The sequence below is a fragment of the Vulpes lagopus genome, chromosome 22 (assembly GCF_018345385.1).
Source record: "Vulpes lagopus strain Blue_001 chromosome 22, ASM1834538v1, whole genome shotgun sequence".
Classification (NCBI taxonomy): domain Eukaryota; kingdom Metazoa; phylum Chordata; class Mammalia; order Carnivora; family Canidae; genus Vulpes; species Vulpes lagopus.
This window is the reverse complement of record NC_054845.1, coordinates 647,454-897,500: the sequence shown is the minus strand read 5'-3', so window position 1 is coordinate 897,500 and position 250,047 is coordinate 647,454. Positions and strand designations below refer to the sequence as shown.

General features: G+C 42.2%; 3 protein-coding genes and 1 long non-coding RNA gene across 9 annotated transcripts; 1 reads left to right on the top strand and 3 right to left on the bottom strand.

Moving 5' to 3' along the window:
• Positions 1–8,637: 8,637 nt before the first annotated feature.
• On the bottom strand, positions 8,638–32,300 carry INPP1 (inositol polyphosphate-1-phosphatase). 4 transcript variants are annotated; one of them, XM_041737173.1, is made up of 6 exons: positions 32,132–32,300; positions 19,035–19,298; positions 16,643–16,703; positions 14,230–14,430; positions 12,064–12,238; positions 8,638–10,563 (listed from the first exon to the last, which is right to left on the bottom strand). In XM_041737173.1, exons 2-6 carry the CDS (start codon positions 19,236–19,238, stop codon positions 10,002–10,004), a joined length of 1,203 nt encoding a protein of 400 aa, XP_041593107.1. In that variant the 5' UTR covers positions 19,239–19,298; positions 32,132–32,300; the 3' UTR covers positions 8,638–10,001. The 4 variants fall into 4 exon arrangements, with proteins under 4 accessions (XP_041593107.1, XP_041593108.1, XP_041593109.1 ...); XM_041737174.1 differs by lacking the exon at positions 32,132–32,300 and adding an exon at positions 24,342–24,404; XM_041737175.1 differs by lacking the exon at positions 32,132–32,300 and having other exon boundaries at positions 19,035–21,812.
• A 6,523-nt stretch (positions 32,301–38,823) lies between these two features.
• Positions 38,824–52,862, bottom strand: LOC121480579. The gene is made up of 2 exons (XR_005985011.1): positions 51,549–52,862; positions 38,824–39,287 (listed from the first exon to the last, which is right to left on the bottom strand). It is a non-coding gene; the product is annotated as an uncharacterized LOC121480579 (long non-coding RNA).
• On the top strand, positions 50,637–147,345 carry HIBCH (3-hydroxyisobutyryl-CoA hydrolase). The gene is made up of 14 exons (XM_041737220.1): positions 50,637–50,768; positions 55,650–55,692; positions 73,591–73,731; positions 75,634–75,718; positions 78,140–78,220; positions 84,743–84,795; positions 107,264–107,342; positions 117,585–117,730; positions 119,877–119,963; positions 124,285–124,343; positions 125,048–125,129; positions 139,647–139,766; positions 143,845–143,878; positions 146,732–147,345. The coding sequence occupies exons 1-14, from the start codon at positions 50,746–50,748 to the stop codon at positions 146,845–146,847; spliced, it is 1,149 nt and encodes a 382-aa protein (XP_041593154.1). The 5' UTR covers positions 50,637–50,745; the 3' UTR covers positions 146,848–147,345.
• A 917-nt stretch (positions 147,346–148,262) lies between these two features.
• C22H2orf88 (chromosome 22 C2orf88 homolog) lies at positions 148,263–172,541 on the bottom strand. Of its 3 annotated transcripts, none has more exons than XM_041736995.1 (2): positions 172,416–172,541; positions 148,263–152,472 (listed from the first exon to the last, which is right to left on the bottom strand). In XM_041736995.1, the coding sequence occupies exon 2, from the start codon at positions 152,316–152,318 to the stop codon at positions 152,031–152,033; it is 288 nt and encodes a 95-aa protein (XP_041592929.1). In that variant the 5' UTR covers positions 152,319–152,472; positions 172,416–172,541; the 3' UTR covers positions 148,263–152,030. The 3 variants fall into 3 exon arrangements, with proteins under 3 accessions (XP_041592929.1, XP_041592930.1, XP_041592931.1); XM_041736996.1 differs by having other exon boundaries at positions 172,409–172,487; XM_041736997.1 differs by lacking the exon at positions 172,416–172,541 and adding an exon at positions 169,605–169,722.
• Positions 172,542–250,047: the final 77,506 nt, after the last annotated feature.

The window sequence follows — 250,047 nt, the reverse complement described above, 5'->3', positions numbered from 1 at the left end:
GGTGTCTGTTCAGCTATGTGTTGAATAGTTTTCTAAAGTAGTAGTACAAATATCTGCTCCCACGGGCGACGTGAGAGACTTGTAGTTGTTCCACATTCTCACTAATACATGTTATTCCGGTGGCTGTGGTGGCACGTCCATGTGGTTTTAATGCATTTTCCTGGTGACTAGTGAGGTTGGGCACCTTTTCATACACTTACTGGCCACTTAAACACTCTTTTATAAAGGGTCTTGTGGGCATTCATTAAACTTTTATTTTAATGGGTCTCAAAATTCTGCGACAGATTTTTGGTCAAGTTGTTTCCATTAAAAAGTAGTGGTTTAAAAAATTAATAACTTAATACTGCCAAACACACACAAAACAAATGGTCCACCAAAAAACACATTTTCCTTTCCCTCTGAAGGTTTTACGAGGCATTGTTATTACCAATAACCAGTCTTTTACTGTGAAACTTAAGTGACCGATTGGCACAAACGGTTCCGAGACCTGCTTCCACCGCTGGTCAAGACTGGGCGGCAGGTGTCAGGTCACGTCCATGTAGCCTCTGAGCGCTCGGGGCACCTTGGTGACCTTATGGCTGCCCTGAGGTCATCACCGCTGTGATGCCACCACGGCCTGGTCTGTCCCGTCCCGAGCGGCAAACGCCGGCAGGGGATCATCAGGCTCTCAACACGCGTGGGCTTGGCAGCCTGTGTCCATGGGGGCGGCATCCGCAGATTCAGGAACTCAGCAGCCCATTGTCTCCTTGGGCTCAGCAAACCTGCAAGCCGGGGAGTGAGCGCCCCCCAAGGTGAGCCCGCGTCGCCCAGCACAGTCGCCAGCCTGTGGCAGCTGCTCCCACAGGGGACATCTGTGCCCTCTGTGGCCCCGTCGCCACCGCATCCTGAGCATCCTCCACACACCTGCTCTGGCCGCCGCTGCAGCATCCACAGGAGGGGCCGCCCTGCAACAGGCTTCACTTCAGGGTCACGGTGGCCGGGGATGGGGGCGGCCGCTCCAGGGACCCGCATAGCCAACAGCCTGGGGACCGGAGCCCAGGGCACTTCCACGCGGAGGCACCTGCCTGCCTGTGTCCTGGGGCGCCGGGGGCACCTGCACCTGCACCTGCCACAGCCCCATCTCGTCCGTCCTCAGGCTGTGTGACGGTGACCTCAGCCCACCAGCGCTCCTGCCCTGGGGGCTGACAGCGTGCAGTCGGGTTCCCCAAATGTTCCAGTTCCTAGGAAGCCTGTGGAAGGGGACCCCTGGCCAGGAAAGGCCACGCAGAGGGAGGAGCACCCTGCGGCCGGGGCTCCGTGTGGGGGAGCAGCCTGGAGGTGACAGGTCAGCCCCGCAGGGACCTGGCTGTGCATGGCCTTGGCCTACCTGTGGGCCACCTGCTGGAAGCACCTGCTGGCAGCACCTGCTGGCAGCACCTGCCCGAGAGGGCACAGCGCAGGGCGCTCCCCAGCAGGGGACACATGAGGACAAAACGCACTGTTTCCCTTGTCATCCCAGTGTTTGGATGACTAACAGCACCCTTCAAGGGGCCCCTGGGTGGCCCAGCACCCTTCAAGGGGCCCCTGGGTGGCCCAGCGGTTGGGCATGTGCCTCCAGCCCAGAGCATGACCCCAGAGTCCTGGGATCAAGTCCGCATTGGGCTCCCCGCAGGGAGCTGCTTCTCCCTCTGCCTGGGTCTCTGCTTCTCTTCATGTCTCTCGTGAATAAATACATGAAATCTTTAAAAATATCTAAGGAATAAGCAACGAGGAGGCCCTCCAGCTGTCTGTTAGGGTGGCCCTCGTGCAGCGGGGGGCCGCGCTGGGTCTGACCAGCACCCAGTGCAAGGTTACAGGTGCAGGGCCCGCCCATAACTTAGGGCACTTGCTGCCGCCCACGATGTGGGGGCCTCTGCTCAAACAGCGGTGGGAAGTGCTGCAGTATTTAGGTGCTCAATGGCCCTGAAGTAAGACATTATTCCTTTCCTCCGCTGTCTCTCTCTCAATCTGTCCTGATGCTACTTGCTGTTTACTGTCATTCCAAATAAAGGAGATTTTAAAATTTAACTCATTAGCATGAATTTTATTCATCTTTATATTGGGTGATGCCGGTTCTAAATGCAGATATAAGAGCATTTAACTCACGTCTGGAGTTGCCTAAGTGACACGACCCACCGCTCCGTGCAGGAATATGCATGTTTTCTTACCAGAATAGGGGAAAGAGTCCACAGAACTGACTCTGCTGTTTTTATTTCTTGCCCTGAGACTCACACGTCCTGCCGGGGAGGCCTAGGACGGGAAGGAGCTGTAGGTGACCGAGCTTCCCATTGCTTCTCTGCCTTGATCTTCAGCTGATGTGACTTGCTAATTCAGAAAAATAAAGCGGGTAAGAGAGGGTGGGATAGGGCCACTGAGTTGTCCACCCCTGTTTCTCGGAACGCCAGCGCCCTCCTTCTGCACTGGAAGCAAGGTCTGGCTCTCGGGGGCTGTCAGTGTCCCCCTCAGTCATGAATGTACTTACTGGTTGGCACTGGGAGCCTCACCAACGGCCAGCATCATGGGCCCCGGGAGCCCCGTGCCCCGGCTCCGTGAGCATCAGGTGAATGGAACGGCTCTGCTCCACTGGCCTGTGACCTCATGTACAAGTTCCAAGATAATTTTTTTTTTGTTAGAAGATTTGATTTGATTTGATTTCCTCCAAATTTTTATTTAAATCCCCGTTAGTTAACATGCAGTGGAACACTGGTTTCTCTCCCTTCCTCCCTCCCTCCCTCCCTCCCTCCTTCTTCGTAAAGAAAGCAGGCCCCGAATCCTGCACCAGCGTGGCTCCTGCAGAATCAGGAGCATTGGAAGTACAGCCTGGAAAAGAAAATCGTGGTAAGAGTGTAGGCATTTTGTTACAGAGCCAGAATTTTGGGTGGTCTGATTACCAGATAGAAATAGTGAATAAAACCTTTTAAGAGCTGTGGGTGCTCGAAGTAGCTACCTCCCTGGGATCAGTTTCCAACTTTGACCTTCCCCCGACCAGGGCTGCTTGGGCTCCTTGCCATTCCAAGGGCACGTTCGCAGTTGCTAGGTTTGCTTTACCAGCCTCTGCCCCGCAGATGTGATCATGAGAGGTGTTACCGAGGGAGAGCAAAGGCGATGAATGACTATTTCTACTCTCTTTGCTCTTAGAGAATGCAAACAAAACTGGGGACAAGAGCGTGGCTGGAACCTTTTGCTTTTTTTTCTCCTTTGGGGAAAAGGGCAAATGTGTATCTCTGACCTTCTCTGCTGTGGAAAGGGCAGTGTGGTTTGCGTGTAGCCGTGTAAGGCTGCTTGCAGCGACACACTGGGGCCGGGGAGGCAGGACAGGAGCCCGTGGTGCGTCTGGGCACCGGCTGCACAGGGGACACCTTGTCGCAAGCCCGGCTGCGTGCTGCGCACTCAACAGGCGGGAGCAGGGTGTAGTGCACTAGAGGGCGCAGGGGGCTCGGCTCAGTCCCGAATCCCAGGTGTTTATCACAGATCTGGGGACACAAATAAGTGCTAATGTTTATTCTGTACTTTCATCCTGTGCTTGTACAGGCAGGAAGTCTCCTTTCTTCATCACTTTGAAAAATGTCTATATTTATGGCACTTTTAATTCTTTAGACGATGAAGTAAACAAGTACAGCACAAGGAGACAATGAGTGGGGTTAAGGGTGGGGCAATCGGGCCACAGGGGTCATGAGGGGGCGGGGGTGGCGGTGAGGGAATGTGATCAGAGATCAGACCAAGGCCGAAGGCTGGCCAGCTTCGTCGGGCCGAGTGGCAGAGGTTGCTGGTTGTTCTCCAAGGCCTGTTTCCTACCTTCGAGGATGACCAGCGCCTGGTTTTTGGCTGGCTAGTGGCTGCTGGCTGTGTGGCTGCCTACATTTCCAGCTTCCTATAAATAAGCATAGTCACATGACTCGGTTCTGGTCAATGAGCTGTAAAATCACCCACTCTTTCCTTCCTGTCTTTCCCTCTATCTTGCTGCCTAAAATGCAGATCCTGTTGCCTTAGCCTGGAGAGCAAGGGCCAGAGTCTGGGGATGGGAGGAGCCCGAGTCCCTGAGGATGTTAGGATAGATAGAGCCACCGTTCAGCTTATGGAACCACCTTTATCTTATTTATTTATTTTTTTAAAATATTTTATTTATTTACTCGGGGGGGTGGGCAGAGGGAGAAGCAGGCTCCATGAAGGGAGCCCGACGTGGGACTTGATCCCGGGACCCCGGGGTCACGGCCTGGGAGGAAGGTGGCGCTAAACCGCTGAGCCACCCGGGCTGCCCCTTTTATCTTATTTAAGCCATTGTTATTTCGACATTTTGCTACTCACAGTTAAAGCTAATACTAAGTGACCTGAAGTACTGCGTGCAGGGGCTCGACGTCTTCAGACAGAAGGGCTGTCTTACAGATTTTACATGTGGGTGCACAGGTCTGTGTATTTATACTCTCATCATTATAGTGGGAAGCCCTGTACAGAGCACACATCTGCTGGCACTTCAAAATTTCATGCAGGGAACCTAAAACTAAGGGGTCAGAAGCCAGGGCAGAAAAATGGCCACATATAAAGTGCATTAAAAGCCAGTGACCTGGGGCACGTGGGCGGCTCAATCGGTTGAGCGTCTGCCTTCCGCTCGGGTCCTGACTCCAGGGTCCTGGGATCGAGCCCCGTGTTGGACTCCCCGCTCAGTGGGGAGCCTGCGTCTCCCTCTGCCCCTATGCTGCTCATGCTCTGTCTCTGTCTCCCTCAAATAAATAAATTTTAAAAATGGCAGTGATCTTTAGGACTCTACTCGGTGTGGGAGCCAATCCTTAAGAGCAGTTGGGCTGAGTTGGGGTGATGACAGGAGCCAGCAATTGGCTTGTAGAGAGTAACAGGTGAAAGGAATCTGTAGAAAGTGTTTTTAAAAGAATATATTGAAAAATAATTAATGAATTTAACTTTTTAATGTAAGCAAAATATCTACTTAGGAAAAGACAGTGTCACACCATGCCATCTAGGGATACACAAATTTGCTCGTTATTTTGTTTTAAGATTTTATTTATTTATTCATGATAATGACAGAGAGAGAGAGAGAGGCAGAGACACAGGCGGAGGGAGAAGCAGGCTCCATGCAGGGAGCCCGATGCGGGACTCGATCCTGGGACTCCAGGATTGCGCCCTGGGCCAAAGGCAGGAGCTAAACTGCTGAGCCACCCGGGGATCCCCTTGCTCGTTATTCTGAATAAAAGATACAAGTAAGTGTGTAACACAGGCCCTTGGAGTGTAGCGATCAGCATGTGTTACCTGCTAACACGACATTGTGTCATTATACTAAGGCAAAGGAGCAAGCTCCCCAGAGACTGCCCTTAGTGCTGGGCGGGGGGCTGTCTCCGTACCACCCTCCATCCAAGTGACCTGGCACATTAGTCTGTTTCCAGTAACAAACTGAATTGCTGACAAAAAAAAACCCCAAAAAACAAAAGTGAGGTCTCTCTTTCAACTTATTTTGTAACTTTTATGTTTTTCTTTCCTGATAATTGTTAGGTTGACTGCATCGTATGTGAATAATAAAAGTACTCGTAGCTATGTGTTATTGAGCATCTATCTACATGTTAGAGATGTACATAATTATTGCATTTGCTTCTTAGAATATTCCTGAGAGACGGCATAAATCATTTTACCAGATGAAGAAACTGGGAAAGAGGTTACGTGGCTTAGTATCCAATCTAAGATCACATTGTAAGTAGCAATGAACCAGGTCCACTTACTCTAAAACCCACGTTCTTCCCCTTGTACCAATGGTCACTCTTTCTTTGGTAGCAAGGTATGTCATGTTTTATTTGTGGTTCACTTTTGCCTGTTGAAACCCAGTGGTGGACAAGAATTTTCCCCTAGAGATGTTTTGTTTATTTATTTATTTACTTACTTACTTATTATTATTATTTTTTTATTTATTCATGAGAGACACAGAGACAGAAAGAGGCAGAGACACAGGCAGAGGGAGAAGCAGGCTCGTTGCAGGGAGCCCAACGTGGGACTCGATCCCAGATGTCCAGGATCAGGCCCTGGGCTGAAGGCGGTGCTAAACTGCTGAGCCACCAGGGCTGCCCTAGACATGTTATTTTTAATGGAATTCAAATCAGTTATTGAACATACAGTAACATATGATTGCATGAAAGAGGGGATAAATCAGTAGTTACAATATAGATGTGAGAAATAAAACAATAAAATGTAAAGGAGTAACTTACAGATAGGACCTTGAAAACAAAACCATCATTATTAAATATTTACTAATTGCTTTTAATAGCGACGTAAATGCCTTACTGAACTATCGCTTTGTTATAATATTCCTTAAGTTGCAAGTTAAGGTGTTTTGTTCTCAAATTTAAAAGTATTGTCCCATTGGAAAAATTGTGTTATAGGGACGCCTGGGTGGCTCAGCGGTTGAAAGTCTGCCCTCAGCTCAGGTTGTGACCCCAGGGTCCGGGATCGAGTCCCACATCGGGCTCCCCCCACAAGGAGCCTGCTTCTCCCTCTGCCTGTGACTCTTGTGAATAAATAAAATCTTTTTTAAAAAATTGTATTATAGAGAGGTCTATTACAAATTGTGAATATTTTACCTTTTTTTCATAAAACCCGATATGTATTTCCATGGATAACACATCTCAATTCAGAATAGACACATTTCACCGGCTCAATAGCCACCCGAGGCTAGCAGATATCATTTGGGAATTGTAAGCCTAGATTACCTATAGATTATGATTCTCCAAATAATCTGGATAATGAAATTATAATCTATAAGAATTTATTTTTGAAAAACAACTTCTCACATGTAGGACCTTGCTTGTGATAGATTAGTATGATAAATTGATAGAAATATTTATCCTGGGGGAGAAATAACATCAAAGCTACCAAATTCTCACTGTAATGGAACTCTTCTTGTAACCCAAGGTTAAGAATACATTACCTCTCTCTGGCTTGTCATTATTTTGCCTCCTTCTCTGCTCTAGGACTTGGTATATCAGTCTAACTGCATGATGAGCTTGCCCCTGCAGCAAGCTGTCCTAACACACCGAAGGCTCCATGGGCATAGCTGGGCTCATTGGAAGGGCTGAGGTTGGTAGGCCAGCCTGGCATGGAACTCTGTGCTCGCTGAGATACTTGGCTCAAGGCAGACGCATCTACACAGCACTGAATCTCCAGTACTGATCCCCACCCAGTTGAAAGGGCTTAGCTTTCACCGTAGAGAGAGGTGGCCAGGTTCCCTCAGATTCCAGCTGCTGGGAGCTCTCTCAGTCTGGCCCCACTATCGAAACAATGCTATAGTGGAGGAAAAGCAACTTAGCTTCCCAGAGATTGCTCTCACCGCTGTGCAGCAGAAGCTTTTTACCAACCTCCATCCAGGGCTGGCAGATTGAGCTCTCCCCCGTCTCCTGTAAAACATGCTGGCTCATGCATCAGACACTGACCCTCATGGCCAACGGGCTACTCTGGCACATCCCCTCTATCACTACCCCCACCCCCTCTGTCCCATCCCTGTCAGGGGAGTTGTATGTTTGCCAAGTCTTGTGGACTCCTTTCCAAAACTGTATATTCTGGGGATCCCTGGGTGGCACAGCGGTTTGGCACCTGCCTTTGGCCCAGGGCGTGATCCTGGAGACCCGGGATCGAGTCCCACGTCAGGCTCCCGGTGCATGGAGCCTGCTTCTCTCTCTGCCTGTGTCTCTGCCTCTCTCTCTCTCTGTCTGTGACTATAATAAAAAAAAAAAAATCAAAACTGTATATTCTGATCATACTTGAAATAGATTAGTTACACATAAAATGATGGAATGTGATTTTGAAAATAAAGAATTAAAGGCTTTGGAAAGGGTTCCTAAAGAGGAGTCTTTTCTTTTTTTGAAGACTTTATTTTTTCAAGTCATCTCTAGACCTGGCGTGGGGCTCAAACTTACAACCTCAAGATCAAGAGTCATATCCCCCACCGACCAAGCCAGCCAGGTGTCCTCATAAAGGTGAGTCTTAAAAAAATAGTGTATGAGACAATCGTTAAAAAATAAAGGGAAAGGTTTAAAATTCAGAATATGTCCTCAGATTGCTTTGCAAGTATTTTTAAGTTTTTTTCTTCTAAAGAAATCAGTAAGGTCATTCTCCCATGGGTGTAGTTTGTGCAAGACAAAGTGCAGGCCTGTCCTCAGACACATGCTTAAGGAAGTGCCTCAGCTTTCCTGCAGGCTGGCGAGGAGTGTGTATGGCAGATGTTACCAGAATGGACATGACTTCCTATCTTAGCTTTTCTTATCTCATGCATTGATAAACTGCTTGTTTGGACCACATTGAAGAGGACTGTTTTCACTGCATTTTATTGATAATTTACATGCTCTGAAAATGTTCATGTGGACAATAAATGCTTTTTCTTAAACCATATTCTTTTTATTTTTAAAGATTTTATTTATTTATTCATGAGACACAGAAACAGAGAGAGGCAGAGACCCAGGCAGAGGGAGAAGCAGGCTCCCTGCGGGGACCCCGATGGGGACTCGACCCAGGGCCCCGGGATCACGCCCTGAGCCCAAGGCAGACGCTCCACCACTGAGCCCCCTGGCCTCCCTCTTAAACCGTATGCTAGTTCTCTCCGTTCTGGCACATATCAGAGAGCAGGACCCGTTTCTGGGCTTTTGTTTTTAATGTGATGTGTGAAGAATGAATTCGGTTTTCTTTAAATCCACCTTTAAGACGACGTAAGTGGTAAGAATATGGAGCTCGGGCGCCAGCAGCCAATCACCAAGCACAGTGGTGGTTTTAAGCGTAGTCGGTTCGACAGTCCTTACAGACCCCTGGGAGACGCTGCCGAAGTGCCTCTCGCCCCCAGAGGGCCGGGCGGAGAGACCCCAGGGCTGAGGTTTGGACCCCTCCCGGCAAAGCCCGGGCCTCACCAGGGCTGCTGAAGACAACAGGACAGAGGACACTGGCCGCGGCACCCCGGCAGGGGTACGGGCCACCTGAGGCCGCGGGGCAGGGCTGGGCCCTTGGAGGGGCACCGCGGAGCAGGGACAGGTCCTTGGAAGGCCGCCACCGAGCAGGGCTGCGTCCTTGGAGGGGCATCGTGGAGCAGGGCCGCGTCCTTGGAGGGGCATCACTGAGCAGGGCTGTGTTGGCTCGATGGCTCACGGAGGTCTCTGAGTAGCTGGCCCAATGTCCCCGTGGAGGCCTCGGGGTGAGCAGCCAGGGCTGCGGGCCACGGGCCGAGTGCCGAGCCGGCTGGGGTGTAGCAGCCCGTGGGTGTCGCCGTGGGGTGGGGGGCATGGCCCACTAGGTGCGGGGAGGGGAGCAGCCTGTTAGGTGTGGAGGTTGTGGCCTGTTAGGTGCGGGGGTCGCGGCCCATTAGGTCCCGGGGGTGGGTCGTGGCCCGTTAGGTCCCAGGGGGGTCGTGGCCCATTAAGTCCCGGGTGTGGGTCATGGCCCGTTAGGTCTCAGGGGGGTCATGGCCTGTTAGGTGCAGGGGTTGCAGCCCATTAAGTCCCGGGGGACGCGTCGCGGCCCGTTAGGTCCCAGGGGGGGTCGCAACCCGTTAAGTCCCGGGGGTGGGGGTTGCAGCCCGTTAGGTGTGGGGGTCACGGCCTATTAAGTCCCGGGGGGTGTGGGTTGCGGCTCGTTAGGTGCGGGGGTCGCAGCCCATTAGATCCCAGGAGGGTCGTGGCCCATTAGGTGCGGGGGTCACGCCGGTTAGGTCCCAAGGGGGTTGTGGCCTGTTAGGTCCCAGGGTAATCGCGGCCCATTAGGTGCAGGGGTTGCGGCCCGTTAGGTGCGGGGGTCGTGCCCGTTAGGTCCCAGGGGGGTCGCGGTCCGTTAGGTCCCAGAGGGGTCGCCAGCCCGTTAGGTCCCTGCGGGGTCGCGGCCATTAGGTCCCAGGGTGTCGTGCCCCATTAGGTCCCAGGTGGGGTCATGGCCCATTAGGTCCCAGGGGGAGTCGCAGCCCGTTAGGTCCCGGGGGGGTTGCGGCCCGTTAGGTCCTAGGGGGTCGCAGCCTGTTAGGTGGGGGTGCCCATGGCCGCGAGGCTGGGGATGAGCAGGCCGAGGAAGGCATCCAGCCGCTCCCTGGAGCGGTAGGCCAGCAGCCCGCCCTTGTTGGCCCAGCGCTCGGCGCCCGCAGCGCCCCGGTTAGCCGTGTGGTAGCGCAGCTGCGGCGGCTCCAGGCCCGCACCCGGCCCGGCCCGCAGGCAGCCCTGCAGGTCCGCCACGCCGCCGCCCATGGCCCGCAGGATGGCGTGCGCCGCGCAGCAGTCCCATTTGAAGGTGGTGTCCTCCGAGAAGATGTAGACGTCGGCCAGGCCCTGCACCACGCACAGGCCCTTGTAGCCCGCGCCGGCCGCGGGGAACACGCGCTCCCCGCACACGCGGCCCACGGCGGCCTTCACGGTGGCTGCCTCGCTGGTGCTGATGACAGCGGAGAGCCCGCGTGGCTGCCCTGCCTCGGGGCCCGAGCCTCCCGCCGCCTGGGGCTCCCCGCTGCTCCCCGCGGGCCCGGCGCACTGCAGGGAGTGAACGTTGGTCCCCAGGTAGGAAAGGCCCCAGTAGCAGCGTCCTCGCCACCTGCGGGACAGAGCAGGACAGAGTGCACGCGCGTCCCCACGGCTCCCGACGGGCCCAGGGCCTGCATCTGCACCTGCACCTGCGCCTGCGCCTGCACCTGCACCTGTACCTTCACCTGCACCTGCACCCGGGCCCGGCCGCTAGGACACGCACCACCTCGCCGGTCACAAGACAGGAACACAAACCACTCCCCTCCACCTGCAGGTCCCTTAGCAGCCTCACCGGGATCTTCCTCAGCACCTTCCTCTTCCGAGCTCCGCTTTGGCTTAAACACCCAGAAACGGGGACGCGGGATTTGTGGTGCGCTTACTGCTTTTTTTTCTTTCTTTCTTTTTTTTTTTTTTTTTGATTTATCAATGAGAGACGGAGAGAAGGGCAGAGGGAGAAGCAGGCTCTCCCTGCAGGGAGCCTGATCCCAGGACCCCGGGGTCATGCCCTGGGCCGAAGGTAGACGCTCAACCACTGGGCCACCCAGGGGCCCCTTGTTTCTCAATGTTTAACTATTCTGTTAGGTCGGGTTGCAGATTCCTCTACTTACAGAGGCAGGGGTCGGGCCCTAGAGACCACAACCGTGAGCGTGTCACTCAGTGGTGGAATCCGCACGTCAGCTCCAGAAGCCCCGCTCCCCAGTGACTACCCTGCCAATCATTTCTAGGCCATAATTATGTCTGCAGTGAGTCCCAATTCTTAATTTCTTAAGAATTCTTTAAAGATAACAGGGGATACACTTTCAGTTTGCAAGAAGGCAGGGTAGAGAAAAAAGGGCAAAATTGCACAGGTGCAGTTTATGTTCCCTAAAGAACAAATCTTAGTTGCCTGAAGCAACTCAAAGTTCAAGAAGGTGTAGTCATTCACATGGAAAAATAGGGCCTATTTCGAAACTGAAACCAACAGAAAATAGCTGCTGGCTTCCACTTGGACCCTACCTTGCCCCGGAGTCAACCAAAGTGTGGGCCACGGAGCAGAGGGGATGAGCAGCTTTGCCACCTCCACGCCCAGTGTGCGGTCCACGCCCGGGCAGGAGGGGGAGCACCCCACAGTCACCGTCTAATCTTCGCCAAACCTACTCATCTTTTCATTGGAAAATTTTCATATTTGTTTTGAATTTCTTCTAAAATTACATAAATGCGTGACTTGGCCACATAGTGATAGCATCTACCTCATTCCAAAGGTAGTAAAAGACAGCGTTACCACCGTTCTATCAATCTGGTTTTGAATGACAGGGGACAGGGAACGGGATCGCTGTATTTCAAATGCAAGACGACTACGTCTCCAAGATAGACTTCCCGTTACGAGTTACTGGCAGCATGCACCTAGCCCTCACTAAAATTATCTTTAATCTAAGACTGAAAATAGAATTTTAATTCACACCTGCAGACTTTAGTAGGAACTCCTCAGTGTATCAAGTCGTGGTGATGTCAAGTGATAATCTCAACAATAAGCAAAACAGGTTGTAAGTTCCCCCAAACCACAATATGCCAGAAATGTTCATCTTTTTACCTGAGGGTGTTTAGGTCTTGTGATACGAAAGGTTGATTGATGACTCCCATTAGGGGTACCCCTGTGTGTAGGTCATAGACACCAATTAAAATCGTGACACACTGAAGCCCGCTGGGGAAGATTCCTTCGTTGGATTTAATATCAGTAGAACCTTTTATATACTGATAAGTGGAATCTGAAAAAAATGAAGCATATTTGGTTGGACTCAGGCAATGATTATTTGAAAGGTAAAGACAAAATAAAATAATGAAAAAAATAAAAAATAAAAAAAATAAAATAATGACGGGTACGGCTATACACTCTGTCCTGTATAATTTGTCTTTTACTAATGTGGCAGCTGCTGTGGTTCTCATGTGTCCTCCCCAAATTCTAACCCCCAAAAGGGGGATGGTATTAGTAAGTCATAAGGGTGCAACCCTCATTAATGCAATTGGTGCCTTATAAAAGGGGATCCCGAGACAGCCCTAGTCCCTTGTGCCATGTAAGGACGCGGTGCCAGCTCTGAAGCCGGGAGCGAGCCTCCATCTTACCATGCCAGCACCTTGATCTTGGACTTTGCAGCCTTCAGAACCTTGAAAATAAGTTTCTGTTGTTTCTGAGCTACCTTGTCCGTGGTATTTCGTTTAGCGTCCTGAACAGACTGCAGGAGCAATCAAGTTTTACCTCTGGGTGTCACTTGCATTGAATTGTTTTTGGATCTCTTGTACTTCCATTTTTAAGATGCCTGTGTTCCATTTTCCCCAACCCTACGGGAATTCTTGAAGGGAGAGGATGCATTTATAGTTCCTGTGGTCCCTAGCATGGCACCTGGCATGTGATAAGCACTCAAATATCCATCACAGGTCAAAAGCATTGAAAAGCTAATGACTCAGGATAACTGGTGGGATTCTTTAGAGCTCCTCTTACTCAGAAGACAAGTATAATATGGATGGATAGATGGGAAAATCTTCCAGAAGTCTCTCAGGGGTGGAATCACCTTTCTTTTTTTGGTCTCCCGAGCCGAGGAAGGAAAGAGACACAAAATGTGGCACAAAAAAGAAGAAATTGATGGTGCTCCGGTGAAAAAGAAGCCGAGGTGCTAGGTTTTCCCCTGAGAGACACACGGGCAGCAGCTGCCGGCCAGCATCTAGTAAGTCGGCACCCCGTTATGCGGGCGGGCGCACAGGACCCACAGAGCTGGCTCGCAGAATCCGTTTAGGATAGAGCCAAGAAATGGGAGAGCCCTCTCCCTCAGAATCCTCAACTAATGCTAATCTGCCATCGAGTTACAAAAGATTTGGGGAAAGATGCTTAGTCTGCAGATGTAATCCACTGAGTGAATGTCCTATAATTCCCTGGTTATTAGAGGCATTTTTATGACGTCATACCAGCTCACATGCAAAACGGAAGCTGGCGGGGCCAAGGGGCATCTGCTGGGGCGGCCCCACCTGGGCTGGCACAGCCTGCGCGGCAAGTGGGCATGAAGCAAAGGAGAGACGCAAGCCGGCAGGCAGGGCCTTGCACTGACAGCCTCGCCGAATAGACCAGAAACGTGGGGCCAGAGGCTGCGGCGCTACAGCCCCGCGGACAAGAGAGTAGGAAGCTGTAAGAGGCCGCAAGCTGCCAGGGAGTCGCGATTGGTCCTGATCCCCTTGTAGGCCTGGACGAAGGTTTGGCTCTTAATTGAATTAGTGGTCACTGCTTCAAAATCGGGGGGGTATCACTTAAAAACCTGGATTTTATTTTCTCTTTAAAAACTGGAAGATCTGGACTGTGTTTCCATGTGGCAACAATCCGCTGGAGCAGAGTGTTCCTTAAATGGCATGTGTGCTCCCTTCATCACACTAATCGCCCTCCTATCACTTCATGACTCCGTCCTGTTTACCAGTTTGGCCCTTGCAATCTTTCAAAGAAGACTTGATTCAGTTTGATATAGATGTACGTGTGTACACACCCACCGACAGATACACAGCAACACACGTTATAGAGCTGTTGACACACAAATCCACAACAACACACCGTCACACATACACCTCCACTCTTCACCACTCATCTTAGGGCCTTGAGATGTTAAAGACGTCTAGGAGAATTCAACTTCACTCTCGACTGTTATTTTCCCAAGCCTCCCCACCCCACAGAGGGATTTCTAAAAAGAACAAATCAAAGCAAACACTCCCCTGTACTTACCAATGGGATCCACCCAGATTCCCAAAATGTCCTGAGGAATGTTGATCTCTACCGAATCAAGAGTTGGGTCCGTAAGGGTGACATCCTGATGAACGACCTTGGCTAGTGCTTCAGACGCCAGCTTGTTCCCATTAAGAACCTTGCTAAGAAGCTCTACTGTCTCTTCCTCCGTCGGACACAGCCTCAAGATAATCTTTTCCCCTAGAATAAAGACAAACTAAAAGCCATTATTACATCTCAAGAGTTTCAGGGGAGGAAACAGCAGCAGAAGGGTGAGGAGGAGCAAGAGCCGCCCCTTAGATTAGGGGAGGGCAGCATGTCCATACTGTGGTTGCTAAGCACCGGGTGGCTTCACGAGGCCACAGCGGCCCAGGAGTCACTCATCTACCTCCTGTGACGTGAGGGATGGATTCCAAGTATCAAAGAAACATCTTCCCGAAAACCGTCCACGTGGGCACACGTGCACAATTTTGTGCACAGCTTACGGGGGCTTGGGGGCCCCTGGACCCTGAGTCCTTGATAGTATTTATTTTTGTCTTTTGCCTTTTAATATAACTCGGTCAGCCTGTTACCGTTTGGATGGAGGATCACAGAGCTGTGAGCAGCACACGGAAGGTGAGGACGCTTGTGCCCAGGAGGTAGGCCAGCAGCAGCCAGAACACTCCCACGGGGCAAACTGTGGTGACAGGACACTCGGGCGAAGGCTCCCCTCCGGGAGGCGGCCAGGAGCAGATGCGAGCAGAGCCCCTGCTCCAGACGTGGCCACGGTGCCCCGGCACACGCTCCCCTGCAGCCCTGGACACGTGGCCCACGGGAGGACAGAGGCCGACGGACAGCGACCCAAGGGCCAGCAGGACAAGACACGGCATTCCAGGCCGCAGGTGATGTGACAGGTGCCCCCAGGACCCACGCCACTGCAGGACCGCAGCACCCATGGGTCGGACACTTGGGACGCAGGCTCCCGCCCACAGCCGAGTTTCGGAGGCCTGTGTGCTGCGTGTGTCCCTTACGGCCTGAGAAGCACAGTAGGATCCCGAACGGGGATGACTCTGGGTCAGCAAGACCCACTCCGCTGTACTTAGTGAAGCGATACTCAAACTAGACCATGGAGTTGGGGCCCAACAACACCCCACACGGCTCTCACCTAGGCCATGGAGTTGGGGCCCAGCTCCTGCACTGCTCAGGAGGTGTCCTGGGATCATCAAGGAGCAAACCCGGCTCGTTACTCCTGTGCTTACGATTCTCCAGTGAATTCCCACCAAACTACTTCTGCTCCTGCCTGCGCTCACCTCCCCATCCCAGGCTCCACATTTCTCTGGCCCAGGCCCGCTAAGCTCCTCCTCCTCCTCAGGTCTCAGGAAAGGGAAGTGGCAGCTCTTGTGGCCCCTAAAGCTCCAGGTAAATGAAATGTTAAAGTAACTGTTTTTGACGTAGTAGCCAAACACAGGATTTCAGGCACAGGATTGCTTATTAGTTAATCACTTGTTAGGTGGTTTTTAACCTTATGAAGTTTACAGGAGATTTCTCTGAGCGTCCCAGAACCGACCCCATCTTAGTACGTAGCCCATGCAGGTGACACTCTTCCAGCGTTAATCCAGAACTTAGTTTTTCCTTTGTAACTGTGCCTCTGGATGTTTGACTATTCGCCACATGATCAATGATAAGGTTCACAATTTTAATCTTCTACCACTAAACAAACAAAACACCCAAACTAAAAATAATTTGTGTCTCTGTAAAGGATCAGAGATTTTGATTTTTTTTCCTCTCTACCATCAGGGAACATGGAGGTACATCAATGGAGCATCTGGCCTGCAGGAAACTAATTAAAGAAGACTTAAAATTTGGTACTAAAAGGAAACTTTTATTTAATCCAACTCCTTTTACAGAGATTCTGAGACCAGAGAACTGATGAGGTGAACAAGTTTTCTTTGCTCAAGAGCATACAGTATTTCATAGATAGATAGGGCCGCTCTAGATTCTCAGGCAAGGCCTCTGGGCTTCCCAGGAGGCTCATGAATGGGTTTAAAACTTGGACCTAAAATTGTTCATACCGCTGTGTAATGTGCATCTTTCTGAGAACATCTGTAACTTCTGCTAGATTCTCAAAGGGCCATGCAACTTCCCCAAAGGTCATCAAATATTATTTTAAATGCTATAGACTTATATCTAAAATCATACGCATAGACTTGCTAAATAATTCCAAGATACTAATAATTCCAAGATACTAAAAATTCCAAGTTAATTCTCCAACTTAAATGGCATGATATTCTCAGGTACTGAATGAAGTTTAAGATTCAAATATGTTATTTACATGAAAGGCTCCCAAACCCTCATTTATTCCATGATGTTGTTGAAAATTAGAATACCATATGATGATTAAGTCATAAAAATACAGTAAAATTCATATACTTACCCAATTCGTTAGTAAACTCATTTGATTCTTCTCCCAAAATTTTTTTTCCCAAACCTGGAAACTGAATGATTCAGAGTATGACAAAGAAATCAAAAAACAAAACAAAGACAAAACAAAAACAGAACCCCCCCCAATCCCATGTACATGTTTAATTCTTAACATATTTTCATTTTGCACTTCAAATTACATAGCACAACTAGATCTGAAATTCATCATTCCAGAAATCAATCCAAGTATAAAAAGTGAAGTCAGCTTGATTTAGTACTTTACTTTCTAATATTTTCCTGCTCCTCTGCCTCCCCAGGAAGTCCAAATCATGGTAGGAGTCTGCAGTACTTTAGAAACTTCGTCCTTCCATTTAAGAGCCATAGAACTAGAATATTTGCAAAGGAGATATTTTACCCGTTGCTCATCAACAGCACCATGCTAGCTTATGGAGTTAACAGTGCTGCCCAAGTACCCAAGACCATTACTAATTAAGACTAGAGGATAACACGAGAGTTTGCTTTCATCTTCAGGCGTTTGCTGCACCTGTTGGAGGTATCCTTGGACTTCAGGCAAGGAGAGCAAAAAAAAAAAAAAAAAAAAAAAAAAGGAACTATTTTCTTGACAGATAATTAATACATCACCATAGAATAATAATAATAAAAAAAAAAACCCATGGAGCTAAGTAAGAATCTTTTCTCTCTCTGTAGGACCAGGAAGCATTCACATACATTTTGCTTCTGATCCTCTCTGTAGTAAAGAGAATTTTTCTCAAACTATGTGCTGAATTATTATGATCTGCGTGATGTTCTCAGGCTGCAAAAGCAAGGAAATGTTTTAAATATTTGAATTCAGTCATTTGCAGATGGCCAATAATTTTAATAGTGCCCACCACATCTTGTTTTGTTTTTCCTCTTTTAAAGAACAGCGCAAGTCGACAGGGGCTGCCAATGAGCCCACTCATGCACCGCTGCAGCTTGGTCTCCCAACTGCTTAAACACCCGTTTCTGAGGTTACAGGATGTAAGGGTCATAAAACAAAGGCATCTAGCAAAAAGTGAATGTTATTCCTTTGTTCATAAGTCCTGTCATATATTTTATGAATGAACAAATGCCTGTTACAATGCTCTGGGGCAAATATTAGCTAATGAAAGTTAATGTTGATATGTTTCTAATCCATATAATTGCTCAACCATCCCTTGTACCCAACTACTTGATCAGAAAAAAAAAAAGAAAATAATTTACTGGAGCCAGATATTACAGGGCATGAAAAAGTAGAGTTTGTAGAGATTGCAAGGGGTCATTTACTCTCTCTTCCTGCCTATGGTCAAGAATATACTTTAAATGATTCCAAATATTTTGAGAATTTCAATAGAAACTATTCTAATATTTTGTAGTGCTGTCATAAAGTTCTATCCTCCCAAATCTTAAAAAAAATGTTTGATTATTAGATTATCATGCAAAAGCAAACATAGTATTGCAAAGAATGCAAACTCTGGAGCCAGTCAGCCAGTGCTCAAAAGCCAGCCCTGCCACTCACTTGCTGTGTAACCTTGGGCAAATTACTTAACCTGTCTGTGCTTCTTTTTTCTGATCCGTTGGAATAATAGTTCTTATCTCATAAAATTATTATGATAGTTAAATAAATTAATATATTTAGAGCCGTTAGAAGTGCCTGACACACAGTAAGGACTTATAAGTGTCTGCTAGTGTTATTATTTATTATTACTACTTATGAATAGTTTCTTTTCCCAGCCAGCTTCAGAGAGCTAGAATCATGATCATTGTTAGTTATAAGCAATGATTTTCTATGAGAATAAAAGGGGATTTTCAGGCTTTAGGCTTGTGCAAGCCCATAACTGATTAGATAACCATTTGATAAAAGATTATATCAAAAGGCAGGACAGGATATGTCAAATCAAAAAAAAAAAAAGAAGTCAATAAAATAGTATGTTCTCATTGCTACTGAGATAAATTCTATGTGCCAGGCACACAAATACACATTGAAGGAAAATGTTCTGACAATATTTAGTAAACCATAGCTGTGGTTCTCTCATGGTAGGATTAAGGATTCTTATTTTTGCTTATTTTTCCAGAGAATGTGTATTATTTATTAAAAAGAAACTCATTAATAAATAAAAAGCTCCATATCCAAATGTTTCTCTTTAGCTGTCAGAACTGTGATTTCTTTTTTGCCTTATATGCTTTTCTATTTTTTAATTTTTTTCTGCAATGAACATTTTAGTCATTTTATAGTCAAAACAGGAGGGGAAATCCCAAGTTGTTTATATTAGAGTCCTGGGTGCTAGTGTTCTGAGGTAGGGAAGGAAAAGAAAAAGGCAGGCTATGTATTGGGAAAAACCACAGGGTGAGGATTTTGTGATTACCTTGGCTGTGACCTTCCCTACCTTGTTCTCCATGTTCTGTTTTATGACTTCCTGTACAAGGACATCAGCCAGCGTCTTGAAATCAACGGCAAACTTCTTGTTCTTTTCTCCGTTTTTCTTTTCTTCTATCAGGAGCTGGAAGAGGGCCTCCTGCTGCCTGCAGGCCCGGGCGATGTTGGCAGCCTTCTCCGAGACGCGGAGCAGCTCCCGCAGGACGGCTGACATTTCGGAACCTGGCTCTGCAGCTCAGCCGCTGGCGGAATGGGGCCCGGCCTGGGCCGGCAGCTGGGAAGCCCAGGAACGTGGGAGAGAAAGCAGTTCAGGGCCGACGTCGGGGCGTGCGGCCTACTACATCACCCGCCGGGGTCGGCGGGGTCAGCCAGGCTAGTGTGGCCCACGCACATCCCAGTGTGGAAGACCACATGGCATCTAAAATCTGAAACTTATTTTTTAAATGCTTCCAAAAAATACTTTGAGTCTCAAAAATCCATTATGCAAAAAACTGAATGCTCAGTGAAAGAAAGGCTTTGAACATCTACATTATTAATCCCTAGAGCGACAGGCAGGCAGATACAAAACCGCAGGGTTGGAAGGAAAGCCTAAGTCTTGTCGTGACCTTGGAGTGGTGGCTCAGGCTCAGTGGCCCTGGAAGTAGCACTTTCTTTCACCATATTGGGGAACAGGAGAGCAGTGGAGGAGGATTTATCCTGTCAGTTTGGGGGCAGCTTTCACAAGTACTGTAGCTACCTTTCCCCGGAAGCCTCACCAAGCCTGGTACACGGTGTCATCATGAGAATTACCGGGAGGGCTGTCAGCCTCGTCTTATGGTCAAGGGACCTGAAGCCTGGAGGGAGGAGGTAACTTCTTCAGGCTTACACAAGACTAAGCGGCAGGGCCCTGAGTCAGTCCTACACACACGCTCGGGCTCTCTATGACCATAATCAACACTCGCCTTCTTAAAAAAAGAAAACAAAAGTTCCTTAATAGACTCTACAAGACTGAGGACCAATGCAACAAAGCTATCAGTGTCACGGGGTTAACTGGGAATGGTCATAGTTGCTTTGTCTTAGGTTTGCTCCCCCAAAAAGCTATTTTCTTAAGATTATGGGTCAAACACCATGTGAAACCATATCCACCTTCAACACCAGTAAAAGGAAAGTGAATAAAAATGAGACATCTTCCTTTACTATTAGGTAGACCAAGCTGTTGTAAGTTAGCATTCATTCTTGCAAGTATGGTGAAACAGGTATGGATACTCTGCTCTTAGGCATGCAGACAAGTGGGATTCCAGAAGGCGTTTGAGAAAAATGTATCGAGATCCCTAGAGATGTCACTACCTTTAACCAGTAATTCCATTTTGCCTTAATTTGTCTTAAAAAAAAACCAAAAAACAAAAAAAAACAAACAGAAAGAGTTGGGTTGGGTTAAAATATTTCTGCAAAAGAAGGATTAATATTTACAATACCAAAAAGAAATAATGACACGTATATGGTATAAATTATAGATAATATACATAAGATGTACACATAAACATGTTGGGGTACACATGCCCCAGGAGTATAAATTCAGTAACTTAGACAAATTTGATTTCTTAGTAAATGTTCTAAGTGATTCTATTATAAGGGAAGAGAAAATAATCAGTGAACCACTAGTATCCTGAAAAGCAGCATGAAGATTTTAAACGGTCTAGTTTGAGAGCTTTCTGGATAAAGAATATCAGTATTCTCTATTTTCCTCAACTTTGTTAAAAGCAGTTTTGGTTTTGTTTTAAAGAAATATCACACCACTGCCCTGTTGCAGGACCAGGAAATTTTGCCTGCGATGCCCTCAGAACACTGAGGCGAGCTACTCACGCAGACTGCAAACCCCAGGAAATAGCACCAGCCCTTCCCTCACACAGGACGCTCGCCAGCTTAGTGCCGAGGGGTTTCTGTGTCGCTGCCCCAGAGGTCTCGATCTCTCCCCTTTGAGCTTGACCTGTATTTCCTCAATAAGGACCATATTCTCCCACAACCTGGGCACAGCTACTTGACCAGTAGGAAAGAAGTATCAGCTACAAACTTCAGTCCTGAGGGTAACAGGTGTACAGATTTTAGGAATTCATCATAACCCAATAATCAGGCTTTTCAGTTCCAAAGTTATCCTGGAGTCCGACCTTAATCACTATTCTGACCCCGGGAAACACTAGCATATTTCATTAGGCTCCAGGCTGAATGCCCAGGTTCAGCTTGGGACGAAGCTCTCTCCAGCCATCCTCGAGAGCCCAGCACTATTTGCCTTTCTTCAGGGTCCTAGCTCCCTAAAAAAACAAACAAACAAACAAACAAACAAAAAAAACAAAACAAAACAAAAAAACAAATCTCTCACAGCTCTCATGATCTACATGCAAAACGTTCTGATTGACCTGTGCAAGTAGGCTGCTACTTTCTGGCTGAAGGGACCATTTCCTCCGTACAAGTGGAACCCCCATTCTACCGGCTTCTCCAGAAGCTGCTTTCACATGCCTCCCTCCTTTTGTGCTCCCCTCAGTTCATGAAGACCACAACCCTGAGGGGTGCGCAGGTCAAGTCATCCTCACCCAGAATGACTCAACTCAAAGTACTCAACTTGCCTGTGGAGAACCTGAGATCTATGTTCAATGGCAAGTTTCTTCAGATTTGTCAATGACTCTAACTAACACTTGTAAAAATTATCTTTCAGATGATTTTTTAAAAAAGATTTATTTTAGAGAGAGAGAGGGAGAGAGAGAGAGAGACTCAAGCAGACTCTACGCGGACCACGGAGCCCAACATGGGGCTCAATCTCATGGTGCTGAGATCATGACCTGAGCCAAAAATCAAGACTCGGATGCTTAACTGACTGAGCCACCTGGGTGCCCCACACTTACATGATTTTTTAAAAAGCAAATTTACATATTCTTTTTTTTTTTTTAAATATTTTGGCTGCTCCTCATGGGATACAGGTGTATGTGAGATGGATTTTTTTTTTTTTTTATTTATGATAGTCACAGAGAGAGAGAGAGAGAGAGGCAGAGACACAGGCAGAGGGAGAAGCAGGCTCCATGCACTGGGAGCCCGACGTGGGACTCGATCCCGGGTCTCCAGGATCGCGCCCCGGGCCAAAGACAGGCGCCAAACCGCTGCGCCACCCAGGGATCCCTACATATTCATTTTTTGACCTAAGTTAGTTTTACTGAAACATTTCAAATACTTTATTTTTTTTTTTTTTAAGATTTTACTTATTTATTCATGAGAGACAGAGACAGAGAGAGGCGGAGACACAGGCAGAGGGAGAAGCAGGCCCCATGCAGGGAGCCCGATGTGGGACTCAATCCTGGGTCTTCAGGATCAGGCCCTGGGCTGCAGGCAGCGCTAAACCACTGAGCCACTGGGGCTGCCCCATTTCAAATACTTTAAGTGAAATATATTATATAGACTTGTGATTAGGAAGTTAGGACATTTACCATAAATTTAATATCTTTGAATATAGAAGAAATTCTCTTTGATTAGTATTTCTTCATAGTTGACCCAGGAGCCACCTGGATCACATAGACTCCTGGGCTGCATCCCACCTTGGCTGAGTCAGACTCTGCGGGGCGGGGCCCGGGATCTGTCCTTCTGTCAGCCTCCCAGATGGCACTAAGCACTGCGGTGGAACAGCTACCCTTCTCCAGGCCCCGATTCTTCTTTGGCACCGTGCGTGGCCGGTCCACAGGAGCTGGCCCGTGGTGGCGGATACCTTGGGGCACCGTGTAGGTGCCGTAGTTCTGACAGTCGTCCATGTGCAGAGACAGGCCCAAGTTAAGACAATAGCTGGCCTGTACTCAGTGCTTGCCGTATGCCAGGGATCCTTCTAAGCACTTTATGTGTATTATTCGTTTAACTTTAGCACAACTTTATGAGGAAGGTACTACGATCTCTACCTTCCAGATGAAGAAACGGAGGCATGGGAGGTTAAGCAGCCCCAAATCACACAGCTAGGAAGCGGCCGGGACAAGATTCAAGTCCCCAGAAACCAGAAGAAGCCCTCACTGTAAGCCAGCACTCTAGCCAATAAAATTCTTTCATAAAATCTTAGCTGCTAACTCAGGGGAGGAGTAATTATTGGGTAAATCATCATAAACATATTATTAAAAGGTGCGTTATAGGGCAGCCCTGGTAGTGCAGCAGTTTAGCGCCATCTGCAGCCTGGGGTGTGATCCTGAGGACCCGGGATCGAGTCCCATGTCAGGCTCCCCATGTGGAGCCTGTTTCTCCCTCTGCCTGTGTTTCTGCCTCTCTCTCTCTCTTTCTGTGTCTCTATGAATAAATAAATAAAATCTTTTTTTTTTTAAATAGGTGCGTTATAGGGCAAAAAAAGTAGAGAAACACACCTAGCTGATAGTAGTCACTAGTTTGACTATTAAAATCACCACCTGAAAATAAAATAAAATAAAATAAAATAAAATAAAATAAAATAAAATAAAATAAAATAAAATAAAATAAAAAATAAAATAAAATAAAATAAAATCACCACCTGGCATTTGACTTCCTTTCTACTCCTAGAAAGTCCTTTTTCCCAGCTGGTCCTCCATATAAATCATCTTTGCTGGAGAGTAAAATCCCACCCATCACATCCTTCTTAGTCCTTAACTGGCGGCTTTGGCATCGGGGAAGGGCCTAGCTCAGGCCTCGCATCTAACTCCTCTTGGATTACTTTGCTGCGGCTGCTGAGACAAAATACCACCGCCTGGGGGGTTTAACAGCAGCAGTTTATTTTTCTCACAGTTCTGAAGTTCTAAGAGTGAGGTGTCCGCAGGCGTGGTTTCTCCTGAAGCCTCTCCCCTAGACACGCAGATACCACCTCCTTCCGAGTCCTCACCCAGCTTTTCCTCTGTGCAGAGCATCCCTGGTGTCTCTCCCTCTTTTTATGAAGACACCAGTCAGATTGGATTAGGGCTCACCTATATGGCCTCGTTAACCCTAATCACCTCCTTGAAGGCCCAGTCTCCAAATAAAATCACAGTACGGGGCACTGGGGGTTAGGACCTTAATACACAGATGTGGGGGGACTGGAGCTTACCCCCGACACCGCTCCTGAAAGAAAGACCTTGGTAATCTTAGCAGATATCAACAAAGTCTATTCCTTTGTCTTTTGTTTTCTGGCCAAACAGTAAAAATGGAGTAGCGGTCTCTTCCCCATTCATATGGCCAATAAATTTAGTTCTGTGGGTCAATCTCCCTATTAGGGGCCATTCAGTTTATTTATTTATTTTTTGTTTTTGTTTTTGGCCATTCACTTTAATAGCCAAGTCATTGGGGATCCCTGGGTGGCTCAGCAGTTTAGTACCTGCCTTCGGCCCAGGGCGCAATCCTGGAGTCTTGGGATCGAGTCCCGCGTCGGGCTCCTGGCATGGAGCCTGCTTCTCCCTCTGCCTGTGTCTCTGCCTCTCTCTCTCTCTGTGTGTCTATCATAAATAAATAAATAAATCTTTTTAAAAAAAATAGCCAAGTCATTAATGATGCAGTGAACCTGGGATTAGCACTCATCAGCCTTACTCGGGGACAGCACATTTCAAGGCATATTTCATCAGAATGGGTTTAAAGAGGTTACATTCGTCATCATCTCAACCCAAAGGTGCATTAACAGACGTGCATCGCAACGTCAGAAACAGTCTCTTTAGATTTTCGTGGTGTTTTTCATCTCCAGTTGGAGAAATGGTGAATACATTGAAGTGGGGGAAAAAATGCTCTTAAGACTGTTCCTGGAAGCCCAAACGTCTCTACACAGACCAAACTCCATTTAATTTCTAAACATTCTGATAATTTCAGCAAACCACCAGTGTTTGAAAAATCACATTTGAATAATATGCACATATTTCGGACGTGACGTGTAGTATAATAGGAAAGACCCAGGCCTTGGGGACACACGTGGCCTCCTCGTCATGGACAGCTGTGTGGCGCCAGGTGATTTACTTACCCCTTCTGAGCCTCCCTCCTCTGTAACAGGAATATAATCCGCAAGTTGCCAGAAACTAGTGACGATCAAATGAGAGATTTCGGGAAAAGAACCAGCACAGGGCTCTGCACGCCGGGAGCCCAGGACAGCGGTGGCTTTTACGCGGCTTCATGGAAACCACAGGCACGCGTCCTTGGTTGAGAAGTTAGGAGGCTGGCGACCCGGGGGGCCGCCGAAACCTCGTCTGCAAGGCCGCTAGGCCATGAACCCCGAAGGCTGGGAGCTACTCGCAGTCCCGGGGTGACCCACAACAAGCTTCCTTTGCAGGCCGGTCTGACTGCCTGGGTCTGGCTGGAGACCTGGCTCCCGGGGGACGGCCTGGCCGGGTTGGGGGGCCTCGGGGTCCGTGAGGATCCCAGGCTGGGCGCGGCCGCTCTGTGCCGAGCCTGGCGGTGCCACGAGCCGGCCTGCTTCACGGGTCGCGGTCACAGCGGCCACACAATGAGGGCCCTCAACGGACAGGACTGCCCGCCTGAATGAGCAAGAAGGTCAAAGCATTTCCGTCGACATCGTTTCCTCCTGCGGGTAATCCACGGCGTCTGCAGCTTTTCGCCGTTCGAGGACTCCCTCCACCCCCACCCACGTCCTGAACCCAGGTTTTCATCCTCTGATGATGGACAATTTGGAGCTGCCATGTGGCAGCCGAGCCTGACGGTCCCGGCCACGGGGAAGGAGGCCAGGCTTCACGGGTCGCCTGGGTGTCCCACGGGGAGGCAGCAGGTGGCCTCTCAAGGGGGCGCCAATGCCCGAGGGTCTCTAGTGGGCCAGCCAGGGGCCGGCCGCGGCTTCACGTGGCACACACTGCCGTCACAGAGCAGTCGTGACTTTGCTCCCCCTCCATGGTACTGCCCTGAGGACAGGTGGCCACCCAGCAGGAGTGCAGGAACAGGCCTGGGCCCACACGGACTCTGCTGGGGGCTCAACCGGCCCAGCTGGAGCACCAGCCAGGGCTAACGTGCAACCTGCTAACAGTAGCCTCACGGGTGCCACCTGGCTCTTTCACCTGCCCACCTGGTCACCTAGGCGGGGGACTATGTCAGAAGCACTGGTGGCTGTTTAAATACTGCCTTTTAACTCACTGGGAACTAAATTATCTTTCCAGTGGATGAGCCTTGTTCACCTTTCAGGTATTTGATTATCAAACATTTCTCAGAATCCATTAAGAGGTGCAGAATGGGGAACCCCGGGGGCTCAGCGGCTGAGCGTCTCCTTCTGCCCAGGGCGTGACCCGGGGTCCCGGGATCGAGGCCCGCGTTGGGCTCCCTCATGGAGCCTGCTTCTCCCTAGGCCTGGGTCCCTGCCTCTCTCTCTCTCTCTCTCTCTCTCTCTGTGTCTCTCATGAATAAATAGATAAATCTTAAAAAAAAAAAAAAAAGAAAAAAAGACCCTACTATGCAGCAGTGAGAATGGATGAATCGCTGTAGGCGACAACGTGGCCACATGTCACAGAAACAGGCTGTTGAGGGAAAGATGTCAGCCACAGACCATGTAGCGGGCGATTTACTTGAAGTCTGAGAACAGGCGATGCTGACTTAGGATGTGGGAAGTCACAGTGGAGGCCCGGCCTGCAGGAGAGGAGGGGCTGTCGGCGGGGACCCGACGGGCCGGTAGCCCTGGGTCTGGGTGCAGCCGCCGCAGGGCCTCTGTAGACCCCTCGAGCGGTGTGCCTGGGACCTGCGTGCTGCTCTGTTTCTAGTTCAACGAGGAGCAATTTTAAAAGTGTGTGTGTGGAGAGACACAGAGAGACAGAGACAGACAGACAGAGAGACACACACACAGAAACAGAGAGACAGAGAGAGACACACAGAGACAGACAGAAAGACAGAGAGACAGGCAGGGGCGTGCCCTCCGTGGGGGCAACGTGTAGTTGAAACATATGAAAACTACCTACATGGACAGCCTGGCCCGGGTTCTGATTCGCGCGAGCTATGCCTCGGCTGCTGGGCCCCGATGCACGTTGCTTCAGTTTGGGACGTGCAGAGCACAGCTGGGCTCGCTCAGAGAAGGCCCCAGCGGGTGCCCCCGGGCCTCCTGCCCGCCCAGGCCGGGAGCCGGGGTGCTGGGGCCGGGCGGCCTCCCCCGGGCCTGGGCCCGAGTGCGAGGGGAGAGGGTGGGGATGGCTGCTGAGGATAGTTTTCATATGTTTCAACTTTTATGCGCTCAAGGATGTGTTTAGAACAACCGTGGTGTCACAAATTCCATAGAAGATGACAAACAGAAGCAGATTCAGTATAACCGTCTTAGCTATAGGAAAGAATACAATTTTTTTAAAAGAATACCAATGTAATGTATAATTCAAGGCAGAAAGAAAAGACACAAGGTATCTGGCTTGTAGAAAGACTCTTCCCGTAGCAGATTATAGTTTTGATAATTGTTCATCAGAATCTAGTCTTACTAATCTTCAAGTCCCTTTTGATGTTTTCCTTCACAGGTAACATTTTGCAATCATCTTCTCTGTCTTTCTGAACACCTGCAACACTTACTTTCGCACCAGCTCACTTAACATTTGCCTTTTTTTGTCTGCGCGGGCTTTGTGGGTGGGTAGTAGGGCTTCAGGTTAGGCCGCAGGAGAGCTAGTTCCTAGGCTAGGCTTTGCCTTGAACCAACCAGGTGTGAGACCTTGGCCTCATGACTTAAGCTGTCCGGGTCTTGTTTCCCTTGGAGGGACACAGAGCTTGAAGGAGATGATGTCTATGGTCTGTTCCAGTTCAAAACTTCCCTGTTTTTTTCTTTTTTTTTTTTGTATCTGTTTTCCAAATAAAAGAAGTTAACGAATACTATCCAGCCTTAAAAAGGAATGAAATTCTGGTACTTTCTATGACATGGATGAACTTTGGAAACATTATGCTAAGTGAACTAAGCCGACTCAAAAGAACAAGTATTGTATGATTCCACTTATGTGAGGTACCCAAAAAGGTCAAATTTGTAGAGACAGAAAGTAGAATGGTGCTTACTGAGGCTGGAGGGAGAGAATAGGGAGTTATTGTTTAATGGGTCCAGACTACCAATTTGGGATAGGGAGAGGGTTCTGGAAATGATAGTGGTGATGGTTCCATAGCAGTGGGAATATACTTAACGCCAGTGAATTATACACTTGAAAATGGTTATAATAGTAAATTTTGTTTCTATATATATATTTACTACAATTTTTAGAGAGTAAAAATTGAAATTATAGATTTGAAAAATGCACATTTAAAACCTGTTGATATTTATCATCTACCTAACGAGGACATAATAAATACTTGTTGATTGACTGGAAAAAATGAGACTGGGGGAGGGGCATGAAAATTAGGTTGAAAGGGCACTAGGCTATTTGTCTTAAAGTCGATTTTTGGGGGGATCCCTGGGTGGCTCAGCGGATTGGCGCCTGCCTTTGGCCCAGGGCACGATCCTGGAGTCCTGGGATCAAGTCCTGTGTCGGGCTCCCGGCATGGAGCCTGCTTCTCCCTCCTCCTGTGTCTCTGCCTCTCTCTCCTCTCTCTATGACTATCATGAATAAGTAATTTAAAAAAAAGTTGATTTTTTTCCAGGAATCACATTGGTTTTTAATACTTAGATTATATGTTCATATATAGTGGTCAGGGTGTGGATGGAGGGGTTAATGAACATTATGAGGAGGACCTAAGCCCTCATCCAAGCCAGCCCATGGAGCACCATTATTCTCTAATGGGCTATAAATTCCTTGAGAACAGGATACAGTTTTTTTTTTTTTTTTCTATCTCCTAATGACGCACAGGGGTAGTTCTGTTAGTTAATTGTTTGATTTTCATTCCATTGGAGATAAACATGTTTAAATCTTTTTTTTTAATTTTTCTTTTTTACAAAGAATTTATTTATTTATGAGAAACACACACACACACACACACACACACACAGAGGCAGAGACACAGGCAGAGGGAGAAGCAGGCTCCATGCAGGGAGCCCGACGTGGGACTCGATCCCAGGTCTCCAGGATCACGCCCCGGGCTAAAGGCGGCGCTAAACCACTAAGTCACCGGAGCTGCTGATAAACATGTTTAAAAAGATTTTCTTCCACCAAAATTAATTTGTAAGAGATTATTCATTATGCAAATCTTCAGGTTATAACTGTTAGACAATTCAAAAGAGTTCTTTACAGACCTTTTTAGAAGATGGCTTTTATTACTGTAATAATAAATAACATGACCAAAATATATTCTCTGAATGTTATAGTAGGAAAACAAACATCATAGATCATGTTATGTATCACTTTTTTGCTGACTGGATTTAGTAGCATATCTGTCATTCTACTTTCACTTTGTAGAGGCAAGTGAATATTTTAACAGATAACTTTCACTTTGTAGAGTCAAGTAAATATTTTAACAGATATTTACTAATGTTGAATAAATCAATACCCAATATTGAATGTAACATTTGCCTTTAAAGGAACACAAATAAAATACAGTTCTTTTGGGTGCCTGGCTTCGGCTCAGGTCGTGATCCTGGGGTCCTGGGATCGATTCCTTAATAGGGCTTCCCGCAGGAAGCCTGCTTCTCTCTCTCTGCCTGTGTCTCTGCCTCTCTCTGTGTGTCTCTCATGAATAAATAAATAAACAATATATATATATAAGAAAATATAGTCCTTTTACTTGAAAAGCTCAAATTAATAAAGACATAAATGGTTCATTAGAACAATATGTAAATATACTAAATTCTCTTGCATTCTTGCTAATCCTGCTTCTGTCTAAGCTGGTTATCTTCTTGACCTGATTCTTTATTTCTACCTCCCCCATCCTTTGCTATTAATGATGCTTACCATCAGCCATATTTTTAAAACAGACCTGTCTTATTCCCAGATCAAACTGGGATTATATGTGATTGTATGTAATTCTTGCAAATTCCCAGGGGAAGAAAAAAAAAAAAAACCCTGAGAAGTTTTCTAGAATTTGGAAGATCAGATCCTATTTAAAAAGCAACTGATAACGAAAAATTATGACATCCCTGTAACTAAATTAAGTCCTCCTTAAGCAATATTAAAAGACCAGTTTCTTTTGGTCATTTAAATTTAACTCCTTTGCTATTAACCAGAACTCTCATTAGCATTGCAGGAAACCCACCATCATCATTCTGTAAAGAAAAGGACAAGTTTAAGGATCTATTGGTAAGGTTAGCAAATATTCACATTAATTTAAACTTGGATAATTAAGTTAGGAGGTTTTAAATATTTAGATGATTAAAAATAAAAACAAGCCAGCAAACAACCCTCTCCACCCCTCAAAAAAACAAAACAAGAGAAATAGAGAAAAGGAATGGAGAGAGAAGAAAAGGAAACTCTCATACTTCCCATCATAGTAATTCATCTTAAATTCTTTTATAGATGTTCAATGCTCATAGTAATTCATCTTAAATTCTTTTATAGATGTTCAATGCTCTATTTTGTTAGTTCGTTTTATATATAACTGACCAAATTTTATGCCCAACTCTTTTTTTTTCTTTTTTGGATGGGGTTAGGTCATTTTAATAAAAGCTATAAATAATTAAAATTTACACGCTTATTTTCTCTAGTTAGGAACACAAAAGGGGTAGAAAATAAATCTGTTACATGAAAGGTATAGCCCAGTATTTTGCTATGGTTTACGAGTCACAGGAATCGGCATTAAAAGCCCATTAATGAAATGTTCCTATAACACTAGATGACTTGAATTAACACTGCATTCCACATAAAAAGAGACTGAACATGCAAAATTGTTTGTTAGGTCAATCACCAGGAGGCTTGACTACAAAAGGATATAAAAGTTTCAGATTTCTTAAATGGGTGACATCATCATAATAGTAAAACCATAGCTTAAATGGAAGCTATGTACAGGGATGAGAGAGATTATGTCAGCTATTCATTCCAGCAAGTTGTTTCCCACCAGGTGTTTCCCAACCTTGCCTTTTTTTTTTTTTTTTTTAATTTTATCATTTTGACCTATTTGACGTATCATCTCCTAACTTTAGAGATTCTGATTCAGGAAGTCCCAAGTTGCAACCCAGAATCTTTTTTTTTTTTTTTTCAACCCAGAATATTTTAAAACCACTTTTGTCGCTCGCTCCCCAGTGTACTCACTGCCTGAGGTAATTTTTTAAATTAGGCAAATTTGGGAAACACTACACTAATCATAAGAGATGGGAAAGAAAATGCTGTCAACTCTGCTTTGATTTCTAAACTCTAAAACAAACAAAAACGTCAATCTACAGAGTTTTCTTAGCTTCATGACAAGATTTAAAATATTTTAACCAGGACATTTGTGAAGGACACACATCCAGAAAAGCTCATATATACCATCCTTACCTTTAATAAATGAAGAAGATAACTTGTTTTTATTAATCATTTTATGTAACATAATTATCTTTTACACAATTTATCTACAAGATGAAACAGAACAAGGCATTTCCTAATTGTTATCAGAGACAGCAATAAAAGGAGAAATACATGTATAATGAATAGCGTTATAACTTTTGCTTCACGGTTCTTCTCTGTCCAAGAAGACATTATTTTTTACAGGACTACCACAAGCATAGTTACCATTTAAGTCTATAATGAGATGTTGCACATCCAACAGCAAGCCCAGGCTGCAATTCCCAACCACACGGTGGTGTGGTCCAAAAGCATGAAAAGAAATGGTAGCTTATTCTGTGCAAAAAAGTGTTAACTTACATAAAATCCTCTTTGTGACCAAGATCTAACTTCAAGGGTAGCATAAAAATCCACAAAAGCTTAAAAGTAAAGTAGCCCCTACATTAGAATCCAGACAAATGCACTGAAAAACGAACTCTGTCATTGCCTTTATTTTTTTCTTTATGTTCTCTATTTTTAAGGTCAAGAATGAGGTCACCGTAGTAGTTGAGTGGCTTATTTTCATCAGGAGGCGTGGCGGGCGGATCCTGACCGACCTGTCGGGCCTCAACGTCAGGGCTCGCAGGAAGCCCCCCACCCCCCGCCCGGCCCGCAGGGGTGCCCGCCGCCCCGCAGGCCACCCCGCCCGCCCGCAGGTCCCGCGGCGTCTTCCGGGGCCGAGCCGCGCGCTGGGCCGCCTCCCGCCGACCCTCCCCCTCCGCTCCCGTCGGGTCCGTCCCGCCGCGCGGGGGCCCCGGGCCTCGAGCTCCCCGCCCTCACTCACCTGCTCCGCGGGCCGCGGCGCACCTGCCGCCTGCGCAGCCCGGGGGGGCCCCCGAGCCGAGGGGAGGGGAGGCCTCGGGGAGGGGAGTTAGGGAGGCCGAGGCTTCGGGAGGGGAGGGGGGAGGCCGCGGGGCGGGGAGGCAGGGAGGAGAGGGGAGGGGGCTGGGAGGGGAACCTCGAGGAGGGGAGTCAGGGAGGCCGCGGGGAGGGGGAGGCCTCGGGAGGGGAGGCCGCGGAGCGGGGCGGGGGGACGGGCAGAGGGGCTCCGGGGGGAGGGGGCAGGCCGCAGGGAGGGCGGGGGGCAGGCCACGGGGCAGGGGGTTGCGGCGGGGAGGGGTGGAGGCCGCGGAAGGAGGGAGCCCTCCTGCGCGCCCGGCCGGGATGCGGCGCCGGGGAGGCCGCGGCCTTTCCCTCCAGAAGCGGAAGGGGCGGGGGAGGAGGAGGAGGTGGAGGATGCGGCGGGAGGGGTGGCGGGGGCTCCACGGAGGCGGCCCAAGGGCAAGGCGACCCCGGCGGCGGTCGCGCTCCCGGCCGCTCGGCCCTGGCCGTACCCCCCTCGGCTGCTCCCGGGCGGCCAGGCCAGGGCACCCACGCGGGGCCGGCGTCCGCGACGTCACAGGTGCTGCCTGGGGGCGGGGCGCCGGGCAGCCAAGGTCCTGGGCCTCCGGGGCCTCCGGGACCTCCTGGGCCTCCTCCCCCCAACCCCCTCCTCCCCCACTCCTAACCCTAACCCTAACCCCTCCTAACCCCCCTACCCCCCTCCACCCCCTCCTACCCCCTCCTAACCCCCCTCTACTCTCTCCTACCTCTCCTAACCCCCCTACCCTTCCACCCCCTACCCCTCCTAACTCCCCCTACCTCCTCCTAACACCCCCTCCCCCAACCCCCTCCTCCCCCACTCCTAACCCTAACCCTAACCCCTCTTAACCCCCCTACCCCCTTACACCCCCTCCTACCCCCTCCTAACCCCCCTCTACTCCCTCCTACCCTCTCCTAAACCCCCTACCCTTCCACCCCCTACCCCTCCTAACTCCCCCTACCTCCTCCTAACACCCCCTCCCCTCCTACCTCCTCCTACCCCACCCCCTCTTACCCTCCCCTCTCCCCCCACCCCTCCTCTCTCCCACCCCTTCCTCCTCTCCCTACTCCCCCCACCCCCACCCCCTCCTCCTACCCCCTCCTCCGCGGCCGTGTGGCCGCCCGACGTAGTCTCGAGGGTCCCCCGTCGTCACCCTCTGGGGACTAAGGGCCTGCGGGCGACCTCGCGGCCGTGAAGACTTCCAGCCGGTGGCCCGGGTCTTGTCCCGCGGGCAGAAGCGTCGGGTGCGCTGGTCGCGGTTCCAGCCCGCGGCGGGGTCACGTGGGGGGCCGCGGGTCTCTAACACCCTCTGGGCTGTGGCGCCCAGTGTCCCCCACAGGCGGCGTCTGGGTCGGGAGAGGAGTGGAGGTCTGCGAGCGCCCTGCGCCCCCCTGGTCCGGGCCCTCCGCCTGCAGCGCGGGGACCCCGCGGCCGTGCACCTGTCACCCCCTCCGTGGCGGGACGTGGGGGAGCTGTGCGGCTTCTTCGCTGTACCTTCCCGGCCTGTCCGCGCGGCCGCCCCGCGGGTCCCGAGCAGGAGCAAGCACCGCAGCAGGAGGCCGGGCACGACCCCGTGCAGGGGGAAGGGGGGAGGGGCTGAACTCGCGCAGCCCCTGGGACGCCCCGGGTCAGGGTCGGGGTCCGGGGATGGAGCCGCCTCGGCTCCCTGCCCAGCGGGCCTTTGCTTCCGCCTCTCACTCTCCCTGTTTTCTCTCTTTCTCAACTAAATAAAATCTTTATTAAAAAAAAAAAAAAAAAAAGAACCTTACATGTCCCAGACTGCCTCTCTCTGCTCCCATTTCCTCCTGCGGTCTCTAGGTTAGAGAGCTCGGGTCCCTTGGTCGAGGACTCCAGCCCGGTAGTCACAGCCAAGGGCCCTCTGCCGATGCCCCAGGTTTACAGCTGCTCCTTCTCGCGGGCACCCTGCGGGCCTTACTGTCATCTCCCTAATATAGAACAAGAAGACTTTAAGAAGTTAGGCCGTTCGTTTAAACGTGTGGCACGTGGTAAGGCCAAATTTGAACCCAGCCGTATGACTTCAGGACTCCCATCCTATTACCTACTCATGCTTTAAAAGCCTTTCTCAGATGTTAAATTTGAGAAAGATTAAAAGATTTGAATTTTTTAGAAGTCTTAAAAGTTAGGGGCTCCTGAGCGGCATAGTCGGGTCAGTGGTTGAGGGTCTGTGCTGGGCTCCGGTCAGGGTCTCTGGTTGGGGATGGAACCCCACATGGGCTCTTCCCCAGGGCCCTCCACTGCCTGTGTAGGCCCAAGCGCTCCGGCACTCTCCTGCTCTATCTCAAATAAATAAAGTCTTAAAGAAAAGTCTTAAGAGTTCAAGGAGAAAATATAACCACATTGCTTTTAATCTGAAAGTAACCTCGGAACAAAGGGCAAAATTACAAAGGAAAAGTGACAGACAGACTTGGCTATAGAATTTTTCATTTCTTTCATTAAAAACACTCATAACATTAAAAACAAGTAAAATCTATCAAAAAATTGCAATATACATAGGAGCACAACAGTTTTTAAAACAGGGGTCTTGGGCAGCCCCAGGGGGCTCAGCAGTTTAGCTCTGCCTCCAGCCCAGAACGTGACCCCGGGGTCCCGGGATCGAGTCCCGAGTCGGGTTCCCTGCAGGGAGCCTGCTTCTCCCTCTGCCTGTGTCTCTGCCTCTCTCTCTAGGTCTCTCATGAATAAATAAATAAAATCTTTTTTTAAAAAAGAGGTCTTACAAGGAAACTATAAATATCCTGTTAATAAATGGCCAAAAATGTAAATTGGTTAAGCCATGACAGAAAAATGTAAACGGCCAAACATATTTTTAAGGGAAGTGAAAACTGACAGCAACGGTGCAGCAGCAGGTGGACGGAGACTACAGCCGCGGGTTGGGCCTGGAGGCCGGAGGCAGGATGCATCGCAGACCACCAAGGTCAGTCCTGGGCAGGACATAAATTGCTTCAGTGTTTCTGGAGGGTAGTTTGGCCCAAATGCAGTAAAAGCCTCAAAAATGTTCACACCCTTTGACTCAAAAACTGCATTTCTGGGAATATTCATAATACGGGAGTTGACAGGCGTTCTCTGTAAGAAGCCTGGCTAGTAAATACCGGGGGCTTTGCAAGCCACACACCTCTCTGCCGCTTTTCTTCTTGCGTGTGTACTTTTGTTTTTAAAACCCGTTACACACCCGAGAGGTATTAGCTTGAGGGCTGCAGGGAGGCGGCTGCAGCCTGAAGTTGGCAGGAGGGCAGTGATGTGTGCGGAGAGGCGACCAGAAGGTTCACCCCGGTGCATTGGCCGAGGCCCGAAGAGAGCGCTAAGTGTCCAAGGATAGAAGTCGGTAACATTGGATATGAGGAAATGAGCATTTTAAAAGTCTCAAATGTTTTAAAAAGTTGCAGAATGATATTTCCTGCATGACACAGTACACGTGGTTTATCACATGGAAAAATACGGTTAAGAAAACCGTATCTAGGGGCGCCTGGGTGGGTCAGTCAGCTGAGTGTCCTGGGCTCCCCGCTTAGGGGGGGCCGAGTCTCCCTCGCCCCCCCACCCCCCCCCCCCCCGCGCTCTTTCCCGCTCACTCTTGCTCTCTGTCCCAAATACAACACAATCCTGTGTACCTGGCCGAGGAAAAGGTCTGGAAAGGTGTAAATACACTGAGATGCTGATGGTGGTCGTGGGGGGCGGGTGAGGGCTAGAGACCTGGCCTCCTGTTCTGCGTGTGCTTCCTATAGCCGGTGTGCATTCTTTTGTAATAAGCTCAGCCTCTGAGCCCCCGGGGGCTGGGGATTGGTTATTCTCCACTAGCTCCCCGCCAGGTCCATTTTCCATCCTTCTCAGCTGGATTCTTGTCTCTCCGAAGGCAGAACTAATTTCTCTGGGCTCTTTGCCAGCGAGCTGCAGGTGGGATTGACCAGCCGGTGATACCAACCGTAGGTTGGAGGGGGAAGAGGAGAAAAGCTGGGGTACTTATTCCCCCTTCTTTTCCCAGTTGCAAGCTCTGCAGGTCGGATCTCCTCCTCTTGGCCCCTCAGTCCTGGTGGTGGTAAGGGCACCCCATATTGCAAGGGCCGGGGGGCCTTCCCATCTCTTGGCATGTCCACGTCATGATTCGTTTCTGGCTCCCCCCCCCCAAACGCAGCCCAGACCTTCTCTCTGCAGAGGGGCCCTCCAGGAAGGCCTCTTCTGTTGAGACATCGGAGTGGAAGTGGGTTCTCGTTAGGACACAGTGATCACATTAAAGAAGCTTGTGAACATATAAGACATGACTCTGTTATTTCTTAAGGGACAGACCTGGATATTCTCAGATTCTATACCTGAGATTTTGCCTATTTCGAGGTAATTCTAGAATGATTTATAGGTTCCTAGAGCAGGAATTTAAACTACCATCGGCTAGGCCGGGGGTTGGGGGGGATGCAACACCTGTCTTGCTTGTCTGCTTCTCCAGGAGCTCCTGAGAAGTCACGTGCCGCTGCATTTCATTGAAGACATGAATCAGTATCGCCTAGTGTGGCTCCAATTTTTATGTTTTGAATGGGATCTTTTTTCTTTTTAATTTTTATTTATTTATGATAGTCACACAGAGAGAGAGAGAGAGAGAGAGAGAGAGAGAGAGAGAGAGAGGCAGAGACATAGGCAGAGGGAGAAGCAGGCTCCATGCACCGGGAGCCCGACGTGGGATTCGATCCTGGGTCTCCAGGATCGGGCCCTGGGCCAAAGGCAGGTGCCAAACCGCTGCGCCACCCAGAGATCCCTCGAATGGGATCTTTAAGGAAATATTCTTCTATCAGCTCTAACATATAAATAAAAGTCAGACGCAGAGCTAAAGGAAGCTTCTTCCTCACCTCTGGGGCGTCCTCTGGGGCCTCCCTGCTGAACCCCAGAATGCTTTGGAACACAGTTTGAGAGCACAGAGGTAAAGAGTCCAGGAGTTCTAGGGACGCCTGGGGGGCTCACGGGGTCCAGGCGCTTCGGGCCCCACGGGGAGCCTGCCTACGTCCCTGCCTCTCAATCTCTGTCCCTCATGAATAAACAGATAAAATATTTTTAAAAAACAAAATACAAAGTCCAAGAGTCCTAGATGAGAGAGCCCTCACAGATCTCCAGTGCCTAGTGGACTTCTCTGGTTAGACGCCTAGAATCCCACAGCCCACAGGACGGCTTCAGCCCTCCCAGCTCCTCCTGTGAGCAGCGTTGCCTGTCTCAGTACCGCGTCTATCACCAAATACACACAAAGAGCCCTTCCTCATTTCTAATCATAGTCTTAATTGCATTTTCTGTATTGCTGAGAGAATTGTTTCACGTCCATTTATCATTTGTGTTTCCTTTTCTCCTCTGCCTTCCCCCTTTCTTTAGCTACCTTTGCATGTTTGGCCATTTCTTTATTCATTCAATACAGATTAACTCCTTATAATGGATCTGGGCACAATGCTAGTGGGTTAGGGATTTATCTTTATTCTATCACACTGCACACACACACACACCCAGAGTGTGTGTGTGTATATATATACATATATCTTCATAAAATGGGAATTATATGTTTTTCCACTTACTTTTCTGCAGACATGTTGCTTACTGAGTTCCTACATGTAAAATATAGTAAATGCCCAAGTCTTGAGGTATGTGGATCCTTAGGGTCTGAGCTCCCTTCTGTCTCAATTAACGCTGGATTAAATTAAATTAAATTAAATTAAATTAAATTAAACGCTGGAATCTGAGAGCAAAAAGTTCAGGGAAGGGACACTGGGCTGCTTCTGAACATTTCTTAGTAAACTGCCCAGCCCAGGCCTGCTGATTAGGTGTAGAGGGTTCTGCTGTTCAGCACAAAGGTTGCTCTCCGGAGCATGCATATTATCAATGAGTCATTTCCTCCCATTCTTAGCCTTTCCTGGATATGTTCCTGTTTCCTTTAGTTATCCAGAAAAGACCCTAAAATCAACTTATTGTTGGATCCTCCCTGATACTCTTCACTTTGTAAAATCATGTTGTGGTGTACGTTGTTATCTTAGAATATTTACATCCTGATTGCTTATTCCTTTTGTGTATTTTACTTTGGAATAAGTTTGCTTAGCTTCATTTTTAGAACTGCTAACAATTTCATAATCTGTCTTTTGGATACTACATGACAAGTATGACTATGGCATTCATTTCAAAGGGAATAATAAGACATTAAAAATCTTTTAATTTCTTTGGCATTCCATAATAGAACTTTAAGGGGCTTCTTTAAAACGTCTAACACAGAGAATCAAGTTCTTCTTCCTAAACCACACCCATATTATCGGCTCCATTCATCATATAACCAAATCATTCTGGTAAAAACTTAAGCCAGTGAGAAACTGGAAAGACCAAAGGAGACAAGAAGTGGATCCTGTCATATGCTGATTATACTGGGTTTTTAATTTGTTAAGTAACTTCTTTCTCTTATATTAAAGAGCCTCATTATTTAGGTAATATTTGGAGACATCTATCTGGCCCTTGGGACTGTGGTATTACTCCTAATACCTTGCAACTTAAAAAAATAATCTTAGCTTTTAAAATGCCTTCACAAGTATTAAATCTGACCCCAAATGACTTTCACGAGTGTTTTTACAGAATGTGCTGACACCGAAATGTTTGATTATTGTGATGAATCTTGGGTTTCACAAAAGAGATGTTACAAATGGAAAGAAAACCTGGGAAAATCAGGAATTTGTCAGAAATTGTCTCTCTCTCTTTTTTTTTTCTGTATTTATTTCACAGTTTCTTTCTTTATACAGTTTTTTTCCCCTCTTTTCCCACAAGTTATGTATATTACCTGACAAACACAGTTAGATTTTATCTTGGAAATAATAGTAAGTCCAGTTCAACAAATGCTTCCTTGAGGACCAATGAGTTAAATGGAAGATGCAGACAATTGCTTGACACCAAGATAAGGAAAAGGAAGTGAACTCCCAGTCGCTGGGCACTTCTCCAGCCATTTCTGGCCTCTGCTCTCCAACCTTTTATTCATCTTCCCTTCAGAGCGAGCGTGGAGGTTCCGTCCTCACCACCCTCGAGTCCAGGAGGAGCTCAGCGCACAGCAGCAGCCGTTGTTGTCCTTGAAGTCACAAGTTAAAAGTCGAAAAAAAAAAAAAAAAAAGGAATCTTTCATATTGCCATTTTCCACCAATCTTTGATCAGCTGTAAATTATTTCCTATTCATCCACTCAGAATCTTAAAAACACACACGGGACATTGCTGTCTTGCCTTCCACTATCTTTTTGCTCTAAGCAGCTCTTCTGCTCCTAAAGATAGGCAGAAATTTCACACAGTTTGATTGATTTTACCCCTGATATCATGGGATGAGTTATTTTTGGTTTTTTGATTTGGGATTTGGAGGAAAGAGGCTCAAAGGAGGGTTTTTGAGCATTGTAGCTGCACGGGGTACCGATAATTACAATTTTCTTTCCTTAGCTCTTTTAGGGAAAGTGAATGTAGCATTAAGAACATAGAAAGTCTCAACAATTGAGCACCGGAACAACACAAAAGTGACTCTGAAAAGGACTCAAAGCTTTTCTGTATGAGTGGCATATTACTTTGACATTCATTCGATTTTATTTTTCCTCCTTAAAGAGCTACCATATATTAAGTAATCTAATGTTCATCAGAGAAAAGTCTATGCATACTTTAAAATAAATTTTAATCTATTTACATTTTTGTAATTGTTATTGCTATATATACATACACACAAACAGTTTTAGGGAGACCCAGAAGAGTTTAAAGGCCATAATTATTACAAAAGATCTTCCTGATTACACAGTTCCCTGTGGGACTTGCTAACATCACAGAATTTGTAACCCAACTTACCAAACTTGGTAGGACAGATCGGTTTACTCATTTACACATTTGATGATGTAATTTTAAATATATATTGCTAAACTCAGGTACTCAAGATCGGACCTATATAATATACATGTTTTTAAATAATGAAGATAATTTGACATTGCATATTAAGAATTGCCAGTTGTTAGAAATCTACGAGCAGACACTGTACTATCCCTGTGTATCAAGGCCTAGGTTTTTTGCAGCCTTTACAATGTTAGTATTGCAGCTTATGTTATATCTGTCTTATGTATTTTTTTTAATCGAATCTGCCAATCCCAACTTTTAATCAGAGTGGCCAGGCCCTTTATTTATTTATTTAGTTAGTTAGTTAGTTTACATTTCTAAAAATTTAAATTCAATTTGCCAACATACAGTATAACACCCCGTGCTCATCCCATCAAATGCCCCCCTCAGTGCCCGTCCCCCAGTCACCCCATCCCCCCACCCGCCTCCCCTTCCACTACCCTTTGTTTGTTTCCCAGAGTTAGTGTCTCATGTATTTTTAATTAGAGATATAATTTGACATGCACTATATCAGCATCAAGAAATATTGTAAAGCTTTTTCTTCTTTTTAAATTTTTTTCTCTTTTTTTTTAGTCAAATGCAGTAATGAGAAGGGGGGAAGGAGTAAAACAAAGAGTTTGATTTGTAACTTGGCTATAAACGGTCAGGATAATGCACTATCTTTGGACCCAGTGTATTAAAGCTTTGCTAAGAATTGTATTTGGAGAGATTACTTTATGGAGAAAACATAAGTCTTTCAGTATTTTTTTTTAAGCCTTTGAATCTTCTTTGATGTGGTACATTCACCACCTGGTGGCAACTCACTAAAAATCCAGTGCATGTAGTAAAAAGAAAACTTGTCCAGAAAATATTTTGAGGATTACTTATAAAGAAAAATGTAGTAGGTTTTATGCAATATTTGTTATTTCCTTAAAAGCACTTTTTAAAAACAAAACAACCATTCTCATGAGAAACCATAGAAAATGGAAATAACTATAGAGAAGTACTGAGTCATCCGTATTTTCACCACCACCTAAGGATAATAGCCGTTAGCATTTGGGGTAGATATTCTTCTGAAAAGTTTCCGTGTACATTTTTTTTCTTACAGAACCATTTTTGTTTTGGGGTTTTTCTATTTTATAAATGCTCCTATCTTTATGGGCTGCTATTTGAATCACTACTCTGGGCATGGATATGGGTTGATGATCTGAGAAATAAGCCATCCATCCCTGCCAAATCCACATAATCTTGGAAGACATGAAAATCCCCAGTGTTCATTCAAATAGACGATTCAACTCCATGGCCCCTTGATCCAAGGTGGCACATTCATAGTTCAGGAAAGTTAAGGTAGACTACGTAGCTTGCTCTGCTGAGTTCAGAAAATGAAAACCAGATTGACTAGTTAGCAAAAATGACAAAAGCAAAAGGAATATCTAAATAAATAACTATTAAAAGCCATATTGTGAGATGATGTCATGAAATACAGTTGGGATCAGACAAGCCAGGGCAAATCAAAACTTTGTGCAAGGGATCCCTGGGTGGCGCAGCAGTTTGGCGCCTGCCTTTGGCCCAGGGCGCGATCCTGGAGACCTGGAATCGAATCCCACGTCGGGCTCCCCGTGCATGGAGCCTGCTTCTCCCTCTGCCTGTGTCTCTGCCTCTCTCTCTCTCTCTCTCTCTGTGACTATCATAAATAAATAAATTTAAAAAAATGAAAAACTTTGTGCAAGTAAGTATGAATGTGCAGGAAATCTATACGGAGGGGTGTGGGGAGCCAGACATATTTTCTCTGATCCACTGGCTGTACTTCAAAGTGATATTAATAGAATTAAAATCTGATTATGTCATATTTCCACCTAAATACTCTTGAAGGGGGGCTTCATGGGCCCTTGGTGATCTGATCCCACCCTACCTCTCTGGTGCCACTCTCAGAATACTGGAGTCCTACGCTCCGTTCTATCTAGGCGAGTTTTCCTATGTCCAAAACAGTCACTTTTAATTTCTAGATTATGACAGGTGGCCTTGCTCTGTGCTTCTGTAGCACCAGGTAAGCTCCAAGGGTGCGGAGCCCAACACCTAACATAGTACCCAGATTATATAATAGGGCCTCCACCACCAGACAGAACACCAAGAGAAGAGCGAAGCGGGCTTTTTGCGAGTCTGCCTGAGATTGCACGTGGCTGAGAAAAGAGGGAGCTAGAGAAGAAGGGGCACCCAGATGTGCTTCCACTTCTGAGATTCTTCTGATCCAGCTTTGGTGTATGTGGTTCTTTCAGGAACAGTACCGTAATGCATGTAGTCCAGCCCTGTTCGTTGGGTGGCGCCCAGTGAGTAGCACAAACATACAAAGGGGCGAGGGTAATATTCAAAATTTTGGGGCAGCCCCGGTGGCTCAGCGGTTTAGCACTGCCTTTGGCCTGGGGTGTGACCCTGGAGACCCAGGATCGAGTCCCACGTCGGGCTCCTGCACGGAGCCTGCTTCTCTCTCTGCCTGTGTCTCTGCATCTCTCTCTCTCTGTCTCTCATGACTAAATAAATAAAGTCTTTAAAAAAATATTGAACAGCTATGGTGCAAGGCAGTGCTGTGAGGTCATCCCTGGGGTTGGCCTGCAGCATGTGGTCTCAACCAAGGGAGGGGCAGCCTGATAGGCATCAGGCACACGCCTTCTGGTTAAGGACTGTTGCCAGAAGGGTTATCTTCCCTAAAAGGACTTGGTCCTCTATGAACATATCGCAGTGTGGCCTAGTGTAGACAGCTGTGGCCTGCCCGCTGGCAGGAGACAACTTGGTTTTGTCTGTGGTGCCCACCTAGGATTCTTGGGGCCAGATTGACCAGATAGGCTGACACAGACAGTGGGTATTTCTTGATTGCTTTAGAAGTATTTCAACATCTTAACAATCATGTGGCCATATTGATGCTTATTTACTGATTAGCCCTGCAGAAGGGTTTCTTTAACTTGCGCTGGGCACTGAGCAAGAGGAAAGGGAAGGGATCCAGATTTCATTATTCAACCTTGGGCATCTGCATAACTCTGGGGCTAGAAGGCCACTCGCTCTGCCTATAGTACAAGGCAGAAAATGGTAAATACCTTAAGAGATGTGCTTTTGGGCCACAGGCTCTACTGTATCTCATGCTGCTCACCTAGCCAGATATAAGACAGTGTTAAAACCCTTTTGGGGACGGATAAGACCAACATTATCATTGGATCAAAGTCTGTTTTCTGCTCTGCTTGTTAGTAATAGTTGAGTAATGCTTTGCTTTTTGGCCTCCAGTTGGATGACTCAATTCCTTTTGTTTGGGAACATTACCTGAGACGGGGCTGGTGGTCTATGCTCTATGCATCCCGTGGTCGGTGCTGGCCAAAGGGGTATACTGAGATCACTACTTACACAGCCTTGGGTTAGGATCAATGAGATCATTCTAGGTAAGGCTTTTCCCCTGGGGCTTGGCAAAAAATAAAAACAAAACGAAAAACAAATTGGCTCAAAACACTCTTCCCACCAAAGGCCGCTTTGCAGAATTTTGGGAAATTCAGGTATAAAAACAGGGTGAAATTCGTGGGTTCCAGTACTGTTCCAAGAGGTCTGATAGAAGGGAGAGGAGGTTTCAGCCTTAGGACTTCCTCCCCCGCTCCCTGGCGATGGTGCTGGGCGCCCAGCCTCAGGCTGGTGACAGCGAACACAAGGCCGAGCCCCAGAGGCTTTTCCCCAAGTGGCTCCTGGGACAGTCCTAGAAGCGGCTCATCCCTGGCACTAGTGGGGAGCCCGGGGAGAGGCCCGGGGCTGGGCACGGGAGGGCCCCCACCCCAATAGTGGGGACCTCCTGGCCGGCTTTTCAGGGCCTCTGGTACATTGCAGGGCCCTGATTTCTAACAGGGAGAAGCAGGAGGAGTCCCTTCCCCGCCATTGGGCCTGCAGTTGGCTTCTGGATAGTCTTTCACATGTTGTGGGTACTTAATTCAAAGAGCATCTGTGTTTTGACAAATACATTTTACAACCTTATTTTTCCATACCAATGCCAGGTTTACACTGATTAAAATACACACAGAGTTATTTGTATGCAAAATCTCTCTCCTAATTAGTTAATTAGTATATCAAATTTGTATGGCTGTTTATCATGTTTCCAACACTAGGTTTTTGAAAAATTCAGACAACATATAAGATTCAGTTTTTATCCTCGAGGAATGTATAATTCGAGAGAGAAAATTAGCATTCAACAGATAATTAAGCAAGAAACGAGCGATGAACTATGATGCTGATTAGAAGAATAACTCAGATTCAGGGGGGAAAAAAAGCCCAGTATGGGTTAGAATAAGAGACTATTGCAGGAAGAGAAGACTCAAGATAAGTCTTCAGGACAGAAAAATGTTAGAAGGGGATAGCGCAAGAACAGCTTTCCTGGCGTGAGGAGTCACATGAGCCAAGGCCCAGAGGCAGGAAGTCAATCCCATGTGCTCGGGGACATCCAGGAGAGGTTGTGACAGGAATGAGGAGGGTAGGTACATGGGAAATAAATATGGGTAGTTAAGGTGGAGCCCTGATTCTCTCCTCAAAGGTCAGACTGAACTCAATATTCTGTATAGACCACTGCTGTTCAATCATAATGCCACGTGTGTGATCTAAAACTTCCTATGCCGCACTAAAAAAATAAAAAGAAACGGGCGAAGTTAATTTTAATATTTTCCCTAACCCAATATATCTAAAATATTACCATTTTGACATGTAATCAATATTAAAAAAAATCTTACACTGCTTCAGTTGTTAAATTTAAAATAAAGTAAAATTTAGTTCTCCAGTTGCATGGACCACATTTCAAATGCTCAACAGCCACATGTGTCCAGCATTGGACAATATGACCATAGACAACTGTGAGATTATTTAGCAGCCGAGTAATAAGTCGAAGATAAGTGTTATCATAGGACAATTTGTTTTCAGTGAAATGCAAAGTGAATTGAAGGGTGTGATTGTGGGAGAAGAGAGAAGTTAGATCTGCAAAGAGTCTCATGCAAGGAGTAGAATGGTAGCAGTGGGGTGTTAAGAGGATAGGGCAAATCTGAGGGATGCTCCAAAGAAGTAATTGATGTGCCTTGTCGAGTGATTGGAAATGAGACAAGAAAGAATATTCAAGAGTGGTAGCCAGCTTCCCAGCAGCTCTCAATGATCCTGGCTACCAGTGTTTGCATCCTGGTGCGGTCCCCTCCCACACTGTACCAGGTGTGGCGCGTTTGACTGATAGAATAAGGGGGTAGTCACCTCACCCCAGTGAGAATGGGCAAAATTAACAACATGGGAAACCACAAATGTCAGAAAGGATGTGGAGAAAGGGGAGCCCTCTGCACTGTTGGGGGAATGTGACCTGGTGCAGCCACTCTGGAAAACTGTGGAGGTTCCTCAAAGAGTTGAAAATAGACCTGCGCTACGACCCAGCAATTGCAGTGCTGGGGATTTACCCCAAAGATACAGATGCAGTGAAACGCCGGGACACCTGCACCCCGATGTTTATAGCAGCAATGTCCATAAGAGCCACACTGGGGAGGAGCCTCGGTGTCCATCGACAGATGATGGATAGAGAAGCTGTGGTCTATGGATACAATGGAATAATCCTCAGCCATTAGAAACGACAAATACCCACCATTTGCTTCGACGTGGATGGAACTGGAGGGTATGATGCTGAGTGAAGTAAATCAGTTGGAGAAGGACAAACATACGGTCTCATTCATCGGGGAATATAAGAAATAGTGAAAGGGAATAAAGGGAAAGAAGAGAAAATGAGTGGGAAATATCAGAGATGGAGACAAACCAGGAGAGACTCCTAACTCTGGGAAACGAACAGGGGTGGTGGAAGGGAGGTGGGTGGGGGGTTGGGGTGACTGGGTGACGGGCACTGAGGGGGGCACTTGATGGGATGAGCACTGGGTGTTATGCTATATGTTGGCAAATGGAACTCCAATAAAAAAAATACAAAAAAAAAAAAAAAAGAGTATGGGTGTAGTGATGGTTCGTCACTTCCAAGATTAGGTTATAAAAAGATGTCTTGGTGGCTCTCTCTCTTGGATCATTGACCCTGGAGACATGGAGCCCCTACACCGTGAGCAGCCTTGTGGAGAGGACCATGTGGCGGAAACCAAACAAAGCCTGCCAACAAGCCCATGAGTGAGTCTGGAAGGAAGGGGTCCTCCTGCCCTGCTTGAGCAGTCGGATGACTAGGCCCCAGCAAACACCATGACTGTGACCTCGGGGGAGGCTCAGCCAGGACCCCTACTTGGCCTCTCCCTGATTCCTGAGTCTCAGAAAATGTTTGTTTTAAGCTACTGAATTTGTAATGGCATTAGGTGATGACTGCATCGAACAATAATAAAAAGATAACCGAATTTAAAATGGGCAAGATAATTGAATAGCCACTTTGCCAAGGCAGGTACTAAGCATACAAACAAGTGCTCAACATCATTAGACACCTGGGAAATACAAATTAAACCCACAGGAGCTAACTACACACCCGTCAGCAGGCTGGAATTAAAGACGGGCTGCACAAAAGGTTGATGAGGTTGTGGAGCAACCAGAATTTTTTATTTTAAAATTGAGATGTAGCCCGTGTACCATGCAGTTCATCCACTGAAAGTACACAATTCAACGGCTTTAGTATAGTGCAACCACTGCTACAATACATTTAAAAATATTTGTATTACTCCGAAAATAAACCCAGTACGTCTTAGCTGGCTCCCTCCAATTACTCCACTGCTTCTCTGAACCCCATCCACTTTCTATGTCTATATATTTGCTTATTCTGGACACTCATATTAGTGAAATTATATAACCTGGGGTCTTTTGTGCTTGGTTTCTCTCATTTAGCACAGTGTTTTTGAGGTTTTTCCATGTTGTAGCATGTATCAGCATGTCATTTTTTTTTTATTGCCCAATACTGTTCATTGCATGGATATATGGCTTTTCTTAAATCCATCAGTTGATCCACATTTGAGTTGTTTCCACTTTTTGGTTATTGTAAGTAGCTATAAACATTTGTGTGGACTATACTTTTGGGTAAATACATAGGAGTGGAATTACTAGGCCTCGCGATGACTCTATATTTAACCGGTTGAAGGATTGCCAGATTTTTTCCAAAATGGCCATAAAATTTCACATTCCCACCAGCCGTGTATAACAATCCCTATTTCTCTACATCTTCACCAACACTTGTTATGTTCTGTCTTTTTGATTATAACCATCTTCACGGGTAGGAAGTCATATCTCATTATGGTTTTGATTTGCACTTCCTTGATGGCTAATCATGTTGAGTATCTTTTCATGTGATTATTGATCATTTGTAGATCTTCTTTGGAGAACTCTTAAGATCCATTGCTCACTTTTAAATGGAATGATGTTTATTATTTTTTTATTTTATTTTTTAAAAAGATTTTATTTATTTATTCATGAGAGACACGGGGGGAGGGGGTGCAGAGACACAGGCAGAGGGAGAAGCAGGCTCCATGCAGGGAGCCCGACGTGGGCCGTGATCCCTTGCCTCAGCTAAACTGCTGAGCCACCCGGGCTGCCCTGGAATGATTTTTAAAAAATCATTATTAAGTTGTAGTAGTCCTTTACATATTCTAGGTACAAAATCCTTATTAAATATACCATTTGTAGGTATCCCTGGGTGGTGCAGCGGTTTAGCGCCTGCCTTTGGCCCAGAGCGTGATCCTGGAGACCCAGAATCAAATCCCACGTAGGGCTCCCTGCATGGGGCCTGCTTCTCTCTCTGCCTGTGTCTCTGCCTCTCTCTCTCTCTGTGTGTGACTATCGTAATTAAAAAATATATATATACCATTTGTAAAAAAATTTTTCCCTATCCTGTGGGTTGTCTGCAACTAGAATTCTTAGTCCTAAATGATAATGAACACTTTTGGAAAACATCTTGGGTTCCATAACTCGCCCAAGGCTCCAAGCTAGTAGGATGCTATGGACAGGACTGACTACATAATGAGGAGACTTGCCTACAGCAAAAGGAAAATGTGGGGCATCTTGTTTAAAAATTGTTAAAAGTAGAGCATGAAACCAAGAGCAGGGCCCCTGTAGGCATGAGGCCTTGTGTGAGACATGGGCTGCACGCTCAGGAGGCTGTGGCAATAGGGCCGAGTGGGATCTCGGACTGTAGAACAGGAAAAGCTCATGCTTTCCAATAAACTGTAAAACCTTATGGGGCTGAATGATGGGCCCATTCTTTGTGCCCCAGGGCAGGAGGCAGGGCGGCGAGGTCAGAGGTAGTATCAGATGTTGCTGTGCTAGAGCTGCTTAAAAACAGGCCAGGAGTTAGTCGTGACCTCGTTTGATGCCTCTTTGTCTTCTATTCGGGGGAGCACTTGGTACTTATATTGGACCAAAGTTAGAAAAGTGAGTCCCGACCAAAGGCTTGATAATAGCATCTTCTTAGACGCTAACTTGCTAAGACTGAGTCCTTGAACTTCCCTCGCTCTGAAATCCCTCCCTTTTAAATTTTTTTTTAAATTCCTTCTTTGCGACCCATGTGTCAGTCCTTCAACGAGGACATCCGCATGCATCTGGGCACAGGGCAGCACCCCCGAGTCACCTTGGGGGCGGATCCCATGGGTGCGGGTAGGTAGGGCATCTTCCGCATGGGGTCCCGCCCTCCTGGGAGCAGTGACCTTCAGCTTCATCCGCAAAGACGCAGCCACTGCCTGTCAGCGAGGCGAAGGTCCGCCCTTGAGGAAGACGGGGCCAATCCACAGCCTTTCCCCGAACCCCGAAATACTCCAGTCCCGGGGGGAAGGAGCTTCTGCTGCAGCGAGCTTAGGACTGAACTACGTTAGCGGCCTGCTATAAAGTGCATCTGCTATCAAGTCTCAAAGAAGAGAACACTAAGTTCATATTTGTTGGGGCCAGGCGGGAAGAGAAACTCCTCAAGATGGCGGATACCCCAAATGGCTGAGGTTCCTGTCACCACCTCCACCTGGGACGCCAATGGACCAATGACCTGCTGACAGCTTGACGCAGACCCTTAGACCTCTCCTTTGGACTTACCCAACCGGACCCAATGCCCTTCAAACCCCAGAGGAGGAAGTCACCTTTGACTGACCGAATTGCAATCCTTCCTTTGCATAGTGAGGGTCGCTTTGACTGGTTGGATTGCGATCCTTCCTTTGCATATGAGCCAACCAATAGGAAACCGTTCTGCCTTACAACGTTATGTAAACCCCCTGTCACCTTGTCTTGGGGCGACTTCCCCGACTCACTCTTTCCCTCCGTGAGTCGTGGAACCTCGCCCGAGGGTGCCTGCAATAAAATCTGTTCTTGGACCCTCGCTTGCCTTGGCGGTCTCATTTCCATTTAGTTACCAAAAAACCTAACAATATTTTTAATCAAAAGTCTTAAAATCTCGGACGCCCCGGGGGGCTCGGCGGTGGAGCAGCTGCCTCCGGCCCAGGGCGTGACCCCGGGGTCCTGAGTTCGAGTCCCGCGTCGGGCTCCCTGCACGGAGCTGCCTCTCCCTCCGCCTGGGGCTCTCAGGAATAAGTAAATAAAATCTGTAAAAAACCCTTAAAATTCATGCAGCCTTTCATGTCTATCCACGTTAAGGGTTTACTCATTTATTTGAGGGCAGAGGAGACGGAGAACCAGGAGGGAGGACCCCGAGCCGGAGCCCAGCGGGGGCGACCGCACCGCCCCACCGGGACTCGGACGCTGCGCCCACGAGCCGCCAGCGCCCCTCGGACGCAACCGCTCCCCGCCCGCCGCCGGCTCCGCCCTGCCACGCGCCGGCCCCGCCCCGCGTCCGCCCCGCCCCGCGTCCGCCCCGCTCCGCCCGCTCCCAGCTCCACGTGCCCCGCCCTCGGCCTTCTCCGTCAGCGCCGCTCCCGCTTCCGCCCCGCTTTGCCCCGCTTCCTCCTCGCTCCGCCCCCAACTCCACACGCCCCGCCCCCGGCCTCCTCCGTCAGCCCCGCCCCGTCACCCTCGGCCTCCTCCGTCAGCCCCGCCCCCGCCCCCAATTCCACGCACCCCGCCCTCGGCCTCCGTCAGCCCCGCCCCCTCGCGCTCCGCCTCCCCCGTCAGCCCCGCCCCCTCCCGTTCGGCCTCTCCCGTCAGCCCCGCCCCCTCGCGCTCGGCCTCTCCCGTCAGCCCCGCCCCCCCGCGCTCGGCCTCCCCGTCAGCCCCGCCCCCTCGCGCTCGGCCTCCCCGTCAGCCCCGCCCCCTCGCGCTCGGCCTCTCCCGTCAGCCCCGCCCCCTCGCGCTCGGCCTCTCCCGTCAGCCCCGCCCCCTCGCGCTCGGCCTCCCCGTCAGCCCCGCCCCCTCGCGCTCGGCCTCCCCGTCAGCCCCGCCCCCTCGCGCTCGGCCTCTCCCGTCAGCCCCGCCCCCTCGCGCTCGGCCTCCCGTCAGCCCCGCCCCCTCGCGCTCGGCCTCCCCGTCAGCCCCGCCCCCTCCCGCTCGGCCTCTCCCGTCAGCCCCGCCCCCTCGCGCTCGGCCTCTCCCGTCAGCCCCGCCCCCTCGCGCTCGGCCTCCCCGCCAGCTCCGCCCTCGCTCAGGCCCCGCCCACCCCGCCCCCGCCCTAGCCCGTTTCCTCCCGCGGGGTTCTCGCCCCGCCCCTCAGCTTCCGCCGCGAGGAAGCCTCGGTCGCGGGCCGCTCCGGCCGCGGGGAGGACTGTCTCGGGTGCCCGGCGGCTCGTGCCCCGGTCGCCGCGATGGGGCTGCGGCAGGTGTGGAGGTTCGTGGCGGGGTGAGCGGGCGGGCTGCCCGGCGGCCGGGGTCGCGCGGGGCCTGCGGCCTTGAGGCTTGCAGCGACCCGAGGCGCCGCGGAGCCGACCGGGCCGTGGGTCTGCGTGCGGCCGCCGGCGCGGGGCCAGCCCGGAGGGACCTCGGGGCTCGTGTGCGCGGCCGGGCGCTGGGGCTGGCGCTCGCTGCACCTGCGGGGCGCCTGGGGGCCGCGGGGTCCCTGCCGGTGTGCGGAGCGCAGCTCGGGCCGTGCCAAGGGACTGTGGCCGCCGCGGCCTCGGGAAGCGGGCTGCCGGCCGCACGTGCCTGGGGCGGCTGCGACCGATCCCTTGGGCGGCCACCGGCCTGCTTGCCCCCTGGCTGAGACGCCGCTCCGGAAGGCCCGTTTGCCAACGGAATGGCCGCCCAGAGCCCAGGAGGGCGCCCTTGCGCCCTTCGGTCAAGGCGCAGGCTGGCCAGGGCGGCCCCGGCTCGCTGGGGCTCTGGCCCGAGGTCCTCTCCAGGGCCCGCAGCCCCCTCGCCCCAGCGGGGCAGGGGCCCGGGGCCGCGTCGCCCGGTCCGCAGTAGCCTAACCTGCAGGTGCGTTCAGGAGCAAGGTGCCGCGGGGGCCTCTGGGTGGTGGGCGGGGGCGTCTGGGTGGTGGCTGGCCCGGCCGGTCGGGCCCTCTTGAGCTCGGCCTCCTTGGCTTCCCTGGCGGCCCTTGGGCACCTTAGAGGGGACCTTCCAAGTAAAGCACCTCCCCCGAGATGACCCTCCGACGCGCGTGCCTCACCTTGATTCGTCCTAAACGCTAGTGTGGTCCCAACCGCCTGGACGTCGTCTTTGCACATCACCTGTCAGTGTGCACCTAAGTGTAACCCGTACTCATCCGCACTTCCAACTCCTTGGAACTCTCATTCTTCTAGATTTTTAAAGCTCTCCAGGGTCTCCCGCACTCCCAGTCCGTATCTCTTCCTGCTGCTTCAGAGGTTGGATATTCCTCCCCAAATATTTCAGTTGCTCATTTTGCAGAAATATGATTGGCTGCCTTCTTCCTCATGGGCATGGCTTGTGCAGGCGGCTGCAGGGTTAGTCTTGCTAAAGTTCACTCCCGGACCTGCCATTCTTCTGCCCAGAAGTTCTTAAAGGTGTCTTCCTACTTAGGGAATTGAATAAAAATTTCCCCGCCCAGTTTCAAAGATTTGGCCCTAATTTGCTGGGTGCGTTCTACAATACTCAGTGTCACATTCTAGCTTATGGGAGCTCTAGGCACTCTTGTTACCCTGTAGCTGACCTGGACATCTTGATACGTTTTCTTATTAAGGCCCTTGAAGTCCCAAAGGAAAGCAGATAAGAAACAAATATTCAAACAAGTAATACTTAGTTGCAAACTCTGATACGTGTCTTAAAGGGAAACCTCAAGTAGGAGAGAGATTTAGAAGGAAAGAGAGAGGGGTCAGGGAGGCTCTTCAAATAGGCTGATCTTCCAAGTTGTTAGTAGTACTCTGTGCCTTCTGTATCTCTACACTCGGCTGACCTAGCATTTCAGTTTTTGCTACATAGTTGTTTCAAAAGACTCACTATTTCTCTGTTAAATTTTTCTGTGTTAGGAAACACAGACCCAAGGCCAAGAAGGCAGAGGCCAAGAAGGAAGCATGGAGTAGCGCAGGCCAGATGGCAGCAGTGGGGCCTATGCTCGGTCCACAGGAGCTGGCTCTGCAGCCCAGGCAGGCATTGCTGCCGTTGTAGAATGGAGGCCCCGAGTTTCCATGATTACACGTCTTTCTGGGAAAGTGAATTTTTGGGTGAAATTTCTTGATTTTATTTTTTTTAAGATTTTATTTATTTATTCATGAGAATACACAGGAGAGAGAGAGATCCTGGGTCTCCAGGATCACACCCTGGGCTGAAGGCAGCCCGAAACCGCTGAGCCCCCCAGGCTGCCCTTAAATGTCTAGTTTTAAACCAGTGCCAGCCGGACAGCACACATGGGTAGATCCAGCAGCACTCAGGTCGCTGGTTTTCTAGTGCAGCTTCTTCATTCCTCGAGGACGGCTAGGAGGGTCTCAGGCCTCCGTGATTGTCTCGCATGTGGCTTTGTACCATATCTTCAGTTTTAACTTTTCTTTCAGACCCCAACCTCTCTCCTTGCTGCTGAATGTCTCCACTAATGCCGATACAGGCTCAAGAAACTGAAAATGGACTTCCCATCGCGTCGTACAAACCAACTAGTTTCCTTGCCGGGAGCCTTTCAGTGCCTGTATTCTCGTAGCTATCCTAGCCTGAACTCTTGGAATTGTTGACAAAGTTCTTTTCTTTTCCATTGAGTTTAACTTCATAATATCTCCTGATAAGTCATTCCTTTGATTCTATACCTGCTGATCACCAGTTCATGCCTGAACTACTTGACCTTGGGCTTGATTTTCTGCTCTATTCACCTTCTTCGTTGCCTACTTCTGCTGTAATCTTCATTAAGCACCATTTTCATTATCTCAGACAGTTCCATGAAAAGCCATTTAGTTTTGTCAACTCGTGTGTGATGGATTGGATAACTCCTAAATGCTAATGTTCTCTTCTAAGACCGTTGTTTTTAACTTGAGCATGTATCCGGATCGCCTGGAGGATTTGCTAAGCACAGGTTTCTGGGCTCACTCCACAGTTCCTAGTTCAGTAGGTCTGGGGCGGGGCCAGGAACTTGCATTTCTAACATGTGCCCCTGGGATGTGGATGGTGCTGGTCCAGGACCCACACTTTGAGAACAGGTGTCCCAAGCAGATAAGTTGACCATAATCTGAAGGAAGGAAGTCTGATAAAGTGATTTAGTAAATGAGCAGTAGCTGGAATGTGCGTGTCCTCTTCCCCTCCACCAGGTGGCAGTTCTGGAGCCAACAGGAAGGAGAGAGACCTTCAATTCAGAATTATTTGGGGACTCTGAATATTACAATACATTTTTGAGATGTAAAAGTTAACAGCAGATTTTAAATAATGGTTGAGTAGAAATTGGAACAAAGAAAATTAACATGATTATATAAAGTCTGGTAAGAAACTTCGTTGTACTTAGGTTTTTCTCAAGCTCCTGGGGGCAAATTGCAGTCTTCCCGGGTTCAGTTGCCCTGTTTTTTGAGGTTCCTTCTCCTTTATACCATGGTTGTCGATTTATTTGGGAGGGAACTACCTTGAGCAAAATATGGTGGGGAAAGAATCTCCAACCCTTTTTGTTCCAAATTCATTTTTATCCTTTCCTGTTATAACTTTATGGAATCAACACGGCCATGTTCTGTGGGGGGAGGAAAGAAAAACCGTGAGCTCCCTAGCACTGCTGGAAGCTAGAGGGTGCTGGGCCCCAGTGTAGTCCATAGAATTTTAGCTTTTTTCCTCTGTTTTCTGTATATTGGGCTTAGAAAATACACTGTCTCTGTATGGACAGTTAGCATCTCCCAACACATATCTATTTTCTCGTTTAAAGGAAAAAAAACTTAGGATTATAGAAGGTCAGCAAAGGGTGGGTTTGAGACATTTGGGTGAGTTAAGTGGGCATTTTGACAGTGTGGCTTCTCCTTTGGGATGCTTGTGATGTTTAATGGACATCTTTGCAGTTGAAGATAATGCTTTTAAAATAAAATTCTCTCCCGTGATGACCTGAGGTCTGCCACTTGATGGGAAAATTAGAAGAACCTGTAGGACCTTATTTGGAATCGACGTGCTCTATTGTCATTTTTGTTTATTTTTATTTTTACTGGAAAGGAAAGACGATTGTCAGTTTTAAAGTTTTAAAAGTGTACAAAGTAGTTTTCTTATAGGAAAACTAAATATGTGCACGTGCACAAATTAGATTGTTATTTACTTCATTTCCAGTTTTTCCCTTATGTAAATAGTCATGAACATTTTTATGAATAAACTTTGATCAAATCTCTGTGACATCCTTATACAAATGCTTTTGAAATTACTGGGTGAAAGGGTATGATCATTTTAAAGGTTGTGGAACTGTATACTTACAGATTGCCTGCTGGAAAGGCAGTCCTAATTATATATTTCACAGCACTATCTGAGGATGCTTGTTCATCTTTACCCACATTTTTTAAATTTAATAGACTTTATTTTTTAGAGCAGTTTTAGGTTTACCAAAGTATTGAGCAGAAAATTGGCAAATGTGTGACGTGTCTCTACCGTTACAGTCACACAGACTAGTTTCACTACTTTAAACGTCCCACGTGTCCTGCCGGTGCTTCTCTCCCACTTCCAAGCCCCTGGTACCACTCATCATTTTACTGTCTCCACAGTTTTGCCATTTTCAGAATGTCCTGTAGTTGGAATTATGTAATTTTCAGATTGGCATCTTTTGGCATGGAATTTATGTAATTTTCAGATTGGCATCTTTTGGCATGGAATTTATGTAATTTTCAGATTGGCATCTTTTGCTCAGCATTTAAGATTTCTGTATGTCTTTTTGTGGAATGATAGATGCTTTCTTTTCGTTGCTGGGCGGTATCCCAGTATGTGGGCACACCACCAGTTTGTTCATTCACCTGTTGGAGGACCTCTTGATTACTTCCACATTTGGCCTATTATAAATAAAGTTCCATAAAAATTCATGTGCACGGCTTTTTGTGTACATAAATTTTCAATTCACTTGGGTAAATACCAGGGAGTGCAGTTGCTGGATTATATGGTAAAATATGTTTAGTTTCATAAGAAACTGTCAAATTGTCTTTCAAAGTGGCTGTACTATTTCGTGTTCTTACCACAATGAATGAGAGTTAAACCTTTAAGAAAACCTCTTCTTTTCTAATACCTTTAAGAAGAGGCTAAAATAAAAGGAAAGAAATTTGATATTTATACATTGAGACCTAACTGCCCACATTCCTGTGTTCATTGTATTCTACGTCTGTTTCAGGTTTAATTCATTCAGAAGGACTAATGTCATACTGCAACATTTGGTAAGTTTGGATTTTGTTTTGTTGGCATTATTAGGTTGTGACGTGTAATGTAAAGCATCATTATTAAGGAAATAGAGGAATACTGGCAGATTTTGTGGGACCTTCATGCAACACGGTTCCCCATTTTAGAGTGACACAACTTGTAAGAGATGGTTTAAGGTTATGAATTAGAGCATGGACCTTTAAGTCAGAATGCTTGGGTTTCAGTAGTGAATCTACTACTTAATCTTGGGTAGATTACATCATCTCTCTCAGCTTCCTTTTAGACATTGCAAAATGGGGGATAATAGCATCTATCTCAGAGTGCTTATTAATAATAAATAATTCAAAAATGTAGCACCAGTGCTTAGCATATAATCATTTTATACTTGCTAGCTACTGTTTGTACCTCTAATAGTACTCTTCCAAAGCTTAGATGCCCTTAGTACCCTTTCAGAGCTTAGATGTTTTTAGTTTACCATTTTGCAAGGAAGAAATAATTTTTATTCATTTTTGTATCTCTGTGCTATGGACTGAATCTCTATATCATCCCAAAATTCATATATTGAAGTCTAATCCCCAGTGTGATGCTGTTTGGAGGTGGGGCCTTTAAGGGATGATTAGGTCAGGAAGGTGCTATTCTTATGAATGGACATAAGAATGTCCATTCATGAGATCAGTGTCCCTATGAGAGAGACTGCAGAGAGCTTTCTTATCTCTTTTGCCTTGTGAGGGAATGGAATCAGTGTCCCTATGAGAGAGACTGCAGAGAGCTTTCTTATCTCTTTTGTCTTGTGAGGGAGGACGCAGCAAGAAGACAGCCTTCTGTGAACCAGGAAAAGGGACTTAACGAGACACTGAATTTGTCTGTGCCTTGATCTTGGACTCTAGAGTTGTGAGAAGTGTTGTATAAGCCACCTTGTCTGTGATATTTTTGTTAGAGCAGCCCAAATGGATTAAAATACTCTTGTATAGCCTGACAAGTACCTTGCACATAAAAATAAGTCACTCTGATATAGCACTTCCTGTATGCCAGGTGCTCTTGCAACTACTTGATACGTATTAGCTCAGTTGATTCTTATGGTCCTACAGAGTAATACTACAGATCTTTTATCTGTAATTCTGAAACCTCAAAACCATAAGTTTGTGATTAGTTTGTGATAAGTGCATTTTGTGACAAAACTCTGACCTGAGGGACACTTGGGTGGCTCAGTGGTTGAGTGTCTGCCTTTAGCTCAGGTGATGATCCTAGAGTCCTGGGATCTAGTCCCATATTGGGCTCCCTGCATGGAGCCTGCTTCTCCCTCTGCCTGTGTCTCTCCCTCTTTCTCTGTGTCTCTCATGAATAAATGAATAAAATCTTTAAAAAAAAATCTGACCTGAATGTACTTGAAGCTCATTTTTCTTTAACCTAACAAGTACAAATATTCATAGTTTGGTGCAGAAGTGTTAAAGCATTTTATTGCAATGTACTGATCAGATTCCACTTGGGATGTTTTTTATAGTACTCCTATGTATTGTGTTACCTTTCTAAAATCTAGAAAATTTTCTGCATTTCAAAACACATCTGGACCCAAGGGATTTTGGTTAAGGGATTATGGCCTTATCCCTATTTAATGGACCAGAAATTGAGGGACAGAGAGACTATGTAATATGCTGGTAAATAGAAGGTGGCATTTGAATGCAGTCTGGCTCCACAGACTTTGCTATTGCACTGTACAGCCCAAGGCAGAGTGGGCATTAAGTAACTATTGCAGAATGTGTCTCAGTTAAGCCTAAGTAGAGATGGGCAAATGAAGACTGGAGTATCCCCTCCTACCCTTAATTATTTTAGTCAGCCATATACACGGGAGTTGAGGAGTTAAAACTTAAAACAGTGTTGCTGATTCATATTTACACATATGTCCACAGGAAGAACAGAAAGACACGACTTAAGGCATAAACCACATTGAGGGAAGGAAGGTAAACTGAATTTTCATCACCGTCTGAGGGCTGAATGGTTTTAGCTCCCAGTGTTGGCTTTTAGATGTGCTTCAGAGATAGGCTGTATCCCAAGCAGGCCTTCTGTGACCCTCTAAGAAAGCCAGTAGAACAAGAGCCCTTATTATTTCATTATGAAGGGATGGAAACATGCCATTATAGCAGAACTGTTGGCAGAGTTATAAGAGGTGTACAGGATTGATTTGTGATAATAGTATGACATTCCTAGTAACTCTTCAAAGATTCTAGTTGGAGACCTGAACCTGGAAAGGAGGGCAAAGTTCTGCATTTCTGCAGATAGGGTTTATCAACCTAATGCAAACTAGGGGAACCTATTAATGAGGTCTCATTTGTATCCATTGGCTGATGTGGATGTATTTTTGCAAAACTATTCAAAGATTTCTTCTTTCTTCCTCCATAATCTATTTTATTTTATTTTTTCATAATGTTCTATTTTAAACTCTTACACAGCAGTTTATGTGCAGAAGCTCATTTCTTCCATATAATTTTGACCTGGATATGGAGAAAACTGTGGTTTTCTTTCTGAAAGTAGTTCTTTTCTCTATGAAGGTATACCGGTTGGACTGCATGAAATGATGCAACACATTTCATTTTCATGACAGCAATCAGGTTCTATTCTATTTAGATGATCTAGAATCCATGTCAACCAATTTATAGTCTGTGCTTCTTGAACAGATGTACATTATTGCTTGTCTTTGTATGAAAGAACTCAGTACTTTGAGATACTGTTATGAAAAAGACCATTCCTGACCTCAAGAAATTAATAGTCTAATAAAAAGAGACAGAAATATTTACTAACAAAGTGGGATAAAAACGCCAAATAAATTAGAGGTGTGAACAAAGGTAGAATAGGTTGATGTTGACTTTATAACCAATGAAAGCTTACTGGAGGAAAGTCATTTAATCTGGGCTTTGAAGAACAATTATGGTTTCAACACATAGAGATGGGAGTAAGTGAAAGTTCATATAGTAACGCTGCGGTGATTCTGTTGTCTCCGTTTTACAATGCAGACTCTGAAGCTCTGAGAATAACTTGCCTTGAATAACTGGATGTACAGTATTGAGTGGCTAAACTAATGTTTGGGTCTGTAAAGTCTCAACTATTTAGTCTCAAACTAATGTTTGGGACTCTAAAATCTGTTTTCTGTTGCACAATATGCTTGTTCTAAGTGGCAAGAATGGTGAAATAGGAGAATGGAGGTTACATTCAGGGCTTTCTGAGTATCCATTATAAGGAGTGCTGAGCAGTGGTGGGCACCATTTACCTGGGATCGGGGGTGGGGAGACATGCCAAGTAACTTGGATGTCTTTAAAATTAATAGGGAATCATTGGCCATTTTTAAAAAAGATTTTATTTATTCATTCATGAGAGACACAGAGAGAGGTAGAGACACAGGCAGAGGGTGAAGCAGGCTCCATGCAGGGAGCCTGATATGGGACTCAATTCTGGGACCCCAGGGTCATGCCCTGAGCCGAAGGCAGATGCTCAACCTCTGAGCCACCCGTGCATCCCTCCCACAATGTTCTTGAAGGCTGTAACGTGTTTTCCAAAATGTAGCCTGCAAAATACAAGTCCCAAGAGGCAAATATTCCATGAAAAAGTTTTTTAATCAAGCGAGAAAACTGCTTATTGTATTTTAAAAGTTTACGTTTAATATTTGCATGGTATATACTAAAATGTATTATGGGAATGAAACTTATTTACATTGGCTTAAGTTTTTTCCCAAACTACTTTGAGTCCACATAGTAGCAGTAATCATCCTTTTGCACACCTTGGGAAATGTTGCTACTATGGATTTCGCCAGAATAGTTCCATGTTCCAGTAGAGTAGATATTCTAAAGTTGTAAATGTCTTAGGGGTTTTATTTTGGGAGACTTCATGTATTCAGTTCAGCACAGAGCTGTGTGTTGATGGTGTTCATACATTTAAGCCAGTTTCCTTCACATTTCTCTTTTGAACAGGTGTAAATAATGGGTCACGTAGGCATTACAGGAGTGGAAAAAGTTCTGTGGAGTGGTTTTAAGTGGGCAAGATGATATGTCATCTGAAGAAGATGATTGGCCGAGTCAGTTCAGGGGGTATAATGGTTAGAGCTTTCGTTCTAGAATGAGATAAACCTGGATTTGAATCTTGGTCCTGCCCCAGAGCTGTGTGACTCTAGGCAAATGTTCTAACTTCTCTGGGCCTCAGCTTCCTTATCTGTGGAAAGGAGTTCTTAGTATATAACTCATTAGGGGAGTTTTGAGGATTAAGTGAAGAGTTTAGTCAAGTATTTAGTGTAGTCTTTTAAATAGCAAAAGATAACCATAAGGAACAGCTTTTGCTGATTGCCTAAGAAAATATTTGAAAATAAAAGTAAATGTGAACCTGTTGTCTTTTCTAGATATACCATAAAGGTTTAAGAACATTTAAAAGGTTTAAATCACTTTTCCTTCTTTATAATGGCTCTGGCTGGAAACATTTTTCTTTCTCCTCTCTGTTCCTCTTTATCTCTTTTGTCTCCCCCTTTCCCCTCCGAACTTTGGGTTATATGAGAATTTCATTTCTGATTCTAGCCTCTATAATGTTTTCTATAATGATAAATTTTTCTTCATAGAAACCTTTTCTAGGACTTAGGTAAACATTTTTGACATTTTTGGAAAAGGGATTTAATTTTTTATGTACCTAAATTATGCTAATAGTGGAAACTTCATCTTTTTTTCTTTTACCCTTTTGCTTGAATAATTTTGATTAATGACTAATAGTTGTTTTCAGGTTTTGAGAAGGCTATGAATTTTTCAGGTAGGAAAAAAAAAAACTATTTATCCATTCATTTACATCATTCCAGTGGCATTAACAAGAGATTCTATAATATTCTTTGCTCAAAATCTGATCCTCTGTAAATGTCCTACAAAAACTCTTGCCTTAAAAATGTTCCCGCATCATTGTAAGAACAAAAATCGAAAATTACTCCATGTTTATCAATAGGGGACTGATGAAGTTGATATGTAAGAATGCACAGCTGTTAAAAGCAAGTAGGTACCATGGATGCACAATCAGCAAAATCCTGGGAAATTTTATAGGTTAAGTGGCCTGTTGTTTTCAGAAATTGTAATGAAAAGAAAGGGATAAGGGGAGAACTTTGTGGATTAAAAGACTTGGAAAACAGGGGTACCTGGACACCTCAGTTGGTTAAATGTCTGACTCTTGATTTTGTTTCAGGCCATGATCTCAGGGTTGTGAGATCAAGCCCTGCATTTGGCTCAGTGTTGGGCATGGAGCCTGCTTAAGATTCTTTCTCCCCAGCTCCTTCTGTGCCCACCCCCCATCTCCTCTTAAAAAAAAAAGACTTGAAAAATCTATTCATTAAAAAAAAAAAAAAAAAAAACAGTGTGTTTCTGAATGTACTCTTTCTGTTTACTATAAAAACCAGGATAGTTATATTTTTACAGAGATGGAGAGGCTGTGATGGAGGGCCAAGGGCTTTTGGGGCTGGCTGGACAACGCTGGGTTTGGGATTTGATTTTTACCCCAATTACAAGCTAATAGCCTTTTACTATTTCATGGATGCTGGTGGAAGATATGAGACTCTTGAATTAGAGATGAAGGATTCTGTTATTAGTGGCATACTGAGCAGCCTTGAGCATCACGTTTGTATTGGTTTCCCTGGCTCCCCACGTTCCACAGGGGTGACATGGGAGGCCCAGATGAATGCTTGCATATGTGGTGGGTTGCATTACATGACAGCAGTGTTGACTACGGGTCGTCTGCTGGCTTGTAGCAACCCTGAAAATGACCCAGGCAAAGAGAGGGGTGAGGCTCAGGGCGTAGACAGCATGAAGGTGCAATGAGTCTGCAGGGCCCATGCAGATAGCTTCTTCTAACAGCCAAGTTGGAATAGGGTCACTGCAGACATAAATCATTAAAACGAGGTCATACTCGACTAGGGATTACTGAACCAACCCAATATGACTGTTGTCCTTGTATAAAGGGAAAATTTGGAGACAGGTATACCGGGAGAATGCCACGTGAAGAGTGGAACTGGGCCGCTAGAAGCCAAGGAACATCCCGAAGCTACACTAGCCTGGAACAGATCCTTCCCCTATAGCTACCTTTAAAGGAAGTGTGGTCCTGCTGATACCCCGATCTCAGGCTTCTGGCCTCCAGACCTGTGAGACAATAGGCTTCTGTTGTTGAAGCTACTTAGTTTGTGGTACTTTGTTACAAAGTCCTAGCAAATGAATACAATTTCGATGGTACTTTCGTCAAAATTAAGAACATTGATATATTACTATTCATTTTATTTTATTTTATTTTATTTTATTTTATTTTATTTTATTTTATTTTATTTTATTTTATTTTATTTTAAACTTTATTTTTTTTTATTTATTTATCATAGGCACACAGTGAGAGAGAGAGAGGCAGAGACAGGCAGAGGGAGAAGCAGGCTCCATGCACCGGGAGCCTGACATGGGATTCGATCCCAGGTCTCCAGGATCGCGCCCTGGGCCAAAGGCAGGCGCTAAACCGCTGCGCCACCCAGGGATCCCTACTATTCATTTTAAACCTTATCTGGATTTTTCCATTAACTTTCTGTTCCAGGATCCAATCCAGGATATTATATTGCATCTCCTTGTCATGTCTCCTTAGTCTCTTCTGGTCTATGATAGTTTGAGTCTTATTTTTTATGACCTTGAAAATTTGGGGAGTATTGGCCAGGTAGCCTATAGTGTATCCTCTAATCTGGGGGGTGTCGGGTGTTTTTGTTTTGTTTTTAATAATTAAACTGCAGTTAAAATTATTTTTGGAGAGAATAATGCAAAGGAAAAGCCCCCTTCTCATCACGCTGTAACAGAGAATATCTGTGGGTTTTGACAAATGCACCAGCGATGCATGGCAGTCACACAACATAGCTGGTGATGCTGACCTTTATCACTTGGTTAAAGTTGTGTTTATTGAGTTTCTCCTCTCTAAAGTTATCATTTTCTCCTTTTCACATTCTATTCTTTGGAAGCAAGTTCTGTCCCTGTTCTGTAGGATAGATCATTCTGCATTTATTCAGTTATTTATATCACAGTGGACTCACTTATTTTATACTTTGGGTTATGCTCTGATGTTACGTTATGTTGTTACTCAGATTCTACTAGCTTTGTCCATTAGGAATTCCTTTATTTTGGCTCTTCTGTCCACAGGTTTCTGTATAAAAGTAAATTTTTAATTCACTTAGGTAAATACATAGGGATGCAACAGCTGGGTTGGATGGTAAGTCTATGTTTAACTTTATAAAAATTTGCCACATTGTCTCCCAAAGTGGTCATATCATTTTACATTCTCACCAACAAATAATGAGAATCTGTTCTGTTTTTTTGGCAGCATGTTATTATCTATTTTGGATTTTAGCCATTTTAATGTGTGTAGTGATATCTCATTGTGGGTTTTGTTTTTTTTTTAAGATTTTATTTATTTATTCATGAGAGAGAGAGAGAGAGAGAGGCAGAGACACAGGTAGAGGGAGAAGCAGGCCCCATTCAGGGAGCCCGACGTGGGACACGATCCCGGGACTCCAGGATCAGGCCCTGGGCTGAAGGCAGATGCTTCACTGCTGAGCCACCCAGGCGTCCCTCTCATTGTGGTTTTAGTTTGCATTTTGGTGTAATGATCTTCTGATGATTTTGACCATTTCCTGTGTTTATCATCCCTCTATCTTTGGTGAAGATACTCAAATTTTTTTTGCCCAGTTTAATATTGGATTATTTTTCTTACTGAGGATTTTGTTGTTATTGTTTGTTTTGAGAGAGAGAGAGTGTGGGTGGGTTGTGGGGAGGGGCAGAGGGAGAGGAAGAGAGAGAATCTTAAGCAGTCTTCATGCTCAGCATGGAGCCCAGCAAGGGCCTCAATCTCTTGATCCTGAGATCATGGGATGCATAGGGATGCAACAGCTTGGTTGGGTGGTAAGTCTATGTTAGGTATGTCAGGTAAGTCTACCTGAGCCACCTGGGTGCCCTTTTCTTACTGAGTTTTAAGAGTTGTTTTATATTCTTGATGTGAGTCCTTTATCAGATAATATGCAAGTATTTTCTTCCAATTTCTGGCCTTTCATTTTCTTAATAGTCTGTTTTGCAGAATAGAAATTTTTAATGTTTATCAATGTTTTTCTTTTAAGGATCATGCTTTTGGTATTGTATCACATTAACCTTAATGTTTGGGAAGCACTGTGAACCAGAGTTTAAGGGATGTGACTCTCAGAAGTGTTCTTGTCCCTCCCCCAGGGATAGGCTGCTTTTTTCCTCCTTTTCCTTTCCCCTCGGTGTCTTTTCCCCCGTTGTGGTTGGTTAACACTGAAATCCTTGGCTTTGAGATTAAGGCTTTAATTATGTAGGCCTCTATTTCCTTCCCCCACTGTAGTGAGGCTCCACCAGAACCCTGGGCTGCAGGCTTTGAAGTCCTTCCTCACTCCTCTGTAGATTTAGCCTTTTGTTTTGTATGGAAGATGAGAGGAAAGGATTTAGTGTACTTGCTGTTTCCCTACTCCAGCCAGCACCACACCGGGGAGCTTTCTCCAGTCTTCCTTGGGAGAGCCTGGTTGGGTTCCAGGAGGAAAAGCTAGCCAGAATGGAAATCCCTGCATGACTGTAACCCCCCATGAGCTTCATACTATTTGATTTGCCCACACTTGGCCTCTAGCAAGTCATCAAAAATCCTAATTAATCTTCCTGAAAGCTTTTGCCTGAAATAAGCAAATATTCTGGTCCTGTGTCTCATTGAACGCACCAGTTATTCTCCAGATTTTATTGCAGTCATGTGACCTCTGTTATCTGAGCTTATCAGAAGCCATTACTTTGCAATCTGCTCATCCTTCTTTCTTGTTACAAGGTCAGGATGAGCATCTTTTCAGCTCTCAACATCTCTGAGCTGAAGCCAAATACTAAAGTTTTGAAGGATTGCCTCTGGTATTGGGTGCTAATTTTCATTTTCAGTGAAAATCATCATGAAATTGTTTTGTAGGTGCTGGTAAACCTGACTTGGTTCAGACAGAAATTTAGTATGGGGAGAAATTTTAATAATACTTAACATGTTTGTATGATATTAAAACTTATGTTTGTATTTTAAAATTTAGAATGATGTGGGGATCTAAAAGTGTGGCTTTTTTTAGTCTATCATCTGTCTTTTCATTTGAGTAAGGGTTAATCCAGGAAGTAGAACCACTGTGGGTATTGAAGAGGAGCAGTTGTCTGGTCCTTTGAACACAGCTAGATAAATATCAAATCGTTCTGAGCGCCCAGAAGTCGATCTGAAGACTGAAGAACAAACTGCAAAACTAGAGGGAGAAAAGAGGCCATGTAGGAGATGTGGATACCTCATTTGGAGGAATAAAGAATCACGAGTGCTTCAGAGAGGAGGGAGCCCTGATCAGAGAGAAAGGAAAGAGAGACAAAGGGCAAACGCAACTGTGCAGGGCAATGCACAAGAAGAGCACTTCCCCAAACAAGAGGGGCTGATAATCGCAAGTTTTTACAAGCAGCAGAGCTCAAAGTCTGAAATGTTAGAAGTCCCTACCTGTACTGGGGTGGAGCCTGGCAGGTATAGAGGTGCTTTGTAGAGAAGAAGGGCACGAGCCTGGAAGTCGACAGCGTGGTCTGAGGATCCCCAGGGTTACACTGGGAGAGGCAGTTCCCCTTCTTGGAGTGTATTTGGGAGACATGGCACTGCCTCTTCAGGAACAAAAGAGCCAGTGGGTGCCATTCAGTTACCCTATTCATTAGCATAGGAGTAGAGGCAGCTGCTGAGGGCAGCTAACCTAGATGCTAGCCTTTTGCTGTGCTTTACCATAAACTCCAAGCTCCTGTGCATTTGTGCAACTGCCCTACTGGGACAAACTGGCACCAGCCACAGTCTGGTGAGACCTTCCCCCAGAGGATCAGTGCAGTTTGGTGCCATGTGTCCCTAAAATGTGGAGTTTTGAAATCCAGTCAGTGTGCTTGAAATAAAACACAGAAGCACTAAGCCACCGGGTGGGCAGACAACTCAGACAGAGACAGGATGAAGTCAGGGATCTGAGAGAAGCCTGGGACAAATGAGAGATTGTTTTTTCTTTTGTGAGGGCTTGCTGAGCAGTGGCAGGCAGAAACTCTGCTCTCTGGGGACAAGAGAGCTGGCTGATATTATTTTTACCCCCACCCATCAGCACAGACGGTCTTTTGTGAGCAGCACAATGCCCACAGTCGGGCTTGAGCCACATACACCAAGCCTCGCCTCCCTGTACAGTGTTACTGTTTTTTGCTAGGGCAAATGTGCCTGAAAGAGCAGCAGCAAGCCCCTTCCCTAGAAGACCAGCACAACCTCCCCCTCTCCTCCACTGACCATAGGGTGCTGCAAAGCTTCAGCTCTAGGGGAAATAGGATCCCACCTCTTTTTAAGAAGCTGACCAAAACACATTGAGTTAAAACTTGCCACACAGTGGACAAGTCCAGATATTTCCCACTGCAGGTAGGGAGAAACTCTGCAGAGGACTGACCTGAGGGAAAGAGCAGTGAAAACACAACAGCAGATTGCAGACAGGGTACACCAGAAATCCTTCCTGAAATGTCAGGCCCTGGGCATTCTATGCCCTCTTCTTAATAAAGCCATTACTCTCAGGAGCAGGAAACAGAGCAGGCTTTCCTGACACAGATACCTAGGCAAAATGTCAAGATGGAGGAATTCATCCCAAAAGAAAGAACAAGAAGAGGTCATGGCCAGGGATCTAATCAAAACATATATAAGTAATATGCCTGAACCAGAATTTAAAACAACAATCATAAGGATATTAGCTGGGTTTGAGAAAAGTATAGAAGACACCAGGGAGTCCCTTGCCACAGAGATAAGAGGCCTAAAAACTAGTTAGGCCAGTATAAAAAAATGCCATAACCAAGATGCAAAACTGATGTAGATGTAATAACCAAAAGGATAGAAGAGGCAGAGGAATAAATAAGAGATTTGCAAGATAAAATTATGGGAAATAATGAAGCTGAGAGGTGCCTTGTGGCTCAGTTGTTTAAGTGGCTGCCTTCTGCTCAGGTCATGATCTCCCGGCCCTGGGATCAGGCCTGTGTCAGACTTCTCCCTCTGCCTCTGCCCTTCCCCCAGTTGTGTGCATGCTCTCTCTTCTCCCTCTCTCTCTCAAATAAAATCTTAGAAGAATGAAGCTGAAAAGAACTCAGGGAAAGAAAAATATTGGATCATAAGTGTAGATTTAGGGAACTCAGCAAATCCCAAAAGAGTAATGACATTTGTATCATAGGAGTCCCAGAAGAAGAAGAAGAGGGGAAAAGAGATAAAAAAAAAGTTTATTTGGAGAATGTTCATGTGCACTCAAAAAGAATGTGTATTCTGTTTTAGGGTGAAGTGTTCTGAATATATCTATTAGGTCCATCTGGTCCAGTGTGTCATTCAAAGCCCTTGTTTCCTTGTTGATTTTCTGCTTAGATAATCTATCCGTTTCTGTAACTGGTGTGTTAAAGTTTCCTATTATTGTATTATTATCAATGAGTTTATTTGAGCAAATATAGCTGAGAGTTTCCCTAATTTGGGGAAGGAAACAGACATCCAAATCCAGGAGATATAGAGAACTCCCATCAAAATCAAAAGTAGGCCAACATCAAAACAAGTCATAGTAAAATTTGCAAAATACAGAGATAAGGAAAGAATCCTGAAAGCAGCAAGAGAAAAGAAATCCCAAACCTACATTGGAAGACAAGGTGGGCAGCAGATCTTTCCACAGAAATTTGGCAGGCCAGAAGAGAGTGGCAGGATATATTCAATATGCTGAATGGGAAAAATATGCAGCCAGGAATACTTCATCCAGCCAAGCTGTCATTCAGAATAGAAGGAGAGATAAAGAGTTTCCCAGACAAACATGACCACTAGACCAGCCCTGTAAGAAATATTAAACGGGACTCTTTGAGTGGGAAAGAAAGACCAAAAGCAACTAAGACTGGAAAGGAACAGAGAAAATCTCCAGAAACACCAACTTTACAGGTAATAAAATGGCACTAAATTCATATCCATCAATAATCACTCTGAATATAAAAGGACTAAATGCTCCAATCAGACATAGGATATCAGAATGGATTAAAAAAAAAAAAACCCAAGACCCACCTACATACTGCCTACAAGAGACTCATTTTAGACCTAAAGACATTTGCAGATTGGAAGTGAGGGGATAGAAAACCATCTGTCCCACTAATGGACATTAGAAAGCCACTTATATCAGACAGACTAGATTTTAAACCAAACACTGTAACAAGAGATGAAGAAGAACATTATATTATAATAAATGGGTCTATCCAACAAGATGATCTAACAACAAATATTTATGCCCCAACTTGGGAGCAGCCAAATATGTAAATCAATTAATAACAAATATAAACTCATTGATAATAATACAATACTAGACTTTAACATACCCTTACAGCAATGGACAGATCATCTAAGCAGAAAATCAACAGGGAAAATCATTCAAGGACTTTGAATGACACACTGGGCCAGATGGACCTAACAGATATATTCAAAACATTTTATCCCAAAGCAGCAGAATACACATTCTTTTTGAGCACACATGGAACATTGTCCAGAATCGATCACATACTGGGTCACGAATCAGGCCTCAACAAGTACAAAAAAGTCTGAGACCATCCTATGCATATTTTCCAACCATAACGCTGTGAAACTTGATGTCAGCCACAAGAAAAAAATTTGGAAAGGCCACAAATACATGAAGGTTAAAGAACAGCCTACTAAATAATGAATGGGTTAACCAGGAAATTAAAGAAGAAATAAAGAAAAATACATGGAAACAAATGAAAATGAAAACATGACAGTCCAAAACCTTTGGGATACAGCAAAAGAGGTCATAAGAGAAGTATATAGGCCTACCTCAGGAAGCAAGAAAAGTGTCAAAGGGGAGCAGAATATACCACCTTTAAAAACATCACTTTGACATGTGAATTATTTTGAGCTGAAGGCAGTCAAGATCCAGGAGACTCAGGAAGAGCTTTTTACTTCCCTCTCAACTGCCTGAAAGAAACTAGAAAGGAGGATTGTTACTAGGAACAGAGCAGGGATACGCGGAGTATAACTTCTTATATTTGAGACTTATCTGCATGGCAGGGCAAACACTTGCTTACCAGACATTTGCTCTTTTTACTTCTGGGTGAATTGCTGTCCTTCCCATTTGAAGTACCAGACCCAGTTTCTTTCCTAATGTCAGGATGGTTTATGAGCCCCAGTTACCTGGCTGCCTTTGGGTCTCACACATCTTTGTGGAGCCCCCGTAAGAAATGAAAATTTTCTACTGTTAATCTGTCTATATTAGTCTTAGCTAAGAATCTGGAAGGGTAGAGGGAAAATTATTTTTCCTCCCCTGCAGTTTTGTGAAATAAAAAGATTATGGGAATAAGAACTTCCACAGTACTGACAGAAGCTATGAAAGGGCCTAGAGGAGGAGTTGGAGGGTCAGAAAAGTTACTCACCATCGACCTTCTCACCTACTAACACAAGTGGATCAGTAGGTACTTGGAAGAAAATCTGAGAAGCCCGGCACTTCCAGCTGCTAGAGTCAGACTGCGAAGGAGAGACAGTAGCTGAAGTCTGGGGAGGGCTGTGTCTGCTTGTGGACTTGGCATCCCTTTTGGTCTGCTTTCTTTTGTGATTTTTATGTATAGTTTTCTTCTACCATATTTTTTTTTTTTTTAGTACCAACAAGGTATGAAAACAAGTCATATGACTTAATACTTTTTTTGAGATTAAAAAAATGTATTGCTATTTCTAAAAGGTAGAACTTAGAGGATGAGTAAACACCACAACAGATGTGTAAGAATGTAAAGAGAAACACTATTTTACAATATCATGTACCAAAACATTTACATACTGGAAACTACAAAAAATAGCTCTCTTTAAATGAGTTAACATTTGCTCTTCCTTATATCCAGTTGAATTTCCAGTGGCAGAACAAAAATGCTCATGGCTCTCTGGCCCTTCTTTCATGAAAACTCTTCCTTAAAACCTTCTGGAGTGCTCCATGAAGTCAGTGTATGGTTTTAGCAGGAAATAGGGGCTGCTCTCCGTGCACACATATATGCATGTTGTCCTGTCTTCCCAGTTCTTCCATGTGTGGGATCATTACTGGGGTCCAGGGGACTGATGGACAGTCAAACAAGAAAGTCCTCTGGAATAAAGTGTATTAATGAAGTTCCCTTCTGGAGATGGCTTAGCACCTTTTAAACCTAATCTATTATTCTTATTTTTTTAAAAAAATTACTTAAAATATTGGTTTGAATAGGTAGTAAATATGTATGGTACAAAATTGAAAGAGTTCAGAGGGGCCACACAGCAAAAATTCTTTCCACCCCTCTCTCAAATGTCTGATTTTCATTCCTGGAGGCAACCATTTTAGCAGTATCTTGTGTATCAATCTAGAGATACATTCTATGTATAAATATATATGTGTCCATGTACAGAGTGGGTGGGTGGTATTGTAAACACACTGATTGGGGGATCCCTGGGTGGCTCAGTGGTTTAGCACCTGCCTTTGGCCCAGGGCGTGATCCTGGAGTCTCAGGATTGAGTCCCGCGTCGGGCTCCCGGCACGGAGCCTGCTTATTCCTCTGCCTGTGTCACTGCTTCTCTCTCTCTCTCTCTCTGTCTATCATAAATAAATAAATCTTTAAAAAATATTTTTAAAAAAATACACACACTGATTGTTCATGGCCCAAGTAATTCTAGGGCTAGGTTCTATTTAAATCACTTGACTCCACTTAAAAATTAAAAGACTTAATTACTGTGTATATACTGCGTATGTGCTTTTGGTATGTACATTTTGCTTATCTACTGAATCTCAGTAATTTTTTAAAAAGATTTTATTTATTCATGAGAGACACAGAACAGAGACACAGGCAGAGACATAGGGAGAGGCAGAAGCAGGTTCCCCACTGAGCAGGGAGCCCGACGCAGGACTTGATCCCAGGACCCCCGGATCACGACCTGAGCCAAAGGCAGACGCTCAACCACCGAGCCACCCAGCACCCCCGAACCTCAGTAATTTTAGAAACCTTTGTCACATGTACCTAGTAATCCATTTGATAGTTACCATTGTGTGAAAGATTTGCATTGATGTACAGGCATACCTCATATTATTGCATTTTGCAGATACGGTGTTTTTTTTGTTTTTGTTTTTGTTTTTTACAAATTGAAGTTTTGTGGGGACCCTGCATCAGTAGAGCAAATCTATTGGTGCTATTTTTCCAACAGCATTTGCTCACTGTCTCTGTGTCACATTTTGGTAATTCTCACAATGATTAAAAAAATTTCACTATTGTTTTGGTGAACAATGATCAGTGATCTTTGATGTTACTGTTTAGTTGTTTTGGGAGCACCATGAACTGTGCCCATATAAGATGGTGAACTTAGTTGGTAAGTGTTATGTCTGTTCTGACTGCGCCATCGACCCGCTGTTCTCTCGTCCCCCTCTCTGTAGGCCTCCCTTAGGTCCAACAGCACTAAAATTAGGCCAGTTACTAATCTACCATGGCCTCAAGTGAACAGAAGAATCCTATGCCTCTCGCTTTAAATCAAAAGCTAGAGGGCAGCCCGGGTGGCTCAGCGGTTTAGCGCCGCCTTCAGCCCAGGGCCTGATCCTGGAGACCCGGGATCAAGTCCCACGTCGGGCTCCCTGCGTGGAGCCTGCTTCTCCGTCTGCCTGTGTCTCTGCCTCTCTCTCTCTGTCTCTCATGGATAAATAAATAAAATCTTAAAAAAAAAGAATTATGCTTTATAAATAGAATAACAAAGCCCGATGACAGTTTATCTGCTTACAATATGGTTTACTGAACATTTTAAGCCTACTGTTGAAACCTACTGCTCAGAAAAAAAGATGTGTTTCAAAGTATTGCCAACTGACAATGTACTTGGTCAGCCAAGAGCTCTCATGGAGCTTGCTCACACAGCGTCTATTCTATAACCCTGGATCAAGGAGCAATTTTGATTTTCAAGTCTTATTATTTAAGACACACATTTCATACAGCTATATAGCTGTTATAGAGAGTGATTTCTTTTTCTATTTTTTTTTTGAAAGATTTTATTTATTTATTCATGAGAGACCCAGAGAGAGGCAGAGACACAGGCAGAGGGAGAAGCAGGCTCCCTGTGGAGAGCCCAACACAGGACTCGATCCCAGGACCCCGGGATCACGACCTGAGCCAAAGGCAGATGCTCAACCATTGAGCCACCCAGGTGCCCCCAGAGAGTGATTTCTTTGATGGATCTAGGCAAAGGAAATTGAAACGCTTCTGGAAAAGATTCACCACTATAGAGCCCATTAAGAACATTTGTGATTCATGGGAAGAAGTCAAAATATCAATGTTCACAGGAATTTGGAAGAAGTTGAGGGTTAGTCGTCTAACCCTCATGGATGACTGGAAGGGTTCAAGACTTCAGTTCAGTGGAGAGTAAGTAACTGCTTGATGGTGGAAATTGCAAGAGAGCTAGAATTAGAAGTAGAACCTGAGGATGTGACTGAATTGCTGGTAATTTTGTGATAAAACTTTAGCAAGTGAGAAGTTGCTTCTTATGGATGAGCGAAGAAAGGGATTTCTTGAGATGGGGAGTCTACCCGTGAGGATTGCTGGAATGACCAAGGATCTAGACTGCTACGTGAACTTAGATAAAGCAGCAGCATTTTGAGTGATTTGACTCTAATTTTGGAAGTTCTGCTGTGGGTACAATGCTGTCAGTGTCGCATGCTGTAGAGAAACTGTGAAAGGAAGAGCCAATTGATACTTGACTCTTGTCTTATTTTAAGAAGCTGCCACAGCCACCCCAACCTTCAGCATCTTCCACTCTAACCAGTCAGCAGCCATCAACATGGAGTCAAGCTCTCCACCAGCAGAAAGAACCCAACTCCACTCAAAGTGCAGATGGTGTTTAGCGCTTATTAGCAATAAATTACTGGTTTTTTTTTTCTTTGCACAATGTCAGCTTTATTCAGTCATAAATAAGCAAGGTTAACATAATTACCAAGCAGGTCCAGGCTTCCAAGATCAATGGCATTTTTTAAAAAGATTTATTTATTTATGATAGACATAGAGAAAGAGAGAGAGGCAGAGACATAGGCAGAGGGAGAAGCAGGCATGCCAGGAGCCCGACGCGGGACTCGATCCCGGGTCTCCAGGATCACGCCCTGGGCCAAAGGCAGTCGCAAAACCGCTGAGCCACCCAGGGATCCCCGATCAATGACATTTTACCACGTATTTAATTGGCTTCTTCAGTGTGGCCTCTTCTTAGTTGTAGAGTTCAGTCGTCAGGTTGGTTTCTGGGGTGTTTAGAATGATTTCATAGTGATCTAGTTATGTTTGTGGGACAAGATGAGCCTAGGGCCCTCCTGCTGCGCCACCAAGACCTCCATAAGTTACTTTTTTTTTAAATAAGATTTTATTTATTTATTCATGAGAGACACAGAGATAGAGCGAGAGGCAGAGACCCAGGCAGAGGGAGAAGCAGGCTCCCTGCAGGGGTCCCGACGCGGGACTCCCATCCCGGGACTCCAGGATCACACCCCGGGCTGAAGGCAGCGCTAAACCGCTGAGCCCCCCCAGGGATCCCCATAAATTACTTTTTTTCATATATTACTTTTTAATGAAGATACATACGTTGACTTTTCAGACATAATGCTGTCCCACACCTAATAGACTACAGGATAGCGTGAAAGTAACTGTTACATGCGTTGGGAAAACAAAACAAAAATTGTTTGACTTTATTGCAATATCTCTTTTATTCTGGTGTCTGAAACTGAATCCACTCTGAGGTATACCTGTATATGGTTTATGTTGGCTTGTGACAAAACCTTAATGAATTTTATTCTAAAGTTATTTTTTATTTTTATTTTTATTTATTTTTTAATACAGGGAATGTCTAAACACACAGATGCAGCAGGAGAAGTACTATTGGAAAGAAGAGGTTGTGCAGGAGTGATAACACTAAACAGACCGAAGTTCCTAAATGCGCTGAATCTTAATATGATTAGGCACATTTACCCACAGCTAAAGGTTTGTAATTTCCTTAAACAAATTGTCTGGATCCTTTTAAAAGCGTATCTCAAAAGAGCATTTTTGGTATTCTCTTCTGCAGAATCTGTGGGACCAGCACCCAAGCCCCATTGATTTCTTGAGTCTTCCCTATTCGATTATCCTGGAGCATTTCTAGTGGCAAGGAGTTCATGGTCTCCTGGGATAGCCCCTTCCACTTTTACATACCTCTAGGCTGGTGTGTTTTACCACTCCGCTTCTCTGACCTTTAAGCAGGGGTACTCCTTGAACCTCTTGGGATAGGAGTATACAAGTCTAATCTTACATGTGACAGCGTTTTGACAACTGTTTTTGAACTGCTTGGCTAGCCTCTTCTTAGAGAAGGCCATAAGCTTTTCTATTTTTTTTAATAGTTTTTTTTTTTCTAGATTTTATTTATTCATTCATGAGACACACAAAGAGAGAGGCAGAGACACAGGCAGAGGGAGAAGCAGGCTCCACGCAGGGAGCCCGACGTGGGACCCGATCCCGGGACCCTCAGATCACGACCCGAGCTGAAGGCAGACGCTCAACCCCTGAGCTACTCAGGCACCCATCCTAAGCTTTTCTATTTTTTTTTTTTTAAACTTTTTTTTTTTTTTAATTTTTATTTATGATAGTCACAGAGAGAGAGAGAGAGAGAGAGAGAGAGAGAGAGAGGCAGAGACACAGGCAGAGGGAGAAGCAGGCTCCATACACCGGGAGCCCGACGTGGGATTCGATCCCGAGTCTCCAGGATCGCGCCCTAGGTCAAAGGCAGGCGCCAAACCGCTGCGCCACCCAGGGATCCCAGCTTTTCTATTTTAGAATGCATGGTGCAGTGGAAAAGCATGACTTACAGTCCAACTACTTTGTTTGAAACTTGGATTTCTATTTATTGACTGTGTAGCCTGGCAGTGGTAATCTCTCTGTCTTTCATTTTCCTCGCTGTGAAATGGGGATGATAGTATCTCACAGGATTGTGGTGGAGATGAAGTTAAATAGTGTGCCTCACGTGGTCAGCCACAGAGACTAATCCTCCCCTGGTTACCAGCTCCTTAATTTTTCATTTGATGAGTCTCTCTTCCATACTGTTGTATCTATTTGGGACACTGTATAATACATTTCTAATAAAAAGAGATAAACCAAGTGTTTCAGATTGGAATTGGACTAGAATGGAAGAAAGTAGAAACTTCTATGTTAGAATGCCATATTTCTATTATTGTAGTCCAATACTGCATTAGCTTTTTGGGCAGCCATGTCTGTCCAGCTACATCTTTCATTGTGTGTTTATATTTTTAATCTCAAGATTAAAATGTGTAGAATTTATAGAGCGCCTGTTAATTTTTCTGTCTCTGGTTAACTGAGTTTTTAGTCTATTTTTGTTTTTTAAATTTCCATTGGTTCTTGATTCTTTCATCTTATTTATTGGCTGTCCTTACCCACCTCAAATCATTTCAAGATTTGATCACTACAAGTGGTTTCACTCAATTGCTTATCAATGTGTCAGGACAGAGCCTTATATCACCACAATAGAAAAGTTTTGCTCTATTTTTTCACCAGATTTATAAGCTTCTGTAACATATTTTTAAGCCCGTACTTTTTCATCTTGGTCTCAAAGTTGTCATGACAAAGATTGCAGATGCCATCATGCAATTTGGATCACAAAATGTATTCATCTAGCAACTTTGTTGAAATAGTCTCTAATTTATGTCAGAAAGGAAAATGAAGTTGGGATCCATTCTTTTGGATGTACTTTATAAAGCTTGTGCTTTATATATGTATTGATACGTATCTAGCTGTACAGATGTATATATGTATGTATATGCATATATATGCATATAGATTTTTTTTATAGTTTGTATTTATAATATGCTTTTACCATCTTCTTTTGCATTTGGATAGAATTGGGAACAAGATCCTGAAACTTTCCTGATCATTATAAAAGGAGCTGGTGGAAAGGCTTTCTGTGCTGGGGGTGATATCAGAGGTAAAAACTAATCCCCCCCAACTAATCTAAATGCTTCCTCCCCCCACTGATAAACCTCATAGGAAATTTTTGTAATACTTCGTAATTTGCTTTCATCTTAGAATTTTTTTTTATATTGTAACTTAGCTATTGTAGCTAATATTAGAAAAATGAAAATAGCATTTTTTTAAAAAAACTACATATGTATTCTTCATATATCCTATTTTTCTCCCTGAATTATTCTAAATAAAATGTCCAGTTGTAGTATGGGAGTCCACTTTTTTACTTTAGGTTAGCTGATATTCAGCAGTTCAGTTCGTCATATAGCCTGACAATCTGGCCATGTTGAGTGACTTATTCTCCAAATATGACATTTTCTGACATTTTACCTTGACTGCCTGTGCTTTTCCCCAGTTCATGATCCCAAAGCAAGAATATACTTAATAGAATTTATCCAGTTGTCAATATATTTTTATAGGTGTTTAAATAAATATGCTGAGATAGGATAAAAAGATTAATTCTCCTTTCTAATTCTTTGAGTCATTCTGTCTGTATATAGTTAACAATTAAAGACAAAAGAGAAGAAATGTTTGGTCTCAGGATCAAAGTCATGTACTTATCCCCACTGGTTGTCAGTATTTTATATATACTGAAAAACTGTTTTCATATTTTGTATTTTGTTTGTTATGGAAATGGTGGAGTCCAGGGATGGTTTTTCCTTTGGGTTTTTATTTTATGTGTATATGTGTATATATACATATATATATGTTTTTTGTATTATGTTAAAGGCAGTTCTATCGGATTGATTTATTTACCAAATTTGCAAGTTTACATAAACTGTTATATTTGGAATGGAAAGAAACAAGCTCGATTTAGGGCATAATTTTAGATATCTAGTAAATTTAAAGTAACTGAATCTTAATTTTAATTTTAAATTCTGTTAGTTTTTATTCTATTTTTAATTGTTAAATTTTTCAGTTGCTTAGATAGATTTGTTAACTGAATTGTGTTTGTTTTGCCCGCAACATGAATATTTTTAAAATACTGTTTTCCAGCATGGAGCTAACCTATCTTCTGGAGTTGGGCATGTGGTCTTGTCATTTTACAGATGGGCATAGCCTTATGTATTATTTTTAGCTTCTTCTAACTGTGAACTGTTTTTGCATATAGGCCTAACTTTATGTTGATGTTTGGAAATACAGTTATAAATGACAGATTTATTTTAGTTTACATGTATAAAGGTGTGATCTTCAATTCTAGGAAATTTAGTTGTTTTAAAGATCATAGTCCAAAATGATAAGTGGGCACTTAGAAAAAAATTTATTAAATGCTATTATAAATGTCATTTAATTTTAGCTTAGCAATTGATTAGAATAAAATAAAGAAGAAATCAAAGATGACTTTTGAGGTAAAAGAGCTTTATTCCATAGGCAATATAATTCGTACTCTTGTCCTTTTAGAACTGCTAAGTAATGGTAAGGATTGACTAAGAAACAATAGATGAGGGCTTGGAGGTGGGTATATATCAGTGAAAGCCCCAGAATGACAAAAATAGACACCAAATCTTTCTTTTAAAAACCAGGAAAAGAAGTGAACATTTGAAACATTTTGAAGGCAGATATATCAAAGTTCTGAAATTAATCTATAGTAATCTTACTATAGTCAATACTTTTTATGTAACTCTTTCCCATAGAAGAAGAGATATGTTTATATTTGAATTCGAATTTGAATAGATAATTCTCATAAGACTTAAAGACAGGAAAGACATGAACTTGCAATATATGGAAGAGAATGGTTTGGTAGTAGTCTTACCATTGACTGGAATAGGAGTACAGTAGGTGCTCAATAAATGTTTCATGGTGAAATGAATGTGGCAGAAATATTTAAATAGATGGTATATATTTTAGAACTGTGTATGTACATGCATGCATGTGCTTATATTTCTGTTTGTATGAATAATGTACCTTGTTTTAAGACATATTACCATTGGAAATGTATATCCAACAACTGTTTATTCAGGTACTACAGAAAAAAGTCAAAATGAATTTTGTAGCAATAGGTAAGTTCTAAATTAGGTATAACACTTTGTAAGAAGTATTTAAGAATTTTTGCCTTTAAGTTTTGACATTGGCCCATAGATCTGGGACTAATTGTGCCTGTGGCAAGGACTGTTCAAAACCTTAATAAACCATTCTAGAGTTTCCCCAGTACTTAATATCACAATATTTTAAATTTATTCTCTTTGACTTTATTAACTAGAAAACACTTTTTTAAAGTTTTCTTTTAATTTTTAAGTAATCCCTATGCCCAATGTAGGGCTTGAACTCACACCCTGAGATCAAGAATCTCATGCTCTACTAACTAAGCCAGACAGGTGCCCCACTAGAAAGCACTTTTTAAAAATTTCAAAAGGTTTTAAAATTTAAAAAATTTTTTTTGTAGTGATCTCCGCAGGTGGAAAGGCAAACCAGAAGATAGCTCAAGATTTCTTTAGAGAAGAATATATGCTGAACAATGCCATTGGTAGGTATGCTCTGAGAGCTTTGAAAATGGAATCAAGAAATAAGCTGCACAGTATTGTTAAGATGTATCAGTAGACACTTATTTACTCTTTTATATACTGTATATCAGGCATAAATAAAGCTGCTTAAACTACTCTGCTTGTTCCAGGACAATTCACACTTTAGTATTAGTAAGCTGTATTTATTTATTTATTTATTTATTTATTTATTTATTTAATTTTTTTTTTATTTATTTATGATAGTCATAGAGAGAGAGAGAGAGAGGCAGAGACACAGGCGGAGGGAGAAGCAGGCTCCATGCACCGGGAGCCTGATGTGGGATTCGATCCCGGGTCTCCAGGATCGCGCCCTGGGCCAAAGGCAGGCGCCAAACCGCTGCGCCACCCAGGGATCCCAGTAAGCTGTATTTAATTATTATTTGTCCTATGACCAATATGAACTCATGGATTCTTTTTTTTTTTATTTTATTTTTTATTTTTATTTTTTTAATTTTTATTTATTTATGATAGTCACAGAGAGAGAGAGAGAGAGAGAGGCAGAGACACAGGCAGAGGGAGAAGCAGGCTCCATGCACTGGGAGCCTGATGTGGGATTCGATCCCGGGTCTCGAGGATCGCGCCCTGGGCCAAAGGCAGGCGCCAAACCGCTGCGCCACCCAGGGATCCCAACACATGGATTCTGATCATATGATTGGCTTTTCTGGAAAACAAAAAACTTGGGTTTCAGTTTTCTACATAAAATAAAGTACCATTTCTTAATTCTTAAGGAACTCTGGGATGAAAGTGTCTTAATAGTTGATGTTCCAGATTTCACTGGAAGTGAAAGCAGTACTTTGATCAAACATGTGTTTCAATTATTAAATTGCAGGGGATAATATAATTATATACCCACTTGCTAGGATTAACAAACATTAATATTTTATTTTTGCTTGATGTTTTAAGATTTATTTGAAAGAAAAAGAATACTATAGGTTTTAAACTTTAGTCCAGTTTGTTGCTTCCTCAGTGTCATTTTTTTTCTCTCCCCAGAAGCAACCATTGTCATTAATTTTTAGTGTGTCTTTTTTTAATTTTTTTTTAATTTTTAGTGTATCTTACTAGACCATACTTAATATTTTTACTACATACTTATGAACACAAATGTTATTACTTTGTGTTTTTGAAACTGATGTAAGTAATATTTTACTGTATATATATATCACTCAAAGTTTTTAATAACATGAAATGTAACTGTTCCATAGTATTATGAATATCTCCTCAGGACTTATTTGTTCTACATTAATTGATATTTTATTTCAAATTTTTACTAATACAGATTGTTATGTATGTTCCCTTAGTGAATATACAATAGTTTCTCTAGAAATAATAGAAGCAGAATGGATGAATCAGTTTATATGTCTTCAGTTGTTTCTAGATTCTAAAATATAAGACCTTATTTTCTGTATGTCCTTTCCATCATTTTTTTGTGTTAAACTTTGCATGTCTGATATCTTATTGTGACTTTAGTTTGTATTTCATTGAATATTGGTGAAATAGAAGGCGTTTTCTTGTGTTAAATAATCATTTAGGGGGGATCCCTGGGTGGCTCAGCAGTTTAGCGCCTGCCTTTGGCCCAGGGCGTGATCCTGGAGTCCGGGGATCGAGTCCCGCGTCAGGCTCCCGGCATGGAGCCTGTTTCTCCTTCCTCCTGTGTCTCTGCCTCTCTCTCTCTCTCTCTCTCTCTATCATAAATAAATAAATAAATCTCTAAAAATAAATAAATAAATAATCATTTAAGTTTTATTCTCTTCCTTTCTTTGTTCATCTTTCTGTTAGATTTTTTTTACTGATGGTGTAGGTCTTTATATGTTCTGGATTCCTTACTCAGTAGATTATACATACTGCAAGAACACTTCCCTCTGCTACTTTATCTTTTGGTATATACAAGTTTTTATTTGAGGAGTTGAAATGTATCCATTGTTTTCTTATATGATTTCTGCTTTTTTGCATTTAAAAAATCCACTTAATAACACTGATGTTATTAAGATGTTCTCATATTTTCTTTTAATAGCTTCAGTGTTTTGTTTCTTTATACTTGTCTTTAATGTAGTTGGAATTGCTTTTTTGTATGTGACATCATTTAACTTTTACTTTTCAGCTAGAAAGCCAGATACGTTGTAATGCCTTTTATTGTAAAGTTCATGCCTATTTCACTGATTTTAATGATACCTTTGTCATATATCAAGTTCTTATGTGTGACCTGGTCTGTTTCTGGGCTACTTTGTTCACTGGTCTATTTATACTTATGAGACTACAATGTCAAAATTATTACAGCTTTAAGATATGTTTCTATCTGATAGTATAAGTTGCCCTAGGTTTCTTTTAGAATTGTCTTGGCTGCTCTTGGGTTTTTGATCTTCCATATGAGTTTTTAAATTATTTTGTCTGGCTCCACAGAAGATTCCACTGAGGTTTTGATTGAATGACAATTATAGATTAATTTAGGGTGAACTACCATCTTTCATATTGAGTCCTCCCATCAATGCATATGGCATATCTCCTTATTTATGCAGACCTAAAAACTTGCAGAATGATAGTTACATACCATAAAACTCATGCATTTCAAATATATAATCAGTAACTTTTAGTAAACTTGTGTAACTATCACTCTAAATCGGTTTGGAACTTTTCATCAGATTTCACTTTTTTTTTTTTTTTAAGATTTTTTATTTATTAGAGATAGAGAGAGAGAGAGAGAGAGAGGGAGGAGAGAGAGAAACCAGCAGAGGGAGAAGCAGGCTCCATGCAAGGAGCCTGACGTGGGACTCGATCCCGGTTCTCCAGAATCAGGCCCTGGGCCGAAGGCGGCGCTAAACTGCTGAGCCACCGAGGCTGCCCAGATTTCACTTTTTATGTCCTTTAATGATATTGTATAACTTTCCCATAAAGATGTTGGTGCCTTTTTTTATTTTTTAAAGTTTGTTCTTAAGTAGCATGCTTTTTTTTTTTTATTATTATTAGTACATTAATGGTAATTTTATTGTTACATTTTTTGTAATTTACTGTTTTTAGTATATTAAAAGTGCTTTGGATTTTAAATTTGGTTCTTATATACAACTCTGCTGAAATTTGTTATTCTAATATTTCTGTAGATTCTCTTGGCTTTTCTACATAGGCAATTATACCATCTGCACATAATTTTTTTCACCTCTCTCTTTCCAGTCTTTATGTTATGATTTTTCTTATATTTTGGCTGGGAGCTCTATTAAAATATTGAATGATTATAGTGTTGTCTTATTTCTGATGTCCGTGGGAAAGCATTTAAACTTTCAATTTTTAGTGTAGTCTTTTTGTATACACTTTTGAAAACCAAGTTACAGGTATTAGTTCTATTACAAATTTGTTAGGGATGTTTTGTTTTTTTGTTCAGTGGTAGTGGTAATCCTTATTATCTAGGGCTTGAGCATCCACTTTCTCTGGCTTTTTCTCTTCCTTTCTTGGAAGGAATTTATTGACTTCCTGGCCCAGCAGATAGTTTTCATAGTCATATTTTGTGAATCTAATAAGATGAGCTTTTATGCAGTTAGTCCATTTCATAAGATATGTGGGCCAGAATTTATTTCTGACTCAAATATATATTCACTACAATCACTGGCTATAGCTTCACTCAGCTATTGATTTTGAGCTTATTCTGGCACTGGTGGATTTCCTTTGTTTGGCTTTGAATTTGGAGTACATTTTTTTTTTTTTTTTTTTTTTTTTTACCCCTGGAATTACTATGTCTTTAAAGTAGGAGTAGGGGAAAAAAGGCTATTTCTTGATTGAGCTTAGTGAGCCAGATTGAATGGACATCTCTCACTTCTTTGAATCTAAACTTCTGTGTATCAGATTTACTTGGAATGGCTTATTAATTTTGAAAATTTATACCAATGACTCTGCAGTGATGAAAATATTTCATATCTGTGCAGTCCAGTGCGATTGCCATGAGCCACCTGTGGCTAATGAGAACTTGGAATGGTGTGAGCAAGAACCTGAATTTTAAATTTTACTTAATTATAATTTCAATAGCTGCTTTTGGCTAGTGGCTACTGTATTAGTGCAGTTCTATACTAAATAAAAGGATATGAGAGAAAATCTCTAAACAGTTTAAAGAGTTTGGTAAAATATTAATATACAGAGAGAAAACCTTCAAGGTGTAATATCAATACATTGTAATGATGTATTTTGTTTAGTAAGGAATTTGACAGATTCTGGCTTTATGCCCTGCATCAGGTAGCTTCTAATATTATATAGCTGAAATATATATATATATAGTGATTTTATGTGTGTGTGTGTGTGTGTGTATATATATATATACACATGCACAGCTGAAATGGAGTGTGTGTGTGTGTGTGTGTGTGTGTGTGTGTGTATCTCCATCCCAATCAATAGAGAAAATTTGTAAAAGATTTTATTTTATTCATGAGAGATACACAGAGAGAGGCAGAGACACAGGCAGAAAGAGAAGCAGGCTCCTTGCAGGAGCCCGATGCGGACTTGATCTCAGGACCCCGAGGTCACGCCCTGAGCCAAAGGCAGACACTCAACCACTGAGCCACCCAGGTGCCCCGAGAAATTTCTTTTTTATAGTTTCTAGGGAATTATAGTATCCTATAGTTTACAGTTCAAGATTAAAGGTAATTAGAGTTCAAGATTGAAGGCTATGTAAGTTCTTGCAAATATGAAATTAGAATGAAACTCTAGAGTTGTGCCTTGATGGCTCATTTGGCAAATTAGAAATACTTATAGAACTGCTAGATGGGTTGAAACTGCAGTTTTATCCTTCCACGTTGCATGGAATATTACTCAGCTATAAAAAAGAATGAGATCTTGTCATTTGTGACAATATGGATGGACCCTGGAGGGTATTGTGCTAAATAAAATAAGTCAGAGAGGGACACCTGGGTGGCTCAGTGGTTGAGCGTCTGCCTTTGGCTCAGGGTGTGATCTTGGGGTCCTGGGATCGAGTCCCACATCAGGGTCCTCATAGGGAGCCTGCTTCTCCCTCTACCTGTGTCTCTGCCTCTCTCTCTCTGTCTCTGTGTCTCTCATGAATAAATAAATAAAATCTTAAAAAAAATAAATCAGAGAAATACAAATACCATATGATTTCACTTATATGTGGAATCTAGGAAACAAATGAATAAACAAACAGCAGAAATATACCCATAAATACAGAGAACAAACTGATGGTTGCCAGAGGGGAGGGGAGTGGAGGTAGAAGTAAATTGGGTGAAAGGGGGTGTGAACAATAGTCTTCCAGTTATGGAACAAGTAAGTTGCAGGAATAAAAGGGTACAGCGCAGGGAATATAGTCAGTGGCATTGTAATGGTGTTGTATAGTGACAGATGAGAGCTACACTGTGGTGAGCATAACATAATGTACATAAACCTGTTGAATCACTGTGTTGTACACCTGAAACTAATGTAACATTGTATTGTTACAGTCTATTATACTGCAATCAAAAAAGGGTCTAAAACAGAAGCCAAAAAAACTGAGGTTTTATATTGGTCTTTGGTAAGGAAGTAATATTGGCAACAACAAGCAGTAACAGAAGCTCAGTGATTTACATTTTTGTTATGTTATAAGCAACTCCCCTTCTCAGAGGAGAAAGGAAAAAAGGAAAGGAACAGAGTAAAATTTTATAGAGTTTTTTAGATGAAACGGACTTCTGAGGCCATATATTAAATCTCGTTATTTAATTGCTGAGGAAACTTACTTATATATCCTATACATATATATCACATGCACATGACTCAGGTATGTTTAAATGTGTATGTATACCTAATGCTAGGATAAATGTTGAATTTGCAGTATTGGGGTGTGTGTGTGTATCTAATGCTAGTATGTATATTGAATACAGTTGATTTGCCAGTTAATGACAAATATGAGACTAGAATCTGGGTCTTCTAACTCCCAGTCCTTACTTTTTACTGTATGCTGCACTTCTCTTTGTATCCAAATGCTTTAGACATATTGAAAACGAATTACGTTCCTTAAAAATACAACTGTGTACATAAACATCCATGGTTTAGAAAGTAAATTTTAATTATATTTTTCATAGCTGATCTATAAAAGGCTTTCATATGTTTCAAATTGAAATGTTGAGTTGTTAAATGATAAATAAATGATCGGGATTGTGTACGGATTAACGTTTTAAAAAGAACACATTTTACAAGCCATATATTTAGCTACTTTGATATTTTTCTTTTTTTAAAAAAAAGATTTTATTTATTTATTCATGAGAGACACAGAAAGAAAGGCAGAGACACAGGCAGAGGGAGAAGCAGGCTCCCCTTGGGGAGCCCGATGTGACTTGCTCTGGGACCTGGAATTATGCCCTGAGCCAAAGGCAGATGTTCAACCACTGAGCCACCCAGGCATCACTACTTTGATATTTCTTACAAAAATTTCCTGAGGAAAATATTAAGTGTTCATGTAATGTGATATTTGGAAAAAGTGAATGTATTTTAAACATCATAATTTTCTTCTTCTTCTTCTTTAGATTCTTGCCGGAAACCATATGTTGCACTTATTCATGGAATTACAATGGGTGGAGTAAGTAGACTATGTTACTCCCATCATTGATATGTGAGTTTTTTAAAAATAAGTTAATCATTTCAATCAGAAGTGAGGCAATGAAAGTGATTTAGCAAAACTCACTGAAATGAAATCCTGTTTAGATTTTGGAGCCTTGCAGGTTTAGAATATAGCATGTGACTATCTTTTAGACTATCTTTTAGACTATCTCCACCCAAAGGAATATGTTCTTAATTACGATATATACTATTTTAGTTTCTTTAATTAGCAAACCTTTTTAACCAACAGAATGGATTTTTTGTTACTGTTGTTACATGGAGCTCTTTTTCTACTTATAAATGAACTGATTGCTTTCAACAGATTCAGCAAAGAAACTGGAATGTTAAGGGATTTTTAGACTGAGTCTTGGGGATGTGTTTGCCTAAATTGTATCTGTTGCTCAAAATCTCACCTTAATGAAAGTGTTTGGATACTTTATGAAGTTCTCTGAAACTACATCTCCTATCAATTGACAAATATGTCTTTTATGTCTGTGTAATTACAAAGAAGTCTTTAATGATGAGAAGAAACATTTTGAGGTAATGAATGCAAAAGAAGGATACTGGGAACCCAACAAAGGAATGATATTTCATGGAGAGTAAATCAAACACTCGGAACAAAAATAATGGTCCAATATAGTTAAAGATGACTTTCTTTTATTAAAAACAAAAAATTCTCAAACCTGCAATATGTATAAACAAGATTTTATCTGAAATTACTCTTTCAATTACAAGCTTTAAAAAAATTTTTTAAAAACATTTTATTTATTCATTTGACAGAGAGCACAAGCAGGGGAAGAGGGAGAAGTAGGCTCCCCACCGAGCAGGGAGCCCGAAGTGGGGCCTACTCCCAGGACCCTGGGATCATGACCTGAGCCAAAGGCAGACTCTTAACCTACTGAACCACCCAAGTGCCCCTAAATTACAAGCTTTAAGAGAAAAAAAAAAAAAACTGTAAGTGTTCAGGCCAGATCATTGAAGTTTAATACACAAGACTAATTTTGATATGAAAGGATTGTGAATAGCCTTTTGTACTCTCAGCAGAAATTCCATCTTTTCATAGGAGCCTGAGAAGAATTATTGCCCTAGTATACTACATCTAAGGAACTGGCTGCGCCTTTTGGCCTCCATGACATGTATCAGTTGGTTATGTTTGCATACGTTCCTATGTATTTATAGTTAAGAATACTCCATTTATTTCTAAAGGGAAGACTGCGGTAAAACAAAGCAAGATAATGTCTTGAGTAGAGGGAGTAAGGGTGATGCTGCTGCTTCTACTGGTCTGTTTTCTGTATTTACTTAAATAAGTATGAACGACTTTCAAAATAAAAATGAGAACATACTTTATGTGAGCCTTCATGAGAACCCTACCAGAGAATTAAGTCTTAGTGCCCCAAGGCAGTGGTTTTCAAGGTGTTGTTTTTACACTAGCAGTATCAGCAGCATGTAAGAATTTATTAGAAATACACATTCTGGGGCCCTAACCCAAGGTCCGAACCTAAGGGTGAGGCCCAGCAGGTTGTCTTAACAAGCCCTCCAGGTGATTCTGGGTCATGTTAAGGGTGAGACCCATGCCACAAGGCATCCAGTGTATATAATGAATTAACTTCTCTCACATCTGTCTTGTGTTTCTATAATGATACCAGTTATGTACCATCCTTGGGAAAATTGTCAAAATAGTCAAATCATGAGAAATCCCTCAATGAGCCAAGTTCTTTTATATTACATGTTATCAGTCCCCTCCTCCCTCCAAAAATTCCAATGACCTCTGTGTGTCTTTTCTCCCATTAGGTCTACCCGTGTATATGCCTCACATATACTTTATATGTAATTGATTCTTAAAGACTGAAGTTCTAACTTATTTTTTTTGACAGTCTTAAATACGACTATGATTAGATGTGATTTCTTACTCCATTGACTTCTGCATTCAATCTGTACTCCAAATTTGAGATTTATACTTTATTGTTATTTATTGTGAAATATGCCCAGATATATTAGATGGTCTATAAGGGCAAAGGCTATCACATCCTCTTTTTTTTTTTTTACTCTCTCATTACTACATTATGTATTTATTAAAACAATTCCACTCTATATAATGAACATTTTGTGTAGCCTCTGAAAGTAAAATTTACAGACTTGAAGTGAACCAGTTCTCTCTCTTTTTTTGTAATGATATTTTGAATGTATCTTGGTTTTGAAGGCTAGCTTTCATCTTTTAATGTCTCATTTCAAACTGTGCTTAATCTAAGACTCTTAGTGTACTGTTTCTTTTGAAAATATAATCCTCTGGATATTGGCATTCAACCTTGGCTGCATTTTAGAATCACCTGGGAAACTTAAAAGTCCCAGGGCGCAGGCTTACTCACCTCACAGAACTATTAAATCAGGTGCTGGAATGGGACCCAGGTATTTTCAAAGCTCTTTGTTGATCCCACTGTGTAGCTAAGGGGTTATGAATTGTTGATCTACTAGTGATTCTGAGCTAGAGTGTGGTTCAGTGTTTCCTGTGGACCTTTTTCAGAATCCCCTGAAATCACCTATTTTCACAGGTTAACTTGTATCTGACTCACTTGGAGGGCTTGTTAAAATGCAGACTCCTCCCACCTTCATTCCAGTTTAGTCAGTTTGAAGTGTAGCCCAAGAATTTGCAATTCTAACAAGTTCCTGGAGGCTGCCTGCTGGTGATAGTCGGGGGCCTTACCTTAGGAACCACTATCAGGTGTTAAGAACATGTAGTTTATTATTCAAAAGCCTTTATTTTCAGAATTGTTAGTAGAATTTTAGTATTATATAAAATTGTTTAATATAAATATATTTTAAATCCTAGTACGGAAGTATAGAACAAGATAGAGCAAATATGGTTTAAGGTGTACAAATAGTAACTGTTTTTATCTTGATACTGATCAATAAATTGTTTCTTATATTTTAAGAAGGAATTGTGTTAGGAAAACTTGAGCAGTCCAAAAAATGGCACCACGGAGCTTGTTTTTTTTTTGTTTGTTTTTGTTTTTGTTTTTGTTTTTTTACCCATCCAGGAAAATAACAGTTTTACCATCTTTTGTTATCTATCATAAAGAGTAAGTAGCACAGAACTTGGTAGAAGGGATGGCTATATTCCATTATGTTTCAGATTTCAAAAATTTGTACATTTAATTACTCAATAATTTGTTTTTTAGTAAAATAAAAATGAATGTTTCTGAGTGCTTCTTCATTTGGTTGATCAAAATTATTTAAGGTTATGTCATTCCAGTGTTTCTGCAAGAGATAATTTTTTATGAATAAAAATGTGAAAGAATATCTCATTCTGTTCCCAGAAAGATAGATTTTTCTTTTCTCTTTTGTTTTTAAATATCTGAATTCATATTTTCTAAAGTTAATGTATATAGAAAGACAAATACTTAAAAATTGATATTAATTTTAAGTAGATATATACAACAGAACAATTTTTAAATTTTTATTCTATATGTGTAAAACCACTCTTATTTCCCTCTCAACTGAATTGGATTTAAAGAACTTTCACATTTTTTTCTCCCTTCCTTCCTTCTCCTTTTCTTCCTTCATTCTTTTCTCTTCTCTGCCTACAATGCATTTTATAATAGACATAAATGGTCCCTCAAGCAACCTCAGAATATGGGTGCAATATGGTATTGTTGTGTCTCTCAACGTGTCCTAACATGGTGCTAGCAAAAGGTTTTGTGATCAAAATAATGGAAAATTTATAGTTTTAAGGCATACTTTAGAAAGGACTATGTTCTAACGAATAGAGAAGTGGGCATTGGAATGGTAATAGTGAGACAATACCCATGTGACTTGGTGGGACACATGCCAGCCACATGGAAAATTGACTAGTACTCCATTACTGAATCAGATTAAATTTAACCACTGATGAATGTCATTGAGACATGTCATTTTTTAATGAGAAGAATTAACAGTCCTCAAAGATTGAATTATATTAATGTATTGCAAAGGTCTGTGAGATTAAAGTTACATCTTCAGTTTTAAAAAGTATTCTGTTTTAGTGACAATTGAACAGGTGACATTTTAAGAAACCATTTTTTATTATAACACTGAATTTTTTGTAATATTATTTAGTTAAGAGAGACCTTAACTGAGACCTTTATGAAAGAAGAGATGCAGTGATTTTATTAGCTAAGTTAGAGAAGATTTTTTAAAGAGACTTTTGAGTTCAGCTTACTTTGGTATATTTCTTCCTCCAAAATCATTTAAATCTCTTAATTTAAAAAAAAAATTAGAGTACTCTTTAATGTGTTTACACTGTATAATGAAAACATGGAGACATGCATGGGCTATGCCTTTTTTTTTCTTTTTTTTTTTTAAAGCGTGCATGTGCAGAAAGAGAAGGGGCAGTGGGAGAACCTTAAGTGGACTCCATGCCCAGGTCAGAGCCCAACATGGGGTTTGATTCTCATGACCCTGAGATTATGTCCTGATCAAAAATCAAGAGTCAATGCTCAACCAACTGAGCCATACACGTGCCATTTTCATTTTTTTATTTTTTATTTTTTATTTTTTTAATTTTTATTTATTTATGATAGCCACACAGAGAGAGAGAGAGAGAGAGGCAGAGACACAGGCAGAGGGAGAAGCCTCCATGCACCGGGAGCCCAACGACTCGATCCCGGGTCTCCAGGATCGCGCCCTGGACTGCAGGCGGCGCCAAACCGCTGCGCCACCCAGGGATCCCATGTGCCATTTTTAAATGGAAAATCCAAGAAGCTTTCAAAAGATCAAATATGAAGTCATTAACAAAGTCTGGAAAAAGGCTAATAAATGTGCTAAGCTACTCTCTCTCTCTGAAAGAATGATATTAGAACAACCAACCTTTGTCCAGTGAGTGGGAATATTTTTATGATAGATGTAAGAGTCATAATTATTATTATGATTAGACGTGATGTTTAATGTTCTTTTTCTTCAGGTTTATTGAGGTATTACTGAGAAGTAAAGTTGTAGTATATTTAAAGTGTGCAATGTGATGATTGGATATACGAGTACATTGTGAAAAGACTCCTGCTTCAGACCTTATTCATTTTATAACTGAAAGTCTGTCCCCTTTTACCAGTCTCTTCATATTTTCTCCATTCCTCCAGTCCCTAGCAACCACTTTTCTGCTATTTCTATGAGTTAGACTTTTTTTAAAAAAATGTTCCACATTTAAGTGATATCATTCAGTATTTGTCTTTTTCTGTTTGGCTCATTTCACTTAGTATAATGCTCTCTAGGCTTCAACCATATTGTCAAAAGTAGCAGAATTTCTTCTTTTTAAGTCTGAATAGTATTTCATTATATATATATATAATATATACACACACATACACAAACCACATTTTCTTTATGCATTTGTCTATGAGTTATATCTTGACTATTGTGAATAATGCTGCAGTGAGCACAGGAGTATAGATAACTCTCAGGGATAATGATTTTATTTCCTTTGGCTATATGTCCATAAGTGAAATTGCTGGATCATATGGTAGTTCTATTTTTAACTTCTCAAGGAACCCCTCTGCTATTTTCCATAGGGGCTGTACCCGTGTGCGTTCATACCAGCAATGTACTAGGGTTCTCTTTTCCTTGTATCCTTGCTAGCATTAATTATCCCTTGTCTTTTTGATGATAGACATTGATAGACATTATAACAGGTGTGAGATGATATTTCAGTGTGATATTGATTTGTATTTTCCTGAAATTACTGATATTGAATGCCTTTTTGTGTACCTGTAGGCCATTTTGTATGTCATCTTTGGAAAAATGCTCCTTCAGTTTTTTAAATTAGATTGTTGATTTTTTTTTTTTTTTTTTGCTGTTAGGTTGTAGGGGTTCCTTATATATTTTGAGTATGAACCCCCTATTGGATATATGGTTTGCAGATATTTTCTTCCAGCCCATAGGTTGTCTTTTCATTTTCTTGGTGGTTTCCTTTGCTGAGAAGCAGCTTTTAGTTTGAGTATTTCACTCATTTATTTTGCTTTTGTTGCCTTTGTTTTTGGTGTCACATCTAAAAAATCTTTGCCAAGATCAGTATCAAGGAGTTTACCCGTGTTTTCTTCCAGGATTTTTATGGTTTCAGATCTTACATTTTTAAATCCATTTTGAGTTAATTTTTGTGTATGCTGTAAGATAGGGGTCCAGTTTCATTTTTTTTTTTTCTATTTGGCTATCCAGTTTTCCCAGCACCTTTTATTGTGACTGTTTTTTCTTCATTGTACATTTTTGGCTCCTTTTTTGAAAATTAATTGATCATATATGTGTCTGTATTTCTGGGTTCTCTATTCTTCATTTGACCTATGTGGCTGTTTTTACAGTATTGTAGTGTTTTGATTACTACAGCTTAGTAATATAGTTTGAAATCAGGAAGGGTGATGTCTCCATCATTTCCTTCTTTCTCAAGTTTACTTTGGCTGTTGAGGGTTTTTTGTGGTTCTTTAAGATTGTTCTATTTCTTTAAGATTCTTCTAAAGTTTAAGATTGTTCTATTTCTGTGAAAAATGCCATCAGAATTTTGATAGGGATTGCATTGTATCTGTTGATTGCTTTGGATAGTATGGACATTTTAACAATATTCTTCCAATCCATGAGCACAGAACAATTTTCCATTTATTTGTGTCTTAATTCCTTTTGTTAATGTCCTACAGTTTTCAGTGTATAGATCTTGTGGCTTCTTGGTTAAACTTATTTCTAGGTATTTTATTCTTTTTGTTCTTAATGGGATTGTTTTCTTCTCATTCTGAAAGTTTGCTATTATGTAGAATAAACACAACTGACTTTTATGTATCAATTTTGTATCCTGAAACTTTATGGAATTATTTTATTCTAACAACTTTTTTCGAGGGAGGAGTCTTTAGGGTTTTCTAAATATAGTATTGTGTCATTTTTAAACACAATTTTATTCCTTTCTAGTTTGGATGCCTTTTATTTATTTTTCTTGCCTAATTGCTTGGGTTAAGACTTCTAATACTGTGATAAGTAAAAAGTGGCAAGAGTGGATATCCTTGTCTTGTCCCTGATCTTAGAGGAAAAGCTTTGAGCTTTTCTCTGTGGAGTATGATGTTAACTTTGGGTTTGTCATGTATGACTTTATTATGCTGAGGTGCATTCCATCTATACCTAATTTGTTGAGGGTTTTTATCATGAAACAGTGTTGAATTATGTCAAAATGCTTTTTCTGTATCTATTGAAGTGATCATTTTTAGATTTTTATCTATGGAGATCATATGTTTTTTATTCTTCATTTTGTATATCATATTGATTGATTTGCACGTTTTGAACTATCCTTGAATCTCAGGAATAAACCCTACTGGATCATAGTATCTGACTCTTTTAATGTAATATTGATTTAAGTTTGCTCATATTTTGTTGAGGATTTTTGCACTGTTCATCAAAAGTATTGACTTGTAATTTTCATTTCTTGTAGCATTCTCTTTTTTTTTTCTTGTAGCTTTCAATGATACTCATTGCTAAGTCTGCTTGTATACATTAAAGTGACCTGATTTCAGATACATGACTATAACTCATATACAAATTGGGCTCTGTTTTTAAAAATTCAATTTACTTAACATATAGCATATTATTAGTTTCAAGATAGAATTTAGTGATTTATTAGTTGATTATAACACTCAGTGCTCATTATGTCAAATGCCCTCCTTAATGCCCATCATTCAATTACCCCATCTCTCTACCTACTTCTCCAGCAACCCTCAATTTGTTTTCTATAGTTAGAGTCTCTTATGGTTTGCCCCTTTCTCTGTTTTTATTTTTCCTTCCCTTTTCCTGTGTTCATATTTTTCCTGTGTTCCTGTGTTCATAAATTCCATGTATGAGTGAAATCATGGTATTTGTCTTCCTCTTATTTCACTTAGCATGATACCCTCTAGTTCCATCCACACCATTGCAAGTGGCAAGAATTCATTCTTTGTGATGGCTGAATAATATTCCATTGCACACAGACACACACACACACACACCACATCTTCTTAATCCATTCATTTGTTTATAGACATCTGGGCTCTTATATTTTAGCTATTGTGGACATTGAGGTGTGTGTGCCCCTTAGAATCACTATTTTTGTATTCTTTGGATGAACACCTAGTGGGCTCTGTGATTCTTACTTGTGCTTCATGGGTTTAAAGTAGAAGCTGCCAGCTGAAGGTGTGAGGAAATTAGCTTGAAGTTGATGTGCAAAGATAAAGGATGATAATCAGGACTAAAGAAAGGTACTGCAGTGCAGTTGCCCTGGGAAGTAAAAATAAAAGGAACTATATTGACAGATGAACTTGTCTACAGAAAAAGCAGTAAAATATACTAAGAGTGGGAGAATAAAAAGAAAAGAGAATATGAAAAAGAGCCTCCTTCAAGACTGAAATATTAGTAAGACTGCAGGAGCTGTGAAAGGAAGAATTAGAGAGGAAATTTCCATTGGATTTCTAAGTGTTTAGAATATGTGTGTATTTGCATTCATTTTTGTCTGTGTTCACTGTTGAATTTTTTCCAAGTGTGGATGGTTATATTTCTTGATAGAGAGGGTTAGGGTCTCCCCTTCTTCTGATAGGTATTCTCTCTGTGATTTCCTTCTGCTTTAGCAGGAGAGAGTTGGATGACTTTTAGTTGCACAACTTCTGACAGTAAATTTTTAGGGTTGTTTATTTTTTTTTATTTATTTTTTATTTTTTATATTTTTAAATTATTTTTTATTTTTTATTATTTATTATTTTTTATTATTTTTATTTTTTATGGGTTGTTTAATTTAAATTCAATTAGCCAATGTATCATTAGTTTTAGATGTAGCTTTCAATAATTCATTAGTTGTGTATAATACCCAGTGCTAATTCCGTCACATGCCCTACTTAATTTTTAGGGTCAGTTTTTCAGCCTTTTTCATAGGTAAGCATTGGGTTATATTTTTGAAGTTGCAATGGATTGTCCTCTAACACATGTTCCTGTACTTTTTAACTCCATCTTACTCCTTGTCTGTCTCATTAGATAGAGCTCTTGATTCTCTACTTTACTCTTTTCCCCTTGGCTTTGAGCCCAGGAATAACTAAGTACAGAATTGGGAGGTGCTTGTATTTGCCTACTAGGACCTTGGCTTTACTGCCTCCTCCTCCTCCTCCTACCCCCACCCCCACCCCTGCCATTTTAAGTTGTTGAGTTCTGAGAAATAGAACTTTGACTTTCTAGGATTATGGGTATTCTTGGCAACTTTCAGACTTGCAGATTCTTAGATCTACGAGGACTTATTTTCCATTTTGGGGGCCCTTTTCTGTGGATCTATTGTCAGGATTTGGGTTCATTTTGTTTTTAATTGTGAAAGCCCCTTGGTTCTTGGTCGAGTGGTAGGCACCTCCTCCCTGTGCCATCCTCAGCCTGCCTCTGTTTCATCCACCATGCCATCCATACAGCACGCCAGGTTGAATAATTTGTGATCTAGAGGGCTGTGTTCCTTATTGAGGCATCATATTGCACAAAGAAGAAAGGAGGAGGGGAGTTCCTCTTGCCCCTCAAATGAGCCCATTCTCCTAAAGATATATTGACTGAAGAAGTTTAATACTAACTAAAAGTTCATTACAATTTTAGCACTTATTCGAGATTGTTCACAACTGTTTCACCCAACCATCAAAACTTACTAGATATGTGCTGTGTGCTAGATACTGAGTAGACTCTGGGGATAAAATAGTGAGCAAGGCACATATGTTTCTTTCTTCATGGAGCTTCCTGTCTAGTGAGGCAGGTACAGGGTGTTCTGGAAATACACAAAGGAGTACCAGCCTCAACTGTGTATTTGAGTGAAGGGGGTAGTGTAAGGGAAGCATCTTGGAGGAAGTTATATAAGCAGCCAGGATAGAGCAAGTTGGGAATTGTGGAGAGATGTGATGTGCTTGCTGCTAGTGTGTAAGGGGTTGATGCAGTGTGAAGGCCCACGTGCAAATGAGAAGATAGAGGCATATGTGAAAATGAATTGAGAGAATGCATGTTTGGGTAAAGTTCAGTATGCCTGGATTTTGGAGTATGAAGGAGATAGTGGTTAAAGTCTGAGGCCAGAAAGGTAGCAAGAAACCAGATCAGTCTTCCTATATAAGATATGTTTAGTAGTTTATCCTGAAATCGGTTAAGAGTGCCTTTTAAGTGCTTTAGATGAGGAGATGGCTTGAACAGACTCGCATTTTATTTTTATTTTTATTTTTTTAAATTAATTTTTATTGGTGTTCAATTTACCAACATACAGAAAAACACCCAGTGCTCATCCCGTCAAGTGTCCGCCTCAGTGCCCGTCACCCATTCCCCTCCACCCCCCGCCCTCCTCCCCTTCTACCACCCCTAGTTCGTTTCCCAGAGTTAGGAGTCTTTATGTTCTGTCTCCCTTCCTGATATTTCCCAACATTTCTTTTCCCTTCCTTTATATTCCCTTTCACTATTATTTATATTCCCCAAATGAATGAGAACATACACTGTTTGTCCTTCTCCGATTGACTTAAGGACAGAACCCCACTGGCTTATAGCTGCACATCTACCTGCTTTGCCTCTGCACATGCTGGTCCTGCCCTGATTAAAGTATTGCCATTCTTTCCACTTTATTTTTATGCATTTTAAATATCTGCTGTGGTATCCTTTGTTCATGATGAGATGCATGATTAGATGGCCTAAATCGGATCCCAGGGACCATTATAGTTTTTATTAGCATTCAGATTACAAAATTGCATAGGTTTTGAGCAGACTGCTCAAACTATTTTTCCTATAAGCTCTGTGCAATTTTGCAGAACCTGAGGATTTTTTTAAAGGAATTCATTATCTTATAGCAGAGATGCCTTATATCGAAAATTTGTCAGTAGAAAAGATTATGCAAGGAAGTGTGACAAAAATAGTGACAACCAAAATAAGTTCAGAATGGAATCCTAAAAACAAAATGAAACAACAACAACAACATAAAAAAAAAAAAAAAAAACCCAAACTACCCAGTATTTATTGGCCAGAACAAGAAGCCTGTAAAAGACAGAGTAGGAGGGGGTCCAGAAGAGGCAAATCAGAAGAGTGGGCACCTTCAAGTTGGTTTCAGTGCCCTGGAAGTCTTTGACAGTTTCTTTGCTTTGTGGTGAAGAAATATCCTAGGTGGTTCTTCTATGTTGTATTCCCCAGACCTACAAGTCCACTGTTTCTCTCAGACAGCCCTAATTACTTTTAGTAGAAAATTGTGATTAGCAATAACAGTCTAGGCACTAGTTAATTTGGTACTTGTTTCTACACCTTTTCAGTGAACAGAGCTAAGAATATAGATCTTGTTTTTAAAAGAAGATAGATCCTAAGTTTAATACATCCCATTCAAATTTAGATTTTTACTTCTTTGATATTTGTATCTTTTAATGTTGAAAACTTTAAAAAAGAATAACATTAACACTGTTACAGATTTGTTTTGTCCTAATGTGGATAATAGTTTTAGGTTAACGATACCAGTATTATTACCAAGGATAAAGCCACTGAAATAATTGCTCTTTGCCCTCTACCAATTTTTTTAGTGACTTTTCATATTTTTCTGGAGTATTCAGTAAGAGAAACAACTCTTATTTTTATACTCATATAAGTTTATGATGAATAATATTTAAAGCACATTCCATGAAAAGTACAACTGGCACAGATTGGAAATACATGTATCAATTGGTAAACTCTATACTCAACAGATCAGAAAAGTATGAAGCTGTATCAAAAAGAAGCCAGAGGGATGCCTGGGTGGCTCAGTCAGTTAAGCGTCTGCCTTCAGCTCAGGTCATGATCCCAGGGTCCTGGGATCGAGTCCCGTTTGGGCTCCCTGCTCAGAGAGGAGCATGCCCCTCTGCCTGCCTGCGCACGAGTACTCTCTCTCTCTCTCTCTCTCTCTCTGGCAAATAAATAAATAACATCTTTAAAAAAAAGAAAAAAAGGTAGCCAGAGAATGGCTTTTAGGATGCTAGTCAATACAGAGTTAATGAAAATCTTTGGTAAATCAGAGATTAAGAATACTCCTATTATAATGACCCTTTTTGTTTGAGTATGTGATATAAAGCAATGGCTTCTTAGAACTTTTTAAGATTTATGTTAAATATATATTTAAATATAGTTGATATGTATATGTTATAGTTGGACACATGTACATATATAATTATAAACATGTATATTGGAGGATGTGCTCAATGAGGTAAAAAAAAAACCTGAAAATGAATCTAGGAGGTGTGTATTTTTAAGTTATTTCAAATTTATGCTTTAATGTATGATATACCAGAATATTTCTATTCCCTGAGTTTTAAAAATTAAAATATAATTGACCAATAACATTGTATTAGTCTTAGGTATACAACATAATTATTTGCTATGTGTATATACTTGCAAAGTGATTACCACAATAAGTTAACATCTCACCACACATGGTTAACAGAAATCTTCTTTTCTTCTGATGAGAGCTTTTAAGATTTATTCTTTTAACATTTTTAAAATATCCCCCTGGCTTTTTTACTTAAAACCATACCTGAAGAATGGTAGACTATTAATATATAAATAAATATTTCTATCTCAATTATTTGTTTACTGAATATCATTTTCATCCAGAAATAATATGAATTAAGCATCCAAAGCAAGGGGGGGAGGGGATTTTTATTTAGTACTGGTCTCTGCAATCTATTAAAATACATGAACATTTTATTATCAGTATAGTAGTATCATTAATATGTAACACTAACCTATTAATATTAATGTGAAACACACAATAAAGTCTTTGTTCTTGCTCTGGAGACTGTTGATCAGACTGCTAATCTAATGCATATGGTCCCAGAGATACATTATGAAACTTATTTTATAGTTACGATATTAACTTTCATACTATAGTGAAATAATATGTATTGACAACCTACTTGAGTTTCTTACAAAAATATGTACCTATTTTAAAGCACAATTTATAATCCTGAATGACGATGAGGGAAGATTCTCACATACTCTGGTGCTGTGATACAGTGTTCATTCTGGGCAGGAGCTTACTCATTCTCCCTGAGTAGAATTTAAATTTAAATCCATGACTCTTTGTGTAAGCATTACTCACATTACCCCACTGTATGCCTTTCTGAGTTAGTTGCTTTCTTAACTCTGGATTTTGGCTCTATTTACTTTGTAACATTTATTTTTAATTTTTATTGATTTTTTAAATTAAAAACTTTTTGTGAAACAACTTCAAATTTACAGAAAAGGTGCAATAATAGTACAGAGAACTCCTATATAGTCTTCATATTCCCTGTTATTTCCACATTTGTTTTATCATTCTTTCTTCCTCTCTCCTACATCTATGAAGATTTCTTTTTAACCATTTGAGAGAAAGTTGAGGTTGTGATAACTATTGCTAAATTGTTCAGTGTGTATTGTCTAAGAATAAGAACACCAAAATCAAGAAATTTAACACTGATACAATACTATTACCTGGGACATTCCTTTTTAAGCACCAAGTTAAATTGTTCCTTCCACACGTGTCCTTGTTTGTTTCGTGTGGGATTAATCTTGACATTAATATAATTCATGGAGTGGTTGACCATATCTTAACTTTAAATATCCTTATAATTATTGGGGCACCTGGGTGGCTCAGTAGGTTAAGTGTCTCACTTTTGATTTTGGCTCAGGTCATGGTCTCAGAGTCATGGGATTGAGCTGTACATCGGGCTCTGTGGGGAGTCTGCTTGAGATCCTCTCTCTCTCTCCCTCTATCCCTGCTCATGTTTTCTTTCTCTTTCTCTCAAATCTTAAAAAAAAAAAAAAAAATCCTTATAATTACCCATTTTTAGAAATGTTGCTTTTTGTCTCAAATAGTATTTTATCTGGAAATATAGAAATGATGCTTATTTTTAGTTGCTAATGAACATATTTACATTTTGAAGGATTTAACTGTGCTTTTTAATTGTAATAAAATCTAAAAGCTTTAAATAAAGCTATGCCAGCCTTTTCCCCTTTACTGAATAGCCTAAAAACTCATCTATGTCTCGTAATTAAACAACAGTCTTAGACTACCTAAAATTCGCCTTTAAGGATTATAAAATTAAGCACATTATCATTCTTGTGATAGTATGAGTTTGACTCCATTCATATATTTGTTTAGTTTTCTGTTTACCCATATTAGAATTTTTATACCAGATTATAAAAATGGATTAAATTCATTTTACTTTATCAGTACAATGTCAGCTCAGTACTGCAAAGACGATTGTTTCTAATAATACAAGTTAAGAATGTCAGAGTGCTTGGAACATCATAAATAAAAGGCACAGAAGGGTTAATTGTAAAATAGAAAAAAAATACCACATCAGCACTAAACTAAACTAAAATAAAGCTGATATGTTTTAATAACAGATAAGGTAAATTTTATGACAAACATTTGATATAGAAGAACATTTCATGGTTATAAAACAGTTATAATAAATCTAATTTTTATGTCCTATAAGTCTGTTGTGTATTGTTTCTCTTTGGTGTTAGACCTGTGGTGTATGTTGCATTATTTCTAATTGGATGCTAGTTATTTCTAATTGACTATTATTTGAACTCAAGGATGATATTATCTTCCTCCAAGGAAGATGAACCTTTGTTTATAGTAGGTGTCTAGGCTGAGGGCACTAATAATTCCAGATATCTAGACCCAGTCAAGAATGGAAGGATTTATAGCTGAACTTCACTCCAAGTGAAGGGGAGTCTAAATCCAGGGCATCCTAACTCCTAGGCTGTAGCATTTGGTGACCCAGTTTGGCAAGTCCTAAATTCCATTATTTGTTCCCTGGGCAGGTCGGACTTCCTTCAGTCTGTTCACTTCTGTTCAGATCTTCACCCTCTTAAGATCACTGAGGCAGGGCACCTGGGTGGCTCAGTCAGTTAAGCATCTGACTCTTGACTTCAGCTCAAGTCATGTTCTCCAGGTGGTGAGATAGAGACTGGAGTTGGATTCCCACTGGGCATGGAACTTGCTTAAGATCTCTCTCTCCCTCTTCTTCTGCTCCACCTCCCACCACCCCCCCGACCAAGAAAAGAGAAAAGATCACCAAGGACAGATTCTGAAAATTCTATTGACTTCAATCAACTGTAGAGAGATATTTTATAAATATTTGTCTAAAACTCTATTTATAGGGATCCCTGGGTGGCGCAGCGGTTTGGCACCTGCCTTTGGCCCAGGGCGCGATCCTGGAGACACGGGATCGAGTCCCACGTCGGGCTCCCGGTGCATGGAGCCTGCTTCTCCCTTTGCCTATGTCTCTGCCTCTCTCTCTCTCTCTGTGTGACTATCATAAATAAATTTTAAAAAATTAAAAATTTAAAAAAAAATAAAAAATTAAAACTCTATTTATAACTGAATACGGGGATCCCTGGGTGGCGCAGCGGTTTGGCGCCTGCCTTTGGCCCGGGGCGCGATCCTGGAGACCTGGGATCGAGTCCAACGTCGGGCTCCCGGTGCATGGAGCCTGCTTCTCCCTCTGCCTGTGTCTCTGCCTCTCTCTCTCTGTGTGACTATCATAAATAGATGGAAATTAAAAAAAAAAAAAAAAAAACTGAATACGAAGCTAGCTGAACTGAATTAATGCGTTCTGTAGCATACAATATGACAGTAGTGCTAAAACTAAGGCACTATGGGAACAAACGTCTATCTGAAATAGCTTTATTGGTGTGATATTGTCAAACATTTAAAAATGTTTGATCTGGGATGCCTGGGTGGCTCAGTGGTTGAGCATCTGCCTTTGACTCGGGTTGTGATCCCAGGGTCCTGGGATGGAGTTCCGCTTCGGGCTCCCTGTGAGGAGCCTGCTGCTTCCTCTGCCTGTGTCTCTGCCTCTCTCTGCATGTCTTAAATAAATAAATAAATAAATAAATAAATAAATAAATAAATAAAAAAAATCTTTTAAAAAAAGTTTGATCTATGCAAAAAAATAAGAAAATCCTAAAAGGGAAAATAGACAAAACCATAATCCAAGAAGAGTGAACATACTTCTTTCAGTAATGGAGCAGATAAATACTCAGTATAAGTGTGTGCATGTGTGTATGCACACACATACACGTACATGGTTTGAACATTGTCCAATAAGTGATTCAATTAACATGTACTCATTAATTGCAGATATGTTCATTTCATGTATGCATTGAACATTTACCAAAATTGGTTACAGAATCAGTCTGAGCATATTTCAAAGGATTAATCTTATAGACTGTTCTCTGGCCTCAGTGGAATTAAGCCAGCAATCAATAATAGTAACAAAATTTGAATGTTTGGATCATATACTCATGACTGTATCTTGTGGACATGGAAGGATTACCTAAATAGTACATAAACTCATACCTAAATATTACATAAATTCACCATAAACTAAACTAAAATATTAGACTTAAAAACTAAGAACTTTTGTGCATTCTACAACATCATTAAGTGTGAAAAGACAAACCATGGACTGGAAAATAAGTCTTGAAATGCATATATCTGACAAAGGAATCCTATCTGGAATGTATAAAGAATTTCTACTGTCAATATAATCCAGTGGAATAATGAGCGATAGATGAGAGTAGACATATCACAAAGATATCCAGAAAACAAACATTCAATTGCATTAGTCAAGGAAATGTAAATTGAAATCACAGTGAAATACTAGCACAGGCTCATTAGAATGACTAAAATTATGAAAGATAAGTTTAGGTATTGATGAGGATGAGGAATAACAAGCCCATATAATGCTGGTGGAGTAGAAAACTGGTACTGCTGCTTTGAATAATTGTGATTTTTAAAAGTTGATTGAATTAGTTTACTTTGACCCAGTAGTTTACTACCTGGTATATACTCAACCAATATGTGTGCACTTATGCGCCAAAAGATGTGCATAAGAATGGTCACTGAATCCTTGTTTGCAGTCGCCCCAAACCAGAAAACCTAACTAGCTATTTACAGTAAAATAGATAAAAATTGTTTATTCATACAAAGGAATGCTGTACAATGAAAAAAAGATTGTATATAACATAAATCTCATGTAGTGTTGACTGAAAGATGAATATATACTCTAATTTGATTTATATCAAAATAAAATCAGAAAACCTAAATCTTACTTTGTTGGAAGTCAGAATAGTAGTTGCCTGAAGGATAGAGGGAATAGTGACTGACAGGGTACATAAAATAATTTCTGATAATTTTTATCTGCATTTTGGTTACATGGGTGTGTTAACTTTGGGATAGTTCATTGGACCTGTATACTTACCATTTGTTACTATTTTGTATATTTTTGAATGTGTATTAATGTCAATTAAGAAAATTAAAAGCCAATGTGGCTGACCTGGATGAAAGTGAGAAAAGTGGGGAATGGTAAACTCCAAGATCAGGGAGCTAGAAAGGAGCCTTATCAACCTGAAGAAGGAATTTTGGTAATATTTTAATGGAATGGGAAGTCACTGGAGAATTTTGGGCAGCAGAAAACCTTAACTGAATTACACTTAATAAGCTTACTTGGCTGCTGTGTAGAGACTGGATTGTGGTAAGAACAGAAGCAAGAGTGACTAGTGCAGGCAGGAGGTAGTAGTAACTTTAACTAGGGTCATAACAGTGGCGATGTGAACAGTGACCCAGTCCAAAGTATATTTTGAAGTTAGAGCTGTGAAGACATGTTCATAGATTAGATCGGGAGATCAGCAAGAAAGAGGATACCACTGAGGTTTTGGCCTGAGAAGCTGGGTAAGTGGTGGTGCTATTTACTGAAGGAACAGCACATTTAAGGAGATATCAAGAGATTTACTTTGGACGTATGAACATTGAGAAAAATATTAGACATTTCAAGTGGAGACATTAGGCAGCTAGAAATAAAAGTCTAGAGAAATCAGGATGGGGAAATAAGTTGAGTCTTTAATGATACAGTGCTTAAATTCCTGGAGCCCTTGGAAGAGGTCACCTAGGGAGCAAATGCAGAAAGAACAGAGTACCAATGAAGTAGAGGGATGACATGTGATCATGGTGGGGAGGGCTAGGGTTAGGGTTGGATGTCAAGGAGAAGAGAAAGAGCAACTAATGAGATAGAAGGAAAACCAAGAGAGTATGGAGTCTCAAAGTCAGATGAAGGGTTTCCTGAAGTAGGGAGACCCTACTGAGATAACCAGTTATATGAAATGAGATTTGACTAGTGGGCTTAGTAGGATGCAGGGAGGGTATTTGAGGAGAGTTAGGAATTAGAATGACATCTTACATTTGGGGAATGAAGCTATACAGTATAACCATTAATACAATAAAATTTGAAGACTTTGAAGCCTTTTAAGTCTAGCAGGTTGTTGGTTAAAAGGTATGCAACAGTAAGTTTTGAAAGTTTCAAGGGAGACTTCCTGTAAGCAACCTATAATGGATTCTTTTTTTTTTTTTAAGATAAAAAATTAGTTCTGAATCTGCCACAAAGGTGCTGCATCTCTTTCAGTGCTGATCAGCATTTATATTCTTAGTATCTCCAAGTGAGGCAGCTTGCATTTTCCCAGCCTTTCTCTTAATTGAACGGTTTTAAAAACTGGCTCTTCATGGTACTTGTATCAAGGATTTCTTATTTTGAAAGCTTGCCGTTAGTGCTTTCTAAAATCTTGAAGTCTTTGATTTCATTCACGTTAATACTATGGGTGAAACAAAATGTATTATGAATGGAATCAGTGAAAACAGGATCTGTAGTTTCCATGTCAAAGACTATGAGGCTCATAAATTTCTTTCTCTGTTGATTTTAGATGATAAAGGCCATCTGTAGAGAATTGGACTGTTAGGTGGTTCTCTTGTCAAGCAAGGAGGATTTCAGAAGATACAATGGGAGTGACTAGTCGGGGACAAGCAGTGTTAGCAGGAAAAGTCACACAAGGCAGCTTATATTGTGATGCTGAAGCACGACAGGATGTAGACATGGTTCTAATTAAAAATGTGGTGAGAGGCTTTTTTTTTTTTAATTGAAAAGAACATGGACTCAAACAGATCCAGAAAAAAGAATGGAGCAGTTATTAGGAAAAATGCGTGGATCAAATGGAAATTGATAGACAAAACTTTAAGCATAGCGTGTCTTCCTGCAAAATTGAACTGCAAGTATGGACTTAAGGATTTTAAGTGGCATATTTGTTTTTCTCTCTCTCTCTGCTGCTTTTTGTACATTTGCTTTTTTCTCTGTGCTGTACAGGCTGCGTGCAGCCTTCTCCGTTTATTCGTCATCACTCCTTATAATTTCTGCTTTAACTTGGCTATCATGTCGTCTTCGGCTTAAATTTCAAATGACCTTTAAGCTTTGGTTGTCATCAACTCACAGCTGCCCACTGTATTTTGGTTTAAATACCTAAGAGTGAGAATCCTGTCTAATGCACTTTCCTTTCTCTCCTTTTGTTCCCTGGGCCTTGGAGTTCTGGCTTACCTCGACGTAAACCCTGCCTGTGGTGCCCACCCCTAGTTCAGCCACTGCCCAGGGAAGGGCAAAGTGTTTGGGCAGAGAAGGTTCCTGTAGAGAAAGGGCAGTGATGGCGCAGACAGTGGCCTTCTCTAGTATGTCTTCCTTCCTTTAAAGTTATAGGATTAATTGAAATTGTAAAAGCTTGGAATTTTGGAGGAATGGTATGAAGGCTTTGTGTTTCGTGGAATAAGCATGGCAAGCCTGGTGGGAGATGAAGTTACAGGTAGGCTGGGCCATACTGCAGAGAGCGTTGCATGTCATGGAACAGAGTTTGAATTGTGTGTGTGTCTCAGATGAGTATCCATGTTTGTTCAAATATGTATTAGAGATATATAGGGAAAAAATCTGAAGGGTTATGTATCAAATTAATAATAACTGTTCCTCTGGAAAGAGGGAGGAGACTAGGATTGGGGTTGTGGTCAGATTTTACCTTTATATGTAAATATTTGATAAAGAGGGATATAGTCATTGCTGTTTGTGGAATTCAGAGTTAATTAAAAGAGGTAGGAGGCAGTGACCAGGGGAGTGTGGTTTGAAGCAGAGTCCGTCTGTGAGGTCTGTAGATCTACCTACTGTGCGGCCCCAGAGGGAGGCAATTCTGAGGCCTAGGACTCCAAAGAACAGTCAGAAAACCGAGAATCCAGTCCAGCTCTAAGTTGTTAGCAAGACATTCCTTAACATTAACAACTTTCAGATACAATGTGATTTAAAAAAATGGAGAATAGACTATGAAGCAAGGACTTCTAAAATAATAAGTTGTTATTAAAAATGGTAATGCTCTCTTTTCATTAAAATTTGTAAGATTTCATAATGTTGAAATGTATACAATTGAGTTTGAGTCAGTAACGTCAGTGTCAACTGACGTCCTATGTCATAATAGAACACTCAGAACATGATATTTGCCTGTACAAGGAATATCAGACGTAGATTTAACTTATAAATGTTGACACCAAAAGATGTAGGTAGTAGCTAAAGAATTTTATTCATTTTCATGTTATTTATATGGTCTTCTAAAATTTAAGCTTAGCATATAGTCTGTAAAATGTATAAGAAATTGCATATGTTTCTTAGTGTTTTCTTAAGGTTTAAAAGTTCAAGAACTTTTATTTTTTGATCATAATTTTTAAAGATTTTTAAGTAATTTCTGTATCCAACGTGGACTTGAACCCACAACCCCAAGATTAAGATCACATGCCCTACCGACTGAGCCGGCCAGACACCCGTGTCCTATCTTTTTTTCTTTCTTTCTTTCTTTCTTTCTTTCTTTCTTTCTTTCTTTCTTTCTTTCTCTCTCTCTCTCTCTCTCTCTCTCTCTCTTCTTTTCTTTTCTTTTCTTTTCTTTTCTTTTCTTTTCTTTTCTTTTCTTTTCTTTTCTTTTCGGATTTTGTTTTTTAAAATCTTTACACCTGATGTGGGAAAAGTTTCAAGAACTTTAAAATGGCTGAACTAAGTATGAAAAAACTTGAAAGAAAAAAAAAAACAACACTTGAAAGAGTTGAAGAAATTGTAATGAAGGATTAGAAGAACCAGACAGAAATGCCCTTTCTATTTAGTTAATGCTTACGGAATTCTTAAGTGCCTGACGTTGTTCCAAATGCTTCACGTTTTAACTCATTTAATACTGTGCTGACAAAGATACAGCACACTGATTAAAAAGGATCAAGAGGGATCCCTGGGTGGCGCAGCGGTTTGGCGCCTGCCTTTGGCCCAGGGCGCGATCCTGGAGACCCGGGATCGAATCCCACATCAGGCTCCCGGTGCATGGAGCCTGCTTCTCCCTCCGCCTGTGTCTCTGCCTCTCTCTCTCTCTCTGTGACTATCATAAATAAATAAAAAATTAAAAAAAAATTTTTAAAAAGGATCAAGAATGAGAGGAACTAAAATAGTCTAACAGAAGTTCTGAATAATGAGAAGAGAATCTAACACAGGAAATATGTTATAGTGTGAGCACTGATAAAAACGGAATTCTTTGTTATCACATGTATACTTACTTTATTTAGTACGTCTGCTTTTTCAAATACATAAGTGACTGCCCTTTTCAGTGACATTCAACAAATTAGAGATACTTTCAGCCAAATCTTTTTTTTTTTTTTAATTTATTTATTTATGATAGTCACACAGAGAGAGAGAGAGAGGGGCAGAGACACAGGCAGAGGGAGAAGCAGGCTCCATGCAGGGAGCCTGACGTGGGATTCGATCCCGGGTCTCCAGGATCGCGCCCTGGGCCAAAGGCAGGCGCCAAACCGCTGCGCCACCCAGGGATCCCTTTTCAGCCTAATCTTATTTTCTAAAACTTATGTTTAGGGATCCCTGGGTGGCTCAGTGGTTTAGTGCCTGCCTTTGGCCCAGGGCGCGGTCCTGGAGTCCCGGGATCGACTCCCACATCAGGCTCCTGGCATGGAGTCTGCCTCTCTCTCTCTCTCTCTCTCTATGTCTCTCATGAATAAAGAAATAAAATCTTTAGAAAAAAATAAAAAATGAAACTTATGTTTAGTAATTGTTTTTTAAAGAGGTGTATAGTTGGCCCTGTTAAGTGTTACACCTGAGAAAAATGATGTTACTACTTTTATGAACTATGTAATAAATGAAATGATGAAATATGTGAATAAATATGTTATTCTATTCAAAGCCACTGAAATGAGCTAGAATAGCTTCGTTACACTCTTCTGATGACTGGTTCCACTGATGACAACACTCAGGGGTTCTGGGAACAGTCCCTTTTCTATAATGCTGTATCGGATTTGAAATGACAGGGAATGGGGGAAGAGGACATGAAGTATAACACAAAATACTGATCGAACACATCTTAGCTAAAACAAGTCTATTCCAGATATCAGGCATACTCATGTATTTTTGTCCAGTACTCCTGAAATGATATGTTTTAGGGTTTTTCTACAGTGTATCTCCTAAAAGAAATTATTTTAGAAATAAAGATAATTTATTTGGTTTACAATATTTGTGTGTGTATGAGTTTGTTTATATTTTTTTTGCAGTATTTTTAAACTCTTTGCCTTATTTTCCTAGGGAGTTGGTCTCTCAGTTCATGGGCAATTCCGAGTGGCTACCGAAAAATCTCTTTTTGCGATGCCAGAAACAGCAATAGGTAAAATAGCCCTGAATTTTTCTCAGTCACTTTTAGAATTATCTTGAGATGCATTTCAGATTACAGTGTTGTTAAAGGAACTGATGGAATCCTGCTGAGATACAACAAGGAAAGAACTCTTAAGAAGAAATTAGAATAGGAAGATGCCTGAAGGTTATATTAGCTCAATAATTGTATCTGAAAACACAAAAGCAAGAATATGTAACTGTCAACAGTAGCACACTAGTAGTTAATTTTAGATAAAATATTATTAGGAGAAAATAGTCTTGTATTCTTTTTTTTTTTTTTTTTTAAGATTTTATTTATTTATTCATCATAGTCACAGAGAGAGAGAGGCAGAGACAAAGGCAGAGGGAGAAGCAGGCTCCATGCAGGGAGCCCGACGCGGGACCCGATCCCAGGTCTCCAGGATCACACCCTGGGCCAAAGGCAGGCGCCAAACCGCTGCACCACCCAGGGATCCCAATAGTCTTGTATTCAGATCTGTGATCCATTTTTATTTTTTTTTATTTTTAGAGAATGTGCCTGAGTGGGGGCGGGGAAGGGCAGAGAGAGAATCCCAAGCCGGCTCCACCCTCAGCTTGGAGTCCGATGCAGGGCTCAGTCTCACTACCTTGAGATCATGACCTGAGCCAAAATCAAGAGACACTTAACTGATTGACCACCTATGCCCCCTCATTTTGAAATGTTTATATATGATGTGAAATATGGATCAAATGTATAGATCAAATTTATTATTTTGTGTATTGAGATATAGTTGGTCACACACTACATTTTGAAAGAGCTGTTGTTTCTCCACTGATGGGTTTTGTATCTTTTTATGTGTTATATTGGTGTCAACACTTCACTGTCTTGATTGCTGTTGCTTTACAATAGGAATCCGGTAGCAATACACCTCCTATTTTATTGTTTTCTTCAAGATAAAGATCCTTTGTATTTCTGTGTGGATTTTAGAGTCAGCTTGTCAACTTCATCTAAAAAGCCTGCTAGGATTTTGACTAGGATTGTCTAAAATTTAAGGAGAATTGACAATAATAGAGAGTCTTCGGACCTTAGAGCAAAGAAGGTATCTCTCTCTCCACTTGTTTAGATCTTCTTTAATTTCTCTAAGTCACGTTTTGTAGTTTTCAGTTTATAGGTTTTACATATCCTTTGTCAGATTTATCGTTAACTATTACATACTGTTTGTTACTATTGTAAGTAATATTAAAAAAATTCAGTTCTGACTTTTAGTTACCATTATATAGAAATAGTTTATTCTTATTTTTTAAATGAAGCATAATTGACATGCAGTGTCTTAGTTTCAGGTGTGCATCATAGTGATCTGATATTTTATACATCACAAAATGATTCTAACAAGAAGTCTAATGGCCATCTGTCTCCATACAAAGTTATTATATTACTGACTATATTTCCTCTGCTGTAGATATCTCTGTGACGTCTTTATTTTATAAATGGAAGTTTGTGACTCTTAATCTCTGTCATTTTGCTTGCCCCCCAACCTCTCCCCACTGTGGTAACCAAAAGTTTGTTTCTTCTATGTGTTAGTCTGTTTCTTTTTTTTTTTTTAGATTGCACACATAAATCATACAGTATTAGTCTTTCTGTGATTTGTTTCACTTGGCATAATATCCCTAAGTTTATCCATACTGTTACAAATGGCAAGATTTCATTCTTTTTTATGGCAAAGTAATATCCCATTGGATATGTGTGTGTGTGTGTGTGTGTGTGTGTGTGTGTGTGTGTGTGTGTCTCCCACACCTTCTTTATCCATTCATCTCTTGATGGACACTTGGGTTGCTTCGTATCTTGGCTATTATAAATAATGCTGCAGCGAACATAGGGGTGCATGAATTGGTGTTTTTATTTTTTTTCTGATATATACCCAGAAGTGGAATTGCTGATTTCTAAGATTTTGAGGAACCTCCATATTTTCCACAGTGGCTGTACCAATTTATGTTTCCACTAGCAATACATGGGATTCCCTTTTGTCCACATCCTTGCCAATACTAGTTTTTGGCTTTTTGGTAATAGCCAATCTGCAGGTATGAGGTAATATCTCATTGTGGTTTTAAAATTTTATTTTTTAAATTAAGTTTTAATTTTAATTCCAATATAATTGACATACAATATATATTAGTTGCAGGTATATAGTATATTGATTCAACACTTCCATATATCACCTAGTACTCCAGTACTCATCACAAGCATCCTCCTTAATCCTCGTCGGTTATTTCACCATCCCCCCATCCACCTCCTCTCTGGTAACTACCAGTTTCTTCTTTGTAGTTAAGAATCTGTTTCTTGGGGGGATCCCTGGGTGGCGCAGCGGTTTGGCGCCTGCCTTTGGCCCAGGGCGCGATCCTGGAGACCCGGGATCGAATCCCACATCGGGCTCCCGGTGCATGGAGCCTGCTTCTCCCTCTGCCTGTGTCTCTGCCTCTCTCTCTCTCTCTGTGACTATCATAAATAAATAAAAATTTAAAAAAAAAAAAAAAAAAAAAAAAAAAAAAAAAAAAAGAATCTGTTTCTTGGTTTGTCTCTCTTGCTTTTTTTCCTTTGCCCATTTGTTTCTTAAATTCCATATAGGAGAAAAATCATATGGTATTTATCTTTCTGCGACTTATTTTGCTTAGCATTATACTCTAGCTCCATTCACATCATTGTAAATGGCGAGATTTCGTTTTTTTTGATGACTGAATAATATCCGTGTGTGTGTGTGTGTGTGTGTATCATCTCTTTATCCATTCCTGTATCGTTGAGCATTAGGACTGCTTTCACAATTTGGCTATTGTAAATAGTGCTGCTGTAAATGCAGGGGTGCATATATCCTATTGAATTAGTGTTTTTATTATTTTGGAGGTTATTTTATTTTTTATACAGTTGTAAATGGATTTCTTTCTTTTTTTGGATTGTTTTCTTAATTTCTCTTTCTGATAGCTCATTTATTAGGATGTAGAAACACGGTTTATTTCTGTATGTTAATTTTGCATCGTGGCATTTTACTGAATTCATTTATTCTAACAATTTTTTGGTGGACTCTTCACTGTTTTCCATATAGTATCATGTTATCTGCAAGAGGTAACAGTTTTCTCTCTTCCTTTCCAATTTGGATGCCTTTTATTTTCTTTTCTATTGCCATGGATAGGACTTTTAGTACAATGTTGAATAAAAGCATCAAGAGCAGACATCCTTGTTTTGTTCTGATCTTGCACTTCAGGAATAAATCCCACGTGATTGTGGTGTATGATTATTTTACTGTATTGTTGAATTTGGTTTGCTAATACTTTAAGGATTTTTGCATCTATATTTATCAGGGATATTGGGCTGTAATTTTTGTTTTAGTGGTGGCTTTGTTTGCTTTCAATATTAGGGTAACAATAGGCTCATAAAATGAGTTTGAAAGTTATATTTTTTGGACTAATTTGAGAAGGATAGGTATTAACTTTTCTTTAAATGTTTGAGAGAATTTACCTGTGAAGTCTTCTGGTCCGAGACTCTTGATTTTTGGGAGTTTTTAAATGCTGAATCAATTTCATTTCTTGTAATTGGTTTATTCATATTTTTGTGATTAGTCTTGAAGGGTTGTTCATTTCTAGAAATTTATTTTGTTTTTTTCTAGGTTTTCCAATTTGTTGGCATATGATAATTGTTCATAGTAATCTCTTATGTACACAGTATGTACACAGTAATCTTTATTTCTGTGGTGTCAGTTGTTACTTTCATTTTTGATTTTATTTATTTGAGCCTTCTTTTTTTCTTGATGAGTCTGGCCATGGGTTTATCGATTTTGTTTGTCCAAAGAACAAAATTTTAGTTTCATTGATTTTTTTTAGTGCATTTCATTTATTTCTCCTCTGATACTTATTATTTTCTTTCTTCTGCTAACTTTGGCCTTTATTTTTTCTTAGTCTAGTTACTTTAGGTGTAAATGTAGACTGTTTATTTGGGGATTTTTCTTTTTCTTTTCTTTCTTTTTTTTTTTTTTTTAAGGTAACCCTGTATCTCTATGAACATCCCTCTTAGTTCTGCTTTTGCTGCATTCCATAGATTTGTGAAGTTGTGTTTCCTTTCCTTTCCAATACTTTGTCTCAAAGTATTTTTTAAATTTCCTTTCTGATTTCTTCATTGACCCATTGGTTATTTAGTAACATGTTTAGTCTTTATGTGTTTGTGTTTTTTTCTTGTTTTCTTCCTGTAATTGATTTCAAGTTTCATACCATTAAGGCTTGTTATGATCTAGTCACTTTGAATTTATTGGGACTTGTTTTGTGGCCTAACTTGTGATCTATTCTGAAAAATACTCCATGTACATTTTTAAAGAAACATTCTGTTTATACCTTTAAGTCCATTTGGTTTAATATGTTGATTTTCTGTGTGGATAATCTATCCATTGATGTAAGTGATGTATTAATGTCCCCTACTATTTATTGTTAGTGTACTACTGCCTTTATGTTTGTTAATTTTTTTTATATATTTAGAGAATTCTGTGTTAGGTGCATAAATATTTATACATGTTATATTCACTTCTTGGATTGACCTCTTTATCATTATGTAATGCTTTTCTTTGTCTTTTGTTACAGACTTTGTTTTAAAGTCTGTTTTGTCTTACATGACTATTACTACACAATGTTTCTCTTATTTTCCATTTGCATGGAATTTCATTTTCAGTCTGTGTGTGCCTTTAGATCTGAAGTGAGTCTTTCGTAGGCAGCATATAGATGGGTCTTTCTTTTTTTTATTCCCTCCAGCCACCTTATATATTTTGATTGTAGCATTTGGTATTTACATTTAAAGTAATTAATAATAGGTAGTACTTATTGTCCTTTTGTTTTCTGGTTGTTTTTATGATTCTTCTCTGTTCCTTTCTTATTGGTGTATTCCCTGTGGTTTGATGATTTTCTTTAGTATTATGTTTAGGTTTCTTTCTCCTCATTTTTTGTATATTTATTTTGGGTTTTGGTTTGTGGTTACCATGAAGTTCACGTACATCAACCTGTATATAGATAGCAGTCTGTTTTAAGCTGATAGTCACTTAAGTTCAAACATATTTAAAAGCCCTACATTTTTACTCCTCCCCCTCCTTTTGATGTCATATTTTACATTTTTTAATTTTGTGTATCAATTGATTATTGTAGTTACAGTTGATTATACTATTTTTGTCTTTTAATCTTCATACTAGCTTTTCAAATCGCTGATCCCACTGCCTTTACTATATATTTGCCTTTACCAGTGAGATTATTTCCTTTCGTATATTTTCTTATTTGTAGTTTTTTCTCCTAAAAAGAGCCCTTAATATTACTTGTAAAGCCAGTTTAATGGTGATGAATTCCTTTAGTTTGTATGATAAACTCTAACTCCTCTTCAATTCTGAATGATAGCCTTAACTGGATAGACTATTCTTAGTTTTAAGTTTTTTCCTTTTGTCACTTTAAATATATCCTGCCACTCCTTTCTGGCCTGCAGAATTTCTGGGGAAAAATCAGCTGATTGTCTTAGGGAGATTCCCTCAAATGTAACTATTTATCTTTCTCTTGGTGCCTTTAAGATTCTTTATTTTTAAGTTTTTCTATTTTTAATTATAATGTCTTGGCGTGGGTCTCTTTGGACTCCTCTTGTTTGGGACTTTCTTCGATTCTTGGAACTGGATGTCTGTTTCCTTCCCTGGGTTAGGGAACTTTTTAGCCATTATTTTCTTAAATAAGTTTTCTGCCCCTTTCTCTTCTTCTGGGACTTCTATAATATGAATTTATGTTACTTGATGTTTTCCTGGAGGTTCCTAAAGCTAGGGACCTAACAAGGTCCCTTGTTTTTTAAAACTATTTTTTCTTTTTGCTATTCTGATTAGGTAATTACTGTTCTGTCTGCCAGATGCTGATCTATCTGTCTTTCTGTATCATTTCAGTTATTCTTCAGCTCTGCTTCTTATATTTTCTCTTTGTTGAAGTTCCTTCATTCTTTTCTTGAGTGCAGTGAGCATCTTTATGACTATTACTTTGACCTCTTTATCAGGTAGTTTACCTGATAAATTGCTTATCTCTGTTTCATTAAGTTCCCCTCAACCCCAGGATTTTATCTTCTTTTGTTTAGAACATATTCCTCTGTCTTCTCATCTTGTTTGACTTTCTGTGTTGTTTCTGTTAATTAGAATGACTACTTACCTCTCTTAGTCTTGAAGGAGTGGCCTTGGGTAAGAACATCCTCTGTGTAGACTGGTATGCCTGGCAGCTTTGGCTGGTTGGAGCTGGAGCAGGGATAGGCCAGGAGTACACTGCTCTGGAGTTACCTTGACAAGATAGCTGGGACTGGGGTGGATGCCTTCAGGGGACAGCTGGAATTGGTGTGGACTAGGAAGCTGGGACCTGCTAGGGCAACCCTAGTAGGTTGATTACAGTGACTGGAACATGCTCCCATTTACAGTGTAATGGTGGAGGAGGAAGGGGGAGACCATAAAATGTGGTACTTGTTGGCACCTCTGATCCCAGAGAGTTCCAGTAGTTCCCTGCCCATTTTCTGGATACTGTAGGGTTAGTAAGTGGATTTCCTTCACTTACATGCTAGTTGCTCTTTAAACAACTGTGTTTGTTTTGTTTTGTTTCTTTTTCTGCTGTGCCCAGGGTGGGCAAGTCTGTACAGGGGCTCCACAGTGATAGCCCTCCTTACTGTAAGTCATCACATTGGGAGTGGTGTTCCTGTGGTTACTGTCTGTGTCCCTCCCACTGTTCTATATATGGTTACTCATACCATTTTTTGTCCAGAAGCTGTTCAGTTGGTTCTTGTTCTTTTTCTGCAGGAATTATTTTATATTGTAGATGTAGATCTGGTATGTCTGTGGAAGAAGGTGAATTCAGGGTCTTCCTAAGCCATCATCTTGGACTGCCATCTGAAGTACAATTGATTCTGTATTGACTTTGTATCTGCAAACTTCCTAAACTCACTTATTCTAGATTTTTTTTTTGTAGATTGTATTAGATTGGTATAAATTTTAGTATAAATTTTTACATCATTTACAAATAAAGTCAGTTTTACATTTTCCTTCCCAATCTGGATACTCTTGATTTTTCTTGCCTTATTACACTGAATAGAACCTCTAGAACAATGTTAAATAGAGGTGTTAGGTGTGGGCGTCCTTGCTGCCTTCTTGATCTTAGGGAAAACATTCAGTCCTTCAATTAAGTAGGAGGTTAGGTGTAATTTTTTCACATGTGCCCTTTATCTGGATAAAGATGTTTTTTCTATTCCTAAATTGCTGAGGGTTTTTATTAGGAATGGGTTTTGAATCTAAAAAACCAAAACTTTTTCTCCATCAGTTGAGATGATTATTGGTTTTTCTTTTTAATTTGTTAATGGTGAATTAACTCTGATTGGTTTTTTTAATATTAAACTACCCTTGATTACTAGGATAAATTTCAGTGTGGTATGAGGTGTTACCCTTTCTATATGTTGTCAGGTTTGATATTCTAAAATTTTATTTGGAATTTTTGCATCTGTGTTCATGAAAGACATTGGTCTGTGGTTTTCTTGTAATATCCTTCCTTCTGGAATAAGGGTAATGCTGGCCTCATTTTCTGGAGGAGTTTCTGTAGAGTTGGTATTTTTTCTGTGTTTGGTAGAATTCATCAATGAATCCATGAATGAAAACCTGAAGTTTTCTTTGTGGGAAGGTTGTCAACTACAAATTCAAAGTCTTTAATACATGTGGGGCTATTCAAATTATCTATTTCTTGCACAAAATTTGGTGGGATGGATCTTTTAGGCAATTTGTCCAATTTATTAGCATAAAGTTTTTTCATAATTTGTTATCTTTTTAGTATTTGTGTTTAGAATTTGTAGTGATACTTGTCTCTCATTCTTGAGTCATTGCATTTTTTCCCTGATCAGTCTAATTAGAGGTTTATTTATTGATCTCAAAAACTATCTTCTTTGTCTTATTTATTTTCTCTTTTATTGTTTTCTACTCTTTTCTTTCTTTTCCTACTTGGGGTTTCATCCCTTCTTTGACCTCCTAAGGTGAAAGCCAAGGTCAGTGATTTGATTCCTCGGTATACAATTTTATTCTATTCTGATTTTTAAATTTTAGTACTTTAAAGATGTTGTTGCACGGTCTTCTCACTCATGTTGTTTCCCATGAGAAATCTGCTTTCCTCTTCATCTTTGTGCCTCTGTAAGTGTGTTTTTATTATCTCTTGCAGCTCTTAAGATTTTTCTGATCATTTGTTTTAGGCTTATGTGATTATAATGTGTCTTAGTGTAGTTTATCTTTCTTATGCTTGTGTTTATTAAGCTTAGATTCATAGTTTTTGTTGAACTTTCCAAATTTGGCATGATTTCTTCAAGTATTTTTTTTTCCCCTCACTCTCTTTTCAGCAACTCCATTTAAACTTATATTAGGATCATGAATTGTTCACTTAAAACATTTTGTCGTTTTTCATTTTAGATAGTTTCTATTCCTGTGCCTTCAAGTTCACTAATCTTTTGCAAAGTCTAATCTGCCTTAATCTCATTCAGGTAGTTTTCCACTTACATATTCATTTTAGTTTTTGTCTCTAGAAGTATCATTTAAGTTTTTATCTTCTGTGTTCTTAACTGAACATATATTTATTCTGTATTAATATTCTCTTGTACAAATTCCTATGTTTATGTCAATTCTGTGTCAATTTTGATTGTTTTATTACCTCATTATGGGTAGTATTTTGCTCCTCTTTTTTAGATGCCTATCTCCAAACTATTACATTGGAGTAGGTGGCGGTGTTTCAGTTTGAGAATTTTGTGGGTGCCACAATTCAGTTCATAACAGGGACTTATCAGCATATAGATGTTATCTAGAGCTATACGTGCTAGGGAAATGTATGAGTAGGGATGTAGGGATAGCCTGAGGTCAAGCCTAGGCACAGCAGCATGTAGAGATCAAGCGAAGGAAGTAGACAGCAAGAGGGAATGGAAAGAAGCAGCTGTTGAGTCAGGGGCAAAAAGAGAGAATGTGGTACCCTGGAACAGAGCAAAGTACTTCAGGACAGTGTGTTTTCACTTGGGCAGAGTGCTGCTGAGGCTGTGGGGCAAGTAGTGTAAACTGTAGAATGTTGGGGAACTGAAAGAAGAACAGAGCAGCTGGAATGTAGTGAGTAGTAAGAGATATACTTGAAAAAGTGATTGGGAGTCTTGAAGACTTTAATAAAGTGTTGGTTTTAATCTAAGAGAGTTATGGAAGAGTTTTAAGCAGTAGAAGGCAAAAAACTCTTTTCAAGACTTGAGTTATTAAAAAGATTCTGGTTATTGTATGGAGAACTTTCAGGATGATCATTAAAGGGATGGTATGAGAAGAAGGTGTCAAGGCTGAATGGTTGTGCACTTTATTGAGGTGAGTGATACTGGAAGAGATGAACTCCATTCCAGGAGTCGGGGAATGTCATGAATTCAACTTTAGACTTACCTTGTTTGAGGTGCCAAGAGATATTTACAGTAGAATGATGCTAATTCTTTGAAGTCTAGGAAACTTTTGTCGAGTAGAACTGGAAAGAATTTGAATGCTTGTGTTTTTATCTCAGCTTTATCAAATGAAGCAATCTTAGAATAGGTATCTTTATTATAAAACTAGAGATTTTAAGGAGCTCTTAAATATCAAAAAATAGTGTACTAGCAAGTATTCACATTTACACTATTTTCGGTTGTTACAGTAGAGAGAATAAGGGAATTTAAAAAAAAGATGGCTAAGATAAGAGTAAATACAAGTGATTTTATTAGGTATAAACTTATTCTTGGTAGGACTAAAGGTTATTGCATCACTGTAAATATCTTGAATATTAGATAATGGATTAACAGAATAGACTATGATTTGATTGGTAATAATGAGTTTTCACATAATATAGCTTTAGATTATGCATATTTTTTCTTATTTGGAAAGAAAATATTTTCTCAGTTTTTATTATTTCAGAGATTATTAAAAATAGTGATAGGAACTTTTTAGGTAATATTTAATGAGTACTACTTAAATACAAAAAGTTATGCCATCAAATACTTTGACTCCTACAGAAATGAGACATGAAAATTTTGAAAAATACTCCAGTTAGAACATTTTAATAGCAAATCTTTTGTAATATTGATTGCATTGGATAGTACTTAGTTTAATAATATTTCTAGTATAGATTCAAATTCCAGAAAGAAATGGCCATTTGATCTCAAGAGTTATTATATTCGTCTTTTTAACTTGAATCATTGTTATCTCATTTCATTATATAATTACAGGACTATTCCCTGATGTGGGCGGAGGTTATTTCTTGCCACGACTTCAAGGAAAACTTGGTTACTTCCTTGCCTTAACAGGATTCAGGCTGAAAGGAAGAGATGTGTATGCAGCAGGAATTGCTACACATTTTGTAGATTCTGAAAAGGTAATTACTTGGATTATTGCATTTTGTGTTGTTGGAATAACTCATTGCATGGGGAGGCAGTATAATTGGTTGAGGTCACAGGCTTTTGGTGAGATATGGGTCTGAATCCAGGATCTACTGTTTAGAGCTGTGTGACCTTTGGGAAGGTAGTTAAGCTCTCCAATCATGTTTCCTCATGTGCAAAATGGAGATAATTATGTCTGGATTCAGGGCTGTTTTGCCTGGCACCTTCAGTGAATATTTTTTCATGAATAATTACACTTTGGTTAAAAAAATCTAAATTTATATATAAACAGATAGGCTTTTATTTTATAAAAACATTTTTAAAAAGTCCTCTTGGTTGTGAGTTTCCCTACTAGTTCATTTAAGAGTTACAGGGATCCCTGGGTGGCGCAGCGGTTTGGCGCCTGCCTTTGGCCCAGGGCGCGATCCTGGAGACCTGGGATCGAATCCCACGTCAGGCTCCCGGTGCATGGAGCCTGCTTCTCCCTCTGCCTGTGTCTCTGCCTCTCTCTCTCTCTCTGTGTGACTATCATAAATAAATAAAAATTAAAAAAAAAAAAAAAAGAGTTACATTTTTAAAATATGGCCTTAAAAACTTTTCTAAAGAATATCTGTTGCAAGGGACACGTATTATTACTTATCTTCGTCTTTTTTTTTTAAACAGTGTGGCCAATTTTTTTTTAGCACAGAATAGCATTGTAGCAAAGAACATACAGACAGACAGCTTAGGTTTAAATCCTAGCTTGAGATTTAGTCTCTTTATCCCCTAGTTTGCCCATCTCTAAATGAGGATGGCAGTTGCTACCGTAGTAGTTGAATCTCTTTTGTGGTAAAGGTAACAGAAAATCCAGTTCAAAGTGGTTTTGCCTCAGAATTTTCAGCAAGAAATTTGGGATTTATTCTGCTTCAACTGGGAGTTCACTCTCCTTGAACTGGCTTGAACTCATGAGCCAGTTAGCCTACATTGGCTAACTCACCTTGCTAATGTGTTTCATTTCTGGAACTATGGGGTGAACTTAGCTCTCCAGGAAGTGCATAGATCTCCAAATGGATATCTGATCTTGAGGGAGGGTTGTTTTGGGGTAGGAAAAGGAATGTTATATATATATAACATATATGTAGTATGAGAACCTTCTATCACATTGCTTGAAATTTCAGATCTTTCTCCATGTTAGGGGCATCTGTAGTTACACTGAGTAGGTGACTGTCCAACCCTTCCCTTGAGCTGTAACAGGAGGCAAATGTGAACTTCATTATCTACTCTGGAGGGATACCCTTTATGAGAGTGAAATTTAGTTAAGGATGGAGGAGAGTGCTGATCCACGGTGTAATCCCTTCTTTGTCAACCTGCCCAGTAATAAATTCTGCAGTGTGTAGACTGCCATTCACAGGGCCTGTAGAGGATAATAGAAATGAGTAATGAATGTTGGAGATGAAACTAGAGGTGGGTACAAAAGCTAAAAGATAACCATCTGACTCATCTGACGGAGTAGAATATGAGAAGTATAAACAAAGAGTACGCAGAAAGGACTCCATGGATTTGTAAGGGGAGAAAACTTATAAGAAAAGACTGGAGGTTTTCTTACAGAGGTTGTAGTTCAGCTGGGCCTTAAGATGAATATTATTAGGACAAGCGATTCTGGATAAAGGAAACATATAATGAGCAAGTGAGTGGCAGGAAAGCTTGGTTATGTGTTGAAAACAATAAAAAGTCCCATTTGGCTGAGCATTGAATAGTATGTGAGAGATATAGATGGAGAGTTAAGTGTGGCTGTATTATAGAGATGTGCATTGACTATAGTAGCCATTAGTCACACATGGCAATTTTAGTTAAAATTAATTAAAATGAAATTCATAATTCAAGTGTTTGGTGGTAGTTCTGCATTTCAAGTGTTTAATAGAAACAAAGATAAATGTCTCTCTCCTCTTTAGTTTCTTCCATCTTTATCTAATTGCAAGGCAACATTTGCTGTGTGGGAATGTGTGTGCATTCAACTTCAGAGAAAAGTTCCTTCACTGATTCAGCTGAAGAGAGCACATCATAATTTTAAGACAAGTATTTTTAACCAGAATATAAGGTTTCTTGAAGTCTGTATTTGCATTGGGGTTCAAATCTGTTTTCCCTTTTTTCCCCCTCTTTTAGTTGGACATGTTGGAAGAAGATCTGTTAGCCCTAAAATCTCCTTCAAAAGAAAATATTGCAGATGTCTTAGATGCTTACCATACAAAGGTAATTTGGTCAGGATTCTAACCTCAGATTTTAATTCATGGGGAAGGGGAAATAATTGAAAAACTTAGCTGTTGGTGAATGTTACTGTTTGTGAATATAAAGATGCTGGGATTTATTAACTTGAAAGCTTGATGGAAGGATCAGAGCTTCACGACTGGTAGGACAGCTGTCCAAGAAGATGACTTCTTCACGCACAACTGCACATCTTACTGCTGGTGAATTTCAGCGTGTAGCCTTGTTATTGGCCCTCATGGTGCACCGTGACACTTCTACAGCGTTGATGTTGTTGAGCTGCCACAGTGAAACTCTGGCACATGTCTCAGTATAATGATAAAGTATATCGTAGTATTCACTTTTAATTCCTGACTTATGTTGTGTAACTCAGGTTTTCTTTTAGGAGCTAAAAGTTTACAAAAATGTTACTTCTAGTAAAAGATGATGGGCTGAATACATGCTCCCTTCTGAAAGCCCACTAAAATTGTAATAATAGAATAAAAAAGGCACAAAATCACAAAGACAAATAGAACAGAAGAGGAGACAGTGACAGGCATGAGATATCAATATTTTGGAAGCTTAAAAAGAGAAGAATGAGGGCAGCTACTTTATATTTGGGGACACTGAAATATCTTATCCTTCAGCGGGGGAGGCCAGTAAGAAGCAAGCCAGTTCTTGCTCTCTACCCTCTGTAAGGTACCAGCGTTCTCTGAAGACTGGGATGTGGAGGCGGGCAGAAAAACCAGAGGATCCCTGCACATTTGTATAAGGAGCAGTTAGAGCTTCAGACGTCTCTCTCCTGTAGCAGCAGCTACCCTTCTATAGCTTGGCTGAAGAGTAGAAATTTACTCTTTAGGTCAAATCAGACAGACCTAGCTGGGTGCAGGGACGGTGAAGTGAGGTCCTCTACTGAAAAGAGGCAGAGCATACCAAGTAGGAAGACCTCTAGCCTCTTTTTCTAGCTTCTAGACTATTAAATATCCTCTATCATAGTTTGGGCAACTGTAAAAAACTACCATAGGCTGGGTGGCTTAAACAGTAGAAACTCTACTTTTCACAGTTCTGAAGGCTGGGAACCCCAAGATCAGATGTCAGACCATCAGATTCTTGTGAGGACCCTGTTTCTGGTTTGCAGATGGATAGACACCTTCTTGCCATATCCTCACACAGTGAAGTGAGCTCTCAGGTCCCTTCTATAAGGGCACTAATCCCATCATAGGGGTTCTACCCTCTTGACCTAATTACCTCCCAAAGGCTCCACCTCCAAATACCATCACTTTGGGGATTAGAGTTTGAACATGAATTTTGGGGTGACACAAACAGTCAATAGCACCATGCCATACCTAAACAGTATATTCGAAGAAAAAGGAAAAAACCTGTAGATGTCGACATTTGAGGATACCACCCTCCCCCAACAATGAAACATCCAGGTCTTTGCCTAATAATTTTATAATGTATCAGAATATTGATGATCCTATAACTGTGATTGACTTTACACATAAAGCTACTTAATTTCAGCACTTCATGCTAAAATTTTTTTTATGCCAAGCATAAAAACAGATTGGTCAAACCAAGGCCCCTGAAGCAGGCAGACAATGCAGGGAAGAGGAAACTTAAAAAAAGAAAGGAAGAAAGAAAAACTATAATTGTTAAAACTGTAATTGTTCAGATGAGAGGAAAATATTTCATCTGTGAAATAAGAACAGATGTTATAAAATAGTCCAAGAATAAAGAAATGTGATAACAAAAGGGGGAAAATGCACAGTAGATTAGATTAAAATTGAAGCTTGAGGAAAACTGTAAGAGGACAAAAAGGATAATAAGATGGAAAATGGAGAGAAAGGAATAGTAGTGGTATTATTCCAGGAGGTCTAATATCTAATTATTAGGAATTCATTACAGGAGAGAAAGGGGAGGAAATATTTAGAAAAATAGTATAAAAAATTTATTCAGAGCTGAACAACATGAATATGGATTGATGGAACCCCCGAATCTGTGCAATGAATATGAACGCAGAGCACATGTGGATTTCATCACATTTTGTCAAAGCGTTTGACAGTCTCTCATTTTGGGTAAATATAGCATGGATTGTGGTGGGTGGGAGTAGAAGGGCCCTACCAAAGAGTTCTGCTAAATGTGTGGGTATTAGTCTATAAATAAAGTCATCTTGGCCTTTTTCAGTTTTTTCTCATTGAGTTGGATGAGACTGTTGACAGCATTTTGATCGAATTGATTTGAAACTAAGAAAATAGGTAAAAGAATATGGGTTTTAAAAAACCCGTCAAGTTTAGAGTGACCTGTTCAATAGTAACAATGTGAAAGGTAATAGATGTGTGGGAAGTTTCCCACCTACTACCAGTATTCTCACGTTTCTGTCACACCCACGACACCTCTGACCCTGATGTGTGGGTTTTCTACACATCGAGCAACTCTCTGCAACACCACTTGGGTGTCCTGCAACTCATGTTGGTAGTGAGCTATCCACTGGGGTGAGCCTCAGATCCCACAGTCTCAAAGCTCAGTCCCACAAGACTGCCCCCACTTCAGATGCCAGTCGCAAGTTCCAGCTTATCACCTGTACTTGACTGGCCATAAATCAGCGTTCTCATGACCCCTTCCTTGGGTTCAATAATTTGCTAGAATTTCTCACAGAACTCAAGGAAACACTTAGAGTTTTGTTGGTTTATTATTAAAGGATATGAATGAAAAGTCCATTGAGGGGTACACAGGGCAAGGTCTGGAAGGGTCTCAAGCCCAGGAGCTTCTGTCCTAATGAAGCTGGGATGTACTGCTCTCCCCTCTGGTGGATGTGTTCATTATTAACCTGGACGCTCTCCAAACCCCATATTTTTGGATTCTGATGGAGCTTTATTACATGGTCACTATTGATCAGGCTGTTAGGCTTTGGTAATTGAACTCAATCTCCGGTCCCTTTTCTCTCACTGGAGGCAGAGGGAGAGGTGGTGGTGGCATTGGGGCGGGGCTTGATTGGAAGGGGGAATTGAATGTCCCAGTGATGGAATCACTGGTTGGTTCCCCTGGGCACCAGCCCCATTCTTGTGAGCTTTCCAAAAGTCATCTCATTAACATAACTGTGATCAAAAGGGGCTTGTTAGGAATATTTCAGGAACTGAGGACAGAAGACCAAATATAACAAAAGGTGCTCTTCTTAAAGATATTTCAAGGTTTTGGGGAGCTTTGAGCCAAGAACAAAGAACAAATATATGGGCAAGGACCAAATGTGTATTTATTTTATTTTATTTTATTTTATTTTATTTTATTTATTTTATTTTTTATTTTATTTTTTAAGATTTTTATTTTTAAGAAATCTCTATACCCAATGTGAGGCTCAAACCTACAACCCCAAGATCAGGAGTGACATGCTCTACTAACTGAGCCAGCCAGGCTCGGCTGTATTTCTTATTTTATTTATTTATTTTTTATTTATTTATTTATTTATTTTTTTTTGTATTTCTTATTTTAAATCACAGAATTACAACAGGGATAAGTGAAAATTTTGGATTTCAGTCCAAAGTACCAAATATAAATTTATTTATTATAAAATAAGAGAAATGTAGCCTACGGTGGCACTGGTCCAAAAATAAATAAATAAATAAAAGCAATATACTAGAACTGGCCCCAAACGGACTCAGTCTTAGTCCTATTAGTAAAAGCATTGTATTCAAAGTAAACAAGGATATATGGAGCCCCGATGCACTTTGCTGCGATTCAGTCATGCCTGTGGTAATGTGTACATCCCACACTTTAGGAAGGACCTTGATAAGCTGAGACATGTGCACAAGAAGGATCTGCCTGTGAGGGGACATGAAGCCACACCGTGTGAGAAAGGAGGTGGAAGCAGATGAACTAGAACTATAAACACGAGAGGGATGATTTGGTCCAGAATTTTAAAAAAAAGATCCCAACTATACTTATTCAAGCCCTGTGAGTTCCTTCTCACGCTACTTTTTCTCTCCATAGAGGTCAATGCTACAGAGATATCAGGGAGGTGCAGGAGTTCTGTATCAAATGGAAATTTGGGCAGGATGACTTCTCAGGTCCCTTACAATCCTCAGTTCATTGACCTACTTTAATGATGATGTAGCATATATAATAATAAAATATAAATTAAAAGAACATGTTTTTCCTTTGGCACCTTAAGCACTAGTCTGGAATAACATCATCTGAATTTTGAACATGTGGTAGCTATTTATGAAACTGTTGGATATAATTTGAAAGTGATAATCTTCACCAAGATTAAATGTGACATTTTAAGGGATTTTTCGAGTACTTCAAGTTAATTACAAGATTTTTCTTTTTCAAACAGTCCAAGATTGATCAAGACAAGTCTTTTATACTTGAGGAACACATGGACAAAATAAACAGGTACTTAAAGAGAGGCCTCAGTACATCTCTTCTCTTGGAAGGACGATATTAAATTGAATTTGCTAACACTGTAATTAACATCATGTTTAATAATGCACTGAATTCTCAGATCAGCTAGCCTGGTGCTTTTATTTTCATTTCTTAAAGTAGCTTCTTGCCTACTCTTTCAGGGGGGAAATAAGTCCATTATACTGAAATAATCAATCATGCTGATTCATTTTAGTGCAAACTTTTTTTTTTTTTTGATGGGAAAGAGGCTAGAAGACAATAATTATCTTCTATCTTCATTAAGGCCTTTTTTACGAAGGTCTTACGAAGCTGATCAGAAGATTTTTTTTGTGCAGTGATTTGAGAGATTGATAGACTGGCTTAAGGAACATAAGAGGAGGAACACTATTGGAAAACAAGACAACTATCTCTACATTTTAAAATCAGCAGTTTTTCACAGTTAAGGTATTTATTTACATGTAATAGATGCAAGAAAGCCTAAGAGAAAATTTAGGCTTTATTTTGCATTAATAAAAGTAGACTGCAAACACTTACCTAGAGAAGCAAGGTTTTATTGCATCATCCTGTAAAATAGTCTGGAAAATTTTTCATTGTAGAAGTGGAGTTTGGGGAAAGCCTGTGTCTAGATTCATCGCTATTTTGGAAAGAAGAGGTCGCTTACTGGTTGGTGAAATCATGTGTTTCTTTTTTTATAGTTGGTTCTCGGCCAATACTGTGGAACAGATTATTGAAAATCTACAGCAGGATGGCTCATCCTTTGCCCTAGAACAGTTGAAGGTAAGATACGTACCATTCCCGACCCAAGCGTAGTGAGCTCTTGGTAAGGAAGCCCCCGAAGGTGTCAGAACTCCGAGGTGGGGACAGAGCCCGCTCGCAGGCGTTTTTCCGAGCTCAGTTGAGTCTCAGGAAGCATTTTCACAAAACCTTTATCTGAACTCAAGCGCCTTGTCTACTGGTGGACGCTGACAGCAAAGCTTAGCTGTTTTTAGGTCCTGTGACTGCAGAAAAGAGAGGCTTCAGTAGATGCGGTCATCCCCCGGGAGTCCTCCCTGCCCTGGGGAGAAGCATTTAAGGACATTTTTATTAGAAGGGTTGGGTTCTTGGAGAATAGTCTTTTTATAATATATTGTAATTGTGCCATTAATCTATAAATTCAATTCAATATGCAACAGATCAGTAAAACAGTCTTTCTAAGCAGTAAGTTTAATTAAAAAAAAAAAAAATGAGTCTTTTGAAAGAGGCCCCATCTGTACCCATAACTGGGTTTTAAGCTGTGTTTCACAGTGTTAGGCACACTTTGATCTTTCTAAGATGTGACTCCACTGGTAACAGCAAAAGAAAAGCTGTTTTTGTGTAAAGGAGAGCACACTGGATACTGACGTGCTTGGAACTATAGCATGATTATGAGACGTGGAATGCTGCAGACGTCTACACACAGGAAAGGCCAAGTATATTTCCTTTTACTTTAAAGCAGAGGGGTTGTAGCTTGTCCTCACCTGATAGTATTTTTCAGTGTATAGGTGTAATTGTCACATTGCAGTTGTCGGAATATAAACTGACAAAAGATATAAAATTTCACCTGTGAAGATGAAAACATGCGTTACTATACTCTCTCTCTCTTTTTTAAAGGTTTTATTTATTTGAGAGCCACCCTCGCACACAGGGATGGAGCGAGGATGGCGGGGAGGGCAGAGGAGAGGGATAAGCAGACTGTTCACTGAGCAGGGAACCTGACAGCCCAAGGGCCCCATCCCAGGACCCTGTGACCTGAGCAGAAGGAGGGCAGATGCTTAACCACTGAGCAACCCGGGAGCCCCTCCCATTGTTACTATATTCTTAAGGTGGGAGTCCCAAATTCGTCTCTTAGGGTCTTAATTAGAATTCTGTTAACTTCCGAGGAGAGGCATAAATTAGAGGAGATAGACCAGTCATGTGTTTCCTTAACCAACAAAAGCAAATTAATGTATTAACTTTTAGGAATGCTCCAGTAAATGTAGATAATCATTGTATGTTTCAGGGATTCTGATGTTAAGCTGGTTCTCTTGTTTTCAGAGAATATAGAAACTAGTATTCCTGGGTACCCCCCCCCCCCCACAGCAATAGGGCCCAATTAAGTAAGCATTTAGTTATTTCATTTGAAAATAGTCATGCAGCACATTACCTCGTAAGCTAAATGATGTCACTTTAAAGTAATACAGCTATGCAAGATGACATGTTATTTTAAAACCACTGGTCTACCCCAGAACCAAGGGATGGAATTCAAATATTCTTTCCACTTTCTTTCTTTCCCTCTGCCATGTGATTATTTTGCACCCAGAAGAGTGTCCCTGGCAAGCTACCCATCACAGCCAGGATCACTGTAGGCTAGGATCACCTCAGCACGCTCGTCAGAACATGTTTTCATATTTATTCCATTGACCTATAGCTCAAGTGTGGCTCCAGAATGTTAGTTTCTGCTGGAACAACACGATTTGAGGATCAAAAAGTCCCAACTGAGGCTTCCCTGATAGAGCAAGATACAGGGTTCCTTTTAATTATCTCACCCAGAGACATACACCGAAAAACAGCCCTGAGGGAGAAAATAGCCTTTAGTGCTCCAGTGAAAGGTTTGCAGATCAGACATTTGAACAATTAAAAAAAAAAAGATTCTAATATTTGTGTCAGTATGCTTCCAGGATTGCTCTTAAGCCTTGTGAGCTCTTCAGGGATTCCTGTCTTCCTTCTGTGGGTCCCAAGGACCTAGTCTGTTTATATTCCAAGTTGCAACCGTCTGCTCCATGTATAAGATTCCTTTCCACAGTTGCTCGTGGGGAAGAACGTAATCTTTTCTATGTGCTTGCTAATCATTAAATAAAAACGTGGTTTTTTCATCTTTTCTTTAAATTTCTAAAGTTTTTACTGCTAATCATCATAGGATAGCATGGGTTAAAAAATAACAAATTTGAGTAACTCATAAATTCTTTACAACTGACATAATTTTCATAGTACTTTAGTTTATGACTTCTCGTGTCCTTTCTTTAGATTTTCCTTCAAAGTTCAATACTTCCTTTATTTTTACTTTATTATTTTATTATTTTTTATTTTTTTAAAGATAGATTGATTGATTGATGATGGGGGTGTGTGCAGAGACACAGGAGGAGGGAGAAGCAGGCTCCATGCTGGGAGCCTGACGCGGGACTCGATCCCGGGACTCCAGGATTGTGCCCTGGGCCAAAGGCAGGCGCTAAACCACTGAGCCACCTAAGGAGTCCCCTATTTTATTATTTTTGTAATGTTTGTGGTTGGAATTCCTCTAATCTCCTTTTAATCTCTCTCTTGGTATAGTTTGTTCATGATGCCAAACAATCCATGTAAGCTATTTGGGCAATTTAAATGTTGTGGTGCATAGCTTATATTAGGGAAAATTTAACCAAAGTCTCCAGCTGCCAGGCTCTCACCTGCATGTGTGCACATTTTAATTGTGGCAAAATACATGTAACATAAAATTCTCCATCTTTACCATTTTTAGGTATATCGTTCAGTTTTGTGGAGTATATTCACATGGTTGTACAGCCAATCTCCAGAACATTTTCATCTTACGAAACTGAATTTTATACCTATTAAAAAACAATTCCTCATTTCTCCATTACCCCAGTTCCTGGCAACCACTCTTCTACTTTCTGTTGCTATAATTTGACTACTCTAGATGCCTCACGTAAGTGGAATCATGCAGCATTTGTCCTGTTGTGATTAGCCTATATCACCTAGCATAATGTTTCAAGGTTCATACATGTTGTAGCATGTACCAGGAATTTATTCGTTTTTAAGGCTGAATAATATTCAGTTATTATGTATATAAACACATTTTGCTCATCCATCATTGATGGGCATTTAATTTGGGTTGCTTCTATCTTTTTGCTTTTGTGAAAAATGCTGTTAAATATGGGTATACAAATATTTCTTCAAGTCCCTGCTTTTAATCCTTTTGGATATATACCCAGAAGTGGAATTTCTGCGTTATATGGTAATTATTTTTAATTGTTTGAAGAACCTCCATACTGATTTCTGTAGCAGTTGCACCATTTTATATTCCCACCAACAGTGCATAAAGTTCCCCATTTTTGTACATATTTGCCGACTCGTTTTCTGTCTTTTTGTTGGTAACCATCCTAAGGGCTATGAGGTAATAGCTCATCGTGGTTTTGATTTACATTTCCCTAATGATTAGAATACTGAATATCTTTTCGTATGCTTGTTGGCTGTTTCTATCTTCTTTTGGAAATATCTATTTCAAGTCCTTTGCCCATTTTTTAGTTGGGTTTTTGGTTTTTAAATATGATTGAGCTGTAGGAAATGCTATCCTGTTTCCTCTCCCTTTTCTGGTAATAAGACTAGTAGACTTGCCAAAGTAAAGAAAGTTCTTCAGGGCCAATGAGAGAAATATTTGTCTTTTTAGAATTGCAAGTGATATCAATAATCAAAGAAATATGAATAGAAGGATTGAGACCCCACCCTCCTATAGCCCAAATGTGTCACCAAGAACCCTAAGCCAAGCAAAAGTATTTCATTTCAGTAGGGTCACTAATTCTTAGGAGTGCTGGGGTATGAAGTCCACGGCCAGAGAGACAGAGAAATAAGAGCAAGGAACAGTGGGTCCAATTGGTGTCCAGGAAGGTGTTCCTGGGTAAATGGCCAAGAAAACCAGTGTTGCTTTTGACTTGTCTTTTAGGTGTTTTTGTAGTTATTGATATGATTAATATAATATAATAGGATAGCCTATTGTGTTAAAGGCTAAAAGACATATGAGTTCCTTTTCTGAATATTAGAAAACTATAAAAATTCTTTGAAATTTCTTTTTTCTAATTACCAGTGTGGGATTTATGTATTTGTTTGATTTTGAATGTTCATTTTGTGAAGAATAAAACAAACTCAGTTTTACATATAAGAATATGACAAGCTTCTATAAAGAAATCATATATGTGAAAAATTTGGGAAAAAGGAAAACTAAGAATAATTAGGCATAGATTTTAAGAAAGAAGAGTGTAAAATATTAGAGAAATTAAATTTAAAAGATTACTAATCTTTCTGTAAGCTTTGAGAATTAGCCATTTGCTAAACTATTTAAAAATAAAGTGGCAGATGTTCATGAAAAATTAAGTAGAAATTGTTCCTCTGTTGTAAACAACTAGAAACGTGGACAAAATACATGAAACATGTGTCTGTTAACATTGGACAATGCAGGCAGCACAGGACTTTGATTCCTGAGAGGAAGGAAACAAACAGGAAGGCCCTAAGATTGACTTGGCTTCTTTCTTGCAAAGAATTTCAGACTATTGATGTGTACATATTTTAGGTAAAATTCTATAAGACCAGGGAAAGGACCAAAAGAAAGCAGTAGTCTGAATAGTTAACAAGACTCACACAGGTCTGGGAGGAGTTCATGTTGCCATCATTGAGAAGGTTTACACTTGAGTAGTGAGGGGGAATTTATACTCAAGTAAAGGCTGCCCAGAACTCCCGAGATAATTCAGTTGGGAAAGGATAAACTTTTCAACAAATGGTTCTGGAACAATTGAATATCCGTATGCAAGAGAAAAAAAGGACTTGACTCTTCCCTTGCACCTGTAGGGGAGGAGAAAATTCTCCTCTGTCTTCTGAGGATCTCCAGCCCAGCCTAAGAAGGAAGCCAACATAAGCCAAATTAACATACACATTTTACTAAATTGGGAGCCTACATGTATACGTAATGTGGAATGAAGACGTGAACAAATAACCAGAGGAGGAAACTTTTGTACCTTTTAGACAAACAAATTTGTGAAGAATCGACAAGAGAAAGGAGTAGTAAATGGTGAAGAAGTAACCGGCAAGATAAGGGTTAGTTTAACAAGGTTTATTTGTATGGCTTTCTTGACCCCACTTTCCCTATCTCTGGTGATAAGAATGTCTTCCTCCTGCTACAGGGAAGGCATCATTTACATGTGAGTTTTATTTCCTGGAAGAAAAAGAGAGTCATATTGTTTCTCAAGTGCCTTTAACTCAAAATAATCAATATGTAAAAGTGTCATATCTTGAGGTAACATGCTCTCAATTCATTCCCATCATCTGCAATTCAAAATGGGTTATGCACCTAAATGTAGGAGCTAAGGCAGTACCATTTCTAAAAGAAAATATAGAAAATCTTTGTGACTTTGGGTTAGCCAAGATTTTTTTAATGCAAAAAGCAAGCACTGCAAAAGAAAAAAATTGGTAAATTGATCTTTATTATAATTAAATACTTTTCTTCTTTGAAAGGCACTCTGAAGAAAAAGTAAAGAAACCACAGACTGAAAAGAAATATATTTGCAAAGCTTGTATCTGATAACAGGACTTTAGTACATTATATATAAAGAACATTTAAAAGTTAATGAGAATATAAACAGTGCAGCTAGAAAATGGGAATCTGGACACTTTCCCACAGAACATGTGTGAATGGCCACTAAGCACATGAAAAAATGCTCAGGATCTTTAATCCTTAGGAAAATGCAAATTTAAGCCACAGTGAGATGTCACTGTGCACCTATTAGAGTGGCTAGAATTTAAAAGCTTGACACCAAGGATATGGAACATCTACAACTCACACATTGCTGGCAGGATAGCAGCTTGGCGCAGTGTCTTATAAGTTAAATGTGCATTTACTGTAAGACCCAACAGTCCCACCCCTATGGATTTACCCAAGAAAAATGTAAACATATGTCCACACAGATGCTTGTACTCACACGTTCATAGTAACTTTATTATAATAGCCCAAAACTGGAATACTGCTCAGCTCCAAGGAAGGATGAGTTAGTGATACATGAAACAACACGGATGAATCTCAGAAGCATTGTGCCAAGTGACAGAAGCAGACACACAGCACTACGTAGTCTATGGTTTCGTTTTTATGAAATTCTAGAGAATACAAAATTATAGGAATAGAAAACGGATCAGTTACCTGCAGGTAGAGTTGGGGGAAGGAGAACTCTTTGAGGTGATGGAAATGTTCTTATATCCCAATTGTAGGGGTAGTTGCACAACTGTATATGTTTATCAAGTTACAGAACTTTTCACTGAAAATGAGTCAATTTTATATCTAAGTTACCCCTTAGGCTAATTATCTTTAAAAAATTAAAAAATAAAAATGACATACCAAATTATATTAAAAGCAGTTTGGCCCATAGAAGTAGGTATTATATCTGCTAAAGGTACCCGTTACACTGTGCTGTTTATTGCTATCAGTAAGGGTAATTTAATGGAGGTCTTTATGGATACATTGTGCCTTTGGGGAAGAAGTGCAATAAACCTTTAGGGGAAAATACATCAATTTATGTAAACGGGAAAACAGTTTTCCAGTCCACTGATGACCCTAAAACACTCTCATGAGCATTTGGGGTATCATGAAATAGCAGTGCTTGATTCTTTTTTTTTTTTTATTTATTATTTATTTTTTTAGTGCTTGATTCTTTAGACATTATCTTTGCATTTTATTTAAATTGTTAAGGCTTTTAAGAAATTACTGGAAAAGCCTTTAGATAAGGTTGCAAAAAGCACTCCTGATGGACTGGCTCTATGCCTTTGCTGTAGTTAAAAGAAATAGCAGTGCCCATTTCCTTTAAAGTGCTATTTGTTTTTTATATAATAATATGACCCTCCAGAGTGATAAAAATATATTTAAAAATAAAAAGGGATCCCTGGGTGGTGCAGCGGTTTGGCGCCTGCCTTTGGCCCAGGGCACGATCCTGGAGACCCAGGATCGAATCCCACGTCGGGCTCCCGGTGCATGGAGCCTGCTTCTCCCTCTGCCTGTGTCTCTGCCTCTCTCTCTCTCTCTCTGTGACTATCATAAATAAATAAAAGTTAACAAAAAAATAAAAAATAAATAAAAAATAAAAAAGTAAAAAAAAAAAAATAAAAATATTTCTGTGAAACTGCAGTATACTGTGAATTAGACTGACCTGCTCTAGTTCAGGTGTTTTATATTTCTTTTGGCTTATTATCAATCTGAACACTTCTAAAAAGATTTGTAGCTATAAGTACAAAATATGTAAGATTATTTAGAAAAGTATCCACAGTTCACACCATAGTAAATACAAATGATCTAAATATACATAGATTCCTAATTATTAGGGTTTCCTTCTTTTGGAGTTAAATCTGACAGAGCCTAGACTTTTAGAGAATGTCATAAATGACATTTTTTTAAATAAAAGAAAAAAACTCTAAAGCTCATTTGCCAAGATCACGTACACCAAATCAGAGAAGGAGTTGGAGCTTATATGTCTGTATTAGCCCTTCAGTGAACCCTGAGGTTTACTTCGTAGAATTCCTCTAATTGTATCATTATAGGCTTGTTGAATACTGTTCTTTCAATTGTCTCAAGATGGGCGTCTTGGATAATGCATGTCAAACTGTATGTCACTGGGTATTCTGGTACTTTGAGGGGAGGGGCAGAAGCAGTGTCCTGGGTTTTTCCGCATTTGGAAATTGCCCAGAATTTGATAAAACTTAAGAAAGAAGGGTTGGTGGGTTTCTTACTCAAAAGGCAACGATTCTAATGCTGAGAACACTCTGTGAGTGCCAGGACCATGTCCTGCTCTCTGTTGTCTCCTCTGAAGTGTCTTAGCGCACAGTAGATGCTCACTAATACTGAACTGAGATGAGAATGGGAATCATTTGAAAAAAATAAAGGAAAAAAGAAGTTGGCTCTTTGGTATATATGAGACAGCTAATTTTCAAAGGGTCAGACAATTTGGTTACAACACTAACCAACGTTTTACCAAGAAGTAGAAATAGGTTTCCTACGTTGTGTGGTTGTAGGATCATATCCATACACATTTCTGACATAGTTGAAGATCCAAGTCCTAATCATTTATCCAATTTTCTGGAATAAAAATTCCTCTTTTAATGAATGAGGCTACATTATATGAGCTCCTTTAACTCTCTTCTATCATCCTTTTGATTCCTCTAACATGTGTCGTACTTTCTTGCCAAGGGAAATATCCCCATCTGTGCTTTCATTCCATCCTTTCCTGCCTTATTTAGGAACTACTTGGCACCAGTCCTCTCCCTCTTTCAGTGATCTTCAAAATTTTACCTTCTTGGGTGAAGAAGGTGTACATTTCCTTCTGCTGTGACTTCCAAAAGCTTTCCTGCTCTCACAAAAAGCCTTTGACAGTTTTTCCTCAAGCTACCATCTTGACTTTGTCTTCCCCTCCCTTTTTCCATCCAAATTATGCAAGGAAGCTTTTATTAACTTCTTTCTACCATCTGATGTAGTGTCTTCACCTTTGTTCTTTTTGACTTCTCATCAGCCTTTGGCACTGATCACCGTTATAGCCTTGCTATGTGTAGAAAGAAGTCGGCTTCAGAGTTGTCAGGCTTGGGTTTGGGTTCCTCTCTGTGCGACCTTGGATAAATTCGTATCAGGTTGGCTTCCTCATTTGTACAATGTGCATGCGTGGGAACATCTGTAACTGAGAGCTAAGGGCAACGTGCTCGGTGCGCAGTCTGTCCCTTCCCTTCCCTATTTGACTTGGTTTCCAACACTTTGCCTTATTCACTTAGGAGATGAGTAGCAGTACAAGCTCCGTTATACAAATGAGGAAACTAAGGTCAGTCATGGGGAGGTGGTGAAGCTGGAATTCCACCCCTGAGTTGTTGGAGTCCAGAGCTCAAATCCTGCTTCTCCATGCCAAATTGCCAGTATACTAAGAATTGTTGGAAACTAGTTTTCTTTGGGATGGCAATGCACTATTTTTTAAATACGATGTCTGTTTAGGAAATCTCTTTAAATACTATGAAATGTCTGAACCAGTAGAGCTTTTCAAATGAAATTTTCTTTCATTTTTTTTTCTGGTGTATTTTTATGTATTTCTGGTGTGACACGAGCACAAACAACTGGAGCTCTTACGTGGGCCTCTCCTCTGCCCCCCATCTGTTTCATCCATTCCCTCACCCACCCTCCTCCCTGATTTTCCCCACCAATTCTCTGTATTTTTTTTCAAGATTTTTAAATTTATTTATTCATGAGACACACACACACACACACACACACACACACACACACACAGAGGCAGAGACCCAGGCAGAGGGAGAAGCAGGCTCCTTGCAGGGAGCCCGACGTGGGACTCTATCCGGGACCCCAGGATCCCCCCTAGGCCAAAGGCAGGTGCTCAGCCACTGAGACACCCAGGGATCCCCCAATTCTCTGTATTTAAGTCTGTTTTTTGTTACTGTGGTTTTCTTTATATATATATATATATATAAATTTATTTTTTATTGGTGTTCAATTTGCCAACATATAGAACAACACCCAGTGCTCATCCCATCAAGTGCCCCCCTCAGTGCCCGTCACCCAGTCACCCCTACCCCCCGCCCTACCCACCTCCCCTTCCACCCCCCTAGTTCATTTCCCAGAGTTAGGAGTCTCTCATGTTCTGTCTCCCTTTCTGATATTTCCCACTCATATTCTCTCCTTTCCCCTTTATTCCCTTTCACTATTTTTCATATTCCCCAAATGAATGAGACCATATAATGTTTGTCCTTCTCCGATTGACTTATTTCACTCAGCATCTGGTTTTGTTTCTTAAATTCCACATGAGTGAAATCATAAAGGTATTTCTTTTTCTATGCCTGAACTTATTTCATTTAGGATTATAGGCACTACGTCCATCCAAGTTGTTACAAAGGTCAAGATCTCAATCTTTTTCATGGCTGGATAACACTCCATTATGTATACATACCACATGTCTTTTATCCATTCATCTACTGATGGACCCTTGGGTTGCTTCTATATACTGGCTATTGTAAATAATGCTAGAGTAAACATAGGGATGCATGTGTCTTTTCAAATTAGGGTTTTTGTTTTCTTTCTTTGGGTAAATCCTAGTAGTGGGATTACTGGATTATATGGTAATTCTATTTTTAATTTTTTGAGGAACCTCCATAATGTTATCCATGATGGCTATACCAGTACATGAGGGTTCCTTTTTCTCCACATCCTCGCCAGCACTTATTTCTTCTCTTTTTGGTATTGGCCATTCTGACAGGTATATGGTGATATCTCATGGTGGTTTTGATTTGCATTTCACCACTGATTGGTGATGTTGAGTATATTTTCATGTGTTTGTTGGCCATGTGTATGTCTTCTTTGGAAAAATGTCTGTTCATGTCTTTTGCCTGTTTTTGTTTTTGTTTTTGTTTTTGTTTTTGTTTTCCTTTTTTTATTTTTAATTTTTTTATTTATTTATGATAGTCACAGAGAGAGAGAGAGGGAGAGAGAGGCAGAGACACAGGCAGAGGGAGAAGCAGGCTCCATGCACCGGGAGCCCGACGTGGGATTCGATCCCGGGTCTCCAGGATCGCGCCCTGGGCCAAAGGCCGGCGCCAAACCGCTGCGCCACCCAGGGATCCCTGCCTGTTTGTTAATTGGGTTGTTTTTGTGTCGAGTTGTATAAGTTCTTTATATATTTTGAATATTCATCCCTTATTGTATATATCATTTGCAGATGTCTTTCCCCCCGTTCAGTAGGTTGCCTTGTCATTCTTTCATTGTGCAAAAGCTTTTTATTTTGGTATAGTCCCACTGATTTATTTCTGCTTTCGTTTCCCTTGCCTTAGGAGACATATCTAGCTAGAAACCTATCTCTACTGTCAGTGTCAGAATTACTGCCTACCAGGAGCTGAGGTTCCAGACTCAACCCTAACCCTGAGCAGGATGATAGCTGTCAGCAGATGTTTTAACCTGTGAGGACTTTAGCTCTTCAGTCTATAGAATGTGACACTTTGATTTCAAAAGTTCCTTGTAAAAAAAAAAAAAAAAGTTCCTTGTAGCTCTAAAATTCTGTGATTCTCTGAAAATGTGTTTGCAAATGCTTAATGCTCATTGCAGAGGGTAATGTTTCTTATAACGTATCCAAAGTGTCCACCTATTGTTGAATAGCAAAGGAAGTTAAAAAGTTTAAATTTAGGAAAAAATTAATGATCTGGGAGCAGGAATTATAGTGAGCAGGAATAGTAGTACCTGACCTGTAGCTGGTGGCAAAACACTCACTTTCATCTGGAGGGTAGGGTCGTAAGCCTCATTAAAGCTGCTTGCTGGGGAGAAAAAAAAAAAACAAAAAGCTCCTTGTTCACCATTTGCCAGAGGAATTCTAACATAATCCATTTAGCAGTTACAGTTATTTATCAGATGGAGTGTGAATGTGTGTTTATAAGAGCTTTGCATGGTATATGCACATAAAATGGTACCATTTTTAGAAGTAGCATTTCCTTTGTCCAACATATATAAGATTTAGTCCTGATGATATGCCTCTGTATTTCATCATCTTTGGAGGAGTATATATGTCCTTGCTTCATGATACCATCATATTACTGGATATTACAGCTGGTAAGACTATGTTCGTGTTTGGTATCACATGGATAGAGTTATACTGTATTAAATGGTAGTGTTGATAGGCACTTCTGCAATAACATGCCTGTCTGTCTGTCTGTCTGTGACGTTCTGATGTATATCTTTAGTTGAGCGAAAGGACTTTAAAGTTTATTACTTGAACTTTTAAAATTTCATGAGCTTTATATTAATAGAATTGTTTGTAAAATACATGCTTTCACTGAATTTTTTTGTCTCAATATAATTTGTCATGTGAATATGTTTTTAAGATTTAATGCCTTGTATATATTTCTACTCATATATCAATTTTATAAATTTACTATTTGGGGATTCTTTCAGTATGATTTGTCAGATAAAAATTAAGTCAGCTCCCAAGTTTATTTCCATCTAACATTCTGTAATGTGTTAATACTGCTATGTTTTACTGCATTCCAATTTATTAAATTACTTTAAAATTATTTAAAAACTTACTGCCCCTGTTTTCTTCTATGGGTTTTATGGTTTCAGGTATAATATTTAGGTCTTTGATTAATTTTGAGCTTATTTTTAAGAAAGTAGTCCAATTTCTTTCTTTTGCATGTGGCTGTCCAGCTTTCCCAGTACCATTTATTAAAGAACCTGTCTTTTCCCCATTGTATATTCTTGCCTCCTTCCTTGTAGATTAACTGACCATATAAGTGTGAGTTCATTTCTGGGGTCTCTGTTCTTTTCCATTAATCTGTTTATTTTTGTGCCAGTACCATACTGTTTTGATTACTAGAGCTTTGTAGTATTATCTCGAAATCTGGGAATGTAATACCTCACACTTTATTCTTTCTCAAGATGTGGCTTTGGCTATTTGAGGTCTTTTGTGGGTCCCTATGAATTTTAGTATTATTCTAGTTCTGTGGAAAATGCTGTTGGTATTTTGATAGGGATTGCATTAAATCTGTAGATTGCTTTGGGTGGTATGGACATTTTAACAATATTTGTTCCTCTTATCAATTAGCATGCAATATCTTTCCACTTGTTTATGTCATCTTCAATTTCTTTCATCAGTGTTATATAGTTTTCAGAGTACAGGTCTTTTACCTCCTTGGTTTAGTTTATTCCTAGGTATCATCATTTTTGGTGCAATTGTAAATGGGATGGTTTTCTTATTAGGTTTTTTTTTTTTTTTTTTTTTTTTTTTTTTAAGATTTTGTTTATTTGTGAGAGACACAGAGAGAGACAGAGACACAGGCAGAGGGAGAAGCAGGCTCCATGCAGGAGCCCGAGGCAGGACTCAATCCCAGACCTCCAGGATCACGCCCTGAGCCAAAGGCAGATGCTCAACCGCTGAGCCACCCAGGCATCCCAAGGTGGCCTTTTTAATGAAATTAATTGGTAGCTAACTGAGGAGGTATAGCAAAGACAGAGTTTGTGTTTTGAGAATTCTAGATTGCATATAAAGTGACAAACCAAGAAAGAGGACACAGACAATTAGCCATAATGGTAGGTCTGATAGACATGACTGTGGGCTTATACACTACAGCCCTTTTGAAAGGGGAATCATAGTTTCACTGACTTTGTAGACTAGAAAAGCTAGAAGGTGGCTATGTCCCTCCCTTAAGCACACCTTTCAGCATCGTAAATGAAGTTCTTCTAAGTGTTCACCTATGATAATGTGGGCATTGCTCTGGCTAGAGAAAACCAGTGGTTTTGTCAGCAAAATGGACCCCTTGTCTACTTGCCTGTGTAAAGGAGGGGCCTCCTGGCACAGCATGCAGAGTGTCGTACGTTTGCCATCCTCCCATGGCCTGCAACCAGAAGGACGAGAACATGCAGGGGGATTGCTACAGGAGCATTAAATGAAATCATGTGAATATAGCACCGAGGGCAGAAGGGCGAGTTCTTTTGAAGATGAATTAGATGCGTAAAAGCTTTCATTACTTTTCTCCCTTTCTCAGCTTTTCTTCAGCATTGTGACTATAGGTAGGACAGTGATCTTCCCTGACCTCTTGTATGTAGTCATCTACTTAAGTCTTAGCATTTACAAGGTAAGATACTGCCCTAGTCATTCAGTCTGTTCTCTGAATCTGTGTGCTACCCTCGAGGATGCTATAGTGACCCTGCAGTCTTGACGTGGGGGATTCTTTGAACTCAAAAAGTGAAATTTATAGCTTTGAGACAGTCACTCAACAACAAGCCTGAAAACTCTATATTGCAATCATAAAGAAAAGGCGAGCATCAGATTTACGGAGCATATAATGAGACCTCTTGTAGCTTCTGTCGCTTACAGCCACACACCTGTGTCAGAACACGATAGTAGCATCTTTAAATTCAAAAGGAAGGGGTGCATAGCACTTGTAGGCAAGAAGTCAGGCATGTAATTCTTATTTTATTAAATATTTAAATACAGTAGAAAACCACCTCGTGGTATCTTGAATTATTTTCTCTCCCTACTTTTAAGGTAAGTAGATTTATTTCTAGATCAAGACCACCATTTAGTTAAAACATTTCTCCATAGTCACAAAATGGGAAGGAAAGAGCCACTGTATTTCTACTCTACCTTCTTTATATTATAAAGTAAAATGTTCTCTGATATATTAGTTGTTTGTAAGATGTGTATTAATTTTACTTAAGCATAATCACTCTTTGCTTACCTAATTGAGATCATAATTTATGTCAGGCAGCTACAAAATTTAGATTTATTTTATTAATTTATGAGTACAATATTTATTCCACTGGTGGAATGATCTGTTTTGTTATTACAGTAGATTAGAAAACGATCGGTGCTTCGACAGGATCACGCATAATCTTACCTTTATGAAACTGTCATGTGAAAGTACTGTTTAAGGAGCAAATTTTAGTAAGATTTATATAAAAACTCAGTTTGTTATATAAAGGAACTCTTGAGCTAAAACTAGTAAAAACATTTTTTTCTCTCGTAGGTAATTAATAAAATGTCTCCAACATCCCTAAAGATCACAGTAAGGCAACTCATGGAGGGGTCTTCAAAGACCTTGCAGGAAGTATTAACTATGGAATATCGGTTGAGTCAAGCTTGTGTGGTAAGAATTTTTAAAATATATGCTTATTTTCTATATATGAAAGCAACTGATGTTCATTGGAGAGCTTGTAAAATACAGAAAACTAGAAAAAAAAAATCTTAAAATTACCTGTAAATCTACTCTGTAGAAATACAACAGTCCAGTTAGCTGGAGGTATGTGGAACTATTACTCTCACATTGTTCTTAAGTCCTTATGAGACAGCAGTTACATTTGCATGTAAGTGTATGAAATCCTCTAATCTCAGGTAGAATTAAAAATAGAAAAAAAACATTTTTCAGGCACAGTCTCTGACCTTGGGGCAAGACATATAAACTCTGTAAATCTGAATTCCCTTATTGGTAAAATGAGGAGTATACGTATATATAAAATGTAAGAATGGGTTTTGTTAGTTTGTTACATGTTTTAAATAATAGATTAGCATTGTAAATTAGTCACTTTAATATTTTTTTAGAAGATTTTATTTATTTATTTATGAGAGACACAGAGAGAGAGAGAGGCAGAGACACAGGCAGAGGGAGAATCAGGCTCCCTGCAGGGAGCCTGACGCGGGACTTGATCCCGGGACTCCAAGATCACACCCTGGGCTGAAGGCAGCACTAAACCGCTGAGCCACCCAGGCTGCCCCTTCTTTAATCTTAAAGTCTGTCCTAGTAGAATGTAAGTAGCAGCTGAGGTCTCTTAAGAGAAAGACCCTTTATATGTATCTTCTCCACTAAATTTTACACTATTTCTGGAGTAATAGGCACTATATTTGTCTCCACTTGACAGATGTGGGAACTGGCATAGGGAAATAATCTGCCTAAGGTAGTGTTATAGCTATTGAGTGGCAGACACATGGTGGGTGAACCCAGGTGGTCTCACTCCAGAGCCTGCACTCTTGACCCCTACCCATACTTCACACAGTCTGTATTTTCTGCTGAACATTTACTGCACTGCTTGGATCGGTCACTTCCTTCCTTCAGCGAGTATGTTAGCTGTGTTGCCAGGCAGTGTAGGAAGAATGACCGGTCCTTGTTCTCATGGAATCTATAGTCTACTGAGACTATGAAGAGCAAGTAAACGAAATAAGTAAAATAATTACAAATTATGGTAAGTGCTCCAAAGGAACCATGGAAGTTGATGACAGATGAGAATGATGCAGAGACAGGAGGGATTGGGAGAGACAAAGGAAAGACGTCTTGAGTTGTCAGTTCATCTGTGACCAAAGGGCGGGAAATGAGTATGTCGAGAAGTCTCTTGGGTTACAGCAGTGGATGATTTGATTCCATTTGCTTTAAGAAGGTAATTATTGCTGCTGGATGGAGATGGGGTTGGAAGGGTTCAAGAGTACACGTAGATACCAGATACGAGTTTATTACAGTAATCCAGCTGCGAAGTAGTAGCGGCTTAGACGAGGGTGGCGGCCCTGGAGAGAAGTGAATGGTTCTGAGGCCCTGTAGAGGAGATAGGATGGATCGACCTTGATGACAAAAGTGAAGGAAGGAAAGAATGCATTTAAGACTCGGAGTGTGGAGGTGTGGGTTAGAGATTTAAGTCTGAAAGACATTAGAGCCACTTTAAAAAAAAAAAAGAAGAAGAAGCTTTGGAGGGGTGCCTGGGTGGTGTCTGGGTGGCTTATCAAGCATCTGACTCTTGATTTCACTTTAGATCATGATCTCATGGGTTGTGAGATGGAGAGTGGGCTGCATGGGCTCCATGCTCATTGTGGAATCTGCTTGAGATTCTCTTTCCCTCTGCCCCTCTCCCTGCTGGCTCACGTGTGCGTGTGCTCTCCCCCCGCCCCCAATGAATCAATAAAATCTTAAAAAAAGAAAAAAATACTTGGGCGCCTGGATGGCTCAGCGGTTAAGCGTCTGCCTTTAACTCAGGGCATGATTCCCCGGTCTTGGGATCGAGTCCTGCATTGGGCTCCCTGCAGGGAGCCTGCTTATCCCTCTGCCTCTGTCTCTGCCTCTCTCTCTCTCTCTGTGGGTCTCTCATGAATAAATAAAATCTTAAAAAAAAAAAAAAAGACAAATAAAACTTTGGAGATGGAGCTTTGTTTCCTTAATAAGAATGGTTACATGTGCTAGACACTGTTAGAGGCACAAAGAATGTATAGGTAAACAAAATAGACCGAATCCCTGCCCTCATGGAACTTACTTTATAGCAGGGGAGATAGATTGTAAACAGATAAAATTATAAAATATACAGCATGGAGGGGAGGGGTTTGGACTTATGGGTAGACTGAGCAGAAAGGACCTGACTGAGAAGATCCGGTTTGAGTGAAAACCTGAGGGAAATGAGGGAGTGAGCTGTGCAGGTATCTGGGGAAGAGCCTCTAGGCGGAGGCAGGAGCAAAGCTCTGAGGCTGGAGTGTGCCTGCCTGTCCCGGGAGGGGCCAGAGGGGCCAGACAAGGGGGGTTGGTGAGTGAGAGAGTTAACAGGGTAGAGAAGGGCTGTGCAGAGCACACACAGCCTGGGAGGTTTCTGTAAAACCTTGGCTTTTGTTCTGAGTAAAATGGGAAGCCACTGGATGTTTTTGAGTAGAAGAGTGACATGACCTTATATTTTAATGGAATTGGTGAGTCAGGTGCTGATGTGTCAAATATAGAATGGATAAGATCATATAGAAGGAAAATGAGGGAGCCAGACCTGAGCCCCAAGTGGGGTAGGGGAGAAAGAGCAATGGTGGGAGAGAGAAAGGACAGAAGTAGGAGAACCAGGAGGGTGGGAGGGGGCCATGAAAGCAAGAGATGAGAGTCTCAAGGAGGAGTGAGTACTGCCAAAGTATCCAGTGGGGGAGGATGAAGGCGTCTTTAGCATGTGGCAAAACTGAAACCACGGGTGATTTGGGCAAGCCATTGCAGAGCGGTGCTGGGCCAGAGGTAGGGTGTAGTATGTTGGAGAGTAAATGAGTGAATGGGATACGGAGAAGTGGAGGCTGTATGTACACAACTCTTTCTTCTGGAAACAGGGTGGAAGCTGGGACTGGGGAATCAAGTGCGATTCCTTATTATTTTGTAAGGTGGAAGGCACTAGAACATGTTTATAAATGATTGGGGATGACTCAATAGAGAAAAGGCTATGTTGACCCACCACATGACACACTGTGTGTTGCACACGGCGCTGGGATGCTGGGAAGATGATCCTGTGATGGATATATTGATATTGCCATTTCGTATGAGGAAATGCGGCATCGGGGGTTTGCGAGCCCAGGGTCACGTAGTTACTGTGTAGTAGAGGCAGCGGGTGACCCACACATTTGAACTGTAGTCAGTCACTGAGTTAAGTGGCCTACATGGCTGACGCCGGGCGGAAAAAGAGAGATAGCCCCCCTACTCAAGCACCGTTCTCGCGAAGGGGAGATGTGAGTGGCAATGTGGTGGTCCCTCCCTCCGTAATCAGGAAAGGGAAGGCATGGAACTGAGGGGTGCAGCTGGGCCACAGGTAGTTTAGGGGTGGGAAGAAGAGGCTGTTCATGTCTTGCCGCTTCTCTTTTTGTAACGAAATAGGAGGTTAAGTCATTAGCTGAGAAATACAGAGAGAGTAAAATTTGCTAGGGGAAGAGACTGAGAAGGCAGAAGACGGTTAAAATCATTATCTGGGGACGTGGAGAAGAGAACATGCATTGTTGCCCATGCCTTGTTTGGACAAGGCAACAAGACATTGTTGAACATGCCTATTTGAGATTCGTGGTCGTGGATTTTAAATGAAACCAATCACAGTTGTATGATTTTTCTGCAGCAGGATTTAGCTCCTCAAAGGCAGGCAGAGGTAAGCGGTAGGGGCAGCTGGTGCTGGGAGTTTCCAGGACAGACTCAAGGGGAGAGAAAGCCTTGAAGGAGATGAGAGCATTTCCAAGGGCAAGTGGCCACAATAAAGTGAGTGGTGACAGAGTTGTAGGATCGGGGCACAGCAGTGCAGGTACTCAGCAGATAAGAACCCAAGGCGGTGACCAGAGGCTGTGTCACACAGGTGGCCCCACCTCTGAGTGTTTGTTTCCAAAGTGGGAGGCTAAGGTGGGGGGAGGACACAGATCATCACCAGGAATAAGGGTGCCTGGGAATTCACCATTTAATCTCGATTTTCTTTCAGGGAGGCCATGACTTTCATGAAGGGGTTAGGGCAGGTAAGTGATGGTTCTTTTCTCCCTGGCTATTGTGGAAATAGGATTTGTGAGCATATCCTGTTAATCAAAGATGATAGTTGTTTTATTAGTGAAAAGTAGGCTTTCATAGCAATTGCAAAGTCGTTGCTTTTTTTATATGACCAACTGGCACATAAGGGAAGATCGGTCTTTGAAACTAGTATTGTTTGGAAAATTCATATAACCTGTGTCATTGCTCCCTAATTTATACATAAGAGGTAATCCTGCTTCTCCAGTCCTGTGGACTGCCTCTGCCAAGTAGAGCTGGGCTTGAGAACTCCTTCTGCTGCTGGAGCCTTGAAAGGCGCATTTATTGCCTTGCAAGGAGCCCTCAAGCCCCTGCCCATCCTGCAAAGTCCCAGAAGTGTTGAACCCTACCTTACTCACCTCTTTGCCTGTGCCTGAGCTGTTCAACCCTGACATTGAGAAAAACCATATGGCATAATTAGTAACGCTCTGGCAACATCTTTATTAATTTGTTTTCATCATCTCCGAAGTTAGCATATTTAGAACAAGCAAGTGAAATGGCTTATTTTTTGTTTTAAGCAAATTTGCCGAACAGTTCATGTGTAAGCCCATATCCCAACAAATAGCTGTTATTTATATTGTATAAGATGAGGTTTTCCCTTTGCATGTGTTTCCTTTTGCATATACTTTATCTGAATAAAAGATTGTGTTCTCTGAGCTATAAGCTTTGATCAACACTGCACTGTCGTAGAACTCTCTTAACTTACGGCATGAGAAATACCAGAAATAAGCAGGGGTTCAGATCCTTTTAGAGGACATAAGGAGTTGAATCAGAGGAGATGGCTCGATGTTTATAGAAACAAGTAAAATAGGCATTTTTCCCACTGATCCCCCACAGATTCTCGCTGCATGTGGATCAGAGCCTAGACCCGTGTGCTACTTGGGTTTTAATGTATTCGTTAGATGTTATAGCAGCCCTCTTAAACTTAAAAAAATAAAGGTGTTATTTTCATATATACTGTCAATTATTTTAAGGTAACAGTTGGAACCAGGCAGCATCAAAGTTCTGATTTGTAATGCAGGAGCTTATCACGTTACTTTTTAATGAAGAGAAAAGTATACTGCCTCATTGTTTAGGGAGGTTATGACCTCCCTATTTTGCAAGAAGTATCTATTCTGGGTAAAAGTCTTTGGTGTTCTTGCTTAATAACCAAATGTTTGCCATGGTTCGCTAATTATAAAATATGTCAGCAAATCCGATAAAATAAACTAGTAAATTAGAGGAATGGTTGTAAAAAATTCTTATTCTTAACAGCCAGAATGAGCCTCTTCCTGGTTATAAAAGAAAACTAAAAATGATTATTTCAGCAGAGCTGGAGAGTTACCAAATGCAATTTGAGTGGGTGCCTCGTGAGACTTGAAAAAACCTGAGCTGTCTACATGGCAGGAACTTGTTATATCTATGCTCGGTAGAAAATGATGTCACTTTGAAAAGAACACACAGATTTTATTAATATTCTTTCCTTTTGCCCTTCAGCAGACTATCAAGGAGGTAGAGAAAAGTGATAGCATTGGCCAAAGGGCTTAAAACAGAAGAGATTTTTGAAAGAAGGTTCCAGAATTGTTTTTATTTATGTTGTTCAGGGAATAGAAAACTGTCAGAGTGGCAGGGAACAGAACATTAGTGCTCTCCCTCATCTGATAGTAGCCAGCACCCTGCAGCAGGCATGGACTTGGGCCGTCAATGGCACAATCCCTTAAGGCACCTGGCTCTTGGTTTCGGCTCAGGTCAGATCTCGGGGCCGTGAGCTCAAGCCCGGCATCGGGCCCCACCCTCAGCAGGGAGTCTGCTTGAGATTCTCTCTCCCTCTCCCTTGACTTCTCCTCACTCACTCACTCGCTCCCTCAAACAAATAAATCTTAAAACACACACACACACACACACACACACACACACACAAAGCTCTCCAGTATCCACAGGAATTCTGCACATCTTAAGCATGGTTACAATTCCCTACCATGACTCTACTAAGTGTAGCCCCCTTCTCTGTCTTTTTTTAAAAAAAAGTTTTTCGAGGTCATCGTAGAGTAACATACAGTCATAAGCAGGGACACAGAGCGATCCTGTGTGCCCTTCATCAGATGTTCCCCAAAGGCAGCCTTTATGTAGTGGGAGCGATGTCACAAGCAGGAGAGTGACGCTCCCGTCCCTTGCTAAGGGAGAGCTTTGCCAGTTGCCTCATCCTCATGATCTGCTGGGGATGCTCAGTGGCCACATTACATGATGACTACCCCGAAATCAGAGAAGTCGTTTCTTCTTATAACCTGAAGGTGCTCTGCTGTTTTAATTCAAGCCTGTGTGAGCTAGAGGATTCAGCAGAACAGCAGTCTCCACATTTAATTATGCATAACAGCCTCCTCTTCCCTCTAAGTAATTTTCCTCTCAGCTCCATGTGGAGGAGGTTAGAAGGCAGATCTGGGCCTTCCGCCCTCCCCTACCTTCCCTAATCCATACCAACTCTGGTTTTAGCTGTTTTAGAACAGGAAGATTTCATGTACAATTTTGTTTGAAGAAGGCTGAGGTTTAAGCCCCATTAGTTCAGAGGCTGTGTTCAAGCTGCAGACTTAGATAGAGGTTGGGAAAGAACCACGTGGGTCATTATCAGTTCATTGCTATCCGTCCAAATCCTATTGGGCCTTAATTTAAAGAGAAAAAAAAAAGGAAACATGCAAAAATTTAAACTTTGCAGGAAAAAAAGGTGCTACAGAAGATAGGCCATGTGTAAGGTACTTTCTGTCAATTCAGTGATTAAAATCTGGTAATACCTGGAAGAAATGTACTAACATTTCTATGTCTTCACTTAACAGTTTTAATAGATAAAGACCAGAGTCCAAAGTGGAAACCAGCGGATCTAAAAGAAGTTACTGATGAAGACTTGAATAATTACTTTAAACCTCTGGGAAGTAATGATTTGAAATTTTAAGGTGACTAGATTATCAAGGGATCGTTTTGGAGCAAGTGTTGGCAAAGGATAGTACATGGGCCAAATCCAGCCTGCTGCCTGTTGTTTATTTTCCCACAAGCTAAGAATGGTTTCTGCATTTTCAAATGGTTGAGGGAAAAAAAAAATCAAAGACTAGTATGTCATGATGTGAAAATTACATGAAATTTGAATATGGGTGTTTATAAATAAAGTTTAATGGAACATAGTTAGACTCCTCTGTTTACATCTATGGCTGCTTTGAGTAGTTGCAACAGCAATTGTATGGCCTGCAAAGCCTAAAATATTTACTATCTGATCCTTTTTAGAAAATGTTTGCCAACCCATTTTCCAAAATGGGAAAAAAAATTGAAGGTCGTTAAGAGACTATTGAGTTGAAATATCTAATTGAAATGAGAATCTTGTGTTTTGGCTTTGGGTAGTAGTTTGTATGTTGATTAAATAAATTTATGTATAGATTATTAAAAAATAACCCTGAAAGTTTTTGGCTGTCGTGTTAATGCTTCAGAGAATTTTCTGCATATATAAATCTGGGTTTTAAAAAAATATTTATTTTATTTATTCATGAGAGACACAGAGAGGCAGAGACACAGGCGGAGGGAGAAGCAGGCTCCATGCAGGGAGCCAGATGTGGGACTCGATCCCAGGACCCCGGGGTCATGCCCTGGGCCGAAGGCAGGTGCTAAACTGCTGAGTCACCCAGGCATCCCTATAAGTCTGGGTTTTTTTTGTTTTTTTTTTGTTTTGTTTTTTTCCTATAAGTCTGTTTTAAAGTAATTATAAGTTACTATAAAAAATGTTCCTTTTATAACATTAGAAATCTCAGGCAAAGCAAAAAGAGTTTTATGAGGTGGTCTCTCTAGTACTATTGACTCAAGCTTTGGTCTTCCCCAAAGTTAACCAGAATCCCTTCCAATGGTGAAAGTGATGGTTGTTTTGTAGGATTCGTTAATCTTAAAGAATGAGGAATTAGTTTCCTAGTTCCTGCTTTCTGCAATTTACATTAAACTTGTGTGTGATAAGTAATTTGCCATTACATAGTTTAAATCAGGAGAAAAAAATTGAAAACAAGGACTTTTGTTCAAAATAGAAATACCTTCAATAATTGGTACTGTTGACAACATAAGTTTTTCTTAAGGTACACAAGAAACTTTAGGTTTAGGTTTAGTTGTTCCAGAGTTGGGACATTAAAGTCTACGTAAGAATAGACTTAATGGTTGGCTTATAATTTGTTTTATGACTTATTCCAGTTTTCCCTTCATTCCCAACCACTCAGGAACTGGGAATTTTGAACTTTTAAGAACAGAAAGTGGCAGGACTGAAAAAGACATCAAACATTATATTCTGAACCCTTCTTATAGATGAGCAAATTGCAATCTAGGAGTTGCTTTGAACTTTCTAAATATTTAATAAGAAGCATTTTTCCCCAAAAAAGCCAAGAACAAATTTAGAACAAAGATGGCATGATAATGGACATGTTTACGTTCAGATTCTTAAAGCTCTTAAATTGGACCTGAATGATCCAAGAAATTGTATCAGTGGATTTTTATTAACTTTGTATTCATTAGAAATGCAGAAAATGTTCTTTATGTCAAAAAATTTGATAGTACTCAGTATCAAAAGGCATTTACCTCACTGAGGGGGGTACTCGACGGGATGAGCACTGGGTGATATGCTATATGTTGGCAAATTGAACTCCAATAAAAAAAATTTTTAAATAAAAAATAAAATAAAAAGAAAGGCGTTAACATGCTTTAGTAAGAACTCACAGCTAGTTAATTGCAAGTAGACTTTTATTGAATGATTAGAAAAAAAAATGTTTTCACAAAAATATTTGAAGAAAAATATACCATTTTATAGCTAAGTCTTACAGGGAAGAGAATTAGCTAACAAAACTTGAGTTCTGCAAATTAAGATAGGGAGTACATCTGAGCCTGTGGCCACTGCTCCAGGGAAGACACGTCCTATTTGGTCACACAAATACAGGATAAATCACACATTATGATTACGCAACCAATATACTTGTTGGAACTTTGTTTTTAAATTACTGTTCCTTGACATTATCACGTGTCTCTTTTTTCTAAAACTATATAATCCAAAAGTATAGCTCCCTCTTCTCATAAAATGCCAATGACATTAAATAGGATATAGGAGTGTCACGCTACCTCCTTCATTCATTGTGTCTGTTTTTAATACTAATAAGGCAATTTGACACAAATTATTCCTTTGGAACCAAGATAATTATCTCCTTCAAAATTGTACTCTGAGTGCTAACGACCATAGGTAGTTTGCAAAGAACAGGTAAGGCAACTGAAAATTGGGAAATCTGGGTCCAGAAGCTTGTAATTGGAAGGTAATAGCCCACAAGAGACCTTTACCTGCGTAAGGGAGCAGTGAAGCACTTTTGTGGGCTTAAGTGAGGAATTGGCGCATCTCCTCTCATTATCTGCTGCGTCTACAGTTGCCATCTGCAAGTTCTTCATCTCACTGGTGGCAGCTCATCGGGCCCTATCCTCGATGTTCTCAAGGGAAAAGATCAGTGGTTGGGCAGGAGTCACCGTGGTAAAGAAGGGAACTTGCTACTCTGTCCCTTTCCTCAGTCGAGAGCATCGGAGACTTGTCTTTGCAGTGTCTCCTGATGGAGCCCGACCTGAGTGCGAGCTCGTGGGCCTCTTTTCCCTGGTTTCTTTTCCCTTACAGTTTGGCCACTACTCTTATTTTCATCAGTCTATGTGATCTAAGTTGGGACAAATGTTTCCCTTTCCAGTAGCTAATTACTCTTTTGGTCTTCTGCTTTATTATGTTCCTTCCTTCTCAGTTCGATCTTCCATTCTTTTACTGTTCGAAAGTTCAAAATGAAGTAAATCCAATAATTAGATGGGAAGGCATGATGGAAACTCTCCTATCAGAGATGTTCTCATCTGTCGTGTCATCAAGGTCAAACTAGATCTTGATAATTATCACATGCAGCACAAATCTGTTTACCTAGTTCTTTTTCCTGCCTGCCTCCAACTTGGTTTATCTACTACCTCCCGATTATGCAAGCCTTGTGGTTCCTCACCCATGTTTGACATAGAACAGTGTGTATTTCCGAGATAAGTCTATGCTCTGTTAAAATGACTCAGAAGCAAGGGGTTGATGCTTGGTGACAAAACCATACTGCCACGGTGTCAAGGTGGAAACAGAGATTAGAATTCTAGCTGGACATGGATTTGGCATCCCTGTTACACCCTCAGGAATTAGGGGCCCAGGGACAGGAGGAACCTGAGGTTAAAATATTGAGCTGTAACAAAACTCAACAGTCTACGTGCCTGTGTATGTAGTTACCGTGGCTATTGCTTCGTGTTCTCGCCATGACGTTATGTTATATATTTGATTATATCTCTTAAGTAGTAAATGACTTTGCAGCAAAAGTGGCCTGATGGGAGATATAAAATGAATGAGAAATGGCAACATGTAGGCTTTTGTCTGAGTCATTAGTATACTCAAAAACCTAAATTTTTTCTTCATGAGCTGGAAATACGGTTTACGACTTTCAGAAAACGTTTTGTTTCCATAGCCTTAGGACTTCAGATCTTTATATAATAAACAGGGGGTGGTGGTGGTGGTGGTTTTTCTACTTTGTAAGTTTCTAGATTGCAAGGACAACAGGATAGTCCAGATCTTGGGACTAAGTGAAATGAAAGTTGAATGACCAGGTGTCCAAAGGCAACTGAAAGATGGCACATGAGTCATTTCAAAGAACTTTCTTTGTCCATGCAATTGTGGGTTTCAAAGTATAAGTATTAAAATTAGAGGTAGCATTTCTGCCTGCTTACAAGGCCAAATACGCATGTATCTCATTAAAAAGGTCACAAGTCACCTTCTGCCTTCCTTTAGCTATCAGTGACAAGGGTCTCTTGAATCTTAATAAAAGAATCTAATGCACACATACTTAAATAATTCCCTTTCGAACTAAACTCAATGTGAAGCAAATCTTGATGAAAAGACCATTCTAGAGACCAAGTCCCCATTTTTTCTAAAGGTTATGTTTTCTATCTTCTTCCTCTCTCAAATTTTGTTACCATTGATTTTAAACAGTACTTAATTCTTAAAAAGAAAAAAAAAGCTTCTCTAAAAAGGTAGGCAACTTTAAGAAAATAGTATATGGCTGTAAATGCCTTACGGGCATTGATACCATAGAAAAACTACATGAGTACTGTCTTTGGAGGAGTGTCTAATTGTCTGTTATATATAATACAACCATATATCCTCGTGCATAGACTGGTCCCACAGTAATCTGGTGAGGGCCCATTATATCAACCCTCTGCACCTCCGAGGCTGTAAAACTTCATACACATGCAGCACTGAGAACAGGCTCTGCTCTCTACCTCGACTAGGGCTTCTGTTATTTTAAAATTTACTGGATTGCTATTTGTAAAAATCCTTGCTTTTTGTTATATCACTGGGCTGCTTAATTCAATACCATAAACATTAATGTCAGGACTTCTGTAAATAGTATCTTGTCCAGATGGGTTATGTATGAAGTCTCAAGTCATCCAGTAACAGCTGGAACCCTAAGGTTCAAGGTGGTAGTAATGCTTTTCATCTGCAAAAATATCTTAAGGATAGGTTTCAAGGTAAACTCCTTCTACAGGGGTTGCTTTCTACTGCTTCATCATTTGTGTTAAGTTGGGATCCTTGACACAAATGGTTTGGATAAATGACCCACTACTAATTACTGTAGCTTAAGTGCTATTTCCTTGCCAAGGCATCTCAAGAAAAATCCTTCCTATATCTTATTTTTGTGTGTGTGTAAATTAACAAACAGTTATTTTAAAAGGAGTATCTTTAAAATGACCATTTGATTTCTTTGGTGATGCTACTACTGCCTCAGCAAGAAAGTGATATGCTATAGAGCGGATTACTGTGGCGTAGGACCTATGGTTAGCCCTTTAAATGACTAAAATCCAAGACCAAGCAGATAGAAATTGCTATTAACCTAAGAGTGCTTAATATATTTCATTTTAGTTATTCCCATATTCTTGATATTATCATAGACATTTTTTTTACATCCCAATGGAGTTATTTGTATTTATTCGTACCAGTTTTTGCTATTTCATGTATTTAAACTAGCACCAGCTTTATCCACAATTCAAGAAAGTTCTCCTTCTCCTCCTACAAAGTCAGGGCCCTTCACTCTCAATGTATGGGATGTCATAGTACTTGATGTTCTCGCCTGCCCACTGCTTCAAGGCGTCACTCAAGATCTCCTGGGATAGGCGGTGTGCAAATTCGAAAACCACAATTTTAGGCGCTGGTGGTTCCTTCGCTTCCTTTCTGACGGTAACTGGGGAAGGCATCCTGGGTAGGAATCTCTCTTCAGACATGAAGCTTTCTTCACTTGCATGTCGCTTCTCGCTCTCAAATGTGGTGGGAAATGGGAAAGTTTGCTTTGATTTCATGCAGCCCATGTTATGAAGAGTTTTGCGGGAAGTGAAGCAGAAGCAAAGACTACTTCATCTTTGGCAAAGACTGAGCTCGTCCTTGTGACACTAACCAGTGCTCCTCTTCCACGGGCGCTTCAGAAAACGTCTCTTTCTACCAGTCTTCACCTGTAGTGGTTTTCTGTGAAAAGAAAAGTTTCATTTTGAAGTCACCAAATGCAGACTACTACTGTATGATACGGTCCTCTTTGCCACTTGGGTCACTTGGAGGCATTGTGAGGTAACAACAGCGTTGTCCTATCGGTAGGAAGAAAAGATGACCACTCAGTGACACTGGCCATTTACAAAACAGGAAAATCTTTTTCTCAAGATCTTGAACATCTTCTAAAACTAAAAACCCAGTTAAACTTTTGGTAGCTTAGATTGATTTATGTTACACCAGAGTTCAGCAAACTTTGGGTCAAATTCTAGCTGCCTGTTTTTGTAAATTAAGTGTATTAGAACACGGCCGTGATATTTGTTTATGTGTCGTCTATGGCTCCTTTCCTGCTGCAGCGGCAGAGATGAGTGCTTGGACAGAGACCATGTGGCCTGAAATACCTAAAATAATTACTGTCTGGCCCTTTATAGAAAATGTTTGCCAACCTCTGATTTGTTCTGTTGAGGGAAACAAGCTTATAAAACATTTGTTCCTGCCTCAACCTCAGGAGCCTCAGTACATCTTGGACTGTTACTGAACTCAAGCCTTGTCACCTGGTTAGACGTCTGCAATTCAGACAGAGTGACAGCCTTTAGGCAGCACAAGTTAGATGTGGCAAAGCCACCTCTTTTTGCTTCTGAATTAGATGCTCTCTATCAAACTATATGAAAAGCTCAGATTAAAATCATATTAAAGATTTCCTCTCTTAAATGTTTCACTCTTGTTTGATGTCTGATCAGTAAGTAGGTTGCCGTGCTCTCTGTGCCCTCGAAGCTTCGCACCTGGGAGCTGTCACTGAATTAACTTCTCTTAAGGTAGGACTTAAGGATAGCTAAACACAAAGAGACTCCATTGGAAGGAGTCTAGCTATAAAAAGCACACAGACAGTATGTAAACTAGTGGGCAGGGACGCCCGCGGGGCTCAGCGGTTGAGCGTCTGCCTTTGACTCAGGGAGTGACCCCGGGGTCTGGGATCAAGTCCCACGTCGTCAGGCTCCTGCAGGGAGCCTGCTTCTCCCTCTGTCTGTGTCTCTGCCTCTCTCTCTCTCTCTCTGTGACTCTCATGAATAAATAAATAAAATCCTTAAAAAAAGGGGGGGACAGTGGCTGTATTCCAATAAAACTTCATAAAAACAGGCTAGCCCCCCCATAGGCCATTCTGGACTAAGTTCCAACAAAGAGTAAAACAAGACCATTTAAGGGAATATGTGACATAATCCAGACTCCTTCAAGGGTATTATTATCCACAATATCCTTCCTAGATGAATGGGGCAAAGCAGGAAAATGTGTCCCGTGTCCAACTTACTAGAAACAGACCCCCAAATGGCCCAGCATTTGATAGTTAACACAATTTAATAGAACTGTAAAACTGCTATTTAAATATGTTCAAGAACAAAGGCAAAATGATCATAAAGAGTGAATAAGTAGAGAATCTCATCAGAGAAATGGAAATTATAAAGCAGAAAGTACACTCAAGAACTAAAAGGAAAATATGAGCTAATTGATACTTAATAATGAACTTGAACATATGAGTATAGATATATCAAATCTGAAAAACAGGACAATGATTTTTATATTCTGAACATTCTGAGAAACCACTAAAAAGATAAAGTATATCTTGGGGATCCCTGGGTGGCGCAGTGGTTTGGTGCCTGCCTTTGGCCCAGGGCACAATCCTGGTCGGGCTCCCGGTGCATGGAGCCTGCTTCTCCCTCTGCCTATGTCTCTGCCTCTCTCTCTCTCTGTGTGACTATCATAAATATTTTTTTTTTAAAAAAAGTATATCTTAATGAGGAATTAGACATGTTTAACCCAGAAAGCAGCAGGAAAGGAATAATATAGGAAGAAAAAGGAAAACGCGACAATTAGAGAATAGCAAAGTGGCTCACTTAAATACATTTCAAAAATTTGGAAGGAAATGGACTAAAAATTTCAGCTAAAAGGCAGACTAGTTAAAAAGATCCAACCCACACAAACCTAGTCAACAGATCTTTGCCAGAGGAGCGAAGGTGACACAAATAGCAAAGATAGTCTTTTCAACAGGTGCTGGAACAATGTTATATATATACACACAGATCTTACACCTTTCACAAAAATTAACTCAAAATGGATCACAGATCTAAGTGTAAAACATGAAACTATAAGACTCCTAAGAAGATAACATCTAGGAGTTAAATCTAGATAATGTAGATGAACTTGGGTGTGGCAATCACTTTTCAGATAGAACACCAAAGGCCTGAGCCATGAAAGAAATAATTGAGATTTTGGACTTCAAGTTAAAAACTTGTGCTTTGTGTAAGACACTGTTAAGAAAATGAGAAGCTAGGAGACTAAGAAAAATATTCAAAAGCATATCTGACAAAGGTTATGTATAATGTACAAAACTCAAACAACCTGATTTATTTTTCTTTTTTATAAATTTATTTTTTATTAGTGTTCAATTTGCCAACATATAGAATAACACCCAGTGCTCATCCCATCAAGTGCCCCCCTCAGTGACAGTCACCCAGTCACCCCCACCCTTTCTACCACCCCTAGTTCGTTTCCCAGAGTTAGGAGTCTCTCATGTTCTGTCTCCCTTTCTGATATTTCCCACTCACTTTTTCTCCTTTCCCCTTATTCCCTTTCACTATTTTTTATATTCCCCAAATGAATGAGACCATATAATGTTTGTCCTTAAAAATGGGCAACAGATCTGAACAGACATCTCACCAAAGAAACATACGGATGGCAAATAAGCATATGAAAAGATGTTCAAAATTCTACCTTAAGGAACTGCAAATGAAAACAACATTGAGATATCATTATAACTTATCAAAGTGGTGAAAATTCAAACACTGATGACATCAAATGCTGGCAAGGATGGGGAACAGCAGGAACTCATTCACTGCTGTTGAGAATGCAAAATAGTACAAGCACTTTGGAAGGCAATTTGGCAGTTTCTTATAAAACTAGACCTAATTTTGCCATCTGAACCAGTAGTCATACTCCTTGGTATTTACCTTGATGCATTGAAAAATTGTGTCCACACAAAAACTAACACATGGATGCTTATAGTAGTTTTGTTCATAACTGCCAAAAGTTGGAAGCAACCAAAATGTCCTTCAGGTGAGTAGATAAACAGTGGTATATCCAGATAATGAAATTTTATTAAGTGCTAAAAAGAAATGAGTTATCAAGTCATAGAAAGAAAAGGAGGAACCTTAAATAATGCTTATTACTAAGTTCAAGAAGCCAATCTTTCCAACTCTCTGATATTCTGAAAAGAGTAAAATCATGGAGATTGTAAAGTCCAGTGGTTGTTGCCAGGAGTTAGGAGGGAGGGTTGAACAGGTGGACCATAGAGCATTTGTAAGCCAGTGAACTGCTCTAGATGATACTACAGTAGTAGATACATACCGTTATAGATTTGTCAAAATCCATAGAATGTACAGCAAAGAGTGAGCCCTAATGTAAACCATGGACTTTGAGTAACGATTGTATGTTAATGTAATAAATGTACCACTCTGGGACGTCGATAGAGGGTAAGGCTGTATGTTTGGGGACTGGGGGACAGGAGCTATCTGTACTGCTTGCTCCAATTTGCTGTGACCCTAAAGCTTCTCTTAAAAAAGTCTCTTTAAAAAATCCAACTATATGCTAACTATAAGAGACCTGCTTTAAAGGTTGCCAGCAAGAGGTTAAAAAGGATACACTATGCAAATAGGAAGCATAAAAAAGTCGCTGTGATTATATGAATGTCAAAGTAGACTTCAAGACCAGGGGGATTGCCAGATATAAAGAGGGATATTTTATGTGTTAATGAGAAAGATGTGATAATCATAAATGCATATGTAACTATTAACAGTTTCAAAATACATGAAGGAAAAACTGACAGAGCTAAAGGGAGAAATTAACATTGCTCTCTCAGTAACTGAGAATACCCAAAGGAACAAAATGCGGAATTCAAGTTTTGAACAACCCTAGGATTCAACTTGAGTTCACTGACATTTATAAAAGGCTATATACCCAACAACTGTGGGATACATATTCCCATCAAGTGCATATAGAACATTTACTAAGATGAACTACATGGTAGTCTCTAAAGATTTCAAAAGCTTGAAACCTTAGAGTATATTTTCCAAACACCACAGAGTTAAATTAGAAATAATTGGTAATAAAATACCCAGAAAAGCTCCAAACACTTAGAAACTATAACATTTCTGAATAACCCACAGGGCAAAGAAGAAATCAAAAGGAAAGATTTATTTATTTTTAGAGAAGGAGAGCGAGAATGCTGGGGGGGCGGGCAGCAGAGGGAGAGAAGAAAGTCTCAAGCAGACCCCACGGTGAGCGTAAAGCCTAGCATAGGGTTTGATCTCGTGACCCTGAGATCATGACCTGAGCTAACACCAACAGTCAGATGCTTTACTGACTGCACCACCCAGGCTCCCTGCCAGTGATCTTTGTGATATCAGCTGCAGAAACATATTTTTGTTGGTATGTCTCCTAAGGCAAGGGAAACAAAAGCAAAACCAAAATACTGCGACTACATCAAAATAAAAAGCTTTTACACAGCAAAGGAAATCATCAACAAAATGAAAAGGCAACCTCCTCAATAGGAGAAGATATTTGCAAATGATATATCTGGAAAGGGGTTAACACCCAAAAAATATAAAGAACTTCTACAACCCAACACAAAAAAAACAATGTGATTAAAAAGGGAGCAGAAGACCTGAATAGATATTTTTCCAAAGAGGACACACACACAAGGCCAAGGGACACGTGGAAAGGTGCTCAACATCACTAATCATCAGGGAATTCAAATCACAACTACAAGGAGATACTGCCATGTATGACTAGAGAATGACTAGAATCCAGAAAGAAAGAAGAGCTGGTGAGGATGTGAAGAAAAAGGAACCCTGTGCACTGCTGGTGGGAATGTAAACTGGTGCAGCTACTGCGGAAAACAGCATGGCTGTTCTTAAAAAAAAAAATTAGAAATGCCACATGATCCAGTAATTCCACTGCTGGATATTTACCCAGAGAATACAAAAACACTAATTTGAAAAGCTCCCTGCACCCCTATGTTATTGTAGCATTGTTTGCAATAGCCAAATATGGAAGAGATCCAAGTCCATCAGCAGGTAAATGGATAAAGAAGCTGTGACTTACGTGTATACGTGCATACATGCATACGCAACGGAATATTATTCAGCCATAAAGAGAAACGAGACCTCGGCATCTGCAATGATGTGCATGGACGTAGGAGGTATTATAATGTTAAGTCAGAGAAAGACAAGTACCATATGAGGTCACTTATATGTGGGACCTAGAAACAAATGAAGAAACAAAAAACAGACTCTCAAATATGGAGAACAAGTTGGTGGTTGCCAGAGGAGAGATGAGGGGGGGGGAATGGGTGAAATGATAAAGGCCATTAGGAGGTACAAGCCTAAAAATAAAATAAAATAAAATAAAATAATAAAATAAAATAAAATAAAATAAAATAAAATAAAATAAAATAAAATAAAATAAAATAAAAAAATAAATAAAAAGAAGGTACAAACCTCCAGTGAGAGATGTCATGGAGATGAAAGGCACAGCATAAGGAACACAGTCCCTAATGTATGACACTGTGTAGTGACTGTCACTACTCTTACAATGGTGAGCACTGAGCAATGTGCAGCGTGGCGGCATGCGTGTGTCATACACCTGAAACTAATACAACATTGACCATACTTCAATAAAAATATTAAAAATCCCTCCTTTCAAATTTCTGAATCTTCAGATGCATCAAGAGCTGTCAGCGAGGGTTGCCTGGGTGGCGCATCCGACTTGGTGTTTGGCTCAGGCAATGCTCTCAGGGCTGTGAGACTGAGCCCCGTGTTCCTCTCAGTGTGGGGCCTGCTTGAGACTCTACCCGCCCCCCCGCTCCTCCTCCATCTCAGGGCTCTGAAGGAATGAGTGCATGGACGAAGTCTTTAAAAGAAAGAGCTGTGAGAATATTCTTTAACCATCCAGCCAGTTTGTAGAGCCTCTACGATGTGTTCAGAGCCAGCGTCTGTAGGTGCTCTCAAGCTTATTGAACAAAACAGAGAGAATCAGAACAAGATGACAATTTATCCCAGGCTGTCAGTAGTGGAGATTTCCAGAGAAGGCCCTTATGTATCTTTGCCTTCACAGGTGGTGTGGCCGTTTTTTGTTCATGCCCGAGGCAGCTGAATAAGACATAAGGGGGCCTCTCCTCCTGCCACACCCTCTTCTTCACTCCCCAGACCCCAACACACACAGGCCCACGTAGACAAAGGAAAGTTCCTTGTACTTGCTTCCCTGTCAGCCATGCCCCGGCCAGGTGGGCAACTGCACTCGTGACGCATGAGTCAGGCGCAGTAAGTCCTGAAGCTCGTTGCTCAAGCAGCTGTCCTTGAATGGAGGCGGGTGCGCCTGAAGAGCAAGGCAACAAGGTCAGACCATTGTCCTTGTTTTGTCACAGCTGGACTATCCTGCAGACCCCGTAGCTGAAACTAGGAATCTGAGCTTGAATTAGAACATGAAACCAAAACGAATGAAAAATGGCTGTTCAGCCCTAAACTTAGTGCCGTCTGAACATCACGATGCTCTATGAAGTGCAATAAAGCACAGCACAGTGGACTCCTACAGACAGTGACGGAGTAGACTGTAGGTTACAAATCATAACCAAGTATCTGGAACTTTTCGCAGTGAATTGTCCATCTATCTCTCTCTCTTTTTTTTAAAGATTTTATTTATTCATGAGAAACACAGAGAGAGGCAGAGACACAGGCAGAGAAGCAGGCTCCCTGCAGGGGGCCCGATGCGGGAATTGATCCCGGGACCTGGGATCACGCCCTGGACCAAAGGCAGGCGCTCAACCGCTGAGCCACCCAGGTGCCCATCTCAATCTCTCTCTCTCTCTCTCTCTCTCTCTCTCTTTTTAAAGATTTATTTTAGAGCATGGAGGAGGGCAACTGAGAGGGAGAGAGGGAGAGAGGCAGGAAGAGAAGCAAGCTCCCTGCTGAGCAGGGCCCCGATGCAGGGCCTAATCCCATGACGGTGAGATCACCACCTGGGCCAGAAATCAAGATCTGGGCCCTCAAGTGACTGAGCCCCCCCGGGCACCTCCATCTATCTGTTTCCATTGAGCATATCTCATTTCCACTTTCCCCTTTACTCTTTCCCTGGTGTCTTATGGTTATTTTATGCAACAGAAAGGAATTACTTTTCCACCTTTTATAAAGTACATCGATGTAGAGCTGTATGTAAGCAGGTTAAACATGCTGCCTGGGGACACAAGTGTCCTTAATAGCGATGAGGAGAGACCAACTGCACTCAGGTTCTAGAACTCAAACCTTTTGAATCTGTCCTCAGGGATCTCACAGCTCTGTCACACTGCCTCCCTTTCAGATTTCACGATCTGTGCCGAATCAGATAAACTGTATTTATGGAATAATTTATTTTACAAGCCCATTCTTCAAAAGAATTGTCTTAAAGGGGATAGGGTACAATGAACACTCAAACACAGCACTGTAAACCTGTTGAACAGTTGCATGACAATTCTAGCCCAGACATCCCACTTTCAGAAATCTAAAAGAAATGATCAGAGTTGACAACCAAAATTTATACATAAAATTTTTCATGGTAGTCTTTTTATAATTAGAACAATTGAAAATAACTTACATATACAATGATATGATATTTATTATCACAGGCCTATGTCCTGGAATATTAGGTAACTATTAAATAACTATGGTAGTTAGCCTCTAAAATGGTCCCCACCTCTTAGAATTCCCATCCCTTGTTTAATTCCCTATCTTTGTAGGACTGATGATTCGCTTCTAACAACAGAGTATAGCAAAAGTGATGGGATGTCATTTCCCAGATTAAATTTCAAGGAGACCATGGCTCCTATCTTATACTTCTCTTCCTCTGATGGAAGCCAGCTTCTGTGTTGTGAGAAGCCCTGTGGAGAGGTCCATGAGGCAAGGAGTTGAGGGAAATCTGTGGACAGCAGTGGGTATAGAACCCAATTAAGCCTTCAAGTGAGATCATAGCTCCAGCTGACAACTGTGTGAGGCTCTGACGGAGGGGCACTCAGCTAAGTTGCACCCAAATTCATGATCCACAGAGACTGTGTATGTTTGTTATTTTAAGCCACTTAGTTTTAGGGTATTTCATAATATATTGATGGTAGCTTCTGGGGTGCCCAGGTGGCTCAGTCATCTAAGCATCTGACTCTTGATTTTGGCTTAGGTCATGATCTCAGGGTTTTGAGATTGAGTCCCACATCATTCTCTACACCCAGTGTGGAGCCTGCTTAAGAGTCTCTCTCTCTCTCTCTCTCTCGCTCGCCCTTTCCTCTGCCCCACCTGCCTCAAATAAATATATAACTAACTAACTAAATAAATAAATAAATAAATACTTTTAAAGAGAATACTTAGTAACATGAGGAAATATATTTCCATATTTCATGTTAAGTTTTTAAATTACTAGTAAAGTGGTTTATTTATCCATGGCAAAACAAAAAATTTTGGCTTCTCATAACAAAAACACTGTTTAAAAACATGTACTAAAAAAAAAAAAAAAACATGTACTGTGGACTCACATATTTGTTACTTGAAGCAGTAATTTCCTACATTTCCATTCCCTGAAAATATTTTCAAGACTGTTATAAAACCTATCTTGTAATATCATATGATTTTTAAGTATAATTATTAGCTTAAAAAAAGACACCAAACATGGAAAATATTACAACCTGCCTCATAAAATGTGGTAGAAAAGTTTACAAAGATCAGAAGACTATCCAAGTCTTCAGAATCGATCATTTTTAAAAGCAGGAAAATACACATGTACGATTCTAATTTTTAAGATTTATAGGCTTTAAAAATAATATCATTAAATACAAGAAAACAGAGTTGCTCTTTGGATGGTGGGATACAGGATTACAGGTGTTCTTCTTCCCAAATGCTTTCAAATACACATACTATTATTATCAGAAATATGTCTTTTTTAAAAAGTCAAACTTAATATAATACTTTTTAGCTGCTCCAAACCCAGATTTAACACTAACTTGAGATTCACCACTTTGTGAATAGAGCAGCACTGGACCCACCAATCCAAGTACTTAATTAGCAGAAGAAATAGGGCTGTACTACATCTAAGTTTGTTGGTTTGTCTTTAAGAAGCCGTCAGGCTAAGTCAAGTGAGAGAGTTAAACTAATGCCAACTTGGTCAGAACCAGGCACACGTTTGTGAGGAGAAATGGCAGATGCCTTCCATGGCACGGGTTCCTAAAGATCAAGGTTGATAAATCACAATATTAAACAGCTGAACAACTCCTGTATGTCCCATAAATTCAGTGTCAATCATCTGTGATTTAGCTAAGTATTCCCGAGACTTCCATCCTACACTACCACCATGAGCTTCGGGGCGAGGCTGTCCATGTGCAGTGTGAAGTGGGCTTCTTAATCCTGACACTATATGTACAGGAGGACGGGAGAAGTTGTTTGATATTTTAGGGTTTGATAAAATTTTTTTTTTTTGTGAAGCCATTTCTCATTTCTTTGAGTGTAGACTGGTAGGTCATCCAGATCCTGGTCCAGGTTCTTAAAAAAAAAAAAAAAAAAAAAGGCACCTTGAGGCTTTCAGGGAAGATGACAGGATAGGAGGATCCTAAGCTCACCTCATCCCATGGATACATTTAAATAGCACCCACATCAATAAAAGTAACCCCCAAAATGACCCAAAAAGTAGCAGAACAGACTCTTCACAGCCACACATAGAGAAGAGGCCACATCAAAAATGGTTGAAAGGAGGTAGACAGGGTCAGGAACCAAGCTGACCCACAAGACTGTCCACAGGAGGGAGAGATGCTACAGGTGTGCAGAGGCAAGAGTCTTCAGGCACCCGAAGCAGGGGATCCATACTGGGAAGACGAATCCCCACAACATCGGGCTTTGAAAGCCAGAGGGGTTTAACTTTGCAGGTTCTTACAATCAGTGGGGCTCAACACCTAGAACTTTAAAAATCAGCTGGTCTGGCTCTGGGAAACCCACGAGGAAGGAGGACACAGAGTCCTCATCCCCAAAGAGACAGTACAATAGACAGTCTGGACATACAGCACAGAAGCAGCAGCTTGCCAAGTGCCTCAGGTACATAGGAAGGTTTATTTACACTGATCTCAGAACATGTGCTGGAGGGACAGGAATCTGCAGGAGGCTCCTCTAGGAACAAAAGGGCTGGCAGGCACCATTTTCCTCCCACCCCTCCCAGACACACAGACACCTGCAGGGACCTAATGAACATTCTCTAACCTAGCTTGCTAATAGCATGTCCCAATCCTGCATTCTTCTGCAGTCCCACCCTCTTCAGCCCATCCTCCACAGGAGTTCTTTTTTTTTTTTTTTTTTTTTTTTTCTCCACAGGAGTTCTGAAAAGGGGCTCTGGTCTCCTCCCACAGCAGGCCAGTGCAAACCTTACTAACACCACCCATCCCATTCCCGCATACTTCTATGGACCTGCCCCACCCGACCTGCCCTGGGCAGGAGTCCGTCTAAAGCAGAGCCCCAAGCATTGTGCAAGCAGCCCCAACAGGGGCCAGCTCCACTCCAAAGTGACTTCTGCCCTGGGACGAAAAGAAGTTATCACACACATCGGTCTAACTGGGACACCAGTAGTGGGCTAGGGGCAGATGGCTGGTCTGACTGCAGGCCCCACCTCCCAACAAAAGCCCTGCAGTTTGGTGCTACTGCAGTCCTGGTAAATGCCTGATCTGACCCAATTCAAGCTCAATGTGGCCCCAGACTGGTGCACTAATAACAGAGGGAGCAAGCCCTGCCCACAACAGGGAAAGAGACCCATTGCAGATTACTGCACTGAAGGCAAATGTGGTTCAGCCGCAATAGCAGGGTGCATGCAACACACATAGGAGGCATCCCAGGAGTGCCAGGTTGTGGTGAACAGGGGACACTGCACTGCAGGGCACTCCAGGACCTCTTCTTCATAAGGCCACTACTTTCAAGACCAGGAGACATAGCTGACTTTCCTAACATACAGAAATAGACACAGAGATTTAGAAAAAAAAATGAGAAGACAGAGGAATATATCAAATGAAAGAACAAGATAAAATCACACCAAGATAACTAAATGAAATGGAAATAAGTAATATGTGTGATAGAAAATTTAAAGTAATGGTCATAAAGATACCCATTGGAGTTGAGAAAAGAGAAGATTTCAGTGAGATCTACAACAGAGATAGAAAACATAAAAAAGAATGAATCAGAGTGAAGAACTCATCAACTTAAATTAAAAATACACTAGTAGGAATAAATAGTAGACTGCAGGAAGCGGAAGAATGGATTAGTGACCCGGAGGACAGAGTAATGGAAAGCAATCAGGCTGAAGAGGACAGAGAAAGAAGAAAAGCAAGGATAGATGAAAGGAATTTAGCAACACCATCAAGTGTAACATTGGCATTATAGGAATTCCAGGAGAGTGAAGGGGACAGAAAATTTATTTGAAGAAATAATAGCTGGAAACTTCCTGAATCTGGGGAAGGAGACAGAAATCCAGATCCAAGAGGCACAGAGAGCCTTCAACAAAATCAACCCAAGGGGGTCCACATCAAGACATGTGGTAATCTAAATGGCAAAAAGTAGTGACAGAGAATTTTAAAAGCAACAAGAGGAAAGAAAACAGTTACATGTAAGGGAAACCCCATAAAGCTATCAGTTGATTTTTCAGCAAAAACTTTGCAGGTCAGAATAGAATGGATGATATATTCAAAGTGCTGAAAGGAAAAAGTTCTGCAGCCAAGAATATTCAGCAAGGCCATCATTCAGAATAAGAGAATAAGAGAAATAAAGAGTTTCCCAGAGAAACAAAAGTTAAAGGAATTCATGACCACTAAACCAGCCCTACAAGAACTGTTAAAAGAGACTGAGTAGAAAGAAAAGACCATAAGTAGGAATAGGAAAAGTAGGAAGCACAAAAGCAACAAAATTAGGGATATCTATAAATATCAGCCAAGGGAATCACAAAATAAAAAGTTGTAAAGGATGATACCATATACCCAAAATGTGGCGGGTAGGGGAAAGATTAATGAATAGCTTCAAACTTCTTAAGAAACCATCAACAAATGAGAATGAAAACACAACAGTTCAAAATCTTTGAGACACAGCAAAAGCTGTTCTAAGAGGTAAGTTTATAGCAATACAGGCCTACCTCATGAAGCAAGAAAAATCTCAAATGAACTAACTTTGCACCTAAAGGAGCTAGGAAAAGGAGAACAAACAAAACCAGCTGAAAGAGGAAATCTTAAAGATTAGAGCAGAAATAAGTGAAATAGAAACTAAAAACAAACAAACAATAAAACAAAACAAAACAAAAAACCCCACAACCAATAGAACAGATCAATGAAACCAGGAGCTGTTTCTTTGAAAAGAATCCACAGCTAACAATTCAATGGTGAAAAATGGAGAACTTTTCCCCTAAGGTCAGGAACAAGACAAAGGACGTCCACTCTCACCACTTTTATTCAAATATTGCTGGAATCCTAGCCACAGCAATTAGACAAGAGAAAGGAATAAAAAGCATCCAGATTGGCAAGGAAGAAATAAAACTTTTGCTATTTGCAAATGACATAATAGTATAGATAGAAACCCTAAGGACTCCACCAAAAAGCTATCGGAACTGATAAATGAATTCAGTGGGGTTGCAGGATACAAAATCAACATACAGAAATCTGGGGCATTTCCATATGCTAATAATGAAGCAGCAGCAAGAGAAATTAAGAAAACAATCACATTTACAATTCCATCAAAAATAATAAAATACCTATGAATAAATTGAACAGGTTTGGAAGACGTGTACTTTTAAAACTATAAAACACTGATGAAAGAAATTGAAGATGATATAAATAGAAAGACATTCCAGGCTCATGGATTGGAAGAACATATATCGTTAAAACATCTACACTACCCAAAGCGATCTGTAGATTTAATACCCATCAAAATACCAACAGCATTTTTCACAGAACTAGAACAATCCTAAAATTTGTATGGAATCACAAAAGGTTCCAAAAAGCCACAGCAGTCTTGAAAATGGAAAACAAAACTAGAGGTATCACAATCCCAGTTTTCAAGTTATATTACAAAGCTGTAGTATAACTTGTATAACAGTATAACAGCTGTGCTATTTTGACACAAAAACAGATACATAGATCAATACAACAGGATAGAAAACCCAGAAATAAATCCATATATATGGTCAATTAATCTCTGACAAAGAAGGCAAGAATATCCAAAGAGAAAAGGACAGTCTCTTCAACAAAGGATGCTGGGAAAACTGGACAGGTACATACAAAAGAATGAAACTGGAGCACTTTCCTACCCCCCCCCCACAAAAATAAACTCAAAATGGATTAAGGACCTGAATGTGAGACCTGAAACTGTAAAATCCTAGGAAAGACCACAGGAGGTAATTTGTCTGACATTGGCCATAACAACATCTTTCTAGATGATAGGTCTCTTGAGCTAAGGGAAACAAAAGCAAAAATAAACTACTGAGACTACGTCAAAATAAAAAGCTTCTATTTAGCAAAGGAAAAAAATCAACAAAACTAAAAAAGAACCTACTGAATGGGAGTAGATATTTACAAATGACATACTTGATAAGGGGTTATATCAAAAATGCATAAAGAACTTACACAATTCAACACCAAAAAATAAAAATCCCTTTTAAAAAACGGGAAGACATAAAGAGACATTTCTCCAAAGACATACAGATGGCGAACAGACATATGAAAAGATGTTCAATATCAGTCATCATCAGAGAAATGCAAATCAAAACTACCTCACCCCTGTCAGAATGACTAAAATAAAAAACACAAGAAACAAGTGTTAGTGAGGATGTGGAGTAAAAGGAACCCTCGTGCACTGTTGGTAGGAGTGCAAACTAGTACAGCCACTCTGGGAAACAGTATGGAAGTTCCTCAGGAATTTAAATAAAACCAAAAATAAATTAAAATTAAAATTACCATATGATTCAGTAATACCATTACTGGGTATTTACCCACATAATACAAAAACACTAATTTGTAAAGAAAGATACATGCATTCGTATGTTTATTGCTATTTTATAGCTACTTATAATAGCCAAGATATGGAAACAACCTCAGCGCCCATCAATAGATGAGTGGATGAAGCAGATGTGGTGTATGTACGTACAATGGAGTATTACCTCCCTACAAAAAGGAGTGAAATCTTGCCGTTTGCAACAACATCAATGGATGTACAGAGTATAATGCTAAGTGAGATGAAGCATTTAGAGAAAGACAACACGTGATTTCACACATATGTGCTATTCAAGAAACAAAACAAACATATACAGAAAACCAGACTCTTAACTATAGAGAATTAATGCTTATCAGAGGTGAGTGAAATAGGTAAGGGTATTAAGAGTACAAGTATCACAATGAGCACTGATTAATGTATAAAATTGTTGGATCACTATACAATACCCCTGAAACTAATAAAACGCTCTTCTCTCTGTGTGTGTCTCTCTGTGTCTCTCATGAATAAATAAATAAAATCTTTAAAAAACACTAAACATTAATTATACTAGAATTTAAAAACCAATTTTGAAGAAAATGACTCCCTGATATCATAAAATACCAAACTCAAAAGAAAGGCTCCGCTAGACAAAATGAGTTTATACTCAAAATCAGTGGGTTGAGTCTGTTTTTCACAGTTTTCTTTCAACTTCACTGGGCCGGTGAAGAGAAATATGTAGATGCTATACATTAGCTATGTTTAGCAAATCTGTATTTAAAGCTCAGAAAAGTCAGGGAAAAAAAATGATTTTTTTCATAAAATTTCTTCAAATGGCTTTTAACTGGATAAGAGTAGAGGATTTTAATTAGCAATGTGACCACAGGCATTTTTCTTTGCTTCTCTGTTTTCTAGTCTCTAAACTAGGGTAGTAATTCCTGCCCCAAATTCCTCCTTCGATTGTGGTCAGGAAAAACAGAAAGCATTAGAGAAATGCAGTAGCTATTCTGGTACTATATTAATATAAGATCATTACCGAATTGATAATAAGGTAAGAGGAAGTAAGAAAAATTGAAAAGGAAGGAGAAACCGGCATTTGAGCTGATTGTTTTGGAAAACTCATACTTCTAGGTTCTGAACAGTTCTCCTAATCCCATTCACAAAAGTCCAACCTACAAGAAACATATGAGATTACCCAATCTCAAAAGTAAAAGCCATATACTCCAAAATAATCCTAAAAATGTCAATCCTTGTAATTCTATTACAATGTGAATGCACTGCTTCCACTGGGATGGATGGTATATTTGTCTGTCCCTCATATGCCTATGAATTCACGGAGGGCACAGACTTTGCCTTTCTCAAGCCTGAACTTTAATAAGTAGTTTCTAGTCAAGGTTGGCCCAAAAAACCTAAATCTTAGTCACTTTAATGGATCAAATTATCTTAAGTAACATTTTTTCTGAGTCATTAAATTTTATTTACCTCAAATGCCATTGAGGAATTTGAAGATCAGAGTTTGCCATCCCAAAATGTGGCATAAGGATTGTTTTGAGCCAAAGGCAATTAGTTTTTGCACCCCCTTGTTGTAAAAAAGTGGGGCATAAATTCCCCTTTGTAAAGGTGTCTCCATCTCCTATACAAAGAGGAGAGCTACTCCAGAGATAATTAGACAATGTTTATCTGCTTAACAATCCTTATTTATCATACATTTCCTAGTCACTTTCCCATTACTTACGTCTATCCCCAAGAGCCCCAAGCCCCAAGGTCTAGCCTCTTTCCCACAACTTATCACCCTTTCTTAAGATGATACATAAGTCTCCAACTCTGTTTCCCTGAAGCACATTTCTTTGTGACTCCCTTGGGCACATGGGTAATTAAATGTTTTTGTTCTCTCCTGTGAATCTATTAACCGTTTGATTTGCAGACCCAGCGAATGAACCTAAAAGGGTAGAGGAAGAGTTTTTCTCCTTCCCTTCAAATTCAAGATCAGTCTATGTTATATAGTGAAACCAAGTATTTTAGACCAAGTAGGAGGCATAAATAATAAATTGTGTTAAGTGCTATGCACTGAATTAAATTCCAGATAGCAGTATGCATACTTCTGAATACTATTATTATATATATATTATTATATATATATATATAAACTATTATTCTTATGTGGAGACATGGGAAAACATAAATCCACTTGGACTCGAGGTCAAAAGATCATGAATTCAGAAAGTTTTGCTATTTAAAGTCCGATCATTCTTTCATGATATATATACCACAGTCGTGAGGAGTCATTGTAGAGTTCCTATTTTCTGTAGCTGATACACTATTTCAGGGTGGGAGCTGGGGAGTGTGGCAGGGGCAGAGGTACATCTAATTTATACATTTTTAAAGCCCTCTTTTTACCTACTGGATTCAATTTCTCACTAATCCAAGGATATTTCCTCTCCCATCAAGTTGCTCTCCTTACTGCACACGGCCACACTCATTCTCCTCTTTCCAGCTTTCCTTTTGTGAAAACGCACCGCCTCTCCCTCATCTTCCCCCAGCACTCCCTCTCTCCTCCCTGTTGAACCAAATCCATACTATCTTCATGGCTCGGGAAGCCCATCTCCTGTGCGCAGACTCCTGGAATTCCTCCAAGCCTTAGAATTCTCTTCTTGAGGTGATGTCCACTTGGTCTAATTTCTAAGTGCTGTCTCCCCAAGTGAGATTAATTAAATATTCCTCAAAAGCAGTAGCCATTTCTCCTTTTGTTATTTTGCGCAGAACAGTTCTTACATCAAGGTGCTTAATAAATGCTAAATAAATTGTAGCTATTTATTAAATATCCATGTGCTTCAAAGTGTGTTAGATGTTGGGAATAAAGCTGCGTACTACACAGAGCTCTATTTCTTTCGGGGCACGTGAAAGCAAAGGCCACTCATGGTAGTGCTGGGTTGGAGTTCTGTTTGGCCAGTGCAGTGCTTAAGCTGTTGTGAATTAGAAGCTGTCTAGGCCGGGCCTTCATTCCCCAGGTCACAGGGCTCTGTCACTCCCCGGGTCCAGCGCCTCCCCAGCTTCCTTAGTTTTTGTTACCTTAAGTCCCTCGTGAAACACCTGAAGGGGAGCAGAATACACGACACCGAATTAGACCACTGTGGCTTGTAGATAATTGTGAGCTGAGGGCAATCAAGACGCAGTGGATTCAAAGAAAACTTCGATCTCTCCTTTAACTACTTAAAAGAATTGAGATGGGGCCTGGTTTATAAAAGGGTAATTCAGATAAAAGTTCCCTTCCATATATCTATAACTCTATCTATAGGACAGATCAAACATCTGATTGCCAAATACCTGCTTGTGTATCATCCTGGCAATTACCCACCTCTCCTTTAACCTCAGACCCCATACTATCCCTTAGCTCAGGATGGCACATAGCCTCACCTGCCCCACTTATTACTGGGTGTCGTACTCCTATGGGGCTCCTGTACAGATATTTTTAAAACTTTTTTAAATTTAAATTCAAGGGGATCCCTGGGTGGCGCAGCGGTTTGGCGCCTGCCTTTGGCCCAGGGTGCGATCCTGGAGACCCTGGATCGAATCCCACGTCGGGTTCCCGGTGCATGGAGCCTGCTTCTCCCTCTACCTATGTCTCTGCCTCTCTCTCTCTCTCTCTCTGTATGACTCTCATAAATAATAAAAAAATAAAAAAAAAAATTTAAATTCAATTTGCTGGGCAGCCCCGGTGGTGCAGTGGTTTAGCGCCGCCTACAGCCGGGGGTGTGATCCTGGAGACCCGGGATGGAGTCCCACGTCCAGCTCCCTGCATGGAGCCTGCTTCTTCCTCTGCCTGTGTCTCTGTCTCTCTCTTTCTCTCTCTGAATGAATGAAAAAATAAATAAATAAATAAAAATAAATAAGTTCAATTTGCCAACATACAGTATAACACCCAGTGCTCATCCTCTTGTACAGATACAACTAATTTTGTTTTTCTCCTGTCAATCTGTTTATTTTTATTTTTTATTTGTCAATCTGTCTTATATCAATTTATCAGCCAAAAACCTAGAAGATTAGGGGAAAAAATCACCTCCCTAACACATCCTTCATTTCACTTTTAATTTATAAGCAATAAATTAAGTCTATAAGTAAAGGCTCTTCCTATTTCAGATACTTACAAATTCACTAAGAATTAGTCATTTTTATTTTTTATTTTTTTTTTAATTATTTATTTTTGATAGTCATACAGAGAGAGAGAGAGAGAGAGGCAGAGACACAGGCAGAGGGAGAAGCAGGCTCCATGCACCGGGAGCCCGACGTGGGATTCGATCCCGGGTCTCCAGGATCGCGCCCTGGGCCAAAGGCAGGCGCCAAACCGCTGCGCCACCCAGGGATCCCAGAATTAGTCATTTTTAAACTAACATCATTTACTTTTGTGATAGGTTAGGGATACTCAAGATGTTTATTTTTAGCAAAACATTTGATTAACATTTTTCTCATGATGTCTTACGAAGAAGACTGACCCATAGGCTGGAATAGTTTGATAAATACGGAGGCCAGTGCACTGGTTTGTCTCAGCAGCACATCCCGAAGGCCAGGTACGTCCCCAACCAGGGCTGCACTGGGTTCCCTGGGTACATTACTTTTAACAAGCACCCTGAAAGGGAGAAGTTCCTACCCTTATTTTATTAATCTGGGAAATAAGTTTCTCAAGCTCACAAAGCTCCTGACCATCACTGCCAAGCTCCAAAACCAGTCTCCAACAGTTCAGCACTTTCCACCGTGCCACTCGCCCAGAGAAGCTCCCATGGCAGAAGGACCCGTTTCTTATATCATCAATAACTTGAATGTCTGCTGAACAAACTCACCAAACGCGCAGGGGACATAAAAAGAGAAGGTACAGCTGGTACGATAGAGCCACAATTAAGACGCAACCCTACAGAGCAGCAAGGTGGAAACTGGAGGGGGGCGTAAAGTAACAGAAGAGGAAAACATGTTCACGTTCAAGAAATTTCTGACTGTATCATTAAAGCCTACCTTGGTAGCCATGTGGGGGGGCTGGGGGCGCTGAGGTTTGTAGCCAACCGGGGTGTGTCTCCTAGAAGGCAGTTAGGCCTAGATGATTTTATTTGGGGATGGGAACTGCCTGCACTGCCTGCTCAGATGGGACTGGATCACCGAGTTCCATCTGGGGCTCAGGATAGAAGCCCTAAGTCTCTACCACCTTAGACTCCTTAACTTTCTTAACTCTTCTTGGGTCACTGTCTCTCCTCACACTTAGCAAAGTTTCGGAGCCTCCTGCGGGACAACTCTGCGTGTCATTTCACTAGTTGGAGGCCTCGGGGAGGAGGAGGGAGCCCGAGGAGGAGCGGGTCCGGGGGCGGCCTCCGTGGGGCAGGAGGGCGGGGCCCCTCCAGGTGCTGAGCTCCGTCCCTGCAAGGCCGCGGGGGGCGGGGGATGCTAGGGCGACCGGAGGTCGGCGTGGGGTTGGGAAGCGGCCTCCCGGGCGGTCCTGGCCGCGATGCCTGGCGGCAGGAGGAGCCGAGAAGCCGGGATGCGCGTCTTCCAGGTCCCAGGTCGTCCCCACCCGGCGCGGCGGCGGCCTCGGGGGCGCGGAAGGGCCCGGCCCGGGGGACGGCGCGCCCAGCTGCTGCCCGCGGGGTTGCCCCGGGTCCTCCTGCGCCAGCCCGTCCCCGAGGCCGTAGCCACCGCCTCGCCCGGGGACCCCGTGGGCACGCGGCCCTAAGACACGCGGGGACCGCCCCGGGTTCAGTCCTATTGTCCTGCTTCGCTCGTCGGGTCCCTGGGTGCCCCCCGCCCGCGGGCCTCGCGGAGCTCTCCGACCCCGGGGGCCCCCCAGCTCCGGGGGCGCAGCCGAGCCCCGCGCGATGGGTTCGCGGGCGCACCTGTTACCTGAGTCCGCGGGGTCCGGGGGGGCTCAGAGCCGGTGCTTCCCGTGGGGCTCCGGCAGCGGGCGCGGGGGCCTGGCGGGGCGGCTGGGCTCCGGGGTCCGGGGTCCGGGGTCCGCCGCCCGGGGGGGACGGGGGGCCACGGACACGCGCGGCCGCCCACCTGCGGGCGGCGCCTCCAGCAGCCACGGCCCGGCGGCTGCGCGGCCGGGTCGGGAGGCGGGGGGGGGGCGGGAAAGGGGGGGAGCGGGGCGGGGGGAGGGAGGGAGCGGAGCAGGGGGGAGGGGGCACGGGAGCGGGGTGGGGGGGGTGGGGGGTGAGGGAGCGGAGCAGGGCAGCCGGGTGCACCAGAGCAGGGGGAGCCGAGCGGGAGGGGGTGAGAGAGAGGAGCAGGGGTGAGGGGGTGAGGGAGCGGGCCGTGGGGGGCGGGGGGCACCGGGCGGAGCAGCGGGAGCGGGGTGCACCGGAGCGGGGGTGGGGGGAGTGGGAGGCACCGGAGCGGGGGGGGGGCGGTGTGCGGGGCTGCGGCGGGCGGGGGTGCAGAGCCGGGGTAGGGGGGGTGCGGGGCTGCGGCGGGCGGGGGTGCAGAGCCGGGCGGGGGGCGATGCGGGGCTGTGCAGGGGTGCGGAGCTGCGGGGCGGCCCCTGGGGCGGCGGCACTTGGAGGTCGGGGTGTCCGCGAGGCCCGGGCCCCGCCCCCGCCGCGCTCCCCGCCCCGCCCCAGGCCCGCCGCCCGGCGCGCTCCGCGCCCCCCCGCCCCGCCGGTCGCCCCACGGTCCCGGGTGCTGCTGCCTCACGGCAGGAAACCCAACCCAGGAGTTCGGGGACGGGAGCCCCCGCGCCAAGCCCCCGCCCTCCTGACCCCGCGGGACCCCCCACACCTTCCTGACCCCGCGAGCCCCCCCCCCCCGCCCTCCTGACCCCGCGGGACCCACCCCGCCCTCCTGACCCCGCGGGACCCACCCCGCCCTCCTGACCCCGTGGGACCCACCCCGCCCTCCTGACCCCGCGGCCCCCCCCCCGCCCTCCTGACCCCGCGAGCCCCCCCCCCCCCGCCCTCCTGACCCCGCGGGACCCACCCCGCCCTCCTGACCCCGCGGCCCCCCCCCCGCCCTCCTGACCCCGTGGGACCCACCCCGCCCTCCTGACCCCGTGGGACCCACCCCACCCTCCTGACCCCGTGGGATGCCCCCGCCCTCCTGACCCCGCGGCCCTCCCCCCCCCCCCGCCCTCCCGACCCCGCGGCCCCCCCGCCCCCTGACCCCGCGGGCCCCCCCCGCCCCGCCCCCCTGACCCCGCGGCCCACCCCCCTCCTGACCCCGCGGGCCCCCCCCGCCCCGCCCCCCTGACCCCGCGGCCCACCCCCCTCCTGACCCCGCGGCTCCCCACCCCCGCACCCCAGGGGCCCTGCCCTCCCCTCAAGCCTGCGCTGAGCGCACGTCTGTTTCATGCTTCTCTATCCACACTCAAGGACGTTTTTCAAGTTTGTTCCTCCAGACGCGAGGCCCCTAAGCAAACGGTCTTCCCACGCGGCCGGCCGGCTCCCGAGGCGGGAAAAGCCTCCGGACGCCCGCGAAGCGCCTTGGGTGGGCTGCGGCTGCAAGGAGGCTTCCGCCCTGGGGACGTTAGGGACGCCTCCCCCCCTTGCCCGGGAGCTGAGGCCGGACGTGCCAGCGGAGGTGAGCGCGGGGAGGAGCCCCGGGGGGAGCACGGAGAGGAGCACGAGGAGGGGCACGGGGGGAGGAGCACGGAGAGGGGCACGGGGAGGGGCACGGGGGTGCGCAGGGAGGAGCACGGGGGAGGAGCACGGGGGAGGAGTCTCGGGGAGGAGCACGGAGAAGGCGCACCGGGGAGGAGCACCCAGGAGGAGCACGGGGAGGAGCACCTGGGAGGAGCATGGAGAAGGCGCACCGGGGAGGAGCACGGGGGAAGAGCACAGGGAGGAGCATGGGGGAGGCGCAGTAAGGAGGAGCTCCAGGGAGGAGCACCCAGGAGGAGCACGAGGAAGGCGCACCGGGGAGGAGCACGAGGAGGAGCTCGGGGGAGGAGCATGGGGGAGGCGCACCGCGGGGGCCGGACATGCGGGCGGTGGAGCCTCAGGCCGCAGGTCCGCCCGGGCTCCTGAGCGTGCACCCGGAGGACCCTGCTGGGGGAGGCGACGTGGTTGGGGGCGCGCCCCGGGTGCAGCCCTTGGTCTAGGCGAACTCCGGGGCGGCGTCTGACTCAGGACGTGAGGCAGCGGAGCCTCCTGGCGGCCGAGCTCGGGTTTTCCGTGTCCGCCCCTGGATTGTGTGAACAGAAGCAAGGCTCAGGCCCGCGCGGGCGTCGTGCGAACGACCGTGGCGGACGCTGAGGAGCAAGGGGCGGCGGGGAGCACGGCACCCCTTCACTCCCTTCAGCGACACTCGGCTCCTCTGGCCCGAGGGCAGGGGTCCCCCGTCCCCGGGGCTCAGCGGCCAGTGCGTGGAGGAGGAAGCGATGGCGCCGCGCCCCGGGCTCCGGGGGGCTGTCCACCCTCAGGCCAGGCTGCCCCCCCATCCTGGGGCTCCGGGTGGGTGTCCACCTGCAAGCCAGGCTGCCCCCCCATCCTGGTGGAGCCGGGGCCGCTGGCAGAGGGGGGAGATGGCCGGAGGGACCCTGGGCTTTTGGGGGACCCGAGCCCGCACCTGGGAGCCACCCCCCACCCTCCTGTTGACTTTTAAAAGCGGGAAAAGCAAGTGACAGGGAAGAGGCAGGGGCCTGGGGGTGGCTCCTCCCCGGGAGGCCGTGGGTGCCCAGCAGGTGCAGAGATGGGGGGGGCAGCGGCCCAGGGCACAGGGGGCTCCTCCCTGGGGGCTCCTGCATGCCCTGCAGGTGCAGAAGGTGGGGGGGGGGGAAACCCGGGGCACAGGGGGGCTTGGGACACGGGAAGCTGGTGGCCCCAGACCCCCCTCCTCCTGGGGACCCCATCCTGCTGGTCCCCTGGGGCTTCTGTTGCCCGGCTGTTGGCCTCTCCTGGGCCCCCTGCCCCCCCTGCACGGCCGGCCTGGCACCTGCCAGTGGGGACCGGGACAGGCCCATCTGCCCCCCACCCTGATCCCGTGGCCACCTGGCCTGGCCCGGCCACCGCATCCTCTCTGACGCTCATGGGAGCATCGCTTCTGTGAAAGTCAGTGGAAAGCCGCACCGGTAGCTGTGGGGTGAGTGGGGGCAGCCATGACGAACACCCACCATGTGGAGGGACCTGGAGGGTATGACACTGAGTGAAGTCAGTTGGAGAAGGACCATCATCGTATGGTCTCACTCATAAGGAGAATATAAGAAATAGTGAAAGGGATTATAGGGGGAAGGAGGAAACCTGAGTGGAAGACATCAGTGAGGTAGACAGAGCATGAGAGACTCCTCACTCTGGGAAACGCACACGGGGTAGTGGAAGGAGAGGTGGGTGGGGGGACAGGGTGACTGGGTGACGGGCCCTGTGGGGGCACTGGGCGGGATGAGCCCTGGGTGATATGCTCTATGCTGGCAAATTTGGCTCTGATAAAAAAATACAAAAAAAATATGACGAAATGGAAAAGAAAAGGTAACTGCCTATGGTAGAACCTGAATTTGAACCCAGGCCTGAGTCAAAGTCTCAGTTGTCCGCACACGATAGCCTGTTGAACCCGGCTGTGGTTCCAGGCGGCAGTCTTCCCATCCGACCTCTAACCCATCAACGCTGATGGCTGGGACCCACGGCCAGAATTACCTTCACTGAAATCTCTCCTAAAAATGCTCCCCTGTGCCCAACTGAAGAAAGCTCCAGAGGAATCTTCTGATGCCTCTCTCAGACCTTAAGTCTGTTTTTTACTTATTATTGACAGATCTCGAGCAAGGTTCCTAAATAGTCACCTTGGTTATTTTCCTGATATTTTGTTAAGTGAACATGGGGACGTTATCCTTCCAGTTTTCCTGATGGAGAAGAACACAAGAGCCATAGAAGCTCACTGCCTTACCTCCGTAACCATAAAAGTCATAGTGGAGATTCTAGTAGAATTTGTTTCTTTCAAGCGGTTGCCTCTGTGGCTCTCTTAGCAATTCTTTTGTCTTTTCCAAAGCTTCTTTTCGTAGAATTTTAACAACAAGTTTCTCTTTCATGGACGTTCCACATTCAGGGCTTATTTCATTCCAAAGACTTTCACTCCGTCTCTTCCCAGCTGCTTCACGGCCTAGAGTTGAGGAGAACAATACTCTGCTTAAACCAAGTGTTTTCGTACAACCAATGCATGTGTGACTGATTTTTAAAGAGTTCTGATACTAGAATAAACAATTCACTCATGTTACAACTCAGATTTTCAGGGAAAAGGCCTTCTTTATTTCCGAAGACCTATCCTGCTTACTCTCCATCCCACTAGGTGACAGGGGGACCGAAGAGTTTCGGGAGGTAAACACGTGTGCTCCGATAGGCATCTTGACCCAGAGATATCCTCTGGATTTTTTAAATTATTATTATTCATTCATTCATGAGAGACACAGAGAGAGAGGCAGAGACCCAGGCAGAGGGAGAAGCAGGCTCCATGCAGGGAGCCTGACGCAGGACTCGATCCCAGGATCCCGGGGTCACACCCTGGGCTGGAGGCGGTGCCAAACTGCTGGGCCCCCCCGGGCCGCCCTATCCTCTGGATTTAAATCCTGTGTCTTCTGCACCGGAAGGGAGCATCCTGGGCAGCAGGGAGTTTGAGGAAACTTGGTTAATAAGGCCATCAATATGGACCCGGTAAGATGTCGGCCAAAAATAAAGGTCTTGGTTTTGGAATAGTTGAACTGAAACCGTTTTCGTTTTTTTTTTTTCTTTCTTTCTTTTTTTTTATGGCTGTGATTAGAGAGTAGAACTAATAGTCTTCTTTAAAAAAAAGGAAAGATTTTATTTACTTATTTGAGAGAGAGAGAGAGAGAGAGAGAGTGGGGGGTTGGGGGGTGGAGGGGAAGGAGGAGGACAAGCTGGCTCTGCACGAGCCCCACATGGGGCTTGATCTCAAGACCTTGGGATCACGATCTGAGATGAAATCAAGGGTTGGATGCTTGATGGCCTGAGCCCCTCAGGTTCCTGCTTTTGAATAATAAACTCATATCAATCTGATTATAGGTTTTTTCTTTTTGGCGGCTCAGTGAAAAAAAAAATGACCTGTTTGTCCAAGAGTAAATCCAGACCCATTTCTATTACACTGTGTCGGCAAATAATTTTCTCACATAACAAGGACACCTGCACTGCGCCGTGCTGCTTCTGCGTAAGCATCTGTCACGGGGCGGGGGTTCTCTGGGTTGGACTCTTACATTTTATCTCATAACCCAACTTATATTGTTTTATACTGAGTCTAACAGATCTCTAAAGGACATGACGAAAGTAAAAAAAAAAAAAAAGGAATGAGGAATGATCACAGCTGCTATTGTCCACTTGCTCTTGGTTTCAATTAGATCGTCCAGATGTATTTATTTACTTATTTTTTTTTTAGATCGTCCAGATTTAGACGGGATGGGATTGTAGGCCTCGGAAGCCCAGATGTGGTGTTTCGAAAAAATAAACCTCGCAGGACGTTAGGTGGACCGTCCACTGGATTGCTGGGTGTGCCGCGGGGAGAGCGCCAGAAATGCCTCCTATGGACTGTGCGGGCCACGTTTTGGGTTCGGCCATATGGGGCTACCCGTGTGGGGCTGACAAGGCAATAGAAGGGGTATGGCCATTTCTCCGCGTCCAGCCTTCCTTCAAGTACTGTCACTGCTACTGAACTTAGGGGAGGCTTCTTGTCAAGAGCAGCTACAATTCAGATCCTCCTGCACACCTGGCACCGCTGCCGGGCTCCTCGGGGTGGGTCACTGCCCCCCCCCCGCCCCCCGGGCCTCAGGTGACAATGGGGAGGCGGGACATGTGGCCTATTTCGGAGTTACCCCTGCCTGGAAAAGACCAGCCTGAGAACACGACCCTTATAAAAACAGAAAATGGTTTAGGGGCTCAGAAAATCATGGAGAACGGATCAGATGGTTTCCCCTCACATACCTGCCGTCACTCTTCGCCATGCATGTATATTTTGAGGAGGAAAAGGAAGCTTAATTTAATTATGAATCAAGAGAACTGAAGTAAAGCCCCGGTTGTGTCCCTAAATAATGGGGAAACTTTAAAAGTCTGCAAGTCTCCTAGAAGCTATCTGCTTCTCTAGAAGTCGAAGCCAACTGCAGTTACGTTTTAGTGTCCTTCACGTGCCACTACTTTAGTATTTCATTAGGTTTCACCGGAGACTGTAAGTGATTGACTGGGAGCGAAATTGATTTTCTAACTATTGGTCCTTTTAGGATTAAAGCGAAGGGAGGTGCCCGGCTGCTCCGTCCGTAGAGCATGTGCTGCTCGACCTCGGGACGGTGAGTTCCAGCCCTCGGTGGGACGGGAGAGCTGAAGAGAAAGAAGAGATTAAACGGAATAAAAAAATCAGCATGTCTTCCAAAGAGAAAACTTGTTAACGGTTTTCATAGATTTCCTTTCACTCTTTTATATATTTTGCAGCAAATATCCATACACAGTAAATATCCATACACATACATACAGGGAGCAGCTCGTACACGCATCGGTTCTATTGCAGGACCTGGATCTCAGGTCACATTCGATAGTGTCAACTTTTTCGATAATTATTGACTACGATTTTACAGAATTTAACCGAAAGCAACCAGGGCTTCTTCCAGAGCCTGTGCCATCAAGGCAGATGGGAGAAGCTGGGCGGGAAGAGAGCCCGGCGATAGGGACCGGCGTCTGCAGGCGGTTCCTGAACAACCCTGTCGTCAACCCACCCGAAGCCTCGGGTGTTCGCAAAGCAGCTGAATTGAAGAAACGGAGCCGAACAGGCCCAGCGGCCTGGGATTGAAACCTGCAAACCAGGCCCACGAGGAGAGGAGTACCTCCGGCCCGGCCCTGGGAGCTCACGAATCCGCCTTTAAGGGGCGATCCGGGACCGCGTGGCCGCCGCCTCTCAGCCCTGGTCTCCGCCCTAAGCTGAGTTGGACATTAAAAGAAAGGGTCTAAAAAAATAAAAAAATAAAAAAAATATAAAATAATAAAACAAAATAAAATAAAAGATTTAATAAAGTCTTATGTGCTGGGAGGCCCGGGTCCATAGATGGCTCCAGACGCTGCCCAGGCGTCTCAGGGCTCGACGACCGAGGCCCGAAGGGCCAAGGCCTGCCCTCCACAGTGGGTTTTTGCACCTGCACCTTGCCCGTCCTCCGGCACCGCCTCCTCCACCCAGAAGGGCCCGGGGCCCGGGCCTCGCAGGCCAGCGGGGCCTCGAAGGAGCGGGCCCCCTCCCGGCCACATGTGTCGGGACTGCGAGCTCTAGCAGCCCTGCTTCCCACATCCGAACCGGGCACGGCCCGACTGGCGAGACAGAGACTGCAGACACGGAGTCCAAAAGGTTCAGCCCGCGACCAAAAGTGATGGGGAGTGGTTTACAAAGACGTGAGACCATGACAGCTCAGCATGACAGACACCTCCGGAAGTTGCCTGAACCCCTCGGAGGCCTCAGCCTTCCGGGCCTCAGGTGCACAGGTGCCCGGGCCAGGCCAGGCCGCGAGGGCTCCTCGGGCGGGCACAGCACCCGTACAAACCCATACAACTGGTGCCACGTGGGGTGGAGGCCCGGCCGCGCTCCCCCGGCTCCCCGGCACAGGGGGAAGCCGGGAGGGAGCTCAGCCCCGTCTCTGGCTCCCTTGGGCCCCCAGGCTCCACCGGGGCCTCCCCTCCCCCGGGCCCTAAGGATCCCCGCATGTCCTCACCCTGTCCCAGCAGGTCTCCACCCCAGGCCGCAGGGGAGCCAGGCCTCATCCAGGACCTGCTCCTGCAGGCCCACCGCCCACCCGGCCGCAGGCTCCCAGGGGCGGCCTCAGGGCCAGAGTCGCAGGCCCTGCCCCCGGCCTCGCACCTGACCCCGGTGTTGCTCACTGCTGGGGGAGCGCTGCTTCTGCAGAAATGCACATTTTATATAGTTCAGACCTCAGTCACGTATTTCAGATAATTTCCCCTAAGCTACTATTTCCTTTTTTAAAGTTTTTATGGAAGCACAATATTCCCTCCCTTTAGGTTGATGTTTGATCCTTTGCAAATGGATTAAAATGTTAAATTATATATGTCATTTTTTTCTTTTTCACAGCTTCACAGTGCTGTCTTGGTGAATCAAGAAGATCAACAGCAAGAAGATAAACCTCTTCAGTGATAATACAAGACCAGTGGCTCATCTCAGGAGTTTCCAATTTTATCAACAATGTTAAAAATAATGTGATTATAGTTTGTGATAAAACTCGTCTAAAATATATAAATAAGCATACAGAATTATAAAAATGAATTCTTACTAGTTTCCTGTTAAATAGGTGAAACACAGTTTGAAAATTGAAACACAGTTTCAATTTGTGGAAAAAATAGTACATCACCAAATTTTTTATTATTTATTTATTTGTTTGGGGTTTTTTTTGTTTTTTTTAATAATTAATTTATTTTTTTATTGGTGTTCAATTTACGTCACCAAATTTTTTAAATGAAACTGCTTGTTTGAAGGGTCTGCACACATTCTAAAATGTAGATTAAATTGAATCTCTGCTAAAAACTGCTGATATTTAGAGTCTTATGTATTAAGTCTTGTATATGATTATCACTATCCTTCTGATAGTGTTGACTTTCTAAGTTCCAGAGATATGGAGAAATAATCTCGAGGTGGGTTTTTAGATTTCTTATTATTCTAGTCCCATTAATTAGATTCCCCCCGCAATGGATATAGCTTTCTCTTCTCTCAATCATGCATACTTATTTAAAAAATACAATTAAAAAATGAAAAAACCAGGACACCCGGGTGGTTCAGTGGTTGAGCATCTGCCTTTCGCTTAAGGCGTGATTCCAGTGTCCCGGGATCGAGTCCCGCATCGGGCTCCCTGCATGGAGCCTGCTTCTCCCTCTGCCTGTGTCTCTGCCTCTCTCTGTGTCTCTCTTGAGAAAACAAAATCTTAAAAAATAAATAAATAAAAATAAAAAGTAAAAAAACCAAGCTAAACAAAAATCCTGTAGAACCCATTCTTCCCCTCAGAACTCAGTCATAAATAGCTGTAGGGGATTATATCCTCCATAATCTTTTTACTCTGACTGGTCAGTTTGCCTCTTCCGTAAGGAATGGTGTTAATGCCTTCTCATGCAGCCCTGCGAACCTTCCTCGTACACAAGCATTCTGATATATGGCATACCAGGGGGTGTGCGTGGGTGGGTACAGAATATAGGTGGTCCTTTGTTTTATAACAACAAGATCTAATTATATACACTTCTCTAAATTAACATTTTCATGCCAAATAGTATCATGAAAATCTCTTCAACTCAACGAGCATAGGAAAAAAAATATAGTAATTTTGAATACAGTTGCGTGAGGCCTTGGGCAACTTAAAAAAACCGTGATTTAGTTTTCTTCCCTGTAAAATTTCCCCATGCACATCCCTGTCTGGATAGCCAAAGTTCTTTCCGCTTTCCATTTTTGCTGATCTAATGGCTCTGCAGTGAGATATCATTGTTATTTTATTTGCATTTCCCTAACTCCTAGCAAGGTTGAGCAGGAGTCCATGTTTATTGGTCTCCTGGATTTGCTCTATCTAAATCTCATTTGCCCATTTTTTTCTTTTTGGCTTTTCAGGTTTTTATCTATTTGTAAGCGCATTTTATATAGTTTAGATCTCTATCGTGTATTTCAATTTCCCCCAAGGTATTATTTCCTTCTTTGAAGTTTTTATGGAAGCACAATATTCACTTCCTTTAGGGTGATGTTTGTTCCTTTGCAAATGGATTAGAATTTTAAATTATGTATGTCTTTTTTTTTTTTTCATAGCTTCTCAGTGCTGTCTTGGTTAATCAACAGCTTGAGGGATATTTCTGTGCATATGAAACCTATTATTTCTTCCTTCTTTTCTTTAATCAATCTGGAACTTACTTTGAAATACTCTTTTCCAGATGAATTGGGTCTTTGGTCAGCACCATTTAAAGAGTAATCCACGGGATCCCTGGGTGGCGCAGTGGTTTGGCGCCTGCCTTTGGCCCAGGGCGCGATCCTGGAGACCTGGGATTGAATCCCACATCGGGCTCCCGGTGCATGGAGCCTGCTTCTCCCTCTGCCTGTGTCTCTGCCTCTCTGTGTGACTATCATAAAAAAAAATAATAATAATCCACCTTTCCTCTTTTAACTGAAATACCATTTTTGTTATATGTCAAATATCCACATGTACCAGGATCTATTTCTGAGCTCTCTCTATTCTTTCCTCTGACTTGTCTCTTTTTTAAGCCAAAACCAAAACCAATATAAGGAGGTTGGGATATGCTTTAATCTTGTAAGACAAGTCATTCCTCACTAGTGTTATTTACACTTATTATCTCATACAACCCTTAAGATTATTATATCCAATTCCTCCCAGATACTAGTCAAATTTAGGTTAGAAATGGATTATATTAGCTTAGTTTTGGGGTAATTCATGTCGTTTTAGTATTATATCTATCTAAAAACATTGATATTTTTGTGTAACATTTTATTGATTTTTTTAGATGGTCCTTTGGTTTTTTTTTTCTCTCTTATAACTTGTTCCTAGTAGCGAAAAAATAATTTATTTTTATTTATACAACTTAGGTCAATTTTGACATCAGTATTCCAATAAATGTCCTAAATCTTGCTCATTGTCCAAGCTGTCCTCATTCTCATCAGACACCCTCACTTCCCACTTCATGAAGAAAATTGAGGTTATCAGCTTTCCAGACTCCTGTTGTGCATAATCACTTGTGTTCATAATCATTATTCACAGTTCTTCCTCCATTCTTAGAGGATGAAATTTGTTTTCTTCTGTTCAAATCCAGGCTCTATTGGCTCCAACTCCTTTAGCTTCCTTGAGGACCTGGCTCCGTTACTTATGCCACCTTCTCTCCTGCATCTTCCATCTCTGCTTCTGGTTTCTTTTCCTCGGTCTCTTCTCTGTTAAATTCCTCTTTTCTGTTGTGAAGAGGCTCCTCTAATGATCCTGGCCGGATTCCACTGTCATTCAGCCATTTCCAATGATCAGAAATACATAATTCTGATTGACAGTTCTTCTCCTATCCTCCCTTAACTTTGGCTAAAACTATGGCTCTGTCAGCTTTGAGTGAGAAGGACAGACAAGGTGTCTGGCTCCCAGATACCCTCCTCATCCTTTTTCTATCTTTCTATCTTTTCTGTATTAGGGGCCAAATGCACTGGGGAGGGGAGAGAGAAAAATGTCTTTTTCTTTGGGGAGAATTGCAGTCCTTCTGTGGCTACCACCAGGGGGCCATCAATGTACTGTGGGGACCGCATATTCATTCAAAAGCTGGCCTTCTCTTCTAGTGCTTGAAAGGCTTCTGAGGAAAGCCCTGGACGTGGGTCTCAGGTGGAAGGTCTGCCCATAGGTGTGTATCTCTTCTCCACTCCCCATCAGCTCCCTCATAGGCGGTCCACCTCATTGCCTGGAGGGGTCCTAGTCCTTGCCCAGATGGCCACAGTATACTACAACTTCTCTCTGGGAGTGGAGTTTATTTCTCCAACTCTTGAATCTAGAGTCAATGGTGTAACTTGCTTTGGCCACAGGAACATAAGAAAATGTGACACTGGGGGTTTGTGAGGTTGATACAAGTTATACTGCTGTTGCACAGCAAAACTCAGCCCTAGGCTGTAAGCAAGAGATACTCCTAAAGCAATGCAATTCAGTAAAGATAAAAATGAAAGGATGAGCAAATATGAACACAAAGAAAGCATGGGCCATGGTTTTAATATCAGTGAATATAGAATTCAAAGCAAAAAGCGATTTAAAAGACTTCAATGCTAAAGGTAAAAATTCACAAGGAAGATCAGAAATGAATATCTATACACCAAATAACTTAGCAATAGCTCTCATGAAGTAAAAACTATACAATATACAAAGAGAAACAGAAACACACTAAAAATAAGACACTTCCACATACTTTCCAATCCAACACAGGTCAAGTGGTCAAAAAAAAAAAGATATAGGAAGATGGAAATAACCACAGAAACAAAGAAGATTAATAAGTTACTTTGCACAACACTATAAAAACAAATAAACCTGGATGAAATGGATAATTTTCCAGAAAAAGAACCAAAACTTGCCCCAGCAGATTTAGAAATTCTACAGAGCTCAATTTCCATTGAAATAGATAAATTAGATCATAGTAGCATAAGTATAGCTAAGAATACCAAGGTTAAACACTTCAAGGTAATAGTAAAATTGTGTGTTAGAATTGAGGGAAATCCTACAGAAATGGTCGTAAACTAACTGTTGCTTATATATGTTGCAAATATGTATTCTACTCCTAAATTCTGGAGTAGAATTTCAACGTACTTGAAACAAGTACGTTGTCTTATTTCACAAAGGAATCTTTAGAGAACAGGTAATTCTAATACCATTTTAAACTGTCTCAGATCTGAGAAAAATTAAAACTTCCAGATCATTTTTATAAATTATAACATTTATATTAAAACCTGATGTATTTAAAAAAAAACAACCTGATGTATTGTAAAAAAAGATAATCAATTTTACTGTTGAATGTCGAAAAAAACAATAAAATTTTAACAAACTACATTACAAAAATAATGAATCATAATCAAATGGGGACCCTCCTCCGCCACTTACACAAAATTGGCTCAATTGTACAAAATATATTGATGTATTTTAGCATAGTAATAAATCCTTGGAGAAAAAGTGTTTTCATGTACATGGTTATTGGAAAGGAATTTGAAGAAAACTTCCTTTATATATTTATACATATTTTATATCACCCCAAGGCTGGCGTATTTCCTAATGCAGAAACACTGGAGATGTTCCTCCTAAACTCAGGAAATAGAGAGATCCCCCAATCACCACTACTACTTCATACTGTCTAATTGATTGCCTAATACCTCCAATTCCACAGATAATTAAAGGTATAACAGTTGGAAAAAATAAAAACTATTTCTATGTTTGTAGATGGTATGATTGTACCATCTTGGGTTTTCCAAGAGATGGCAAATGAAAATGATGGCAGAAACATTCAGCAAGGTTCCAGGGAGACAGGGAACCTGAAGGACTCCATAAAAATCTGCTTTTTGCTCCTTTTTCCTGCTTCTGTTCTTGTTAGGACTAAACTCTCCACCCCATGTCACTCATGCCTTATAAAGAGCATAATCCTCCTTGTAAGGGGCAAGGAGTTAATGGTTCCGTAGGATAAATAACTTCTAGAGAAGGACCAGGTGAGATTGACCAGAGGGAGTTATCCTATGCACATTGCATACTCCTGGAGCTGGATGTCTCAACGCCAAGACCCCCGGGCCCCAAGGAATAACACCTGGACCCTGGTCTTTGTTCTGGCCAGTTCCTGGATGCCTGAGAAGTCATGTACATGTGCATGAGAACTCTATCCTCAGTAAAGATCCCAGATCTCAAGCAAAGGTGAGATCCCCTCCTTTCCTTTCTGAGTCTCTTGGACACTCGCTCTGTTATCTGCTCTTTTTATATCTTCAGTAAACTCTGCTTTTACCTCCTGCTCACTCCCATTTAATTTCCATTCTGCGTGAAGCCAAGGACCCTTTTGGCTAGTCCTGTGGGACCCCCTCCAGGTCCTCAGACCCAGCCTACCAGCGTCCAGCAGAATATGAACTTATTAATAAAGAGTAATTAATTAACATACAGAATTAATATACACATGTACAAAATTGACTTAGAAATAATGGACGAGTAAACCCCATTTCAATAACAAAATCCAAAATAATCAAGGGATATTTACTAAGAACTATGCAGAACCTAAAAGAGAATTGTTCTAATATAAAGGATATAAAAGTTAATTTGGACAAATGTAAAGATATGCTGTGTTTTTTTGATAGGAAGATTCGATATCATGAAGCAGTGGGTTATGCTTATAAATTACCAAGGAACAATAATAATAGAAACACAGATGCTTTTATGGAGCTAGATAAACCAATTTTAAAGTTCTTGTGAAAAAATAAATGAACAAAGAAAAATAGCCTGGAAAATTCTGATAGAAGGCGATAAGGTTACTACCCTTCCCAGATACTGAAACACACTATAGTAATTACAATCACTGGGCATTAGTGGTTCTAAGTGTAGACTTCAGGGGAAGAAGGGGGACTAGGGGACCCTAAGTTCACCTTGTCCTATGAATACAACTAGATAACATTCATGTAAATGTAAATAACCCAGGAAACAACCCAAAGACTGGCATAGCAAGCTCTCCACAGCTAAATATACGGAAGGGGCTGCATGGAAGGGGGCAGGAGGGGCACAGATGTGGCCCAGAGCTAACAGACTCCAGGGAGAGTCTGCAGGCAGAGGGGGCTGTGGGCACAGAGAGGGGGGAGAAATTCTCACAGGAATCTCCACAACATTTGGCTTTGAACATAAGAGGGACCAAATTTCTTGTTGAGTTCTCACAATCAGCAGGACTTAAAACCTGGAACTTTAATAATTAATGGCTTGGCTTTGGGAGAGCCAAGAAAATAAGAGAAAATTCAGTCCCCTCCCTTAAAGACACAGTACAACAAACAGCCCCATAAAGATACAATATAGAGGCAGAAATGTGAAAAACAGCTAGGATATATAAGAGGGAGCTGTGTTTACTAAGCCCAGAGAATTTGCTGGAGGGACAAGAATCTTTGGGAGACTTCTCCAGGAGAAAAGGAGCTGGCAGGTGCCATTTCCCTCCTGCGCACCCCAGCATAAACACCAACACTGCAGACACTCTCTACCTAACGAGGTATCAATGTACCTGCCCTCCGAGTTCTCCTGTGGACACGCCAGCTCCACGTGAGGCTTCAGCTCCAGGTCCCCTCCTGCAGCAGATCATTGTAAACCTTGTTAATACCCCATGTCCTACACCCTCAAACCCCTCTGACTCCAACCCTCCAATACGCTCTTGGCCGCAGCATGTCCAAAATGGTTTCACAAGCCAAGTAATGTGCAAGCATCTCTGACAGGGGCCAGTGCAACTCCAAACTGACTCCATCCCTGGAGAGAGGAAAAGATGACCACACACAACCATCAGATTCAGACCCCAGCAGCAGGCCTGGGGGCAGCTGATCTGACTACAGGCCCCACCTACCAACAAACATTTCTCAGGGGACAACATGGGGAAAACCCCTACAGTTTGATGCTACTGCATCTCTGGCTAATGCCTGCCCTAACTCAACTTAAGCCCAAGAAGGCCCCAGATTGGCCTACTAACACCACGGGGATAAAACCTTGCCCATAATAGGCAAAGAGAACCATTGCAGATGACCGCACTGAAGGCAAATGCACATCACCACGATACTAGAGCACATGCAGCACACCTAGGAGACACCCCTAAAGTGCAGGTTCTGGTGAATAGGAGACCTCACACTGCAGGGCACTGAAGAACCTCTTCTTCATAAAGTTACAGCTTTCAAGACCAGGAGACATAGCTGACTCTCCTATCACACAGAAACAGACACAGAGAATTAGACAAAAGGAGGAGACAGGGGACCATATCCCAAATGAAAGAACAGGACAAAATCACAGCAAGACAGCTGAATGAAACAGAGATAAGTAATACACCTGATAGAGAATTTAAAGTAATGGTCATAAAGATATTCATAGGGCTCGAGAAAAGAGTGGAGAACTTCAATGAGACCCTTAATAAAGAGACCAAAAACATAAAAAAGAACCAGAGATGAAGAACTCAATAAATGAAATAAGCAATACATTATAAATAGTAGAGACTAGAGGAAGCCATAAATAGTAGAGACTAGAGGAAGCAGAAGAATGGATCAGAGACGTGGAAAATAGAGTAACGGAAAGCAAGTCATACTGAATAGGTGAAAGAAAAAAAAATGAAACTAAACTTGGGGAACTCAGTGACACCATCAAGCTTAATAAAATTCAAATTATAGGTATTCCAGAAGGAAAAGAGAGAGAAAAGGGGACAGAAAATTTATTTAAAGAAATAATAGCTAAAAACTTCCTGAATCTGGGGAAGAAGACAGAAATCCAGACCCAGGTTGCACAGAGAGCACTTAGCAAAACAACCCAAAAAGGTCTATACTAATTACATAGTAATTAAAATGGCAAGAATTGTGATAGAGAATTTAAAAAGCAATGAGAAAAGAAAACAGTTACATACAAGGCAAACCCCAAAAGGCTATCAGCTGATTTTTCAGCAGAAACTTTACAGGCCAAAAGAAAGCGGCATGATAGTCATTGTGCTAAAAGGAAAAAACCCTGCTGCCAAGAATGCTCTATCCAACAAGGTGATCATTCAGAATAGGAAAAGAGATAGTTTCCCAGACAAACAAAAGTTAAAGGAATTCTTGACTGCTAAACCAGCCCTATAAGGAATGTTAAAGGGGACTCTTTGAGGGAAAAGGAAAGACCATAAGTAGGAAAAAAATTAGAAAGCACAAAAAGGAGTTAAAAATCAGTCAAGGGAATCACAAAATAAAAGATTGCCAGGGATCCCTGGGTGGCTCAGTGGTTTAGCACCTGCCTTTGGCTCAGGTGTGATCCTGGGGTCCCGGGATCGAGTTCCACGTCGGGCTCCCTGTATGGAGCCGGCTTCTCCCTCTGCCTGTGTCTCTGCCTCTCTCTCTCTCTCTCTCTCTCTGTCTCTCATGAATAAATAAATAAAATCTTAAAAAAAAAAGATTGCAAAGTATGACACCACATACCTAAAATGTGGGAGAAAGAGGAGTAAAGAATGGGCTCAAACTTAAGTGACCATCCACTTAATACAGACTGCTATATGCAGAAGATGTTATATACAAACCAAATGGTAACCACAAATCAAAAACCAGTGATGAGCACTGAGTGTTGTCATACACAACTGATAAATTATTGAACACTACATCTGAAACTAGTGATGTACCATATGTTGGCTAATTGAATTTAAATTAAAAAAAAAATAGTCCTAGAAATGCAAAAAAATAAAGAGCAAGGAATCCAAGTATATCACTACAGAAAGCCAACTAATTGTGAGAGAAGAGAGCAAGAGAAGAAAGTAATGGAGAAAAGCTATGAACACAGTCAATGAAACAAGTAACAAAATGGCAGTGTGTACATACTATCAACTATTACTTTGAATGTAAATGGACTAAACACTCCACAATTAAGACGTAGGGCAACAAAGAGATAAAAAAAACCAACCCAGCTGTGTGCCCCGTACAAGAGACTCATTTCAGACCTAAAGTCACCTGAAGATTGAAAGTGAAGGGATAGAGAAGCATTTTTCATACAAATGGATGTGAAAAAGAAAGCTGGGGTAGCAGGACTTATATTGGACAAAGTAGGCTTTTAAAAAAGACTGTACCAAGAGAAAAAGAAGGACACTATATAGACTTTGAAACAAAGACTGTAACAAGAAACAAAGAAGGATACTATATAACCATAAAGGGAACAATCTAACAAGAATATATAATAAGTGTAAATATTTATGAACCCAACGTAGGAACACTCAAACACATAAGACAGTTAATAACAAACCCAAAGGCAGTAATCAATAGTAACACAATAATAGTAGGGGACTTTAACACCCCACTTATATCAATGGATAGATTATCCAAAAAGAAAATCAACAAGGCAACTGGCTTTGAATGACACTTTGGACCAGATGGATCTAATAGATATATTCAGGACACGCCATCCTAAGACAGCAGAATACACAATCTTTTCAAGAATCCACGCAACATTCTCCAAAATAGATCACATATGAGGCCACAAAATAAGTCTTAGCAAATTAAAAAAACAAAACAAAACAAAACAAAGTCATACTGTGCATCTTTTCTAACCATAATGCTATGAAACTAGAAATCAGGAATTATTAAAAAAAATCTAGAAATAGAACAAATACATGGAGGTGAAATAATATACTATAAAACAATGAATGAGTCAACCAAGGAATCAGAGGAAATAAAAAAAATACACGCACACAAGTGAAAATGAAAACACAACAGTCCAAAATCTTTGGGATGCAGCAAAATCTGTTCTAAAAGGGAAGTTTTTTTAAATTTATGTATGTATGCATGTATGGTTTATTTATTTATTTATTTATTTATCTACTAATTTATTTATTTATTTATTTATATAAATAAGGGAGGAACAGAAGAAGAGGGAGAGGGAGAGAGAGAGAATCTCCAGCAGACTCCATACTGAGTGCAGAGCCTGATGTGGGGTTCAATCCCAGGATCATGACCTGGGTAAAAACCAAGAGTCAGACATTTAACTGACTGAGCCAATCAGGCGCCCTTATAGGGAAGTTTACTGCAATGCAAACAAATCTCAAATGAACAATCCAACCTTACAGCTAAAGGAGCTAAAAAAACAATAAACAAAACTCCAAACCAGTGGAAAGAAGGAAATAATAAACATTAGAGCAAAAAATAAGTGACATAGAAACTTAAAAAAATGATACAAGAGATCAGTAAAACCAGGTGTTGGTTTGTAAGGATCAGCAAAATTAATAAACCATTAGCCAGATACATAGAGAAGTCAAATAGACAAAATCAGATGAAAGAGGAGAAATAACAACTGACACCATAGAAATACAAAGGATTGTAAGAGAGTATTACAAAAAATTATATGCCAACAAATTGGACAACCTAGAAGAAATGGATAAATTCCAGTCATTGAAATGCAAAAAATAAAGAGAAATTGAATCAGGAAGAAGTAGAAAGTTTGAACAGACCAATTACCAGCAATAAATTTAATCAGCCATCAAAAAACCTCTTCACAAACAAAAGTCCAGGGCTGGACAGCTTTCCAGATGAATATTCCCAAATATTTAAAGTAGAGTTAGGGGTGCCTGGCTGGCTTAGTTGGTAAAGCATAATTTCAAAGTTGTGAGTTCAAGCCCCATATTGGGCATGGAGCCTACTTAAAATTTTTTAAAAATGTATTCTTCTTAAACTATTCCAAAAAATAGAAGAGTAAAGAAAACTTCCAAATTTATTCTATGAGATCAGCACGACCCTGACACCAAAGCCAGATAAAGACACTACAAAAAAGAGAAGTATAGGCCAATATCTCTGATGAATATCGATGCAAAAATCCTGAACAAAATATTAGCAAACTGAATCCCACACTACATTAAATGTCATTCATCATGATAAAGTGGAATTTATTCCCAGGATGCAAAGGTGGTTCAATATTCACAAATCAATCAACATGATACATCACATCAACAAGAGAAAGGATAAAAATGATATGATGGGGATGCCTGGGTGGCTCAATGGTTGAGCCCTTGCCTTTGGCTCGGGCATGATCCTAGGGTCCTGGGCTTGAGTCCCTGCATCAGGCTCCCTGCACGGAGTCTGCTTCTCCCTCTGCCTGTGTCTCTGCCTCTCTCTTTTTGTGTCTCTTATGAATAAATAAATAAAATCTTTTTAAAAATCCTTATATGATCATTTCAATAGATGAACAAAAAGCATTTAACAAAGGACAGCATCCATTCATGATAAAAACCCTCCACAAAGTAACTTTAGAGGGAACATACCTCAACATAATAAAAGCCATATATGAAAAACCCCCAGCTACCATTTTACTTAATGGTGAAAAACTAGAACTTTGCCCCTAAGATCAGGAACAAGACAAGGATGTCGACTCTAACCATTTTTATTCAACATAGTATTGGAAATTCTAGCCACAGCAATCAGACAAGAAAAAGGAATAAAAAGTGTTCAAGTTGGTAGGGAAGAAGTGAAACTTCCACAATTTGCAGATGACATGATGCTGTATATGGAAAACCCTAGAAACTCCACTGAAAAACTACTAGAACTGATAGATCAATTCGGTAAGACTGCAGGATATAAAATCGATGTAACATGAAGAAACAGCAAGAGAAATTAAGAAAACAATTCCATTTGCAAGTGCACCAAAAAATCCCTAAGGATAAACTTAACCAAACAGATGAAAGGTCTATACTCTAAAAACTATAAAACATTGATTAAAGAAATTGGAGACGACAAAAACAAATGGAAAGACATTCCATGTTCATGGGATAGAAAAACAAATACTGATTTTTTTTAAATTATTTATTTATTTATTTATGATAGTCACAGAGAGAGAGAGAGAGAGAGGCAGAGACACAGGCGGAGGGAGAAGCAGGCTCCATGCACCGGGAGCCTGATGTGGGATTCGATCCCGGGTCTCCAGGATCGCGCCCTGGGCCAAAGGCAGGCGCCAAACCGCTGCGCCACCCAGGGATCCCACAAATACTGATTTTTTAAAAGAATTTATTTTTAAGTAATCTCTATGCCCAATGCGTGACTCAAACCTACAACCTCGAGATCAAGAGTTGCATGTTCTACTGACTGAGCCAGCCAGGCGCCCCATTACCGTTAAAATGTCCACACTACTCAAAACAATCTATGGATTTAATACAATCCCTATCAAAACATGAACAGCATTTTTTACAGAACAAACTATCCTAAAATGTGTATGGAACTACAAAAGACCCTAATAGCCACAGTGATCTTGAAAAAAGAAAACAACCAAACCCCAAAACACTGGAGGCATCACAATCCCAGATTTCAAGTTATATGACAAAGCTGCAGTAATCAAAACAGTATGGCACCGAAACAAAAACAGACACATTAGGTGAACAGAACAGAATAGAGATCCCAGAAATAAAGCCTCAATTGGATGGTCAAATAATCTTCGATAAAGGAGGCAAGAGCATACAATGGGTAAAAGACAGTTTCTTCAATAAATGGTGTTGGGAAAACCGAAGAGCTACACTCCAAGTTAGCTGAAACGGAGCACTTTCTTACAGCACACACAAAAATAACCTCAAAATAGATTTCTTTTTCAGGAAAAAGAACACAAACAGTCACTAAACATATGAGACAATGTCAAACCTCACTGGTAAAAACACAAATGAATATTACACCGAGATAAAGGATTGTTTGTAAAATCAAAAAGATTGGAGCATAAGTATCCAGCAGTAGGGGACGGCTTGAAATAAATCATGGGGGATTTCTACAATAGAAAACTTGGCATCTGCAAGAAACAGTCAGGAACATCTCTATCAACTACTGACTTGGAAACATCTCCAGGATAAATTTTCATGTTAAAAACAGTAAAGAAGGGACGCCTGGGTGGCTCAGGAGGTTGAGCATCTGCCTTTGGCTCAGGGCATGATCCTGGGGTCCCGGGATCGAGTCCCACGTGGGGCTCCCTGCGAGGAGCCTGCTTCTCTGTCTGTGTCTGTCTCTAATGAATAAACAAATAAAATCCTAAAAAATAAAAACAGTAAAGAATAATAAGAGTATATATTTTAAGTTCTCCTATGTAAGATGGCCAGGAAAACAACACTGCTCCTACCTGCATAAGGAAACACCGTGAGGACAAAACACAAATAGAAATAATAATCTGTAGCAGCTGGAGGGAAAGGGTGAAAAGGCATGGGTATGAATGGGACTTCAATGTAATCTTTTAATTTTGATAAATATCATGAATATTTTGACATTTGGATCAAAAAGTTAAGACTAATAAAAATAGGATGTTTTCTTAGGATTTGGTGCCTTTTTTTTTTTTTTTTTTTTTTGGTGCCGATTTTTAGAGCAAAGGATAAACTTTAGCAAAGTAACATGGTGTTAGCAAAGGAAATTGCAAATCTTGTACTTCCAATTTGCCAATTTTTTATTAGGGTACCTTATTTTTTAGTGGAACTTGAAAACTAAAAAAAAAACCAAAAAGAACAATGGAGTCCTTTGCATCTGGACCGAGGAAATGACAGGAATACAAGCTCTTGCTCTCCAAGACTTCGGACTCCAAAGGGAGGCCAGAGCTCAGCATGTGGCTAGTGGGAACAGCACAAGTCCCACGTAATACAGAGTATGGTTCACTTGCTCTAGTGCCCGGGAAGGCTTCCTGGGACACTGAGGACCCGTCAGAGCCAGAGGGTGACTAGGAGCTTGTGGGGGGGGGGTCCCCAAGAGGAGGGAGCGGGTGTCCCCGCATATTTAGGAAACTATGAAAGTTCAGTGTGGCTTTTCTTTTCCTACAAGATAAATTTCAAATTCCTTGGCCTCCAAGCAGCCGAGGCAACTTGCCTGAGGCCTGCACAGCCTCTTGGTCACCTGAGGCCTGGACGCCCTCCTGCCACCTGAGACCTGGATGCCCTCCTGCCACCCGAGGCCTGGACCCCCTCCTGCCACCCGAGGCCGGATGCCCTCCTGCCACCCGAGGCTGGACGCCCTCCTGCCACCCGAGGCTGGATGCCCTCCTGCCACCCGAGGCCTGCAAGCCTCTCCGTCACCGGAGTCCTGGACATCCTCTTGCCACCTGAGGCCTGCACAGCTTGTCCGTCACCCGAGGCCTAGACGCCCTCCTGCCACCCGAGGCTGGATGTCCTCCTGCCACCCAAGGCCTGGACACCCTCCTGCCACCCGAGGCCTGCACAGCCTGTCCGTCACCCGAGGCCTAGACGCCCTCCTGCCACCCGAGGCCTAGACGCCCTCCTGCCACCCGAGGCCTAGACGCCCTCCTGCCACCCGAGGCCTGGACCCCTTCCTGTCACCCGAGACCTGACCCACGCAGGGTGGCCCCCCTCTTGACAGCCTCCCGAGAGCTCCTGGGGTGGAGCGGCCTGCAGTGGCACTGACTGCCGAGCTCACCGGAGGGTAGCAGGGCTGTGGGGCAGAGAGAAGCCTGCCCCGGGGCCACTGCACGGACTGCACGTTGCAGGGCGAGGCCCCGAGCAGGGTCGATCACCTCACAGGCCCCGTGTTCCCGCCCCGAGGGTCCTTTTTCCTTTTTTTGGTTGAGGTGTAGCTGAGCGCAGGACCCCGGTGCTGGGGGGAGGAGGCAGTGGCTGCTCCCAGGCTGGGCCCCGCCACGTGGCCCTTGCCCTCCCCGACACAGCTGTCGCTATTATTTTTTAAAGATTTTATGTATTTATGCGTGAGAGACAGAGAGAGACGCGGGGACCCAGGCGGAGGGAGCAGCAGGCTCCACGAGGGGAGCCCCATGCGGGACTCGAACCCAGGACCCGGGGTCACGGCCTGGGCCCGAGGCCGCGCTCACCCCGAGCCCCCGGCGCCCCATCAGGGACCCGGCACGGTCCCTTTGCTCAAAGTCCCTGCTCCTCGCGTTTAAAAGGGACCTGAAGGTCTTTCACGTGGTCTTGGCGCTCGGGTCCGGGTCCTGTCTGAGGCCTTCCCCTCCCCACCCCCCACCCCCGGGCTGGCGGGCCACCCCCGCCCTGGGCACTGCCCCCCCCCCCCCCCCCCCCCCCGCCTCTGCCCGGACCTGCTCCCCCCATCCCCAAGTAGGATGGCCTGCGGGGGAGGCGGGGGAGGGAGAGCAGCCTGCAGGGGGCCCCGGGGGTTGGGGCTGCGGGGGCCATTGGGGGGGGAAGGGCGGGGACCTGCTGCCCGGGGAGCCACCCTGGGCAGGGGGGGGTCAGGCGGGGGTCAAGGGGGGTCAGGCCTTGGGAAGTGCAGGACTGTGCGGCCCTGGGCCCCCGCGGCCTCCCTCCCGGGCCTTGAGCTGCTCGTCCCCCCCCACGGCCCCTGGGGCGCGACCCCGGGTCCCCGAGCCGGTGGCCGCGGAGGCCTGGCCCAAGCCCTGGCGCAGGGGGCGCTGCCTGCATCGGCCGGCGCAGGCTCTCCAGGAGGACAGCCGACCCCTCAAAGGTCCTGGGGCACCGAGGGGGGCACGGGGGGCTCAGCAGCGGAGGCGGCCTTGGCCCAGGCCGTGACCCGGAAGGGTCCTTCCTGCGAGGAGCCTGCTTCCCCCTCGGCCTGGGTCTCGGCCTCTCTCTCTCCTCTCTACGACTATCCTGAATGGATAAATAAAATCTTAAAAAAGGAGAAAAAGTCATTAAAAAAAAAATCCGGAAGCCCCGGGCTGCAGACACGAATATTCCATTATGGTCAGACATCTGTGCAGCTATATTTAACCAGGGACCAAAACTAGCCATATTCCACTTGTTGCCTCAATCACTAAAAAGCAGAATGTTTAGTATTAAGGGTCCACTGCCAAGGGCCGTACCTTGAAACTGGAATCCAAATAACCCAAGACAGGTGTGTCCACAAGTGTGCAGCCCCAGACCCCGGGCTCGGGAAGGTGGCCGGCTCCCAGGCCCTCGCCTCTCGCAGTCGCCAGGCAGCCCTGGACTAGCTCACAAGTGCACTTCTCCCCCAGTGATCAGTATTGTGATGACACACAAGCCACTTCCCCGGTTTTCCTGCTCCTGTTTCGCTAAAGGCAAGAGACTCGGGTCAGCGTTACTGAGGCCGCTACATGGTGCCAGCCTACTTCCCGGGCAGAAAGGATCAGACCGTTGTTTTCTAGGTCTAGTATTTAGGAGAGTCTGAGAGCTACAGATTCCACTTGTTCTTAATTCCTTGGAGGCCAGTGTAAACGTTGTCCAGGGAGCAGCATGATGCATGATGATCTGAGACTCACTGTCTTTCAAGTTTTTATATTGATTTACAAAAAAAAAAAAGAAAAAGAAAAAAAAAACAATACTGCAATTCATTTAACTTAAACTTACTTTAAAAATATTTAGCAGATTCCTGCTAAATATTTGTCTTTGGCAAACAAAGACATCATAAACCTAGAACCTAGAACTCCAAGGTTTTACTGTTTGTGTTGATGGTAGTAAGGTGGTCAGTAATGCAAAAAATAAAAGGTAGAAGTAGGGTCGGCCCTTTTCCCAAACGAAGCTCTTTCTGCTACATGTGCCCAGTCATTCACTGGATGGGTTTCCACCAACTGGACTCCACGCTTCCAAAAACACACATATCTTTTCCTCCAAGCAGCCATGCTACTAACAATCTCATTTTTGTTAAAAGTGCCCTTACAAAAAAAAAAAAAAAAAGTGCCTTCACATTCCCAGTCCTTTAGACTTAAAATCCTGGAGCTAGGGATCCCTGGGTGGCGCAGCAGTTTGGCGCCTGCCTTTGGCCCAGGGCACGATCCTGGAGACCCAGGATCGAATCCCACGTCGGGCTCCCAGTGCAAGGAGCCTGCTTCTCCCTCTGCCTATGTCTCTGCCTCTCTCTCTCTCTCACTGTGTGCCTATCATAAATAAATAAAATAAAAATAAAAAATAAATTAAAAAAAAAAATCCTGGAGCTATAATGGCCTCCTCCCCTAGATTTTCTCCGTGTCTAATAACCAGATCTCGTTTCTTATTTCTTTTGTTCTGTCTCCTGCTGAGCCATCCTATTAATGTTTCCGTGCATCACTTTATTCTATTTGCCAGTCCATTCTCTTTCTCTCCCTCCCTCCCTCCCATTTTTCAGTCTGAAATTAGGAAGATCCACTCTTACCCCCTCACTACCTAATAAGGTGGCTCCCGTCACCCCGTGCCCTCTTCCCAATTCCTGGCACCAGCCGGCTTGGCTCCCTGCTTCCCTCTGCTCCTCTCTAAATATTCATTCCTGCCTCTAAACCTGGTTCATCTGAACTGCCCTTAATGCTTTTTGTGTCTAATCATCCCCTAAAACTCTTCTAAGTTCCCACTTCCTGCCTTGAGCTCTCCCCTCTTCCTCAGACTTACACCATAGAAAGCCGCTGCTAGCATCTCTCAGGAACATGTCAGCTGGCATCCCTGTATGTTCTAGAATGTAGTCAATCAAGACCCCTAAGTCATAATGAGCCCTGATACTCGTACAGGCCTTACTCCACACTGAACCCAACCTAAATACCTGCATGTGTTGCGTTCGGTCACCCACAGAACCTCGAGCACTACATGTGCTCACGAGCCCTATTTTCCCAGCGAGGAGTCGGGGCACAGGAGCTAAATAACTTGCCCGAGGTCGCACAGTAGAGGCAGTGTTGGGACTCAAACTCAGACACACCAGTTCCAGAATTCACGATCTTAGCCACTAATCCTTAAAATAGGCTCCTTTCTGGGGTCCCCAGGGGCTTAGCTGCTGAGCACCTGCCTTTAGCCCAGGCTGTGACCCCGGGGTCCCGGGATCGAGTCCCACGTCAGGCTCCCTGCAGGGAGCCTGCTTCTCCCTCTGCCTCTGTCTCTGCCCGTCTCTCTGTGTCTCTCATGAATAAATAAATAAAATAAATAAAAAAAAGGTTTATTCTAGTTTTAAATTTCCTGCACATTTAACTGAAGGGAACCAAGAAGGGGAGAGATTCAGTAACCAACTCAAAGTTACAGAAAGCGACCTTTCTCGGTGGTAGGTCATGACCCCCCGGGGGTCTTTGAACGCGCAGCTCTAATCAGCAGCTGTAGGACGGGGACCAAGCATCTACACTTTGAACAAGTCCCCACGTGATGCTGATCCTACTGGTGCACGTACTGCACCTTGAACAGTACAAACCGAAATGCGAGCAGACCTCGTTTCTGACCTACCTACTTGGTGTCACCCCAAACACCACTATAGGGCAGCTGGGGGAAGTGTGCCCAAGAGGATGGGCTGGGAAAAGATCTGCCCCCCTCCGAACCACCTCTTGCAGACCAGGATAGGGGAATAAACTTTATGGTGTTTTCTTTTTCCACATGAATTTTTATTTTGTAGAAGCGTAAGAGCTACCTTCAGCGGCACTAAGGGTGGCCACCCCTCTCAAATCTGCAAGTGTTGAGCTTGGCCAAGGTCTCCTGGCCACAAATTCATTACCCAGGTTTCCTCGTCCAGCGTTTGCTGCTCTGACTGGTGACATGAGGCCGCGGGATGCATGTGGGGGCTGGGCTGGCCTGGGCGGGAAGCTGGCTCAGGACGCCCCCCGGAGCTCGGGCCCCTCTGTGGTCTCTTCCCCGGGCTTGCTCTGGGTCAGGCTGAGAACAGAGTCCGAGGCCTCATAGCGCTTCCCTCCAACACGGGCCCCTATGGTCCAAGGTCTTCCTAAGTAGTAAGCATGTCCCCGGTGTGAAAACAGAACAAAATAAAGCTTCCCGGACCTGGAAAGGCTTAGCTTGTCTCGCAGCCGCGGTCGATGGCCTACGTCCCTCTTTGGGGGGCCCTGGTGGCAGGGAGGCTGCCAGGAGAGAGGCCGCCGCTGTGGCCTCGGGCTCCCATGAAGCCTGGGTGGCCCGACGAAGGCCCAACCGTCAGGAGCTCCAGGGCCCTGGGTGCCTTTAGTCTGTCTCCAGCCCCCTACCACCCACCTGCCGCACTGCTCGCCAGTCCATTCTCCCTCCCTCCCTCCCATTTTTTAGTCTGAAATTGGGAAGATCCACTCTTACCCCCTCGCTGCCTAACAAGCCCTTGGCTCCAGTCACCCCGTACCCTCTTCCCAATTCCTGGCACCAGCCGGCTTGGCTCCCTGCTTCCCTCTGCTCCTCTCTAAATATTCATTCCTGCCTCTAAACCTGGTTCATCTGAACTGTCTATAAAGCTTATATATATATATATATATATATATATATATATATAGAGAGAGAGAGAGAGAGAGAGAGAGAGAGAGAGAGAGAGAGCGCGCATGCGAGAGAGAGTGCATGACAGTTTTTTTTTGAGGTCCTTTATTTCTAACCCTTAAGTTAAAACCATCCCCTTTCCCCTTTTTCCTACTCCTCCTGTGCTCTCCAAATCTGTGAATTTGTGGAACCTCTCTTGTTTGCTTTGTCTTCCTTCACCTAAAGTCCTGGTCCTGTAACTTCCCCTGTTGTGCCCTTACGCAAGTACGCATTCAAGAGCTTTTATTATGTACTCTAAATAATATTAATCATATAAAGATCTATTTTTCATTAGGGGACATAAGATAAAACAGTATTTCTTACATTTGTTTTAGATGTAGTTAGAATGCCAGATAAAATAACACTTTGAGAAAAATAAACCTCATGGGTTTCTCTCATATATGGGAATTGAGGAATTATTCAAGGATTAAGCCTTTTTTTTTTTTTACAGGAACTGCAAAGATGCTTTCAGTTTACTATAGTATTTTTATGTATATTTATACAACATGATTTTCTGTGAGTAAAATTCTAACTAGATAACGATACTTTCCAGTATACAATATACCCCCATTTTTAATACATTACTTCTAGAGTAATTAATAGATCTGAATTATTAATGATATTATTGTTTTCGAGAAGATTTTGAGGGGCTTCAAAAATAGGTCATATATCTTTCATAGCTTTATAGAAGTAATTTGTTCAGAATCTACAACTCCGAGACCCGCTATGCTGTTTCATTAATTTACCTTCTCCTTCCAAAATATAATTAAGTGTACGGGGAAGGAGGGATTGATCTTGATTCCCTTGGCATTCTGCTCCGTAACTTACAGAAAAGCATTTTGCCCCACAAACTGTTACTGTAGTAGAAATTGCCTTTGGAGTCCCACGTCAAGCGGCATGAGCTTGCTCTCGGTTCCCCGGGCACGTCCCCCAGGAGCGGCAGGAGAAGAGACCCTCTCGGTGTCCGCTCACCCGCTGTGGCTTGCTCTATGGATTGCAGCGGCTAGTTTCTTAGTTCACTGCATTTAAATCCGCTCCAAATTTGTACTTTGTAGAAAGTTGTCTTAGAGAGCAGAGGAAGATCCAAAACCGTTTCATTAGGGCGGCCCTGGAGACAAAAAGAAAAATCCTCTGCTTTCCGTAGAGGCCGTCATTTCACTGACAGAGGCGGCCCGCGGTCAGTCTGGGCCGGGAGTCCCGCGCCGTGGGTCGTGTGTACCCGGCAATGCCACACTCGTGCGTCCCTACACCTCACAGCGTACACACTTGAAAGAATTAAGACGTTCTCTGAAAATGCAGTTGTATTAAATGTAGAAGACCTGGGGTGGAGAAAGAATTTGAGGCCTAATGGTACATTTTGATGACCTTCAGGAAGGCGCAAGATGGATTCTATTACCACAGAATAGCCAGACTTCACAGCCAAATGCCAGGCTCTGCCAGAGAAAAAGGGTTTGGGAGGAGCAGACACTGAAAAAAAAATCACAGGTAAAGCTTTGCTATGTGAAAAGAAAGGTGATATAAGCTAACTAAAAACTAGACTACTAGCGAACCAGGATGATTTGACAATGAAATAAAAAAACAATACATTACTTTTTTTTTAAAGATTTTATTTATTTATTTATTTATTTATTTATTTATTTATTTATTCATGAGAGACACAGAGAGAAAGAGGCAGAGACACAGGCAGAGGGAGGAGCAGGCTCCATGCAGGGAGCCCGAAGCAGGACTCGATCCTGGGACCCCAGGGTCATGCCCTGGGCCAAAGGCAGTCGCTCAACCCCTGAGCCACCCGGGGATCCCCAACAATATGTTAATTTTTAAGTATATGTTTAAAAAGGATTGATGACAAATGAGGAAAGTTAAGATAAGATACCAGTATTTAAAAATGAGATTAAGATACATGATAATTAAAAGCCTCAAATTCTTATCCAGAGACATTCTTGGACACCCTCGCCCCGTGTGAGAGAAGTGTCCGTCGCTAAGCGTGAAGCCTGAGCGTGGCCCTGCCGGCGTCCTCTCATGTTAGTATAATATGGAACCGTAGCCAATGCAGTCGGTAATGAGCATTTAGAACAAACAAAAGCTACATCAAACTGTAAAAACCTTGGGATCCCTGGGTGGCGCAGCGGTTTAGCACCTGCCTTTGGCCCAGGGCGTGATCCTGGAGACCCAGAATCGAATCCCACGTCGGGCTCCCGGTGCATGGAGCCTGCTTCTCCCTCTGCCTGTGTCTCTGCCTCTCTCTCTCTCTGTGTGACTATCATAAATAAAAAAATAAAATTAAAAAAAAAACAAAAACAAACTGTAAAAACCTGAGCATTATCATTGAGTCGAAGAATAATGAGAATGATACTGAGAATCATGTCACGTGAAAAATTTCCTGGGAGCGAGGGGTCGTGCGAGCTGAATCCCTGCAGCCACAAAGGCCAAAGCGCCAGCAGCCCACCTAGGACGGCACTAACTAGACTGGTCAACAGAAGGGACGAGTCCGGCCCCGTGAGCAGCACAGCTGTGGCCCGGGCAAGGCCACCTGGTCTCTAGGGACCCCCAAGGGGTGAGCAGGAGCTTCGGGCCCTGGACAGTGCAGGTCCCACGGCCAGCGGCTGCCCCGGCCCCCGGCCCCACTTGGGCCCCGGGGGGGGGGCACAGCTGCCCTCGGTGGCGGTGGCCGTGGTCACCCCTGGTCCAGGGGAGCACAGCCACTAGGGAGCAAAGGCACCCAGCAGCCCCCCTGCAACATCTGCCCACAGGCTCTCAAGCATTTTAAGGGCAGAACAGGGACCGCCTCGGCCTCAGCAAGAGGCCACCAAGCCACCAAGCTCACTTACCCCCCATTTCAGGGCCCCCCGGATGCTGTGACATTCGGAGGGCTTTTCAAAAGCATCAAAACCCACAAACTGCTCCCCCACCCAAGAAACCCCACAAGTTACCCCTTCAAAAATGCTCACAAGGCCGGCAGCGTCGTAAGAGCTTCCCTTCGCCACAAGGCCCCCGAGCATGTCACCCACAAAAACCATTCCTTGGGGGTTTTCAGGCCCTGTTTTTAATATCCGACCAATGGTTACACAACAGGTACATAACAATTTACTCTTTGTTCCCTGGGCTCCTCTTGGGTCCTAAGACCTCCACGTAAGACGCCCATCAGCCTGATTCCTTTGAAAAGTCCCCCTTTCTGTAATCTTTGTAGGCACTTCCACGAGTAACCCCCAAATGAAATTCAGGGAATATTCATTCTTTAATCTGTAAAGGCATCTTTTAAAGGAACTTTTTATTTTTAAAGGGAAAACCCAGGGATAGACAAAAATAAAACAAGGAAATGAAACAATAACGTCTCACTTGTAATCAAATCCATTTTGAATCTTTTTCTAATGGAAGTGCTCATAAATGCTGTGCTGCCATTCCATGAATGACTCATAAGTTTTGTGGATGTTTTGGAGGGCAGAACAGCTATCACAATGCTTCTGGAGGAAATTTCCTGGGTATTTGGTTTGGAGTATACTTTTAAAAATATTTCCAACAAAACTAAGGCACACAAGTATAATTTAAGAATGTGCCATACATAACCATAACTCCTCAAAATTCCTACAAGATAAAGCATAATCCCGTAAGATAGACAACATTCATTTAGAACCTAATGCAGCCCAGGCCACATACTCAGTGCTTGCCAAGCACTGTTTCATGTGATCTGCCCCCAAACCCTATAAGGTAATTTCTTTTATTCCCCAGGCAGTGTTCCCTTTGTGTGGTAGGTAACACAGGGCCACACAAATGACTGCATAGGCTGAAGCTGTACGGAGACTGATGATCAATGGGAAAAGTTACGATGGTCCATGACTTTAAAAACGTTCCGTCAAAACTTTAAAGATTCTCCTATGTTAGATTCTACATACACAGGGAAATCTAAAAATTCATAGAATTAGTAAATTAGCACGCTGTAATGTAAAACATTGGAAATGTACAGAACTAAGGTGTTTGGTTTCTTATTGAGACTGAGTTATAAGCAGCGAGAGGTCTGAGCAGCGCCAGCCTCCTTCCTTCTGGCGCGTATCTTGAGAGCCAGCATCTTTGCTATTCTTTGACAAATGGGGCTACTCCTTTGTCAGTTTGGATCGGCTTATCATATTTTGTTCTTTATCAATGTCATGAAATGTCTTCCTTTACTGGGAAGGTTCTTGCCAGCATCACTTCCTCTGGGAGTTTTTGCTCTCTCTCTCTTCATAATTACTTTCCTCCTTTGTTGCCAAGGTGGCCTTCACTAAGCGTCTCTGGTTGCAAGTCTACGGTCTCCCCAATGGCAGCAACAACAACAGTCCCAGGATCACTCCATTTATGTTCGGTTTCAATTTCATTTCCAGCATCACCACTTTTCATTTCTTTGCTGCAGTTCATCTTTTTTGGCCAATTTCTTCTTTTGGTGAGCAATTTTTATAAAATGTCACATGTTACCACCAAGGAGGCAACATGACTACAGGCTTTGCAGTCTGTGTGTGAACTGGAGGACAGGTGCCCAGTGCCAACCAAGGGCAGCCTTTGAAAATAGTGAAGTGCTTGGTTACTGACCGGGAGGTGCATCTATGATTACAGCGATTTGAAAGTGGAATGCTAGAAACAAAGTTTGCGTTTTATGCAATGACTCACGGTTATTGTGTGTGGTAACTGAAATTTGAACTGTGTTGTTGGGAAACTGGTGTTATTTAACTCAACCATGCTGACTGATATGTGTACCTGTTGGAACTGCCCAAAGTAAGGGCTGCCTACACTCATTTTAAGTACATGAAGGACTAGAAAGGTTAATTAATTTTCCCAGCATTACATAGCAAGTAAGGGACCCAACTAAGTTTCAACGCTAATTTTTTCTAGCTCTAAGATACGCGTCTTAATATTTTTTAACCTCTTAATCTACTTCATCTATTTCACCCATCCCCTCCATACCCCCCTCCCATCTGGCAACCACCAGTTAGTTTAAGTATCTAAGTATCTGTTTGTTTATTTGATCATTTGTTTTATTTTTTAGATCCTACATACAAGTGGAATCATATAGTATTTGGCTTTCTCTGACTGATTTATTTCACTTAGCATAATACCCTCCGGGTCCACCCATGTTTTTACAAATGACAAGAGTTTGTTCTTTTTTATGGCTGAATAATATTCCATTGTTTATATATTTTACATCTTCTTTATTCATCCATCTATCAGTACACACCCAGGTAATTTCCATATCCTGGCTATTGCAAATAATGCCGCAATAAACATAGGGGTGCATATATAGCTTTTTAAATGAGGGTCTTAGTATTCTTTGGGTAAATACCCAGAAGTGGAATTACTGGAGCACATGGTATTTCTTTTCTTAACTTTTTGAGGAACCTCCATACTGTTTTGCACCAGTTTGCATTCCCACCAACAGTGCGCAAGTGTTCCTTTCTCTCTGCATCCTCACTGAGCACTCGTGTTTCTTGTGTTTTGGATTTCAGCCATTTGGCAGTAAGATGGCATCTCCTCGCGGTTGAGGTCTTAACAATTGCAAATTGCTTTGATGAGTGCCTTTACTCTTATAAGTACTTGCATTCTGCCTCATGATACGTCTTTTACTTTTCAGTTTAACAAAGTGACGGTCTCTAATTATATCTTGAAGAATATTTAGCTACTCCCAAGTCTATGTTTCCCTAACTGGTTCCAAAGATATTATTAATAGGTGTGGCAAAGACCCTAGGGTAGTGTCTCTGAGGTTCAAGCGGCATTAAGGAGGCCAGGGTCAGTGGTGGAGTGGACAGGGGAAGAGCTAGAGCTGTGGGAACAGAGAGGAACCAATAAGCCAGGCCATGCTGGATCTTACAGGCCTGCATCAGGATTTGGGCTTTTATTCTGAGATGGGAAACTGCTGAAGGATTTTTGAGGAGAGGATTGTGGTCTAAGAGAAATGAATGAGCAGCCTTCTCTTTGATCGGTCCTGGTAATTAATGGGAAGGAGATGCGGGGGAGAGAGAGTTAGACAGTAGGAAAAGCAGACATGAGAACCACTCTGTTCCCTTGGCTTTGGCTGGTGACGAGGAGGAGTGTTCAGTATGTCAGGGAGACACCAAAGGTAAAGGAGCAGCACGTGCCTACTCTGGAAGAAAGTTCTCTCTGGCTGTTCTCCCACCTTCCCCCACTCGGACATGGAGCCACTGCAACATGTTGACATACATGATCAGACAGGGAGGCTAAGAGGTTAAATCTCTTGGCCGAGAATCTTTTCAAATGGGGGCCATGCAGGCGACCAGAAGGTGGCTCCAGGGTAGACTTCTCAGGCGGAGCTCTGCTGCAGTCACGGATTTCAAAAGGGAGCCTTGCTGGCTCAAAGTGTGCTCTCTTGATGGGCCTAGCACCATTACCACTCAGGAGCTTTTTAGAAACTTAAATTCTCAGGCTTTCTCTAAAGCCTACTTCATCAGAATCTCTGGGGTCCAGGAATTTATGTTTTAACAAGCTGTCCTGGTGATCCTTATTCCTGTTACAGTTTGAGAAGCACTGGTCCCTGGCACTACCGGGAGCTGAGAGTCACGCGAAAGTGAGTCCAACATTATAAAGAAGAGGTATCTTCTAGCTCTGGCCCCAGTTTGGCTGACTATGATTGCCACTCCCAGTTTTAGGTTCCCACGAGAGAGTGAGAGGGGAAGAGGAATCTGCCATCGGCATCCTCTGCCTCAGTCCGTATCTCAGTAGTGGCCCTCTGGCCCTCCCTTCTGCCCTCTCCACCTCTTCCCTCCATGGTAGGTCTACACTACCTCTTGATTCCTTAGGCGCACTCACAAGTTTGGTTTCCATTGAACTCACTGAAAGTGAGTCCATCAGTGAGTCCCACAAGGGTCTTTGCCTAAGCCTAAAAGGAAAGCAGCCTCCTTGCTTCCTTCAGCCACCAGGCCAATGGGTCGCCCAGCATGCAAAGGAGGCAGTGAAGGTAGAGCGTTGGGAATGCTGGGAGCCTACCTTGGCCCCATTCCTTAAGGTCTTATAAGCCACATACCTCTCAATATAACAATAATAAATATCTTATTTCAGACATCTGACCTTCTTGGAGGAGGGAAGAGGATAGATAAAAGACTGGGTATTTTATCCAAGAGAACTCAAGTCCTTTCTAAAAGAACTACACAGTTGACCCTTGAATGACATGGATTTAGAGGCACCAGATCCCTCCATGTGTAACTTTAGACTCTCCCACAGCTTAATAGCCCACTGTCAACCAGGAGTCTTACCAATAACATAGCCAATTAACATATATTTTGTATGTTATATGTATTATATACTCTATTCTTACGATAAAGTAAGCTAGAGAAAATAAAATGTTATTCTGAAAATCATAAGGAACAGAAAATACACTTACAACACCATACTGTTAAAAAAAAAATCTGTGTCTAAGTGAATCTGTGCAGTCCAAACTTGTATTGTTCAAGGGTCAACTATGTTTAAAATATTGGATGGAATTTTATTTTATTTTATTTTATTTTATTTTATTTTATTTTATTTATTTATTTTTGGATGGAATTTTAAACTAGATTGGAGCTTTATTTTTCTAAGCAGCAGATGATGAGCATGAGAGAAGACCAGATCCGCTACAAAGTGAAGAAGCCTCAGGTTACCTGCACGTCTCAATTACTGTATTACAGTTATAGTCTGTTAACATGTATTACCAATCTCTAAGAGTGAAAGATTGTGTAGCATTTTCACACTTATTTCAACACAAGACACTGTTTTTGCCTCCAAGAATAATAAAAGCTAACCCTGATTGCATGCTATCTGCCAGGGACTATATTAAGTAAAATATGTCCCAGTTACACTATAGAATAACACGAAAGTGGTTTCTGTACTATTCCCATTATAGCAGAGGAAATTTGCAGTAAAGCTAATGACTCTCAGGAGTCCTCCTCACTTACATGGTCATCTTCTGAGGCCCTGTATCTAATTTTGTATGTTTTTCTTTCTTTTCTTTTGTATGTTCTTTGTATGCTACTATATTTCAGTTCCATATTCCATGCCACTTGACTGCCACCTACACAAAATGCCAGGTCCACAACAGAGCTTACCAAGGTAAAGAAAAACAACGGGAGAACAGATCTGCATTAGCCACTTGCATCTCAGAGATCAGGAAACCGAAACACAGAATTATATAGAGCTTTAGTAAGTTATTCAGTTATACCGTTAATGTACCTGAGAACTGGGATTTGAGGCCTAGTCATCTGATCCCACATCCCACTAGGCTATATTGCCTCTCCCCAGCTTGACACATTATTTCCATTATAAACTAGTTTTGGAATTAGTTTATAGTAGACTAGGTCAGTCATCTTGGGGGAAAAAAATCAATCCACCTATGGACACCCATACAGAGTTTAATAGCCACGTGAGAGTTTAAGGATAAAGGAAAGTTAGTTCTGCCAGATGGGAAACTAAGTCCAGGCTGATGGCTCCCACTTCACCTCCAACCCTGGGCCAAAAGGGACCAGAAGAGGCCAGAAGAAGGAGAAGGGAATTTATGAAACCGAGAGCCATGCTCAACAATGGAAACCAACCTTGTGAGTGCACCTGAGGAATCAAGAGGTAGTGTAGAACTACCATGGAGGGAAGAGGTGGAGAGGGCAGAGGGGAGGGCCAGAGGGCCACTACTGAGATATGCACTGAGGCAGAGTGTACTGATGGCAGATTCCTCTTCTCCTCTCACTCTCCCAGGAAACTAAAACTGGGAGTGGCAATCATAGTCAGCCAAACTGGGGCCAGAGCTAGAAGATACCTCTTCTTTTTAATGTTGGGAATTTGACCAACATTAAAGGCTTGCACGTTTGTATAGAAATTAGAAATCTGCATAAGACATTTGCTGTACATTAACACATGCACACACATGCACACACATGCTGCATGAGCATGAACCTCCCAGACCCAGGACATTGCCCATTACATCGAGCTCATGGAGACAGAAAGCAAGAGTATTCGCTGGGTGCAACCTCATGAAATAGGAATACAGCCCGGCTCTAGCTGGAGTAGAAAGTCAGGGGAGGTAATGCCTACTATGCATATCCTATATTTCTCACTCCCTGACCAGGAAAGGAAATAAAAAAGAAAGCCATTTGCTCTGAGACATGAACAGTGCCTCCAGTGGAAGGACTGAAAATACCCCAAGGGAGGAGTGGACCTCTGAAAGGGAAAGTGGGAATAATGAAACCTGGGTTCAGGTATACATGCATTTCTTCTGTCCTCCCCTGTCTTCTCATCCCCTCTCATTTTTTCCCTTCCCTCTCTCTGTCTTATGGACACATGCATGTGTGTGCAATCACACACAAATAAACACCCTATGAGAAACATAAGCCAAGGCTCAGACTTTTGTTCAAGGTAAATGTCACTAACCAAGGCAATTCATTGTGCCAAAAAATTAAAGATGAGCTTAAAGGGAAAATTAATTAGATCTCTGAGGAATGAGAGTATTTTGAAACAAGGATAACAAACTCAAATGACAACAAAATTTAACAACTTCAAAGACAGAGAAAATTCTAAAGTCTTCCAGAGCCAAAAAGAGAAAAATTAAAAATTAAAAAAAAGGAGATAAAAACCATCACCTCCAAAATCAGGAATCAGAGAGGGATTCTTTTCAACAGCAATGCTGGTTAGAAGGCATTGGAGCTATATCTTCAAAGTTCAGAAGGAAAATACATTTAAACCTAGAATCTTATTTCCAGTTAAGCCATAGTTTAAATGTGAGGAGAAATAAATATTACAGAAAGTTCACCATATATTCTCTTTGAAATAACTATTATAGGTCAAACTCCAGGAAGAAAAGTGAATCAAGTCAGGAGCAGGCAGTGAAATGTGTGTGAAAGAGTACAGAATTGTGTACTTTGATTGTTTAAATGAGCAATTACTACAGATAAACCCATTTGGCCAATATGAATCTGAAACAAAATTCTAAATACAAATAGTAGCTTGGGGTATATAGATGTATGTCAAAGTGTGTTAAGAACCAGTTAAGATAATATGTTTGGGAAAAAGACTGAGATATTGATAAACTTTAGATAGTTCCCTTAGTTTAGTAATTTAGAAGTAACTGCTAGAAGAATAAAAGTAGAATGAGTAACTTTCAAAGTAGCAGAAGCAGATCTGATTATTCACTAAATGAAAGGAAAGGAGAAAAGGAAACAAAACCCAGGAAGAAAGCATGTTGTCTTTTCCCTAGCTTCCCTCAAGGTTTCTGTATTTAGGTAGTTACTCTGGAAAGAATCCCAAAGAACAGAGGACTGGCAAGAGTGACACTGAGTAGGAGGGAAAGCCAACTTAGTGGAATCAATTTAAGACTACGTCATCAAGTCGATCAGAATGGCGGGCAACTGGGCTCAGTCCATTAGGGTCTTCAGAGGAGCTGTGAAGAATCCACCTTAGAATTATCTACTCAAAGGATAGAGGAGAGGGATATTTATCCTTCAGCCCCCATGTGTCATTGATCATGGGTTGCCCATGGTTGTTAATTTGTCCACACTTCTTGGTTCACCCATATGTCTCAATGGTGAGAGGTTCTTGCAGGTGTCCCAGGCAATGGTAGTAAAGAATCCTTGGAATAGAAAGCTAGAGATCTGCAGTGCAGCTGAGACAATGTGTTGTCAGGTTGTACCTGCACACAGGTGGTGGCTTCCACAAAGGCTGGAGTTAAAAGAAAAGCCAAAAGATGGCAGCAACAATTGTAATGATAATCCTTGTACAGCGGTTCAACTCATTAGGTTAAACAAATGTAGTACTATGTTATTTAAACTTCAAGGGGTGCATACAAAAATATTAATATACTGCTCCCCCAAAGACTTGACACACAATCTATATCCTTTGACTTTAATGAAATAAAACTAGAACTGAAAAACAAGGGACGCCTGAGTGGCTCAGTGGTTGAATGCCTGCCTTTGGCTCAGGGTGTGATCCCGGATTCCTGGGTTTGAGTTCTGCATCTGGCTCCCTGCATGGAGCCTGCTTCTCCCTCTGCCTGTGTCTCTGCCTCTCTGTGTGCGTCTCTCCTGAATAAATAAATAAAATCTTAAAAAAAAAGCACTGAAAAACAAGGTTCTTGGGGGAACTTTCTCCTTATATTCCCTCTTTTTCCTTTTTTTAATTTGTCATAGTAAATTTGGTTATTTGAATGAGTCCTGATGAAAGCAACTAGATATGTTGTATAAATAATTTAAAAGATTTTTTTTAATTAATGAAGAGCAAACAATATTGTGAGGGGTTACCAAGTAAAGCCTGAAGGAGACAGAGGAATCTAAAGAGGTAAGCCAATATAGAGTCCGCTTTTCACCTGAAAGTGTTTACCAATCCCAGTAAATTTGAACTTCTATTTCTCTAACTTCATTTGAGTAAGAGATGAGGGAAAAAAAAGCCCAGGGTCAGACAAGATGTGGAATCTAATACTAGACACTTCCCACGATAAGCTAGGTTCCCAAAAAGTTACATTCTGAGGCTACGGGTTAACTAGGAGTGAACCCGCATTTATGAGGTATTAACAATATAGATTTGCATTATTGAGATAGACTCAGAGACCTTAAGTCTTGAGCATGGATTAAAGTGGCCTTGATGTGGGAATAAAATTAATGTCTCTAGCTATCTGGCAGAAACCAATTTGAAACTTCTCTGGAAAAAGTTAACTTTACCCAAGATCTCAGAATATTCTTACAATATTTTTCAAAGGACAATGGCCACAAAGCAGCCAAAAATAACCAAGTTAATAAACAAAACACTACAAATGAGAATTGGGAAAAGCAAAAGACAAAAGAAACAGATCTGCAAGTCTTTAGACACCAGAATGATCAGCCAAAGACTATAAAACAACTATGTTTAAATAAATAAAGACCAATTTGGAGGAAAAAGTTTGTAGGGAAGAAGAACCTATAAAGACTGACAGATCACATTTAAAGGGAAGCAAATAAAACTTCCAGAACTGAAAAATACAAAGTCCCAAATTAAGAACTCTGTGGATAAGGTTAAGCAGTAGATTATATACAGCTAAAGAAAGAATTAGTATACCGAAAGATAAGTAGAGAGAAAATATCTAGAATGCAGCATTGGGAGATAATAAAATAAAATATTTGAAAGAAGGTAATATGTTTAAAGGATAGAATAAGAAGGGTTAACATAATTGGAGTCTCAGAAAGAAAGAAACCAATACTTTAAAAGATAATAGCTAAAATTGTACTATTAGGTATTTATCCAAAGGAAACAAAAATGATGACTTGAAGGAGCACATGCACCCCCATGTTCATAGCAGCACTATCAACAATAGCCAAATTATGTAAAGGGCCCAAATGTCATATGTATATACACATACAGATATACGTATATGTACACTTCCATGCATGTTTCTATATTGACATGCACATATCTACATACATATACACCATACATATGCATGTGTATATATGTGGAGTGTCTTTTGTGAGACTCTTACCCTTTCTATTGGGGGTTGTCTCTGTACAAATTAAGGAAAACATCATGAGGAAAATTTCAAAATATTTAGAAGTGAATGAAAAGGCTTATTAAAGGAAAAAAGGAAAAAAGATGTAATTAAATATACTGGACAGTAAAAGTGAAAATAGCCAAAAGAATAACAAAATTTTAAAAAATTAATGAAATTCAGCATACCATAAACTACTACAAGTTAGTAACTATGAAAATTTGATGAAATGAAAACAAATATTGAAGAAAGAGAAAATTTTGAGATTTCCCAAGATGAGAAAAACCTTAAATAGGCCATTAGGGGCTAAGGAAATCTAATCAATTATTTTAAAAAACCATTTAAGATTGGGTAAGTCTAGACTGTTTTACCGATAAGATCCACAAGAAATCCATACTCTCTAATTAGTGGGAAAGCCACACAATTAATTTTATAATGCTAGCACAGTCTTCATACCAAATTTGGAAAGAATAAGAGAAGAAAAGGAAATTATGGGCCAATTTCATATGTAAACATAGCTGCAAAAATACTAAACAGAAAGGTAATTAAATCCAACATGCTATAAATAACAACAATAGTAACAACAGAACAGTACCCCCTCCCCGGGGCCATGTCACATGCATATAATCAGTCTTAAGAGTCTGCCTCCGTTTGGGGCCCCCACAGTCCCTGCCATTTGCCTGAGCAGCCATTTGAGATTAAACGTGCCTGTTACCTCAAAAAAACAAAACAAAACAAAAAAACCTGGGGTCTCCACCAGCAGGAGCTGAGCATGTTGGGTACTGTACCCAGATAGGGGTCTTCCAGAAAAACGAAGCAAAGACAACTGAATCATGCATTTCATGATTTTATAAACATGTTTATGAAACCGTTTTTACAACAGCATATCCCAGTTTACAGGAGAAGAAAAACCTCCTGTTAGTCCTGAGTGCAGAGGTGTTAAGAGACTCCAACTCTATGAGACTGTGGTTTATCGTGGATCGGAAGAAAAAGGTGAACGGTAGGTTGGTCCAGAAGACAGTTGCGTCCCACGGTACGGATTCATCGTCACCGATGCTCAAAGGGCCCAAATTGAGAGCTCCCCCAAGCCTTACTGTGTGGGAAAGGAATTCTTCGTGCCCCTGGAAAGACTCATTACTTTTCCAAAGGTGACCCGCTTGGTTGATAGTGTCCAGCGGCTGCGCAGCCTCCTTTCCGAGGCGCTGAAGCCAAACAGGGACCAGAGCGCCCTCCAGGTGCACCTGCAGCATCTCTACTCCGGACCATGCTTTCCTACTGAAGCCGCGGACCTTAATGATAGGCTTAGTTCGAAAATTGTACGTTTAGGCAACTTAGTTTTGAATTTCCCTATCCTTGTGTGTTTTCATATGCTTTTTGGGGGTGGTGTAGGGTTCACGTTCACACGTTTCTGTTGTACCCGTGTTAAATGACTTAAATTTGTAAAGTAAACTATGAAATAAAACTTTTCCACTGGGGGGAAAAAAGTAAGGTTTATACTAGAAAGGTAAAGTCTAAAGGTGGGAAGGCATATAAATGTAAAAATAAATATAAATAAAAATATACAAATGGATATTTGTATCCATTTTGTATACAAAATCCAACAACTATATATGATATAAAGCTCTTAAGAAAACTAGAAAGGGAAGGGAATTCCCTTAATCTAATTAGGGAAATCTACAGCAAGAATCATATTGATGGAACAACTTTAGAAGCATTTCTTTTCACTTAGGAATAAGATAGAGATCCTCATTATCAACACAGAACACTGTAGTCCTGGCCAATAGAAAACAAGCCTGGAACTAAATAAATTAAATAAATAAAAGAGAAATGAGAACTGGAATAGGCAATTAACATATAAAAATTTACAGCGTTCCTCTTTCCAACTATTAGAAAATAAGATAACACAACAATAACAAAAACATTAATAAGTCCCCCTACTTAAATCAACAATGAATGAAAGCATAAAAAAATTTATTCCTTAAAATTCTTTCGGGATCCCGGGGTGGCTCAGCGGTTTAGCACCTGCCTTTGGCCCCGGGCGCGATCCTGGAGTCCCGGGATCAAGTCTCGTGTTGGGATCCCGGCATGGAGCCTGCTTTTCCCTCCTCCTGTGTCTCTGCCTCTCTCTCTCTCTCTCTCTCTTCCTCTCTCTCTCTCTCTCTCTGTGTGTGTCTATCATAAACAAACAAATAAATCTTTAAAAAAAATAAAATTCAAAAAAATAAATAAAATTCTTTAAGGGTCACAAATAAGTCACAAAATTCTATTATAGTTTACAAATAATGGAGGGATATTCCATGTTTATGATTGGAAAGACTTATCCATAAGAGGGAAGGAAATAAGTCATTTTAGAATGACTTATTATAACAACATGGAATCTAAAAACATAGTAAGAGTGAAAAATAAAAAAATGTAAATTTCTACAATTTACGTGAAATTAATAAAACACTAGGCTATGTATTTTTATTTATTTGTGTGTGTGTGTGTGTGTGTGTGTGTGTGTGTGTGTTAGGCTGTGTATTTTTAAAGGTATACATGTAGGTTCGTGCACACACACATATATTCCTGATATGAATTCTATTTTTTGGTCATGATGTGTCTCTCTCTATATCTATTTATTTTATTTTAAGGACAAACACGAGAGACTCGGGAGGCTTATTACTGCTTCCACAAGTGCCTGCCGTGCTAACCTAGACTCGTCTTGAAAGACTTCATCTCCCCCAACACTTAGCGCAGCTCCCCGGGGTTGGACGGCGCTGGCATCCTCAGCGGGTCCGAACCATGCAAAGCCCCGGCAGCTGCCCTTGCAGTGACGCCGCACCTGCGCTCGGCCGTTAACGCAGGGTCCCTGGGCGGCCTCCTAGCCAGCCAGTGCCCTGCTCAGCGACCCCACCGCCACCACAGGACTCAGGTTTCACTCCGGGGTGCAGAGGAGCAGGCGACAGACACAGACCCCAACGCGGGCTCTTTGTTTTGTTTGCACAGTAGACATTCCGATGAGGTCCCTGTCACCGGGCAGCTCTCGTGCATCACTCAAGTTCTGGTCCCCTTGCTGTGACCCAGCTCCTTGCAGTGCCCACGCCCAGACGAGCCAGGCCCTTCCCCGGGGGCCCCTCAGAGCGCCGCCCCGGGCTGCTCTCCACACCTGGCCAATGACCTTCAGAAAGATCAGAGTCCTACATTGTTCTGATTTTGCACCATCTTCGAGCTTCCAGGGGCTCTGAGAGGTGGTCCTGGGGCAGAGGGCTTCCACACGCTCGATCGTGCCCTGAGGGGCGTGGATCCGACTTCCCCTTACACGTCCATGTGTGTCACAGGGTGAGGACAGCGACTGATGTCCCAGCATCCGTCAACCGCCACGAGGCATGGCCATTCCTCAACTTCGCGTTCTTAAACATCACTGATTCCAGGTTCTAGATCGTTTTTAAGACCAGGTGAATTTATGATAATAAATAGTGAGGTTATTTAAGTTACACAGTCATCCTACGTGAGAAAAAGAAATGTTGCATTTTTTTTTATTATTCTTTACACGGTCTCCTACTGCATTTGTTCACCTTTCGTGCTGTCATCATTGTTAATTCTTGTTACTGCAATTTTGATTTGAACTTACATCTGAGCAGAGTAACCGCTAACTCTGGATTTAAGGAAAGTGAAGGACCTTAAAAATAATTTATTCCCAATATCCAAGAAAAAATAGTGTCACAACAGAATGTAAAGATTGCTGCTTTATATGGGTCTGGAAAACTGCTCTTTATTCTCCTTGGGAATTTAAATACAGTGACATCACGAGGATGCGTGGCAGTTTTCTAGGGGATTTGCCATCTCACAACGTGATATTTTGTCCAAATGTTGTCAGTTTTCAAGATAAAGGTAATTTCCATCTTATTAAAAATAGCTGCTAATTCTTTGGTCAAATATACCTTCACCATGTGATGCTGATGGAAGTAGTGCATACTCCACATTCTGACATTAGGCTATTATATTTTGCTGTGATTTTCTCTAGATCTCATCACACACTAGGTCAGTGGTTTTCAAAGTGTGGTTCCCTGGGCCAGCGCATTGGTATCCCATGAAAACTTGTAAAAATTCACATCCTCGGGCACTACACCAGAACTGTCAGAGCAGAGACTCAGGAGCTGGGGATCCAGCAACCTCTGCTATAAGAGAAGCTCCGGGTGATTCTGATGCATGCCAGTGTGAAAGGCTCCAAATAATATGTTATGTCAATTATACCCTCAACATACAGCACTCAGTAGCGCCATGGATGTCTAAACTAACCCAATATTCTGACCCTGGGATGTTGCATTTTGTTGTAATACTTCCTGGGGCTCATAGGGAAAATTCACACCTTGAAGTTAAAATTTCTTCAGAAGAAAATGGACAGCTCTGGTCTAAGAACTCTAGAAAGAGGCAGATCCTGGGATGGGCAATGGGGACTTAGGAAGACATTTTAGCTTGTGGATTAGCTTTAGCTAATTTTAGCTCATTTAGCTTTAGATTATTTTCTCTTCCCCCGGTCTGGTGATTTCAAAGACTAGAGAGTGGAGGGAAAGGTCTGTTCTTCTTAGGACAGAATGGCCAACTGGAGAAGAGGGCGTCTCCCAGAAGCTGGGTTATGTTGGAGCAACATCCCAGTGGAGGGTCTGCTGGAGTTCTGGAAATGAGACCCTGTGCCTCATGCAGAGGGATCTCGTGATACCAGCATTAGCAGGCGTGGTGGCATAGAGGCCCAATGACAAAGGAGCCTGTGTGACAGCTCTTGGGACACTATCAGAGCAAACCTGCGGAAACAGAGCTCTAAGGCAGGCTGGGTGCTGCAAGCACTGCAGTGCTAGCAATACAGGTGAATGTCATACCTACAGGCCTGGGATACCCAGACCTGCCTTCATACCTGCTGGCCTCTCTAGTTTTCACAACTTTCTTCACCCCTACTTTGCTGACCTACAACTCTAACAGACTGCCTGATTTTCCTATACCTCACACTATTCTACCTTCTCCCTCGGCCCTGGCATTATAATATATAGAAATCAATGGGATTTGAAAGGCAGGAAATACAATTTCACAGTTAAGGGTATTGCAAAAACACATCTTATTAATACTGATTCTTCCTCTATTTCCCCTACAAAATGATAAAGCAGTACTTATGAAACCATCAGAAACTGAAGAAAATAGAAATCCCACGTAAGAGTTCTGAGAGGGAGAGCTGGGCCTAACCCTTCTCTGGTATGATTTTGGGAAAGTGAGGCAAATTTCAGTTAGCGGTCCAGTCAACTGATTTGGCCATCTTGACTTTTCTTTGAGAGTTATAATTCTATAACTCTCATGGAGCAGAGACTGTGTCACCAGGAGGGTTCAGTGGCAAATATATTGGATTATTAGTAAAGACAGCTGGCTTTGTTAACTTGGGCAAGTTACTTAACCTCTCTGGGCCCCCACTTCTTCATCCATAAAATGAAGGAATTGGACTCTGATCTTTTTTTTTTTTTTTTTTTTTTTTTTAAAGATTTTATTTATTTATTCTTGAGAGATAGAAGGAGAGACAGAGCCAGAGACACAGGCAGAGACAGAGCCAGAGACACAGGCAGAGGGAGAAGCAGGCTCCATGCACCGGGAGCCCGACGTGGGATTCGATCCCGGGTCTCCAGGATCGCGCCCTGGGCCAAAGGCAGGCGCCAAACCGCTGCGCCACCCAGGGATCCCTGGACTCTGATCTTAAATAATATTTAGTAGTCTTTAAAGTCTATCCCAGACATAAATATTGCTGATGCTGTAAAATTCAATTTTGTCTGTTCTTCTGCATTACCTCACATTCTAGTCGAGTTTCCTTGCACAGAATGCTAATAAACTTTACTGGATACCTCTTAGACCCTGTTTCCAAAGCTGTGTCTTGGCATTGCTTTCTTGAGACACTCCTGCCTGACTTTGTATGACTCCAGTCTTTCAGCAACGCAATTCTGGAACAAGCAGTACTCAGCTGGTGAAGGATGAGGCTGGACATCATCCTGAAACCAAATAGACTCATCTAAATAGCCAACCTCTATTGGCAAACCGGCCCAATTCCATAGTTCTCAAACTAAAATAAAAATTCATTTCACCTCCTTCCCCAGCTGAAGTCCTGGGACCACGTTCATGCTGATGAATAAGGCGAAACCAGAAAACAACAACTTTAATGAAAAACTTGCTTTACATAATGCCTTATTTTCTGCCAGATTTTGTCATATACTTTAAAGTATCTTTTTTTGTTGTTGTTATCTTAGCAACCCCGCGAAGTAAGTATTCTCATTCCCATTTTACAGGTAAAGATATGGTCTCAGAGAAATTTGATGACTTGTCAAAGATCACACAACTAGCAAATGATAGAATCAGTTAGAACCCAGGTCAATCGGATGCTCTATTCCACCACATCACTCTGCTTCCCAGGTTTTAGATATTGACTAACAAACACATGATATTAGAATGCAGAAGCATAATAGCAGAGACACTCGAATAAAAAGAACGCTCTTCCATATAAATATGGCCCTTCTCTTCAGTACACCTATATGCGGCCCACACAGTTGCCAAAGATTACTTAGCAGTCTCTAATTTCAACCCTTCCCTCTCCAGCTTATGTTTCCTGCTGGCAGAATGATAGGATCTAGGAATAGAATCTCCTCAGTTGGGTGAATTTAAGCTGTTCCTCAGTGATGGTCACCACTTAACATCACCACAACAAAAACACATACCCCGGGAGTTGCTAGACAATTGTTTACCCTAAATTCTAAGTGAAAAAAGATGTTTTAGCGAGCCCACTAGTCCCTGGTTGTTGTGGTGGTGGTGGCGGTGGTTGAGTCAAAGAATATAGTCACATAAAAAACATTTTGTTGAACCAGTTGCATTTCTTGGATATTTAGGATGATGACCCTGATTGTATAAGGACCCTTGGTTGGGCTATAAATACGATTTGCTCAGACACGAATTAACCTAGATCCAAGAGATAAAGACTGTATGGCTGCCAAATTCAGAATCATCTCGGGGGTATAGAAAACAGGTATTAGAGAGGCCAGAAGACTTTAAAGATACCAGTGTCCAGGGGCTGAACAAAAATTAAGAACAGAGAAGTCAGCAAAGGTAGGAGAAGGCAAACAGAGACCAGACAATCAGAATGAGGATTAGGATGGATATTTCCAGATAATGGCAGAGATGGTAGGAAATGTAGGAAGGAGCTTTTTCTAGGGCAGGAACTACAAGAACTCAGTAAAACTGAAGATATTTTGTAAGGCTGAGAACATTTATTGAAATATCATCACTGGCAAGGTCCAGTGACAAAATCTTCAGGTAGCCTTGGATCTCAGTGCCATTTGGGCTGCTCGGAACAGATACCATAAAGGCACGTAGTGCCAGTTAGGTGTGAGCATAATACAAGTGCTACTGTGATGTACCGATAGTTTTAATTATTATAATGTCTCATATTACATACCTCGCAAACAAGAAGCACAGTGTATACCTGCTTCTTTTGCTATAGTCTAAAAAGTTTATAAGTTGGATGCTGTTATTGTCACATAACATGAGCATTACCATTATGTTCCATTGTTCCTGCTTATACTTCTTGTATCAGTTGTCACTCATTCCAGTCCTCATTCATTCACTCACCGAGCACTTATTTCCAGCACTTTGTGCCAGGAAATCTGTAAGTTGCTGGAAGAAGACAGAGGACTAAGGGAAGGGCACCATTGTCAAAGAATTCTATTCGGTGGAATAAAAAGAGTCTCAAACCCCAAACCCAAGTATGGTGTGATGATGGGAAGGCAGAGGCAGGTTTGCAGTCAGCCAGAACTTTACGGAATTATTGCTGGGAAGCCCTGAAGGCTCAGCTGAGATCGGAGACCATGACTTTGTAATGGTCTCAACTCATTCTGCTCCTAGATAAAAATCCCAAAACATATCAATCCAGGTAAAGCAGCAAGGAATTCCATTGGATTTGCTAGAGACCTAGAGATTTGCCAGGTTGTGGCATAGGAGAAAAGAAGGGGGTTGAGAGATTTAGGGTATTTTTTCAGAAAGAGCTCAATCTAAACCATCTAGTGAAGAAGGAAAGCTAAAATGACTGGGGAGAGTTTGTAGGTTAGAAGAAAAGAAGGATCGAGGAAACCAGAGCTCTCAATGAGATTTTAAGGGCAGGAAAAGAGGGGGGTGGTGAATTAGGCATTTTGGTTCATTAAATCGATCAGCCAATGGTTAGGGTGTACACATAGCTCATTGCTCAAAGCTGTGAAGGGGGTCTTATTAATAGTTACTCTAGGCAGCAGGTGTATGCTGGGCTGAGCCGAGGAGGCCGTGGCTGCCCTGCGGATAATCCACTGGCCTGGCGCTGTTAGGCAATGGGAATCTGGAGGAAAACAGGCAGGCGTGGGGCCTGTCTTCATGGAGTCCACTTCCTACAGGAATGACAGATGTTGAACAAAAAACTCTCTCTGCGCCGAGTGCTGCTAAACAGGGAGGCGAGAGAGCCACAGGGTTTATTAGAGAGGAAATGACGTCCTCCTCCCGGCCGGCAAAGTGACCCCCCTGGAGAGGACGTGCCAACCAGCACCGCAAAGGGGAGCAGGTGTGGTGAAGGGGAGAGTGGGTGTGTGAATTATATAAATTCTAATATATATTTTTTCAAATTCTTAGGTTTTTTTCTTTTTTCTCATTGCTTTCTTCCTTTATGGTTTACATTCCCTCCTTCATCCCTTTGAACATTTTGAACATGTTTTGTAAACATTCCACTCAGGTTTTTCGACTCTTTCAAGCCGGGCCTTCTGCTTCCTCCGTCTGCTGATCCTCATGCATAGTACTTGACGTGCAATGGGTTAGAAATTTGGAGAAGAATTTAGTCATTACAAGAGAGTTCTCTGCAGGGAAGCGGTTTAGTTAATTAATTAATTAATTTATTTATTTTAATTTTTTTTTAGGGAAGTGGTTTAAAGTGCTTTTGTCTTGTCTCAACTTGAGCAAAAGAATCGGATGCCTTTTTAGGTTGGTTTCTCAGGTCAGCCTCCTCCACTCAGGCCGCGTGATTCAGACGCCCCGTCCACACACGGCACAGGCCTGGGGGTTTGAGTTCTTGCAGGTGGCGGCTCCTCCGTGACCCTGGGGTACTCTCAACCTTGTTAATTATTTGGGCTGATGGGCAGGGTTCCCTTAGGCTTCATTTCAAAGTCAGTACAACCTTTTGTGACTTCCGGGGTTATCTAAATAGCTCAAACTTTCCTCTTAGGAGGTCCCAGAACCTGGAACCTTCTTCCAGGGCAGTTGTTAGAACCATTTCCAGCTCGTAAGGCCTATGTCTGGTTGCAATAGTTCTAACGAGCTCTGTGGGGCATAAGATGCCATGTAGCGCTCGGACCCGGAGTTCCTGCTTTCCTTCTGGTACCTGGGGACTTTCTTTCTTGGTTTTAAGCCCAGCCACATAAAGAAGTTTCAAGTGATATTTTATTCCATGCTTAGAGCAATGAGCATGCAATAACACGCTTAGCTCATGTTATAACATGATAAATAGGGGAAACTTTTATTTTTTTTAAAGATTTTATTTATTTATTCATGAAGGACAGAGAAAGAGAGAGGTAGGCAGGGACAGAAGGAAGAGGGTCCAAGTGGAGCAGGGAGCACGATGTGGGACTCGCTCCCAGGACCCTGAGATCACAGCCTGAGCTGAAGGCAGATGCTTAACTGACTGAGCCACACAGGTGTCCTGGGAAACCGTTTTAAAAACATATTTATTCACTCAAAAATATGTATAGAGCACCTGTGATGTTCTAAGTATTATAGGACCGAAGGATAGAAGGTAAAGGTAGAGGGGCATGAGGTAAGGTTAAAGAGTGAGATGGAGTGTGAAAATCATGTTACAATTCTGGATTTTTGGGGACGTCTGGGTGGCTCAGTGGATGAGCACCTGCCTTTGGTTCAGGGCATGACCCCGGGGTCCCAGGATTGAGTCCCACATCGGGTTCCCTGCGTGGAGCCTGCTTCTCCCTCCGCCTGTGTCTCTGCCTCTCTCTCTCTCTCTCTGTTTCTCTCATGAATAAATAAATAAAATCTTTTAAAACATAACAATCTGGATTTTTTTTTTCTTCAGAGCAAATGAACAGCTACTGAAAAATTTAAAGTTTGCATTTTAAAAATGCAGAGTGAAGAACGGGTTGGAGTCCAACAAGAGTAGATGTGAGGGGAAGCATGTGGTAGTCTAGCCGGTGATGATGGTGACTTGAATCAGAGAGGGAGGATACATAAAAGTGAAAGGACTCGAGATATTTAGGTAATGAACTGAGGTAATACTTGTGTCCATACTTCACCAGGGAAGGGATAGGGATGATTCAAAGGTCGGGGCACCCAGGTGGCTCAATCGGTTACGCGTCTGGATCTTGATTTTGGCTCAGGTCGTGATCTCAGAGTTGTGCGATCAAGCCCCACCTCGGGCTCCCTGCTGGGTGTGGAGCCCGCTGAGGATTCTCTCCCTTTGCCTCTCCCCCACCTCCATCCCTGCTCATGAGTGCTCTCTCTTAAAGAAAAAAAAAAAGATTACTCCCAGATGCTTGGCCTGAGTATCTGAGTGGCTGTTGATACCATTTAATGAAGTACTACAGAAGAAGCAAACTCGATGGGAAATCTCCCAAGTCCAGTTTTGGGCACGTTGAGTTTAAGGCAGCAGACAGCCCAGTGGAGAGATATCAGGTAAGCCTCGGGCTACCTGGGTTGGGGCTCAGAGCGTTAAGTCTGAACTAGAAATAAAAAGAAAACTGAATTGTTTAGAGTAGGTGAGATTTTCTGAATAGAGAGGATAGAGCGGAAGAAAAAGAGGGCTTGTGATCCACCCTATGGGATTCCCTCACTTGATGGTTGGGTAGAGGTAAGGAGCCAAGAAAAGCATAGCTGGAGGGAAGTGTTACACTTAAGTGTTACCTTCTTTTCTCTTTAATAAGGGACGGATTTACCCTGCTCATTTGAGGAATATAAAAAATAGTGAAAGGGGGATCCCTGGGTGGCGCAGCGGTTTGGCGCCTGCCTTTGGCCCAGGGCGCGATCCTGGAGACCCGGGATCGAATCCCACATCAGGCTCCCGATGCATGGAGCCTGCTTCTCCCTCCGCCTGTGTCTCTGCCTCTCTCTCTCTCTGTGACTATCATAAATAAATAAATAAATAAAAAATAGTGAAAGGGAATAAAGAGGAAAGGAGAAAAGATGAGTGGGAAATATCAGAAAGGGAGACAGAACTCCTAACTCTGGGAAACTCTGGGACAGACTCCTAACTCTGGGAAAAACTAGGGGTGGTGGAAGGGGAGGAGGGCGTGGGGTGGAGGTGACGGGGTGACGGGCACTGAGGGGGGCACTTGATGGGATGAGCACTGGGTGTTATTCTATATGTTGGCAAACTGAACTCAAATAAAAAATAAATTTATAAAAAAAATAATAATATAAAAGGGACGGATTTGAGAATATTTACCTGCTGCTGGGAACAACACCAAGGAGAAAGACTGGAGTTATTATAGAGACGAAGGACATTTGCCAACATTAAGATTCCTGAGAAGTTGGAAGAGGATGGGGATGGAGAGCAGATGGGAAAGGACGGGAAGGATACAGATGCAGGTAAGTGTGTGAAGCTGATTTTTGAAAGGTTGTGACGTCATTTTCTGGTAGGTGGAGGGCTAGAGGCTGGAGGAATTGGGAGTTTAAGTTAGAATGGACCGTAAAGACACAATAGGATTGCCAAGCAATGTTGACAGCTCAGAAGCCTGCCATTTCATATGATTTTCGTCTATCAGTGTTCTGGAGCCTGAGTCCAAACAAACATAGAGGTGGGTACCTGGATTCATGCAGCTTGGGCTTTGCCAGACATGTGCTACGAGCGGACAATGAGTCAAGGTAAGTTAGAATATTGACAGGCAAGTGGCCGAGATGATGGGTTATGGAGTATAGACCGGATAGGGGAGGACACTAACCATAGGAAGGCAGAGACGAGAGAAAGATGGTGGAAGAGTGCTATGGTCTGAAGGTTTGCGTCGCCCCAAAATTCATAGGTTGAAATCCTAACCTCCCAAGATGATGGTATTAGGAAGTAGGGCCATAGGGGGTGCTCTTGCCAGGAGGGTGGAATCCTCACGAGTGGAATGAGTTCCCTTATAAAAAGAGGCTCCAGAAACGTCCCTAGGGCCCTTCTGCCCTGTAAGGACGCAGAAAGAACATGTGGGCCGTAAGCCCAGAGGACTGCTCTCATGCAACTGTGTGGGCACCCTGATCTCACACCTGTAGCTTCCGGAACTGAACAACTTTCTGTTCATAAGTTACCCAGGTGTGTAGTATTTTAGAGCAGCCCAGATGGACAAAACAAATGGTCAGAGGCCTGCAAGCTCCAAGTGGAGTGGTGAGTGATCCAGGTGAGTCAACCAAAATGACCAGAGTCTAAAAAACTAAGAATGTGAAGTTTGGAGGAGTGGTTTCAGGGGTGGAACACTTTCCAGCGATGACTTCCAGAGCCTGACCCTGGCAATGGTAGCTCTATCGGGTCAGGATAATGTAAACTATTCTGCATTAAAAGGTGAATGCCAATCTCAAGCAAAAATATAAAAACGAAGCCTTATCACTCATGTTTTTTTTTTTTTTTTTTAAATTCTGCCATTTCAACACGTAGCTTCCGGGTTTCTATGGCAGGGGAACCGAGACAGCACCAAGTTCTTAAGTGCCTTGGTCTGGAAGCAGAATGTGTGACTTCAGTTCATGATCCTTTGTCCAGAAGTAGTGAGATGGCTTCCTCATTTGCAAAGGGACTGGGAAATTTGAAGGAACACATGGATATTTAGTGAGTAATTAATGTCTCTTCACAGCAGCTGAGATGGATGGATGAAGAAAGACTGTGGAAGGTCATCCTCCATGATCACCAGAGTTGTAGTAGAAAGGAAAACCGGGGCTTTTGCCCTGGGTGCAGAAGCAAGTGTCCAAGGAGAAGGCACTGGGGATCAATAGGACAGTCTATCAGTTGGGCAATAGGAATCCAGCCGTTTCAGTGGACACTGGGGGAACCAGGACTATTGCCCAGTAAAGTCTTGGGAGATGAGAAGGCCATAGAGCTGGTCCTCATAAACACATACTGTTTTTTCTTTTTTTGTGTGTGATAGGAAATGATTTTTTGAATATTAATTGATATTTTTCCTGGTATTTCTTTCTTGTCTTTTGCATTTACTCTTGTGAATAGCTACTTTTTGCTCGTTACTCGGAAAGCCTTGCCTAGCCATAGGCGGCTCTGAAGATAGAAGAGGGCCGTGCACCATGAAAGGTTGGTCATCTTTAGAAATCTGGAAAAGGGCAAAGAGATGCATTCTTCCTGAGAGTCCCCAGAGGAAATACAGCCCCACTAACACTCTGATTTCATCCCAGTGAGACCCGTTTCAGGCTTTTGAACCCTGGAACTGTAGGATAAATTTGAATTGTTTTAAGCTACTAAATTAGTGGTGATGTGTTAGGGTAGCAATAGGAAACTAATACGAAAGCAAAGAAAAAGTTTTGAGAATCGGATTTTTTTCTTTTTAAGGGATGCTCTTCTCCCAGCAGAGAGCCCTACGGTTGGTATTGCACTAGGCGCTGAGGACACACCTGTGACAGCCAGAGCTCCGGCCTCCCAGGAGCCTGTGGGGTGACCACCTGACCATACGCAGGCAATTAGATTACAGCTCGCTAAGTACCATCCAAGAGAAGTACCATCTCCCCGTGGGGGAGACGTGGGCCGGGACACTGGTGGAAACCGCTCACACACCTTTCCCTGAAGGCCATCTTCTGCCTGTGCGTGGCAGCCCTGTGTGGAGCGTGTACCCTCACATTCAGCCACGGGTGAGGCATCCCTGGGCCACGGGCTGCGCACCTGTCCAGACTGGGATGCGCCTCAAGGGAAATTTGATCAGTCAGGTGTGGCGGTGGAGTCGGTCCAGTTGCGTGAAATCAGAACGGAGGTGGTGATGGAGGCCACGTCCGAGGAAAGGAGGCTGCCCTGCAGAAGTTGGGGTGAGGGGTGCCATCCACTTGGGAAGATTTTGCTTCCCAGGTGCTCACCACTGTGGCTGGCAAGGGGGCGCCAGCTATCGCTGGGGGCCTTAGTTCTGGCAAAGGGTTCCTTCGGGACTGACGGCTGGTTCCCAAAAACGGCAAGCAGTCCAAGGCCACGCGGGAGCTTTGGGGACCGCGGCTCCGAGCCACATACCACTGCTTTCACTGCAGGTGTCGCCTGCCCACCCTGGTCAACTGTGGAAGGAGACTGCAGAAGGCCCCACCACCCGCCTAGTCCAGGACTTTAGGATGGCAATGCTGGAAATGGCAGCAGCAGCTAGGACTGCCACTGAGATGGGCAAGCTCAAGCTCTCTCAAAGGGACGGGGGTGTGCAAGGGGGAAAAGGGGAGAATGAGATTAAAAGGGCCACCATAGGGATCCCTGGGTGGCGCAGCGGTTTGGCGCCTGCCTTTGGCCCAGGGCACAATCCTGGAGACCTGGGATCGAGTCCCACATCGGGCTCCCTGCATGGAGCCTGCTTCTCCCTCTGCCTGTGTCTCTGTCTCTCTCTCTCTCTCTCTCTCTCTCTGTGTGTGACTATCATAAATAAATAAAAAATAAAAATAAAAAAGGGCCACCATACCCCTGCTAAGAGTTGCTTTAGTTTAAGTAGTGCCAAGACACGGATGGACGCCACATGCATCAGGCCAAAGGACCAGAGACGCTGCCCCACGTGGTATAAAAAGTGAACTTTCTTTGATTCCTGACATGCTGTTAGGTTTTGTATAAACTTACGGAGTTTGGGAGCCTTTTGAGGCACACTAAGCCCCTGTGGAGTAGTCCTAAGTAGAACCACAGTTCTAAAAAGCCCTAAGAATTAGGGTTTAAGACTAAGGACTTAATCCCAAAGCTGAGGATTCTGGGGGAATCCCAGGACCTTCTGGGAGTAACAGTGACTTTTCTGGATAGCTACCTTCTAGCATCATGGGCACTTAGCTCTTCAAGTCATATATAGAGTCACTATGTTTTCAGGGCAAAAATGTAGTATGTAATCTGACAATAGGATGCTTGAAATTAGAACTGTCATCGAAATCCTTACCCTTCTCTTGGATGTGTAAACTAGTCCCTTTATGATTTCGTATACACAGCAAAATAACTATGGAGGAGCATAAGCAATTAATAGAAGTTTAGAGTTCTTGGGGATGGGTGGGTTCTAAGGAAGCTAACACATTTTTGAGGTGTTCGTAAATTAAAAAAAAAAAAAACACCCCCCCCCCCAAAAAGACAGCCCTTCAGGATAGGGTTGAGTTTTGTGTTTTGTTTTTATATCATATATTTAAGGATATAGACAATATTTTATATTCGTTACAATTCTCAGAGGTGAAAAAAAAATCTAATTTAGTTCATTAGATAAAACAAATTCTCCTAAAGGACTCCAGAGTCAATGGAGATAAATGATCTGCAAGGACAGGAAAAAAATCAAGAGAACAGGAGAACATTTGCAGTATGTTTTCTAAGTACATTTTGAAACGAATTCAGATAACATCTGGGGACAGGGAGGCTCTATGTAGTCTCAAACAGAAAACCAACACAAAGGGTGGATATAAACCTTAAACTACAACATAAAAGACTTAGATTTAGGCCCTAATGTGGCTATAGTGACCCCTGCTGGAGCCTTTTAAAAAAAATTCAAGAAGCCAAATCAGGACTGTGTAAGGATAAACACAGTTTTACTAGAGTAATTTTATACAAAAGCTAGGAGCAGTTTAGAGAATATGCAGAGTTATCTCTTTAATTCATAATCTATAACCCACAAAGTAAGGAGGGCAAGCAAAACCTCAAGAACTTATACTGCTTTTAAAATAAATTCTTCATTTGATTTGGTCAACAGGGACTCCATTTTGCTGAAAAGAAAAATCTCAAATTATACAAACACGACAGTTTTTTTTTTTTCCCTCTCTGGCTTTTAAGTTTATATAACTTCACATCAGACACAAATTTATTTTTGGAATGTGAAGTTGTCTGCCCTCACTAGGTGACCTGTGTTCCCCATCTCTGCTTTTTTGATCTTTTTGAAATACTTATTTGGGTTTGAGTATGCTTTCTGTGTCCTTCCTTATTCTTTACCTCTAAAAACTCTTGATAATGTACTAAGAAAAAGATAATATACAAAAGAAAAATGGCAATGGTTATTATACCAGCATTTTCTGGAAAAGCCTGGCTGGTTCTTACCTTTGGGGCAGTGAGTTCACTCACTCCTGAGTGCCCTTTGCTGCTTTTTCTTTCTTCCACCAATCAGTTTCTCTCTTCCTCTACTCCATAAATCAGAGCTCCCCCAGGACATGGTGACCATGAGGTTTGTGCATTCATTCTCCTGTCCCTATACTAGAAGGGAAAACCCTGGTCCCCTGCTTATAATCTTAGGCAGTTACGGAGCTTTTGGCAAAGACACCTTATTCCTTCTAGATTTTGGTTGTGTTAACTTTCAAATGTGTATAATAGTGTTACCTCTAGTTATATCACAGTGTTTTAGTGAGAAGTGGATAAAATATTCAAAAGAGCTTTGAAAAACAAAGAATTATGTACAGGATATTCTCTTTTCCTTTTCTTCCCTGAGGTATTCTAGGATTTAAATCTAGTTACGGAATGGGCCTGGGTCTGGATGCAGTGAGAGGTAGTAGGGATTGACCTTAAGGAGATTCATCACCCTCTGGCAAATTGACAATCTCAGATAAGATTTTTTATTAGTTCTTTGTAATTTGTTTTCCTCTCCAACTATTCCAGCAGGTAGCCAGATTATTTTCTATTTCTTTGCTTCTAGAATTTATTTATTTATTTATTTATTTATTTATTTATTTACTAGAGTGTGTGCGAGTGAGGGGAGAGGCAGAGGAAGATGGAGAGACAGAGAATCTCAGACTCTGTGCGAAGCATGGAGCTCCATGTGGGGCTCCATCTCACCATCCTGAGATCAAGACCTGAACTGAAACCAAGAGTCAGATGCTTAACCAACTGAGCCACCCAGGTGCCCCACTTCTGGAATTTTTTTGCATGGGGAAATCTATCTGAGGTTTCAAAAATTCTTCTTATCTTTTATAGTAAACACTATGTTAGGAGTCTTAGAGAAGGAAAGAAGAGCTTCAAGGAAAGAGTCCAAGATAGAAGTTTGAAGATAAAACAAGATAGAAGTTTGTCCCAATCAGACTAGAAAGATTGTGGAGGTTTATCAGTTTCATGACCAATAGGGACACTGTAGAGCCCTACTCTGCACCTATGGAAAGACGGCAAGACCTCAGGGAGGAAGAATTTGTGACATATGTGTTAAAACCGACTGTCCGCTTTGCCTGGCAAAGATAGAAACAAAAGTAGATATCTATATTGATTCCTGGGCAAGTGGCTTGTTGGACAAGAAGGCTTGAAAACACAGGGGGCTTGAAAAAACAAGTCAGGAGCTTGAACAAACAGGATTGGCAGATTGGTTAAAAGGAGATCTTAAATATTAGTTTCCAAAGCAAGAATACTTCTCTAAGAAATACCAGAGGGCTCTATTAAATGGGATTTGAGATGGCTACATTAGGCACTTTGGGTTCTGTGTAACACTGAGCCAACAAGCAAAGAAGGGGATTGCTGTATTGGCTGGGGCAACTGATCCTAATTATAAAGTAGAAAAAGAGTGAGTACTATACAGCAGAGGGGAAGGACTATGTGTGAAAGTCCCGGGATTCTCTGGGCAACTGTCCATGTCCATGGTAAAAGCTACTAGAAGATTAGAGCAAACCCAAGCCAAGCAAAGAACCACTAATGGTTCAGATATTTCAGGAATGAAAGTTTGGATCACCGAAATTGATAATCACAACTAGCTGAAGTGTTAGCTGACAGTGGGAAGAGTATAAGGGTAGCGGAGAAAAGGGAGTGGCAAATACTATACCCCCTGGGGGAGCTGATTCTAATTATAAAGTAGAATCAACTATATAGAAACGAGGACTGTAATCATGCATATTTTTCAGTTTTTATCTTTTTCCTTTTCCTCACTCAGGTATTCTAGTATTTGAATCTAATTATGGAATGGGCCTGGGTCTGGATACAATGAGAGGTAGTAGGGATTGACCTTAAGGAGATTCATCACCCTCTGGCAAATTGACCACCTCAGGTAATATAAGAGGTTATCAGGCAAAGAGGAAGATTGTCAGAGAGAGGAAGAAAGACTGTTTCTATGACTCAGTGGGATTTGCAGACTCAAGGTAGCTAGATTAGAACTACCAGTAAGTACCATGAGAACCTACTCAAGTACTTCCATTTTGGCGATCCCATTCTCCCAGATGCCTCCAAAGTCTGTGCTGTGATGCATAAAGCTGCAAAAATCATATATAGGTTTGATTTTTGGTAACTCAGATCCACTGATTCAAGAAATAAGGCCTTATTTTAAGGTAGGTAAAGAAGCTTTCCGATTCTCTGACAGTGCCTTGAACTAATAAGTTTGTCATTTTCTTTATATAAGTTTTTGAATGCAATCAGAACCCCCGCCCACCCTGCCCTCAAATTCATAATTTCAACCATGATACTTTACTAAGAGATGCTTACTTTCCTAAAGTCTTGTCATTGAAAGGCACTTGACTCCAGGAAATGATAAGTAATGATTTGAGGAACATTTTGTCACTGCATGGTATGGACTCTCAGTGTCCTGCTTTTCCACTGACAGTGAGGTAATTACTCATTCAGATCTAATGTATGTATATGTTAATGTCCACTGTATAATAGGTTGCTTGAGAAGAAGGGAGACACAAATGAAGAAAAGAAGTAGCCCTTGACCTCAAGTATATTGTGACCTTAGAATCAATAGCTAAGAGAGTTCTGCTAAACTCCAGAGAGCACACAGCATTCTTTGAGCTGCCTCATTCTTTTTTCATTAGATGAGCAGTGGGGGCTATACTTGTTAAGCCAAGTCAAAGAGAAAAGAAAGAAGGTATTTCTTAGAGTCTCAAGTAATGACACCATATTTCTCATAGAAATAATGTTACAAATAAAAAAAAAACTAAAAAAAAATAAAAAAATAAAAAAACCCCAAAAAACAAACAAAAACATTTAAAAAAATGACTATACTCCCACACTAATTACTCAAAACCTATTTAACACAAAGGTTTATTGACATATAGTCCATTTGAATATAAAATACAGTAGATTTCTGTATTATGAGTAAGCTTTACTTTAAATAATGAAGAAGCTTAATAATCACCCAGACATTGTTTCTGTTACAAAATATATCCTTCCCCTTAAACCCCTTAGGTTTAAAGGAAACACACCTCAACATAATAAAGGCCATATATGAAAAACCCACAGCTAACTTCATACTCAATGGCGAAAAGTTGAGAGCTTTCCCCCTAAGATCAGGAACAAGATAAGGACAGTCACTCTCACCACTTTTATTCAATATATTACTGGAAGTCCTAGCCACAGCAATCAGACAAGAAAAAGGAATAAATGGCATCTAAACTGGTACAGAAGTAAAACTTTCACTATTTGCAGCTTCCACAATATATAGAAAACTCTAAAGACTCCACCAAGAAACTACTAGAACTGATAAATGAATTCAGTAAAGTTCCAGGATAAAATACCAAGACACAGAAATTTGTTGCATTTCCATACTCTAATAATGAAGTAACAGAAAGAGAAATTATGAAAATAATCCCATTTACCTTTGCACCAAAAATAATAAAATATCTAGGAATAAACTTAACCAGAGGTTAAAGACCTATACTTTGAAAACTATAAAACATTGACGAAAGAAATTAAAGACGACAAACAAAGGGAGAGATATTCCATGATAATGGACTGGGAGAACAAATACTGTTAAAATGTCCATGGTACCTAAGGCATCTATACTCAATGCAATCCCCATCAAAAATTCTAATAGCATTTTTTTACAGAACTGGAATAATCCTAAGAATTGAATGAAACCATAAAGACCCCAGCTGCCAAAGCAATCTTGAAAAAGTAGAACAAAACTGATTTCAAGATATACCACAAAGCTGTAGTAATCAAAACAGTATGGTACTGGTCTAAAAATAGACACACAGGTCAATGGAACAGGAAAGAAGGAGCAGAAATAAACCCACATTTACGTGGTCAATTGACCTATGACAAAGGAGATGAGTATATGCAATGGGAAAAAGTCTCTTCCACAAATGGCACTGGGAAAACTGTGCAGCTATGTGCAAAAGAATGAAAAATAGATCCCTTTCTTACAGGTATACAAAAATAAACTCAAGGGGCACCTGGGTGGCTCAGACGGTTAAGCATCTGTTCGGCTCAGATCATAATCCTGGAGTCCTGGGACTTAGCTGGTGTCAGGTTCCCTGCTCAGTGGGGAGCCTGCTTCTCCCTCTCCCTCTGCCCCTCCCTGCTTGTGTTTTTTCTCTCTCTCTTGTTCACTCTCTTTCTTCTCAAATAAATAAGTTTAATATATTTTTAAAAACCTCAAAATGGACTAAAACTCAAAATGAGACCTGAAACCATCAAAATCCTAAAAGACAGCACAGGCAGTAATTTCTCTGATGTCAGCAACAGCAACACTTTTCTAGATATGTCTTCTGAGGCAAGGAAAAGAAGCAAAAATAAACTTTTGGGACCAAATATAAAACTTCTGCATAGCCAAAGAAATAATTAATAAAATTAATGATTAATTAATAAAACTAAGAGACAATGTATGGGATGGAAGAAGATATTTGCAAATGACAGATCCAATAAACAGTTATTATCCAACATGTGTAAACAACATACAACTCAACACCAAAAAAACCCCACAAATAATTCAATTAAAAAATGGGCAGAAGGCGTGAACAGACATTTCTGCAAAGACCTCCAGATGGCCAACAGGCACTTGAAAAAATGCTCAATATCACTCATGATCAGAGAAATGCAGATAGAAACCACAATGAGATATCACCTCACACCTATCAGAAGGGCTAAAATCAGAAACACAAGAAATGAGGAGTGTTGGTGAGGATGTGGGGAAAAAGGGAGCCTCATACAACGACATGGATGGGATAGTACTGAGTGAGAGGAATCAGTCAGGGGAAGACAAGTATCCTACGATTTCACTAATATGTGGAATATAAGAAACAAACAAAAGAAGAAAAAAAGAAATTTGAAAAAAACCCTCCAAAACCCTCGCCAGACTCTTAACGACCAAGAAAGTGCTGGCTACCAGAGGAGAGGCGGGAGAAGGGTGAAGGTGAAGGGGTGAAGCAGGTGGTGGGAATATCGGAGGGGGGGACAGCACGTGGGAGACCCCTAACTCTGGGAAATGCACTGGGGGGGGGGGTGGAAGGGGAGGAGGGCGGGGGGTGGGGGTGACTGGGTGATTGGCCCTGAGGGGGGCACTTGGCAGGATGAGCACGGGGTGTGATGCTATATGGTGAACACCAATAAAAAATAAATTAAAAAAAAAAGAAAAAAGAAACAGGTGGTGGGATTGGGAAGGACACTCGTGGCCACGAGCCCTGGGGAATGGGCACGGCTGTCGGTCCCTGCGGTGGCCGTCGGAAGCTGCGACGCGGTGCAGTGATTACACTGAAGCTTAAAAATAGACTAATTAATTTAAGGAATAGCTATCCTTCCCCTTCCCCCTCACCCCCCTCCTCTAGCCACGGCCGAGGTCCGGCAGCGAAGGGGTCGCTCCAAGTTGCCTGGAGCGTCCTGTGGTTGGGGATTGGTGCGGGGGGCGGGGTGGGGGGCTGCGAACGCAGGGCCTGGCTCCTCTGCCCGGCTCCTCTGGGCGCCCTGAGGCTGCGGCCTCTGCCCTGATGCCCCCTCGAGCCCCAGGCCCTGGCCCCAAAGCTGGAGGCCCCTTGGCGACTCCTCCCGCGTCCTCCACGGAAGAGATTGCTCTGGTCCACCATCTCCGACGTACCCCGGGGTCCTTGGGGGTGCTCTCCCTTCACCCTCACTACTGTAGGGTTTTTTTTTTTTTTTTTGAGAAATCCCCACTGTTGCATGCATGTCCCTTCCCTGTCCCCGCGGATCCGCGCTAACACGTGTCAGCTTTTCTGGGGGTTTGATCTCGGCCCTTTCCATCACCTGCACCTCGCGTGGCCTGTTTCACCGCAGCCGGCCTCCTTATATTGGCAGAACAGTCCCTGTTTCTGTAAAATTCTAAAAATCGAAAACGTCAGTGGCCTTCGGAAAGAAAGAAGAGTCAGATTGACAAGAAAGACCAGGGGTTTTTCCCAAGTCCCTGGGATGCATTGCGCATAATGAGCCTCTGGGCGGCCCAGGAGCAGCAGGCCCCGCTGACCCCAAGACCCGTTGCCTCCTCTAAAGGACACCCCTTCACTCCCCCCACAATCAGCCTCTGGCAGGACATGGAGTGACTTGCCGTGGGCCACTCAGCAGGAAAGGCTCAAAGCCAGGTTGTCCTTACCGCAAGGCTATATTGCCTCCTCCCTGTTCCTCAGACTCAGGGGGCCGGGGATCTTAGGGCTTTTTCTTTTCTCCAGGTCCCCACCCCCCGCCCGATTCCAAGGCCCCCAGGCTGGGGAGGCTCTGGGACCCGTGGCCGGGCTCGAGGGGAGACTGCGCTCCGCCGGGGCGCCTGCTCACCTGTTCACCTGCTAGTCCTTTGCTTTGGATGCTTCAGGACAGAAACGTCACGAGGACTCGGGCCAACGCGTTGAGCGTCTCCCACTGTGTCGCGCATGGGTGAGCCGCGCTGCACCGCAGGCTTAGGGTCGGGCCCTGCCGGGGCGGCTGTCCATCGGTCTGGCTGCAAAGTCTAGAGTGGTCGCTTTAGTTTTAGGTTAAGTTTAGTGTTCTGTGCCTTAGTTTTCAAATCTGTGCAACAGTTAGAGTAATTCCTATGCCATAGAGTTGCTGCGAGAATTGAATAGATTCTGGGGCACTCGTACACTGCTCCCATTATTTGTAACTGGGCCGCGCTAGTAAAACTGCTATTGAAAACAATCCTAGAACGTTCCTGACGTTTAGCAACGTTCCGTTTTAGACGCGGAGATGTACAGGTGCGTCTGTTTAGCCCAATAATCCCAGGGAGCCCTCTAGATTCTGTTCCTGCCGCTTCCGCCTCTGCTATAGAATAAGCTCCGAGACTTGGCAGTTAGTCACCGTAACGGGGCTTCTGGAAGGGGGGCAGGCTGACCCCACCGGGTCATCGAGCTGGAACAGACGTGCAAGCACCTGGATTCTTTCATCCTTGCTCTGAGCATGAGCCGTTGCTTGGACCTGACCCAAGTGCAGGTCACAGTGGCCCCAAACCCAGAGGGAAGCCAGGCTAGACCGTCACCACTGCCGTCGTGAAACGGAGTCTAGAACAGTCATTTGCTGCTTGCACCTCGATGCTGCCAGTACCGCTGGAGTAGGGGGTTGCAAACAGGACGAAGTGTGTCAGCAGAGTTAGAACAAACATCTCTGCTCCATCTTGAGATCAAAATCTATAAATAGGAGATCCGAGCATGGCTCACACCAGACCCTTGTGTAATTATCTGTCTTCACAGGATGTGCCTGGCACATAGGGCTGGGGAACCTGGAACGGGGCCCGGCATATACAAGGTACTCAATAAGTGTTCCTTGGATTGAACTGACCTGTGTCCTCTGCCTGGACACCTCCCCAGCTGGAACTAGATGTTAGCATTTATTGGGTCTTACCGAGTGCCTGGCCCTGTACTAGGCACTTTATATAGAGATCACCTCATTCACCTGGCAAACTCTTGCTCATCCTTCAAGATCTAGCTCAAATGTCACCTATTCTGTTAAACCTTCTTGACTCCCTCAGGCAGTCTGCTGTGCTTTTGCACTGACAGCTCTTTGCTCAATCCTCAGAAGAGCACTTACCACCTTCTACTTTAACATATCTGTTTACAAGTCTGTCTCCCCCACCGGAATGTAAGGTCACCAGGGGCATCATGCTTTTATTAATTTCTTTGTTACTGGTACTTAGCACAGAACCTTATAAAATTAATTTTCAAAACCCCCTTGTGATTCTGCTAATAAGTCGCATTGGATACATTTATTTTTTAAAAAACTACATGCTTCTAAACATAAAGACAGCTATTATTTTGGTACAACTGAGAAAGAGGTAAAATTTTTATATAACTGAGGAAGAATGGATTCTGTCATAGAATTTGAACGAGTGGAGAAGTGGGAATATAAGGATCTACCTGCACGTGCGAGCTATGAGAACCAACACCTCGCAGGAAGTACCTCCTGTGCTTCCACGAGCACCTGCTTTGGGACCAGACTGGTCTGAGGTTACCTATATTCCCTGGTACCCACATCCTGGCAGGACTCTACGCCGCAACAAAGAAAGAGAAGCACAAGAGGATTTATACAGAAACATATGCATGTACTCGTGCACACACGGGGCTCATTTTCCACTAGAGCATTACATTATCACCTGAAATTTTAACTATAATAAATGTTGAAGTGCCCCTTGCCTTATAGAGTTTTGTGAGGATTAAATGAGGTAATATGCATATGCACCCCCTGATCTAGTGGTTAATCTATTGCTACTTTAAAAAACAGTAGCTCTTATCCCACAAGCAGGAAATACTCTATTAAACTTCCAGCTTTCTGCCTCTTTTATTCCTCCTGAATGGTGTGGGGTGAGGAGCTTAGTGAGGAAAATTCTTTGACTCCTGGGTGTTTGACATGAACAAGTGGTTGAATGGTGGTGCCATTTCCTGAAATGGAGAAGACTGCATGGGGGACAGACTTGGTAAATCAGGACATGTGTTTCGGCCGCGTCAAAGTGGACATTCCTATTAACTGTCTAACAGGGATGTAATGTAGACTGTTGAAGAGGAGTCTGGACCAAATGCCAGCAAATATTTGATATTAGAGGTCATGGGGAAAAATTAAAAAAAAAAATAAAGGTCATGGGACTGGATGAAATACCTATGGAGAGAGTATACATAAAACGAATGTGACTTTTTTCCTCTCCTAGTTATAAAATCTATTCTGTTCTAAAATTTGCTTTTTCTACTTAGTATATTAGTCATCTTTCTGTGTCAGTATATATGTATAGATCTGCTTAGAGATACTGTAATTTGTTTATTTTTAATTATTAGACATGTATATTACACTTCCAACTTTTCAACATTATAATTTTTATAAATATTTTTGAGTTTGTGCAAGTTTATCTGAGGGCAAATCCTAGAAAATAGGATTGCTGGGTCAAAGGGGGATAATGCATTTAAAACTCTGAAAGAGGGGCAGCCCTGGTGGCGCAGCAGTTTGGCGCCGCCTGCAGCCCAAGGCGTGATCCTGGAGACCCTGGATTGAGTCCCACGTCAGGCAATCTGCATGGAGCCTGCTTCTCCCTCTGTCTGTGACTATGCCTCTGTGTGTGTGTGGGGGGGGGGCCTCTATGAATAAATAAATAAAATCTTTAAAAATGAAACTTTGAAAGAGTGTGCCAAATTGTTCTGCAGAGTGGATAAAAATTAAAATTTAGACTCTCACCAAGAGGGAAGGAGAGGCCTATTTTCCTGTGTTTCCTAATACTTGAATGAGAAATGGTATTTCACTGATATTCTAATCTCATTTTTCCTTATGAGTGAGGTTGAACATCTTTTTATAGGTTTGTTAGAAATCAGTATTTATTTTTTGCCATTTTTCTACCGGGTTTTTTCTTATTCTTAAGAGTTCTGGATGGAAGGTAAGAAATTTAGTCACTTTCATCAATGTCCTCACTGTTTCCCTTTGTTATATTTGTCCCTTTGCTATATATATCTTCTCAGGGGACTACCACCTGGGGCCATTTGATTATTTGGTACTGTACTTGCCTTCTGGCTCTAGCAATGGGGTACATTTTGGATCACATTGCAGAGAAGGGGAAGAGTGTACAATAATCTTTGCTAACAGGAGGAAACAGAAATTGGGGAAGCTGAGGATACTGGATATTGTGGGGCAACTGCCAGAGGGAAGGGAGCTACCCAAAGAAAGGCTCCGGAAGTCTCCACAGGGTTCCATTGAATCTAAAATAGGCCATAAGTTAGTAGAGTAACACTTTAAGGGCCAGGCAAAGACTCCCTGGGGAGCTGTAAGTTGAACATCCTTCAAGATCACGGAGGGCTCTAAGTTCTGACCGGCCAGAGTGGAAAGACTGGTTTACTCAGAGCATTAAGAGACCTAAGTCATACCTTAGTCACTGGCCTCTACTAGGCCTGCATAGAGGCTGCTGTAGACCCGCACCAGCGAAGTTGGAAAGTCAGCCTCAAAACATCAAGATGATCACCCAGTAACTTAACAGCTTATCTAAGCCAACTTCAACACTGCGAAAGAAGAAAACAAATTTTAAAAATTCTGCAACAGAATATTTACAATACCCCACAACCAATAAAAATTTACGAGATATACATTGAACAAAAAAAAATTGTGACTCATAGCCAAGAGAAAAAACAGTCAACAGACATACACACACAAAAAGACATAGGTAATGGAATCTGTAAGATTTTCACTCATACGTTTAAGAAACTAATAAAGAAAAAAAGAGCTAAACCAAAAACAGACTCTTAACTGTAGAGGATGAATGGTTACCAGAGGGGAGGCGGGTGGGGGGAATGTGTGAAGTAGTGAGGAGGATTAAGAGTACACTTGTGGGGATCCCTGGGTGGTGCAGCGGTTCAGCGCCTGCCTTTGGCCCAGGGCGTGATCCTGGAGACCCGGGATCGAATCCCACATCGGGTTCCCGGTGCATGGAGCCTGCTTCTCCCTCTGCCTGTGTCTCTGCTTCTCTCTCTCTCTCTCTCTCTCTCTGTGACTATCATAAATAAATAATAATAAAAAAAATTAAAAAAAAAAGAGTACACTTGTGGTGACGAGCACTGAGTTGTGTATAGAATTGTTGAATCACTGGACTGTACACCTGAAACTAACATAACACTGTATGTTAAGTATAGTGGAATTTTTAAAACAAATAAAAATAAAGGGCAGCCCAGGTGGCTCGGTGGCTTAGCGCCGCCTTCAGCCCAGGGTGTGATCCTGCAGACCTAGGATGGAGTCCCACGTCGGGCTCCCTGCAAGGAGCCTGCTTCTCCCTCTGCCTGTGTCTCTGCCCCCACCCCCGTCTCTCTCTCTCTGTCTCATGAATAAATAAATAAAATCTTTAAAAAAAACAAATAAAAATAAAAACACAGGACAAAAGTAAATGGATAGAAAAAGATGCACGGTGCAAACATTAATCCTAAGAAAGATGGAATGGTTATATTAATATCAGACAAAGCAGATTCCAAGAGAAGGTGTATTACCAGAGATAAAGAGGAACACTGCATAATGATAAAAGAGTCCCTTTAATTCATCATGAGAGCATTACAATTTTAAATACATACGCAACACAGTTTCACAATACATGAAGCAAAAACTAACAAAAATGAAAGGAGAAATGGTCAAATCCATCATTATAGCTGGAGGCTTCAATATTCCTCTCTTAGGGATCCCTAGGTGGCTCAGTGGTTGAGCGTCTGCCTTTATGCTCAGGGCATGACCCCGGGGTCCTGATCGAGTCCCACATCGGGTCCCCACAGGGAGCCTGCTTGTCTCTCTGCCTGTGTCTCTGCATCTCTCTCTCTCTCTGTGTGTGTGTCTCTCATGAAAAAATAAAAATAAATCAAAATGTTTTCAAAAGACTCCTCTCTTAGTAACATAGAACATGTAGATAGAAATAAGGATACATAAAGCTTAATCCTACTTGATCTAATAGACATTTATTGAGTCCTACAGGAAACAACAAAGGGACACACATTCTTTCAAGTGCTCATGAAACATTCACCAAGATAGACCATCTGCTGGGTCAATGCCAGCTTTAATACGTGCAAAAGGATTGAAGTCACACAGAGTATGTACTCTGATCAGAAAAGGACTAAACTAGAAGTTAGTAACAAAAATATATCCAGAAAAATCTCTAAATATTTGGAAACTGAAAAACACATTTGTAAATAGCCAACAGGTCAAAGAAATAATTACAAGAAAAATTAGAAAATATTTTGTATTGTGCATGACTGTTTTCTGTCCATGACTTTTTTTGAAGTTTTCTTTGCCATGCTAAAATTATAAACTTTTATGGAGGCACATTTATCAAGCCCTACAATAGAAAAGATTGATAAATGTGACCAGTTCATTTTAAATTTCCATCATGGCCAGGAAAACATCAAATAAATCCATGCATACATACCTGCTTAGACTACATGACACCCACTCCAGATAAAAACCACTCACATTTTCTTCTCACACTTTCCTGGTTTCATTTTTGGGATTTAAAATTTAGATATGGAATGGTCTCTGCTTTCATAGAGCTTACAGTCTAGTGGCCGGGGGTCCATGTGAATTTTGGTCTGTCTCAATACTAATATATAATGCATCTTTTTAATGGCCTAACTTAAAAATGACACTCGTATCACTTACATTGTCCTCTTACATGCTGGGGTCTATTTTTCACTCTTTCCTTTTTCTATGTCATTTCTCCACCTTTTTCTTTTCTGTTAATAACATGATTAGCAGTCCTTAAGTTATCATATTCAGGAATGTCAGTCTCCTCCCATTTCTCTACCTTATGAAAATTTACCCTATTCTGAACTATCTTATGTTTAAAAATTGATTGCTATTTTAAGTGGAAACTACATTGCATTTATAGACGAAAGAGAATGGCATTTATACAACATTGAGTCTTCTCACTCATGAACAGGATGTGCTGCTTTTCCATTTGAGTTTTAATATTTTCTTCAGTAGTTCTTTATCCTTGAATTTCACAATCACTTGGATGAAAAAAATACAGATGTCTAGGCCCTACCATGAAAGGTTTAATTGGGTTGGTGTGGACACAGGCAGTGTATATGTTAGGAGCTTAGCCCCAGTCAGGGTTTAGAACTACTAAGGTAGAGCCCTCGTACCTCCTTAGGTATTTTTATTTGGTTTGGTTTAGTTTTGGCTGTTACTTTGAATGACATCTTTTCTTATTCATTATATTTTCTAGTTGATTAGTTTGGGCATAGGGGAAATCTGTGATTTCAGAGTGTATTAGTTTTGTAATGTGCCACCTTGCTAAATTTGATTCAGATACTTCTTTTCAGTTGATTCTTTAGATTTTTTTTCTTTTGAGAGAAAGAGATGGAGCATGAGTGGGTGAGGGGTAGAGGGAGAGGGAGAGAGAGAATCTTAAGCAGGCCCATGCCCTGCTTGGAGCTTGACTTAGGGCTCAATCTCATGACCCTGAAATCACAACCTGAGCTGAAACCAAGAGTCGGTGGCTTAACTGACTGAGCCACCCAGGAGCCCCAATTCCTCAGATTTTTTTTTTACGGGCATTGTATTATACTATCTGCAAAAATGACAATTTTGTCTTTTATTGTCCTATATTTATGGCTCTTTTTTCTTCCCTATATTTATTCCTCTTATTCTATGATCTTGTCTTCTTGTCTTGACTAATAAATCCATAAAAATAGCAAGTAGTAGTTGTGATTGAGGGTACCTTTAACGTATTTCTGCTTTTAATGAGGATATTTATAGTGTTTTACCATTAAACATAATGTTGCTTTGTCACTTCAACAAAATATCCACCTACTCATATTTTAACTGAAGGTTTTTAAAATAAATAATGGTCCTAATTAAAGGACTTCTATTTAAATTCTGTTGTGTGATCTACAAAAACCTATTAAGACAATCATGTTTTTCCCCTCCTTTTACCTATTAATATGTTGAAAGATATCAATAGATTTCAGATATTAAACCATGTTTGCGCTGGGCTTGGATCCAGTATATTGTTCTTTCAAAGTGCTGCTGAATTCTACTTGCTAATATTTAATTTAAAATTTTGTGTCAATATTCTTTTCTTGTTTTCCTTGCCAGTATTATGGTAGCTTAAAAAAATTTTTAAAGGCTTTCTGCATTCCTTTATTTTCTTTTTTTTTTAAAGAATTTATGTCTTTATTCATGAGACACACAGAGACGCAGGCAGAGGGAGAAGCAGGCTCCATGCAGGGAGCCCGATGCGGGACTCGATCCCGGGACCCCGGATCATGCCCTGGGCTGAAGGCAGACGCTCAACCGCTGAGCCACTCAGGGATCCCTGTATTAATTTATTTTCATTCTTCAATTTACTAAAATTCTAGAAGAATATCCAATGAACACACTGGTAGTTGCATCCTATAAGTCTTGGTATATAATGTTTTAATTATAATTTTGTACATAGTGCTTTAATTATTATTTGTCTCATGGGTTTTTAAAAATAAGATTGATTTTCAGTTCACAGGATATCTCTTCCATCAATTCCATTCACTACACGTGCCAACTTTATTGGCTTCATTGTGCAGGTAAATCCTTACTTTGACAGCTTGATCCATGAAGTGAACTACAGTGGGCTACTACTATTTTATGTCTGATTGTTTTTCCTTGTAATTCTGCAGTTCTTCTGTATGTATTTTGGTTATTATATTATTCAGTGCTTTAAGATTTATGAATGGTATAGCTTCTCTTGAAATCCTTTACTATCATAAAATTTCCCTATTTGTCCTGTTTTTACAATTTCTGCTTTAAATTCAGTCTGTCTGATTAATATCATAACCCCTGTTTTCTTCTTGTTAGCATTTCCCTGGCATGTTTTTCCCCACTTTTTTCTTTCTGATTTTTTTTAGTCATCTTGCATTTGTGTACATCTGAACTGTCCAGGTCCATTTATACAGATTTTTTAAAAATAAAAACAATAGAGTACTGTAAACGTATTTTCTCTTTCTTAAGGTTTTCTCAAGATTTTCTTTCTTCTAGCTTCCTTTATGGAAGGAATACAGGATATAGTACATTATTTGTTCATAACATATGGAATATGTATTAATTAACTGTGTATGTTATCAGCAAGGCTTCTGGTCAACAGTCGGCTATTAGTAGCTAGGTTTTGGAGAGTCAAAGTCATATGCAGATTTTCAACTGCACGGAGTTTGGTATCTCTAACCTCTGCATTGTTTAAGTCAACTGTATACCCACCCCTCACTTTACAAAATTTCAATTTATAATTTTTCAATTTCGCAAAGATTTCAAATAGAAATGGACATTAATGATACACATATTGTTAGGTACTACTGATACTGTTATTACATGTTGACGGTGAGTTTAATATTTAATATTTATTAAGTATTTAGTTGGCAACAGGCATTATTCTTGGCAGGCACTTTACATGATTTCATTTTGTCCCCACAAGTGACCAGGATTTCCATTTTGCAGATATGGAAATCAAGGTCTTCTAATTTGCCCCAAGTCAGAGAGCTCTCGGAGACTATTTGGGCAAGAGTATTTATTTATTTGTAGGCTTTGGAGAGGGAATGCTTTATAATCTTGTTTCCAGTCTCTTTCCACCACCTTTAAGCCTGTCTCCCATGTGCATAAATCATTCTGGCTACACCCAAGAAATCAGGTTTGTCCTACAGTCCATACTCCATTCCATGATTTGTATTCGAAGTGCTGTTTTATAACTATTACCCAGTGGGATCCGGCAATGTTTTGTATAAATATACTCAGTGCCCACCTACAACCAAACACTGGCTGTTCCATAAATATTTGAGGAAATGAAATTCTAAGTAGTGTCATGACCACACTTTTCCAAGTATTTAAATTTCACCTTTTCTCTCATCAGATTTCTCCTCTGAGTTTGAGTGCAGATGCAAAATGTTAGATTTCTTTGTACTTAAAACTAAGGTAGAAAATTTGAATTACAGTGGATTTAAATTCAATGGGTCATGGAAAAATGCCCAATATTTAACAGAGATTTCGAGTCTCAATAATAGTAAGCATTAGCTTTACTTATAGATTTTATTTAATACATTTCGGTATTACAAAAAAACAGAGAGAGAGAGAGAGAAGGTATATAAAACTGAATTCAAGGTTTAAGTCCTCAGACCTTAGAAAAACTGGTAGTGCAAGTGATGTAGTTCTTAGACTTCCCAGCAGGGGCCAGAATGTTCATATTAAATCTAATTAATGAAACTTTTCCCTCTAATTAAAGGTGGTATCTAATTTTTAAACCAATACCAAAAAGAAGTCAACCAGAACTTTCTATGGTTAAAATTACTAAAAACTACTGACTTACTAATTTGAAATTTCAAGAATGTAAGTATATAATTCAAAATATTGAAAATGAGTTTAACAGAAATAGTGACATCCTCTTAACAAAAGGCTGACTCCCAGTATCTGAGCAAATGAACATTCAAAGTATGTTTAGTTAGTAGACACTAAAACTCCTATACTAATTGCCAAATACAGGTCATTGGGTCTTTCAGTTGCCAAGCCAGACCATGGACCGGTTCCAAGAACAAAGGGCACCACTGTGGCATTGACCCAGGAAATTGAGCACTGACCTTGTTAATTTTAGAACATTAAAAAAAAAAATCTAACTCAATATAAAAGAAGTACTTGGTGCTTCAAAAGTATTTCAAGACAAATTGCCTTTGTAAATCAGATAAGCTTTTTAAAATTTAATTCTAATTTAAGTGATGTCACCTTTCTCTGGGCCCCAGTTTTTCCATCTATTCATAAACAGATTAGATATAATAATCTTAAAATTTTTATGTTTCTAAAATTCAGAGTTTTTTTCCTTAGGCAAAAAGCATCATTTTCCCCCTTGTTTCCAATTCCTGGCATTGTATCCATCATATATCAGATACATGATCAATGAACAAATAAATGAACAAATGACCAAATGAATACATTTTTTTGAAGAGTTCTTTCTAGGAATTTACAAAAGAATCTGGAAACAGAATGCTTCTGAAAGCCAATACTCCATGAATTATGGAAAAAATGCTTTAGGCAATTCCAAAAAAATAAGAAAACATTTTCTGAATACTCTTGAACTGAATTTTTCTAAGGCTATCACTACTTCTAAGACACCAACTGAGTAAAAAAGGAACTAAAATTTTTTAAGTGTTTTAAGACTTTACATTTTAAAACCTAAGTCTGAAAAAGTCAAATTATTTTTTTATTTCCAGAAACATGCTCTTTATCGAGTTTATTATGGTTTTAAAGGTGCCCCAAAACAACACCATGAACATTGCAAGATTTTTCTCTCGGGAAGCAGTTGTTTACTAGAAAGCTTCACTCAATAATAAAGGTAAAGATTTTAAAACTAAAGACAGGTCTTTGCCAGTTTAATCTATCTTGTCGTCTGCTCTGGAAACCATGTGTTTGCTCTAAAGTAAATAAAAACATCGTGGAGGAAAGCAGTTATCAAAAATAATGAAAATTAACTTCTTATATATACTATGTTTCTCATTTGTGAATTTTAAAACTCTGACTTCATTACATTTTGTAGGCGGAAGTTTGTGCCTTCTTAATCCAGGGAGGTGGGCAACGTGCAGAAGCGTAGGCTGACCACGAGGGTGTGGACTGTAGTGAACTGGAGAGCCCCACTGAGGCCTGGTATAACTTACATCGGGCTGTTTGAAACATTCCTACGTGCTGTCTCACTGCATGTGCATTCAACATAAACAGAAAATTTAGCTCCCATAAAAAGGGATAAATTTGTGACAGACTGTTTCCGAACTAAGCCACTGTCTTCAGGCAAAGAACTTAAGTAGCTATGCTTCTTTAGGAAATTGTTTGGGCCAGGTTCTCAAGCTTGAATGATGGAAAGATACCTTTCAAAGGAAAAAAAACAAAACAAAAAAACATTTCTTGAGACCTGCCATGAATCAAAGTTAACCCCTATTACCTTAGGTGGCACTTGATTATAGTAAAACTCAACTGTAAATACTGTATTTGCAGACTGTAGAAAATGAAGACACGGAGGTAGTATTCAGATGTAAGGTGGCTATGTGAATGCCCTAAAAGATGCATGGAGAATTAAGTGTCATGGAATTATTGATGGAATTCACAGATGCCCCTGGGAGCTAAGGAACTTAATTTAAGATAATATTCTGGGACATAGGTTGACTTGCGGCCCACCTCAGCTGTCTGCTCACAGAGCTATGCCTCTCTAGGTAAAACTGAAGGGATAAACTCTATCCCAGTTCTGGGGGAAAGCTCCTTCCTGTTCAAATAAAGAAGAAAGCAGGTAGAGAAGGATCACGGAGAAACTTAGTAATTTACAGAAAAGAATGCAAAGGAGAAGGTGAAGACATATACTCAGTTCTCAGTTCTCTCCAAGGCAACAAGGATGGTTCTACCTTTGACTTGCTTAAACACACACACACACACTGCTCTTTTGAGGTTTCTTTTCTCTTTTCTGACTACCTTTGATGGTCCTGAAAATCAGTTTGACCTGAATATGACCTGTGCTGGGTAAGGGTCCTGATCTTATTTTTTATTTTTATTTTTTTAGTAGGCTCCATGCCTGGCCTAACGCAGGGCTTAAGTTCCAGCTCTGAGATCAATATCTAAGCTGAGATCAAGAGTCAGACACTTAGCTGACTGAGCCACCAGGAGGCCCTGGCCTTAAGGTCTTCAATAGCGGTGTCAGATGCAACATGGCCATGGCCACTCCTTAGCAAGGTCCTCATTACATGTCTATGGGAAGCCATAATCGTTAAATGCAAAAGCTCTACTGGAATGTTCAAAATGCTCACTGCTCTACCAGAGAACTAACTACCAGAGGTGGAAAGACACAGGGACTTGTGACACCAGTCTCCCCTACCAGTTTGTGTAAGAGGGACCCCAGGAGAAATGTCATAAACCATAGTCAGAGCAAACTAAAAACATAACCAGAGTCACTTAGGCTATAAATAACTACCTATATCTCGTGAAAAATTAGGAGGTTGAAGTTTCTTGTAGTTAAGGAGACATTCATCCATTTATTACTTTAATTATTAAGGCAATACCCTTTTCCAACCTAAATATGTGCTAGGTGTTGGACCAAGAGCTAAAGACACAAAAATGAACAATATAATTCCCTGCCTTTAAAGTGCTTATAGTGCTCTGTGGGATGGAGGATAGAGGCAGGGAGACAAGCAAGGGGAAAAAAGCAAGCAACTGAAAATAGTAATGATAGATGTGGGCATAACATAGACACTATTAGCACTGAGTCTCTGAGTCAGGCATCTTTTTTTTTCAATGGAAAAATGAGGAAGCTAAATTATAACTATTTTTGATTCTCTGTATTTCAAATTTATAATAAATATAAATTTATTTTATTTATTATATATAATATATATAGAATACATAATATATAATAATATATATAAAATAAATAATATATAAAATAAATATATATACATATAAATAAATATATATTATATTTATTATAAATTTATTATAAATATATATAAAATATATAAATTTAAATATAATAAACAGGGGCTTCTACTTTGGAAAGGAGAGAAAGGAGAAATCACATTTTGAGGTTTTTTTCTTTTTTTAAGATTTATTTATTCACTTTAGACAGAGAGAGTGAGTGGGGGAAGGGCAGGGGGAGAAGGAGAGAGAATCCTCAAGTAGACTCCTCCATGAGCACGGAGCCCCATGTGGGGCTGGATCCCAGGATCCCGAGATCAGGACCGGAGCCAGCTGAAATCAGAGCTGGCTGCCCAACCGACTGAGCACCCAGGTTCCCTGCATTTTAAATTTTGTCTGAGTTAATTCTACCTCTAAAGGATAGAATGCAGGAACTTCATTACCTTGGGCATTATGACAAAGCATAGCCGTAATAGGAATGCTATCACTCAAACTGCCTTGAAGACCATCTACAAAAAAAAATCCCTTAGGACCACAGATTTCAGCCTCTGTCCTAGAACTGACACATGTGAAAATGTCCTCATGATATCCTCAAGTTGGTGGCTGATGATTATAATAGAATATTCAGATTTCTGCTCTTGGCTATAATTGTGTGTCAATAAATAAACACACAATGTTTAAAAATTACCATATTACTCATTAAAAGCCTAGATACAGGGCAGCCTGGGTGCCTCAGTGGTTTAGCACCGCCTGCAGTCCGGGGCGTGATCCTGGAGATCTGGGATCGAGTCCCACATCGGGCTCCCTACATGGAGCCTGCTTCTCCCTCTGCCTGTGTCTCTGCCTCTCTCTCTCTCTCTAATGAGTAAATAAATAAATAAATAATATATATTTTAAAAAGCCCAGATACAGGTATTAGGAGAAAGGAACTTCACGTTATAGGGAAAAAATATTCAACTGAAGTAGAGTAAACATTATTTGGGGTATGGTTCTGAAAGCGTGGTCTGAGAAGCCCTGGAGCAGAGATCCTTTCAGAGAGTCTGTGAAGTAAAAGCTATTTTCATAATAATGCTAAGATACGTACAATATATGGTCGTGTATACCTATATTCTAAAATTTCTCATTTTAGATTTATAGTATGTTAACTATTGATAAATATGACCAATACCAACCAAAGCTCCTGAAGACCCTATATAATATTCAAGAGTATAAGAGAATTCTGAGAACAAGAAGTTTGAGAATTACTGTGTTAGGGGATAAACCTCCACTGAAAAGTCACACCTAATAAAATCTCCGCACATTTTACATAAAGAAACTAAACTGTAGGTTTTATGGAGACACTAACAGCTTCTGCCTGGCTCATGGTTTTCTCCTCAGACTCCAGCACAGTGTCAGGCACATAAAGGCATTAGGAGATTTCATAAAACAATAAGTGAATTAATACATACATACACACGTAGATTCATAAATGAAGGCTTTGCGAATTGACTTACTCAAGGCCACACAAAACTCAGCAGCAGATCCAGGCTGTATTTCAGGTCTCTTATGTCCTCTTCCTATATGGTGGGTCCCTAGCTCAAGAATACTTTTGTTTCCGTTAATTTTTGTTCTAATCTATGGAAAGCACGAGTAATCAGATATCAAAGTGAGACAACTGCCTTCTCCTGTGCTGTGTGACTTGAGCACTCATACAGTCTGTCTTCTGACCTTCAGCGAAATGAGCACAGAGCGACACCAAAGGGCTGTCATTATAAGGACATGGCAAGAGTCATCACATAAAATATCTTTCTGTCTTTTTTTTTTCCCCACGTCAGAGTTGAATTTTTCATGATCCATTCTAATTCCTAATCCCCTCCCCTCCTTTCTCTGGCCGCATCATCAAACTCTGGCAAGCCTTTATAGTAGTGTCCTCGGTAGTTGCCAGACTGTAAAGAGTCAAACCATGAACATTTTTGGGGAAATATGCTTTGTATTATCAAAGTTGTTTTTGAAACCCCCCCTGGTATGTGTAACGGGGATGAGAGAAGTCCGATTGCTACCTTGCTTATGGTTACGGAGATGTGGGGCCCACCCAGTCCAAGGGAGAACTGAACAAAGAAAAATAACAAGTCTTGTGAGGCACTGACCACCTAAAGTCTGACTCCGGTGAGAAGCTGCTCTTAGAGATGGCAACCAGAGCTGGCCGACCAAGTTCTCCCAGGCAGCTAAAAGCCACGCGTCTCTACTCGCTCATTCTAATTACACGCTGTCCTGTCTCCTTGATGAAGGCAGCCAGAGCCAGGCCAACAGTGGTCAGAGCACAGTGAGGTCACCCACAGCCGGTGAACCTTCCTGCTCTGGGGCCGTCGGAAGGTTGCGATCACTGCCACAGGAGAAGCGGTATATGTTCTTGAAATTTCTTCAATACCTCTAAACTCATTTGATACCGATCTCTAAAGAGGTTGGTCAGATAGAGGTGGTTCTCGTTATTCACAGGGGTTTTGTCCCATAAGGTCACTGCCAGCACTGAATGATTATGGGACCTTTGCTTGTAGAGCACATACAAGGTCACATTCCTGTGAGCCTCTGGTCACGATATTTTTATCAATCGATACATAACCATGTTTATCTGTTTAAAAACATCTTATTTAA

Excerpts from the sequence above, each read along its gene's own strand:
- INPP1 (XM_041737173.1), bottom strand. The coding sequence starts at position 19,238 with ATGTCAGCCGTCCTGCGGGAGCTGCTCCGCGTCTCGGAGAAGGCTGCC. Across the intron at positions 16,704-19,034 it reads AACAGAACATGGAGAACAAG|TTTCCAGGTTTGGGAAAAAA; the intron begins GTAGGGAAGGTC and ends TGAATCATTCAG. Across the intron at positions 10,564-12,063 it reads CAAGACCTAAACACCCTCAG|GTGGCGAGGACGCTGCTACT; the intron begins GTAAAAAGATGA and ends TCTGTCCCGCAG.
- HIBCH (XM_041737220.1), top strand. The coding sequence starts at position 50,746 with ATGGGGCTGCGGCAGGTGTGGAG. Across the intron at positions 50,769-55,649 it reads GGGCTGCGGCAGGTGTGGAG|GTTTAATTCATTCAGAAGGA; the intron begins GTTCGTGGCGGG and ends CGTCTGTTTCAG. Across the intron at positions 55,693-73,590 it reads ATGTCATACTGCAACATTTG|GGAATGTCTAAACACACAGA; the intron begins GTAAGTTTGGAT and ends TTTTTAATACAG.
- C22H2orf88 (XM_041736995.1), bottom strand. The coding sequence starts at position 152,318 with ATGGGCTGCATGAAATCAAAGCAAACTTTCCCATTTCCCACCACATTT.